Below are 288358 nucleotides of genomic sequence, written 5' to 3'. Positions count from 1 at the left end.
TTTGCAGGCCATGGTAAGTGCTACACTGGACTTTACTCTAAACAAAATGGGGGCCACTCGAAGGTTTGGGGGAGAGGAGTGACACCGTCTGGCTTCAGCTTTGCACAGAACCACACGGAGGAATCAGGAAGACTGATGGGAGCATTCAGTAATAACTTATCTAGATAAAGAGATGATGATGGCTTGGTAGGGGTGGAGGTAGTAAGAAGAGCACCTCAATTTATCCATTTTTTTCAGGGGTTGTGAAGATTAACTAAGATAGCATGGAAAAAGAGCTTAGCATAATGCCTAGCACACAGGAGGCCATCAATAAATGATAGCTGTTGTTACTGTGCTCCTATCTAGTGAAAAAGGCGAATAATTTCAGCACCAAGTGGTAAGTACTATGTTCAGACAAGTGGGATCCTGGAGGAGAGACACTTGAAGCAAGTTGGGGGTGGGAAAGGGCGGGAAGGGTGTTTGAGCAAAAGGGGACTGTGCCAGCAAAGGCGGAATCCCCACGGAATTAGCAGGAATGCAGACTGCATAAACTGCCTACACCTCCTCAATTTGGTGACAAGTAGACCACAGCTTTATCCTTGAGCAAAATAATCAGTGATCTGAAGGAACAGTGAACATTTAATTACTCTGTGTGTTAATTAAATCACCCGGTAGGCTGTGGATCATTATGTTCCAACTCAGATGGAATTCCCTGGAGACTTTGATTCTGATCAACAGTCAGGTACAACAACTGAGACTGGTAAAGTAAGGACCTTAGAACTGGAGATGGAGAAGGGAGTTTTTAACCAGAGACCCAAGTATGGCCTTCAGGAAGTCTGTGAAGATATTTGCAGAATGATGTGTGTGCAGTGAGTTTGGGGAGTAGAAGTGGGACAGAGAGGTTCCATTAGCTTTTTTTTTGTTGTTGTTATCAGATTCTCAAAAGAGGTTTAGGGCCCAAAGAAGATTAAAAACACCGCTACTGAAATTAAAGGGTAAAATCAGACCAGAACAAGTGTGCTTTGTTTGCCATTTCATCTGTCGTTAAAATAGTTGGTAAGTGATATTTTAAATCACATGAAATCACTTAAATTGTTGCATTTAAAAGTGGTTCCTTTATAATAAGGCTTTTGTCATTTTGTTCAAGTATGAACTGTCAATTTGGACCCAGAAAATACTCATTCCAACTGAGAACCCCAGCTGTGCCAAGCTCTGGTGGTAAGTGAGCTACAGCAGAATAAAACATGCCTACAGGTAAAATTTGCCCTATCGGCCACGGCAGGATCACCTGGTACTCTTCCTTTTGAATGTTTTCTGCCTCTGGTTTTTATTGCTGTTGATTATTGATTATTGATTTCCTACATTCTCTTCATGTTAAGCTGCTGAGTTTTCAAAGTAACAACTACACCCTAAGGGCACCCTCAACACCCATGAGGTAGGAATGTCTGCAGAAATTTTACTTTAAAAGGAGGAATGAGAGAAGTGAGTTGCTCTGAGCATCTTCTGCGATCCAGGAACTCACCGTCTAGTCACATGTGGATGGTGATCATTTACCCACCTAATTATTTTTGTCTGGCAACGGGCCAGTATGTGAGTCTGTGTGGGTTGTAATAATCCCCATTTCTCGAGCACAGACTATGGTCCAAACATGTTGCTAAGTATGTTATGTATATTATTCCATTGAATCTTTATAACACCTAATGAGACAGGGTGTGTATCTCCATTTTATAGATTCCAACGCTAGGCTCTGAAATATTAGGTAACTAACTTGTCCAAGATCACACAGCCAATCAACAGTAAAACCAGTCGGTAGAAAATGGAAAATAAGATGTCCTAGGAAGGATGAGTGAGCCACAGAAAGGAAAGCAATCGTTTTCCTTGCGCCGCCATCATTTCATTGCATGGCATTTCCCAGTGTTGCTGTATCGGGCACTGTGTCAGGACAATGGATGAGAAAAGGAGTCTAGGAATCAATGACTACTGAAAACAGTCTCAGGGAAATGAATTAATTCATCTAGTTAATATATCTCAACATATTGTTTAAATAGTGATGGGAAAACAAAGTTAATTTTTATTGCATATTCACCACGAACGAAACAGTGCGAGGTGCTTTACGTATATTATTGCATTGAAGGCTCATTACAGGGCTCCTGAGGGAGGCATTACTGCCCCCATTTCACAGATAAGGAAGCTGAGCCTTGGAGAACTTCCATAAGTTTCCCAAAGTCACATAGATAGTAAGTAAAATGGTATGATATGAATCAAGATCAGTCTCCAAAAGCTCTTTATACTATATCGTACTACAAAATTTACTATAAAGCTATTGACTAGAATTTACACTATTTGGGGCCAGAGATCAGATCATGTCATTAAATTCTGTGTACTCCTCAGGACATTATACAGTACCTTGAACCTAGTATTGTGTTTCCCCCAAAATAAGGCCTACCCCGAAAATAAGCCCCAGTTAAGATCGTCAGCCAGACGGACGCACTTAGTACGTTATGACGATGTTCCAGAAGAAGGTGACATGACTATATTTGAATAAATGTAGATTGTTGTACATGAAAAAATAAGACATCCCCTGAAAAGATGCCCTAATGCGTCTTTTGGAGCAAAAACTAATATAAGACTCGGTGTTATTTTCAGGGAAACATGGTAGGTCCTCAAGAACTATTTGTAGGTTGCTCACCCATCACAGTGGGTTGAAAAATAGAACATCAAAGGCACAATCTTTGAAATAAGATGTATCTTATTTCAAAATATGAAAAAAAGGACCTCCTGTCACAATCCTTACAGGATATACTGCTTCTTGAGAACAAATTATAGAAAATCTTTTTTAATAACCCAAATGTGTGATTCAGAGGTTAAAACCTGTACGTATTATACAAAGCTTCCAAAAATGCACCTTGTGTATTATGACTGCATGATATTGACGTTTTCAAGATGAACAGCCATGACTGGAGCAGTGTTGGCGGGGAGAAAAGCAGACTGGCAGGTTAGCAATACGTGTGATACGATACAACATAGTCAAAAACCCACACGTGGAAGTCATTTTAAGGTATGAAAGGCGTATAGCTCAGGCACATAAGTAAATGCTTAGGCATGTGGCCTGTCTTCATGGTCTGTGTGTGTTTTTGGCTCATGGCTGATACCTCCTTCCTCTGCACACCCAGGCTTCTTCAGGGTGTCGGGAGTCGAGGAGTAGGGCTGCCTGCCAAGGGTTTCCTGATGATGGCATTGCTCTAATATTCCAGCGTCACCGTCTTGGTTTTGAGGTATTCGTTTAGCGCTTCCTCACCTAAGGAAGAGAAAAGCAGAGGATGGACCACGTGAAACTGCAGATTGTGATTCAATGAAGTCCAACCTAAGCCTCATGATTGTGCATCTTGTGTTTACCATGTCTCGATTGCATCCTTTTCACTTGTACTTGATTTAATCTCATACTGTTTCATAAATGCAGTGTAGCCTAAGTGCACAGTGTTTATAAATCTACAGGGTACACTATGTCCTCGCCTTCACACTCACTCACTCACTCACTGACTCACCCAGAGCAACGGCCAGTCCTATAAGCACCATTTATGGTAAGCGCCCTATACAGGGGTACCATTTTTATCTTTTATGCAGTGTTTTTACTGTACCTTTTTATGTTTAGATACACAAATTCTTATCATTGTGATACAATTGCCTACGGTACTCAGTACTAATCATATTTTGAAGATAAGGAAAATGCAGTTCCCTGATTTACATAGTATCTTATAAACACAGAAGGGTGTATCCAGGCAGAACAATAAATAGGTCTGCTTTCTGTTTCTATTTTGAGTTAGTATAATCACTGACTTCCATAGCAGTGAAAGGACATGAATGCCACAGGTGAAGCTAATGAGTAGATGATTCTGGAAGTTGAGCTAAAACAAAGGTTATAACCTTAAAATAGAATCAGTCACTTCGGGGAGCTTTTAAAATTCCTGATCCCAGATCACACCCCAGACCAATTAAATCAGCACCTGTGTATTATATTTTTTTAAAGTTCCCAAGTGATTCTAATCCAGTGTGTATCTTGGAATCACTCAGCTAAGAAGAGTTTAAAATTGGGAGAAGAAGAAACTATTAGGCAAATACTACTGCTTTATAATGAAACAGACACCTGAAGCTAGTCGATTATGCTCAATCAAAAGATGAGTAATTTCCTTAAGAAAATCTCTTCCACTGTATTTTGGATGCAGAGATGAAAGCCAGAATAGAGACATGGGAAAAAAATCACTTTACCTTCAACTCAATGGAATTCCAAAGGAGAGCTACTTTTATTGCTGCAAATATATTGCCAGAAGTCATCAAGAAAGAGAAAATGTAAAAATACCCCAGATTAACCAAACTTATATTAATAGACTATGTCAGTAAATCACAAATATTTCCATTTTTGAAACAACATGCCAGCCTGACTGTGGGGAGTAAGAACACGGGCTCCACAATCAAATTGCCTGGCTTTGAATTTTCTTTGCCAGTGGCTGACTGTGTGACTTTGAAGAAGTTACCCAACCTCTCTGGAACCCTATTTTCTCCATCTATAAAATATGGATAATAAATAGTGCTTCTTTCCCAGGGCTATTGTGAGGATTGCCTGTGCTCATACAGGTAAATTGGTTAGAATAGGGCCTGGTTTAGTGTTCAGAGTAAACTACTACTTGAAATGTGACAGTGTCACTCACTGCTCATGATGAATTACATCTTGGGCTTTCTACAAATTCGAAATCTGGGTTCCCAGATTCCCAGACAATCCTGCCAATTGCAGCGCTGACTTTGGAATATCGCCAAACAGCTCAGAGACAGGATTTATTCTTGGAGTAGCTGGTTATGGCCCTGTACCCATTTTCTTTTCTTGGTTCCATTTAGTCCCATGAATGCTAAACCAAGTTCATGCTGAATGTCATGTAAAAAACCAAACCTCTTTTAGCTAAAAGGTACTGTCTGAGTTTCTTTTTCCTTTTAACATTAATCTTCTTTTAAAAAGAAACCCTTTTCCACACAATTTGTGTATGTTCAAAAAAATGTTTAACATTTAAAAACATTGTATTACCCTTGTAAACCCAGATCCAACTGCCACGTAGGAAATGCCCTTCAGAACAGTACACAAGTGTTGCACGAAACACAGAGCAGACGTTTCTGTGATGCGGCAACAAAGGGAACATGCAGTAGAAAAGTAAAGCATACCTAAATCTTTTCCAAAGCCAGATTGTTTAACTCCGCCAAAAGGGGCTGCCACATCTGTCTTGTTGTATGTGTTAATGAAAACAGTTCCCGCCTCTAGTTTTTCACTCACGTACATCGCCTTATTTATGTCTCTTGTAAAAACCCCTGAGGCCAAACCGTACTCTGTGTTATTGGCTCGCTGCAACACTCCATCGATGTCCCTACAAGATGTTTTTAGGAAGACATAAAACTCTATTAATTGTAAAGCACAACACTCCCATTTTATGTTCTAATATTTTCCCCCTCTGTGTTAGAAACAGGAAAACATTACTGCTGACCTCCTTAAATTTTTATAAATGAAATATAGTCCAGGCTTATACCACAAGAAACTTCCGATGAAATATTACAATTCTACTATTATATTTCTCATATATATCATGCAACACGTTTTAAAATCTGATCTGAAGTCATCTTTTCAAGCTTCTTCATGACTTTCTCATTTCCCCTCCTGTCCCAAGTCCCATTTCTAGATGTATTCTCAGAGCAGCCCCCTACTTCCCTCTGTCTCTTCAGATTTTACACCCACACTTCAAGGCTCTTTTGATGCCTCACTCTGAAGCCTTCCCAGCTCCCACCAGTGCCACAGTTGACGGGGCAAGGGTGGTGACTCAGTGAGAGGGCTCTGCAGCCAGTCTGCCTTGGTGACCTTGGACAAATGACTTCATCTCCCCATGCTTTCATTTAGTCTTGTGAAAATGGAAATAATAATAATAGCACCTGTCTCATTGTTGGCGAGGATTAAATGAGCTAGCAGTGCCTGGAACACAGTAAATACTCGAGAAAAGTCAGCTATCATCAGGAAGCACAAATTCCTCCAACTCAGTGTTTTGGTTTAAATCTTCACGTACTTAGGGTTCACCTTCTAACTAGACCGGAAGCTCCCCGAGGACAGAGATAACAGCTTATTCTTCTTTATAGAGTGGTGTTGCATCAGCAAATGAGAGTGAATTCAATTAACATCCTAATTCAATACAAGGCAAGTAAAATAATCCCCTTAAATGGGTCTGGTGATTTCCCTGCCTTTTGACCCAGTATGTGTACATGGCCAAGTAGGTGGAGACGGGGACCTGCCCATCTCTCAGCTGGGTCCACTTCCGATGAGCTTGTCAGAGAGTGAGTATCTCACCTTTATGAGTGTCATCCTAATGTTTAGAAATGCCCACATTTTGTACAACACGGCCAGTAGGTACAAGTCAAGTATTTCATCGTGTGCTCTGGTAAAGAAACAGCATCTATTCCAAAACTAGAGGGAAAATCGGTTGTACTGAACTTTTTCAGTGACAGCACAAGCTTTTTGTTTGTTTGTTTGTTAGTATTTTTTTAAATTAGTTTCAGGTGTACAAAACAATGTAACAGTTAAACATTTATCATGTGTATCCCTCACACAGTGATAACGCCCCTGCCCCCAGCACACGCTTTAATGTAGAGCCTTCCAGAGGCATTTTCAAAGATAATCTTGACTACGCACAATTTTAAACTCGCATGAGAAACTTGGAACCTAACTTGGAGTGAACTGAGGCTCTGCTAAAACTTGCTCACTTCTTGATGCATTGCATATGGTAGGGACTCAAATATTTATAGACTGGACTAAGGCAGAGACATGGCTTTATGCCACTGCTCGTCAAGGACCACTGAGATGACATAGCTTAGAGTAGGCTTTGACCACTTCTAGGATAACAGCAGACATAGTGATAGGAGCAGCTCCAATAGCAAACACGCTACTTAATCCTGAGAATGACCCAAAAAAGTAGGTACTATTAATAACCCAATTTTACAAATAAACCAAGGCACAGAGTGATTAAGGAACTGGCCCAAGCCCACAGAGGTAGTCAGGTGCGGGGTCAGAGGGCAGATGCTACCCACTGTTCCATCCTGCCTTTGGCCTTCTGTGGTTAATAGCCCACAGAAGGTTATCCATCTCTACCAGTAGATGGGAAGCTCCTTGAGGACAGGAACTGTGACTTATCTAGCTTTATATCCCCCAAGTCTGGCTTCTAATACCTGCATGTTTAACACAAATGCTATCCTATGGGGAAATTTATAGTGAGGAAATGGGGGTAACAGCATTCTTGCTTGAATCAGTGTGTCAAAAGGTTACTCACTACAGGTTATTCCCCCAAAGTCTCCTACAATAGTCTATCAAGGGCCAAGAAGTCCTTCTGAACTCTGTATTCTGGGGGGTTTTTTTGTTTGTTTTTGGGTTTTTCTGCACCTTACTATTGGTTGAAGAAAAACTAAAGCCAGAATTCAGAAGAATTCTCGGTATTATACCATGAGAGTCTATTGTATTAAATATTCTTATATGAGCTCAGTTCCCATATGGCCTTCTTTGATATGCTAAATACTTTGGAAAGTTTCGTGTACTATAGCAAACCAGTATATCATTTACAGTTGATTATATGGTGATTGAAGACATTTCTATAAAAAGTTGAGTAGGCTTTTGAAGGCAGCACCCTTTCTCTGAGAAAATCAGATTTCTAAGATGCTGCCTTCCCTAGGCATGTAAATGTGAAACCTCGTTCTGTCACTCTCATTTATTTACCTTATTCCAGAGACATTTCAAATGTCAACCGTACGAAAAACTAAAATTCAGTCAGCCGAAATCCCATAATGTTAGCCATTAATTTAAGCTAAGAAGCAAAAATATGTTACAATCTACATTGGTTATCACTCTTCTAATTATTTAAGTCAGTTATTCTTATAGTAGAGAATTACATGTTCATTGAGTCTATGCTCTGTATATAGCACAATGTCAGAAGAAAAAAAAAACTGATTAGTCAAAACTTATTAAATTGTGCCTGAAGAACATACCCATTTTGGAATTTAGAAATGACCATAATGGGCCCAAAGGATTCCTCTTTGGCAAGGTACATGTGGTCTTCCACATCTGTGAAGACAGTTGGTTCCATAAAAAAGCCTATTTGAAAAACAGAAGAAAAGACCATCAATTCTAGGGTAATTTTCAATTAACACTTCTCTCATTTAATTACATTATAATTTTTTTCTTCCATCTGGGTTAGTAAAACCAAAAAATCTTTCATTTTCTTATTTGGCATTAGCATTCCTAGGTTCTTATTTTTTTAATGTCTTTATTACAAAAATTTCTAACATACATAAAAGTAGAGAAAATAGTATTATAAATAGTAAAATAAATATTTATTCATATTTTACTATATTCAATTCATTTTTTCCTTGCTGAGATATTTTAAAGAAAATTCCAGAGATTACAACTTTGACCTCCAAGTATTTCAGTACAAATCTGTAAAAAACAAGGACATTTTCTTACATATCACAATACATTATCATACCTAACAAATTTAACGCTAATTCCTTATCCATAATTTGTATTAAATTTCTGATTGTCTAGAAAATGTCTAGATTGTCTAGAAAATATCTACAGTAGATCTGTTTGTCAGGATTCAAGTAAGTTCTACACATTGCATTTAGTTGTCAGATATCTTAAATGTGTTTCTCCCTTATCCCTGCCCCTTATTTTTCATGCCATCGACACATTAAACAGACTGCGTCAGTCATCCTGCAGAATACCTTGCATTTTAGATTTATCATTGCTTTCTTGGGATGATATTTAAATTTATTCTTCTATCCCCTATATTTCTTATTAATGGAAAATTTGACCTAAACAGCATGTTACACATTTTGGGCAAGAATATAGGTGATGCTGTGTTGGTATACATCACATCCCATAGGAGACATATCCTATCCAGTTCTGCTTTCGTTGATGCTAAGATTGACCAGAGGTTCCGAGTAGTAACAATTTGACCTCTCCATTATAAAATTGTGCTTTTTTCCTTATGACTGGCAAGCAATCTTTGGGATGACACTTTGGTATCGTACAAATACTCAGGTTTCCATCAACCTAATAACTTTAACCTCCCTTGATTTATGGATTGAATCAATTATTTCACTGAGTTGGAGAGTGAAAAATGGCAATTTTTCTATTCTGTCATTTTTTCCACATTATTTTGCAGAGATTCTTCCGCAAAAAAATGTCTCCTTTATCAACTACTTAGTTATCCAGAAATTCAATTCACCTAGGAAACACAGGATAAACCTGTGGAATTTTTTCCGTCTAATTACCAATTTTCAGAGTAGGGTGTTGGTGCACAATCTACCTCCAACAGTAACGACAACAAAAAAAGAGTTTTTGCAGTTGTTTGTCTGTTTCTCCTTTTGGTTATCATGAAAGTGAGCCATTCACACATTTCAGTCACAGGTACTTCTTTACTCATATATAAGAGGATTGAATCCCTTCCCCAGATATGCTGGCTAAGATTAAATCTCACAGTACCAGGAATCAAGGTCACCAGTGCTAACACAATTATCTACTACACGTGTTTACTATACAGCTAAGGGCCTGTCATCTTTATTTTGTTATTTGATTTTCACAGCCTGGTAAAGCAGGGTGTGTACATTTCAAACCATTTTACAAAGGAGGTTCAGAAAAACTGTGTTATCCAAGGTGCCACAGCTTGTAAGTGGCCAAGTAGGATCCAGAAATTAATTCTTCTGACTTTTGAAGCAAGCTGGTACTGCCATGAAAACTGTTACCATCCATTCCAACTTAAGAAGCAGGCGCTCCTTATACCTCCTATGAAGCTGACCTTACCTGGCCTTTGGACTTGTCTTCCTCCATACACCAACGTGGCCCCCTCTTTTACTCCAGCTTCACAGTATTGCAGAAGCTTTTCCAGGTGGGCTTTATGATTTTGGGGCCCATGATCAGTAGCTCTGTCAAGTGGATCACCAATTTTCATCTTTTTAATTTCTTCCACCTGTATGTCACCCAGTTCACAAAACATAATTGACTGTTAATAATAATGTACCCATGACTGAGCTTCTACCATGGGGTGGGTGTTGTACTCAGCTGTTAAAAGATGTGTTGTCAGTTAGTCTTCAAAGCAGCACTGGAGGTGGGTATTTATTATTTCCATCTTACAGATGAAGAAACAGGCTTGGAGAGGTTAAGTGACTTGCCCAAGAACACACCGCCACCAAATACTTTAGTTTTCCTGACTTGAAAACCTAAGCTCTTAAACACTGAGTTCTAACAGAACATAAGCTACATACGCTATTTAAAAATTATCCTGAATGTCAATCTATTAAAATAGTAAACCTGATGTTCTGGAATTTTCGGTAATGCAGCATACTTACACTCTTCATGGCAAAAGAACTTCCGAAATGGCCACATTGTTATCTTTTTTTTCTGTCCCCAAACGTGGCAGACTGCTCTTGTGAAATTCTCATGGTATGGCCATGCCAGAAGAATTGCTAAAATGTTCCGATGAAAAATGGTCTTTACTGAACAGTGTTCATCACTGACATGTCTTTCTAATAGCTTTTTATGCACCTCAGTTATCTTAACGTATTTCTGCATTTTCTAATGTTAAGTCCAATTCTAGTAAGGAGAAAGAAGGGGAGTTACCGTGACCCTGCAAACCCATGGATTTTAATTTAGGCAATAAGCCCTCAGTTCAGTGCTCAAGAAAAAGCTGTTGAATGAATGAATGAATGAATGAATGAACATAAATTACATGCGTACAAAATATGTTTGTTGATGGACTGATACAGTAAATCCTTGACATTTCCGGTTTCGGGATTTGAAATTTCAACAAGTTATAGTTGTGAAAACCCATGACATGTCGTAGTAAGGAAGCTGTATTTTACTGATGCAGAAAATTGAATTACAGTGTATTTAGGAGGCAACCACTGCCCACCATTTGCCTCTCCATATGACTTCCTTGTTTTCCACTCTCTTGAAGAAAGAATGTTTGCTTCTTGGGTGTGGGGTGGGGGAATTGGCTCTGAAAAAATAAGCTGGGTGCTGGTTTTTCAAATATAAACAAATTTATGATTACTATTACCATTATAATAATATAATGTAGTATAACTTAGAGTTTATTTTTGTCACAGAGTTCATCTTAATAGTTCTATAAATGATTTTTCATCCAATATTTATAGAATCATGACTAATCTACAGTGGGTGTCTATCTATCTATCTATCTATCTATCTGTCATCTATCTTAAGGAGGAAATGATATGCTGTCCTATTAACTGTGAATTAAGGATTTCTAAGGCTCTAGCAGTGTATCTCTCATAGTCAATTTAGGGGTTTATAAAGACATAAAGTGTCAAAGATCTAATAAATTATAAATGCAGCTCAAGGCATAGGTAACAAAAGCTCTTAAGGTTTTTTTATGTAGACCTATAACTTTTTACTATGAAAAACTATAAACACACATAAAAGTAGACAATATAATAAAACTCTAAGTCCCCATCACCCAACTTCAACAATTACAAACTCAAGGTCAGTTTATTTCACCACTCACTTCCTCCCCTCCTGGGGAGCAAGAGAGAAGCAAAATCTAAACATCATATAATTGAACCTGTAAATATGTCAGAAAGTGGCTCTAAAACAGGGGTGTCAAAACTGCGGCCGTAGGCCAACTGCAGTCCGCAATCCATTGTTAATTGGCCCGCAGCAAATTCCAAAAATATATTTAGTTTACTTAAATAAACCAGGTGAGGCAACACGTACTTCACCTCGAGTGAGTGGCCCGGCTGTTTGTGTGTTTTACCGCACATGGCCCTTGGTGAAAAACGTTGAAAAAAGTTTGGACCCCCCTGCTCTAAAAGATAAGGACTGTGTTGTTTTCTTAAAAAAATGTAACCACAGGAGTATTATCACACTTAAAAATTCATTAAATCTCAGAAGTACTTTTCAAGTAAAAGCAATTTCTCTTCAACTCATGGAGCAAATTTGAAGGTGACTTACCACTCTTGTCACGAATTCATCATGGATGGATTCTTCCACAAACAATCGCCCAGCTGCAATACAGTTTTCTCCTTTGTTGAAAAATACTGCTCCCATGCCCTTCGGCAGCAGAGAAGAAAAGATTGTTAATATTACTTTGGAAGTCAAGATTGCCATAAAATTGTATGAGAATTAGATGTTATTGGAAGACAGCAGATAACACAGAGAGATCATAGAAAAGCACAATTTCTTGGCCTACTTAGTGATGCCTACTTATGATGAGAGCTGCTTGGAAATATTCTCTTTTGATCTAGCATGTTTTTAGGGATTTTGTTTCTTCTTTCCCCCTTTTGATCCATGAGCACTTAAAAAAATGTGTATAATAATAAGGAAATACCACTAAGGCCAAATTTTGTGTTGCAAAAAAAAAAAGTCTAGATTATTTTATACATTTAAATGTAATACTTGTATATCAAATTTTGTTTTTAAGATCTCTACATTAGTTTGTATAAATCATGAATGTTTAGAAAGATTCCCTTGCCCCTCAAGTTTTAAAAACACCTTAATGAGATAAATTATAAAGACATTATTTTAAAAGTGCTCTGAGTATTCTGAAATCTAAACCATAAAAAGGACAGTTTCTATTTATGACTGGACAAAACCAAATCTCACTTTAAGATTTCTGATGAACAAGGAGGTGAAATGTATTTTACAAGTAGGCACCTACTTAGTTAGATTTGACTCACTCTTACCATTCTCACGGCCTTGTCAAGTTCACAGTCATTGAATATTATAAGTGGGGATTTGCCACCAAGTTCAAGGGAAACTTTCTTCAAGTTGCTCACAGCACAGCTAGAGAAAAATAAATGGTAAATGAACATTTAGTTTCTGTTTCTCTGTCTGTCTGTCTCTCTTTTAATCATAAAATTTGACACAGAAAACATAATTGAGCCTCAGAAATATTAAGAAACTTATGCAAAGACAAAACATGAATGGTAGAATGGTGATAATTGTTGAAGCTGGGTGGTGAGTACATGGGAGTTCATTATGCTATTCTGTGTGCTTTGTATATGTTAGAAATTTTCCATAATAAAAAGTTTGGTTTTAAATTCTGTGATAAATGATCAGAGATTCTTATAGGTAAATTCAGATTCTTTAGGAACAAGAATTTTGGTTACATAAAGGAATTCCTTTTGCAAGGAATTTAGCTTCAAACCAGATTACTAGAGCATTGGAAAAAAATATAAAGATTTTTAGAAGTATATCGTTTATTTACCCCTTCTTACAAAAGTATTATTTGAAACATCTTTAAAAAAATTTTTTAAATGCACAAAAAAGAAAAAAAATCACAGTTCCATAGCTCAATGACTATTGTCTTCACCATTTTGGAATGCTTATTTCTGGTCTGGGTCCAACAATAGTCTTTGCCTTATTTAACACAGTTGGGATCACCCAATAGATAAAATTTGATACCTTACTTTTCTTTCCATTTACCATTTAACAACACTTTTCAATGTTATTAAAAATGCTCCATGGACATAACTGCACAGCATTCTATTATGTTGACATACTGTAACCACTGCCTTATTTTGGATAGATTATTTGTAATTAAAAAAACTAACATTACTGCTTTTTAGAAACTCATTTTATTACTAATCCAGATTTGTCATTTTTATGTCTTTTTGGTTTCAGAAACAGCTACAGCTTAAGTGCAGAAAATATTTTGTGCTTGATTATAAAAGCTACCAGTAGGGCATAGCATTTCAACGTGGGTCTATTTTTATTGACTGTGGCTTTCCATGTTGGAAAGCATTTTATGCTGTTCAAATATGTCAATACTCAACAGTGGTAAGTAGATTTCTCTTCTAAATCCCATGTGTTTGTTACTCCCTCCAAAGCACCCTACTTTAAAAAAGCAAAAACAAAACCCAAGACCGGGTTTAACAGGATCAACAGCAAGTCGACATACTAAAACCAATACCTTTTCATGATCTGTTTGCCAATAAGAGTAGAACCAGTGAAACCAAGTTTGCGGATATCAGGATGTTCAGAAAGCCGTTGTCCTGCTACGCCCCCTGTAGCATTGGGGAATCAAACACGAATTACTCAAGTTCTGATGGTCAAGGTGGCTTTGAATTCATGGGGAGATTTCTAAGCTCTTATTTAAATCTCAGTTTTACTTTTTCTGTATTAATTATAAACTGCAAAAATCTAAAGAATGTCCTCCACGCAATTTTCAGCTCCCACCCCACCCCCCAAAAAATGGGTAAGCCTTGGCTTTTGTCTTCCCAAGTAATTTTTAAAAATTGAAATGGACCACCTTAGGGTAGTTTTATAATGTGTACCGCTCCCACCAGACTCACACATTGTTATATTTCCACTTTAAGATTTCAGGGTATATAAATTTTAATTAAAAAGGAAGATTTTAGGGTATGGTGAGTATATTTATCCTCAACTGTTTAGTAAACTGTACTTAGTTTTGATACAGTTATAATTCAGGACAAGACACCAATGGGAAAACAGCCACTCAGCTACCCCTGTACCATACACTAATTATAGCGAAGCGGGTCCTTTGGTGGCTTACCTGAGCCTGGAATAATGTTGATTACCCCCTTTGGAAAGCCTGCTTCAACAGAGAGCTCTGCAAACTTCAAAGCAGTCAAGGGCGTGACCTGAGCAGAAGCAGACAGCAATTATCTCCTTCAGGCTCTTGTCTCATCCTTTAGATCAGTACTCAGCTTTTCCTCTGACATACCCTTTTACCCCTAAATACTTCTGTGTGCATTTCTTAAAAACAAAGGATTCTTTTACATAACCACAGCACAATGATCAAAATCAGGAAATTAACAACCGAGAATTCCTAATTTATACCTTTTATTCAGTTTCACCAGTGGTACCGATAATGTGCTTTATAGAAATAGGAAATCCAAGACCATATATTGTATTTAGTTATCATGTCTGTAGTCTCCTTTACTCTGGAAGTTTCTGAGTTTCCTTTTATATTTCATGACACTGACAAAATGACTGACATCAGTATGGGCCAGTTATTTTGTACAATGTCCTTTTGTCTGGATATGTCTGCTGTTTCCCCATGATTAGAGTCAGATTATGAACTTTTGACAAGAACACCACAGGAGTGATGCTGAGTTATCCTCATGCATCGTATCAGGAGGAATAATAATCCCAATATTAGAAATGTTAATTTTGATCATTTGGTAAAGGTGATCTGCCAGGTTTCATCACTGTAAGTTACTGTTTTACATTTTGTAATTAATAAACATTTTTAGGGAGATATTTTGAGACTATTTAAATATCTAGTTAATCCTTAAACTTCCATCCACTAGTTTTAGTACCCATTGATAAATCCTGCCTGAATCAGTTATTAGTATGGTGGTTGCTAAATGGTGATTTTCTAATTCCATCCTTCCTTCTACATGTATTAGTTGGCTTTCCACTATAAGAGCTTTTCCTTCTCTTTAATTTGCTAATGTCAGTGTGAAGCCATGGAGTCTTACTTTATTTAGCAGGTTATAATCTTGTACCATTGTTATCTCTTTTGTTGTTCAAATTATTCCAGATTTGATGGAATGGGAGCCCCTTTAGTATGGCTCCTGTGTCTTTCTGACATATCGCAATCATTCCTGGAGCATTTCCTTACTTTATGACCCAACGAGATGTTCCAGGCACATCTTGTACTTTCCCTGTTCCAGCCATTTCTTCAAGGAACCTAGGTTTCTTTTAGTAAAGAATGGTATTTAAAAACTATGATATAATGGGAAATATATATTTGGTCTTTCTCTCCAGTTCTTGGAACACAGTTCCTAAAACGCTTGGAATCTCAAGTGAAAACTGTATTTTGTATACGAATGAGATGACTGATGGCTGGGAGCTGGGAGCCCCCATGTAGCTTCAGGCTGGGGTTTGGTCACCAGAAAGATGGAGCCATGATTAAAGGGTTGAAATTTTCAGCCCGACCTGGAGGAGGGAAGAGGGGTTGGCGTTCAATGACCGGTAGACAATGACTTAATCAACCTACATAATGAAATTTCCATGAAACCCCCTACACAGTGGAGTTTGCAGAGCTTCTGGGCAGGCGAATACAGCCACGTGATGGTAAGATGGCTCAGCTGAACTCCATGGGGACAGAAGTTCCTGTGCTCATGATCCTTCCAAACCTGGCCATATGTACCTCTTAAAAACGATTGTTCGTTGGTATCCTTTATAATATCCTTTATAATAAACTGTTCATAGTAAGTAAAGTGATTTCCCGAGTTCGTGAGCCATTCTAGTAAATTATCCCACCTGAGAAGGGGGTCATCGGAACTTCTGATTTATAAATGTTGTTCAGAAGTACCGGCTATCCAGGGTTTGCGGTTGACATCAGAAGTGGGGGCAGTCTTGTGAGACTGAGCCCTTCACCTGGGGTCAGCACTAAAACTCCAGGTAGTTAGCGTCAGAACTGAGTTGAGCAGAAGATATGATACTATATATAGAGAGCCCTAGAGATTCTACCAAAAAAACTATTAGAACTAACAAACAAATTCAGTAAAGTAGTAGGATACAAAATTAATATCCAGAAGTCGATTGCATTTTAATACACCAATAATGAACTAGCAGAAAAAGACATTAAGCAATTGCATCAAAAAGAATACAATACCTCGGAATAAGTTTAACCAAGGAGACATAAGACCTTTACTTAGAAAACAGTAAGGCACTGAAGAATGAAATTGAAGAAGATACAAATAAATGGAAAGCTATACTATGCTCATAAATAGGAAGAATTAGTATCATTAAAATGTCCATACTGCCCAAAGCAATCTACAGATTCAATACAATCTCTATTAAAATACCAAAGCCATTTTTTACAGAACTATAACAAATAATCCTAAGATTTATATAGCACCACTAAAACCCCAAATGGCCAAAGCAATCTTGAGAAAGAAAAACAAAATTGGAGATATCACATTACCTGATATCAAACTATACTACAAGGCTATTGTAATGAAAACAGCATGGTACTGGCATGAAAATGGACACATAGATCAATGTAACAGAATAGAGAGCTCAGAAATAAACCCAGGCCTATATAGTCAATTAATCTATGACAAAGGAAGCAAGAATATACAGTGGGGTAGAGACAGTCTGTTCAATAAATGAGGTTGGGAAAACTGAACAGAAACATGCAAAAAATGCAACTAGACCACTTTCTTGCACCATATACAAGAATAAACTCAAAATGGATTAAAGACTTAAATGGAAGATCTGAAACCATAAAACTCCTAAAAGAAAACATAGCCAGTAAACTCTGTGACATTGCTCTTAATAATGCTTTTTAATATATCTCTTTAGGCAAAGGAAACAAAAGAAAAAAATAAACAAATGAGGCTACATTAAACTAAAAGTTTCTGCACAGCAAAGGAAACAAACCATTAACAAAATGAAAAGATAACCTACTAAATGGAAGAAGATATTCTCCAGTGATATACTGTAGGCAAAATGGTGTAACGCCGATACCTAGAACTTACTAGTATTCATCTTGCATAATTGAAACTTTATGCCTGCTGATCAGCATTTTCTCATTTCCCCTTTTCCCCCTTTGTGTTTTTCAATGGATTAATAGATATATTTTTAAATTATCTATCTATTTAATTAATTAATTAAGTATGCATGTTTGTATATGCAGAGTATCTCTGAAATACCTAAGAAACTAATAAGTAACAATGAATAATATTGGTTGTCTCTGGGGAGGTAAATTGGTTGGCTGGGGGAATGAAGATAGGAGAGAGACTTTTCACTATCTACTTCTTTGTATCTTCTGAATTTTGAAATTTTTGAATGTATACCTACCGTGTTTTCCCTGAAAATAAGACCTAAGCAGAAAACAAGTACTAGCATGATTTTTCAGGAGGACATCACCTGAACATAAGCCCTAGTGCGTCTTTTGGAGCAAAAATTAATGTAAAACCCGGTCTTATTTTCAGGGAAACACGGCATTTTTTTTAATGAAATTGTTTCTAATGAGTAAACCAAGATGTCTGTGGTCACATGACTATATAGGTATGCCAAATGAAATGTATTTTTTTAAGTTCTAAAAGAAGACGTGAAAGGAGAGCTGATAGGGAACAAACTATGAACTCTTCTAGAACAGAGCCTGTGTTTTCTCCATGACCTGTGCACCTCGGAATGTCGACTACTGTGCAGTGTGCATACCAAATGCTCAGCCAGGTGTTACGCTAAGTTGGCTACCAAATTGTTTTTCTTAAAAAGCTGTTATAGGATTAAAAGATATTTTTGAGAACTCTATCATCTGAATTACTATTTTTTATTATTTTCTTGTTATTCACAGGAATATATTTTCACACAGTTGCCACAATTATGTATATTCTTTTACATGCTTTTCCCTTATCTTCCATAGCTTTACAACGTTTTTGATGATTAAAATATGAATGCCTGCATGATACTTTTTCTTTCACTGTCCCTAATTTTCCATGGTTATTGAGCATTTGGTATTTTGCAATTATTGAATTGGTTTGTAGAAATTCAGTGGCTTTCACTGATGGACACTATGCTTGCTTCCATTGTCATGGAAGTTTTAAATTATGGACTCTCCATAGAATACATTGGGAACTATCCAAAAGGAATGTTTACTAATGTGAAATGATGCTCGTGATAGATGAAGCGATGTCATAAAACGCGACCCCATTTTTGTTTAAAGACATAATATCTGTAAATGTATGTCTCTGATTCTAAGTAAATAGGAGAGGAGGAGACATTGCACCTGGCCCCTTCGTATTACCTGGGCTGGCTTCAGCACTAAGGTATTGCCTGCTGCCAAGCAGGCAGCACTCTTCCACGCCAGCATCATAAGTGGGTAGTTCCAGGGGATGATGATGGCACAGACACTGCAGAGGAAGAAAGACGACATCCTCAGTTGTCTCAAACGAACACAAGTCATTCAGGGGCTCTCTCCTTGTCTTACCCAAGTGGCTCCTTCTTGGTGAAGGTCAGATTGCGATTTGGACGGGCCTGGTTGATGGGAATTGTAGAACCCTAAAGCACAAAAAAGGTGATACTTATTTTACTCCAATGAGTAAAATTAATCTCAGTTTCAAAATAGGTTAGAGATTTGGGAGTATTATCGGTAATGTAAAAATTTTTTTTTTTAACTTCAAAGACTTTAATCTCCAGGAATCTATTTTCTGTCTGCCTCTTTTGTTTTTTCTAAGCTGATATGAAAAGGCAATGTTTGATTTTTAAGAAATACAGAGGGTGCCAAAAAAATGTATATACCTTTTAAGAAAGGAAAAAAACTATTAAAATTACGCTGATGGCAACCACTTTGAGCACCTCTTGTAATTGCAGAAGTCAAACGTGACTTGTATTCATCTTTTGTTATTGGTATATATTCAGTAGTAAAATTTTAATATAGTTTTTTCCTTTCTTAAAATGTGTACACATTTTTTTGGCATCCTCTGTGTATCCATACCCAAAAAGGAACTGCTATTTCTTTCTCGAAAGAACCAAGACACAGGAGAAAAAGCATAATTGTCATTTAGTCACCTCCATTCCGATTTCTTGGCATGGCCGAGAATGTTAACTGCCTGCCCAGTAGCCATTCTCCCCTCTGCACTCAGTAACAGAAACCCTATATTAATAATGGGGTGGTAATGTACCCAGACAGGATACTGAGTTTTCCAGTTGCCATAGCGGCTAGGGACGGTCAAGGAAGATGTAAGCACAAGGCATGGCAGGAGAATGCTCTTTAAAGGAGCTGACTCGGCTCAGACAAGTGTTCTTATACCCGTCCCCCGACTCCCATTTCTTCCTGCTTAGAATGTTGATGAAATGGCTGGGACTGCAGAAGTTATCATGAGACCATGAGGCAGCCTGGAGAGTGGAGATGCGTGGCACTAAGGATGGCCTGGTAAAGAGAAGGAACCTTTATCTCACATACTAGACCTGACTGTCGGCCTTTGTACTCCTTGAGCGTGAGAAAAAACAAACTTCCTTACTGGTTTTCTATTACACACAGCCAAACTTAATGCCAACTGCTTCATGATCATAGTCTTTAACTGAAGCTATATATTTGTTTTGCCACATAAAATATTGCTGTTACAAATACAACTAAGTATACAATCCATTACCTGAAATCCTTAGGGCCAAGTGCGCTTGGGATTAGAAAAATAATACAATGCATATACCTTATATTATGTTATGTTGTCTGTAACTTCCAGTATGGTCTGGGGCAGCCTCCCATAATCAAACACATTAATATTTATTCAGTGAAACATATGAATATTCACTCTAAGTGATATAAATAAAGATCACAGACTCATGTTGGTTCAGGTCAGGTTTTGGCACCAAATGAGTTTGAACCAAACAAATCAATTTTCATGTTTCAGAGCAATTTGGATTTCATAATTGTGGGTAAAGAATGAACTTGAACCACCATCACTAAATACTTATATATGTATGACTTTGTGGCTGAACACTAATAAAATCTACTTCTATGTGCAAGACCCACTATGTTACAGACTTCTCTAATTCTATAGTATATCAACACTTATTTCTAATCCTCATTATGTAACTTTTAGCGAGGTATGTATTATCGTGACCATTTTACAGATGAGGAAAGTCAGGATCCGAGAGGCAAAATAACTTTAACAGCATCGGCTGGTAAGTGGTAAAACTGAGACTTAGACCCAAGTCGCTCTGACTCCATGTTACCATGGCTGCTGCAACGTGCCAGATAAAACATTCTGTTTCCCAGTCTCCTTCACAGGCAGAGATGGCCGAGAGCAGACATAAGCACAGGCACGGGGTGGGGGGAAACACCCTTTGTAAAGTCCTTTTACCTTCCCCCTTTCCTCACCTCCTTTTTCTCGATGCTGAGAGCGTGCCTGTGCTGGCCGGTACGTAGTGGTTCTCGTGACTCCACGACTGGCACGCATTCTCTTTGATACGAGCCCTACATCCCCCTTTCGTAGCCCCAATGCCACGGCCAAGTATAGTTGCCTTTGGTTATCATGCAGGTGCTATTTATTTTCTTATAGTAAAAGGAAAATGCAGTATTTATTGTACCCATGTCTTAATTCTTTTTCTTATACCCAGTCTGCGTAGCCCGTCTATCGTAGCTCTCTGGCCCCTGCAGGCATCTGAGTTTGCAATCCTCCCATGATACGAGGCGTCTCCCTAGATGTCCAGAAGATTAGGTGCCCTCAGGAGAAATTATAGTCAAGTACAAAGAACGTCATTAGACGTTAGAAACATCTTGAGTTCAAATCCTAGCTCTATGGGTTTACTTCCTAATTATGTGACGATGGGCAAGTCATCCACATCCTTTCAAGGCTCTGTTTCCGACCCTATAGGAAGGGATAAAAGAGCTACCCACCGACCTCAGATGACTATTATAAGGAGTAGATGAGAAAACGTACATAAGCAGTGACTCTGATACAGTGTCTTTACAAACTAATAAATATTCATCCCTTTCAAACAACATTTGTGCTTACCTGAATTTTGTCACACCAGCCAGCAAAATATCGGAATGTTTGCACAGACATTCCAATGTGAGTCTTCAGAGCCAAAGTGTAGACAGCGCCTGAATCGAGAGCTTCAATGGTTGCCAGCTCTTCTTGGTTCTTTTCCAGTAGGTCTGCAAGTCTGTACAGTCAGTGAAAGAAACCCATGCAACAAATATTGGTTGAGCCCTTATTACCTATAAAGCACCGTCTTAAGGGCTGAGAATTCAGAGGTGAACACAAATGGACCGGGTCTCTGTACTCGTGGAGAATATGGTCCAGTAGGAAAGTCAGACATTAAACAAATAATTTCATAAATAATTTGTTTCAAGAGTTACAAAAGAGAAGCAAAGGGTGTGGAAGCCTATACAGTTTGCCTCATAAATGTACTCGTATAACAAGTAGAACAGTGATGGATCCATGGTAATGTAAGAAAATCAATGATAGACAACAGTGGGCGTGCTGGTTAGTTCATGACTATACAGGGGGATGTTAGAGCGCAACCCACACCCCTGGAGAATCCATGAACACTGAGGACTTCGGGTTGGCACAGAAATAGTTCCGACTCTAACTGAAGAGGACGACATAGGAATACATGGAATGAATTCCAGACACCACAACAGATTTCCTTCCATTTGGCGTCTAGTTTCCATTGGAAAATAAGCCTAGGACTGTCTCATGACTATGAAGTAGTCAAAATTCATCTTTTATGTTCATGTCCACCATTTATTTTCCTTCCTTCCTTTAGTGGTTCTCTGAGATGTTCCCTTTGGATCTTCCTCCCCCTAATGTTTCTTCCAGATCTTGCTCTAAGAGATCTTTTGACCAAGGTCAGTTATTTGGCTTTCAGGAAAGAAAAAACTGGATTTATGATTGAATTGAATTGCTCTTGGCATACTCAGTTATCAACTTACAACACCCTTCCAGCCCGTAGTAGTCTTCCTCCTTGCCCCTATTCCCTACACACCAAGTAGATTTAAAATCTGTCTTTGGAAACAGGGTGCCGGATATTTTACATTTGCTGCTATTATTCATTCTTCTCCCTGCTCTGTGACCTGGGAGGATAACTTTTATAGCTTATACCACTTGGCTTTCTTGCTCTCTCCCTGGGCTCGGCCAACGAAAGTTCAATGGGCAATATTTCTAGAAGACTGGTAACCTGGAGGTAAAAGTCATCGGGGATTCGAATGCCCTGGCTGCCTCAGAGATGGGCTGTGGTTCAGCAGCTGCCGTGTTCCTCTACCCCAAACCACTGTAGTGTGGTCTTCTCCTATAGCTTCAGATCTTGTCAGATTCTAGTCACAGCATCTTCCTCTGTCCCTGCAGACCTTGGAGTGGTGGTAGCTATCCCTTGTCGCCACCCCTGCCTGGGTACTTCATTATCCCTTGACCTTGCCCATGTCACTGTAAATAGTCCTTTATTAAATGTCTTTTCCTGCTGGGACCCTGAATAATAGAAGCAATAGTACAAAAATCAGGAACTCACATATATTAAATTTTATATGATGTAAGTAACAGAATATATATAACAGGTGCATACTAAAATGTTTCAAGAACCATTTTAAATCTCGGCAATGTGAGTCAATATCAACGTTTGCAGACTTTCATTGTTAAAAACCATACCTGTACATCAACCTTCCTCTCTCTCTTGCATTCATTCTTCCCCATTCACCGTTTTCAAAGGCATCTTTCGCTGCTGCTACTGCTTTATCAACATCCACCAAAGAAGCATAGGACACTTTGCATATTGTCTATTTCAAGATGAGTAAAAATAGTTATAGGTTATTAATATAAAGAGGTACATAACTATGCTCCTTGGAATTAATATTGTATTATAAAATCCAGAGAATTTTATGATGGATAACCAATATATCCAATGATATAGTAATGAAAAAGAAACAATTTTAACATGAAAATTGTAAGCCTGAAATGTGGTACATCTCAAGTCACACTACTTTATGGAAAGACACATTTAGAAAAACTATAACTATTTCTTCTAGTGCCTTAGGGAAGCTGAGTTTCCTGCCATGAGTTTGTAAAGTACGAAATTTTTTCCCACATATAGCTTTCTAGAGAGGTGTGCCTCTGATATGTATGTGTATAGCTATCTGTCTAAACTCACCATAAATATTCATTCTATAAAATAGGTTAACAGCAGCCAGTGCCAGAATTGAATAGTTGAAAGAAATGCATGAAGTACATTTATATTAAGTGCTCGGAGGCAGAGCGATAGAATAAAGGTACTTCTCAAGACTGTCTGTTTTACAACTGTGTACTATAAACGAAAACTCCATGACCAATGGTCACTAGGCACACCAACTAATTACTCACAGAGCCGTCTGTTGGGTTGATAGTGTCGTAAGTCTTTCCGTCGTCAGCATCTGTGAACTGTCCATTTATGAAACACTGATATGGCATTTTTACTGTCATTTCATTGACCTCCTTTGAAACCTAAGAGAGAGAATTATATTAATAGATTCAGTGGATTCCTGTGCTTACATATTTGATATCAAATAGCAACAAAGAAACTTACTAATGCTGAGGGAGAAGTTAAGTCAATGGGATTCTAGTTCCTACTGTCCAGAAGAGACAAGCGTATGTAAGATTTGGGACTTTTGATGCTCAGATTAGCCACTCAGGCAGGTGCTTTAGCACCTGCGGTGACCAAAAAGCTCTAGGCTGGGCTTTACGAAGATCTGACTTTCTTCCTTATACAGATCAAAGATTAACTCCAAAGACAGACAGATAATGGAAATACCACCACCTAGTGGCAACATCTGTACAGTGCAGCCATTGCTTTCATTTAAAGTCCGGAAATTGCTTTTGTCAGGTTTCTTTTTACACTGGTGCCATTTTAAGTTTTCTTTCCTTATGTTCCTCCCCATTTTCAAATTCTCTCTCTTACATATGTGTTGCCTAAATTGTACTCTCTACTATCAGCTAGTAAGTGAATTGAGGTTAGTCCATTATTAACTTCCATGAACCTTGTTTTTTTTTAACAATAAAATGGGAAAGTAATACCTGCTTCATACAGCTGTTATGAGGAATAATTGAGATAACACATGTGAAAGAACATTATTGGCATAAATTGCCATATCAATACAAGGTATTTAAAAGGAAATTAATGATTTAAAAAATCATTTCATTTAGAGAAATTTATGATGCTTACAAAGAAACAAAAAATAGCAATAGGGCATCTTGCCCTTTCCAAACCAAGTACTCATATTCCATGAAATATTTCCATGTGTTTATGCAGGATATAATAAAGGAAGCTTCATCTGAATTGATGTGTTCAGTCTCTGTATATAGTCCAGTTTTCTAAACTCATCATCCCTGGAATATGCTAAGTGTCTTACCTATATTATCTAATTTGATAATCTCAACAATCCTATGAGGTGCTAAGGAAGAGAAGCTAAGTAACTTGCCAAATGTCACATAGCTAGTAATCAATGTTACTTAGATTTTAACCTAGATTGGTCTGACTCCAAAATTAACGTTCTTAACCAGATGGCACTAAACTGCTTTCTAAGTTTACTTAACTTATGAAATACAAATGTACGGGAAGCACTTCTGGAATAGTGGATTAAGGACCTCCAAAAATCCACTCCTTCATAAAAGCAATGAGAACGCTAGAAAATACTGTCAAAATCATTTTACTCAGAATTCTAGAATTAAATCAAAGGTATACAAGAATCAATCTATTCAAGAAAAACAGCAGAATCTCTGTAAGAACAGTGAGTTTGTGGCATACTAATTTGCCCTATTCCCATCTCTTTCTTGAAAGCTCTACAGTAACTTGAAAATCAATATCCTTGAAAGTATGGTAGCTGTGAAAACCAGCAGCCTACTAGCCACTGGAGGGGGGAAAATGGGTCTGGAGCTCTCCAAAAGCCTCATCCCTAGAGAGTTATTACTATTTGGCCTGGAAGCTTCCTGAAAAGCTCCAACCTCAGGGCTTGTCTGTATTTAACTCAGAGCTTGCTGTGCACAAACAGCCTTATCCCTGTTTATCCAAAATAGTCAGTGGCAATAGTTTAACGTGGCACCTGCCCAAGGCAGTAATACCGATTGGAGCTAACAAATGTGTGACCAAAAAACTTAAAATAAAAACAGGCATGAGATATCCACAGGAAGCTTCAAGAAGCTCTGAGATATTCCTGGGAACCTAGAAGGGCAACATATGTACAGAGCTTTCCCAGGAAAGACCTGAGAAAGCCCTAATCTCTTACCTCTGGCTGACCTGAAGCTTTGTGCAAGTATGAAGTGTGTGAAGACTAAAGCAGAGTTGCAAACTGCCTGGTGAAGCTTCAAAGGTATACCACAACACACACAGAGCCCCTCTGTAAGGGCTGGGAGACTTATTGGTTCAAATAAATTTAAGGAAATCTATGTCCAATCATTAGCTGACCACAAAGTTAACTGAGGAGAGACTTCAATGGTGGCAAACAACAAAGAATGTAGGCTTTACAGAATTAGTCCAAGAAACTCATTAAATAAGGAAGAAGCAACAATAATCAGCAACCACAACAATCCCTGTGAAGGTGGATAGGGTGTCTGATTTCCAGAGTTGCCACATCTATTATTAAAAATGGTTGGTTTTCAACTAAAGATTATAAGATGTGCAAAGACACAGGAAAGAAATGCTCATACACAGAGGGAATAAAAGCAGTCAATAGAAACCATTCCTGAAGAAGATGAGACATTAAATTTACTAGACAAAGATTTTAAATAAGCTTTTATAAATATGTTCAAAGTACTAAAGGAAACTATGTTTAAAAAAATTAAAAGAAATTAAGAGAACAATGTCTTACCAAATAGAGAATATCAATAAAGAGCTAAGAATTATTTTTTAAAAAGAATCAAATAGAAATTCTGGAGTTGAAAATTGCAGTAACTGAAATTTAAAAATGCACTAGAGGGGCTCAATAGTAGATTCAAGCAGGCAGAGGAAAGAATTAGAAAACTAGACAATTCAACAGAGCTATCCAATCTGAGAAACAGGTAGGAAAAAGAATAAAGAAAAATGAACAGAGCCTCAGAGACCTATGGGAGACCATCAAATATACTGATACATGCATAACGGGAGTCCCAGAAGGAGAGGAGGCAGATGGGAAAGGGGCAAAAAGAATACTTGAAGAAATAATGGCTTACAATGTCCCAAATCTGATGAAAAACATTAATCTGCACATCCAAGAAGCTCAATAAACTCCAAGTAGGATAAACTCAAAAATGTCCATCCCAGATACATCATAATAAAATAGTCAAATTCAAAGACAACGAGGGAATCTTTTTTTTCCAATTAGTTTCAGGTGTACAAAGCATTGTAATAGTTAGACATTTACATCCCTCACAAAGCGATACCGCCCAACCCACTACCCCTCTATCATCTTATATAGCTGTTACTAGACCATTGATTATATTCCCTACACTGTACTCCACACCCCGTGACCACATATACATATGTGTATATAATTATAGTTGACATTCAATATTATTTAACTTCAGCTTCAGGTGTATAGTGCAGTGGTCAGGCATCTACACAGTCCATGAAGTGATCTCCCTGATAAGTCCATCTGGCACCCCACATAATCTTTACAACATTATTGATTATATTCCCCATACTGTGTTTCATAGCCGCATGACTACTAATTTGTACTTTCTAATCCCTTCACCTGCTCCTCCATCACCAACCCCCTTCCCATCTAGCAACTATCAGTTGTTGTTTTTTTCTATATCTCTGAGTCTATTTCTGTTTTGTTTGTTCATTTATTTTGTTCTTTAGATTCCACATATAAGTGAGATCATATCGTATTTGTCTTTCTCACAACAAAGAGGGAATCGTGAAAGCAGCAAAAGAGAAGCAACTCATCATATAAAAGAGATCCTAAATAAAATTAATAAATGACTTAACCTCAGAAACTGTGGAGGTAAAAAAGCAATAGGATGACATATTCAAAATGCTGGAAGAAAAAAAAAAACGACTGTCAATGAAAAATTCCATATACAGCAAAAATATCTTCCAAGAACAAAAGAGAAATTAAGTCATTCCCAAACAAACAAAAACTGAGAGAATGCATTGCTAGCACATTGCTCTTAAAAAGTACTAAACAGTGTCCTGCTGGCTGAAATGTAAGGACACTGGACAGTAACTTAAATCTACAGGAAGAAATAAAAAACACTAACAAAGGTAAATATAAAAGTCAGCATAGATGCATTTTTTGTTTTTAATTCTTTTCTTCTATCTGATTTAAAAGACAATTGCATAAAGCAATAATTATAAAACTATGTTGGTGAGCTTATAATGTATAAAGATGCAACTTGTATGACAATATGACAATATGTATGACAATAGCAGAAATGAGGGGGTAGGGAACAGAGCTATATTGCAGCAAAGTTTTTCTATGCTATTGGTATTAAGTTGGTATTAACTGTACTAGAATATTTTAAGCAAAAATGTCTATTGTAATCCTCAAGCTAACCACTAAGAAAACAACGAAAAATATATAGTACAAGAAACAACAAGGGATTAAACTGGCATAGAAGACAATATCCATTTTATACCAAAGAAAGCAGTAAAGGCAGAACAGAACAGCACAAAAGGTATAAAACAAGACATATAGAAGCACAAGTGGCAAAAGAACAAATAGATACATTAGAGTTACTCAAATTTTAAAACTTGTGTGTGTCACAGGACCCTACAAAAAAGTAAAAAGAAAGACCACAGAATGGAAGAAAATATTTACAAATCATAGATCTGATTAGGGTCTAGTATTCAAGATGTACAAAGGCTCCTTACAACTCAAAAATTAAAAAAATAAACATACTTATTAAAAATGGGCAAAAGACTTGAATAGACATTTCTCCAAAGAAGATACAGAAATGGCCAATAAGCACATGAAAAGATGTTTGTCACTAGTCATCAGGGAAATGTAAATCAAAACCACAATGAAATATCACTTCATACCTGTAAGGACAGCTAAAAGAGAAAAGACAGACAATAGCAAATGTTGGTGAGGACATGGAGAATTGTTAGTGGGATTATTAGTGGAATTGCAAAATGGTGTTACCATTTTGGAAAAGAGTGTGGTAGTTCCTCAAAGTTAAACTCAGAGTTACCATATAACTCCTCAATTCCACTCCTAAATATATAGCCAAGAGAACTGAGAACATACGTTCATACAAAAACATGAATTTTCATAGCAATATTGTTTACAATAGTGAGAAAGTAGAAATAACCCAAATGTACATCATCTGAGGAATGGATAAACAAAATGTGGTGTATCCTCCCAATGAAATATTATTTGGACAGCAAAAGGAACAAGGATGAACCGTGAACACTACATTATGCTAAGTGAAAGAAGCCAGATGCAAAAGGCCATAAATTATATAATTCCATTTATATGAAATGTCCATAATAAGCAAATCCATAGAGACAGAAAGTAAATTAGTGGTTTCTAGGGGCCAGAGGCTGGAGGAGGAGAGCAAAGAATGACTGCCAGTGGATACAGGGTTTCTTTTTGGGGAGATAAAAGTGTTCCGTAATCAAATAGTGGTAATGGTTGCACAACTCTGTGAATATACTAAAAACCACTGAATTCTACATTTTAAAAGGGTAAATTTTATGGTATCTGAATTATATCTCAAAAAATTGTTATTTTTAAGAGGTTATAAATGTAAAAGCAAATAGATAAAAAACAAAGCATTCTTTTATAATCTAAGGATCTTAATGATTTAGATTTTAAACACCATGGAAATACTTACATAATCTACTACTAGTTCCACTTCCTGATCTTCTCCTCTCAGTTTCCTCACGACTTTTTGGATGAAGTCTTCAAACTTGGTGGCCATATAGACATCTTCATTTTGTAACTGAAGCCCTCCACATTTCTGTCTGATCTCTTCAACCAGCCTTAAAGTAAGTCCAGCACATGTTACTTACATGTTTTTAAAGGGTTTAGGGGCACTGTATTATTACATATTTCAAATTGCTTTGAAGTAAGACTTATGAGACCTGACAATTAACTTCACGAACTCATCCTAGAAAAAGTACTACAGACCTTATTGCCGAATATCACTACAATACCTTTGAAGTACTCCTCTTGGGAAGCTATGTACTGATGCCAGTGCCTACTCCACCCTTCAAAGCAATTTTGGAACTCTTTTTCTGGAATGGCCATTAGAGTTGTCATTGTATTACACTTGATGTCCTGAATGTCATCAAAATGTCTTCCTTTCAATATTTCCTTTATCTCTGGGTAAATAAAGAAGTCGTTGGGGGCCAGATCAGGTGAGTAGGGAGGGTGTTCCAATACAGTTCTTTGTTTACTGGCTAAAAACTCCCTCACAGACAGTGCTGTGTGAACTGGTGCATTGTTGTGATGCAAGAGCCATGAATTGTTGGCAAAAAGTTCAAGTTGTTTTCGTCTAACTTTTTCACGAAGCCTTTTCAGCACTTCCAAATAGTAAACTTGGTTAACTGCTTGTCCAGTTGGTACCAATTCATAATGAATAATCCCTCTGATATCAAAAAAGATTAGCAACATTGTTTTGACTCTTGATTTGGACTGACGGAATTTTTTGGTTATGGAGAATTGGCTGACTTCCATTGTGCACTTTGACACTTTGTTTCAGGGTCATACTGGTACACCCATGTTTCACCACCAGTGATAACACTGCACAAAACATTGTCTTGCCTCTCCAAAAGGTCTTGGCAAACTTCGACTCTCCTTTGCTTTTGTTCATCAGTGAGCTCCTTCGGGACCATTTTTGCACACACCTTTCTCATACCAAAATTTTCAGTTAAGAATTTCCTGTTTATTGATGTTTACTTGGTCTGCTATGCTTCTCACAGTTAGCCGATGATTTTGACGCACAATTTGATGAATTTTTGCAATGTTTTCGTCAGTTCTCCTCATTACTGGCCGCCTGACCTCTCTTCACCAGTGATGCATTCTCTCCCTTCAGAAAAACATTTAATCCGTTTGTACACTGCTGTTTTCTTCATGGCATTATCCCCATAAACTTGGACTAACATGTCCCTGATTTCACTTCCACTCTTGCCAAGTTTAACAAGAAATTTAATGCTGTCCAAGCTCAGACATTCTCGTCGGCACACAACAACACATAACAGTAACGAACGCCACTCAGAAAGACACCGCCACATGTTGACACGAGCACAGCTATGAGACACTGATGTACCAAGGTTATAAAACCTTACCAAGTTGCTTGTACAGTGCTGCCAATGTAAGTGCACGGTGGCAAGTTCGTGAACTTAATTGCCAGACCTCGTATGTCATATACTGATTTATATCGTACAAGATCTTCTATGATAATAATCAGAGAAATTTATAAGACTGGGAGGAAAAACTAAAAAGCTGTCTTGAAAGACAGTGGCAATTTTTTTTGTTTTTAACATTATACATGACTAAGAAGAAAAGAAATAAAGGCAAAAATATTTTAATTACTTACAATGCAAGGTAGCTAATAAGGGGCTCATAAAATCAGTTCCTTTCCTTTCAAATGTACTCAAGGAATTAAAAAATAAAGGAAATTTCCTAACTGTAAAGATTATGAGAAACAAGTCATATTATAGAATATTTTCTATAGACTATGCATAAAAATAAAAACAAACATTTATTTTTATTACATGGTTAATATAGGTACTAACTAGAACCATAGGTCATACGATTTTTGAAGTGTTTTCCAATCCTTTGATTTTTCATTGTTAATTTTTCAAATGACAGCTGTTATTTGGCATTTCTTGAATAGAAATGTGTATTAGACGCAGTATAGAAAGCCTGCCACAGTTGTTGTTCAGTCATTTATTCTCTAAAACAGATGAGGCACCTTGCTAGTTCAAAATAATAGTATCAGATGATTACGGTAAGTCAGACACTCAAACAGGAAATGAGTAATTCCTGCAGGAATCTCTTGCTAGCAATAAGAAAAAGTACTAAAAGGACAATTTTGATATCTTTAGTTGAGCAAGTTAGAAGTTTCTGGTAAGTCATGAATCATAGCTGAGAAATCTGTAGTTTGAGGAACCAAAACTCTTAACTTTTAATAATGATATTTGTTCTTGAGATGATTGTTTTTGATCACTAGAATAAAAAAGCTTCATGAATCAGGGGATCTTGTCTTGTTCATGACTGTATACCCAGTGCAAAAAAAATCTGTTCCTGATATGTAGTCAGTGTTCAATAAATTTTATTATATAAATGAGTGAATAAATGAATAAACAGAACATTTATCAAGAATGCTCAGTGTGTCAAAATGATATATTAGGCCAAGAGGAGTAATATTCTTTATCGTGTTTAATTAGTGAGTGGCCATAGTGTAGCCCGCAAAGAAAAAAACACCTCTGCAATACTCTTCATTATTAGGACCCTGGTATACTCTTTGTGCCATAGAGAGGGACTTTTCTGGGACTCAACTCGCTGTAAACCTCTGTGGAGAAATTCTTTTTTTCTTTTCTTTTTCTTTTTCTTTCTTTCTTCCTTCCTTCCTCCCTCCCTCCCTCCCTCCCTCCCTCCCTCCCTCCCTCCCTCCCTCCCTCCCTCCCTCTTTTCCCTTTTCCTTTCTTTCTTTCTTTCTTTCTTTCTTTCTTTCTTTCTTTCTTTCTTTCTTTCTTTCTTTCTTTCTTTTTTTTTTTTAGAAATTCTTTCTATACAGTGATGATCCTTACTCTTGCAAATTGCCTGATAGTCCTCATGCTCGATATATTTTACTGGGTAATTTGGGGGAACAGGAAAAGAAGATTTTGGTGGGAAGTGTAATTAATGTCAGGTATCCTTCTGAATCAGACTATATAGGAAATTCCTGTTTAACGTTCTTACCCAGAACATCCGATTCCAATGTCATATTGGAGGAAAACCAGGTAAGAAATATGAAGAGAAAATTTTAAAAGAAACAAGCAATTAGAAGGGTTGGTTTTCTAGGTATATAGGAAATATGAAAACAAGCCCTGGTTAGCAACAAAGAGAAGGAACAGATATACGTGTCTCTGACCGTGGGAACAAACAAACTAACAAGGATGAAGGAAAGAGAGAGATAGTAGACAGGTAGGATAGAGTAATTATGTACGTCCAGAGCAAAGGATTTAGATTTGATTTTCAAAGTCAAAGTCAGAATCCCTGGTGGAGGGGTGTGAATCAATAAGGTGGTGGTTTTACCTGACAACATCCATTGAGCTTGCTCCAGATTTAAAGAAGTCTGTTGAGTCTTCAATAACAGGGACGTTGCTTAAAATTCCAGCCCAGATGACCTACACAACAAGCATAAGTTTTATGAGGGATGTGCCATGTAGAACACTGGCAGAGACTGGCTAGCTCTTCACCAAACCTATTTCTTCTTCTTGAGTACATGGCTTGACTACATTTCTCAGCGTCTCTTCAAGTTAGATGAGCCATATGACTGACTTCTAGGCAATGAATACGATATGAGTGGAAGTGACTGGCACTCCAAGTGTTGGCCATGAGAAACCTCCCTCACACAATTCTCTATGTGCTCTTTTGCCCTTCTTGGTTGTCTACAATGGAGATGACCCCCAGGGTGACCTTGAAGATAGCAGAGGCTGAGTCCAAGAGTGACTCCACCTCTAATCCTTCTGTTCCAGCTTCACAGCTAATCCCCATGACAACCTAACACTGCTTTGGGTTATTTATGTGAATGAAAAAGAAATTTGCATATAAATTTGGGGGTTGATTTCCTATTGTAGCTAATGCGAAAACGAGGAAATAAAATTCCGTCCCCGCTACTTCGAGGACTCATGCTGCCAGGTACAAAAATGCTTCAGTTTCCCAATGTAAGAGGAATATTGAGGACATGACATGCTCACCTTGATGGTCTCCGCCACCTTCACCTCCTCGGCTGTAAGTTCTAACACTGAGGTCTCGCCCGCTGAAAAGTACTGAGAGGCAGGAATCATTTTTCCATCTTCAAACTGCAGATTTCTCACCATCAGCTACAAAACAGCAACAAAACAAGCAGAAAACTTGAGGATTTGGGCAATTCAAAAGTGAGGTTATTGGGAGAAGAAGTCACCTAGGCTACATGAGTCTAAGGACCAGCTTATTTGGAAAGTACAAAAATATGGATTAAGAGCACTCACCATTAGGTGTAAAAGGACTGAAATGGTATTTTAATAATGGCAGCAGACAGGAGAAAGTTAAGTCTAAAGGGAGATACTCGTACATCTCAAAATGGATAAGCCAGTAAACAATTGACATTTGGATGTAGGTGTTTGCACTACTAAAACCTACTGTAGTTACTATGACTACCACTATTACTGCCATCTGAACACTTATTCTGTAGCATGCACTGTGCTAACTCTATATGTGCAGAAGTATCTTATTTAATCTCATAAATCCTGAGGGAGGCAGGTGCCGTTATTATCCCCATTTTACTGAGGAGGAAACGGAGGCTCAACGAGGTTTTGCCCAACACCACACAGCTGGTAAGTAACAGAGCTGGCATTACAACCCAGAACTAGCTGAATCCTGATGCCTACAATCTTAATAACTGATCTGTTCTACAAACTACTAGAAAGTATCTGAAAGCAGTAAATTCCCTTTTGCTTTATTTTGGGAGAAGCTGCCCAAGCGCCCACTGAGGCCAGAGCCCGCACTCCCAAGCACAGGCAGTGTGGGTGGGCACCTGCCTGCTGAGGCAAAGGCAAGAAACAACTGAAGCGGGCCAGGTCCATCTCATTTGTTCCTCCCAGACTCTGGCAATGGGAAGGCAGACAGATGGGATTATTCTGTTTTTAATGGAGAAACAGACTCAGAGGCGAGACGCGTCCTGCCCAAGACCAGTTAAGTGGCAGAGCAGGGATTCACATCCTGTTTCCCGACTAAATTCCAAGCTCTTTCCAGTGTATCACGAAACAGACTGTGCAGGTTCTTGGGACCCTGGGGAGCCTTGTTCTCATCCAGGCACAAAGAACCAGCTCATCCTCAGGGTGAAATGGGGCGGGTATCTTGAGCTTCCTGCATCCCACCACAAAGCTAGATTACCTTGTGAAAGATATTCCCTTAATAGTTTGGGTTATAGAAGGAAACCCAAAAAATTATTTTATAGGTGACTGGATTGAACACTCACTGCTTTTCCATCGTTACCAAAAAGAACAAGTCCATTTTTGGTAACAAGACCAGGCTTCTTGGCACCTTTAATTTCCAGTGGTTCTCCAGGAGGCACAGAGCTATTCAGTAACGATGAACCATAGAATGTGACCATCTAATAAAGAGATCAAACCCAGATTGTGAAATGAGGAAGTTACACATATGAACAGCGCTGTATGCAAGTAGTACTCACTCCCTGCAAAAAACTGGAATTGTCATTTATGATAAAATGGGGACACTCCAATGTGCGAGACTGTATCAAACATCTGTAGAAATGACACAAAGCAAGAGATAGTCTGTGAATGTATGACTGAAGAGTTTCAAACCTGCCCAACATCCAGACAACATGAGAATACATTTATCATTTGTTCACATTGATACAAAGGAGAAGGAGATAAATAGCTCTCACAGACTTTGCAGCTTGAGGTAGGGTTTTTGAGGGGAGTGGAGGTGCTGGTGGGGGGGGTCAGTGAGGATAGATGCAGACTAAAACCATGCAGTGGGATTATTGATGGGAAATACAGGGTGCTTTGTGGTCAGTTCATGGAAACAGGGCTGGATCTAGACTGTAATCAAGAGAACTTGACACTGATCTATTATAATTCTATGACTATCAGCTATAATTTATTGAGCACTGTAATAGTTGACATTTACTGAATACTTATTTTATGGCAGGGACCAAGTATGTACTTTCACGAATTAACATGTATTTAACTCATTTAATCTTCACAATAACACATAACATAAGGGAAATGCTATTATTAGTCCCATTTTACAATAAGGAAACCAAGGCACCCAATGGGTAAGCTGTCCAAGGTTATACAGCAAATAACGGCAGAGCCAGAATTTTAACTGTAACATTATGGCTTCAGATTCCACACTCTTAACCACTGCACTGAACTTGCTCCCTTGGTCCTTCATTGATCCTGCCTATTTTTATTGGCACCTAATATGCACTAAGAATCTGCTTAAATGTTGAGATTATCAAGACAATAACAGGAAGCCCTTGCTCCCAAGGGGTTCATAGTCTAGTGGGAGAAGAGGGATAGATAAAAAAACACTTACAGTACATACTATGCTATGTCAGAGGGTAGGCAGGGCATTGTTGGAACAGAGGGCAGACACGCAACCCCACCAGGCTGGGCCTGGGAGATTAGGAAACCTCTCAGAAGTGGTGAAACCTGAGAACCTGAGTTGAATTGAGGTTCCCCAGGGATCAGAAAGCTCCTGTCCCTGCTCCCCCACCCCTGCCTCATCTCTCCTGTGACTTCCACACACCTGCTCCCCACACCTGAGGCTCTGGCATCATTGTGAGTATTTGACTGGGTAATACATTTTCTGTCTCTGGGTCTTTACCTCTTTTTCTTCTTCTCCACCTGTTGACCTAAAAGCAGATAGGTCAGCTTTTCTAGGAGGCGGTTCCTAACACACCCAAGTCTGGGCCTCAAGTCTGTGTAGCTGTCTTGCTGCATTCTGAGTGTTTATTCACTTCTCTGCTTTTCCCATAAAACCGCAGGCTCCTGGAGAGCAGAAGCCGTGCCGAGAGCCTGCTTCACACCAAGGGCTCGACACATGCTTAGTAAAGAGGGGTGCTTTCTTTTAGTAGGTCACAAATTCCCAGAATCACAGACCCTCTTCATGACCAAAGGAAGACAGAGAGTCTCCTTTAAGGCACAGAGAGTGCCTAGACTTATGAGTACGTGTAATACCTCTTAAAAGGTAGCATGAGAAAAAACAATTGGTCCCTAGCACATACCTGTCCATTTATCTCTGTCCAAGCTCCAGGGACTTTATCATGACCTCGGACCCAGTTATGTAAAACTTCAGCAGACTGATCCCAAGAAATCTAGGAAAGCACAAAGCACAGGCTGAGGCTCCTAATGTTGACAGTGTCAAAGGTCATAGAGATATTTCTCTCCATCAGTAGCAGAGAGGAGGGGTGGGGCCCGCTGGCCTGGAGATCTACATTTTGGCCAGGAAATGGTACATTAGGAACTACTGAAAGGTAAAGGGCCACTTTGAGATGAGTTATTGACTTGATATAAATACCTTAGCATTTTCCTTTTTCTGGATACCTTCATATGTCGCCCCTTCTTCAGTCTGGGGAATCCGAGGCGCTTTTCCATCAGCTATGAGTTGGACAGCTTCCACCTAAAGACAGAAACATTACCTGTGTTACAGCCCAATGGACAACAATGGCAGGTCTGCTTAACTGATGTTTCTACTTAGAATTACTACATATAAATCTGTCCAGAGAGTCAGACTATGATCATAACCACCATTTCTTCAGATCCATCTATGTGCCAGGCAGTGTGGTAGCTACTTTATGTAAAATAGCCCTTGACGTATCATACCAATTCTGCAAAGTGGATATTATTATTCTTGTCTCACAGAGGAGGAAACTAAGGCTTAGAAAAATTAAACAGCTAGTTCAAGATCACAGAGATAGCTTGTATATATCAGAAGCAAGATCTGCTTCCAAGTCTATCTACTGCCAATATCAAGGCTATACTCTTCAAATGACTCCATTGTTTAAACAAATTTCAACCTCCACTTGGTGATTCAATGAAAAATTCAGGAATATAATTGGAAAATAAATCATGATGGGTTATTTCTGCTCATCACGATGATTCCAGAAAGTGATACATTGTTACATTTAAGTGATTCAACTTGCTTTCTAGCTTAATACTCCTGGAATTTTAAAAAGTTGACATCTACTCATGAGTTTGATTCCCTTTGGGATGCGTCCTGCATTTTCTTCCGTGTCATATTTAAGTTTGCCTTGAGTTCAGAGCCTCTGTCCCTCATTAAGAAGTCTATGTGAGTTCAAGTTCTCAGATTTCTAAATACTCACAGCTGATGACCAGCCTCCCAAGAGCACATGGAGGGAGCCATCTACTAGGAACAAGGCCAAGTTTACAGCTCATTCATTCTTCCCACTTCTAGCTATAATATCATCTGGACTGGGTATAGGATCCAGGTTTGAGCAAATGCCACTGAACACACCTAATACTATTTTGATTATATTTATCATTTTGAGCACCTACTGCACGCCAGATGCCTCACATAAATGCCATTTAATTTTCATAGCAACTCTATAAGTCAGGCAGTATTATCCACATTTTACAGATAAGGAAACCGGGATGGTAAGTGACTTGCCTATTGTCATACAACAAGTAAGTGGTAGAATGGTAACTTTGGTGTCATTAAATTATTAAATGACACAAACAAAGCACCACTCTCCTCCCTCCTAAATCAAAGGCTGCTGCTTTATATCATCTAACTGTGAATCTCTGTGTTGCTACTCCTCATATCAGACTCTGAAAAACATTAAGTAACACTAAAATTATCTTTCAATATTTTTACAGGCTAATATATTTTTACTTTGCGCTGTACCTGCTTTGAGCTTTTTACCCAGATCACATCTGAATAAATAAAGCAATGCCAAATTTCACCCTGTTTACATAGATTGAGTTCAAATACTTTTGGAAGAAGTCCAAATTACACAGCAAAGTTTCTTAAGATTCTGTACACTTCTTTACAATTAGTTATTATAAACAGGGTTGGGGATTCAAGTATTTGGTAAAATAATTGAAGACATTTGATTGCTAGTTCATCCATTTGATCACTGCTCTCAGAAGGTCAAGTGTTTCATAGACTAAGAAATTTTAAAGTTCAGATTTCCACCCTAAATATACCATCCTATTGGTGAACATAAATCTAATTTTGTTTTTCAGATTTATACTTTCAGTAAAAATTCATATGAGCAAAATTTCAACAAAAGAAAAGCAAATTCAAAACTTTAAAGGTTTACTCAATTCTTCTGGATGGCATAAATATACTGACCATGGCCTTGATCCCTTCAGGAAAAAGAAATCGATTATAAAGTGCATCCACTGTATCATTGGGTTCAACATCACATGACTTCTGAAGAAGGATGGGTCCTGTGTCTAAACCATCATCAGCCCAGAATACAGAAAATCCAGCTTTCTTATCTCCCATAATTAGAGTCCTGTGAAAAGAAGAATTTCAACTTAAAATGTCGGTTAACTATATCATAAAGTGATGAATTAGAGATTTTATTGGGGAAGGGGAACAGGACTTTATTGGGGAACAGTATGTACTTCCAGGACTTTTTTCCAAGTCAAGTTGTTGTCCTTTCAGTCTTAGTTGTGGAGGGTACCGCTCAGCTTCAAGTTGTCCTTTCAATCTTAGTTGTGGAGGGCGCAACTCAGCTCCAGATCCAGTTGCCGTTTTCTAGTTGCAGGGGGCGCAGCCCACTATCCCTTGCCTTGCTGGAGTGAAACCGGCAACCTTGTGGTTGAGAGGAAGCGCTCCAACCAACTGAGCCACCCGAGAGGCAGCTCAGCTCAAGGTGCTGTGTTCAATCTTAGTTGCAGGGGGCGCTGCCCACCATCCCTTGCGGGACTCGAGGAATTGAACTGGCAACCTTGTGGTTGAGAGCCCACTGACCCATGTGGGAATCGAACCGGCAGCCTTTGGAGTTAGGAGCATGGAGCTCTAACCGCCTGAGCCACCGGGAAAGCCCTGAATTAGAGATACTGAAGTACAAGGTAGTTACAATGGAAAGTAAATGGTGAATGAAGCTACCGTGAGAAATTAACAGTAGAGCCGGGAGATGTCAGAACTCATAACAAACAGTACTTGATGGTACTGCTATTTTATGCATCCTTATAGCTATAGTCTTGTTAACACATGCTAATGACTTATAGTCTACACAAAAAGGCATTAGAGTCCATCACTACTACCACTCACCGACTCCTTAGTGTCAGCTTTCTACCACAGCATCAAGTAATTTTGCCCACCTGGGTCCAATTCTTACATTATACTTAACCCTGTCTTAGGTAGAATAAGACAATGGAAGATAAAACAGAGGATACTGAGTGCAATGTGAAGAGAACTGATTATTAATTTAAGTTGTGTAATTCAGGAATCAGCATCACTTAGAGTTAGAAGTAGCTCTAGATGGTCTGCATAAATTGTAGTAAAAGATGGTTGAAATTCAACTATTTGTGTTTTGTGCTCTTATAAAGCTTAGCCTAAGAGAAAATGCCAGCCCTACAGGAGTTTATATTACATACAATAAGTGGGATATGTGAACTAATACATATAAAAGCATATCAGAGAGCAGGCTAATACAGACAGGGTATGAAGTACTAGATCAGCCATGTTCATGATCTAAATCATTTTTACTTCTCTGAGCAATTAATCAAGTCATATTAAAATCAATCAATCAACCACTCATTTCAGAAATATTGAGGAATTAATTGGCATTATGCTATCAAGAGCCTTGAAAATATTGATATACTTTGAACCAACGATTTTGCACGTAGAAGCAATGTGAAATGAGAAAAAAATACAAGAACAAAGATATTAACTACAGTACTATTTAAAGAGCAAAAAAAAATCATTTCTATAATCAGACTTTACACTGAAAAGTTTTTCATCACATTTAAACTAAGTGTAGATATTCCACCTCTTCAATAACTTGACACTGAGCGATATCTGGGAGAGGTGCAGGTAAAGGAGAGAAGGTGAAAAAGGCCCACCTCAACCCACAGCATCGTGTGCCTATGGAATTGGGTACCTACAGTGTACCAGGCATTGTTCTGATACTGGGAAATACAGCAAGGCAATTGTTAGATCTTACTCATCTTGTGTTCCCTCAAGAACCTTAAAGTTCAGTGGGGGAAGACAGACAATGAAGAACATAATTTCAGGTAATTCAGCATTTCCTGAAATGTACTTGAGATGTTCTATGCAAAAGAAGTTCTATGTGAAATAGGCTTGGGAACACTGTGTACTCAAACTTTGTCTTGGAGGTTTTGCTCCTCACATTAAAGCACGTATTAAAAGCTCTAAGGGGCAGCCAGATGGCTCAGTTGGTTAGAGCACGGGCTCTGAACAACAGGGTTGCTGGTTCGATTCCCACATGGGTCAGTGAGCTGCGCCCTCCACAACTAGATTGAAAACAACGACTTGGAGCTGAGGGGCCCTAGAAAAACACATGTTCCCCAACATTCCCCAATTAAAAACAAACAAACAAACAAACAAACAAAACTCTAAGAAGTCCTGCGATAAAGAAATCCAGCATAAACCAAGCTTGCCTGACCATAGACCCTTTGTTTGCTCAATACCTAGTTGCAGCCAATAGAGCCAGTACTCCACAGACTATGCTTGGAAAATGCTGCTCTGGCTTATGCAGCATTTCTCGCTCTCAGGGGAGTTTTCGCAATAGTAGCAATCACACAGGACCTCACAATTATTCAAGCATACTTAGTTCCTTGATCACCTAGGTAAAAACAGGAAAGATTACAGGCAATAGAAATAGGCCTATCCTTTCTGTTATTAAAAAAAAAAATCTCACCAGTTGATAGCAGAGGCTCCTCTGTGCCTGGGAAGGATGGATGGGTGATAAATGATGGAACCGTGCTTTGGGCTGTCAATTATATCCATGGGGATGAACTGTGTGCAGAAAGGCAGCACGTTTAGCTCGGCACCCACAGATCTGTAGGCCTCTGCAACCTCCTTTATGGTCTTGCCCTTGACTCTCCATCTAGGGAACTTGAACACAGGGGTCCCATCTTTCTCTGCAGCCAAAGCTGAGCATGAAAGAGAAGATTATTTCCATCAAAAATAATGTAAGCCATAATTTCATATTGCTATGGATTTACACATTGTAATTTTACAGCTTCAAAAAACATTTCCAAATAAAACCTGCTGAAGAACACTTTAGATTCTGACCAGGATTTATTCTGTTACAATTGTACCATAACCCATACATTTTGCTAATGTGATTTTTATCTATGCATATAAGGTGTAATATATTTGAACACAAAAGTCTGTGGCTAGATAACATTTTGAGATTTTAACTGAAGCTTTTTCTTTTATAGATCAAAATTTATACTTTTATTACTGACACAGCCATTTAAAGAACATTTGCTTGTTTGTGTTTTAGATTTGGAGCCAAGTGCCAATACAGCACCACCCAAACCAGACATACTCAGCCTCTAACACAAATGGAAAAACCTCGAGTCCCTTCCCACGCCTGTTTCCTGGCGGGGGATGTCCCTTTTATCACAAGGAAAACCATAAATCAGAACACATTCTCCCCACTAACCAGGCAGATCCCAAAAGATAAAAGGAGAAAATAGTTGATCTGGGCCTGTCCAGTTTCTTCTCCCAAATTCACCAGTCAGATAAGTTCATGGAGGAGAGAGGTCAATGATGGAGAATGTATGCTCCCCACAAGAGTTCTGCCATACTGGAGCAGATCTGAGGCTCTTTGCTGAGGAAACTGTTTTTTCCCAAAGGAATGACTCCATCCTTCTGTGTGAAATGCAATGGCCCTCCAAAGCGCAGATTTTATTTTTTCCATAATAAAGTATCATTTTTCCCATCAATACAAAGTAAGTACATTTTAGGCAACACCCAGAAAAAGCCACCCTAAACCAAGGCTTTTGACCCGCAATGTTTTGTTCTCTTAACCTTTCTCCCCACCTGATCAACATTCATTGATTCCCGATGGGATGATGTCTCTACTGCAAAGCCTAAATTCTGAAGCTTAATGAGTCCCAGGACTCCAGTCATCAAGGTGATAATCACCTTGATAATCCATTTGGAAGAATTTGAGAGACCCGTATGACAATGTTCACAGAATATAAATGTTCATAACACATTCCAAAAACTGTAAACAACTCAAATGTTGGATGATAGGAAAATGGATAATAAATGGTGGTTTAAAAAAAGTGGTGAAAATGGGAGAAAATTGTGAAAGGTTAGACTGGGAAAGAAAAATGGAGTGGAAGAGACCTAGAAGGCTTCATTTTAAAAATCTATTCCACTGAAACAGGCTGTGGGGACAGAGTCCCACAGAGCAGTTTCCAGGCTCTTGGCCTCACATGGAAAGATACTGGCTCCGGTAGTAGATGGCCGTCAGCTGTGGCTAACTGATCATAGCTGTAACCAGTCAGCCAATTAGTTACTGATATAACTGCCGGGGCTGCGACGGTTGGTCGGTTAGTTGGTTGGCAGGCAGAGAAGCAGACGGCAGGTTGCAGGACGTGTGAATCCAGCCTCCAGTGAGACTATAGTGGTATGACTCCCCTACTTATGGCTCCGTGGGTGTTCCTTTTTGGCCTCACCATATCCTGCGTTCTTATGTGGGGAGCGGGACCAGAGACCCGGCAGGTCGCCCCGCATGACAAATGGCACAGCGAGCAGGGTCTCCCGCACAACACAGGCTTAAGGCATCCAAGTGTTGTTCTCCCATATTGATTTTTGGCCACCTTAGGGCTATTTTTGGCTGCTCTAGTTGACTATTCTGACAACAATAGTTAGTTACTGTCATTATTGGTCTTTTTTTTTTTTTTAACGACCAGGCACAGCGCCGAGCACTTAACATACAGTATCTCATTTAATCCATGTGCGATGGGTACCATGGAAGCGTAGTGAATTTAGGTAACTTGCCCAAGGTCATATAGCTAGTGAGCGGCAGTCAGAATTAATTTCATGATTACAGAATATATGCTGTTTACCATACTCTGTCCTACCTCTCAGTTTACATTATAAGTTGATACTTTTTCTTTTCTACATTCTACCTGGAGCCCAAATAGCCATGACCAATGGAAAAGGGGTCCTGACCCTGGGACCAGGGATGAGGGAAAAGTTCATTTCCCAGAACACACTCTGAAAGGAGGTGTAAGAGTCACATGCTTGCAATTCTTCTGAAGTTCATATACATGTTAGAAACTGCTAGTGGTCTGCCTTCATCCTTTATCAGTGGATTCCTCTAATTTAGCTGAATATATAGCCATGCTGAATAAAAATCTATATTTCTCAGACTTTACTACAAATAGATTAGGCCTGTAACTAAATTCTAGCCAGTGCTATACACGTAGCTGTAATATGTGTAATTTCTGGACTACGCCTTTAATGCAAGTCTTGCCCTCTCCTTCTCTTGGTCTTCCTGCTTGTTGCAAACTTTGTAGTTGGGGCTGAAGAAGCTACCTTGGACCACAAGATGGGAGCCCTGTAATAATAATGATAAAACAACAAATAGAAAGAGCCTACACTGTGATAAACATATAACTGCTCTGGTGGCCAACCCAGACTTGAGAAACAGATTTCTATCTTAATTTAAGATAATATTATTTGAAGTCCCCCTGGTTAAACAGCCAATCTGATATTCCAAATATAAGTCTTAAAAAACACCCTTTACATAAAACTGGTAGAAATAGATAATGAGGACACAGGTAGTCCTAGCAACAGAAATCTATTCCCTTCTACTTTTGGAGCCAGGTATAAGAACTCCTGAGGCAGATTCCCTCAGAATTCCCCAGGTTGAGATAACCTTTTCCTGAAACAAAGATAATTTCTAAATCAAGTGATTACATTCACGTGCATATGTGCTCCTGGCCCAACTTTTTTTAAAGCTTGATTCTTGAAAAATAGTAAAACATAATATTTTTTAAAGCATTAGCAAGAATTAGGATAAAGCCCAGAGCTGCTTCTTCCAAGAAAAAAAGTAAAATTTTAGGGTTATTGTTATACTGTTTTCCAACCAATGTGCTTCATCATACCAGTGATTTATAAAGATCCAGGTTATAAGCCAATAGACATCAGTCCTATTCCTGACCTGTACTGTTTCTAACTGTTTCTATCTCTGTGTCATGCACCCTTTCTCGATATAACTGTCGTGTGCAAATCTGAATCACACTGCAGGTTTGCTCAGAGGATGGCTATCTCCTTTACCTGCCTTAATCGCCAAGCAGTCACAGCTATAATTTGTTCTGAGACAATTGTGTTCTTTATGACCCCATATCCATTTCTATTATTGGCTGTGGTCTCCCCTCCAGTCCTATTGGCACCTCTGCATCAAACATTATTCTGGATGTCCCATAGCACCTTTGGAAAGTCAAAAGCGTAATGCAGGAAAAACACATGCCTGGAAATCTCTCTGGTGATTACATGGAAGTAAGTAGAAAAACACTTAAAACAGGGGCCCGCACCTTTGGCTTTGGGGCCCTCATAGAGGAGAGAATTGTTTAGTCTGTCCACCATGGAAATAGACTTGGCCTACGAAGCTTTTTAATAGGTAGAGTGGACATGGCAGATCCCAGAGGGGAGGCATGCAGTCTGGGTCTTCAGGACCTGTGGCAAAGAAGTGGAAGTACAGAAATGCTAATGAAGGATGAGGGTTCTGGCTGGGCATGAGACTGAATAGCTGAAGGTCCAGTGCAGAGTCCTTGAACCAGTCATTCCAAGATACACTCACCCAGTGGGTCAGCTTTTCCATCCTTGTCTGGAACTGTGAACACCCCCACGACTCGATGGCCCTCTTTGCAGAGGTGGCTGTAGACTTCCTGTCCAAAGAGGCTCTGACCAATAAGGGCCAACTTCAGCTTGTTTTTGAAATAAACCTGTGAAACAATTCAATGATGACAGATTTTAGCATAGATAGAAGACATATGGATAATAAACATTCTTGTTTTCAATCATACAAGATGACGGGAGGACTACAAAAGACTCAAAACTAAAATTTTTATTGAGATACATTGAACCCGCACTATATTATATATAGATAGTAGTGAAAAGATTTCACTCCTAAGTATTCCTCCTTTTCCTTTTGCTCTAATTCCCTTGGTTATTCATTATAATCATTGGGATTGCATATATTTTTACAAGCCATTTCAACTCCTTGATGAAATGAGGTCAGATGTTAACAAGTCAATCAGTGCAAGTTTCACAGTTAAAAACAGTTTAACTCTGAGCAAGAGCTACTTTTATATAACAATGCTTTTATGTCCCTGCAATATAGAAATAACTGGACTCATGTCTTACCTCCAAAAGAGGCTAAAAGCTAACATCCAGTATAACATAGGGGTCAAAAGCAGATCCCTAGTTGTGTGGCCTTAAGCAAGTAACTAACTTCTGTTTGTCTTTTTTTCTCATCTGTAAAATGGGTATAATAATGTCACCAAACACACAATTTTGATTGAAGTAGATGAATTAATATACAATAGGCTTAGTGCAGTGTCTGACACCAAGTACAAAACTTTTACTGCTTAAGTAAAAGCTTTAATAATGTTTTAAAGATTTTGCTACATACTCAACACTGTTCTATGTTTTTTCATATAGCTCAAAATTCCAAAATCCTTGGTAAGCAGCCCAAAGTCATTTGGCCTCAAAACCTGGATTGATCTAATGGAATTTTCCTCATAGTCCTTATATGTTTCTTATAAGTTTGCACAAACTCATTTGGCTTTAAATCTGGCCTGAACTGACATAATGCTATTTGTAGTCTTTATACAATATTTATAAAGACTATATGAATGTTCATATGTTTTACTGCTGAAAAATCAATGTGTTTGGTTATAGATACTGTCCCAGACCCTACTGTGAATTGTATGTAATGAACTATCTATGTACCATATTAACTTTATAAATGTGAATAATTCTGAACCCCAAAACACATTTGGTCTCACACATTTCAGATAAGAAATTGAGGCCTGCACATCATTTCACTTAATTTGATCGACACAAATATCCTGTTATTATCCCCCATTTTGCACCATTTTATGAATGAAGAAACCAAGGCTTAGAAATGTCAAGTATATCCCCAAAGTTATACTGGCAGAAAGGGGGAGAATTGAGATTTGAATCCAGGTCTGACTCCAAAGCCCACATATGCACTTAAGAATAAAATAATTAAAATGAGCTACCACCACTCCTCTTTCATTTTCTTTTTACAAGATTAACACTTGTACACAAAAATACAGTGATTATCAAGAAATATAAACACTGTATAGGTAAGAGTGGCACTAAATAGGTTCAAGTTTTTAAGGACTTGTCTTTATGCAATTATGCCTTTTGCAAATTCTCCCCAAATGGAGCCTTTTTACAGAGCTTAAGATAATATGACAGGATGATTGTTAAGGCAGTGATGAAAAGGCATCAGCAGAAGCAGGCTAAAAGCAGGATTGTGGGTGCAGAGACAGTAGTCAGAGAGTCATAACTTCCTAAGCGCTTCCTGTTTTAGCAACAGACCAACCCCACCCAGCTTCCCCAGAACTCTTTCCACCTTTCATTCCTCCATGTTTGAATATGGCTTCACAGGGTTCTGATGTAGAATTTTCCCCCCTCAAACTAAATGGGATTCTAAGCTAGTGAAGCTTCACTATGAAAGTCTGATTATGAAGAAACCTAATTTTCCCTTATCTCCCACTTTATTAAGGACATAGGTGGCATCCCTTTTTAGGCTTGACCTTAAAAACATATGGGTTGACACGTTCCCTCTAATTGAGCTCATAGTTAAATAGTTAAGGTTTATTTTAAAAATCCTTTTCCAGAGCCAGCGGAAGTTTCTATCCCAAAAGGGCCTAGAGCTTCACTGTCTAACAGACACTCACAAGCAAACAAATTAACTGTAACAACAGCACAATTTGCCTGTACAAAACGTATGACTATTTCATTTCCTCTTATCAAAAAATCAAAACAATCTTTAAACAGTCTATCTTCAAATCCTATAATTAATGCTGTGGTTTGAAGTAGAACTGACCGGTTGGCTATCTTACACAATTTGGCTTTACTTCATACCATTACCAATGCCATATATTTTAAGACATCTAAAGTACTACTTTTAAAACACACAAGGGCCAAGAGGCTGAACTGACTCAAATGCAAGGTGCTGCTCAGCTGTCATCTGGTTATTGAGAGTTCAATTCCAGATTCAACAATTCCCAAAGAGCGACAGCATTTAAAGAAACTGTGTCAGTATGTTTGGAAATACTACATTCATTGAAATACTTTCTGAGCTCAGTGCTAAAGCTGAAGCTACAAAGGTGAGTTGCTATCACTGAGAAATTTTTAGATTTTATAATTTTAAGTGTGTTTATAATGGGTTAGCATAATTCCAAAAATCTGGACGTGGATATTTTACATCAGCATTATTTCTCCAAGTATAATCTGAGGACTGACTGCCTGTGTTGGTAGAATCAGTTGTTAAAAATGTGGATTCCTGAGGAAGGTCCAAGATGGTGGAACAGGTAAATGCTATGTCTGCTGCCTCCCAGGATCACATGAAAATTACAACTAAATTACGGAATAGTCAACCTCAAGAATCATCTGAAGACTAGCTGAACAGAAACCCTATAAGAGAGGAGATACGGGGTAGGCCACATTGAGACTGATAGGAAGGGTGGAGATGCAAAACGAGCTGACCTCAAACCCACAGGTAGTTGAGCACCAGGAGGGACACCTTGGTGGTGGAGGGCCCCCCTGAAGAGTGAGGGTTTCAGCCCTATCCGGAGCTTCCCAGCCCAAGCGTCCTGTGCCAGGAAGAGAAGTCCCCATAACATCTGATAGTGAAAATCACTGAGGATTCTTCCAATGAAGCAGAATGTGGCTAGAAACCCAGATGTTCTCTTACAGGGGCTGTGCACAGACCCACTCGCTTGCAAGCACTCACCCTGAGCTGCGGTGGAAGGCCTGCAACTCCAGAGGCTCCAGAGACATAGAGGGAAAGACTAAATTGTGTGACTTCAAGACTAGGGCTAGAGGGACAGGCCCACCATTATCCCTGTGTGGAGCCCACCTCATGTGTAGCCTACAGGAGGGTGCCACCTTTTCTACGTTGAACCCTCCCCCAAAGGGCCAAATTTGAGACCTCAGTTGTCTGGTAAAATACACGCATGCACCACCTTGGTGATGCCCTAGGTCCCCACCCTACCAAGCTACTGTGGCATCACCAGGGGCACTCTCAGCTCCTGGGCAGCCAGCCCTACCCTGCAAGCTGCAGGAGGCCTCTACAGCAGCAATGCTCCGCAATGGCCTGGGAAACTTTTGGTGGGGAGTGGTCAGCCCAGCTCATGTTGTAGCTTTTCTTGGGGACCCTCAGGGATCTGCAGGCCCGAGGCAAGCGGTGGCAGGCCCTGGTGTGCTCAAGGTTTTATAGGGAGTGGTCAGAGGCTCAGCACTGGTGCAAGACCTAAAACTGCATTAACTTTGTGAAAACCACCAGCCACACCCAATGGCTCCCTGGGACCCCTGCCCCACCCAAATGGGGCAGTATCACCGGGGGCACTGTCAAAACTGGGTCAACCAGCCCAGCCCGCACACCTAAGGACATTCTTTTAGTGGCCGAGCCTTATGGGCAGATGGCAGGTTGCAACAGGTCTGGGGGGTCCTGGGTCTTTTGCTAAACTGCCCCAGTCCTGATACTGGCGGCAGCTGGCTTTGATCCACAACAAGGCCACCCCCACCTGCCTCCAGGTCCAACACAGGCAGCAAGCAACTGCATATACCTTTGTAGCTCCAACCAGGTAGCTCCAGGCTGGTCATAGCAAAGCTGAAATTGGCCTGCATGGGAGCCCCTCCCAAGAGGTACGAGAAACTACACTCCCAGAGGCTGGGCTCAGGCCACACCAAAGCACTACTCGATTAGCCCCACAAGTGGCATACCCAAAGGGTGATCTCAACAAGCATAAAACCTGCTGGAACGAATCCTCCTCTGAATGGTCAGCCCCCACATATCAGCTAATAGATTGTGGGCATGGCCAATCCTCACAGCCAGTCAACCTGAGGGTCAATCCTACCCACTGACATGCCAACAGCAATCAAGGCTCAACTACAACAGGAGGGAACACACAACCTAAACAAGGGACATTCTTGGAGCATCCAGATCAGGTGATCAGGGAGACTGTGCCCTACAGGACACCTATTACATAAGGCCACCTTGCCAAGACTGGGAGACGTAGCAGATCTGCTTAATACCTATTAATAAAAACAAACACAGAGAGGTGGCCAAAATGAAGACACAAAGAAATATGCCCCAATTAAAGAACCGGCTAAAACTCCAGAAAAAGAACCAAACAAAATGGAGGCAAGCAATCTACCAGATACAGAATTCACAATACTGGTTATAAGGATGCTCAAGGAACTTAGTGAGAACTTCAACAAAGAGATAGTAAACATAAAAAAAGACATAGAAACCATAAAAAGATCCAGTCGGAAATGAAGACTACAGTAACTGAAATGAAGACTACATTAGAAGGAATCAATAGCAGATTAGATGAACCAGAGTAGCAAAAAACACTTAATTGGAAGGTAAGGTAGCAGAAAACACCTGATTGGAACAGAAAAAATAAAAAATGAGGATAGTTTAAGGGACCTCTGGGACAACATCAAGTGCAAACATTTGAATCATAGGGGTACCCTAAAGAGAAACAAGAGAGCAAGGGGTTGAGAATCTATTTGAAGAAATAATGACTGAAAACTTCCTTAACTTGGCAAAGAAGGCAGACATACAAGTCCACGAAGTTCAGAGTCCCAAAAAAGATGAACTGAAACAGGCCCACACCAAGACACATCATAATTAAAATGCCAAAGGTTAAAGACAAAGGGACAATCTTAAAAGCAGCAAGAGAAGGCAGTTATGCTAGTTACCTACAAGGAAGTTTTCATAAGACTGTCAGCTGATTTTCTCAACAGAAACTTTGCAGGCCAGAAGGGATTGACATGAAATATTCAAAGTGATGAAAAGTTAAGAACCTGCAACCAAGACCACTCTACTCAGCAAGGCTAACATTTAGAACTGAAGGAGATAAAGAGCTTCCCAGGCAAGAAACGCCTAAAGGAGTTCATCACCACCAAACCAGTATTACAAGATATGCTGAAGGGACTTCTTTAAGAAGAAAGGGACAGGGAAAGAACATAAATATGAATAATAAAATGGCAATAACAAAAAAATAAAATGGCAATAACAAAAAAATAAAATGGCAATAACTATGTACCTATCAATGATCACTTTAAATATAAATGGATCAAATGTTCCAATCAAAAGACTTAGTGGATAAGAAAACAAGACCCACACATATGCTGTCTATAAGAGATCCACTTCAGATCTAAAGACACACATGGACTGAAAGTAAAGGGGTGGGAAAAAATTATTTTATTCAAATGGAAACAAAAAGAAAAATTGGGGTAGCATTACTTATATCAGACAAAATAGACTTTAAAAACAAAGGCTATAATAGAGGTAAAGAAGGACATTTCATAATGATAAAGAGATCAATCCAATGAGAGGATATAATCCTTGTAAACATTTATGCACCCACCCATAAGAACACCTAAATATATAAAGCAAATATTGACCAAAATAAAGGGAGAGATTAACAGTAATACAGTTACAGTAGGAGACTTTAACACCTTATTGACATCAGTGGATAGATTTTCCAGACAGAAAATCAACAAGGAAATAATGGCCTTAAATGATACATTAGACTAGATGAATTTAATTGATATTTTAAAAGCATTTCACCCCAAAGCAGCAGCATATACATTCCAAGTGCACATGGAACATTTTCCAAGATAGACCACATGTTAGCTCACAAAACAAGTCTCAACAAATTTAAGATTGAAATCATATCAAGCATCTTCTCTGACCACAGTGCTATGAAACTAGACAAAAAAAAAACACACAAAAAACAAAAAAAAAAACACCTGAAAAAAACCCATGGAGGCTAAATAACATGCTACTAAACAATGGATAGGTTAATAATGAGATCAAGGAAGAAATCAAAGGATACCTTGAGACAACTGGAAATGAAAACACAAAAAACACAATGACGCAAAATCTATGGGACCCAGCGAAAGCAGTCCTAAGAGGGAAACACATAACAATGCAGGCTTACCTCAAGAAACAAGAAAAATCTCTAACAAATAATCTAACTTTATACCTAAGGGAACTGGGGGTAAAAAACAGAAAACAAAGCCCAAAGAAGGAAGGAAATAATAAAGATCAGAGTAGAAATAAACAAAATAGAGACTAAAAAATATGCAAAAGATTAATGAAACCAAGAGCTGGTTCTTTGAAATAATAAACACAATTGATAAACTTTTAACCAGACTCATCGAGAGAGAGGACCCAAATAAATAAAATCAGAAATGAAAGAGAAGTGACAACAGACACCACAGAAATACAAAAAAAAAAAAAATTAAGAAAATACTACATGCAATTATATGCCAACAAATTGGATAACCTGGAAGAAATGAATAAATTCCTAGAAGCATACAATCTTCCAAACCTGAATCAAGAAGAAACAGAAAATCTGAACTGACTGGTTACTATTTACGAAATCAAATCAGTAATCAATAAGCTTCTAACAAACAAAAATCCGGTCCAGATGGCTTTACAGGTGAATTTTACCAAACATTCAGAAAAGAATTAACCCTATTCTTCTCAAACTATTCCAAAAAATTCAAGGGCAAGGGAGGCTCCCAACCTCATTCTATAAGGCCACAATTACCCTAATTCCAAAAACAGACAAAAATATTACAAAAAAAGAAAACTACAGGCCAATATCCCTGACGAACACAGATGCAAAAATCCTCAACAAAATTTTAGCAAACTGAATTCATCAATACATTAAAAAGCTATACCATGAACAAGTGGGATATATTCCTGGTATGCAAGGGTGGTTTAACATCCACAAATCAAATAATGCGATACACCACATAAACAAAATGAAAAAAAAATCATATGATCATATCAATAGATGCAGAAAGAGCGTTTGACAAAATTCAGCATCTATTTATGATAAAAACTCTCAGCAAAGTGGGAATAGAGGTAACATATCTCAACATAATAAAGGCCATATATGACAAACCCACAGCTAATATCATACTCAATGGGGAGAAGGTAAAAGCATTCTCCTTAAGATCAGGAACAAGACAAGGATGCCCGATTTCACCACTTTTATTCAACATAGCACTGGAATCAGACAAGAAAAAGAAATAAAAAGCATCTAAATTGGAAAGGAAGAAGTAAAACTCATTATTTGCAGATGACATGATACCGTATAGAGAGAACCCTGAAGATTTCACCAAAAAATGATTAGAACTGATAAATGAATTTAGTAAAGTAGCAGGCTACAAAATTAATATTCAGAAATTGGTTGTATTTTTATACACCAATAACTAACGATAAGAAAGAGAAATTAAGAAAGCAATCCCATCAACAATTGCATTAAAAAAAATAAAATACCTAGGAATATATTTAACCAAGAAAGTAAGAGACAGGAACTCAGAAAATTACAAGGCATTGAAGAGAGAAATTAAAAAAGATACAAATAAATGAAGGATATACCATGCTCATGGATAGGAAGAACTAATATAGTTAAAATGTCCATACTGCCCAAAGCAATCTATAGATTCAGTGCAATCCTTATCAAAATACCAAAGGCATTTTTCACAGAACTAGACCAAATAATCCTAAAATTTATATGGAACTACAAAAGACCCCAAATAGTCACATCAATCTTGAGAAAGAAGAATAAAGACGGAGATACATCTACCTGATATCAAACAACAGTACAAGGCTATAGTAATCAAAACAGCATGGTATTGGCATAAAAACAGACACACAGATCAATGGAACAGAATAAACAGCCCAGAAATGAGTCCATGCCTATATGGTCATTTAATCTATAACAAAGGAAGTAAGAATATACATTGGGGTAAAGACAGTCTATTCAATAAATGGTGTTGGGAAAACTGAACAGATACATGCAAAAAATGAAACTGGACACCCTTCTTACTCCATATACAAAAATAAACTCAAAATAGATTAAAGACTTAAAAGACTTAAATGTAAGACCTGAAACCATAAAACTCCTAGAAGAAAACACAGGCAGTAAACTCTCAGACACTACTCTTAGTAATATTTTCACTGACATATCTCCTGGGGTAAGGGAAACAAAGGAAAAAAAAAACACACAGAGGGACTATATCAAATTAAAAAGGTTTTACACAGCAAAGGAAACCATTAACAAAACGAAAAGGCATCCTACTGAATGGGAGAAGATATTTGTCAATGATACATCTGATAAGGGGTTAATATCCAAACTTTATTTTTAAAAACGCACACACGTCAACACCAAAAAAAACAAACAACCCAATTAACAGTTGGGCTGAGAACCAGAATAAACATTTCTCCAAAGAGGACATACAGATGGCCAATAGACATATGAAAAGATGCTCAATGTCACTAATCATCAGAGAAATGCAAATAAAAACCACATTGAGATATCACCTCACACCTGTCAGAATGTCCATTATTAATAAATCAATAAACAACAAGTGTTGGCGAGTATGTGGAGAAAAGGAAACTCTTGTGCACTGTTGGTGGGATTGTAAATTGGTGCAGCCACTATGGAAAACAGTACTATGGAGTTTCCTCAAAAAATTAAAAATAGAACTACCTTATGACCCAGCAATTCCACTCTTGGGTATTTATCCAACAAAATCCAAAACACTAATTCGAAAAGAGTTGTGTAGCCGTATGTTCACTACAGTGCTATTTACAATAGCCAAGATATGGAAGCAACCACAGTGCCCATCAATAGATGACTCGATAAAGAAATTGTGCTACATATATACAATGGGATATTAGTCTGCCATAAAATCGAAAGAAATCTTACCATTTGCAACAACATAGATAGACCTACAGGGTATTATGCTAATTGAAATAAGTCAGACTGAGAGAAATGAGACAAATACCATATGATGTCACTTATATGTGGAATCAAAAGAACAAAATGAAGAAACAAAACAGAAACAGACTCATAGATACAGAGAACAAACTGATGGCTAGTATATGGAAGGTGGGTTGAGGAGATGGGTGAGAAAGGTGAAGGGATTAAGAAGTACAAATTGGTAGTTACAAAATAGTCATGGGGGTGTAAAGTACAGTATGTCAATAATATTGTAAAAACTACGTATAGTGTCAGATGGGTAATAGACTTATTGGGGTTATCACTTGGTGAGGTACATAAATGTCCAATCACTATGTTGTTTTGTACACCTGAAACTAATTTTAAAAAAAAGAAAAAAATGTGGATTCCGTATCTACCAGGCCCTGGAAGCTGCATTTTTAAGCACCTCATTGACTCACAGGCACACAAAGTCTGAGAATCTCTGCTGTGTGGAGAGTGTGTGTCCACTGACTGCAAAAAAGATTCTGCCCTGGGGAATATGGATCAGAAAGAGGGGGTAGAAACAACAGCGAACAGTTTACTGAGACCCTAGTATGTGCCAGATATTTCATATATATCACCTGATTTTGATTGCTCCTGTAGACTAGGATTATTAAGCCATTTTACAGAAGAAGAAATTAAAACACAGAGAAGTTAAGATACAGCTCAGAGTTAAATAGCTACTGTATGGCAGCCCTAAGATTCTTATTCTAGTTTACTACCCCAGTGCCTATTGTTTGTCCGTAACAAACCCCAGCTGTCTGATCTTAAGCTGGGCCTCATCAATTAAAATCTGAATAATATTCGTACCTATTTCACAAGGTTGTTAGAAGGATTTAGTGAAATGCGTGTAATGCATTAGTACAATGAGTAGCAATAGTAAATTCTCAGTAAATGTTAACTACTACTATTATTATACCACAGGTAATACTTAGGTAAATAAAAATGATGATAACGGATCTCTCCTACAGGGAATATACCATGAGCCTGGCACTTTCTTGAGCCCTTTTCATTAATTCAAAAAATTGTATCAGAAACTTATCATATGTCTTTACTTTAATCCTCACGGTGACCCATTTTACAAATGAGGAAACATAGTTGCTCAGGGAAGTTAAGTAACCTGCCCAAGGACAGGGCTAATAAGAGGCAGAGGCAGGATGCAAACTCAGACCCATCTCACTTCAGCAGATGTGCTTCTATAGATTTCCTATATTGAAGACTCCTCTCCTTTCATTAAAAAAAGAAAACGGTGGCAACGGTTCTTCAGGTCCATTGTAGGAAGCAGTTCCACCAGATTTTCTAAGGATACCGTGGTGGTCCTGACATGAGCACAACACCATTCTTTAGAGGTTTTCACTATGGGCGCCTATTATACTGGTGAGAGAGAACAGGCGGCATACAACAAGACCCACAGTGTTTCTAAGTCTAGGTGATAAATGCTTGGGGTTTTATCTTGGGGTTTTCTAGCAATAACATTCTGCATTAGAAGAGCCTTTTACAGGGAACAGAGCTTTTGCTTTTAAACTAGCAAATATTGCATTTCCAGGCTATCCACACCTTGGTGGAATTCATCAGGAAACAAGCTAATCATAGACTCCAATTATACTCTAAGGATTAAAAAATAAAACAAAAGACCGCAAAACATCTGTAGAAAATTTAAAGGCATCGTGCTAAGAATCTGCCCTGATCTGAAGCCCTTTTGTGAAGTAGATGCTCCCCTCATAGAACCTGTTGAGCAAGGTGTAAAATAAGGCCACAGGTATCCACATGAGGAAGTGTGAAAGTAAGCAGTTTTACATGAAGGATCTTGCTACAAAAGAATAAAACAAAGTAACTTTTTCTGGGAGAGCAAGCTGCCTAACACTTAATGGAGCATTCAGCACATGGGATCCCAAACCATACCTGACACTGTGCAAGATTTGTTCAACAAGCATGTTTTGCTTATTAGAGTCTGCAAATCAGGCAAGTCCTTTTCTGTTTTGTGTTTGTTTTCGGCCCACAGAACATTTGTAAAATAATTAGGAGGATTCACATTAGCAGGCTGAATTTCTTACTTCTCTTTAAAAATCAGGAGGTTTGTCAAACCTGGTCCACGTTCCCATGTAGCAACAGTCAGCTAGAGCTGAACAGTGGGTGCCCCTTTTACTCTGGACATGGTCTTTCACTCCAAATCCAGCCCAAACCCCCCATTTGTTTTACCTGTTTAGCCTTTTAAAGACATTTTTTAAGGCATTTTTCTTTGGAACCCCTACACTCAGGGTACAAAGAAGACGTGCTCCCTGTCCTCAGTTTACCTGCCTTCTTCCCAGCCACATGTCATTGCTCTTCCACATGCATTCCTAAGTATAGTCAGACTCAGGCCCCTGACCCCTCCCCATGCCTGGAGCCTCCCCACATATGAGTTTTGGTTTATGCCGTTTGCCACCTGGGATGTCCACCTTTTACTATTGAAATCGTATGTAAACCCCACTATTGTAATCTTTTCATTCTTCAAGACTCTTCCTCTGCTCTCCAAAAAAGACAATTCAACAACAGGTGTTGACAGAAGAGGCCAATAAACGAGGATGGCACAGGCCTCTTGCTCTCTATGCCATACAACCCAAATTCCTGTTTGCCACGTGGTGGGAGAAAGCTAAGGCGTAGTCCACTGCACTGCTTAGGAGAGGAAGCAAAAGCTTTTCTAGATCAGGTCTCTTTTTCCTCATTTTTAAAAAGGCGAATAATCTCAAAATAACCAGAACTGACTGCACATAGTAAAGTGGATTCTCATTGTTTGGGGTTGTCTGGGGGGATAAAAGTTTTTCTATTTAGGTTAGTTTGGCCAGTTCTTGGTACTACTCAAGACATCTCCCTGCCTCCAAGTTTTTTACACATGCCTTTATGGCTCTGTCAGAGAAAACGAATCAAAAGCAAATTCTTTTATAACATAGCAAACATGCACTTCCTAGAAAGAAATAATGTACATGGGATGGATTTTTTTTCTTCCCTAAACTGCTTGGAGTCTGCTTAGATACAGGGAAGCATCTCTCCTGAGGCCCCTAAAGTGCTGAAGGCAGCGTCACATGCAACGTGTCCACTCTCGTTCCATTTCTGGACGAGCTGATGCAATTTCAAGGCACAGGGCTGGGCCAAGACTCATTCTTGCCCAACGGTTTCCAAATTCTTCCAATGCTTCTGCAGCGCCTGGTAAATCCTAGAAATCCTGCCGCCTGCGGTTCAGGAATAATGAGTTTGCAGCCACCAGCTCTGAGTGCCACTCTGTGAATGGGCCCTTCATGCCAGTCGGAAGCGCTCACACCTCTCAGGCCACTGAAGGCGACCCGACTGACTTGATACTACTCTCCTCCAGGAGACGGTCTTGGTCCTGTACCTTGGCTCCAGCTGGTACCCAGGGATCTCACGATTGAAACGAAAGAGGAAAGGAAGCCAACTTCTGTGCCCGTTGCCAAGTGACCGTTCCCACCCTGTCAATCCCAGCCAGACCTTGGATGTTCAAAAGCCGCATCCTTGGCCCGTTTCCCCGAAGAAGACAATGGCTCTCTTAACAAGCCCCATCCAGGACCTTCCCCGGACCCTTCTCGGCAGTCTCCCAATTTTTAAAATGTTGTCTTGGCTTTTAGCTATGTAAACATCGCTGCCCATCCCCAGCCCCGCCGCCCTGCCCTCCAGCCCCGGGGTCTGGAAACCAGCCCCGGGGGAGAGCCGGCACGCTGCTGGCCATTGCGGGACTCACCCGGCCGGTGGAGAAGCGCCGGAGCGCCTGGCAGCCTCGCCGCAGCATTGTGGATAGGAGCGCTCGCGCGGGCGGCGCGGTAGCACCGGAGGTAAGCGGGCAGCTCAGCCCGGGCGCGGCCTGCAATCTCGAAGCCCGGGGCGGCCGCGCTCACGGCCGAATGATAAGACAAGACCAGGCCCACTACCTCGTCTGCTCAGCTGGCACGGCGCCGCCCCCTCAAGCAGGCACGGCTCCGCCCCCTCCAGCTGGCAGGGCTCGCGGCCAATCCCGTGCGACTGGGCGGGGCGTGCGCGCGCCGCCGGGAGCCGCGCGCCTCAGACCAGTTGCTGCGCTGATGCCCAGCGGGAAGGATCTCTCCCAGCAGATGTCTGGGTTCCAGTCCTGGTTCAGGTATTTACTGGCTGTGGGACCTTCTATCAGTTACTCAGACTCTGAGGCACTTAATAGTCAATCTGACACTCCAAGTCGTGTCCCTAACACCGTCGTGAGAAGGCAAGTGTGCATCGAGCTACGAAATTTCAGGGGTGGGGGCACCTTGGCTATGCAAGGATCCTGAGACCTATCTCGTAGGCTGATAAGAGGATTTCATGAGAGACTGTGTATAAAGCACTTGGCAAAGGGCCTGGCACAGAGTTGGTCCCCAACAAATGATAGATAGATAGATAATACCTAGATAGATGATAGATAAATTCCTTTTTCTTCACCTCTCTAGAAAAAACGCTCCAGCATGCTTTAGCTGAGCACTTGTCTCAAACAGAACTCCTTAGCCTGGCATTCAAGGCCATCTTCAATTTGGTATTACTCTTATATCTTGCTGCTCTTTTGCACATATAATTCAGCTTAACTGTAGTAATTGCGGATTCTTTCCTAGACAACGCTTCCCTGAAAAGTTTGTCACCTGTCACTTGTCACCATCTCAGCATGACCAAATTTCTTCTCTTCTTTGAGTATGGCTCAAATGATACCTCCTGGAGGCATTTTTCCTGATTCATTCCTCCCTAACCTCCTCATTCCCCCAAAGTAATCTTTTACTTCTCAGAACTGGAAGGATTTTTTTTTTTGTCTATGCATCTCTTATGATGTCTTAATCTGTTACTGGTATTTATGTACCTGTCGTCTTCTCTAATGGGAGCTCTTTGCAGGCTGAGTCTATGTCTGATTTATTAGGATTTACAGTATCAATCACTAAGCAGAGCTTTAAAAAATACATGTTGAAATAGCGAATGAATGAATGTGTTTAAGAAGGTAAGAGGAAGAGAAAAAGAACTATCCTTAAAGCTTGGAGAATTGCAGCAGACATCCAGGGTTTTGCTTTGGGAACTGCCCCCTCGCCAGTTCAACCCATATCCCTGTCTTCATTTTGTGACTTCTTTTAAACTTCCAAATATTGAAATTCATTTTACTTGTTCTCATTTGTATAAACTGAGAGGGGTGGGCAAAGAGTGTGGTTTTCCTTTGTGGGGGTTTCATAATTATATAGTCTAACTCCTAATATTATAAAATGAGTTTACGTTCACCCAAATATAATGAAATATTCACGGTGTCTAAGATTTTCTTCTGTAAGAACCAAAAATGTAGTTCTCTTGATAATTGGATATTAGACCAGATACAATTAGAGACTCAGGCAAAAAAGGTTCTGCCAATCTAGATTTATATACCCAGCAAAAATGGAAATAAAATATAGTTATTTTTAGAAACAAAAACTTGAAGGAATTTGTCATCAGCCGACACACAATAAAGGGAATATTACAGAGCATTTTTCAAGTAGGAGGAAAATTACCCACATGAAAGTCTGGAAATGCAGGAAGGAATGAAGACCAAAAGCAAAGAGGCAAATAGATGAGTGAATGTAAGTGAACATTGGCTGTATGAATTGAAATAATAATAATGTCTTGTGTGTGTGTATATATATATATGTACATATATATATAGGTGGATAGCGATGCATGCACGATATATACATGTATGAAAATATATAAACAACAATAAAAATTGTTGGATATGATTGGAGGGCTTGGAAGAATGGAATGTTCATTAGGCAGAAAGATAATAATCCCAGATGGAAGTTCAGAAATGAAGGAATGAAGAGCAATGGAAAGGATAAATATGAGGGCAAATTTAAGTTAATATTAATTGTCTAAAACAATTCTAGTAATATTTTGTGCAGCTCCTAAATACATATAATTAAAATATATGATGAGAATAGCATATGATTTTTAGGGAGAGAAGGTAGAGTGAAAGTGTTCTAAGGCCACTGCATTGCCTTAGAAATAATAAAAGCACTAATTTATGTTATACTTTAGTAAGCTAAGGATGCCTATTATAATCTAGTATAATCACTAAAAGAATAGTAATACAATGTATAACTACTAAGTTAGTAGAATGTAAAACTATCGGATAATAGAACAATAAAAAAAACCAATTCAAAAGAAGAGAATGAGGAACATGGAATAGGCAGAAAAAAATAGTAGGAAACAAGTAACATGTTAGATTTAAGCTTAAATATACCAGTAATTGCAGTAAATGAAAATGGAAAATGGAAATGAAAAAATACTTTATTTTTTTTAATTCGCATATAAAGTTCTGTACACTCATTCTTAGCCCCTGTCCCACACTCCATGGAGAGTCATATAGGTCATTTATTTAACCTATTCCTGCTGCCAGACATTAGGTTGTTTCTAGTCTCTCTCCTGAGCAACCTTCAGTAAGCGACCAGTCTTCGTCCTCACGAAAGGATCCTGTCAGGTCTTTAGGATGAGATATGGTTTCTGAACCATAGGGAGCAGTTTAAACACTAATGCATATCACCAGATTACACCTAAAAGGTGGGATACAAAAAGTGATCTTTTTCTTAGCAGCTCTGGGGATTATCATCAGCCTTTATAAAATATGTATATTTTAATTTTTTTTATTTAAACTAAACAAGAAAACCCAGTTCAACCATTTCTAACTGCTTTAATTAAAGGGCAAATCTTGTCAGATTGCTTAAAAAAACAAAACTCTTACAAGGGAGACTCATAAAATGTAAAGTTCAGAATGTGATTTTTTTAGAAACCACCCATACACTAACCAAAAGAAAATGTTAATCTGACAGAAAGACATAAAAATTTTAAATTTGTATATGCTTAGTAACATAGTCTCAAATTTTATAAAGCACAAATGATCAGAATTTCAAGGAAAAATAGACAAACCTGCAAGTATACTTGAAGATTTTGACATACTTTACTTAATAACTGATCGAAGCAGACAAAATACTAGCAATGACACAGAACATTTAAATAAGATGATTAATGCACTTGACCTAATTAACAAATACAGAAGCATACAACTACCAAATACACATTCTTTTTAAATGCGTACAAGATATTGTCAAAAATTCACCATATGCTAGCCTCTAAACACTTTAAATCATAGAGTACGGCTCTGGCTACAGTGGAATTAAGCTAGAAATCAACAACAAAAAGATAATTGGTGGCATCACCACTTCTTTGGAAATTATAAAATGCACTTCTAAATAACGATAGGGAAAGTTGCTGGAAGAGATGGTATGTTATTTGCCTTTCCCAGTGTTGGTGTTTGAGGGAGCACCGTGTGTCTATAGACATTCCCAAGACATCTTTGCTGAGACGAAGGAAATGAGAGAAAAGTGCCTAGTCTAGAGAAAGCTGAAGAAGCAAAGTTGAAAGCAAGTTACCCTTATCTAAGATGAAAGTTTGGGGCCTGAAATAAACTTTTTTCAGTTTTTCCTATTTATCTTTCACTTGCCAGCTTTTGGAGCAGGCATTCCTTTTGGATCTTGTTTCCATTAGTATAACTGCTTTCCTGTGACCCAATATTATAGTAGATGACAACCTTGAGAGTATCCACTGACAGATTGTCAACTGCAGGAAGCATGACTGACTGATGGGTTCAGCTGTTGTACTCCAAAATTGATCTCCACATTCACACTGAGTCCATGCCTCCCATGGGTTTCTCCCAGCCAATGACCAAGAGGGCCAGGTATACTAAGGCAGGTCATTCCTGGGAGATGTAGATCACGGTCATGAGGTGACTCTCTATTGGCCTACCAGATTTTCTTTGAATTTCAGAGCATTTTAATACTCTTCCCTAGCCTACTTTTCTTCCTTCTCTCCTTCTCTCCTGAATTGCAGCCTAATGGGTGTCTTAGCCTTCCCTGGCTCCGCTCTCCCTTTCTTCTTACAGCTGTTTCCCCTAATAAATCCCTCCCATGTCTAATCTCATCTTGGCATCTCCTTTGAGGACCAAATACATACAATAAAAAGGATCAACAAAACCAAAAGTTGGTTTTTTGAAAATAAAATGGATAAACTTTTGAGGAGATTGATGAAGAAAAAATAGAGAAAGCAGAAATAACAAATATCAAGAACAGAGAAGTGAACATTAGACCAGATCATACAGACATTAAAAACATAAAATGAGACTTCATTTTAAGTTATAATACTCCTTTTCAGCAGAACAACACTCATCAAGAATAGTTAGTATATTTCGATAAAACAAATTTAGCACATATCTGAAGGCATCAGAAAGCTTATGCAGCAGTCAAGACTTGATGTATCAAGGTCTTGGAAGGAAAAGAAGCTCACTTGAATTGAATCCAACAATTCAAATGTTGAATTGAATCTAACATTTTGCATTTTGCTCTTCAACTTGGCATTTATCAATGCTTGGTTTGGGGAAAGAAGCTGACCAGGTAGCGAATAAATGCCAAAAGGCAAAGAAACCAGCAGTTTTTCAGGCATCTGATGGGGTTAGAAAGAACAACAATTGGAGTTTGAGTGGCCAGGACTTGAGGAGCCAATATTTTAAAGATAAGGGAGATGTACCTATTTCACGACACCTGTTTTCAGTTTGAGTTATTTGCTGATTCTTATGGAATATGGGATTAAGGCTATAAAACTAAGAAGAAAATGCTGAAAAGCAAAGCAGTTTTCAGTATCAAGAAACTGAATAGTATCAAGAAACACCTGCCAAGAAGAAGGGAGTCCAGTGAACAGCTCAGGCTCTCAACTGCTATTCTAAGAAGACATCACCCTAGGAGAGAGTGTGATCTACAGGTAGAGCACTACTGTAAGACCAGCCCACTACTTGGGATAACAGTATCCTGGTTTTCCTCTGAGGATCTGCTTCTCCCCCTCTCTTAGGCCATGTGGTTCCTATGAAGTTACCTCTCCCTCAACCCCTCCCTGCAGGATCCAGTGGTGAAGCACATGACCTAGACTAAGCCAATCCGTACATCCTTCCCATCCCCTGACTTACAATGATTGGTTCAGCAGTATACACAATGTGTTAGTAATGAGGCGAATCAAGGCCAGCCACTTAATTCTGGGACTTCTGTTTGAGCTATCAGTTGCATGTTCCTTTTTTCTCTTTTGCTAGATCTGGTATGGTGATGAGCCTGAAACTGCCAAGGGCTACCACATAGCAAAAGCTGTGAAGAAACAAAAAGAAAAAGTGAAAATCCAAGAGCTGACATCATTTAAATCCTGAAGTCCAATCCTGAAGTCACATGTGAAGGCCAATCCCACAAAGAGATGTATTAAAATTAACATACAGCAAAATGGCCTTTATTTTTGGTATACAGTTCTGAGTTTTAACAAATGTATAGATCTCTGTAAGGAACCAATCAGGATACAGAACAGTTCTACTCCCCATAGCCCCCACCCCCAAATTCCTTGCCCTATCCCTTTGTAGTCATGTCTACGAACCACCCCTTAATCCTGATAACCACTAAAATGTTCTCTACCACTGTAGTTTTATTTCCTCAAGAAAGTCAAATGAATGTAATCACAGACTGTGTAACTTTTTAGACTGATTTTCTTCATTAAACATAATGCACTTGAGATTTGTGCTAATATTTAGGGAATTCCAGGGATTTTGAGATTCTTCTGTTATTGATTTCTAATACAATTCCATTGTGGTCAGAGAATATAACTATAACATTTCAATCCATTTAAATGTAGTGAGACTTGTTTCGTGGCATAGTATATGGCCTGTCTTACTGAATATTTCTTGTATGCTTGAAAGAATGTCTCTTTTACTGTTGTTGGGTAGAATGTCTTATACATATCAATTCGGACAAGTTGGTTGAGATATCATTCAATCCTATATTCTGTCTACTTGTTATATCAAATACCAAGAGAGAAGTGTTAAAATTTTCAACTGTACTTATAATTTTATCTATTTCTTCTTTCTATTCTGTCAGATTTTGGTTAATAAAACTTTATCACTCATTATCAAAAAATGCCAATTCGGTGACTCTCTGTGATATTCTTAAGAAAATTATTGTGGTTTTAATTTAGAAAGAAGTAAGTTTGCTTGGACTCAAACCTTGTAGAGTACAGCAGCTTATTTTTCTGCTTAGTTCTTCATTTAGACAAAGATTTGGCCAGTGTTTTTGCTCAGATTTTGGAGTTCACTCCCTTTGTAGTTCCCTTGATTATCAGTTTTTCCTTCTAAATTTCAAGCTGCTCTGTGAGCCCAACCTCTGTTCTCCGCTATCTTAAACCCACAGGGTGTTAGCTTTTGCTACCTGATGTGCACATCTGTTGGAGAATATGTGCATCAAAGGGCAGCAAACACACCTCTCAACAGTTGTTTTTCAAGGACTCCTGACTGCTATTTCAGCAGACCCTCTTTCATGTAGTTTAGTGGTCAGCCAGGAATCAGGGCAGGGTTTATATTCGGAATTTAGATTTCATCCCTTCTGTGTGTCCCTTGCTTCAGGATTCCCCCCTACCCCCCAAATTTCTGGCATCTCTTCCAACAACCCTGAACTTAATTTTGCTCCACCTCGAGCCAGTAAAACTGCAGTGTTGCAATCCTGTATTTGAAGCGATGAAAGACACTGTCAGGCAAAAAGCCATAAACATAATTATTACCAGTTGCTGAATAAATTTTCCTGTGGTTTCTGCCTGCTTTTATTCTCTTTCAGATCTTTAAAAAGTTATTTTTATCTACTTTATTAACTGCAAACCAGTCTATTTGAGTACTTTAGGTTGCCTCCTTGCCTCCAGGACCTAGAGGTGTCCTGTCAATTACTTTGATGTATTAATTATAAGACTTTTCTAAGATCATTATGCTTTTTAAATTAGGTTATTTCAACCCACTCTGTAGACTACAGCTTATATAGAAAGACTTTTTTTTTTCTTATTTTGCTCTTCTGAAGTTAAAGTAAGGGCTGGCAAACTTTCTCTTAAGGGCCTGATAGTAAATATTTTAGCCTCCTGGGCAATATGGTCACTGTAGGGACTACTCCACTCTGCCATTGTGTTATGAAGCAGCCATAGACAATATGCAAATACATGGGCATGATTGTGTTCCATTAAATCTTTATTTACAAAAGCAGGTGGCAGATCTATCAACTGTACTTTGTTGATCCCTGAGTTAAAATATCTTACTAATTTCCCTTACCAGACAACCGAACTCTTTGAAGGGTTTTAGTCCCTGTGGTAATATTAACCAGAGGAGGTCTTGATTAAATACTGGTTGAAGACATTAACAGTTTTCGCATGCCTCTATAAATCTATTTCATTTCGTTTGACAGATATCTAGTATTTCATAGTGTGGATTATTAAACTTTACGTAATTATTCCCTGTTGATGGACATTTGTATCTTGTCCTATTAGTATCTGTTAAAAACCATGCAGCAATGAACATTAGTGTAAGTAGCGTTACTGGGTAACACAGATTCTTATTTTCGGAAAAGCCAGGTAGCAGGTAGACATTTAAAAACACACTTAGACAGCGCTTTCCCCCTCCCCCCACCTTTGAGAGCAGGGGGAGGAGAGCGTGCAAGTATCACATAAGTAGAGTAGTAAAATTCCTCGCTATGGTTTGTTGTTTGTAAAGTCACTATTCCTCGCAGTTCTTTGTTTTTTTCAAGAACGATCCGCACAAGACGTGCAGGAAGAAAGCAGCTCTCGGATGGTGATGACAGGTAGAGCGTTGAAAATGCTGGCTTCTTGGAAGAATCGCCTGGACAGCGACTTCCTCGAGGATCGGACCACGCCTTCCTGTTAAGCCCCCACCTCATCAATTTTGCCCTTTTTAGGCTCGACTGAGGGAGCAACTCCCAGGTATTAAAAGTAGCTTGGAGACAGCAGGGCGAAATTGAGGGTATAGGTGTGGCATCAGAAGAGAGCAGTGGCGAAGCCCAAGTAGAAACGGGAGGACACCGTGAGGACCGCCGCCTCAACTGCAGCTCCCTTCGGCCACCGGGTAGGACTCGCTTTCCCAGCGGCCCCCGCGCCCCTCGCGCACGGGGGTGGTGCCAGAGCCGGAAATCACGTGTTTTGACAGCCGCTGGGGTGAGGCCGCCGTAGTCCACCAGGCTGGCTGGAGCTGTGACTGAGGGAGGCGTCGTAGTGATGGCGGTGGAGACTCTGTCCCCGGACTGGGAATTCGACCGCGTCGACGACGGCTCACAGAGTAAGGGAGCAGCAGGGATAGGGCTGCGGGTGGGAGCTTCCGCTCCGGCCTCAGCCTTGGCGGCGTTTCTGCGGGAGGGCTTGCGTCGCGGTCGCTGCGCAGCCGTCGGGTTCGGGGCACTTTCTGCCCATTGAGAGGGACGCGTTCTCAAGCGCGTTACTTTTGGGGATAAGGGTCCCAGCAATGGCGGGTCAGGCTGGCGCGATGAGGGCTCGGCATTCGGGGCGGTGACTCTCCAGAGGAGCCCGCGGTGCCCCTGGGGGAGCGGCGTCCACTTTCTGCAGCCGGGGGACGCGGGCGGGGCGTGTCCAGGGAGGCCCAGCAGCCCCGGGAGCGGAGGCTGGTCCTGTCTTTGGACTCTCGGGGCTTTCGCCAGATCATCAGAGCGTTCAGTTCTAGCAGAGGCTGAGGTCCGGGTTCCTGTTTCGGTTTCCTGTTTTTCTTTTTTCCCTCCCCAGTCAACTTTTGGAAGTTTGAGTGGTTTTTCCTTCACATTCTTACAACCGTTGAAGATAGCGAAAAGGAACTCTTCTCATGGTGAAATTAACACGTGATTGCTAATTTATCTCCTTCCATGTCTTTTATTTACGTTAAATGAAAGTGATGTCCTGTACTTTCCATTGTCGCTAGAAAGGTTTCAAAAATTACAGCAAATCTGCCTCACGTTTTGCTTCATAAAATCGAGTTGTCTGACTTTAACTTAGAATCCAGTGACAGGAAACTGACCAATTTAGTTCCACGTAGCAAAATTTAGAGGCCAAACTAATTATTGTAGTGAAACTCTTAAGATTAACACAAGTTGGCAGTCTGTTTTTTTGGTGCTATTAATCTGTTTAAGTGATATTGGAGATACTGGGACATACTGCTTGTGAATTTGTTTTTAATACAAGTTTTCCAAAAGGTGAATGTAATTTTAAAAAATTACCTATGAATTTTGCTTGATTTTATAAAGAAAGAGTGGTGTACAAACTTAGGTGTAATTAGGTTTTAGTCTTTCAAAGAAGCGTGAGTAAATTAAGGGATGGTTTGCAGTTTTTCACTCTATAAGGTATTAGCTCTTTTGCAGCCTTAGAAAACAATCTTGGTGGTGATAACAAAATTCTCTAACTTTTTTTGTGGAGAGGATTCTGTATTTACTGTTACAAAGTGAACTGCACCTTATCATGTATGAAGGTCTATGGACAAAGGTCCCCAACTCTGCCTTTGGAGTAAAGAATGAATTCTTATGTGTAAAATAGAATATTTACTTTCATCTTCAAAAAATTGTGATAAAAACATCTTATTGGGTTTAAAAATGGTTCACCTTAGAGTACAGTGATCTGATTCACTCAGCAGACGTTTTCTGTATACCAGTTGCTATGCTAGGTATTAGGGATACAAAGATAAAACAAAGAATGTAGTCTGTTGGAAGAGATAAGCATGTAAATTGGTTTTTGGAATTTCACTCTTGAATAATCACCACATAGTTTTTTACTTCAAATTTTTTTATTTTAACTTTTACTAATTTTACAACTATTTCTTATCAGCAAGGAACTTGAATGTTATTACAGGTTTTCTGTTGCCTGATACTTTGTGAATTCCCAGACTAAATAAGTAATTTATTGGCATGTTTTTCTAGTATTGTCATTAAGAACTTATTTGTTGAATAAATACAACTAAGGTCATTTTCCATGTAACTGAGAATTAAATGTGTACTTGGGATTTTGAGAATCTTACACGGTTTTTATTTTAAGCTATAGGGAAGAGCTCATCTCATCTCTTCTCTGTGCCTGATTTTCATTAATTTTTGGACTATGAATCATATCTAGACTAATTGTTTTTCAGAATTGCCTAGATTAATGAGAACCTTAATGAACTAAATGGATCCACCTGATTCAAGTGCATTAGTTGCAAAATAAGGGAGAATGGGGAGCTAGATCTTTATTTTATCCTTAACGTATCAGAAGATACTTTATCTTAGAGTTGCTTCTCATTGCTAATTTGAGGAGAGACAATTGTACCTTTTTTAGAAGACAGGGATTGGATAAAGTTAATAAAAGAAACTGAGTCGGAGTTGAATTTGCTGCTTTTGTAATAAATGAATTCTTATGTATGAGGTGGAATACGTATTTACTTTCATTAATATTGACCAATAGGCATAGCTTTATTGTTAAGTTTATTCCAATGCCTCTTTGGAGTCATCTATTAATGTGTAAATTCTGTAAATATCACCACATTATTCTGTACTTAGTGTTCTTTACTGGCTTTTCCAACTCTATTATGATAGTTAAATAATGAAAGCAAATCTTGGTAAATTTGGGGGCATTGCAATAATAATCATTATGATGAAGCAGGTCTAAATGCATTTTAAAAACATTTATATAGGTGTATTTTTAAACAGGTGCATAGAATTAAGAATTATGTTTTTAAATTTTGCTTGTATGACAACACAGATTTTTACACTTAATTCAGGTCATGAATTTATTTTATTTTTTGCAAAAATGTTGTTTAAGCCTAAAACATAAAATTAAGACATTGCATAGTCTAAGGAATTATTCAGATTGTTTAAAAGCCCTGGATTATAGGGTAAATGGTAATGACTTTTTCATACTACTTTAAAATTAGTTTTAAGGTGATATATATCTCTCTGTATATGGCAACATCTGCTTTTAATATTATTTTATCTGGAAAATATTGAAAGCTGAATTACCGTTTAACTTTGAATCTTTATTTTCAAGAAGTCCAGACATTCCAGAGTAATACATTTAGTAATGCTTAGTATCTACTTCGCTGTGACTTTTGAGATTATATAAAGTAAATGTCGTGTCATTTTTGTACTTCTCACATGTTGTTTTAAAATTTAAATTTAGAAATTCATGCTGAAGTTCAACTTAAGAATTATGGGAAATTTCTTGAGGAGTATACATCTCAATTGAGAAGAATTGAGGATGCACTAGATGATTCAATTGGAGATGTTTGGGATTTCAATCTTGATCCCATAGCATTAAAGGTTTGATTTTTTTTTTTTGTATACATTTTCAGGACATATTATATCTTGAAAACATAATTGTTAAAAATGGAGCATATATTATTTGGAATCTAGAAAATAAAAGAAATTTGGAGAAAATTGTTAATTTCCTTTTCTATGCTATGCAGATATTTTTGTATGTTTTTGTTTTTTTTTTAAAGAATGACACACACTCAAAGCCTTTAGTGTCAAGAATGTCACATAGTCCATCCAACTCTTTGAGCTAGCCTTTGTTTTTCATTTTCAAGAAAATGAAGAAGATTGGAATAGAATATTCAGGCTGCATTTGTTTCTTATAGAGGTTATTTTGCATACAATGAAATGCATAAATTGAAAATATAGTGTTCAGTGATTTTGCCAAACACATATACCCATGCAACTCATATCTCAATCAAGATAACAGAATATTTTCATCATTTACCATAAGTTCCTTTATGTTATTTAGGGGATCTTAATGTAGGAATAATTTTGCAATGTATAAAACAGGTTATTCTTGCTTTGTTCCATTTTGAGGTAGTTCTATCTTGTTTTGTCTTTGAAACTATAGCCTGTTACCACTTAAATAATAACATTTATTGAGCATTTATTATGTACTAGTTCTAAATCACATATTGACTTTTTAAATAACAGCTTTCTTGAGATATAATTCACATATCATTCAATTCCTTGCTTTTTAATGTATTCACAGAATTGCGCAACCATCCTTAGAGCCATTTTAGAACATTTTTACCACCCCAAATAGACATCCTGTACCCACTAGTAGTTACTCCCCATCTGGTATGGTGCTAGTATTGAATATAGGGTCTAATACAAGTTAAATAGAATAGAGCTAGTCTCAATTTGTGCATTTAAGATTTCAGTGATTCTTTTCAAATTAAAAAGATGTTCTTTTCCTTGTTTCTATAGCTTTTGCCTTATGAGCAGTCTTCCCTTTTGGAACTCATAAAGACTGAAAATAAGGTACGGATTCCTAAACCTAAAAATCTATGTCTAAAATGCTTTAGTTATCTGCTATAATTTTCTTTTTTATCTTTTTACTCATGAAACTAGGTCTTAAACAAAGTCATCACGGTTTATGCTGCACTTTGTTGTGAAATCAAGAAATTAAAATATGAGGTAATTATTTGTATTCTTAAGATGTTAAAAACATTTAAAAGCAAATATGTGTTTAAATATATACAGTATGCATGAATATTTATTTATTTAAAGAAGTAATAATAATAATAATGACAGAGTACTTACTATGTACCAAGCACCATGCTAACTCTGTTAATACTTACAACAACGCAGGACGGTATGTAAGGAATAGATGGGGAAACTGAGGCTTAAAGAGGGTGTCACTTATCTAACATTTTACTGGTAGTAATTGTTTGCGTTTGGGTCTGCATACTTTCAAAGTCTGTGTTACCTGCCCTATATACTAGTGGCTTTCTGGATGTAACTGATTTTTTTAAGAAAGCTTTGAATTTTTCATATGTTTTGCATTTCCTTGTCCATGAGCAATTAAAACTCTGGGAGAAGTTGGTAAACTTTTTTCTCTGCCTTTTTGATACTATGTGTTTGCTTTCTATCTCCCATGGACAAATGGGAGGACGTGGGACAATTAGAGCGGTCAGATAAGACCAAGTAAAGGCTAAAGAAATCAAGAAATGACTTTGACTGTCTATCAGTAATATTTTTGGTACTCTAAAGATAAATTGAATTTACCTGTATTGTAAGCAGTTTTTGAATTTTAAATGAATTTGTTGTGAATAAGTGATGTAATCCTCTGCTTATTATGAAATATGGATTGCTAAGAGAGCCTTGGAATTTAAAAACAAAATAGCAACTTTTACAATTATTTTAATTTTTTTTTTAAAACAGGCTGAAACTAAATTTTATAATGGTCTCTTGTTTTATGGAGAAGGAGGTGAGTTTTAAAATTTCACATTGTAATGTTGTGATGCCTTTCTTGAGATTCAAATGAGCTTTAAAAAATTAACACAATTCTAGGACTATCGTAATGTAATAGTGTGAGAAAATAAGCATTCAGATTTTTTGTTGGTTTATTTGTTCAGTAAACAGGTAAAAAAACCCGAGTGATGAAGCAGCAGCAGATTCTCTAAAGTCTATTTGTGATATTTTTATTAATTATAAAGCACTGCAGCTAGATGAGAATTTTCCTTGAATTCATTAAATAGTGAAACAGATGGTTACTTTTCAATGTGTGATTAATGATTGTCTTATTTCTCTCTTCAATGTAAAAATTGTTTTCAATGCTGTGCAGATTAGAAGATGTACTAATATATAAAAATCATATTTTATATTTTGGTGTTGATCATGTAAAATAATTGAAATACAATTCTTCATGTTGCCTTTTAAAGCCACAGATTCCAGCATGGTGGAAGGTGATTGCCAAATTCAAATGGGGAGGTTTATTTCGTTCTTACAGGTAACTGATTGTTACTTTTTATTGAGGTGTTGTTTTTTTTTTTTGAAAAGTTTGAGTAAATTACACTTAATTGAAAAAGATTTATGAAACCTTCAAATGCTTAGAATGTGTACTGTAGAGGTAAGACACTTAGTTGTCATCAGATTATAATTGAGATGGTAATTCCTGAGAGATTTTCATAATAATTTTAGGAAAATAAGGATCAAAATAAAGTTTCTTTGTATAATTTCATTTACAGGCAATCTGTTACTGTGCCTTTAAAATAATTTAAACTTTGTATCAGGTAGGAAAAGATAATTTATATCAGGAAAAAGTTGTTAATGGAGATGGTTCAGTTGTTACATGAGCAATAATGAGGTTGTTAAAGGTAACTGCACTTGATGCTTCTAATCAGATGTTTCAATTTAGATTTGCTTTTCATCACTGCAAAGTTTTAGTTATTCTATTTCTTTTGGTTTAATTTTATCAAAAGAATGAAATAACCCCCTCCATTATAAAAGCAATGCTTGTACAATATGACAAAAGCAGAAATTGGAGATAAGGGAAAAATACCCATAATCCCACCTACTTTCTGATTGTTGGATACAAGATTTGATTATTTCATTGAATCAAGCATATTAATATATTGTTCAGATCTTTTATATCTCTACTACTTTTTTGGGTCTGTTTGACTTAACTGAGAGCATTTCGTTGAAATTATCCTCTCTTATGGTATGTGCCAGTCAGTGTCCAGTCCAGAAAACAGTTCACATGAGGTATTTCAAAATAAGAGAGTTGGTTACACAAGAGTTGCAGGACTGAAAGAAAAAGAACAGTGAAGTAATCCAGAGGAAGCAGATACCACCTCTTACATCTAGAGGAAAAATCAGAAAAGATGGGGTTGCCAGAACCTGAGAGCTTGGAGGAGGAGCCCCCTGGAATTAGTACTTGTACTGCTGAGGAAGCAGTGCTGCCTGGCTGCTGCTACCTTTGTGAGGGCAATATGAGGTTGGTTCTGTAGTGGTGGAAGAAGCTGGAGGCTGGAGCAATTGGCCATTGCTGGGGTCAGCCACTCCTGCTTGGATTGTGTTGATAAAAGCAGGAAGAAATAGAAAGATGTCCTTTTCTTGCCTTCTAGTCTCCTTTTAGTGCCACCTGTCGTTAGACCCTGACAGGAATCCTGCTGTGCAGGAGTCTAAGAAATGTGTCAATTTCTTCCCCTAGTTTTATCAAATTTTACATTTCTTACTTTGAGGATATTTGGTGCATACAAGTTTATCACTCCTGATAAATTGAATCTTTTAATGTTATGTGGTGACCCTCTTAAGCTGTGATAATTATGTGGTTAATATATAAATGTATATAGTAATTAGCTATAGTAATGCTAAAAAGTCTATTTTTGTCTTACATTAATGTCACTACCCCAGCTCTGTTTGAGTTAACATTTTCTTGATTTATCTTTCTGCATTCTTTTAAGCTTTTATTCTCATAGTGTTTTAGTTGTGTTTCTTTAAAACTGCATATATCTGGATTTTGATTTTTTTTTGTACAATCTGAAAATATTTGTCTTTTAATTTGTTAATTCTATTTCTAGTTTATATAAATAGTCTGTTATGTATCCGGACTTGTTTCTGCCTTTTTATTTTGTGCTGTTCTGCATTTTCTATTCTTTTCTCTGCTTTTATTAAACTTTTAGAAATTTAATAAGAAATGTAAAGCTAGAGCTGTTTAAATAAAATTGAAATGCCTTGTTTTCATTTTCTTTCTTTTTTTTTGATTAAAGTTTATTGGAGTGACAATTGTTAGTCAAGTTACATAGATTTCAGGTGAACAGTTCTGTATTACATCATCTATAAATCCCATTGTGTGTTCACCACCCAGAGTCAGTTCTCCTTCCATCACCATGTATTTGATCCCCTTTACCCTCATCTACCACCCCTCTTCTCCCTTACCCTCTGGTAACCACTAAACTATTGTCTGTGTCTATTAAGTTTTTGTTTCTCCTTTGATTGTCTTGTTCTTTTGTTTTTGGTTTATACACCACATATCAGTGAAATCACATGGTAGTCTGCTTTTTCTATCTGAGTTACTTCGCTTAGCATTATAATCTCAAGATCCATCCATGTTGTCACAAATGTCCTATATCATCTTTTCTTACCGCCGAATAATATTCCATATACCACAACTTCTTTATCCATTCATCTATCGAAGGACATTTTGGTTGTTTCCATATCTTGGCTCTGTAAATAAAGCTGCAATGAACATTGGAGCACACTTGTCTTTATGGATAAATGTTTTCAGATTTTTTGGGTAGATACCCAAGAGAGGGATTGCTGGGTCATATGGTAATTCTATTCGTAATTTTTTGAGGAACCTGCACACTGCCTTCCATAGTGGCTGCACCAGTCTGCATTCCCACCAACAGTGTATGAGGGTTCCTTTTCCTCCAAAGCCTCTCCAACACTTGTTACTATTTATCTTGTTGATGATAGCCATTCTAACTGGGGTGAGGTGATATCTCATTGTGGTTTTTATTTGCATTTCTCTGATGATTAGTGATGTTGAGCATTTTTTCATATGTCTATTTGCCATTTGTATGTCCCTTGTTTTCATTTGCAAAAACACTATAAATTGTTTTTGTGTCTCACTGACAGCTGCATAAAATTCCATTTTTAAGCCTGGCATATATGTTACAAACCATTCTTAGTGCTGGGGATACAACAGTGTACAAAGCCAATAGAAATTCCTGCCCTCGTAGAGCTTAAAATTTTCAAACAGCCATAAATTTAATCTAGCTTTAAATACTTTGGGATACAAACTATAGGTTTAAAAGTTGTAAGCTTCTGAAAAGAAATTTTGAGGAGGTGTGGGATATGGTCGATGCCAGGTCTTTTAATGATGAACACATATGAAGTTATTTCAGTGATTTCTGGAGACCCCTTTCCATCATTGTCATACTTTCTAAACTGGCAGCTTTTGAGTTTCGTTCATTCAAATTTTCATTCATTTATTCATTTGATAGGACAGAAATTTTTAGTGAGAAGCAGTTGAGGGTTAGTCACTATGCTAGGCAGTGGATATTCAAAAAAGAAATGAGATTGTCCTCTGTCATTTAGGAATTATACGTGTAACTAAAACACAAGTTCAAACAGTAGTATGAATGAAATGCTATGAAGGCAGAGAAATAAAAATGACTTTGGGATGCGGAGGTGAGTTAAGAATTGTTTGCTTGAGGGATGCTTGAAGTTGTCTGGCTGCAGGTTAACTCCAGTTTTTACTGGAAAACTGTTTTGTATTTGTTTAGCGTTTTTACCATAAAATTCAGTCAGAAATGGAGACATTTAAAAAGCAACTTTCTAACATACACCTCACTTGTCATTTCAGGAACTGTCTTGTTTTGTTACCAGGTGCTATGAAGTGGTGATGAATGTAGTCCACCAGTTGGCTGCCCTCTATATCAATAACAAGTAATGGATTTTAGAAATATTTTTGCATTTATAATAGATACGCAGGAAATGTTTTTCTAAAATTAGTTAATTACCTGAAATAGCTTTTTGTTTATTACTTACTCATTCCTTCATTTACTTATTCAGCATTTTTTGAACACTTATGCTCTTTCAAACACTACTTGATGTGTTTAATAAAAAAATGATAGGTTAATAAGACACAGTTTCTGCCATGGTGAATGAACCCAGTATCGGTCTGAATGAGAATGTTGACTGAATAACCTTAAAGAAATTTGATTATATAAAAAAAGGCTAACATACCATGTTCTCTCCTTATTCCTTTCCTCCCTCCTTTACATTGAAGGTTCCCTGACTCAATAGTATCACATGAGACCTTTGTTAAACTTCAGAATCTTCGGGAGTGGGGTTAGGGATCTTGTGTTGAAAAAATTTTATAATTCTAATGATCTAACAAGTTTGGGGACCACTGCCCTAAATCAATAAAAATGATCACATTTTCAGTCTTTACCATTCTTACTACCGCAAAATAATATCTCACATGATTAATAATTTATACTTAAAATTTTCCCCACTTACTACAGTCACATGCCACATAACGATGTTTTGGTCAACAATGCACCACACAGATGACAGTGGTTCCGTAGATTATGGGGCTGAAAAATTCCTGTCACCTAGTGACATAGCAGTCATAGTGGTGCTGTAGCACAACCCATTACACAGATACTTACCATTGAGTTACAGTTGCCTACAGTATTGAGTTCAGTAACATCCTAGCTTTGTAGCCTAGGAGCTTTAGGGGAACAGAATTTGTCACCCCAAAATATGTCCATTTGGCGTAAGATTTATTTTGGGCTGGTTAATTTTGAGAAACAGCAGATATGGAAGAAACTCTGAAAACCAGGTAGAAGTTACTCTGTAAAACACATTTACATTTGTAAGGGAAACCTCCATTTGTAAGGATGTCTCCCTCCGTGTACTAAAATATCTTAGCCAAGAACGGAGAGGGTAGAGGGAAAATTATTTTTCTTCTCCTACAGAGAAATAAGTTATATACCATATAGTCTAGGTGTGCAATAGGCTGTACCACTTTGGTTTGTGTAAGTGCTCTCTGTGATGCTTGCGTAATGACAAAATCACCTAACAACCCATTTATCAGAACATATCCCCGTCGATAAGCGGAACATAACTGTAATTATAACCTTACAATAACTTTGTTTAGATATATTACTAGGGAATTCTCAATTATGAGAAGAGATGACTGAGGCCCTGAGGAATTATTTGCCAAGATTCCATAGCAATTTAGATATTGTTTTGTTCACCAGTCTGTTCATTATTATTCTTACGATGGCATGCTGCATCTTAACTTTTTTATAAACAGAAAGAAAGTGTTAAATGTTTCGCATTCTCGTTTTTTCCCCCCTCAGGTATTTATTTTATGTTCTATCCTTTCACTGAAACTCTCCTCTTGCCCAAAGGGAATGAGAGTATAACCCCCAATCCTTGCAGTACCTAGTGTGTAATTCAAGAGGACTCCCCTGCCCAAGAAAGATAAAATATATTTGAATTTTGTGTTTAATTTTTAAAATATTCTATCTTGTGGAATATATGTGCTTTGATATATAAATGCTATCTTAAATTATTTACTGTTGAATAAATTGCATCTCTAGGAAGTAAAATTGAATTATCCCGGGCCTTTTGACTTTAATATAATCTTAGTTGTATGCGTTGTTTTTCAGTAGGGATGACAACTCAGAAGTAAACCTGACTAAAGAGAGGACTAGTTCCCAAATGCCAGTTTGGGTTGGATAACAAAGATCCTAGTTAGGAATTGGGAAATTCTAATAGTTTAGAAAGAAATGAGTATTAGTTTTGTTATTTCTCTACCTCCCTCCCAAGCTAGATCCCTTAGGTTTAAATGGCTGAGGTTATCCATGGACCATGCATTGTCACATCCCTACCCATTGAGTTGGGCATAGGCAAGGATAGCCCAGACTATGTATGTACAAGTTAGTTCCCTTCTTGGGAAAGTGGGATGTGGTAGTAATTTCATGGATCCCTTAAATTTAGGGGACTAAAGCCTAAATAAAGATAAGTACACATTAAAATCCCAAGAGTTCTTGCTGCTATGTGTTTTCCTTAAAGTAAAGATGAATTGTGACCAAAAAAGGTTTTGTGTTTTTTTTTTTTAACTTGGGTGTTATTTTATTACAGGGTTGCACCCAAAATTATAGAGACAACTGGAGTTCATTTTCAGGTAAAAGTAATTTAACTTGACCTGTAAGATTAATTTTTACTATATTTTATTTCGGAGTTTGTGTAATTGGGGAGTTTATACAATTATAGCAAGATTCTTAAAGAATTTCTTTTTTTTTTCTATTTGTTCTTTTTCGTTTGTGAAGTTGATGGGGCATTACTGACCACTATCAGTGTAACTCTTTGTTTTTCTCAATAGTGGCCGAATGCAGATTCTCCAAGTGGTCTTTTTGGAGAGTGAAACAAATCTGCGCTATCACAATTAGGATGAAATACTGGGCAAAATGTTTCTTAGTTCAAAGCTAATTATTTTATCTGAGGATCAGCAGTTTTATCTAACTGGTTTATTCACTGCTTTAACTAAGTCAGTGATTAGCTCAAATGTGTTTAACTCTAAAAACCGTATAAAGTTTAACTTCTAACTAGTGATTAAATGGTAATCATTAAAGGTTTTTTAACAGACTATGTATGAGCACTTGGGAGAGCTGCTAACAGTTTTGCTTACCCTGGATGAAATTATTGATAATCACATCACGTTAAAAGACCACTGGACTATGTATAAAAGGTGAGCCAATTAAAATATTTAAAATATTATTTGTGTAGTTAATGTTTTAGTAAAAAGCAAAAAAATATAAATAGTGCAGATCCTTTAAAAGACTTGAAGATTTATATTTAGAAGGATCTCATATCAGATGTTTTTATGAAGACACTAACCATTCTTTAATTTTAAATGGGTTTGTTTGAGAGTATGATATAGTTATATAAAGCATCCTAATTCTTGACTGCCTTAGGACTCAGAGTTATTTTTGCCTTGGTTTTTATTCAAGAGACAGTTGTTTTTCTTGAGTTTTTCCCCCCCCATTGTATACTCCAAGGCATTTTATTTTATTCAATCTATAAGTAATAAGTGTCTGGTATCTAGAGAGCACCAGATATCTGAATTTAAGATGATATAAAAAGGCATGATTAGAAAATTAAATATATTAGGATTTTTTTGTTCAAATTTTCAGATATGTAGAACCAAACAAGGAACACAGATACAAGTTTTGATTTCTGGGGAATATTTTAAGTATTAGGCAGATTTATGGTCTTTCTCCTGATCTTCCACAAGGTTACTGAAATCTGTCCATCACAATCCTTCAAAATTTGGAATTCAGGAAGAAAAACTAAAGCCATTTGAAAAGTTCTTGCTGAAGCTAGAAGGGCAGTTACTTGATGGAATGATATTTCAGGTATGAGGGCTGTATCGGGGTATAATAAATGGGCTTATATTAGTTGACTCAACAGCATACTGTTGAATGTGTTTTTCTTTAAAAGTGCTTTGTCTTAAAACATTTTTAGTGTACTAAAATATCATTTCAGTATATACTAGCAAGCAGAATTAATGGTGTACTACTAATAAGGTTGTTTCTTTAATTATGTAAAAGGATAAAGCTACTCAAGGGTTAAGATCTAAGCGGTTATGTTAAGTATTGTGTTGTTAACCTCTAGATTGAGGTTTGTAAGACGACCTTTTAAAAGTGTTTAATTCTTCCCAGTCTCAGAGAATATAATTTGGGTCTGCACAGTCCAGGTGGCGTCTAACCACATGTGATTATTTAAATTTAAATAAATAAATTAAAATAAAAAATTCACTTCCTCCGCCACACTGGCAACATTTCAAGTACTTAATAGCCACATGTAATCTAATCATCACACTGTACACCTTAAACTTACAAATGTTATGTGTCAGTAATATCTCAGTAAAGCTGGGGGCAAAAATAGCCACATGTTTGTGGCCAGCGATCATACCAGACACCAGAGATGTAGAGCATTTCCCTAATCTCTGCAAGTTCTATTGAACAACAGTGCTTTGCGTAGTATTCACCAGAAATTGCATTATATTCCGTGAAAAGTCTGCTTCAAGGTTACCTTTAATTTATATTTTACATGACCACCATTTTAACAGGTTGATTCCAACTCTTTTTTTGTATCAATTTAACTTTTAATCCATTAGATTCAAAGGTAATTTTTTTGGTCATTGATTCTTCTTCCAGGAGACATTTCTACATATACTGTAATAAAGTGCTAGGAAAGTAATTGTAAACAGGAAAAATAAACTCTACTCTTACAAGTGCAAAGTAAAGAATAAAACATGTTTTCCATTGCTTCATCAGATATATCTTCTGTACATCACTGTGTGTCTCTTCATGTTGAGTTAATCGATTTTTGATTCAGTTCTATTACTTTCACATAACTGATACTCAAATATATAAGTACATACAAATTTTCCATTCAGAAGGATTTAGATAATTTGATTAGATAAAGGTGAAAACCTGAACTTCAGTGTTTGTAAAATTGAAATGATGAATGTTGATGTTTATCACACATACTATGTTTAAATCTACTTAATAGCTTATTATTGAGAGTCTAAATTTCTCTTTAAATGTTTCCTCTCTAGGCCTGTATAGAGCAGCAGTTTGATTCTCTCAATGGGGGTGTATCTGTGTCAAAAAATAGCACTTTTGCTGAAGAATTTGCACATAGTATTCGCTCAATTTTTGCAAATGTGGAAGCCAGACTTGGTAATATGAAGTACATTTTTTGGTTTTTGTTTATAAAGTTTGTGTTTCCTTGAAAGCAGAATTTTACATATGTTCTGTTTTTCTCTCTTGTTATCATTGCATAAGGAGAGCCTTCTGAAATTGACCAGAGAGACAAGTATGTTGGAATTTGTGGACTCTTTGTACTGCACTTTCAAATTTTTCGAACTGTTGATAAAAAGTTTTATAAGTCTTTATTGGATATTTGTAAGAAGGTAAGAACTTGGACTTTATTTTTTTAATTTGAGTAGGTGAAAATGGTTTTGAATGAAACTGGATATTTTAAAATGTATTTTATTCCTGTTTACAAAAATACTTTTTGTAATAATAATTACAAAAATGTGATATTCATTAAAAAACCCAAGCATTCCAGAAATAAGTAGCATATTAAATGAAAATACCTTATAATTCAGCGTAATATAAATGCATATAAGTGGTGGTATTTCCAGATTTTTTCCTGTACATTAACTTTCTATTAATTTTTTCTCTTCTTTCTCCTCTTCTTGCCGCTCATTCTCATTATTGAAGTAGAAAAAAATGTTTTAATTTTTTCTGTATCTTTTGCTATATCTTTTTAATTTTTTCTATATCTTTGCTATTTCCCTAATGTGACACCTGATTTCAAAGTTGAAACTTTAGTTTGTGTGAATATTAAGTGATATGTGACCCAGCCATCTTGGTATTTATTTTTTATTTTTTTCTCTAATACAGAGTAAAAGTAAAGGTCATGATGATTTCTATTTGATTTTTTGCATATTTTTTGCATATCTTAAAATCCATGAAAGTGTGTAAGTGTATGTGTGCACATGCGTGTGTGTGTTGTTTAATATTTAGGCAGAATAAAATTACTGTTATGCTCCACACCAGATATAGGAATGCCTTAACTCTGTGCCATAGTAAGACAATTTGTCTCATATTAATGAGTATTTTTTTATGTTTAATTTTTCTTGAAATAAATTGTCTTCCATTGTGTATTGTAGAACTATTAAATAGCTTATTGTTTAGCCTTCATTTAATGATTTGTCCCCCCATACGTTTACTATTTCAGGCACCAGCCATCACTCTAACGGCTAACATTATTTGGTTTCCTGATAATTTTTTGATCCAGAAAATACCAGCAGCTGCTAAACTTCTAGACAGAAAAAGTCTTCAAGCCATTAAAATACACAGAGATACTTTCCTACAGCAGAAAGCTCAGTCACTTACCAAGTAAGTTTTATAAGTACCCATAATAAAAATATTTAGATATTTTATATTTTAAAATCTTACTGATTCTAAATATATGTAAAGCATTTGAGTTACAAAACCAAACATACTCATTACTAAAGAAAAAAAGGTTGGGCAATCTCTAGCAGGTTTATTTTCTAGGAGTTTCTTTTTGTTTTGTTTTAAATATTTTATGCTTAAGAGTACAGCATTGGGAGTGGAGATAGTGGAAATGGGATGGCTTGGTGCGATGTCAGAGAGATAGTGGATGGGGGGAGGGGGGTCCACAGTGTGAGGGATATAAATGATAAACGTCTAAGAAAAAACAAACAAACAAACAAAAAAACTCATAGACACAGACAATAGTTTAGTGGTTACCAGAGGGTAAGGGGGGTGGGGGGTGGGAGATGAGGGTAAGGGGGATCAAATATATGGTGATGGAAGGAGAACTGACTCTGGGTGGTGAACACACAATGTAATTTATAGATGATGTGATACAGAATTGTACACCTGAAATCTATGTAATTTTACTAACAATTGTCACCCCAATAAATTAAAAAAATAAATATTGGAAAAACAAAAAAAGATAAATATTTTATGCTTAAAATTTCAGGTTTAGGCAAGTTATACTTTTTGGCAATATACATGTATGTGTATATGTGTGTATGTGTATATATACACATGTATACACATGTATATACACCTACGTAATATGCACACACATACATATACTTTTTGTCAGATACAGTAAATATTTTTTGAAGTGAAGTCTGTGCAGTAGATGTCATTTGATGACATTGAAAACATTGTATGTCGTGATTCAATGACGATTTTTTGGAGGAGTTGACTTTAATCTGATGCACCCCCTTTATTTTTATTTTTATGAAAGTAACGTATGCACATATTTAAAAAGTCAAAAAGTACTTAAAGTTTAAAGGGGAAAATATTCTCTGTACCTTAGTCTTTCCTAAAAGAATGCCTTTAACTTTTAGGTTCTTCTGATATTTACATCTTACTTTTTTGTTTAACTCTTTATTTTGTAAATTTTCAAATATACGCAAAATAGAAAACATTATAAAGAGCCCCAATGTTCCCATCTGCTAGCATGAACAATTAAATTTACTGCACATTCTTCCTTGAGTATAGTTATAAATCACATGTTGACCTGGATGAAGATTTTAAGTGAAGTGACACAGGACTCTGCCACTGGCCCTGTGCTGGACACAGTTTCTGTCTGTGACATGGTTAAAGGATAATTGGGATACTTACCATCTTTACGCTGATTTTTGTCTATTGAGGGGACATTGGGTCACTGCTACCCAATGGTAGCAGTGGAATACATCGAAGGAGGAATACATTGAGTACAGGAGATTTTCTGTAGAATCTCTCAGTACTCCCGTGTCCTGTGATTAAAGTCAGCAGAAAATGACAACAACTCCTCAAGCAGGACTAACCATGGCAGAGATTTCAAGAGTCTCTAATACATTCTAAAACAGAATTGAGAAGGGATAAAGAGATAAGTTTGGATTTAAATAGATGAATTCAGTAAGATGGAGAGACGGATCAGGTTAGTAGCAGTAATTAAAAAGATACATTTTGGTTATCAGAGGCTTAATATTGTTTAACAGTGTGATGCAGTTGCTAAAAATGCCAATACATACTTAGATTACATTAATAAGTATATGGAAACTGGTAGTTACAATATTTAGACCCTGGGAATTGGTAGTTCCATTGAATTCTTATTGGTCAGATCATGGTTGGTGTTTGGTGGCGCCACATTTTAAGGGGCCACAAGCTGCATCATCACTAGATGAAGCTGAATAGGATGTCAGAAGATCTGAGAACCATTCCGTTTGAAGAGTTATTAAGGAGTCTGCATAGTTTGGCCTTTAAAAGAGAAACCAGAGGATTGATATAGTGGGTTTCTTTAAGTATTTGAGGGGCATTCAGGTTGAAGAGGGAACTGATTTGATCTCTGTGGCTCCAGAAGGTTGAACTAGAGCCAAAAGATGAAAGTGAAAGATAATAATAATTGCTAACATTATCAGGCTCAACTATCTAGCAGGCATTGTGCCAAAGAGTTTAAACACATGGTTGTATATAAACCCTGTTAACAGTCTTTTCACGTGGGAAATAATAAAGGTGATAACTAATATATCCAGTGCTTTCTATAAGCCAACAACTCTTCCAGGAATGTCACATTTTTTAATCTTGAATCATCAGAGATTATATATAACAATCATATACTGTTGTTACTGCCGTTTTATAGGTGAGAAAACTGAAGTACAGAGAGATTAAACTTGCCCAAATTTAAATAGCTGGTAGGTGGCAGAGCTTGGCAGTCCAGTGCTAGAGGACAAACTGTTAGCTACTACTCTAAAGTATTACTTTTATCCCATTTTTAGATAAGGACAATGAGGCTGAGAGAAATGAACTTTGCCAGGTCATACAGCCAAGTCTGTGTCCGGGCATGCAGACCCATGCCAGTCTCCTCTGCAGCCTCTGTGCCAGGTAGCATTGGGTAGGCTGCTCTGAGGTAATGTGTGCTTTCACTAGACCTATGTGGCAGAATATAGATGGTCATCAGTCCAAGGTGTGTGGGAAGGCTTACTAGGTGGAAGGTTGAATATGTTGACTTTCAAATACCCCCACATGTTAAAATTTTGTTTCCAAATTCTTTGATTCCAAAGATACACAGGCACTGTAGAGTTCTGTGGAGCTGAAGAGGGTAATGTCTTTCTCATTCTTGCAGTTCTGCCATAAAAAAAACTAAAATTCACTCCACTAAAACGAAACCCAGGAAAGGGGAAATGGTGTGATCAGCATGAGCTCTAACATTTTAGAAAGAGTTGAAGGGGTGACTGACAGCTGTCCCAGTCAGGCTCCATGAGTTCATTATGTAAGCGAGGAGGAAGCAGTCGGGCACCGTTTCCCTGCCGCACGCTGTACACTGCACCCCAACTGGCCATGTGCCCCAGCCACCTCTTCGACTGGGGTCCAGGGTTTGTAGGTTGCTGCATTTTGTTTTTCATTCACAACCACTTTGACACTGGGATTACTGACTTTAGAGGTTAGGGGTATGAACCTTCATTTCAAACCTCTGGTTGACTTACAGGTGTTGACAATGTTTAGTGCTTTATACTGGGGCAGGAGATTTGGGGTTTTTCCCTTCCCTCCTGTTTGTGCTTTGAAATGAAGCACAAACTATCTTGACGGGATCCTTGGCCGTATTTGGACTCCCTTTGTCAGTTAACTTGCTTTTTAAAACTTAAAGCATTTTCATTTGTATACATTTACAAGAGACAAAGATATGGAGTCTGGAGGTAGGAGTGATGGGCGGAGTGACAGACAAACCTCTGCTTTATCCTGCATACTCTGATCTAAAGCTGAGCCAATGCCCTTGACTGTGTCATAATGTTATTGACATGATTGCTGTCAGAGAGGGCTCCATTGTCTAGGACCCTTCCTTCTGTCCTTGCTCATGACTTTTCTGTCCCGTCTTGTACATTGTATCCCTGCTGAGTCCTGATCATAGCCTCCTCCTCAGCAGAGGACGCATTGCCCAAGGGCCCTGCTTTTTCTCTGTGTTCCAGACTTTTAAATGGAATCATCCACAAGTCAAATAATACGTCTTAGCACCATTCAAGGTGAAGCAAAAAGTACAACTATTGGTGTCCTGTCTAGTTTCCTGGCTCCGCAGGAATCATTTTCCTCAGATTGGATGGTAGGGTTTTACTTCCTTAAAACACATTTATTAAAGACTTTGGCATAATCCCTCCTCAGACTGAGTTCTTGATTGTCAGATTGCTTGGCAGTATGGCTAGCCAACAGCCTCAGTATGGGATTCTAGTCTTAAGTGGTTCTCTAGTCCTTTGCCCTGAAGAGCTATCATTTGGTTGATTCTGACCGGCAAGGATGGGACATTTCTCTACCCTATCTAACTGAAGATGGTTTTTAAAGAGTTGGTAATGTCAGATCTGGCAAAGGGAATTGTCTATTTTTTCCACACTAAGTTTTTAAAATATAGTTTAAACAGCACGAAGGCTAAACGTTCCTGTCTTGAGTGATTTGAGATGCACTTGTAGAGTGATTTAGTGTTACCAGCCTGCATAGTAGAATCATATTACTGATTTAGTCTTTTCAGCATGGGAAAGCTTCCTCGATTTGGGCTTTAATCTTGACTCACGTACTAGTTGTATGATCTTGGGCACATTACTTCTGCGTGTCAGTTTTCTCTACTGTAAAATGGAGATCGAAATGCCTACCTCATAAGGTTAATGTGAGGATTGAATGAGTTAATTTGTGTAAAGTGCTTAGAACAGTGGCTGGCATATAGTAAGCATTCAATAAATACTAGCTTTTATATTCAGATTCTGACCATTTCCTTTCTCCCATTCTTGTTCAAGCTGTCATCCCCTTTTTTTCTGCATTGACAGGATCCTAACTGGTTTTCCTGCTTTTACCTTTGTTCCCTTTATAGTTTACTTTCAGCATACCTGCCAAAGTGATACTGATACTCTTCAAAGTTAGATCAAAGCACTCAGCTCAAATCCTCTAGTGGGTTTCCATTGAAGTCTTTACTGCCTGCAAGGCCTTATGTAAATTCCCTCCACATGCTCCACTTTTCCTACTCCCCAACCCCCCACCCCTGTACCTCTGTGATCTTTTTTCATCCCTGCTCTCTCCAATCATACTGACTTTTTTGTTATTATAATACTTGAACATGCCAGACACACTTCCTGTTTTACAACGTTTTGCATTTGTTATTTATTTTCCTAGAATTTTCTTCTTTTTTATATTTGCATGGATTACTTATTCGTTGTCAAATATTTCTGAGCCTGCTTCGATCACTATTTACAGTTGTACCCATCACCCTAGTCCCTGTCCCTTGTCCCTGCTGCATTTTTTCAGTAGTAAATATCATTTGACATCTTGGAGGTTTTAGTTACTGATTTCTTTAATATACAGCTCACCTTTGTAGAATGTAAGCTTCATGGGGGTAGGGATTTTTGTCTGTTTTCTTTACTGCTGATTTTTGTTTTCAGTACTGAGAAACAGTGCCTGGCATGTATAGTCATTCAGCACTTATTTGTTGAATGAATAAATTACATATGTATATATGGATTTTGAAACCCAAAAAGATGAAATGGCTGCTACAAGGAAATATGTTATCCCAACCAATATGAAGAAATGGAATTAATTTTTCTTTCCTGTGCTGAGTAACCCCAATATTTTCCTTTGTTAGAGATGTACAGTCTTACTACGTCTTTGTGAGCTCATGGATGATGAAAATGGAATCTATTTTATCTAAAGAGCAGAGAATGGATAAATTTGCTGAAGACCTCACCAATAGATGTAATATTTTTATACAGGTAGTTGCATCCTCTTACTTAGACTACTATGGGGGTAATTTCTTTGTTAATTTAATGTGCAAAGGAGGTTACACTTCAAAAAGAACTGGAAAGGATAGGCAATGTTTTTGTTTTTAAAAATTGAAATTGATTAGGTTGTGTTTGGATCTGTGTAACTTATTAATTTAGATTTTGTAATATATGTGTTTAAATCTCTAAATTCTGTTTTAAAGCATGACTTCTTGGCTGTATCTCATGAATTTTGATGGATGTATTTCCATTATCTTTTAGTTCAAAATATTTTAAAATTTTTATTGTGATTTCTTCTTTGATCTGTGGGTTATTTTGAAAGAGATTTCTTAATTTCTAAATATATGAGTATTTCCAAATTATATCTTTTTGTTATTGATTTCTGGCAATACTAAAATAATTTCAATAGTTTGAAATTTGTTGAGAGTTGCATTATGGTCCAGCCTGTGATCAACTTTGGTAAACACTTCATGCACACTTGAAAATAATGTAATTTGTATTGTTGTAGTGTTCTATGTCGATTAGGTCATGCTTGTTAATGATTTTGTCTGCGTATTCTATCAGTTACCGAGAGAATTGGGTTAGAATCTCCCACTGTTATTGTGGATTTGTCTGTCCTTATAGCTCTGTCAGTTTTTGTTCTTCATATTTTGAGACTCAATAAGTACATAATATGTAGCATTGTTTTATCTTTCTGATATATTGAATTACAAAATGTCCCTTTTAATCTCTAGTAGTGCTTTTTGTCATAGGTCTCTTTTGTGTGATAGTAACATAGCTATACCAGTTTTCATTTAGTTAAGGTCAACACAGTATGTCTTTTTTGATCCATTGCTTGCAACCTGTTTGGCTCCTTATGTTTAATGTGCGTTTTCTATAAGCAGCATACATTTTCCCCCAATCTGATAATCTTTGTTTTTTTTCCCATTCAGCTGCTTTTTGTATGTCATTACTGATGTATTTGGATTTAAAACCATCACCTGACCAGTTGCTTTCTATTTGTATCACTTGTTCTAGACCTGTTTTCTTTTTTTGCTGTCTTTTGAATTTACTGGTGTGTTTTTTTGTTTTGTTTTTTTTTAGTGATTAGAGATTTTAAGATGCATGATTTACTCATTCAGCTCCAACATAAATTAGTAGTTTTACCATTTTCCAAACAGTGCAAGGTTCTTAAACCACTTTAATTCTGTTTATCCTCCTCTCACTGCACTGCTGTTGTATATTTTGTTTCTTTATATTTTAAATCTCACTAGGTATTATTGTTGCTACTTTTGTCATTTTTATAGTCAGTGTTCATTTAGATTTACCCACATTTTTACCCATTCTGTTTTGCTTTTCTTCCTGTATCTCTTCATCCTTCTATTTGTGGAACACCTGTTAGTATTTCATGTTGATTCAGTTTTTGTCTGAATATGTCTTCATTTTGGCTTCATTTTTGAAGGTACTCTTGCTACATACAGAATTCTAGGTTGGCAGGATTTCCCCCCTAGCTTTTAAAAATACCATATTATTGTTTTCTGGCTTCCTTTGTTTTTGTTGCAAAGTCAACCATCAGTTTTGTTGCTTTTTCAATATGTGTCTTTCTTTAATTGCTTATAAGATTTACTTTTTGGTTTTTACCAATATTACTTTGATGACCTAGGTGTGGTGTTCTTTGTGCTTGTGCTGTTTAGGATTTGTAGAGCTTCTGGAATTTGTGGAAAATTCTCAGCCATTTACGTCAAGTACTGTTACTGTTCTCTCTCTGTTCTAATTCTTTTTTTCAGCTATGTCTAATTTGCTGTTAAACCCATGTACTGAGTTCTTAATTATTTTACTTTTTAGTTTCTTTTTTATAGTTTCAAGTTCTCTTCTGAAGTAATTTCCTTTTATTTTCTTCAAAATATTCAGTGTAATTATTTTGAAGCCCATGTCTAATTTCATTATCTGGATATTTCTGTTTTCTGTTGTTTCTCTTGTTTTTTGATATGTCATCTCTTTGTATGCCTGGTTATTTTTTATATAGTGCTACATACTATATATGAAAAACTGTAGATGATTTTGGGGATCTGGATATTGTTTTTATTCCTCCCAAGAGACTTTGTCTTTGCTTCTGGTACACATCTAGTCTAGGACAACTAGTAAAACACAGGTATCTCAAACCAGTCATAGATTGAGATGATTTGAAGTGGGACGTATGTCCTGTGACGACTGTTTTTTTCCTTAGTTCATTCCTGCTTTTTAGGGGGTAGTTTTTCAGGATCCCAACCCAGAGCCTAGATGGTTTACCAGGATCCCCTGCCCTCCTTGATGGGCCATGAACTCTGACTTTTATCCTCTTTCCCTTCCCGTGAAATGTTTGAAAGATATGTTTGGCTTTTTATTTTCATTTTTTGGAATGGGCAGATGCTTCTAAGGGAAAGCAGCCTCAAATGCCAGGCTCACTTCTCCCAGTTGCTGCCTGCTCTCAGATCTTGGCCTTATTTTCTTGGCAGCTTTCATGCCTTCCAGGAGATTTAAAAAATGTTTTACCCAGATTGTCTGGTTGTTGCCAAAGGGAAGGTTGGTCCAAATTATTTATTCTGCCATTAACAGAAACAGGCCCCAGGCCGCCCCTCTCCTCATTAAGATTTTTAAAACACTGTGCATCCTTCATGTATATCCTTCACAAATTATTGACCAACAGGGAATTGTGTGGTATCATCCCATGAGTTCTGTATCCCCTCTACCCCCAAAGGAACCCCACCCTTTTCTGCCTGCCTTAGAATTATACTTTCGCTGTTCCTTGTTTCTGCTTTTTGACTTTTCCCAGTGCTGCACTAGGGAAGAATCTGGTGTTATAGACAAGGTAAGAGTGTGGCTCTTCCCTGCCTGTATACCCCAGGCTTTGGCCTTACTGCCACCTTTCTCAGGATGCTACTCTCTCTTTCATTTTTTAATTCTCTTAATTTAGCACATCTCTTCACCATAGAGCTATTATTAGGTCAGACAAATTCCCACCCCATATTGAGTGTCATTCCTTTAGTGAGCCACTGTTACTGAGGGGAGAGTACTGTGTCGTTCACCTGTGGTAGGGCAGGAGACAAAGGTTGAAAATCACTCTCATGAAGCTTCCGCCCCAGCTCCTTGGATATCCACAATAGTATAGTTTAGGCTCATTTCTAAACTGTAAGTGTATCTTTTTTTGGTCCCTTATGAACTCAAAGCATCTCCATCATTTTTGTGTTTCTGTGTCTTTTTTGGGTCTATATGCAAAAATTTTGAGAGGTACTATCCTTTGTCCTGTTTTCTTATTCTATACTGTTTCCATGGGTTTATTAGCACTATTTTTTAACACCTCACAAGTACTGTGTGCTCCCTTCATGAATAGAAGGGCAGGAGAAAATCTGTTCTTACTGGGTTTGAAGGAAAGAAAGTCTGATTAGTACCCACGAAGGCAGGGGTTATGGTGCCAGATGGACAGTGGGGATTGGCTTAGATGAAAAGAAAAAGGGGGATTGGCTTGGATCTGAGAAATACCTTTGTATATATGTATTGGCCAGAGAGCAGCTCTCTTTCTCATTTTTCAATTCCTAGTTTCTTAAGAGTCCTCAGCTCTTGTCTTAAGCTGCAGCAGATAGGAGTCTCTATCTTCTTCCTTGGCAAGTAAAATAAGGATGAGTAGATACCTTTCTGACATCCAAATAATTTCTCTGGAGGTTTTTAATTTTTTTTTATGGACGGATTTTTTAACTGTGATTACACACTAAAATTTCAACAGAACTAAAGTGGTATGTGATAGATTAAATAAACTTTTAAGCGCTGCTTTGAAACTTGACCGCCATATATAATATTGTATGAGGAAGAGTATTTCAAAATCATTAAGACCTGACTTTAAAATGAACTTTGGAAATAGTAGTTATTGGCAAGTTGAGGAATGATTGTTACTACATAGAAATTGAAATCATGAAGAAATGAAATCTTTTCTTGTGATTATAACCAATATTTTATTTTTTATAGGGCTTCTTATATGCATATAGTATTAGTACCATTATTAAAACCACGATGAATCTCTACATGTCCATGCAAAAGCCAATGACCAAAACTTCAGTTAAGGCGTTATGCAGGCTCGTTGAACTTCTCAAGGTAGGTTTTAGATTATTTTACATTGCCATTATAATTTCAATTAGGATGATCTTGTAAGATTTGACTTTCTGATTATATGAGAATAAAAAAATAGGGGGAAGTGTACTTATCTGTCAGTTGGATAAGGGAACTGGCCATTGAAAGAAATTTCTGAGTAATGTTCTATAAATGGCCAATACATTTAAACTATGTTAAAAGTTAACATGTAGTGAGACAGAAAAGAAGGAAAATGAAAAAGTTAGCCCAAATATTAGTAAAGTTTTACTCATGTAAGTTTAAGCATGTTGGATGAGTTAAAAAATAAGACCCGTGACATATTATTCATTATTTTATAGTGTATAATGCGTATGAGGGTAGTCAGTCTGAGGCTATTTATTTTGTAATTTAGAGAAAGTGCTGTAATCTTGTGATTTGAATAGTAGGCTACTTGGTATGAATGGTCAAATTAAGAACCAGAGTATACTTCTGGAAACATGGTAAAATATTTTTTAGCATACTCTATATAAATTAAAAAAAAAAATCCTCAGGCAGGAGAGCCCACGTAACCTTTTTTAAAAACTGAAATTAATATTTGCTAGTAAATTTGTGCTAATAATAGCCATTAGATTTGCTTAGGGGATAGAGATTTTTTTTGTAGATTATATCTTTGGATTTTTAGCCTTTTTCTCTTTTAAGATATGTTATCAGTTACATTTATTTTTTTATGAAATATAAATAAGTGTCTATATGTATCTGCATGTATAGATACATATATAACTAATATAACAGCATAATTAAAAAACAAAAAACACTTAAAAGCCCACCATCTCAATTAAGAGATAGAAAGTTACCTGTATTTTCAGAGCCCCCAGTGTTGTCCCTTCCTGATTGCATCTTATCCTGCCTCCTGAGAGGAAACCATTGTCCTGAATTTTATGCTTATCATTCCTTTTTTTTCTCTTTTACCTCATTAAGATGAATTATAAACCATCCGTTGTTTACTTGTATATGTTTTTGAAGTTTATATTGATGGAGTAGTGCTTCCTGTACTCTTTGACTTGCCTGTTTTTTACTCCAAATTTTGTATTTGAACTTGTCCCTGTTGGGATGAATAGCTGTAGTTTCTTCATTTTCATTGCTGTGTAGCTTTCCTGGGGATGGACATTTGAATTGTTTCCAGTTTTTGCTGTTACAAACAATGTTGCCATTCTTGTATATGTTTCTCGGTGTACTTGTGCGAGAGTTTTTCTAAGGTATTATATACCTACCAATAGATTGCTGTTGTATGTAAGTTCAACTTTTCAAGATGATGCCAAATTGTTTTCCAAATAAATTATATCAGTTCACATACCTCCCATAATATATTAGACTTCCCCTTATTCTTTAACCGGACAACATTGGTATTATCAGACTTTTTTTTTTTTTTCCGAATTAGTCAGTATAAATGGTTTTAATTGATTTTTAATGTTGTTCATTTTCCTGATTGTTAACGATAGTGTATTTCTGCAATTTATTAACTGTGTTTCTTCTTCTGTGAAAAATCTATTCATGTCTTTTGTTCAGTTTTCTATTAGATTATTCGCCTTTTTAAAATAATCTTTCATTCATTTAGGGTCTTTATGTATTCTAAATACTAATTTATTTAGTGGCAGATATTTTCTCATACATTGACTAACCTTTTTTATTTTCTTTATAGTGCCTTTTGATGAACAGAAATGCTTAATTTTATTATAGTTGAATTTACCTTACTACCTTTATGGTAGTGCTTTTTGCATTTCATTTGCAAATTCTTTACCTAGTCCAAGGTCATAAAGATATTCTGTAATTTTACCTAAAAGTTTTGAGTTGATTTTTACAAATTTACTTCGGATTCTTTTTAGGCAATAGAGCATATGTTCTACAGGAGAAGCATGGTTGTGGCTGATTCAGTTTCACATATAACACAGTACCTACAGCATCAAGCTCTTAATTCTATTTCTGTGGCCAAGGTAGGAATGTGATTATGTATTCAGCATAATTTTCTTTGTAGTTTGCTCTTCTGTTGCTTTATATGTGTTTTCTCGTTCCGCCTGTTTACTTCATCCCTTTAAATAATTTTGGTCATTTATCTTCCTGGTATTTTATGATTTTTACTTAGGATAGTTAGGGTTATTTTTCTCTGAACTTGTAGCATGTAATACATTAATATACCTCTATTAAAAATGACATTGTATGCAGTTTTAAAATATGATGCATCTTTTTTCAAGAAATGGTTTCCTTATTAAGTTAACATGGAACTTTTAAAGTATGCTTGATACATTTGCTGTTCCTGAGAGTGCTAAATGGTAGTGATAGTAGGAAAGCATGTAACATCATCAGGGGAAGCCAACAGGGAATGAATTGTCAAAGCTCTTTTAAAGTGATTCATGGAAAAGATTATCGAGAAGGTTTTCTTCTGAGTCTTTTGTTATTGCCTCAGAAATAAAACTAGTATCTCCTGTTTTCTTTTTAAGAAAAGAGTAATTTCTGACAAAAAATATAGCGAACAGCGTCTTGATGTGCTCTCTGCTCTAGTTTTGGCTGAAAACACTCTAAATGGACCAAGCACAAAGCAGCGACGCCTTATTGTTTCTTTGGCACTAAGTGTTGGCACACAGTTGGTAAGCGTATTGCTATTAGTTATGTAATAAAAAGGAGATCTGAGATTTCACAGTTCCCTTCTTAGTGACCCAAGAAACATGTCCTTACTTTGACTGCAACTTCTCTGTCTTTTTTTCCCTTCCCTAATAGAAAACATTTAAAGATGAAGAACTCTTTCCACTTCAAGTAGTCATGAAAAAGCTGGATCTTATCAGTGAACTTAGAGAAAGGTAAGTAGGGATATGTAATGATACTAAAAAGGTAGGGCTAGTAGAAACATCGATTTTCTTTTTAGCACAGCAACACAAGAAATACAATCCAGATAGGCCATTATTAGTTCCTCTCTGTAATTCCTTTAGCATGACCAAAATGAGACTTTGACTAGGGAGCATAGTTCTTTAGCTTTGCTTCTGTAGTAAGGATTTAGCTTTTGGAAGAACTCACATGAGATAACATGATGTAGCCCTTAGAGCATCTGGCAGACCCTGGTCCACACTGCGATTGTTGTGATGGGTGTTTTCAATGGATCTGTAACATGGTTGCTTTTTAATAAGGCTTCATTTGTTTATGAGGTATTTAGAGACCCATGTCAAATAGTCTACGGTAATTTTATTGTGAGATATGAATTTGAATAACAGTATTCACAGCCAGTCACTAAGATGAATCAGTTTTTGGAAGGCTTATTTTGTAGCTCCCTGTGGCTTTATTGGTTTCTTTTAATTTATTTATTTTTATTTTAAAGAGTAAGCAGTACGTTTTTTGATGGGAAAATGGGTCTGCTGAATTTTAATTGCCGTTCAAATTGAGGTTACAGCACAATTTCCACTTAATGCTCATATTTATAACTTAATGTTTTTGTTCTGAGAAGCTGAGATTTTTGTAGTAGTAGTGACATGGAATTAATATACCATGCTTGGAAGAAATACTGAATCATCTTCATTATAAGATATTTAATGATCTTTTTATTGCGCCAAAGGTTTGAAATAGTCATGTGGCTAAATCTTTAGGCAGATTAAGTGTAACTGGGTTGTTTTTTATTTTGGGTTCATAATTTTTTAAAAGGTTTCTGCTTTTCAATTTTGAGAAAGTTAAAATGGTGCAAATAGTGCAAGTATTATTGTAAGTCTGTACATATCAAATGATATTGAAAATAGTTATATTGTTTTTTAAGTATGCTTTAAAACTAACGCATATGTGCAGAATTCTGACAGTGTCAGGTATTAGAGTGTTTTGTTACATTTGTTCAATTTGAAACATTGATTTTGTGGCTTTCTGTACTAATTTTGGTTTAAGTGATGTAGGAAAGGCAAAAATGAGTAAGACATTTTTGGGGGGTACTTCAGTTTTGATACCACTAATTACTACTTTACATTGTAGAATCCAAACACAGTGTGACTGTTGTTTTTTATACTGGCATCGAGCTGTGTTCCCAATTTATTTAGATGACGTATATGAAAATGCGGTTGATGCAGCCAGATTACATGTAAGTAAAGAATAATAGGAAGAATAAACCCATCATTTTTAGTCACTATACAAACCATTCTAATTAGTTTTACAATAATTTGATTTAATAAATTATTTTAAAAAACTGCCAATGCTGTTTTGTACAATGCTATGCATATTTAATAAACATTTATATACAGTCTGTAGTTAAATTTTATATTAATACTAATAAATTAATTTTAATATATTTAACTCTTCCCCGCATAGTCCTAATCAAGCTCATTTCACTTGAGTTTAGTTTATGTCACAGTTGTCTGACATTAATTTGTCAGCAAGGTATATGTTATTCAGATCTTTGTTTCTTTAGAAAATAAGTATTTGAATGCTCAAGATAGGAAAGAATAAGTGTGTGAATTTTTTTGTATATTTAAAGTATATGCTTTAAAGAATAAAATCTGACTTCTTGTATTTACGAAAGTAAGACAGTCGTGTATAAAAACACCAGCCTTCAGATTGAGGTTTTGTGTTTCAAGATAATTAATCTTTTAATATTATTTAGATTAGAGATCTGGTTTTTATAAACTCATGTACATTCTAATTTTCTTCTTAGTACATGTTCAGTGCCTTACGCGACTGTGTACCCGCTATGATGCATGCAAGGCATTTAGAGTCCTATGAAATACTTCTGGATTGCTATGACAAGGAAATTATGGAAATTTTAAATGAGGTAACATCATATTTAAGATTGAAAAGCTTAAAACATGTATTTGGAATGCAGTGTTTGGAAAAAGTTTTTGGATTAAAGCAGGCTTTCACATATTTAAAATTATTAGGTATAAGTCAGTAGAACAGATGAATGATTTTTAGTTACAGTATCACTGTTGTGCTTAAATTGGTCTTTTAATTCCTAATTTTTACATAGAAATCCAGACTGAGAATTGGGAACAATTTTTTTTATTTTAATAAATAGTATATTTGAATTTAAAGTTCTGTTTATTAGAAGAATGCAAATCAAAATTAGTTTGAATATTGAATGCTGATAATGTAATACAGTTAAGGCAACTTAACTATCTATCTACCTCTCTCTCTCTCTCTCTCTCTCTCTCTCTCTCTGTGTGTGTGTGTGTGTGTGTGTGTGTGTGTGTGTGTGTGTGTGTATACATACACATATATATATTTTAATTTTTTATTGGGGAACATCACCTCCAAATCGTTGCATCTCAATCTAGCTGTGGAAGGTGCAGCTCAGCTCCAAGTCCAGTTGCCATTTTCAGTCTTTAGCTGCAGGGGATGCAGCCCACCATCCTGTGCAGGAATTGAACCAGCAACCTTGTTGTTGAGAGCTTGCATTGTAACCAACTGAGCCATCCTGCCGCCCCCAACTATCAATATTTTACTGAATTTTATTTGGAGAGCTACTGACTAAAAGGAGGAGATTATATATTAAAAAATTACTTGTGTAACAGAAATAATGCAAATTCAATATAGTACATCCCTCCCTGTTTTAATGAAGTGTGTATTATAAACACTGATATCTTTAAAATTAAATTTGCGTCTAATGATATTTTTATTTGGAGGGAAGAAGTAAAAATGAGTAAACTTCACAATATAAAACTTATTCATGTATTTCCCTAAAACTTATTAGGGAAATTTTTATACAACTTATTGTACTAAATGTTCTTATTTAGAAAATAAAATACATGTCATGCCAGTATTTAGAACTCCATGGTAGACCAGAAAATGTGATGAATTTCATTACTTTTAGCTCAATGAATTTTGTGATTTTTAATGATTATTACAAAAAAGCTTTTTAAAAATTTCCTCTCTTGCATGTTCTTAGGACCTTTATTCCTTTGTTGATTGTTCCCATAAATTTTGTGCTTTACAGTATATTTTCACATTCCTTGTAATGAAGCCATCAGACATTGGCTTCTGATTTTCTTTCAAGGTGTTAAACTTAAAGGATTAATGTAAATAAAAGTTTAGAGTTTATCTAACTGCTTTCTAGTCAGAAAAATCATTGTTTTAAAATAAAGAGCAAAGTAATTTTCACTTTCCCAATAAAAATGATATTTTACCATAGAATATTTAGACTCTTAAAGCAGTTTGACAAATTTTTCATCACTGCACTGATTATAAAACTAATGGTTAAAGCATAGACACCTAGAGGAACAGTACAATTGGAATATTTTGAAAACTTAAGGTATCAATTCTTTTGTGAGTAGCATTTGCTGGACAAGTTGTGCAAAGAGATTGAGAAGGACCTGCGGCTTTCTGTGCACACTCACTTAAAGCTGGACGATCGGAACCCTTTCAAAGTTGGCATGAAAGACCTGGCCCTGTTTTTCTCTTTGAATCCAATCCGGTTTTTCAATCGTTTCATTGACATTCGAGGTGAGTGTTCTGCTTTCCTTCTTAGAGTCATATTCTATATCTTTTTGACCTAACTATAAAAAAACAAATAACAAAAACAGAACTTTGAGGGTATGTTTTTTGTGTTAGTACATTTATTCTGGAATTCTTGTTTGTTTTCTTCATTTTTATTTTCCTATCAGCTTCTTTTAAAGGAAGAAATTTAGTGTTCAAAGACAAGTTGGTTCCTTTTTAGTTTCATTTCTCTTTTCTACTGTCTGATAAATCAAAAATTTTTTGAATTTTTTTTTTTTTTTTTGGTAGCTTATGTAACTCACTACCTAGACAAGACTTTCTACAATCTAACAACAGTAGCTCTTCACGACTGGGCCACTTATAGTGAAATGAGAAATCTAGCTACTCAGCGTTATGGATTGGTTATGACAGAGGCACATCTTCCTAGTCAGACTTTGGAACAGGTATGGTATAAAATGTTTCTAGCATAGTCTGATTGTAGCATGATAACAGTATTTCTTCAATAAATCTTGTTTTTCTTTTTACATTATTATTACATGTTTATTTTAAAGAAAATATTTGCTATCTAAAACCTCGTACTTGACAAGAATAAAAATTATATAGTGCTAATTTGCTTTATGAAAGAATTTACTGCGGGCTTCCTGTTTATACGTCACCTTTTGTTGAACATTTGAAATACAGGCATACCTCAGAGATATGACAGGTTTGGCTCTAGACTATTGCAATACAGTGAATATCATAATAAAGGAAGTCACACAAAGTTTTTGGTTTCTCAGTGCATATAAAAGTTAGGTGTACACTATATTGTAGTCTATTATCTGTGCAATAGCATTATGCCTAAAAAACCAGTGTGCATACCTTAGTTAAAAAATGCTTGATTGCTAAAAGTGCTAACCATCATCTGAGCCTGTTGGTAAAATGGTGCTGATAGATTTGCTCGACGCAGTTTTGTTACAAACTTTTAATCTGCAAAGTGCAATAAAGCAAAGCACAAAAAAATTAGGCACGTCTGTATACATAGATTTAGATTCAGCTTTTCAGAAACACTGGGATAGTGAGGTGACTTCTGCAGAATTTAAAGTTTAAAGTAAAAAGTTTAATTATAGGTCATACAGTTAAGAATTTTATACCTACATATAATATGTAAACTTTAATATCTTAGGAAAAATGGTTAAATTTATTTGATTATAAATATACTTGTTCGTAAAATGAGGAGTGCAAAGAAGCATTTATTTAGGTTCACTAATTTAATGAGCTAATTACCAATATGGTAGTATCTCATAGTGCAAAAGTTTGTTTTCAGTTAATTTCCATGCAATTCTTTCTAAGATAATCTATATAATATTTACCAGAAAACATTTCTTTAGTTCCAAAATTTGAGGATCATAATTTTTTTCCTTTATTCTACTGCACATAGGGACCATTTCTGGATTAGTATGTACCGTATTTTGCCATGTATAATGTGCACTTTTTTGCCCAAATTTGTGAGGGAAAAATAAGGATGTGCATTATACATGGGTAGTACTAAGTCCGATCTATGTAAATGTTTTTAATTCTTTTATTTAAGCTTGTGATTTAAAAGTGTAACTCTAGAAATCAATAACGAAATCTGGATACAAAATAATACCCTGGAATAAGATAATTGGTTTTGTTGAACTTACTACAAATTTGCAGTGAGGAAGAGTTCTTGGCCTTCTATGATGTGTAAACATTGTAAATTTGTTACCGGTACATGAAATTTCTTATACCTTGTATATGTTCTTATGTTTTGTAATTATTTGCTACATAAAATTTCTTGTACCATAATATGTTAAAAAAATAAATGCTGAAATTCCTTTATAATACAAAAAACAAGTACCTAAATGTAAACATAAAAATTTCAAATAAAAAAATTAAAATGAAAGATGTTTTTCTCTGAAAGTTTGAGCCAAAACCTGGGTGTGCGTTATACATGGGAGTGCATTATACATGACAAAATATGGTATATTCTTTCATTCATTTATACGTTTAATAGTTACTGACAACATAGCTAGGCACTGAATTATGCTTAGGAATACAAAAATAAATAGAAATAGTCTCAGCTCATATACTTACAGCCTAGTGGGAGAAAGAATGAGTAAACAAAATTTCAAATTAAAACATAAGAAAAGCTATAATAAAATGTAATCTAAGGGGTATTTTGCTTTAGAACAATTTATATGTTAACCATTAGGTATTACAGTAATAACTCAAGATTGAAGGATTCTTAATAGGTAATTTGTACATTAAAGGTGGTCTAATGCAATTCAGAGAAGCATAAGGATTTAAAATTAGACTTCCTAAAATCCCTGGATTCTGCTTCTTTCTATGTATTTGACCTTAAATAGCTCCCTTAGCTATTAACTCCCTTAGTTTCATTTTCTTCAGCTGTGGAATTTGGAAGACTACCTCATTTTTTGAGAATTATGTATAAAGAACCTTGCACAGTACCTGAAAAATAGCATGTATTCATAACTATCACCACATATCCTGGCTACCTTTTAGAATCTGGCCATTAGTTTACTTTGTAAAAAATATATAGACGAACAGAAAGACAGACAAAAATATTGTCCAGAATGGTGGGGAAATGATTTTGAGTCATGGATCTTTAAATATTTAAACTTGACTGTTCCGGTCTATTGCAAAAGGATAAGATGTCAAGCAGCCGGCTTTCCCCACGGAGATAGATAGTCCTGATTGAACATGTTTAAAGGCTCTTTTAACCTTTGGTCATACTTTTTGTATAGTTGTTTTTTAAAATAAATAGTATTGGGAAACGTATCGATATAGTGACTTACCGTGTTTCCCCGAAAATAAGACCTAGCCAGACAGTGAGCTCTAATGCATCTTTTGGAGCAAAAATTAATATAAGACCCAATAAAGTAAGATCCGGTATTACATTATATGTTATATTTTATATATATTATGTTATGTTATATTAATTATATTAAAGACCTGGTCTTATAATTTAGTAAAATAAGACCGGGTCTTATATTAATTTTTGCTCCAAAAGACGCATTAGAGCTGATTGTCCGGCTAGGTCTTATTTTCAGGGAAACACGGTACTGTTTATATTACAAGTTTGATTATCTCAGTAATAACTGAGCTTTTGTGTGGACTGTTTTGTAGGGCCTGGATGTTTTGGAAATTATGAGAAACATTCATATATTTGTATCTCGATACCTCTATAATCTCAACAATCAGGTGAGTGGGTTTTAGAACAAAAATTTTTTTGATGTGGTGGATATATAGTAGGAAGGCTGAGGGGCAAAGAATTGATTCTCAATAGTGAAAATTGGTAAAATAAGCAAAGGAAAAAGGAATTGCTCAGAGGTCATCTTGTTTATTCCTTTGCTTTGGTTGTGTTACCTTAAATGATTTTTCAAGTAATTATCTTTAATGAAGTAGATTCTAAAGTTTTATTTGGATAACTGACCAGTTTTGCTATGGATTGTGTTGTTATTTAGCATAAGTTTGTTTCATTGCAGATTTTTATTGAACGGACAAGCAATAACAAACATTTGAACACTATTAATATTCGGCATATTGCTAATTCAATTCGAACACATGGCACAGGAATCATGAATACAACTGTAAGAACTTTTTTTGGGGATTGGATGGGTAATAGAGCCTTGTTTAATTTGGTAGTTTGAAAAATAGTTTTCTGATAGAATATTCTGGTCAACGTACACTACTACCTATTTATATTATACTTGAATTTGCATTTTTCTGATTGGTATAATTAAAATGTCTGGCATTAAAATTGTGTTGGATGCGATGGATGCTCTGTAATACAAAAGGCACTTTAGAATATCTTAACCATCTCAGGGTCATCATTATAAATAGCATTGGAGATTTGAGGACATCAGCAAAAACTGTGTGTGTTTGTATGTGTGTATCTGGTGAATTGTCTGATATTCTCTGACAGTTCCTTTGGAAAGCAAATCACTGATAGCAGTTTACTTAACATCAGTTATGCTTTTTTTGGGGGGGGGTCTTGCTAATGATTTGATAGCCATAAAAATAGCAATTTACTAAAAACATTTTGAATCTTAGAAATTGCCCATCAGTTGCTTGAGGAAATCACTTGAACTTGTATACTATTTTTCCTTCTATAGAGAACGAGAAGTCTTTGAATTTACCTGTTTTTCAGAGCACACTTCTTGAAGGAAAAATGTGAATGCTTAAATAGTAAAATATTATTAAGCATATTTGGGAGTAAGGGAATAGGGAGGGAAGTTATGTAACTGGAATGCAGGGACCTTTTTAGTATACAGTAGAAGAGCCACTCAAGTATTTGAGCTGATCAGTGATGTGATTGGAACTCTACTGCAGTGGTTACCGATACGGAAATGAGACATAGAAAGTCAGTTTCAAATTTAAAATAAGGAATTATCCATATAGAGATTATATCGGAACCTTTAAGGATAAATAAACTTTTACCTTATCTATCAAACATTCATGTAACAAAAAATTACGTAAACATTTTATACGTAAGGCATTGTGCTGGGCATTAGTGTGAGAAAAACAGACATTTCTTGCTTTCACAGGAATTATAGTCTGGCAGGGGATATAGCTGTTAATCAGTTAATCACACTAATGAAAGTAAATTCCTGATGTCTGGTGATGATAGTGAGCACAGAAGAGTAAGATCAGAGGCTGGCAAGTTACCCACTATTAAGAGTGGGAAGGATAAAGAAGAGACTACTTTCAGTAAGCCTACTGCTATCTAAGGTGACCAAGAAAAAGCAATGTTTAAACCACAAGAAAAGTTCTGAGAAAGAACCCATTTCTGTAACTGGCTAAATGAAAACTTAAAAAGGGCATACATAACATTTGTTAATACAATTAGTAGTATTTGAGGGTTTGTGGGTTGGAATTTAGTACAGGGCTTCCATCTGTAGGTCAGAATTAATCTTGTGTCATTTTGACTTAATCACAGCTCAAATCCTGCTTTTTCAGGGTTCTCTGAGTCTAGGTCACTGTTATTCACACTTCTCATTTTAGAAATTATTGCAGTTGAGATTTAATAATTTATTTAACATACACTTGTTTAAAGTGTCTGTCATTCCTGTTGGAATATAAACTTCATGATGACAAAGACCATATCTAGCGTAAGAGCAGGCACACACCGCCTTGCACCTGAGAGGGGCTCAGAGTATTTATGGATTATTGAGTGTTTACTATCATCTTTGGGAAAGCTCAAAGCACGTGTTTCTTACTTTAGTATTATTCTAGACGTGAAGATTAGTAATAAATAATCTTATAGATGGAGGAACATAGAAACTTCTGACTGGTTTATGACTTAAAAAAAACTGTTGAATCTGGTTTTGTGATTCTCACTACAGTTCTTAGTCCCATTATGAGAGTATTTTCCATTTTTTTTCTTTTTTTCCTCTTGTAGTAAAAACATTTAAGGGTAGCTTATAGAAAGTTCTGTAAACTTGGGCATTAAAATACTTCATTTATTTAAATATTTCAGGTCAAAATTAGACTATAAATATTAGATTTTATAAATTCTCATAAATTAGACTTTATAATGTAAATAATTGTTAAGTAACATTGATTTAAAATTTTTGTATTAACTTTTTTGAATTTTTTGAATTTTAATTTTACAGGTTAATTTCACCTACCAGTTTTTGAAAAAGAAGTTTTATATATTTAGCCAGTTTATGTATGATGAACATATCAAATCCAGATTGATTAAAGACATTCGATTTTTCAGGGAAATCAAGGACCAATATGATCATAAGGTATTTTACATAATCTTTTTAAGTTAGTTTGGTATAACTGTTGTGTATATAGCAAATGGTTATGCTAAAATTCATTATAAGGATCTCTATTGGGGTTTTAATTTTCTTTATTTTTCACATAGTATCTCCTAGATTTGACCTCCAAGTTTCCTATATTTTCCCTTATAATTAGTTTCTTACTTTTTGCATTCTCTGTAGGCTAAAGTGTAAGTAAAAATTAAATGATCAATGTAGTCAGGTATTACTTTTCTTAGTTTATTTTACAATAATACAAAAGCAGTACATGCTCATTTTGAAGCATTTGAACAATATTGAGTACCTAAACTGAAGATCCTCTTCTCTTTCCTCCAATTCCATTTTCTGGAGGCATTTGCTGTTAACAATGTGATGTGATGCCTTTCAAGTGTCTGTGAGATAAACACACTCGTATGTACTTGCATATATATATATTACTTTTTTCCTAACAAAAATAGAGTAATATTATATATACTGTTTTGCAGTGTGCTTATCACGTGTCAGTACATGTAAATTTACCTCATTCTTTTTAAGAGTTGATGGTAAAAATGTATACCATAATTTATTTAACTTTCTCCTTTGGATGAATATTTAGGTTTTTCTGATTTTTCAGTATTAAAAACATTGCTACAAGTAACATCCTTACACATTTATCTCTGTATTGGGAAACTATTTCTGAAATATAGATTTCCTAAAGAGAAATTTTTGGGCAAAGAATATGAATATTTGAAATTCTGATACATATTACCGAAGCACTGTTAAAATACTACACCAGTTGACATTTCCACTTACAATTTATAAGAATGCCATTTTCTCTTCACCCTCCAGGTTGAGTTTTCTCATACTGAGATGAAAAATTATAAGTGGTAACAGTACAGAGGCATGTAGCAATTTGGATAGAGAACCAACGGTCTTATTTAGAGGGGTCATATTTTTGATTTGCCACATCCGGAACTATTTTAATTACCCTTCTTAAGCATTAGTTAGTTCCAACCCCCTTGAATACTAGTTGGTAGTTCTCTCCAATGTCAGAACAGAAAAATACTGCTTCCTAGTAAAATAATAAAACTTCAGATGACAGTTATCAGTAGAGAATTTTAGTAATAGCTATCTCATTTTTATTAAACAGAAATTACTAGTATTCAGATAAATAATCATGCTGTCATGTAAGAATTATTTCCATTTGTTATTAGTGTAAAACTAGTACCCTCCTAAATATTTTAATCAGCTAAGAGACTTGAAAAATCATTTCTTATTGATGATTGGCAATTAGACATTTTAGCTTAGCCGATGTGTGTTATTTGGGAAGAAGTGTGTTTACGTAAGTCCCTAATACCTATTCAGTCCGTAGAGATGTGGTCACACATCACTGAACAAGTCTTTCTACAAGGAATTGTTTTCTTCTATCTGATAGAGTAGTTGGGTGTTGGGAGACTAATAATATTTGTGGAAAAATTAAATTTGGTGGCATTAATAATTCCCCTTAGCTAATGTCAAAAAGAAATTTATTTTATATTGACCTTGCACATTGGTAGTTTTTGTGCTATGTTTTTTGTTACTAGACTTGAGTGATTTTTTTTCTTAAGCACAATGAAAATACAAAATGAGAAAAAGGGGTATTGGCATGGTTGATTTGGTAGGCATTTTATGCTTCAGGGGGTCTATAATAAAGGTAGTCTTTAAATTCTCTCTCTAGTATCCTTTTGAAAGAGCAGAAAAATTCAATCGAGGCATCCGAAAACTTGGAATAACCCCAGAAGGACAAAGCTACCTTGATCAGTTCAGGCAGCTCATCAGCCAGATTGGTAAGTTATTATCAAAGTGTTAGGAAATAAAGTACAAATCCCAAGAATCTATCTCATTCATTAAATGCAAATAATTTATGAGTATCTGAGTTAAACTTTATTCCATTAGAGTAACTTCCTTACCAAAAGTTTTTCAAGTATGATTAAACTATTGGTGCGGAAATAATTGATAGAATGTGGACTAATGTAAGTTAAATAAAACCTCTGATTAAATTAAAAATATATTTAATTCATCTCAAAGACCATACTGATAATAATAGTCAACTAGTAACTATTTGTTAGGTACCTACTCTGTTGAAGGCACTGTTTTGGGCTTTAAAAAGAGGTTCCCTCAAGTTACAGCCTAAATGCAAAGGTAAAAAATATTTATGTGAAAAGTTAATAAGTTACATATAGATTTAGTTAAAGATGAAATATTAAATGTTATAATTCTATGCTACACTATTTAATATTTATATATAATTTCTTGAGTTGTCCTGCGTTACAAGTAGAATTTGTTGTCTGAAATGTGTTACATTATATTTAAAATCAAGAACTGCATTTAAAACTAATCACAGATTAATAAAACTTTATATTCACTTGAGTTTTTCATATGTTATGTCTATTAATGTCCTCACAATAACTGTGAGATAGGCATGTAATCACCATTTTAAAGATGTAAAAAGAAAAACTCAGAGGAATAAATAAGTGGTATTGCTGGGACTCAAACCAGGGTTTTTCAGCTCTCAGTCCAAAGGTGTTTTATGTTCTTCACAGTTGTAGGCACCAAGCAGTTATTAAATTCTTAACCACATTTGGTAAAATTATGCCTCCTGAGATTCACTCACTCATTTAGCAAACATTTACTAAGAATTAGTTACACCAAATATTCTTCTAGATGCTGAGGATGCAAATAGCCTGTGTTCTCAAGGGCCTGTAAATTTACTAGTGGGACAGATATTATAAGCTTTTAGTTCTGGAGTCAAGTCACTGAACACTTAACTTTCATAAATTCATTAGTTTAAATATTAGACATTTCAGTTATGAAATAGTACAAGAACTTAAGAGAATTTTATCTTTGTAAATTTATTATTTTAAACAATTTAATAATGAGGTATTGTCAAAGAAGTTCTGTTTGATTTATATGGACTTTTGATATCATATTAGACTGTAAACTTCTCGCACAATAGTTCTTAATTATTTTTTGAGAATCAGATGAAAAGTCTGGGTTGATTCCCGCAGAATTATGCCAATATGCACATACACATTCAGTTTTGCTTGTAATATGTTGCAGTTCAGGTTCTTCTGGTTAGAGTCCATGGGCCTCAGATTAAGAGCTGTTTTTCTAGGTCAGTGTTGCTTAAAACTTCATTTATTCACATACAGTACCAATATGAGAGTCTTTTTTCCCATGTAAATACTGCCTATTTCATATTTTTATATTTTGTAAAAGTATAATTTTTGTCCTATGAAATAATCGTTAAGTCACAAGGTTAATGTGCTAGTCATTTTTTCCACTAACACACATTGAAATACGTATCTTTCCCCTAATACACAAAAAAATTAATAATGTCACCTCATTTGCCACCAGGATGCATTCCATAGTTGGGGAATATTATCCTTTTCACTTTGTTCTAGCATTTTATTCTTTATCCTCTTCTTAGAAAATGTAAATTCTTTAACTCTGCTTATAAAACATTGTAATGTGCTTTTGAGTCTGTTAAATATTGTGAGAAAAGGAGTAAGGAGATCTGAGAGCACGGAGCAATGTGAGAAGTCCCTCTCTGTCTAATCACCTGCCTTAGTAATTAAAAAAAAATTAATGTAGTCAGAATTTAATTAGTTTACCAAATGAGTTACATTTATTTTTTAAAGGTTTAACATAGATGTATGTAAATATACACATTTATGTTTTAAGTGCACAGATATGTAAGTTGTATTTTTATGGAGCAAGGACTGAAGTAGTAAAATACAGCACAATCTTTTGGTACTTAGGATTGGACACCTTGTAATTGATACTGTGTATAACTGTATTCCTGATTATTAGAATTTAGGGTTATTTGTATAAATATCTGACATTTTTGTGTGTGGTTTTTAAGGTAATGCTATGGGCTACATACGAATGATAAGATCTGGTGGCCTTCATTGTAGCAGCAATGCCATTAGGTATGGATGCAAACATCATTTTACCTTGTTTATTCCATTAAAAATTATGTTATTTTAATCTATTCCAAATAGTATTGTAGAGAAGGTTTTTTTTTCTTGTTTATATATTTCGATACAAAATATGGGAGAAAACCATTAATTCTAACTAGTTAAATTTTCTTAACATTTAAGACTACAGCAGGACTTTGAAAATTCTTATATCTCTTCAAGTTAAAGTTAATTTATTTTAATCAGTAGTTTGTGATGGTTCTAATGATTACATGATTTTAAGGATTAAAATTTGATTAATATATAAAATCGGGAACTACAGTGGTGATATTAGTAATAAACACTGAAATGCAAAATTATTTTCAAATACATACTTGAAAAATTTGCAGTCCTTGCAGTACCACTGTCACATCTGTGTCAGTGGTACGTACCCTGTTTCCCCGAAAATAAGACCTAGCTGGACAATCAGCTCTAATGCGTCTTTTGGAGCAAAAATTAATACAAGACCCGGTCTTATTTTACAGTAAAATAAGACTAGGTCTTATCTAATATAATATAATGTAAGACCGGTCTTATATTAATTTTTGCTCCAAAAGACGCATTAGAGCTGATTGTCCAGCTAGGTCTTATTTTCGGGGAAACACGGTACTTATCTTGTCTTAATAAACTTCTTCCCCAATTCTTAATGTAGATTTGTACCGGATCTTGAAGATATTGTAAATTTTGAAGAACTAGTAAAAGAAGAAGGTCTTGCAGAAGAAACATTAAAAGCAGCAAGGTAATCTAATTTTGGAATAACTTAAATTTGGAGATTTTAAAAAAGTATGTGTTTATGTAAAACATTAAATTGGAGGGTAATATATAAACGTATATGTCACTTTTTATTATGCAAGTTATAGTCTCAGTTTATGAAATATAATAGTTTCTCTTTTAAAACTGTATTATTCTGAGATCTTTGCAACTTCACTGAAAAGGGATCTTGTAGCACATGCTGTTAGAATAGCCACTAGCCACCTGTGGCTGTTGAGCATCTGAAATGTGGCCAGTCCAAATTGAAACGTGCTGATGTATACATAGCTAATTTTGAGGATTTAGTATAAAAAACGCCAAATAGCTCATTAATAAAATCCACCTGTTTCTTTTTACTGTTTTTATATTTCCTTGTGCTAACACTGTTTTAGAAGACCAGGCCTTCATTTTATGTGACCTAGAGCAGCAGTGTCCAGTACAGTAACCACTACCATGTGTAGCTGTCAAACACTTGACATAGACCTAGTGGGACTGGAGAACTGAATTTAAAATTTTATTTCATTTAAATTTAAATAGCTAATGGCTGTCTTGTTGGACAGTGCAAGTCTATAGGCTTGAGTCAGTAGTGACTCTGGAACACAGTTTACAACTTGAGAGAAGCATGCAGAATTAAGAAATTCTTTAGAAAAGTTTTATTAATAATTGTAATAGTTTTTTGAGTCATACATAGAGGGGCACCAAAGTGTATCTCCAAAGTGGAGATAACTTCAATATCAAAAAGAATAATGGTAGAAATCAATTATAATACATTGAATAAAAAAAATAAGCCATGGGTCATAGTGGTGATAAGAAAGGTCGGAGGAGCAGAGAGCACATATTTTTACAGAAGAATGCCAGCTAATAAGTATAGAAGGGATGAGAAAATTTAGGACTGAAAAATCACTGTTTTGCAGTTACCACTATAGTACTTGAAATCAGACAAAAATCATCAATGAATTCTAAAATAGTTTTGAAGAGCAGAGTATTTATTCACAAACTGTTTGTTAATCACAAAGGCTAAACCCTCTTTACAATGAAGAGATTGCTATATTCTACCTTAACAAAGTGATCAAACAGCATCACCAGTAACGGGACACACTGCAATTATGTGGCCTCCTGAGTCAGTGGGATAGCAAATACTCATGTTGTGTTCTTGCCAGAAATGTTTGCTCTGAATTTATTATGAGGAAACCATGTGAGTCAGCCAGAATGGGGGCATTCTGCTAAACACCTAGCCTAGACTCTTAAAAAATGTTACGTGTCATGAAAGACAAAAAGATGAGGACACTCTTCTAGAGGAGGAGACTGAAGACCTGACAACCAAATGCAATGGGTGATCCCTAATCATATCATAGAGAAGAAAAATAAATAAAGAAAACTGTGAAGGACATTTGGGCGATAATTGTGGAAACATGAACATGTATTTATTGTATGTTAGATAATACTGTATTTTTGGGTGTAATAATATAGTGTGGCTTTGTAGAAAAATGTCTTGGTTCTTAATAGATTTATACTAAAGTATTTATGGGCTAAGGAACATGAGGCCTGCATCTCGTAAATATATCAGGGAAAAAAATGTAGCAAAATGTTAAATGGTGAATCCAGTTGAAGGATATACAGGTGTTCATTATACTATATTTTAACTTTTGATAGGCTTGAAATTTTTTAAAATAAAAAATGTATTGGAAAATGCATGTGTGCATTTTTATGAAAAGAAGGCCCCAACACAGAATTAATTGCTCTGAAATAAATAGCTTAGTTCTTTGCCAAGTTAAAGAAGCCATGTATAGTTAATAAGCTATTTGAAATCACATGCCCTGAGATGATTAAAAGAGTTTGCGGCTTGTATATCAAAGAAAATTAGACCGTTACCTCTTATTAAATGATTATCATTCATTTCAAAATTGATGACCTTTAAGAAATATTTTGAAGCAGTTCAAAGAGGCCAGAGATACTAGGACATTGTCTTTTAAGATGTCCCGATTTGGAAGCTAAGTTCTTAAAAAAGAGCCAGGTTTCAGTTGAGGTAAGGAGGGGTAGAAGAAGCATTAGTGAAGAGATTTAAGATGAAGAAGAATTTATTTATAATGAAATGGAGTTCTACAGGGCTCCTTGTGGGAAGAAGAAATACAAAACTGTTATTTTAAGTGCCAAGATGCCCTACATACTCTGTTTCAGAGACTTAAGTTAACTGAACAATATTGATCAGCTTCTGTTGCTAACAAAATGAATTTATTCTGAATTGGAAGGAAATTTACTTAGAAATGTCTTATAATTTTCGTACTTATGAGTGTTCTCATCTAAGCTGATAAAAGATGGGTTTAAAAAGTCACATCTTTTGAGAAAGAAGCCAAGTAAATGATTTTTTGCATTTTAGGCACTTGGATTCAGTCCTCAGTGATCACACACGCAATTCTGCCGAAGGCACAGAGTATTTCAAAATGCTTGTAGATGTTTTTGCACCAGAATTTCGAAGGCCAAAGAATATACATCTCCGAAATTTCTATATCATTGTACCTCCTCTGGTGAGTATTTTTAGAATCCAAAATGAATTTTTAAAAAACTGAATACATAGATCCAATTTCTTTGCAGCAGGGAGTGCACACAGACTCTTAATGTCTTTCTGGTTGTAGATAAAACTAAATATGTCAGTAACGTGGCCTAGAATTTTTACTTATTAGCTATGCAGAATGAGACTCAGTTAAGATAGATTCTTATTGGTTAATAACTGCCAGAGAAAACTGGAGTGATTTAAATTACTTGAGTGTACACCATTACATATATATCGTTTTGGGGCTAAATTATACCAGATAATCATTTTAAGCAATTAATGTAGATTAAGTTTAATCACATCATGTTATAGCATGAAGTTATTTCTAAGACATCTCCTAAAAGCAGTGTTAGAGGACCACTCTTCTCTATTCAGTAGTAAATAGTAACATCTAGACTAAATTTTTAGTGCTTCCTTATAGCATATAGTGTTTTATGCTCTTAATTCTGTAGTTTCCATCCAGAATAGCTTAAGTTACCCAAAATTGTATTATAAAAACAATTGTTCCAATGGGGAAAATGGAGTTAAGAGATTAGAGAAGTATATACTAGCAGTAAGTTATTTTTCCCTAAAGGTTTCTTTATAAAGCTAATTTTTAAATGGATAGGTCTAAAATCTAAATATTACTGAGCAGATGTAGCTTTTGATTGCATCTAACTTTAATCAAAAGTAATAACTTTTCATATTGCTGCCTGAATTAACACGTATCTTCTTATGTATTATTATAGCCATTAGTAGCCATTGAAAGGAACTGATGGTCTGTTGACAACTTTTTTCTTTGTGAATTTTCTACTGTTTTTTTTAATGCATTTATTGTTAATGCTCTATCATAATTATGTCTTAATTATGTATGTAGCGAAAATGTCCATATTCATCTGATAAACATTATCTTTCCATCTTAAGTTTGTGTCAAATTGGAGGTGAGTCTTAGTTATACTTCGATAACAGTGAAGTTACCTGAGGATGAATTCTCTCCATATTTCTTTAGTTTGAAGGGCAGTATACTCAAGCCATAGTAAACAGCAGTGGGGAACCATTTGCAAGTTTGGGGAAAAGTGGAGTTTTGCAGGGCAGTTATCAGAATTAGTGATGGAGCAAACAAAGATGGATTAAGAGCACTACAAAGAAGCGTAGAACACTTACTGTGCTTGAGTTTATGACCTAATTCCAAAACAAAGATAAACATAAATGAAATATCTAAAATAACAGTTAATAGGGGCTTTTTACATACACGTGAATAATTGCTAAGTAAGTGTTACAGGCAATAAAAGTGAAACTTGATGTTTTGTTGCCAGTGTAAGCTATTAATAGTACTTATCACACTGCATCATAATTTTCAAAGAGGTCTCTTTATGCCTCTACAGCTGTGCTATCCATATGTAGCCACAAGTGGCTACTTAAATTTAACGAAAATTTTATGAAACAAAAAAAATCTCATTTCTCAGTTTCCCATTTCAAGTGCTCCTTGGCCCTCTGTGGCTGGTGGCTTACTGTACGGACAGTGCCTATACGTGACGTGTCTGTCATCGCTGAGAGTGCTGCTGTGGAGTATGAACTCTGTGACGATACTCAGTTTTTTAAATCATAATTAATATAGTAAGTTTCAATAAATCTTCGTTGAATAAGTATATAATTAGATAAGGTATTTTGGAGGAGCTGAATTTTAGGGAAGCGTTTTTTGGGGTAATTCATTTATCTAAATAACTACTAATCCTTTATGATAAGAATATGATAAGAAATAGTGTTTTAGAATGAATTGGGTGGGCAGAAGTAAGAACTGCCAAGCTTAAGAGCATTATGCTTTGAAGTTAAAGCAGGCTTACTTTTCTGCCTCCAAATTTCAGAGTACAGCTTTGGACAAGTTGCTAAGTCTCTCAAGCCTCAGTGTCCTCTTGTGTAAAGTGTGCATATTTTGTGACTTTATATAAAGACACTGCGCCTGGGCGAAGTAGGGATTGGCGGGAGTACTCATACTTAAAGGACGTGGAAAGAAGCGCCAGCCACTAGGAGAGATACTTGTACAGATTGTGGCCTCACCAAGAGGCTGTGTATGAGGCAAATGTTTCAAGTCACAAGGACTGGAACCTAGAAGAGATCCTACTTATTATTTTTGAAATTTCTGTTTTAAGAACTAAGTTCTCTCAAGTTTTTTAGCACAGTTTCTCTAATATGTTGTTACATCTTTTTAGACCCTCAACTTTGTCGAGCATTCCATTAGTTGCAAGGAGAAATTGAATAAAAAAAATAAAATTGGAGCTGCTTTTACTGATGATGGCTTTGCCATGGGTAAGCTTAATGGAATTGTTTTCCCATTAATTTTATGTTCAACTTCTGATGGATTTTTAGAGAGATTTGCTTGAAAATAGGTCTGTGTGCTCTTTGTAGATTTATTTTTCATGAGTAGTGTTTACTGTTTACTTTTTAGCTAGGTCGTCTGATACTTGTTTTTCATAATTTATAACTATCATTCATGTCCTTGGTATTATTGCTAATCACTGCGTCTAGCTGGACCTAATATTTAGGCTTTGTTTACAGTTTTAGCATCTTGTATTTAGTTTCCCTGTAGCTTCCTTCGTTGCTATCTATTTAGCGGTTGAAGTTTTTCCCCTGCTCTTATGGCCATATGTAAAGTCTAGGTGATTTTCATAGCTGTGTTATTTCTCTTTTTCTTCTTAGTTGACATGTTTTTCATTCTTTATACTTTCACATTTTTTTTTAAAGGAGGAATTAAGCCATGCTGCTAGACTTATTCATTTATGCTGTAAAATGTAATTTAAAAGAGGATTAATTCAAAATGGATAGCTTAATGTTAGGAGTTATTGGTGGAGTAGAACAGAACTTCTATACTCATTATAATTTTGCTTTGGTTTTGCTAATGACTGCAGGTGTGGCTTACATACTAAAGCTTTTAGATCAGTACCAGGAATTTGACTCGCTTCACTGGTTCCAGTCCGTTAGAGAGAAATACTTGAAGGAGATAAGAGCAGTTGCTAAGCAACAGAATGTGCAGTCTACTAATCAAGATGAAAAACTACTACAAACCATGAATCTCACTCAGAAGCGACTGGATGTCTATCTACAGGTTAGAGTAATAGTTAAATATACTTTGACTTTTTGATATCTGAAAAAGCAAATTATACAAAAACCCCAATTTTAACAAGTGAAATGAATAGTAGTAATAAGAATATATTTTAAAATGAATGGTATTTGAAAGCCATTTGACTCAGATCTTAAAAAAATGGATTATTTAGTTCAGTTTCTGTATTTATGATTTCCACTAGAGCTTTTTAGAAATAAAAAGAGACATTAAATATGATTTTGATGTTTTGTTATAATAAGTATTTTCAGCTTTTATTTCAAATTCTTTTTATTTACTTAGGAATTTGAATTGCTCTATTTCTCACTGAGTAGTGCAAGAATTTTCTTCAGAGCTGATAAGACTGCAGCTGAAGAAAACCAAGAAAAGAAGGAGAAGGAAGGTCAGTGAGTGGCTTAAATTTGGAAAGACCGATAAATCTTTAATAGTAGACACTAACCCCCCCATTTTATCTGGTCAGACTTCTAGCCTTTTCTTTTGAAAAATTATATAGATGAGAAATTTCTTTTTAAAAAATAAAGCTTACATGGATCATTTGTGAAACTGGAAAGAAAGGTACATAGATTATGCATTTCATTCTGGGGTAACTCTTTATTCACTTTCATTCATCGTCTCTTAATTTAAATAAAATTAACAAGCTCAGTGTTTTTTCTTTCACTCCTCAACCTATATCAGATAAGAAGGAATAATTTAGAGGAGGAACACTAAATTTTGCTGAAGGCAAAGCTGCTGATGACTAGACATTGACCAAATAGGTGGGACAGGTGATTAAGAAGGTATTAGCTAATAGGAGCTACGTGGTGATAGGAAAAGCCTTCTCTTATCCTCCGTAGCCAGGCCTTGGAATCCGAGTGTAATACAGCCATAATGACCAATAGTCACATCAATGAAACTGAGTCATTAAGGAAAGAATTGTGTCCATTTTACTCTTAATGTTTAAGAACACTGCTCAGTGTTTCATACTTAAGGACTCCCTCCGCTCCCCATGATACATGTCTTTCAGATTCGAAGTTTAGGAACAATTGTCTTCCCCTGAGGAATGGAGGTTTCTTTTTTTCTGTCATGGAAATTAATATAACTTAGGTTTTCCTCTTTGCTTGGAAGCTCAGAACTAGGTGTAGCAACTGAGTTGACAGTTTTCGTGTTTGCTCTTTTTCCTTTTTTCTTGTATTTCATAAATCAAAACATAAAACATTTCATAACACAGATGTTTTTATTAATCTTATTTTGTCAGTTAAATTTTTTTAATTAAATTTATTGGGGTGACAATGGTTAGTAAAATTACATAGGTTTCAAGTGTACCATTCTGTAATACCCTGTTTCCCCAAAAATAAAACCTAGCCGGACAGTCAGCTCTAATGTGTCTTTTGGAGCAAAAATCAATATAAGACCCGGTATTGTATCGTATCGTATCATATCATGTCATATATATCATATCATATCATATATATCATACCCAGTCTTATATTAATTTTTGCTCCAAAGTGCGTGTTAGAGCTGATTGTCCAGCTAGGTCTTATTTTCGGGGAAACACAGTACATCATCTACATATCGCATTGTGTTCTCATCACCCAGTCAGTTCTCCTTCCATCACCATATATTTGACCCCCTTTACCCTCCTCTATCATTGCTCCCTTATCCTCTGTTACCACTAAAACGTTGTCTGTGTCTATGAGGTTTTTTTTATTTGTCTTGTTCCTTTATTGCTTTCAGTTTTATATCTCACATATCAGTGAAGTCATGTGGTTCTCGACTTTTTCTGACTTACTTCGCTTAGCATAATAAAAGATCCATCCATGTTGTCGCAAATGGCACTATTTCATCTTTTTTTATGGCAGAATAGTATTCCATTGTGTATATATATACCACATATTCTTTATCTAGTCATCTATCGAAGGACACATTGGTTGTTTCCATGTCTTGGCCAACATAAATAAAGCTGCATTGAACATTGGAGCACATACATCTTGACGGATAAATGTTTTCAGATATTTTGGGTATGTACCCAGGAGAGGGATTGCTGGGTCATATGGTAATTCTATTTTTAATTTTTTATTTATTTATTTATTTTTAATTGGGGAAGGGGAGCAGGACTTTATTGGGGAACAGTATATACTTCCAGGACTTTTTTTTTTCCCAAGTCAAGTCGTTATCCTTTCAGTCTTAGTTGTGGAGGGTGCCATTCAGCTTCAAGTTGTTGTCCTTTCAGTCTTAGTTGTGGAGGGCGCAGCTCAGCTCCAGGTCCAGTTGTCATCGCTAGTTGCAGGGGGCACAGCCCACCATCCTTTGCAGGAGTTGAAACCGGCAACCTCGTGGTTGAGAGGATGCACTCCAGCCAACTGAGCCATTCGGGAGCTCAGCGGCAGCTCAGCTCAAGGTGCCATGTTCAATTTTAGTTGCAGGGGGTGCTGCCCACCATCCCTTGAGGGACTCGAGGAATTGAACTGGCAACCTTGTGGTTGAGAGCACACTGGCCCATGTGGGAATCGAACCGGCAGCCTTCGGAGTTAGGAGCATGGAGCTCTAACTGCCTGAGCCACCGGGCCGGCCCGGTAATTCTATTTTTGAGGAACCTCTACACACTCTTCCATAGCAGCTGCACCAGTCTACATTCCCACCAACAGTGTATGAGGGTTCCTTTTTATCCACAGCCTCTCCAACACTTGGTATTTGTCTGGTTGATGATAGCCATTCTAACTGGTGTGAGGTGATATGTCATTGTGGTTTTGATTTGCATTTCCCTAATAGCTAGTGAAGTTGAACATTTTTCATATATCTATTGGCCGTTTGTATGTCTTGGGAGAAGTTTCTGTTCATCTCCTCTGCCCATTTTTAAAATTGGATTGTCTTTTTGTTGAGTTGTATGAGTTCCTTATATATTTTGGATATTAGCCCCTTATCGGAGGCATTTGCAAACATCTCCCATTCGGTTGGTTGCCTCTTTGTTTTGTTGTTGGTTTCTTTTGCTGTGCAGAAGCTTTTTAGTTTGATATAGTCCCATTCATTTATTTTAGCTTTTACTTCCCTTGCCTTGGGAGTCAAATTCATAAAATCCTCTTTGAACCCAAGGTCCATAAGTTTAGTACCTATGTTTTCTTTTATGCAGTTTATTGTTTCAGGTCTTATGTTTAGGTCTTTGATCCATTTTAATTTTCGTATATGGTGACAAATAGCAGTCTAGTTTCATTCCTTGGAACGTGCCTTTCCAATGTTCCCAGTACCATTTTAAAATGTGTCTTTTATACTGAATAGAGGTGATTCAATTGGATAGACCACTTATATCAACAACTTTATTCACTGTTGATGTTGTATAAATTAAATCTTGCTTATTAGAAAGTAGCATATGCAGGAATTTTTGGAATCTAGACTGCTTGAAAAATCATTTCAGGCTGTTACCTGGGAGATACTCAATTTATTAAATGAAAATATGTATTATGTTTGGGTTCATTTTGAAGGCTAAGATAATATTTAGCAAATCCATTTGGAAGACTGTGAGTCAGTATAATGTAAATTACGAAGAAACTCAGTTATCGTTTAGGTTCTGCTCAGTCATTTCATGATGCCAGAGCCTTGTCTCCAACCCAGGTGACTGGAATACTGTGCACGTGGATTGGATACTTTAAGGCCTAAAGCATTAACACAAAATAAACCTTTCAGTCTCAGTGGAACACCTTGCTTTGGACTTGTTCTTAAGGAACTCTCTAGGGTTCTGGTTGATGTATATTACCGCATGCCTGGACTGCTCTTCTGTTTTAGGACTCTAGTTAAAGGTTGCTCAGAGATGTGAATTGCTGGATTCATTAGTCAGAGAGCTTTTCTCTGTTAATGAAATATGTGCATGTGACATTTGTACAAAAAGCCAGGAGTTCATTTTATCAGTCATAATAAAAAGCTGCTTTACAAATGGAAAGTTACGCATTATGGACAATTCTGTATGTGAATTTGCAGCCACATTTCTATCAGTAACAGCAAGCACTGTAAAGGTGATTTTTTTTCCCCTGCTGTGGGGGCATGCCTTCAAACATGCATTGTGGAACCCCACCCCCTATGCCATTCTGATGTCTCACAAATCTACACTCCCATTAATAACCAGTCAAAACATTACATTTTCAATAATAACCCTAGATTTTTAATTTTGTTTTATTGTGGAATATTGGGGGACAGTGTGTTTCTCCAGGGCCCATCAGCTTTGTTAGTTGTGGAGGGCGCAGCTCAGCTCCAAGTCCTGTTGCTGTTTTCAATCTTTAGTTGCAGGGGGCGCAGCCCATCATCCCCTGCGGGAATTGAACCGGCAATCTTGTTGAGAGCTCACGCTCCAACCAACAGAGCCATCTGGCCGCCCCTCGATTTTTTTTAAAAAATTAAGGTAAACTAGGTATAATTTGCAATGTTAGAGAAATATTTGGTGGCTGCAACATTTTAATTTGAAATTTAACAATATAGCTCCTCTCAATTTTTATTTACTTCTTAATTCATTTTTTTTAATGAACATAAATATGTCCATTGTTATTTTCACTTATGCTTCCAGAAGAGACTAAAACAAGCAATGGAGACCTGTCTGACAGCACTGTTTCTGCAGATCCTGTTGTCAAATGATATTGATGGTATGTGGTGCCCCTGTGAAATCCTCAGAATTATGTCAATGCTATTGCCGGTGAAATGGATGTTAGTAAGCTAATGATGGGACACATCTCTGGCTGAGTACTGAGATGTTGCAAATCTTTAAGGCAGTGCTCTATAGTTAAGTCCATTCTTCTTCCAAAGGTTCTACTTTTCAAAGGTTGAGAATGAGATTTTAAAGTTGGATGTTTGCCTGGACTTGAGGCTAGAAGATGTGCCTAAGAATAGTTATTTGAAGTGAAGTTATAGAAAGTCCAGTCCAAATTCCTAAACTGCCACCTCAGATTTCTTGTAATCTACATGAATGTTTATAATTTGTATTTGCATAGGTCTTTGATCCATATTTGTCCAGTCATTGGAAATTCAATGCATACACTATGTACAGCCAGTAAATATGTGTTTAAACAAAAGGAATTGAGCCTAAAATTTGTGAAGCATGCATACCAATATTCTTATAAAAGGAATATATGAAGATGGTTTTGATACTAGAGGTGAGGCACAGTGTGTTATGTACCCTTTATATACAATACAAACAGATTCATTGTTAACTTCTTGTGACTCACAAGAGCTGCTGTCCTCGGTGAGACATTTTATAACTAGTTTACATTGCTTTTAGAACACTTAACCTCCAACAACAGCTTTAAATTTAAGATTTACTTAATACGCAAGATGAAAGAAAATTCAGATAAAGCCATAGAGTCTACTTGAAGCTTCACTTTTGGTTGAAGGCACTATGTATGATATCAGAGAAAAACAATGAATTCCTATTTCTACATCCAAACTCAGGTTTCTTCTCCATAGGTTGAATTGAAATCTTGGTGATGGTTTGGGCACTTTTTCTTTAAACCAAGTATAATGTAAGACCTCAGATTAAGCACTGTGCAGGCTTTTAAAAAACTACCACTGTGAGAATAAAGTTCTAATAAATTAACTCATTTACTGCTTTAAAAAATATAGAAAGATTTTTAGTAAATTTAGTTCCCAGCAAGCTACTAGCTTTATTTTTGTAAGGATTATGTCAGATAATAGTTAAATGGTTAATCATGGCCTATAATCTTTTAATACAATACAGTGATACCTTTACAATGAAAACAAGAAAGTTTAAAACTGTACATGTAATGCCAACATCATTTTGGGGAGTACTTAATTTTCCATTGCACTTGCCTATTAAGCATTTCTTTGGGTAAATACTTCGAGTTAATTCTGACATTGTTGTTTGATTTCCAGCTTTTGGAACAGGTGTACAATGCCCTGTATTCATTGGTTATACGGTCAGGGTCATTTTCCCAGCCCAAGATAAACGCTTTCACTGTTAAAAGTCAGAAGAAACAGAATAGGTAGGACATTTTTTTTTTTTTAATGTAAACATGACTTAACTCAATTCTGGACAATGAATGGATTAAAGGCATTTAATATTTGTAATTCATACTAACTGTAGAAATGGCCCTAAAGCATGCTGCATAATTAATTTATATTTTCATTATTGTAAATGTTTATAGTAATGATCTTGCATTGGATTGTATCAAATTTGTCACCATTTCATAGCAACAGTATTGCTTTTCTGTTTGTCTTCTCTAACTTCCCTAAAATCATCTCTTTTAAAAGGAATAGAAATTGTAATTTGAAGAGAATCAGATGTCTTTGTTCATTATCCCCACACGTCATTTATTTTATCAGTACTGTATAGAGTCCTCATGCTGACTGTATGGATACCTACAATCGAGAAGTAACAGATTCTTATTTTGCCTTTAGTTCAAAATAATATCACTGCAGTCTGGATAAAGTATAATAAGTTCACACATTTGAAATAAAATCTCTGAAAGGATTACCCATATTTCAGTGTTACTGAAGTGCAGAGTAACAGGGCTGGAGTGACTCACACCTAAGTTAATACACACATTTGGATGATGGTTTTCCTGGCTAACGTATTGTTAACATTTTCATTTTTTTCCAAACATACTGTAATTTAAAATTAGTATGAGCTTTTGTTGTAAATTCACAGAAAACTTAATGTTCAAATTCTCAGGAATTAAACACTAACCATAACATTGTCAATTCTAATTAAATTTTGTAAGAGATGGCAAGTTTGTTACTTGAGTGGGGCTTCCCCCTTCCTGAATTCTAATAGAATACAATATGTATAACACATCAATAAATATTATTTCAAAAATTTACTTCCCTGGATTTTTATGTTCAGAATTGAGTATCATAAACCAGTAATTAGCGTTTTTGGAGTCCCCTTTAATTTAATGAAATATATGGACTCGATGTTTAAAAAAACCAAAAAACAAACTTGCATGCACATAGGGAAAAACTTTCAAGTATAAAATTGGTATTGGTTCCTCTCCATGTATCCCAAGTGAAGAACTTTTGTTTTCTTTCCTTTGTGCATTCTCAGTCTTTCTATTGCTTGCTATTTTCAAGTAAAAAACCCATGTGAATGTTTAAATCCTAACTTTGGGAAGGGATCATGAGTTTGCAGTATTTAATGTTAGAATAACTGTAGAGCCATTTACAAACATGAGTTGAACTGAAACAATATTACACTTGAGACGAGACACAAGCCTTTTAAATAACTAGAAATGTTTCTTGGTAAAGTCTATGCTGCTCCTTTTCTGAGGTAGTAAATTTTTAAGATTGTGGGAAAGATGATATAATATGATCACATACATCTTCATGTTGCTTTTATGCTGGGTTGGCTAAATGTTAAAAGGTAGGCTTTAACCAATTTTAATAACTTTAGTTCTTTTTCCAGCTAACTTTGCAGAAGTTTCAGACGGACGGTATTCCTCTTAAGGAAGTTTTAATGCTACAATTTTTTTAAAACAAAGGTTTTTAGAAGTTAGGAACAATTTTGACAGGTTGTCAAAGATTTCAGTTAAAAAAATCCAGAAAAAGTGGGAATCTGTAGAGATTAAGTGAAGTCATGGGGTATGCAGTGACCTCAGAGATGGTGGTGGCAGAGTTCAGTTTACACAAAAAGTTCTTACATATACGAGTAGTATATAAAATGTCTAGATGGGCACATTTGTGGATATTTTCTTCTGTTTTAATAGTTTGGCTCTTCTTTACAACCTAGTTTACTTGATAGCTTCAGTTGTTCCCATTAGTGGAGACGTGCTCAGGAAAGGAGATGAAATTTATCTTCTAATCAGTATAGATCGGATGTCATAATTCTGGGATCATCTTTAAGGACTATACATTCTGTAATGTATATAAATCTGTGTGTAGTAAAACATTCTTCAGTAATGCTCTCATGATCATTAAAGCGAGGGGGAAATATTAATACATTTACACCCAGAAGAACCTATCTATATCAAATTTTTAAAAATTCAGTTTAAACTAAAAATAGTTCACTCATTACTCCCACCTTGCACCCCTGGCAACCACCAATCTGTTCTGTGTATCTATGAGCTTCGTTTTTATTTTATTTATTTTTTAGATTCTACATATAAATCACATAGTTTTTGCCTTTTTCACTCATTTCACCTAGCATAATGCCCTCGAGGTCCATCCCTGTTGTTGCAAATGGTAAGATTTCATTGTATTTTATAGCTGAAGAATACTCCTTTATATAGATACACCACAGATTTTTCTACCCATTCATCCGTCAGTGGGCACTTAGGTTGTTTCCACATCTTGGCTATTGTAAACAATGCTGCAGTGAACATGGGGGTGCAGATATCTTTTCAAGTTAGTGTTTTGTTTTCAGGTAAATAACCATGCCCAGAAGTGGGATTGTTGGGTCATAAGGTAATTCTATTTTTCATTTTTTGAGGAGCCTTCATACTGTTTTCCATAGTCGCTGTACCAATTTACACACCAACAGTGCACAGGGTTCCCTTTTCTCCATTCTTGCCAACACTTGCTATTTTTTGTCTTTTTGATGATAATCCTTCCAACAGGTGTGATTTTGATTTGCATTTCCCTGATGATTAATGACATGGAGCATCTTTTCATGTACCTGTTGCCCATTTTTAAATCAGATGTTTTGTTGAGTTATATGAGTTCTTTATATATTTAGGGTATTAGCTCCTTAATCAGATATGATTTGTAAATATTTTCTCCTATTCGGTAGGTTGCCTTTTCATTTTGTTGATGGTTTCCTTTGCTGTGCAGAACCTTTTTAGTTTGCTGTAGTCTTATTTATTAATTTTTACTTTTGCTTTTGGTGTCAGACTTAAAAAAAATCATCATCAAGCTGACGTCAAGGAACTTACAACCTATGTTTTCTTCTAGTTTTATTGTTTGAGGTCTTATGTTCAAGTCTTGAATCCATTTTGAGTTACTTTTGTATATGGTGTAACATAGTGGTCGTTTTCCCGAGACCATTTATTGAAGAGACTGTCCTTTTCCCATTGTATGTTATTGGCTCCTTTGTTGTAAAGGTACCATATATGTGTGAGTTTATCTATTCTGTCCCATTGATCTGTCTGTTTTTATGCCAATAACATACTGTTTTAATGCTATAGCTGTATCATACAGTTTGAAATCAAGGAAGGTGATACCTCCAGCTTTGTTCTTCTTTCTCTATTGCTTTAGCTATTCGGGGTTATTACAGTTCTATACAAGTTTTAGGATTTTGTATTATTTCTGTGAAAAATGCCATTGGAATTGACAGGGATTGCATTGAATATGTATATTGCTTTGGGTAGTATGGACATTTTAACAATGTTAATTCTTCCAATCCATGAGCACGGGCTATCTTTCCATTTATTTGTGTCTTGAATTTCTTTCATTAATTTCTTACAGTTTTCAATATACAGGTCTTTCACATCCTGGGTTAAATTTATTCCTAGGTATTTTATTCTTTTTGATGCTGTTTCTGGTTTTCTCTTTGTGGTGTGTATGTTTATATGTGTGCGTATGAGTATACATGTTGTATATATATCACATAGTGGTCAGAAGCATAGACTCTGGAGCCAGATATTGTTCATGACTTGAGGTTCTTCCCCTTCCACCTTGAGTAGTCTAAAGCAAGAAAAAGGAATTGAGGGAATTATGGCTTTGGTAGCCTGTCAGAGAACTTCCTGATCTAATTATGACATACAGATTTGTAAGGCATTAGTTAACATTTAACTAATAATTTTATGGTGTATAATTTCATATTGGCTTAGACCAGCTCACTATGTCTCTGATGGTGTATACATTCTAGAAGTGGATTCCTCAGATGGGCCCTATATAACATTAACCTAATTTGGATTTGCAAAAGTTTTATTAACCACCATTTTAAAAACTTGTCATTGAAACCACATTATTATTCTCATGCTGAACACAGGTACTTTTTGATAGTCATCCCCTCTGCTGTGATTTCATTATGCCCTCGTTTTTTTGGAAATTAACTGTTGAAGCTACACAACCAATTTTAGTTTTCTTCCGGTGATGTTCTAGAAAATAACCACAAAAAGCAAAAGAAACAGAATGATAGATTTTATTTGCTAGCATTTACTGCTAGGTTAATTCATTACAAAGACTGATATTCTGTTGAACTTGGTTATAATTAAACACACTGTACTCATTCATTATACTTATTTCAGGGGTAGGAAGGGATGGTGGAGTGGCCTGCGATGTCAGGAACTGGATGTGTCAGGGTAGAAATAGGATCTTTATACCAAGCCCCACGACCAGCTGTGCTTCAAGTGACTTTTAAAATTCACTGGTCCCTTCCTTGAGGAGGGTCTGGCTCAGAACAGGACCTGGTAGAGCTGTACCCTGTCCACAATGGTCCTCCACTAAAACAGTATCTAAGTGCTGTAAACTTCTGAATGCTGGTTCATTACACATCTTTTGTGATACTCATCTGCTAGTCTTTATTGCATGTCTGGAACAAGATTTATCAAAACTAGATCTGTATTTCTGCTAGTGCTCGGGCCTCAAAGCAAGGCTTGTCACCTAACTGCACAAATTAATGCTATTAGGTCCAATTATGAGACAAGCTTGATTATAAATACAATTTTCAGAATGACAGGCACTTAAAGCTTATTAAGTAAAATACAAAAATAGATTATATTAATAGGAAATATTTAGTGTTTATCAAATTATAAATCTAGGCTTTTGCCATGTTTAAAAAAGGATACTGGAAACTGAAGAGATGACATTCAAATAAAGTGAACAATGCATTTTCTCAAGACTTTCATTCTGAGCGCTGAACAATAACAATCTAAGAAAAGGACTTACCACAAAGCACCTAAAATAACATTTGTAGATGGGTAGGAATGTTGTTAACCATTCCTGTTTCCCTCCCAAGTCTCAGTACCAAGGCATCGAGAGTGCATTCCACAAGCGACTGTCAGCATTCTGAAACCAGGGCGAGTGCCTGTATGTCAGAGAAGTTGAAAACCCTTAAGGAGGTAGCTTTCCTTCCTGGGTGCTCTTCCCCAAAAGGCGCAAGAGTTATGCTTCAGATTCTGCACCTCTATTTTCACTTGGACTTCCATCATTGTCATCTGGTTGATCGTTTAATAGTACATATTTTCCATCATTGGTTAGTGGTATGGACAGCATTAATTGAGCCAGTGCTTCCGGATCCTGAAGTTAAGGGAGTTTAAGAAGGAGAAAAGAAAACGCTTAAAATGCACTTTAAACTCCTTTGGCTTGGCTTTCATTATGTTCTACAACTTAGTCTCATTACTTGTCACTTGTATATGTGTGCCTTCAGGAGGGTCTCGTTGCTTCTCTGAAAACAACTCGACTGTATTACTCCCAGAATCCAGGCCTAGGTTTTCCTCTCAGCCAAAATATCATTTGCATAGCCAAATCATAATCACTTTCCCAGCAAGAGTCCGTGCAGGAATTTCCTTCACAACACACCTCTGTCTTCTGTGTCTTCGAAGTGCTGTCTTTTCTCTTTTAATCTACACCAAGACTCTGCAAACTATAGCCATTTGGCTCACCACTTGTTTTGGTAAATGTTTCACTGGAACACAGCCTCGCCCATTCATTTACATACTATCTGTGGCTGCTTTTGTGTTACAACAGCAGAGTTGAGTCTTTGAGATAGAGACAGTAAGCCCAAAGGGTTACAAGAGCAGGTCTGCCAGCCCCTGGTCTATACCATAAAATACTAACTTGTAGTGCTTCTCGTTATTTCATGTCAGTCCTTGGTCCTCCTGCCCTCCCCCATAGACCAGGACCGCACTAATGCGGTACCCACTAGCTACATGTTACTATTTAAATAAAATGTAAAAATCCAGGTCCTCAGTCACACTAGCCACTTTCAATCTGCATATTTTCCATTATTGCAGAAAGTTCTACTGGACAGTGCTGAACTCTGTAGAGGCCCCCTGGGGCAGGAACTGTATCTGTCTTGCTCACTGCTCTAATTCCAGGGTTTTTCTTATACACACTTGGCTTTCAGAAACTTGTTGGGTGAATGGAAGAAAGATAGGCATATCTGAGTCTGTTTTCCTAGTAAGTTTCCAGGTGACGCGTGTCAGTGCTGTTGGGCCTGGACCACTCTGAGGAGCAAGGCCTATGAGCACATGGTAGATGCTTAAGTTGGGACCATCTTAATTTGAAAGACAGAAAACTAGCTAACAACAGCAAGCAAAAAAATGATAACGCGAGAGCTATAGCAGCGACATTCATTAAGAACTCCACCTGTGTTACCAGTGACCGTGGAACTAACGAGCTGATCAAAAATGTGGTGGTTAGAACGCTTAAAAGGAAGTCCCAAATTTGGCCACACTGCCTAGTGAGCATTGTTTCTGTTTTGGAGAGAAATCCTAATATGTGCCTAGGTATCTTCTGAATAGTTAAACCAGCACTAAAGTGCACCTTACCTTCTGAACCTCAATGATTTCTTTCCCCAAATTAATAGCATAACATATCTGAAAAGACAAGAAAAGTGGTGTTTGGCAAAGGTAGAAAAGGATAAAAGTATTTTAGAAAAACATGATTATGGAAGTAGAGCTGGGTCACTGTCTGCTCACGTCAACATGGGGACAGAGGGCGTGGCTGGAGCAGACTCCTCACACGGGGTTCTGAACATGAACATCTACCTGTCCTGGTCTCCTCTTGCCAATTTGTGTAGACAAAAAAATACCACAGTTAAGTGAAAACTGAAGCTATTCCAGCATTTAAGATTCTTAACGCAATACCCATTCCCTTTCTCTCTAGACCATGTTTAGCCACTGCATGTCCATACACGCAGTGGCAAACAGATACTTGCTGAAAGAAGGCTTGATTAATTTTGAGTAATTAAATCTAAGTAACAAATGCAGTCACAAAGTTTTTCATACTAAACAACAGTTTAGATGTACTTTCTTGATGTCTGCTTCTTTGGTTCTCTAAGAGTAGACTTTTCTCCATTGTAACTTGAACGTTTTATAAAAAGATTCTCCATTGTAACTTGAACCTTTTATAAAAAGAACAAATTTGAGGGGAACTGCTTTTAACATTTCTTGATGTCTCTACTAAACAATTATATCTCACCATTAAATTTCTCCATTCACTCTATTTTGGTTGATATGTATTTTCCATGGGGAAATTTTACTCCAGTCAGTTTTCTTTCAGTGGGGTCTTTCTAGGAGCTATTATCTAAACACCTCAACGGGGAGTTGCAGAATAGTTAACTAAATATCCAGAGAGGTGGTGTAAAAAAGTCGTTTAAATATCTTTCTTTGAATTGAGACATAGAATCTTAAGTTGAAAAAAATGACAAGACCTTTTCGCCTTCTGAGTTGCTTTCAAAAACATATGTGCTCAGGGACTCCCCGCCTGTGGATTCAGGCATGCGGACCACAAAGCCAACCAGTCTTTTGTTTTCTTGATGAGCAGCAAACTGGGTGACACTGGTAAGTTCAAACTGGAAAAAATGAGAAACAGACTGAATACCACACAACAAACTGGAATTAAAAAAACAGTCATTCTCTACAGAAAAAGTTACCAAAAAAGTACACTATGATAGTCATTTAATTTGGCAAATAAAACTTATAAAACTGCCTACATTGTGTTCAGGGTGGTTACAGAGGTGAATGAAGGAGTTATCACTAAAATTAGCATGCAAGAGGATACTTACATTGGCCCTTGATACTTGAGTCTGAGGATCTATTAACCTGAAATTTTAAGAGATTCATTATCTTACAAATGCTGGATAAACTTGAGTTTGCAGCAGTTTAGAATGAAGCCTCACAAGTACCCTCCCAATATGAAAAAACAAAGCCTGGTGGAGGGCGAGGTGCAGTACTCCCCATGTGACCATCTCAGGGGGCACATGCCATGGTTTCTGCCTTTGCTGAGCCTGGGTAGGTAAAGCTCAGGGTGTCTTTAATGGAAGATTTTAACAAATAGAGAATTTCACAATACTGTGCTTTTCCAAAACAGCAGCGGTGTCATTTTCAGTAGCTCTGCTGTATAATATGGAGGGATCCTACACTGTACAGCTTCCTTCTCAACAAACAGTGACTACTGTCTGTTTCCCTGGAAGTGCTGGGCCAATTGCTTTTTCTAGGTTTAACAACAAAAAAAATGGGATAGAGGTGAGAGAATAGTGAAGAGATTTAAACAAAGCTATGAGTTTGGGTACAGGAGGAGTGATGTTTAAGAAAGTATTCTGGGTATGTTCTTTATCATTTTAGGCAGCATCTACTCAGGTTGATGTATCTGGGAAAATAAACTACCTTATATAAATTTCTATTTTCTAACATGGTTTTATATATTTAATTACTGATTTGCTGTAAGTTTTATAGGTGAAAGCAAAAATTTTATTCTCTTTGTAAAAAAAAAATGGTTACAATTCCATTTCTATGAAATGTCCAGAACAGGGAAATCTACAGAGACAGCAAGATTCGTGGTTAGTGGCTGTGTCGGGCTGGGTGGGTTGCAGGGAAAGGGGAATGGTCGCTGATGGGTATGGGTTTTCTTTGGGAGACGATAAATACGTTCTAAAACTGTGGTGGTGGTTGTACAATGCTGAATATACGAAAAACAGGATTTTAAATGGGGGCGCTGTATGTATGTAAATTATATATCCATAAAGCTGTTTCCTAAAAAATGGTTACAATTTGAAAAACATGCAGTTATACTTATGAAAGCATGGGATTTATAATCAGAGGGCTCAAGACTGAATTCTGTCTTGGTTGTTCACATCATGATCTTACACACGTCACCCTGACTTCTCCCAACTGCTTCGTGTGTAAAATGGGGGTAAGAACCCCTACTCCAAAGAGGTGGTTAACACAAAACAAAATGAGTATGGAATTTTAAGAAAACTACAAAGTTAAATGTTATTTTTATTTATATCCCTATTAATGGGTGTGAATTGAATGATTTTTAAAATATACATTATATGTGTAAACAATTTCCCTCAAGTTGGAACAACTTTCTTAGGTATTTTGTAAAATTTTTTTTTAAATGAAAACTTAAAACATGCACATCATATTTTGTAACTTAAAAGTTTGCTGTCTAAATCAGGTAACGTGGATTTACCTCTTAGCATCTGATTTTCTGTGTGACTTCTAAATAGTCTCAAAACATGAATTTGTCTACAGGGGTATATTATGGTAAAATACACCTAGTATAAAATTTATGACAGTGCATTTACAACGTTGTAACACTGCCACCATCTCGGTTCCAGAACGCCTTCATCGCTTTGGAAGGAAACTCTACCCCTTAAGTAGTCACTACCCCATTCCTCTCAGCTTCTTTGTACAGATTTGCCTATTCTGTATGTTCATATAAATGATCATATAAAATGTGTTTTTTTCTGTCTGGCTTCTTTCACTTAGTGTTTTCAAGGTTTATCCACGTAGCATGTCCCAGTACTTCATTCCTTTCTAAGGCTGAATAACATTCCACTGAACGTATACACCACATTCACTTATCTAGCCATTTGTTGATGGACATGTGGGTTGTTTCCACCTTTTGGCTATGGTGAATACTCTATGAACATTCATGTATAAGTTTTTGTTTCAACACTTGTTTTCAGTTCTTTTGGGTATCCTCCCAGGAGTGGAATTCTGTGTTTGTTTAACTTAGGAACTGCCACACTGTTTCCCATAGTGACTCAACCATTTTATGTTCCCACCAGCAGTGGGTTCCAAGTTTTTCACATCCTTGCTAACATTTATTCATCCTAGTGGTGTGAATGGTGTCCCATTGTGGGTTTGATCTGCATTTCCCTAATGACTAAGGAAGCATCTTTTCATGTGCTTGTCGGTCATTTGTACAATAGTACCTCGGTTTTCGAACGTCTCCATTGATGAACATTTCAGTTTATGAACGCCGTAAATTTTATGGATCTATGGTATCATTAGATAGTAAAATTCATGCTAAATTTGCAGTTTTAGAGGAGGTTTGGAACGGATTAATCCATTTTGCATTACTTTCTATGGAAAGACAGTGCCTCGGTTTTTGAATGTTTCAGAACTCTTAACAGTCTTCTGGAACACATTACGTTAGAAAACTGAGGTACCACTGTACATCTTTGGAGAAATGTCTGCTTAGGTTCTTCTTCCACTTTTTAATTTGCTTTTTTTGTCTTCCTGTTGATTTGTAAGATTTCTTTATATATTCTGGATATTAGACATTTATTAGATAAATGATTTGCAAATATTTATTCCCATCCTGTGGGTTGTTTTTGCACTTATCTTGACAGTGTTCTTTTATGTACTAGTTTTTCACAGTGCACTTTTATATATATTTACTCTGATCTTTTTGGTGGAGATAGTAAGAATGAGCCAATGCCTACAGAAGGTCCAGGACATACTTGAGAAAAACTAAATAAATATAAGGTCTTATTCATAAGAACTTAATTCTTAGTATATGGTTTAGAAGAAACGAAAAGGACTTATTTTAAGGCATGGAAGAAATGATTATCTGATTTTTGCCAAAGTCCTAGTTAACTTTTGAAGCTAACATTTATTGAGTACTTCCTGTGTGCCAGTCACGGTTGTAAATGTTTTACATGTATTAACTCATTCATTATTTATGACAACACTGTGGGGTGTGGAGACAGTTATTTTCATTTTACAGCTAAGAAACCAAGGCACAGAAGTTAAATAACTTGCCCATAGTCATACAACTAATAATTGGCAAAGCCAGGAGTAAACCTAGACAGTCTGGCTCTAATACAAAGCTGCTGTCCCAGAGAAATATAATGTAAGCCTCTTACACAATTTTTCAAGCAGCCACATTAAAAAATGAAACAGGTGAAATTAATGTACTCATTTTAATGTCTAAAATATTACCAGCTAGACATGTTAATATAAAAATTATTGATGAGATATTCTGTATTCTTCATGTGGGGGTAGAATGAGATCTCAGAAATTTAGTATGTATTTTACACCTACTGTATATCTCACTATAGACTAGTTATGTTTCAAGTGCTACTTGTCACTACAGACACCGCAGCTCTTAATAAAACCGATGCTGACCACGGCCTGACGGCTATTTGCCATCATTCATGTACATCTTATTACCTGAACCCTGAAATCATGTAGTCTACATTGCTTGGCTTCTTTACTTTCAGCCCAACAAGTACCACATTTTCCTTATGGTAGTCTAGTTATCTCAGGCAGGTTCATGTCCTGTTTTCACTGTTAATTTTTATAAAAGTACTCTCAGAAATGAAAAACAAAATAAACTTCCATTTTCAAGCTCTGAGACAGAGACAGTAACTCTCGAGTGATGACGACCTTATGAACGGGACTCACCACTGAATTTCTAAAGATATCAGTTCTTGTCTTTAGGGGAGCATATTCATTCCGACACATCTTACAAAATGAAATGTAAAAAGGAACATGGCAGAAACTAAAGTAGCATCTTCACTTAATCCAGTCATGCTAGTATGAACATTCTAGACGCGTAAATGTGCCTTGGAAGGGGATGAGATGAAGCTGTAAGAAAGTCTGAACATGTAACAGTGTACCTCAGAGTTTGACTGGTGACCATCAGATGGGATTCTGTCATACGGAAGATGTTGTGAATAGCCCGGGCTGCCAAAACTTGTCTCATCGCTTCATAAATCACTTCGGTCGTGTTGTCTGTTTTAACTGCCATTGATCCCAAAAACCGAACTATAAACATCTGTTGTAAAAGAGAATCTGCAAGAGAGCATTTTCTGTTCAGGGTCACGTTCACTTCCTGCCTGCTGATCTGCAGCCGTGCTGGTCTGAGAACAGCTGTGAGACCTCAGCGTTGGTGTGCTGTCTGGAGGGTTTTCTACCCAAATTTTCAGTGCTCTGCTTTTACAAACCCTAATTACCAGAGCTCTGAATCACCTATTCATTTTGTCTATTTGGAACACCTTCCTTAGACTTGAAAAGCTCCTCTTTTTTTCATCTCTAAGATGAGGTACCAGGTAAACATCCTCCTAGCTCTGAAACTAGGTGACTGCATGTAGGTGGTCATACATGCATCACACCTTTTCTCTGAAAATAACTTTTTCTACTAGACAACAGAAAATTCATTACGTTGGCCCACTGATTAAGTCTTCTTACAGAAGAAAACTTAGTTGAAGAAAGTAAGACCTGATGTGGGGTCTTATTTATTATTGAAGGGCAGTGCTGATAATCCATAAACTGATGGAGATCTCAAACTAAAATAGTTTGCTTATTTGATTCTTCTAAACTTCCAGTATTGGCTTCTGGATAATGGCACATCACTTGACAAAAATGAGTAATGTCAACCGTAAATAGAAGACCATGAAGGTTTAAAAGGCCTTTGTTTTTCTGGAAGAAAAACTCACTTATCCACATTTTAAACTAAGAAAGGTTTTTGCTCACTTGTTCTCCCTTTAGCATCCTTACCCCTAAAAACAGAGTTAAAAATTAGGAAAATATAATTGATGTGTTATAAATGGCTACTCCCATATGAAGAGTTTTTAAAAGTTTGAAAGTTTTTATATAGACTTAACAAACTGGACTATGTGAAAAGTCAGCTAGAAGCAAGTGGACAGATTTCAGGCAATATATTTTTTTTTCCCCTAAATCTGTAGTGCCAATTCTCAAGTCCTACTTTTAAGTAAGTGGCATTTCATTCTCATGATATTCTCAGGCTCTAGTCATGAAATTATGTTAAAATGAGGTCTTGCTAGCACTCTTAGCTACTAACTTGCCTTGCCTGGGAACTCAAGTTCTGCTGTATGGAGTACTAGGTGATGGTCAGCTCTATTGAGTATGTTCTGACGTACATTATAAGAATGTAAAACAACAAACACGAATTTGAACAAATTAAATACCATTCATGTCATCTTCAAATTCAAGAATGAGTTATTGTGCTTTTGGTTTTCTAAAATGACATAGCACATTTATGACTCACCCAAACTGCATTTTAAGGTGATCATTTTATCCTCTTTGAATTTGTTTTGTAATAATGTGATACCAGATTTAGATTTGGGAGCCTTCTATGCAGGAGCTACAAAAAGGGTATAAATGTGGCTAATGGTGCAATAGTTGTAGAAAATCTGTCAGCTGCCTCGGTTTTTATCCAAGAGCTGTTCTGACTGCACGTCCTAATGAGTTTTCACAGAGAACATGTCTGTGGGTCATAATTTTAATTTATATTTCAAGTCAGCTCTCTAGAACGTGATGTCATGTCTTACTCCAATGGCCCTGGTCATTTTGTGCATGGGAAAGAGGAAGCACACCAAGCTTACCACTTACCTTCTGCTTCTGGAAATGTGTCATCCTCAGTCTCCCCGAAAGGGTTGATACGCCTAGGAAAGTAACCGGTTAATCAGCTAAATAGCAGCTTCAGCTAAAAGGACACTTAACACTTGAACTCTTAAGTCAGAATGGCAACAATCAAAAGTTTATTTCCATTTCTCCCAGAGAGAACCTCCCTTAGCACATACCTGCTCCCTCTGTTCTGATCAAGGAATTCAGTAGCCGGAAGTACAATATCAAATTGAATTGGTGTTCCTGGTGCAATCAGCTCTTCGGCTTCAGGTATACTGACTGTTGCTGTGGGAACAATCTTGTCATTTTCCATCTCTGAATTTTTCAGGCTCTGGCTGGAAAACAGGAGGGAAAAAAGTCAAATCCCTTTTATGCCTTTACAAACCAACGAATACATGCTGAATACTGATGGAGACAGGGAGATTTCCATCCAGCTTTCAACTCTCCAAATAGAACTCCGTAAAACACCATTCGTTCCTTAGTTAAAAGCCCACCACCGACCGCTAGCTCTCCTGCACAGCATTCTGCATGGTTGTACTACCCGTTATGTTAACTGATTTTCTGTTTGTCTTTCTCCCTATGATACAGGTTTTTGAGGGCATGGAGCTGTGTACTACTTGATACACAGTAGGCAGTCAAAAACATTAGCTGGAAGGATAACACATCGTGGCCTAGCATGCAACCACAAGCTGGCTCCCACTTCTCCCGAGAGCCCCTCTTCTTGTGCTCCCCTAATGCACCCCTCACGAGACCTACACCCAACACACACTATACTTTTCTTCCTTTCCATCTCCATCCCAGTTCCGCTGCTTGCCCAACCCCCTCCCATCCTTCAAACACCAGCTCAAATTCGTATGCACCCACTAGACCTTTGGAGCCAGGTTGACTCTCTCCTTCCTCTACACTCAGTAAGTCACAGGGGTCTTGTACCTCCTGAGCTCCGTGGTTCTCAGGGTACCACCCCGTAAAGCCTTCAGCTCTCCTCCACTGCCCATGATGCCTAGGCAGGGCACCTAATTCTGTCACAGTCGAACTCAGACCTGTTTTCTGGCCTCCCTGTGTGAGCACCGGCTGCACACTGCACAGCACTGAGGCCCTGGGGAGTGAGTGACCACTCGGAACTTTCTAACGACTCTTCTGGAGTCATCAGATAGTAGCTGTAAAACACGGAGTGGGGCTCTTTCTGCCAAGCCACTAAAAGATGGGTATCAAATAGAATCATAATTGTAGTTTACCCTTTGATGCCATGCTTTCATTAGCATCGCAAGCAGTACAGCTGTCTTATTTAACCAAATGGAAACTCCCATTAAGACAAAAAGGTGGGATTCCTGGAACAAATTCTAAGGTAATATTCAAAATGAGAGAAAAGCTATATGCATGAAAATGCTCACTATAAATAATAGCAGCAAACAATGGAAGGGGAGACAACCTAAATATTCAAAAGCTAATAATGAATAGCATGGAGTTATTGAAAGGAACAATGAAAATGTAAACATGAAAAATACATATGTGAAAATGCAAAATAAATGCACATGTGAAAATATCAATATATGTGCAGATAAGGCCTGGGTAGTAACATGGGAACATAAAAGACGATTTTTTCTTTAAAAAAAAAAATGTGTGTTTTGGTTCCATAACTTTGTTGATAAACAGAAATATGAGGGGAACTCCTAATAGGCAGGGCGCTCAGTGCCAAGTCCCCAGTGCTGGGGCTGCAGCAGCGTGGCCTGCGGGGAAGTCGAGATCAGAGGTCTGAACCCTGCCCTCGTCCGCGGTGTGAACGTGGGGAATAGTCAACCTCTCTGGGCCAGAGTTACTGCTGTAGAACCACTTGTGTCCAATTCCTGATACATAGTTTGGCTCCACAAAAGCTAGTTTTCCTGTGTCCTTTAGTTACCTGGGGCACGAGCTTTCTTGCTTTTTCCCAAAACTTGTAATGGGAGTCACTGCTTGGAGAGCCGTCTGATTCAGCTTGATGGCGACTGCCTGAAAATCCACAGGAAGACACGCTCAGTCCCAGGGGAGGACGGGAGGACGCTTACCTTTCAGGTGGAGGAAAGGGCAGAGATGCAGGCGGGCGCTGCTCATTACCTCGGGGTTGTCAGTCAGGTAGATCTGCCTGGAGATGTTGTTTATTGCACAGATCCACTGTAGAGGACATTAAAAAAACCCACTGAATCCCAGTCACCCACGGTACGAGGGGGGAAGTGAAACAAACAAAATCTTTACCTCTTCATTCTCCTTTCTGCTTTCTGCCTGGAGGATTATTCCCCTGAAATAAAGTGCATCTAAGTAAGTGCTTCACAGCTCCCTATGTTACATAATGTGAACTCAGCTGGGGTCCTGAAGGGGAAGGGCCAGGAAGGCAGCAGGAAGGGAAGGAAGGAAAACGGGGATCAGGGGTCTGGCTCTGCTGCTCATTCACCGAGATCCAGCACAAACACTTCCTTTCCCTGGGCCTCCGCTTTCTCGTCTATAAAATGAGCAGGGTGCAGTCAGACCTACTGGCCCAAGGCCACGATTCTTCAAGTGCTGACCCTCTTGTTGGCTCCTTAGATGAGTCAGGGCCCAACCAGTGCGCCCAGCCACCTCACTCCTTCCCAAGGACTGAAAAATCTGCATATGGAGGCAGAGAAGACCTACACATAATACTGCCCTGTCTTTGTGAAGGCTTAACTCTAAAGGGACTCCGCATCTGCTAGTTCCTTTATTCCTCATCTCATCTATGGGAGGCGAGGAACATGGATCTTCTCCCTAGTTCACATCTGAGGAGGCTGAGGCTCAGAGGAGTTAAGTGACTTCCTGGGACCGGGACCGGGACCAGGACCAGAATCCAGGATCTCTGTGCCCAGGTCATTTTCCATCACTGAGGGTGGAAGGATGATGTCTAAAACTGCTCTGCCAAGCTGGGCAACACCTCAATGCCACACCAACACCCCCACCTCTTCTGATCATGCTGTCATTCAGATAAGATCTCAGCTGAGAACCCCAGCAGAGAAAGCAAATGCACGGACAACAGCTCTGACTGCAGGGCGGGGCCACCGCTCGCCAGGCATGTGAACCCCAGAGCACCTCATGGGGCCCAGTCTGAAAGCACTATTCTAAGTGACGGGATCCCACTGGACCTACTGCGGGATAGTGAATGACTATAAGGCTGCCCTTTGAAAGCAGGACTTCTGGGCCCATGAGTATGGGGACAGCATGTTCCGGAACGACACTGCTGCAGCTGCATGTGCTGTTCACGTGTCCTGCTTCAGCTAGAAAAACAGGCTCCCCGGCAGGTCTTCCGTCCTGACTCCGCCTCCTCCCTGCCCCACCATGACACACACACAGGCCTGTCTAGGAACAGGCGAGAAGCAGCCACAGGCTTCTCTCAGAATCTGCCGACAGACAGCTAGCTGCCTCTGTCCCTCTTACACACATAGGTCATCTCTGCGCCAGACAAATCCGCACTGGGACTCCATCAGGCTCGCTGGGTGCCGTATGGGTCACGTGTGCCTCCGCCCCAAAGCTCAGCGTTACCCGAATGGGCCGCTCCCACTGAGGGCGGGCTCCCAGGAATGAGCTAGGAGGCCCTTGGCAGGGCTGGCGTCACTACACCTGCTCTCCCATGTAAAACCCACGTGACCTACGATTTTCCCGTGGGAGTGGTGATCTGGAAGCAGTATCGCCGGTCTTCACAGTCCAGCGCCATCACGGAGCAGTTGTCCAGGTCCTGGATCAGACCTCCGGCCACGGCTCCCCGGGGCTGGCACATGAGATTCCCGCCTTGGGTGAAGAAGTAAAGTCTCTCCCAGGTGGTGGAGACCAGCCCTGTTTTACTATAAGAATTGTGTTTTAAAAGCCCATTAGTAGTAGGAAGCACCAGCGGCATCTCCAAGTTCTGCCTCTTCAGGGGTATCGGTGACATTTTAGAGCAGTGTTTCTTTATATTGAAACAAAAGTGCTTTGAAAAGAGTTCAAGAGCAAAGGGGGGCAGAAGGGATACGTTTTAGCTTGAAGTATGTGGGAGATCCTGGCTCAAGCTCACATGGGGGGTGGGGTGCAGTCCCAGGGCCAAGGCCAGGGTGTGCCCAGGTCACGCCTACCTGACTACAGCCAGACTCTAGCTTCTAAACCCCGGAAGTGAAAACAATTAGTCCATCACCTATAGGAACTGAAAGCCTGAAAGATCGTTTCTCTAGGTCATGGAGCTGAATTAGTCAGAGTCACCAGGGTCACTGGCCCACAGCGCACACTTCAGCATCCTGGGAGCTTTTGCCAGATGGGGTTTTGCCCAACTGGATGTTTCTGTTTTGTGGGCTGTTTACAAGAGGACAATCTAGTTCCTGGCAAGTAACACGAGAACCTTGTGGACTTTTCTCCTGTACAGAATTGAAGGAGACAGCTGGCCTGTGATCACCAAGCTTACAGCCCTTTGGGGGCTCTCCCCTGGTCAGGAAACAGCTGCCAGTTCCTCTCCACAGATGCTTCATTTGGGGAATCAGACACGTTGACCTGATTCAGTACTTACTGAATACAGACCATGTGCGAGACACTAGGTTTCCTCTCTCAATAATTACAATTTCCAGAAAGGGTAACAGCTAACATTTGAGTGCTTACTACCTACTAGGAATTACCTCATTCTGTCCTGGTAACAACTTTATAAGTAGGTGCAATTACAGCCCTGTTGTACGGATGAAACGATGGAAGCCCAGCCCAGCCCTGGTGTCTGACTGACACCAACCAGTCAGTCTTCTCACACCTGACAACAGCCTCCCCCTGCTCTCAGACACTATTAAATCTGATCGTCTCTTTCACTCACAACGGACCTTTAAAGACCTGGGTGTTAAACATGGGATTCAGGCTCTCTGAATCTAGATGACTGAGCTTCTTGGTCCTCAGCCCCTGCCTTGGTGGTGGGTCTCAGCTGTCAGGGACCTGGGGGGAGGGCAGGGTGGGATAACAGCTCTCAACAGTCCAGGATGAAGACAGTTAAGAGTAGTCTATCTGCAAATGGCCACAGTGACCGGGGACGGGTGGCCTGTGCTCTTGGAGACCACACACACACACACGGCTCTTCCTCTCGTGCCTCTTCCCAGCCCTTCTCTCAGCGCAGCCTGGGCCCCTGCGGTGGCGGGAGCTCTGCCCAACCTCGGCCACCCCCGCCCTTTAGGGGCACGTAGGAGATGCCCGTTAGCCACTCCCGGGGCAGACAGACTTTAAAACGGGAGGCAGGCAGTGGCATTCTCACTTTCTAAGGTTAAGGTAGCCGGCCTTCTGGATGAGGTTCCTGTTGATTTGTGGTGCGGCCACATCGCAGTCTGGAGTGTAAACAGATTCCTCGGCAGAGAGCAGTTCTTGCTGGGACACCCGCATCTTTTCTGCTTCGCCTTCCAGTTCCACCTGAATGCTTAGGACAGAAGGTGTCAGGTCAGCCACTCATCCCTGGCCAACCCAGCACTGCTGAGCGGCGGTGGCAGAGCTGTCCCCCAGGCAGAGCTTCCTGCCTTAAAAAGGGAGCCTCAGCGCTCCACCCTGTAACCTGGACCCGGACGCTGGAGATCGCAGGAACTCAAGTCTGCATGACTCTAAGTGTATACGCTGCGTGACGGCTGTTTTAGAACTGGCACTGGACAGTGCCTGAACCCAACTGAACAGTTTCTCTGCTGACAAAGTGGTACCCACGCTGCTAACTGCTGATACAAATTTTAGGAAGGAAACAGTCATTCCTGTCCCCCCACCCCCCTTGGTTTGGGCAGGAGCCGGGAGATGGCCACTGGAGATAGAAAAATGACCAGGAAGTGGTACCAAGATGCAACCAACGATGCCAGGGCAATGCTTTTCCTTTGATGACAGCCATACAACTGCCCCACCTTCTGGTGACAGTCGTGGTTATAAAGTCCTGACCACCTGCCAACACGGCCCACCCAACTGAGAAAGCAAACCTTAGAGGCGTTGTTCCACTTCTCAACCGAGTTAAAGGAGATAAGACTGAATTACAAATGTTAAAATCAGACGGGACCTCGAGAGCCAGCTGTTTGGTGGTTACGTAAGTCTGGGCTTGTACAGGCCGTATTCTCCTCTTGGAGATTCAGTGTCCACTGCCTGTATCTTGTTTAATGCAGCTGGGTGCCAGCCGCCAATCTGTTATTTTGGGCTCTTCTGACATTTGAATGGAATGACTGGGGACCCCACCACTGGCGGCCTTAGGACAGGCCAGCTGGAGAACAAAGCCCATTAGCCTAACCTGTTTGTCCCTGCCAAGGCTGAGAGAATGCAGTATGAGAAAACAAGTTAGGCAGTGCAGGAGATGGCAGGAGGGAGCCAAAGGTTTGCAAAACTGCTTACGATCTTAAGCTTCTGTGGGTGAGAAACCTCTTTGAGGGCCGGCCGAAAGGTAAGGATTGTCTCCAACGCCAGAAAAATACTCATGTGCACCAACAAGACATCTGCACACAACTTCAGGGCGTTTTCATTTTCAGTAACTGCCTCTCCCCGACCCCCCACAGACTCGGCTTCCAAACCTCTGAGCTAATCCAAGGCTCCCAGGAACAGGGTAGAAAAGTGACTGCTTTCCACTGGTTCTCTTCAAAGTTTTTAAAAAGCATGTTTCATTTAGTTAAAAAAGAAAAACAAACAAACAAAAAAAACCCTCAACCACATATGAATAGCACAAGGAGCCAAGAAAAAAGGTGGAAATGTATCACTGTGGAGTTGAGGGGAATAAAGCCACTGGCTTTGTGGGGTGGTTCAAAACGCCACCCTGTTTGGGGTTAGGCTGGTTCCGAATCCTCTCACCCTGACACAGCAGAGCCCCTGGGCACCCACCCCCAGGGCAGGGACCCAGAGCTCTGGGGCCTCTGGGAGACATTGTGCCTTGTCCTGTCCGGGCTACAGTCCGCAGCAGCCAGACCACCCACCCCAGCTGGAGAGGGGTGCAGTACGTACCTGGGCACCAATATAAAACTCAAGTGATAGGAAAGTTAGAATTCTTGAGCTGAATGCGTTAGCTGTTTGAACCAACACGTTCAAGTGTTTCCAGGTTCAGTGGCCGCTGGCTGCCTGCTGCCCACTGCCCTTATAATTAGGCCTCGTCAGGCAGCAGAGGGGTGACACAGAACCAGAGACAAGGCTGGGTAGTCAAGGCTTACTGCCCCACGCCTGGAACTGTTGGAGTGGCTGGTGTCGCACTCGGGTTGTCCTGATAATGGCTCACAGAAATGCTGACGAGGGGGAGGACACAGGCTCCAGCACCCGCAGGAAGCATGTACCATGGCATCTCAAATGGGCACCCATGCCCCGCCATCCATTAAAAAAATCTAGTACGTGAAAAAGCCTGAAGCCCAGAGGGGTCTCCCAGAAACACAGGAACCCATGGAATACTGAGTTAAAGTAGTGAGAGTAAGAGAGAGCGGATACTGTTCGTGTGACAATTTAATAGCTTCCCTTCTTTTTACTTTCTCCTAACACATCCCAGGGGCTAACAATCAAATTAAAAGGCAAGAAACTGAATTCAGATTTCACAAATTGCTTTCTAGCATAATTATAAACCTAACGTGCCCCACTCACTGCTGCCAGCAGTCAGGAAACCAGCCAAGCCAGCTCGGGCTCTCAGAAGGAGTGAATGCTTTCATAACCTACAGCTCTCCCCTCGTGTCGGCACGAATGTCAGCGCTGGTTTTTCTCGGGATTCATCGTGTCCACAGCATTTTAGGTAGCCTTCTGCCTAAATCAATTCCACTGCTTGGCCTTCATGAGGTCTTTTGAAATGCCACGTTCTCAAGAAAAGGAGCAACTTTCTCTTCATTTTTCCACACTATAAACTCCTATACTATTTCCATTTTGAATATTCATTTTTCAAACACACAAAGGCAAATTTCTGTACCCCAGAAATCCTGAAAAGTTCTCAAGGAACCATGCCTTATTTCTTAATGAAAAAGCCTGGCGCTGGAGGGCCCGGGAGCTTCCTGGGAGCTCACCGTGGTAGACGCTGGCGATAGGATGTAAAGTGAGTCAGAGCCGCCAGAGCCTCCATCCAGTGTGGGCAGGACAGTCTGAAGAGATGATCTGTTTTTTAAACTAAGCATTTGCAAGGCTGAATTGCAGTGTGTTAATTCAAAAACGGCTTAATGCCTCTTGTATCTATTATAAGTGAATGTGATGACGAGTCGCCTGAAGAGCTGCAGCACTTCTAGCTAATCCCATTAGCTCTCAAAGAAAAAACACCAAAGCGCTCTTCCACAGCAAGTCTAAACCAGACTCATAGGCTTACACCGTGTGAAACCTGAATATTAACAGAAGACAACCCTAAGTACAGGAAGCTGGACTTAATGGGAAAGTACCCTGCGGATATTTTAATCTTTTATGTACGTATAAGTTTTTAATGTAATAGAGACGACTCTGGGCTCCATACAAGCCAGGAATTGCAGAAATCATTGCTTTTTAATCATAACATTCACAAATATCAGTAGCTAAGAAGATGACTCTGTTTCTGAGGGTTCGGGGAGTGGAGACAAGCTCTGCGGGACTCTCTGCAGTCAGAACCCTCCCCGCCCCCCGCCCCAGAGGGGCTGATTCAGCAGGAAAGCAAAAGGCAAGTGAGACCCCAGCTGGAGAGCAGCATTACCTTTGAACCATGTCTGCAACGGAGGATAGAAAGCTGTCCATGCTTTGCGAGAACATCTCGGCTCCCTTCTTAAAAAAGTTAATCTGAAAGATAGAATTAGGATACTGTGAAAATCGTCTAGGAAACGTGACGCAGGAATTCATTCGATGTGAGACTGACGGCATGGGGGTGGGGACACTGCCGCCGGCCCCTCCGCGCGCCCGCAGCCCCCACCCCACCAGCTGGGAGTTGCTCCCAAAGCCCCTGGTGCACTGGTACAAAGGGGACAGTGAAACCTGCTGTCTTGCCGAAACGCTGTCAAGATCGGGAATAATTTAAGCACTTGGTGCATACCAGGTGCGTCAATAATTACTACTGATAATTTTGACATTATCATCAACCTCTTTCCTGTATGAATTCTAGATAGTGGGTTTCTTGAGGGCGAGGACTAGGTCTTATTCACCTTTGCAACTCCAGGGTCTAAACTGGTGTGTGACAAATGACGTATAGCACCAACAAGAAACAAACAAACAGCCTGAGTTCTCAGAGAAGTGAAGGCCACCCGTTCACCGAGCCCCGTGCAGCTCTGAACACGGGCTGGACGACGGTGGCCTGGCTGTGACATTCCAGAGAGAAAATGGGGCTGAAGACCCTTAAAGGCTTTTCCAACCCTGACACCCAGGGGACTGAGAATGTGAAGGACACAGCAGGACCCTGAACGGCACAGGTGCTCAGCACAGGGGAGGTCCCCTCCTGCGACCCAGCTCTGGATGATGGATGCCCTCTCCGACCATGGGAGAGTGGGCCTAAGAGACCTGAGAACTGTACATCATGAAAATGAAACTGCAGTCACTGGCTTTTGGGAACCAGCTGAAGGGACGCCTTACTTTGTGACTCCTGGGTATTCACTTCCCAGCAAAGTGTGGACCCCCTGACAAACCTTGAAGGGCAGAGCTATGGGAAAGAGAGCAGGAAGACCACTGCTGTGCCTTCCTGACATCTGCAATCACCCCGCCCCATACAGCTCAAATTCCCATTTCTTTCTATGGCCAGGGCTTTAAAAAATCTGCATATTGATATGAACTGCTCCACTTTACAGCCTGAGTTTGGAGAGGAAACAGTTACAAGCCTAAGTCATGAGGAAGAAGACCTTCAGCTTGGACCTGGGTATTGTCACACACGTGACCCGGCTTGTCCGTTGGATCTGGAAGCAGCCCTGGCCCTGGGTGGTGGACACAGACCCTGACCTCTCACCTGGAGGCGGCCAGTAGGTGTTACAGCCCTGGTCTGACAGCCTGGGGAAGTACGTACACCCACGTCCTTAGTTTTCACAGTACAAAGACATGATCAGGCTTCTCCTAAGGCACGGGAATTCATACAGGGAGGTATTCCGGCCCCGTCACCTCTGACTCATACAGAGATGAACACTGTAAATGCCACCTTGAATCCTTGAATTATTAAATATCCGAGTCTGTTAAACGAGCATTCTGCATTTCTAAGGGCACAACATCACCGTGGCTTTTCCTCTTTGTCCTCCCGGAACTTCTCTGAATCTGTACACCAAGTCCATGGCTTAGGTCCCCCACTCTCTCTAAGCTCCTAGGCCAGGGCTCACCCAGTCCCTGAACAGCATCGGCTGACTGAATGAATGGAATGAAGCGATACGACACTGGCTTCTACAGCCCCCTCACATACTCCTTACCCTGTCAGTACTCCACGCGAGTTCATCTGTGTGCTCAGAAACCTGTACACAGATTACAAAACCTGTTTGCAGGCATCAGGACTGAACGACGATTTAATTTAATTAAAAACCTGTTTAACAAGGGCCAGGGAAGGCGGAAATGGAGTCAAACAACCTCCAAGGTGGGCTGAGAAGTGAGTTAGTGGAGCGCCGTCCCTGTGTGCCGCCCTCGTGAGCAGGGGCAGTACAGTGGTCACGTGCTCCCCGGCTAACATAGCTGGATGCTCGAGGAACACTGATTTAAAAGGGCTGACGAGGCAGCAGGAGAGCGAATGCTTCGGAACCATCCAAAGGGGCTTCAGGTTTGATTACAACCTAGTCTAAGATAAGAAACTACAGTTTTCATCGGGATTCAACTCTGCAGGGTGAGGAGCTATTTGGTCTTGTGTCTTGAAATCTGGACACCTTCACATGAAAAATGAAACGTGCTGTTTCATTTGAGGACTGAGCAGTCCTCAAAAAATGATGCTGCCACTGCCCAACCACGAATGTGCTCTGTTCTGCTTCCCTACGCCTGGGGCTGCATTTGTGCTACTGCACCTGCAGTCTCGTCTTCCCTGGGGCCGGCAGCACTTGCGTAGCAAGTCCAGGCTGGGGCAAGTGGGGCAGCCCTTGGCCATGAAAAAGAGTGAAACCAGCCTGTATCAAACCCATTCTTTCAGGGGTTTAAAGCCCCTCCTCTAACTAACCAGGCTGTCCAGGCACTGACCCCTCAGGCCTGCAGCCATCCATCTCTCCGAGACTCTAACTTCGGGACCCTCCCTGACTCTGGGCCTCTAATGAGCAGGGATTACTGCTCCAAAGGCAAGGACTGTCAGTCCAGGGAGGACAGATCTACGAGGACGTATCGGAGAAGGGAACACTGGCACTCTCCAGCAAAACCAGGACATCTGCCAGAGCAGACGGAGGACGACGACGACAGAGTGAGCTAGGATACACGCGTGGGCACAAGTGCCCATCGTGACGAAGCTGGCGGGCTCCAAAGGATCTGCTGAGGGCTAGAGCCCACAGCTGGGCAGTGCTAGTTTTTGGCTTAACCCAGCTTTACTCAGATGACACAGAAAGATTATATTGCTCTATTTAGATATTATGGCTCTGAAGCCATCAGCTGACTTGAGGGACCTCACCATTCAACAATGTAACGACAATATTAAGATGACAGACAATTGAGCTTGGAAGTTTAAAGATCCTCTCTTGTTCCTCTTTTCCCGGAATGAAACTGTTGTATTTTTTTTTTTTTGAAATATGTGTATTTTTAAAATGCAGTGGAAAAATAATACGTGCTCACATGTGGGTTTTTTGTTTTGTTTTTTTAAGTCGCTGACTTTTTCTTCTCAACATTTTGCTTCCTCACATCCCTTTCTGTTCCTAGATGGTCAACTGACAGAAGGTTCCAGGGGTGCGTTTGTCACATGCCGGAGTGAGCTTGGAGGCAACATAAGTGGGGCTACAGCAGGGCAGGCATGGAGGGTGCGGGGTGGGGCCACTCGCCTCACACCCACACTCACTCCTGTCCCTGCCAGGCTGGTGCCCCATCCTGAAACTGGAGGCTCCCTGCAGACGACCTTCCATAGACCACTAAATGGGGGCAAGAACTAAATACACACTCTACAGAGACTCATCAAGCACTGGCAACACGTCCGCATGCGCCACGTGCCAAGGTGCCGGCAGCAAGCTCAGCCATGTGTCATCTGAGGACCGCCAGCCGAGGGGGAACTTACCACCAGGGCAGCAACGGAACGTGTGGGGTCCTAGGTTGTAAGCCAGGCTCTACCAACCTGAACAGTCAGCTGCTTCTGAGAAAGTCGGACCAGCCTGGCTGCCCTTTAAATCCCAGACAGAGGGCCATGCCGGCTCCTGCCCACGGGAGGCCTGGGATCAAGGCCATCGTTTCCTGCATGCACAGCCTCCCAAGTCCAGCTACGATGAGTGCTGAACCGCAGCAAGGTTCCAGGGAGGGTGTGCATTTGTGTTTCCGTCTCTGATGATGCCTCCGTTTGTCCTCAGTGCCCCCTCAGCAGAAGGCCACGCTGTCCCCCACAGCTGGCTTAGACCTAGCGCCTTGGGAAGGACCACGCACCTGTCCGTGGGCGAAGCCCATCATGGGCTCCACCATGGCCATGCGCTTGCGGTACTGCAGCGCGTTGAGGGCGCAGTAGTACTGGAGGGATGAAAGGTGCTGTTTCCGTCGGGCAGCCGCCACCTCTTTTACAACTTCAGTCTTCACCTGATTAAGGGGTGAAAGGAAAACTTCAGGCTGTCTAATGGATGTGGCAATTCTGTAGGGGCATGTGACTTCTAAACACGTTCGTTTACCTATCAGAAGCATTTCCGTGACAAGTAGAATAAGACACACATAAGGTTGCACCTCATGTTTTAAAGAATCCAAATTAAAATCACCAAATGGCATCTCGGTGTCTGTGAGGCTGCACTGGGATGAAGCCAACCCCTTGTGCTGGTAGCACAACGAAGCGCTAAGCGCACTGAAAGCCACGGACACTGTGGGTCACGCGTGAGAGTGTATGCTAAGGAAATCATGGAACAGAAATAAAAATTATATTCCTGAAAACATTCAATATTATGTATCGTAGCAAAAAAAAAAAAAAAAAGCTGGAAAGCATGGGTTAAAGAGTCAGAGTGAACACGCAGATGAAGGAGTTCGGGGCCTGAGTGTGTATCAGTCAGACAGTCACACGAGGTACCAAGCTTAAGTTCAAATCACTGCGTGATTGTAATTTTACAATTTTACAATGGTTCCAAGTTGGTGTTTGAAAACCAGTTTGAAAAGCTAGCATTGGGAAGTGGAAACTTACCTATGAGATTCACAATAAGTGATTTAAAAATCCATGTATAAGAAAAAAGAGAAGATATTCATCAGAACATCCTCAAGGCCACAAATTCACAATGGAAAGGCACAAAAGGAGCTTAAATAAATGAGGTGAAAAAACCATGTAAGGCAGGTATTCTTACCTTTTCATTCTCCTTTTTTTTAGGAAGCCTGCTATATTTTGCCATCGAGAGGTCATGCTCTAAAAGTGAAGAGACATTTTAACACCCAAATGGGTTTAAATGCAAGAATATTCATTCGGTGTCTCTGCCCACAGACACACTAAACCCCCAGACACACTAAACCCCCAGACACACTAAACTCCCAGACACACTAAACCCACAGACATCACTAACTACACACACAAAGAACGAAGACAATGCCTACCATTGCTGGCGAGTCCAAAAAGATCCTTTAAAGTGCTTACTTCTGAACAAGAGAAAAGGAACAACTTAGAGCAAAGAAAAACAAAACTAGCCAACCCGGAGCTCTCTGCTTCCCCAGGAAGATAAAGGTGTACACATGGCAGGGGATGGCCCTGCCAGCACCCACTCAGGTCCGCTGTCCTCACGGGGCCCGGACATCGTGCCTGGGAATCCTGGGCTCACTGGAGCTTGTGGCCTCAGCGGCACCCACACTAAGTGACCGTGACTGACGATGAAGCCTGTCCTCTCCTGACAGCCTCTCAGATCTGTGAGAGGGGACTCGGGGATGCGGGCTGGAGTGCGTGTGGTCAGGTACGATTCATGGGGACCTGGAGTATAAAGGTAGGCTCTGATTCTTCAGCCCCCAAAAAACTGTTTGAGTACATCTTTCCTCAGACTGTCCTGACTATACCCCAAACCTAAAAATTTCCTGTTGTTGCTATTTTAACATCCGACAAAGGAATACGGGGTGCTTGTTTTAACAAAATGAAGCAATCTAGTACTTGCAACAAGCCAACACCAATAACTACTCCCCGTGTGGGCGCAACACCTATCACACACAAAGATGGTTGAACCAAGTCCAAGACCAAAGAGCCAAAAAGGTCAATGAGAGCAGTGAGTGTCCAAGGTTAAAAACTTAAAAATACAGAGAAACTTGAAAGAAAGTGATACTTTCTACAATTCTAAAGCAATCCATTTTTCCTTTTTCAAACAAAGCAAAGCATTTTCACATCCTCTATGTTGTTTTCCAGTTTGCCTCAAAACTACCTCCAGCTTTAATACTTCTCATTATTCTTTCTCTTCCTGGTATCAGGCTGCTTTCTGCCTTTCTCTTCTTCCATTTTTCTTTCTTTCTCCCTCACCTTTTATTTCCTATTAGAGCAGAGCTGTGGTGTTCTTGCCTTATCAATTTTAAGTAACCTCCTTAATATTTTTTGTTCGGTCTTCATTCAGATTACATACTTGTATTGGTACATAAATGAAAAAGGCAGCAAAATGAAGCACCACCGTCAAAGAAGGGGATACAGATTCTAAATTGGTTCAGATGTAGACTCATGCACGATCGGCACAAACACTTTAAATGCACGTCTTGGCGTCATCAGAAAAGGACTCTGATGACCGTTTTTCACTGATACTAGGAAGCTTCTTGTTTTCACTATATTACTCTACATTCCAAAGTAGTCATGGCTCCCTGAGAACAGCGTGCCTTCACAAATGCTCTTAGTCAGCAATATAAGCCTTGCCATCTCCGTCTACTTGGTAAACACTAATTCATCTCTTAAAACCCAGCTCAGAGACCACTTCTCCAGGAAGCCTTCCCTGGCACCCTACCCATGCCTTTCCGTGTTCTCTTTCTTTTCCTTATACAGCTCTGTCCTGCTGCCCTCACAACCTATTACAATTGTGTTTCCAAGTCTGTTTTATGAGCCTGTGGCCTCCTTTAGGTGAGCCAAGAACACAGTGGGGATTCAATAAAGTTAGCTAAATTGAACTGCTCAAAAAGAAAAGGCATTTGTCAATGACCCACACATTTAAAGAAAGTAATGCAGTGAGAATGGTTATTAAATGAATCATGTTTTGAAGGTAACTTGGCACTGAACTCAGTTACTTTACCTGTGAGGTCCTTTTCTCGAAATTGTATAATAGGTAGAACCATTGTGTCTGCCAACTGTTTAGCCAGCTCTGTATGGAGAACATTAAGCTGAAAGAAAGAGAAAGCTGTTGAAAAAAATTTATATCCACCGTTACTGACACTGTCTTATTTCACCAAGGAGTCAATCACACTGACAACTTCCTTGTGGTTAAAGAGCTCAGTTCTACTTCCTTAGCAAATAAATGCCCTTGCTAAAGCAATAAATGACAAAGGCCTACAGGTACTAAAAGGTTCTGACTGACCAGTTAAGTTTGCTAAAGGAGCCCACATATCGTCTGTTTACTGTGCAAACTCTGGTCCTGTGGTCTCAGGCTAAGCCACGCCCACCAGGGAATGAGAATGCTTTGATGAGCTTGCAGGGAACACAGCTTATCACAGGTCACCACGTCCCCAGGCCACTCTCAGAGCCAGCTGAAGTCACACTTGAAAGACAGGCCTGCTGGGATCCTAACTCTACAACCACACCCAGCTGTGGGCCTGAGAATTACTCTGGAGGAAGAACGTTCCCACTGAAACAACTCAGCCAGATTTCAGGCCTCTGCTCTTTAGAAAAGGACCTTTCTAAGAACAACAGGACGACTGTATTCAAATGTGATCCTCCCCACCAGATAACTTTAACAGCCCTTGATTCTTTCTCGCCCTCTACCTCAAGGCCTTACTAAATTCTGTCATTGTCACTGGTCTAGGAAAAATAAAATTATCCACCTCAGCACTACCATTTTGGAGTACTCCTGTATGCCTTATGCCAGCTTTGTGTGCTTTATTTATACCACTTAGTTCTCACCCACTCTGTGAGGTAGGTGTTATTACCCCATTTTATTGACAGGCAAGTAAGTCTCCACATCCAGAGAGCAAATAAGCAGCATGGCTGGGATTTTAATCTCGGGCTACTGGGGTCTAAAAGCCATGCTCTTCCCACTACACTATCTGGGATGTAGTTTGTCTTTCATGCTCACAAAGCTGCCCAAACTTCCAAAGTGTGGCAGTGAACACGCAGTGGAAGGAATTCTTACTCTGGGCCCCAGACTTCCAGAGACTTTTGAGGGTGCTCCGGGATTCCTGCTGGGTGAATAAGGGGAAATCACCCAGTGATCATTTTGTGGAGTAAACATTTGGCAAAGGTTCCCTCAGCAGTGACAGAGTTCACACAGATCTCCCCCAATAGCCCTGCTCTTTCTGGGTTGTGTATGAAACCCTCCGCATTTGGGTAGAAATATCCACCCAGAACATATGAATATTTGAGGAAAAGGTCTTTGCAGATGTAATGAAGGATCTTGGAATGACATCTTCCTGGGTTATCCAGGTGGGCTGTAAATCCAATGACAAGTGTCCTTATAAGTAGGTAAGACACAGGCAGAAAAGAAAACGTACAGAGGTGGAGTGGGGGGAGAAGGCCTGTGAAGTTAGAGGCAGAGATTGACGGGATGCAGCCACAAGCCAAGGAACACTTGGAGCCCCCAGAGGCTGGAAGAGACAGGGAGGATTCTCCCCAAGGGCCATGGAAGGGGCGGGGCCCTGCCAACAACGGGACTTCACACTCTGGCTTCCAGGACTGGGAGAGAATAAACTGCTACTGTTTTAGGCCACCTACTTGTCATTTATTACAGCAGCCCTGAGAGATTCATACATCTTTCTTAGGAAACTGAGTTCTTAGAAATCTTTCTTTTGGTCTCTTGTTCATGTATTATCAAAGTCTTTCCCCTCAAACAAGGAACAAATATGATATTATACCACCTCTCTTACGAAACAGACCTTGGAAGATCAACAAGTTGAGATACCATCTCAGATATTAGAATAGATCTCTAGAAATGGAAAGTTGGCCAAAATGAAAGATAAAAGAAAGTTTTAAAAAAGAATCGAATAACACTTGCCATGTTGCTGTCTTACCTCATCCACTACTTTGGAAAAATAGTGGAGTGTAGAAATTACTTCTTCATCGCCTTTGCCAAGAGCAAAATTCTAAGAATAAGAAGCAGGTGTTAACTGAGTGCCAGGGAGTTCAGAGCCACGGCAGCCCCTCCCCCCAAAACACCCCCCCCACCACGTTGGCTTCCTTCCTTCTCCCAAGACACATAATGTCAGAGTGTCTAACGGCAGACAACTGGAGCTCTCCCCTGGTCCTGCCCCAGCGATGCACTCAGCCGCCCCCGCCACACGATTCCTTCGTTGCTCATCACCCTTCTGTTCAGACAAAATGGTATCTCTGAGTTTATTTCCTGGAATGGTTAGTGTCGATTTACATGTAGTTCCTCAGAGACTATAAACTCTCCCTCAAGGGCAGCTGATTACTTCTGGAGGCTAATGAGACTATATCACATGGACTTTGAGATAATCACCACTTAGAACTGATCAGAGGAAAGGAAAGGGCCAGAAAACAAGAAAAAAGGGAAATGGACGATGGAAAAAAAGAGAGGAAGGAAGGAAGTGAGGAAGGAAGGAAGGAAGGAAGGAAGGAAGGAAGGAAGGAAGGAAAGAAGGAAGGAAGGAAGGAAGGAAGGAAGGAAGGAAGGAAGGAAGGAAGGCCAGTCTCTAAAGGATGCCTTTGGAGAATTTCTTTTAGAAGAACTCCACTTAAGAGAGACCTGAGCACAGCACCATACGCCACATAAATATCAAGTTACCTGTTTCTCATATGCCAGCAGCTGCTTAGAAAGCTGTTGAGTGGCCAGGCACATTTCATTCTGCAGGGAGAAGAGAGAAGCAAGTGAGATTTGTCCAGTGCATACATAGTCACTGAAAAATGGTACCTCAGAGGATCCCTTAAAAATACTACGTGGCTGTAAAATAATACTTTGTTCAGAAATGATGTGGCTAACAAGACCAAAACAGTCAAAGGTTGCAGCTTGCTCCCCCATGCCTCCCACCCCTCCCCCACACACCATTCACAAATTACGGCTCCTTCCAGACATTCAGTCAGTGAACAAATGTGGTGAGCAATTATAATGCGGTGAACAGACATGGTCCCTGTCCTCCGGGGCTTCCCGGGAAGCAGACATCAAAGAACAGTTACAAGCATCATGAGAACTGCAAAGGAAATAGTGGGTGCTTGGACGGGAAGACTCAGAGGGTCTCTAAGGAAGAGATGTGTTAAGCAGACCCCTCAAGAAGACTAGGAGTGAGCCATGGGGACAGCTTGCCAGAAGTAGGGACTAACAAGTGGAAAAAGCACACAGCCTGTCTGTAGACCTCTAAAGCGGAGCTGGAGCGAGGGGTGCAGGGTGTGGGTGTTCGGGCAGCGCGAGGGCACGGAGGACTCAGTGGCCCACATTTACACTATTCTAAGTGCAATGGGAACCTCAGCAGCACCACGGCACGATCAGATTCTACCCGCCTTAGAAGACTAGCTCTGTAATGATGGATGGCAACACAGAAGCATGGCTGCAATGCCCGGGAGGCCCTCTCTGTGCTGCTTCTCACTGGCCAATACTGTCCATTTTCCTCTTCTCTTATTTATTCCTCCAATCTCTGGCTACACAGCAGTTTCCTACCACTATCTCCCACCATCTATGCACCCAGCCTAGAAAATGTGTCTTGCATTTCCAAAGCTCAGTTAAAGCTTCTCTTCAGATTCAGGGCTATTCCTAAGAGAAGGGCGGAGCCACCAGCTCTGACCTGAAGCCAGGAGGGGAGGGCACTGGCTTCCCTTGGCCTCAGCCTCCACTTACTTTCTAATTCTCCTGGGTTTGCTGCTGCTTTAGAAGAAGGGCCCGAGCTCTGCAGGAGCTTGTTTTATTTTTCATGGTCCTCCTTTGCAAGACCCAGCAGAGCCTAATCCTACTTTTCTGGGCCTTCTTTGCAGACAACTGGCCAATCTGTTCCCTGATTTCCCTCATCTGCCCCAAGGAACAGGCATTAACAGACCCTGAAACATGGCTCTCTCCCTTTTTCCCCAGAATAAAGTCAGGCAAAGTTGCTGGCTTTGGCATCCCACGTGGACACCACTCTTTTCAAAACGAACAAGAGCTGGCAGCCACACAGCCAAGAGGAAGGCAAGTGAACAGATCCATAAGCACTGTCAGGCAGCTAGACAGGAACAGGCAACAGTTCCCAGCACACAGCAGGCACCTGACAAATGTTTGATGAATGAATGAATGAACAAGGTCAGAAGATTCATCTAAATTCTAAGTTTAAAACAATACCTGGAATCATGGTCTGAGGGGAAAAAACACTTCCTAGTCCTACAAGGAAACATCTCAAATGGGCAATAAAATACACAGACTGGACAGGGATGAAGCACTCGGCCAGGAAGCAGCCTGCTGACCCTCTTTGGCAGAGTTGTTTTAAAGATCAGAGTTCATGGAAACAAGGATCGGGGCCCACTCCCTGGGCTCATTCGCGGCTCTATCGGAAAATTCCTTACTCCTCTTCTCGGAGTTAGCAGCAATGGGTTTAGGATGGATTTGTTCAAGCTACCTCGGCCTCCGCCTGGGGGCAGCTCCCTGCAAATTATGTATGATCTGTAGACCCACAGAATCATCCTAACCATAGCAGCTAACATTTACAGAGCACTTAATTCACGCCAGACGCCACCCTAAGTACATTCTGGGCATTACCTCATTTAATTCTGACAACCGTGTAAGACAGGTTCCAATGATTAAACTCAGTTTTACAGATGAAGAAGAGAGAGAGGTTAAGTCACTCGCCCAAGGTCACACAGCTAGTTAGCAGCAACGCTGGGATGTGAATCCAAGTCTGTCTGATTTTAAAATCTACAATCTTAAATACTACTCTTTAAGGTTCCAAGTCCTGCTAAGAGATAAGACTAGAGTTGACAAACTTTTCCTGTAAAGGGACAGATAGTAATTATTTTTGGCTTTTGAGATATAGGGTCTCTGTCACAACTACTCAACCTCTGCTCTGTAGCATGAAAGCAGCCATAAACATTACATAAACGAATGACTATGACTTCGTACCAATGAAATTTTGTTTACAAAAATAAGAGGCCAGCCAAGGGCAGTAAATTGCTGATCCTGCTTTAGACAGTCAATGTTTCAGAAGACCCACTCCTCCGCCACACCTCCCTCAGGAGGCTCTCCTTTAAGCTACGATGTGTCAGATTCAAGGAACATTTTCTACTCTTCTAAGTGATTCTTTTCTTTATTTTAGCTGAGTCTAAAACATGACTCCCCTATACTTGTATCCTTTAGAGACCAGTCAGATTGATAACTCTCCCTGCCTTCAAAACAAGCAAGGGTCACAGGCTACTTGAATTCTTCTCTTCTTTAGAGCTTACTGGCAAGTGCTCCAAATGTAATGGAAAAACCGGCCAGGGAGCTGCCAGTATCACACTGCACCCAGACTGAAGGAGAGAGCCACGTATGTGCCACTCACACACCTGCACCGTCACTGAGGGAGGAAGGAATCATGAAGCACAACCTAACAGCTGCTTTCAAAACTACGGTGTATAATTGGACTCTGTTGGGTCACTCCTAGAAATACCTTATGAAAATGCTATGTATTTTCATATATGTGTGATTTCAGCCTGCAAGATTCTGTTCTATCAGGTATGATTTCACTGGGAACAAACCATAGGTACAACACAGCCTGTCACCTGCCCAGAAGAAATGAACCTTTGCTGTACAGAGCACATTACAGGAAAAGTCTTTGAACTAGACCAGTCTGACTCAATCTCCTGTACACAAAGGTTCTATGGCAAGCTTTACCAACAACAGCTAATTAATCCACACCCTGTCAGGTAAGCCCACAAATTATCTCTGCAACAAGACTTGCGGAACTGGAGCCTGGATGGAGTAAATATCAGTAATAACAATAATAAAGATACCTGCTAATATTTACTGAGTCCTTTCTAGGTACCTGACATGGCTGTTAAGTGTTCTTCCTATATTATCACATTGAATCCTTATAATGCACCTATGAGGTAGAGACTAGAAGAAAGGATAGTAACTTTCTAAAATCACATTAGTAACTGGCAAGGGAAAGACTCGATTCAGATCTAGCAGACTCCAAATCTAAAGCCCAAGTCTGAATGCTGTGCTATTCCGATCCGAAGTCTAAACTGTGATCCAGTTAGTCCTCAGTGAGCAGGCCCCATAAGGCACACGAAAGGAACACAAATCCCATGCTGTTCTAGCTGCAGTCCAGCAAAAGAGGTGGCCCACAATTTGGACTCTTAATGGAATGCTGAAAGATTCCTTCAACATTCCGGAACAGTTCTCTGGTTACCATCTAGGCTATTTGATGCCTCCCAAGATTCCTTTAAAAGATGACCTGACCAAGGGTTTATCGACAGGATCTCCACTGTTAAAGGACCTCCCAAGGCTGTCGCCAAGGCAGAAAGACCAGTGGGTAGCAAACCCGGAAGGAACACTGAGCTCTTGGCAAAGGAATGTTTATCTTCCAGTGGCTCAGAGTGCTTACTAACTGCAAATGTCCCCTGAAACGCCCCCAAAGGCCTCTGAGGGCGGCACCACCCATGGTGAGTGTGAATGGAGGGCTGGGAGCAGGGGCAGAGGAAATCCACTGAGTCAAAGGCACGTGGAGGCATGCTTTGATCTACACCAAGTATTTAGCCAAAGGTTGTCTAAAGCCAAGTGCTGAACGTCCCATTCGCTCGCAACAACACTGGGGCCATGGGTCCCACTAGTTCAGGAGCCCCCGAGGCGGAGGCACGTAGGGAGTAGCAAGGAACACACTGGAAACGAGGAAGCCCTGAGGGACTTGGGCAAGAGAATGACAAGATCGGACGTGAGCAGAAGAAAAATGAGTGGCTGTGGTGGAAAGGAATCACCGAAGGCAGAGAATGGGTGAGGGTCAGGAGACCACCTGAAGAAGTCGAGTGAGAGACAGAAATGGGTCTGAGCCTGAACCAGAAAGTGGAGAAGGTGGCACAGATAGATCTGCGGGGTATTCCTGACGCAAAAGGCAATGGCATGTGGTGAGGAAGGAGGAGGGGTCAAAGAAAACTGGGCTCTAGTCTGGATGCCTGACGGATGTCAGCTGACTAAGGACCTGAGGAGGGGATGTATTAGGAGTGACAATGAAGTGTACAGTTGGCACGTGCTGACGTTTAGGTGACGTCCTGAATTCAATCCTTCTTTAACACATACGCATATGTATCAAACAAACATTCACTGGGACCAGGCGGGGTGCTGGCCATTGGAGACAAAGAGAATGTGCTCTGTGGGAGCTCACAGTCCATAGGGGGACCTGAAGTGCTCTGACCAACAAGGACACAAGGCATCTCGGCACACAGGTACGCTCTGGCCAGGGACAGAAGGAAGAAAGGAAAGGTGTCTGAGATACCTCGGTCTTGAGGCCAGTCTTAAAAGCCAGCAAGGCCATTTGCCAGGGCAAGGGGTTGATGGGATTTTTGTCAGCAGGAATGGCATAGCAAAGTCTTGGCACGTTCTGGAACAACCAAAGGCGAGGCTAGAGGAGTAGGCCGATACTCAGTTCATGGAGAGCTTTGCGTGCCATGTTGGGAGTTTAACCTCTGCCTTGTGGTTCCAGAAGCGTCTGGAGACAGGGAGGGGCGGGAGGTTTGGGTGTGGTTAGCTGTAGGGGACTGAAGGGGGAAGACAGGAAGACTGGGTGAGCCTGCAACATCTCAGGTAAGAATATGTATACATATGCATCTATTCAGACACTATGGAGGTTTTTAACCTCTTTAGCCAATAGTTTGAAAGACAGCAAATCTCTCTAAGAAGATCTCTGCTTTGTTAGTGCGTGAGAAATGTGTGCAGCTGCCTTCATTGAAATGCCCTATACTGTGTTCCTACTGCAAAGGCACATCCGACAGCGCAAAGACCCGATGGGACTGGAGGGGCTGCTGTCAAGTGCTGACGGCAGCTTACAGACTGTAGTTTCATTCTAGCACTTACGCCAAATAAAATTTAAATTTCCCCCAAACCAGCCACAATCAGCAAAACTGCTCACAGAACTTTCCTCTAGTGTTTCTTGCTCTTCCTCTTTCTAAAATGAAGGGACGAAGGGCATTCGCTATATCAAGAACACAGAAGTTTAGCATGCAGTCTGATTTAAAATATCTTTTATGAACATTTATCAATTATCAGCAGCATAAATCTGGTTTTTAAAATTTAATAATGAAATACTACATCTTGTTAAGTGCCTCTGTTTTTAAAAATAAAATTATAAAACTACATTAATCTGATTCAATAGACCTAGGTATAAAATATGTTAAAGCAAGAAAATATAACTTAAGGAAAAAGTTGAATGAAAACACTGAGAAGAATTACTATCTGCTATGCATATATAAACTAACCCATCAAAGGGGAGTCAGAAAAGTTGTCTTTTTTAAATGAAAAACAAAACAAAATACCTAAGTCTCCAAATAAACCTGCAAAACCAGCTGACCCTGACCCAGAATGATCTGAATGACCAGTACTTGAAGCTGTCGCTGATCTTGGCAGCACTAAGCAGCCGTCCCCGCCAGCCTCTGCTGCAGGAAATGCCGCAGCAGGAGGGAGGTTTCTGGCCAGCAGAACCCATGTGATGATCATGTGGTGTGAATTAAAAGCCTCTTGGACTGCAAGACCCACTTAATTTTGGCAAAACGTAGTTTTCTGGCTCAAAAGACCAAACGCGTAAGAGAGTGTTTGGACATCTCCAAGTAAATGATTCTGACAGACATGGAGAGGCATGGAAAGAACAGTGACTACTGGGAGTAGCGGAGACACAGTCCCTTAAGTACTCTTATACCTTAAATAGAAAACAAATCGTTTAATGACAATATTCAAATGGCTGAATAACAAGCAAGTTCAGGTATAAGCCCAGTGAAAATTCTTCTATTTCCTTAAATTTTGAATAGGGAAAAATACAAATAAATAGGGCTTAAAAAATCGACAAAATATGTCCCCAGTTTCTGAATGTCTTATCCAACAAACAAACACAATTACAAATGAGCACAATCAATTTGGCCATTAAAATTAGTTCTAATTAATAAGTTACACTTGTATAATACAGTATAGTTTCCAATTCCATCTCTCCAGCCTGACCTCTGGGTCTGAACTTTTAACAAAATCTCTTTCTCCACTTTGATGTCCCATGGACCCTCAAAATCGGCCTTTCAAGAGAATTATGATTGACATCCTCCCTCTCTCTCTCTCTCTCTCTCTCTCTCTCTCTCTCTCACACACACACACACACACACACACACACACACACACACACACACACACACGAGGCTCCCTGTGTTCTCCCAGACTATCCATGCTGATGTTCAAGTCAAAGACCTGAGCATAGATCTGGATGCATCCTTTACCGACCTGACCCCTTCACATCCAATCAAGTACTGATCAGCTCCTAACTGCCCTCTGAAATTCATCCACTTCTCTCCATTTCTCCTGCCACTTCTCTAGTTCAGGCTACTATCCCCATGCTTAGTGGTTAAGAGTTTAGGCTTTGCCTTCAGGCTGACTTGCTCTGCCACGTATTAAGGGGTGCACTAAAACAACTTACTCATCCTCTGAACCCTTACCTATTTAAAACGAGGATAAGATGTAAAATAAGAATAATAACAATAGTAACCTCACAGAGTTGTTGGGGAATTTAAATGAAATGATCCATGGAAAAGGCCCTGAAACCAGGCCTGGAAACTATTAAGTACTCAATACACCTCAACTATCAGTCGTTCTCCCTTTTCGGTGCCCAGCACAATTCCTCTGGTTTAGCTGATGTTCTCTCTTAGCGCTGCTAACAAACACTCTTAGGTAGTTGTTTGTCTGACTCCCTACCCAACTATAAGCTCCCTAATGGCGAGGACTGAGGCTTCCTCCCGTGTATGAAATGAATAAATGACTAATAAAACAATGACAAGAAATGATTATATATAGATATTAAGAGCTACATAATAAATGACTAGATATCAGTATTAATATATATTATTATATACTGACTGTGGTATTTCTTTAGAGATCATCAATGAGAAAAAGAGACATTAACACGTAGACTTAAGTCAGCAAAAAAATTCATAATCCAAAGCATCAATGGCCATGATATTTTGATATGTAACATAATGAATTTTATTTTTAAGTAAATCGCAAGTCTTCTCTTAGAAAGTAACATACACAGGCACTTTTTGATCTTAAAAAGATTCACTTTTGCTACTTGGCAATTTATTCTCCCTCGTTTTGCAAGCCAGAGATACTTGTTCCTCAAAACAAAGAAGCCACCCAACAGTTTCAGAACTGTGACTCAAGTCTTTTCAGAGGAAGCATTTGAACAAATATCTCTACCCTCCCGCACTGACATCTAAGACTGCCCAATTATGAGAAAGACAAAGAGCATGTTTCAGAATACTGAACCCACTCATTCACAAGTAGGAAGAGGAGACTCAAATGTTTCCCTTTGGGGTTGAATTTAAAACAAAAATGAAAAGCAGTGATGTGGTCCCTCTCTACTGGTTCTACTAGTTATCGGAAAATTACCCTCTTTCTTCAGCAATGAAAACAGACTGTCCGCAGTTTTTGAAAATAAGCAGAAGAGAAAACAATTCTGCAAAATTTTAAGTGGTGGTGTTCTGACTCAAATTTCCAGGTGAGGGCAGAGGGTCCCTACTCTGCTCCTCTCCGGGTGAGGGGGCAGCAGGCTACCTGGGCTCCGTAGACGCGCTGCATGGCCTGGAGCAGCTGGTTGGTGTAATCCGTGAGGGTGCCAGCATCTTCTTCAAACACGCTCAGTAAAGAGCGAGTCTGCAAGGAAAGAAGAAGTCAATTTTATTTCTAAGTGGAAAAGTTACAAAGGAGGTAGAACCCCCCACCCCGCCCCCCAACACACACACAGAAATGGGGGGAAGGTGCCTGTTCTATGGCTTTATTCTTTTATTGGTAATACCAGTACGAGTTGATTCCTGCAGCTTGAATTAAGAGCTACTTTTCTAATCCTTTAGACTACAGAAGGAAGCAAACAATACAACAGAGTACCGGGGCCAGAAAAGGAAAGCCAATTTTTAAAAGATTAAGACTCAAAGGCTATTTATCTGTCTTGCTGTCAGCCCCTACCAAGCACCAGGGGCTTTTAAAAAAAACACCCAAAAACAACAAGTGTTACAGGGGCAGCCTTTCCCTTCAAGCCCATAAACTGACACGACGCCAGGCCTGTGTGAGTAGTAGGGCGTGGACACTCAGCACCGTGTCATCCCAGCAGCTAACCATCTGACTGGCTTTCTGCCATCCTGGACATGTTGCAAGAGTGTGTCATTCTTTCCTCTTATAGTGGAAAGTGACTACGTACAGTCAATTTTCATGTCTTTCGTCGTATTTCATTCAACCAATATCAAACTCATGGCCAGGAAATTTCGTGTATCCTGGGCCCACTAGCGGTATATCTGGGCACAAAGCTCAAAGAGCAACTTAACAAGAACACTAGCTCAGTTTCTTCAGGAAGACTAACCACCCAGTGCTCCGAGAACAGTGGAGCAATGTCATTAGATGAAAGGTTTCTCCTATCTGACACACGCTGAGCACTAACGAAATATTTATTTAATGGATGGTGTCGGAAGGATCAAGGTGTCACGTAAGAGGCCACATCTACTCAAGGTACTTTTGTTAATGTGTTCAGCACGGTGAGAATTTTAAATACAACGTTAGTGATAATGGGATCTCCATTTCAGAAAATAGCCCATCATGTCTAGAATGCAAAGTTACAGAAATGCCTTTAATGAGGTGATATCAAAATCCTTCACAACGAACAATCCATTAGGGCTCATTATTTCCCTGCAAATGAATTCCACATCCCTCTTTCTTTTTCTAGCCTATCTCAGGTAAGAGAGCAGTTATTGACCTCAAAGTACCCCCAATAAACTAGGACGGGAATGTAGGCATTTGGATCGTTTGTTCCACCCTTGATTTTGTTCCACAAACTTGGTGCACTTCACAGCAGTACACGCTTATCCTGGCTTTGCCCCAGGTGATCTATAAGGCTAAAAATACCTGTTCTGAAACCAATGTACTCTCTTCAGTACCAGTTCTTATCCAGAGAAGGACCAGAACACACAGAATAATGAAAATGTAAGAAAGGTTTTTTAAAAGCTCTCCATGAGAGGAAAACACTAGAGTGCATATGTGTACAATTCGTGTGTTAGAACAGAGTTCTTCAAACTTTTAAAAATTAAAATCCACACCACAAAACACATTTTACCAAATAGTATCACTAGTATGCGTACATACTCTGATTTTTTCCTATTCCATTCTTTTCTGTTCTAGTCCATTTTAAACAAAAATCACGGTTGTGACCCACTGGATCTCATAATCAATGAATGGATATCAACCAGTGGGTGAAAAACAATGGTTTTGAATTCTTCATTCCATCTCTTAAAAATACTTTTTTTTAATTTTTTTGGGGGAAAAAAAAGGTTGTTAAAAGACATTCTCAGAGCCTACAGTGGGTGGTCTACCACTCTATATTCATTCATTCATGCACACATCTCTGCCTTCATCCAATATCTGATGACACATTGTGCTGGGAACTGATAGGAACTGACCCTATGTTCTCCAGGAGCTTATAGCCTGCTGGCGCCTCTCAAAGGATCTGGGATCACCTTGGGACTGTGTCATCAGTCCTGGATCCAAACTGGCAGAGTTAATGAGATAATGAATGTACATAAACTGTCTATAGAGCCTGAAATAGACTGATCGCAAACGATATTATGAAGAAGATAATGAACTTTCATTGCTTTTTGTATTCTGGACACTAAGAGCTTTACACATGATTTTAACACTTCAGCAACACTTATCTACACAGTTATCCATAAATGCCATCTCATCGTAGAGGACCTTTTTGTACTTGTGGTGCCAAGGCTGGGATCCCTCCAAAGTTTATGATTCTGATACCTTTCTTTGCTCTAACTAATATATCTAGGAGAATGGGAAGAAAGTGATATAACTGGATTACTACTGCTAATACTCATTTATTCAAGTCCTATTTATCATTTTTAATACTCTTAGGAATAAAATAGAATGGAAAATGAGAGGTAAGACGAAAAGAGAGGACTTGTGTTAATGTCCTCCACAAAAGGAACGGAAAGAAAATGAAAACTACCCATTTACTCTGTACCTATGTGTCAGACACTGCTGAGCACTAAATATTTGTTACTTCATTTAATCCAACAGCTTTGAGGTAGATACCATGGTTACATTAACCCGATTTTACAGATGATGAAACTGAAGTTCATCAAGGTTAGGATACTTGCTCCAACGCCCACAGCTGGGAAGCCGCAGGGCTGGGATGTACACCCAGGCCTGGCTGGTACCAACTGGCCATGCTTCTTCTGCTGCAGGAGGCGGCATCTGCACCCAGCAGGGTGAGTGTGATCAGTGGTCTGCAGCCCGCGATCCTGCCTGGAGCTGGCTTCTCTGTGGTCATCTTACTGCCATGCTCTCTCACCTGTGATAACTGCCAAAGGACTACATCACAAGTGTTGTCTTTTTTCTTTCTTTGTAGTTCGGACACCCATCAGGACTGACAGAAAAACTCCAGTCTTCTGTTTCTAATTCAACTAGGCCCTGGTCCCACCTGGAAAAAAATACCCCCAGCTATTTCAGACACTGTTTTGATATCCACATTTATCAGCTCCACATCTGCTTCAACTTATATTTGTAACAAGAATGGTCTGAAACAAAAAGAAGGAATGAGACCAAGGAACAGGCAAAGATACACCAGTTGCTCAAAAATGCTACAAAAAAGTCAGAAAGACGTTGGTGCCTATCACTTATAAAGACAATAACGGCAATCATTTACAGAGTTGCTGTGACATGCAGGCGTGAAGACCCTTTACATACGGTATTTATTCTTCATAAGCATTCCATTCAGTAACTCTTTTTATTCTAATTTTACAGATGTGGAAACACAAGCTCAGAGAGGTTGAGTAACTTGCCTAAGGTAGCAGCGGTAGAATCAGGATTTAAACTTCATCCTTTTCCAACTACCCTTCACTCGCAAGAGTATGCCTGGCCAGGGAAGCAAACCCAAACTCCCTGTGGGTACAGCCTCAACGCCACATCACCCCTCTATCTCAAAGAAACTGGGTGTCACCTAATAAAACAGTCCTAGACATTTTTTACTCAAGAATAGCATCTAATTGTATAATGGCACAATTTTAATAGCCTGATTATAAAATATATACATATATAAATTATAGGTACGTATATACATATATGTCATTATACATATATATACATATATATATTTATATATATATTTTGAAGTAAAAATACAGTTCTTATACTCATAGTTTGGCAGAGGGAGGGAAATGTCTCAGTATAACCAAGTCTACTGCAGGAAAAATGTATTATAAATAGAGAACAGCAGGGCAACCCCTCCACAATGAAGACATAACCACCAGGTTATGTTTGAGGCCCTTCCTTGAGTAAAGAAAGGCCTGGTTTGGTCAGAGAGGGCTGTTCCCAGCTGACCCACTCACTGCATCATCTCAGAACTAAGTCTTTATTTAATCTCTCTGTGCTTCAGTTATGCCAAGTGCAAAGGAAACAAAGAAACAAATCAAAACAGCAAGCAATAGTGCTTTTGTTTTCACCTTGCCTCAAAAGCAGACTCCTTACACAAAAGAGAATAAGCCCCTGAAGAAGTGTGAGCTGCAGCAGCTCAAAGCTGCACTTGTGTTCCTATCACAGCAGTATTCACACTGTACTGGGACTGCTGCTTTCCTTATCTGTCTCCCGGAACAGACTGTGAACCAGTGGAGGGCAGGCACCCTTAGCTCACCTGTCGCTACTTCCCAGCATCTAACAGGCCTGGTGAGGAGCAGAGGCTCCCAGACAGCAATGGGGATAGGCATCGTAATTCCTAAAACATTCTGCCTTTCATGTATCAGAGGTAACCAGAGATAACGTGTGGAGGCACATAGACAAGTCGTATAACAAAACATCATGCAGTAATGAAAAGGAGAAAATGAACAGATGTGTCCAAGGTCAAGAAACTGCTCTTCAGCTCTTCCTGGGTCACTGAGTTCAAATACAAAAGCTTTGTGTTCATTTAATGAATCTTGTGCAACCAGGTTACCAGAGCAACCCTCATAAATACTTAGCATAAAACTAGAGGAAACAAACAATATGTAGTTTCTTAGGATCTTTTCCCTTTTAGTGAAACAACATTTTAGGTCACCGATGACAATAAAGCCAGGTGTTAGGTGGCTGAGTTACCTTTAACAATACAGACGGTCTGGGTTCCAATCCTGACTCTGCCCCTTTGTAGTGGATAACCCTGGGCAAGTTGTAACCCTGGCAAGTTATTTAACCTCTGTGCTCCTTGGTAATTTTAACAGAGCACCTACTTCAAAAGATTGTTGGGGGCATTAAGTGAATTAATAATTTAGGTAAAGCATTTAGAACAGTGCCTGGCACATAACATGCATGTATGATATAGGTGTTTGCTATTCTTCTTATTCTTTATACACAAAATGAAGGCGTTGGATTAGGTTCCTTCCAGTTCCAAGTCCATGAGTCTCCTTGGGAGTAAAGCTGCATTAGGCGCATGCCCCATACAAGAGTGTTAAATAAATATGCTCTAATAATTATCAAAGACCTTCTTGAAAGTTAGCTGCCATCCAACAACCTCACCAAGAACCCTAGTAGGGTGACATCCGAGTCTCAAAAGCAATCACAAATTCCCCACCTTAGGAGGAACATTAAAGAGGAATGACAACGCCTCTGCACCTCCTCTTCCACATACAAGCTCAGAGTAACAAACTATGCAGACATGATAAAAATGTAAGCTTCTAAAGCCCCTTGAAGATCATCTGCTCCATGTTCCTCTCCTGCAGATGAGAAAACTGAGCCAGTCATAGGATGGGGATAAGTGACCTGACCAAATGATAAGTCAGTGTTAGAGCTAGAATTAGGACCCAGGTCCCCTGACTTGTTTGCCAGGCCTCTTTCTACTTCCTCACAGCTGAGCAAATCCTGTAAACCACTCTGAAATAATGCATATTGACTTATGTCAGAGTCCAAAATTCAGGTGACTTACGGGTTAGTGTAACCTCTCTAACCTGGTTCAGCCATCGCCACGTTCAGTTAGGAAAGCAATACATCTTTGTACCTCAGTTTCTCCAACTAAAAGCAAATGGAAATCCTCATTCAAAATCGTGTCGTAAGAAATTCTGTATTATCTTCGATCCTAAATAGTATGAGTGAGGATGGACGGAATGACTTCTAGTAAGGGTCCCATTTGGGATCCATTAAAATGCCAGAAGTCTAGAGACTTCAAAGAGGCCTTTGAAAAGTCAATTAGACCAGCAGATGCTAATTAAAAAAAAAAAAAATCACAGCTTGCCTATAGTTTCTTACAAAGAAATGAGTACAAGACAACGAAGCACACAGCTCTTTGACTAGTTATTCTGAACTGGAGAGAGGCAGAGTGGGCTGTAGGTAAGCCCATCAAAGGACCATCCCAGGACCACAATTCACTGCGAAGAAAAAGGAAAGGAACCAAAAAGAGAAGGGAAACTGTGAAAGGAAAACAGGTCAACCCTATTCTAATTTTTCACGAGTTGAGACACTAGGGAATAAAGAGACTTATTTAAATAACCCAGGCGTACAGAACCAGGAGAGTAGATATGAAGCTGGGGAAATGTTAATGGAAGAGAACAAACGTTCCCTGGGGAAAAGGTGCTCTGAATTATGAACCAATGTCATTCTGCACTTATTTGCTATCTTTACATACAAACTTCCACCTGCAGAGCTCAAAGAACTTGACTCTCATCTCACGTGCGCTAATGGGAGTTCTTCTGTGCCAAAAATGGAGCTGGTATTGTTAACTTTGTCTTCACAAATGGGAAAACGGTGCCACAGGGAGGCCTGGTACCGCTGGGAAAGAGATCCAGGCTCTGCCTCCCACAGTGGCCCGAAATCCACCAGTTCCCTCACCTCAGTAATAGCAGTAGTAATAATACCGGTAACTCCTTACTCTGTATCATTGTCAGCTAGCAAATTTACAGGCATTTCCTTATTTAATTCTAACAACTCCAGGAGGCTGGCACAACTATTATCCCTATTTTATAGATGACAAAAAGGTTCTTTGCCCAGGGCACTCGGCTAGTAAGTGGAGGAGCCGAAGTTCAGGCCGGCAGCCTCAGTTTCAGTTGAGTTTGGAAAGAGGTCATGACACAAAAGGCTCCGTAGGGGACTCCCGCGGGGTCTCCAGCTTTGCCAGAGGGATGCCCACTCCCGGATCATCCCGGGCTGAGGACGCAGGGCCGGGCCCGCCCCCTCCCCGCCTCCACCCAGGGGTTGGAGGGGCTCCCTCGGCCTCAGCTCTCCGGCGAGGGGTACTGGAGCGGCGGGAGGTACCTGGGGGCTGTCCTGCAACGCCTCCTCCAGCAGCAGCTTGTCTACGGCGGGCATGATGCCGCGCGGCAGGGCCGAGGGCTGGATGGAAGGGCCGAGGGCAGGAGGCGCGGCCGCCGAGGCTGCTCCGGGCTCAGGCGACCAGCAGACGCTCAGTGCCCGCGCGCGCCCACGCCCAGCCAGTGGCCGCCGCCGCCGCCGCCCGCCGGCCCTCCTCCCAGCCCTGCCCTCCGCGGAGCAGGATCAACAGGAAGTGTGGCCAGCGCCCGGCATGGCCGCCGGAAGTGTGGCGACCCGCTTCCGCCGCGCCCGCAGCTCGGGGGGAACCGCAGACCCTCCCGGCCGCCGAGCAGCTCTTTGAACGCCTGGGGTGTCAACATCCGCGGTTAAGGGGCCCCGGTCCTTATGCCAGTCAGTGCATAGAAAGCCCGAGAAGGGGAACTTGAGGGCGGAAAGATAAGATTTTAATCTCTGTGAGTACCCAGAAAACTTTTGAATCGAAGGAGACAGGTGCGAACAGATTTTGCTGCTGTGACTCGCCACTTTTTTAACGGAAGGAAAACCCTCATACTTCCTCACCACTTTTTCTAGATAAATCTCAGTATCCCCGAAACAGCCGTGAGAACAGAGAGGTTACCTAATTCTAGGAAAAACTGGATAACTGAATCATTTGTGATATTCAGACGTAACCATTTTTAAAACCATAGCACTTTGATGTGAGCAATATAACTTAGGTTTCATCCTCATGGTTTGCTATGTTTTGTCATTTTTGGAAAATTTCATAATCAAGTTTTTAGAATTGGAAAGTTTAGATGTCTAGTTCAGTGTTGTCACTTAGAAATGTAAAAAGAGGACCTGGAGAGTGAAGTGATTTGGTCAGGGTCAAACAGTTAATGAAAACTAGAGGAAGAAGGAGGACAGGAAGTAATAGGGGAAGATTGGCAAGTGTAATTTGGTGTTTTTTTGTTTTGTTTTTCTTTTTGTTTTTTTAATATCAAAGGCAGGGGTTTCAGAAGTTTCTTCTTTAGGAATCAGAATTTGTCTAATAGGACACTGTGGGGACGGAGTCCCAGAGAGCAGTTTCCAGGCTCTCGGCCTCACGTGGAAGGGTGCTGGCTCGGGTAGTAGATGGCTGTCAGCTGTGGCTAGTTGACCATCAGCTGTAACCAGTTGGCCAATTGGCCACTGATATGACTGCCACGGCTGCGTTGGTTGGTCGGTCAGTTGGTTGGCAGGCAGAGAAGTGAACAGCAATTTGCAGGTCGTGTGGATCCAGCCTCCAGTGAGACTATAGTGGTATGGCTCCACTATCTATGGCTCTGTGGGTGTTCCTTTTTGGCCTAGCCATATCCTGCATTCTTATGTGGGGAGCGGGACCAGAGACCCCACCTGACACTCTGCATGCCACCCTGCATAACACATGGCGCAGCGAGCAGGGTCCCCTGCACGACAAATAGCGCAGCAAGCAGGGTACGGTACCGGCCAAAGCTCTCAGAAGGGCGCTGGAGCAGTTTGTGCGTATGAACACTCAGTCGCAGGTAGATAAGGAGGAGCAGCTGCCGGAGAGCTGGACCCCGTGGAGGGGTGGAAAGACGTGGATGGTTCCCCAACCAGCACAGGCTGGAGAAAGCGAAGGTCATTGTGGACGCTTGCTGAGTCCTCCTTGGGAGATAAGGGTGAGTTCAAGGTCGTCCCTCACCCCAGGACAGCCCTGGCGAATGACTATGGACTGTGGGGAATTGCCTTCCATTCCTAATTTAATGGACCGCTTGACTGCTTGGGAACATACCACCATGTAGTAGAACTGGCGGATGTTTGTTTTTGTGTCTCGACCGGCCGCCATGAGAATATGTAAGCACCTTGACTGTGAGTCGCTGTTGTTCCAGCACAGTACCCTGAGAGGCCCAGAGAGAGTGGCAGTGCCCTGAGAGCCCTGGCTGAGTCCCAGAAGTCTGGCTGTGCCCAGAGAGTGGCAGTGCCCTGAGAGGCTCTGGCTATGCCCAGGGAGACTGGTGGTACCCTAAGAAGCCCAGGAAGTCTGGCTGTGCCCAGAAGTACTGGTGGTGCCCTGAGAAACCCTGGCTGTGTCCAGAGAGCCTGGCCGTGTCCAGGATATTGCATTCACCCTGCAGGCCGCCTCGCACAACAAATGGAACAGCAAGCAGGGACTCCCGCACAACAACAACCCAGCCGCCAGTGAGACTATAGTGGTATGACTCCGCTATCTATGGCTCCATTGGTGTTCCTTTTTGGCCTCACCATATCATGCATTCTTGTGTGGGGAGCGGGACCAGAGACCCTGCATGACAAGGACACATGTCACTAAAATCAACAGGCAAGATATGAAAAATTATATAAATTCTGTATTCTACAAAACACCGAGGTATATTAAGTCACAATCTGATTTGCAGACATCTCTGAAAGTCTGGTCACATCCTCTCTGATCACTTGAAAACTCCAAGGCCATTTTCTCCAGTGGGCTCTAACCAGCACAATCTTTGCTGAGCCACTGTGTGGCCTCTATGGGGAATCATCCAGCATCGTTTTCCCCATTATATTCTTTCTTCTTCTTGGGTAGAATAATGTTCATACCATGTATTTTCTTTTTCCTGTATTTTCTGTCAAGTACTATCCAGTTTACTCTCACCTCATACACTCTTCCAACTCTCTCCTCTCTGAAATCCTCTTCCACAAGATCATACTCAAACTTTTCCTTTCCCCTTGCTGGCCCCAAAGATCACTCCCTCCTCTGAACAGCCAGCACCTTGATTGTCTTTTAGCATATCTTACGCTGTAGCACTTTTTCTTTCTATGTGTAGGTCTTACTCCCTCTTTAATAACTCTCTCAAGAGCATAACATGTCATCTTCCTTTCATTCTGAATACTGAGACACATTATAACAAATAGATGTTTGCTGTTCATGACATGCTCAGTCAACTCTTTCCCAATTAAGAGAACATTTTCCCAACCTTCTATCTTGCTTTGTTCGTATCCTTCCATCCAACTGGAAAACACAACAGTTATTAGTTGCCTACTAGGAAAACAATCATGATCCTGCTGATGATAAGAATAGTATAAGATTGTACCAAGGGAAAGAAACACATTTTAGTTTGAAAATAGATTTTAAAAGGAGACTATGCCCTCCAGATACCTGGGAAGGTCTCACAAGTCCCTTTGGGAATCACCACATTTTTCATGTGTCACCTCATCTAATTAAAGTTATTTTTCCTCAAACACCAGCATTCAAAATTGTTTAAACTATGTTTTTACACAATGCCATTACTTTTTCACATTTTATTGCTACATTGTAAGCTAAACAGCCTTAGTGGGATTACTTGGCACTTAAGTATCATTTATAACATTGTTTCTGTGGGGGAAATGCATCCTAAATTCAAAACAAGTAAGTTACAAAAACAACTCTGGGACTACAACACATTTGCAAATTGTTCATGTAATTCATTTCTTTTATTTGTTTACCCAATCATCCATTCATTTAATAAATATAAATTGCTTAATGTTAAGCATTGTGTCTCCTACTTATTTTACTGTCCTTATTATGACTCATTTAAATTCTGAAGCCAAATATCCTCCCTTCAACAGATAATCTGCAAAAAATCATATAAGAGGAACTTTTATATAAGCAGGCACAAATTTTTAAGTTTCACTAAAAAGTATCTGTTCCTATTAAACTATTGTGAGGGTGGAATTCAAACATCCACCCAACTGTACCTGAAATCCCTGGACAGCTGGGAGGTTGGTAACAGGAAACACAAAGATGGACCATTTAGAGTTACCATGTCCTTTGGGGAGAGAAAGGAAGAACTCTATGGAGCTGTAACCTTTTACCCGGTGAAGGCCAACTGGGAAAAGGGCAGGAGCTATTTCCATAGGCACCTATCTGTGCGTCCCGTATTAACCTGGAGTTTTCAGAGTTTTTCAGTTTCAAATGAAAGAAACCTGACTTCAGTTAATTTAAAGAAAACATAAACACTCTGCAGTCTCTGGGAGAAACTGAGGGGTGAGGAGACTATATTTCTTAGATTATTTGTATTCTGATGACAATGATCCAGTGGGTGGGTGGGGGGGAATGCAGATACAGGAGAGTGAAGTGACAATTGCAGAAGCACAGTCCATGAGCAAACTAAAAGGAGTGGGTTCCAAATCACACATGAAGGGGATAGAAGCAGGGACAATGCATTCAGATTGATGCACATCACAGTAGATTGGTAAATTAACTGGAGGAGGATGAAGGAGTTCTTGTTGCTTTTATTTTCTCAGGAAAATAGGAAGCAAGGCCATTGGCTCAAAGCAATGATGAGAGGGTGTTGGAAGTTTGAGGATAAAGGAAAGAGTATGATAAAGTCATCTTTGGGCATGGGAAGATGAGGCATAAGTATTAATATTCCTATTTTACAGATGCTGCAACTGAGGCTCAAACAAATGACAGAGCCAAAGTTCCAAAGGCCAGGACTGTGCCTACTACACTCCAGGATATCTACCAATCCCTTCTGCATGCAAAGTCTCTGTTGAGAAATCAGCTGATGGGCTTATGGGTAGGTAACCCTTGTAGGTAACTAACTGCTTTTCTCTTGTTGTTTTTAAGATTCTTTTTGTGTTTAACCTTTGGCATTTTAATTATAATGTGTCATGGTGTGGGCCTGTTTGGGTTCATCTTGTTTGGGACTCTGCATTTCCTGGGCTTGCATTTCCTTTGCCAGGTTAGGGAAGTTTTCAGTCATTATTTCTTCAAACAAGTTTTCAATTCCTTGCTCTCTCTCTTCTCCTTCTGGTACCCCTGTGATGCAAGTATCAGTACACTTGATGTCCCAGAGGCCCTTTAAACTGTCCTCATTTTTTTGGATTCTTTTTTCTTTTTGCTGTTCTGACTGGGTATTTTCTGCTACCTTATCTTCTAAATCACAGATTTGATCCTCTGCTTCATCTAATCTATTGTTGATTCCCTGTAATGTAGTCTTCATTTCTGTTATTCTACTCTTTATTTCTGATGTGTTCTTTTTTATGTTTTCTAGCTCCATTTTTATGTTTCCTATCTCTTTGTTGAAGTTCTCCCAGAGATCATTGAGCATCCTTATAACCAGTGTTTGGAACTCTGTGTCTGGTAGATTGCTTGTCTCCATTTTTAAAAAAAATTTAGTTATTTTTTAAGTGTGTTTTTCCATCATCCATCAGCTCCAATTCAAGTAGTTGTTTCAATCTAGTTTTGGAGGGTGCAGCTCACACTGGCCCATGTGGGGATTGAACTGGCAGCCCCAGTATTACGAGCATCATACTGTAACCTACTGAGCCAACCAGCCATCCCTGCTTGTCTCCATTTTGTTTAGTTCTATTTCTGGAGCTTTGTTCTATTCTTTTATTTGGGACATGCTTCTTTGTCTCCCCATTTTGGCTGCCTCCCTGTGTTTGTTTCTATGTACCAGGTAGGGCTGCTATGTCTGCTGGTCTTAGAGTGGCCTTATGTAGTAGGTGTGCTGTGGGGTTTAGTGGTGTAGTCTTCCTGATCACCTGAGCCACACAGTCCAGTTGTGTCCCTTATGTGGGTTGTGTGTGCCCTCCTCTTATAATTGAGCCTTGGGTCAATGGGAGGGATTGACCCTCAAGCTCATTGGTTGTGAGGACTCGCCATGACTACAGTGGAGGAGTTGTGGTGCAGGGGCTGAACCTGCCTCTATATAGAGCAGGACCTGCCTCAGCAGGGCTCTGGTACCTGCCCAATCCATCTCTAAGGGTGTGTCATCATTAGAGGTGGCTGAGTGATGCTCCAGCTTGTTTCAAAGCTGGCCACTATGTGTGCCAGACCCAGGCCCACCTCCAAGGGGACCCGCTGCAGGCCAAGTTCAGCTGCAGCCCATGCCTTACCCAGAGCCACCTGTGGCAGGAGCCACACAGCAATCCATAGATGGCCATCACCTATGCTGTGCTTGGAATGCCTTGAGAGGCCAAGCTATGAACCAAGGCCAGCTGCCTCTAATGCCAGGCTTAGGGCTCAGCCAGAGGTACGGGACATGTTGAGGCCAGATGCTGCTTGTCTGGGTTCTGAGAACCTTTGAGAGACCCTAGGAAAGCAGCAGCATGAGCCAAGGCAGGCAGTTTGTATGAAAAAAACACTGGAAGTAGCTTGGGTGTGCCTGAAAGTTGGGTGGGGCAGGATCTCAGAATCACCAGACTGTGATGAATGAATGGTGTCAGCCAGCTTGGTGGAGACTCAGATATGGCAGCCACCTGTGTCTCCATGCCAGGAAGGGGGAGGGCTCAACAAAGAAACTATGACTTCTGCCAGCTCCACCATTTGGAAAAAAGCTGCCCCTGCAGCCCTCGCTTTGAAGCCAGACAACTCATTTCCCCTCTTTATGTCCCTGTCGCCTCTCCCTGTTGCTCCAACACTGGAGCTCAGAGCCAGTGATTCTGTCAGTGAGTAAACCCATGTGTGGTCCCTTTAAGAGGAGCTCCTGAGACTCCAGCCACCCTCTGTCTCACTCAGCCACAATGTCTGCTGGTTTTCACAACTGGAAATTATGGGGACTTCTCTCGCTGGCACTGGAACCCTGGGCTGGGGAGCCTGGTGTCGCACTAGGACCCCTTGCTCTTTTGGGGGAAGGGGGCACCTGGAGCATAGATACTCCTCCCGATTTTTAATGGTCACATGGGAGTGTGGGACCAGCCTGTTCCACGTCTCTGCCCCTCCTACCAGTCTTAAGTTGGCTTCTTCTGTATGGCCTTAGCTGTAGGGTTTTGATTCAGCAAGATTTCAGGCAATTATCAATGATGGTCGTTTTGTAGTTTAGTTGTAATTTTGACATGGTTGTGAGAGAAGATAAGCGCAGCATTTACCTACTTTGCCATCTTGACCAAACTCCCATTGTCTTAATTATCTACATGCCTGTTTCTCTTGACTCAGCTGTGAGTCCCTAAATTACAAGGTCCTTATTTCATGCATCTTTATTTCTTTACACCAAGACCAAGATGGCTTTTAATTGGCTTTCAGAGAAAATTTGCCCATTGAGTGGAGGAATTCAGTAATGTTATCACGGTTAAATTTGGCTTTAATTACTAAGAAAAGAATAATGGTGTCTGAAACACAATAGAAATTTATTTCTTTTTCATATTTAAGAAGTCCAAACATGGTCAGTCCAAGGTGAGCGTGGGCCCCCACAGTGTCCTCACAGATTCCTTCTATCCTGTCCTCTGGCTTCCTTCCCAAAGTCACTCCATAGCCAACGATAGCTGCTGACCCTCCAGTCAGTAAGTTGACCTTCCAACCAGCAGGTTGGAGAAAGCAATAAAGGTCATGTTTCCCAGAAATTGCACATACCACTTCTGCTTATGTCCCATCCCATAAGCCAGAACTTAGTCATATGGCCACACACAGCTATGGGGAAGCTGGATAGTTGACCTTTTGCCATGCTTAGTATACTGTGCTTAAAAACAAGGGTTCCCCTCATGTAGTGCTGATGGGAATGTAAAATGGCACAGCCACTGTGGAAAAGAGTTTGGTAGCTCCTCAAGATGTTAAACATAAAGTAATCATACAACCTAGGGAGTCCCTCCTAGTGTGTACCCAAGAGAACTGAAAACATCTGTCCACACAAAAACGTGAACATTCATAGTAGCATTATTCATAATAGCCAAAAAGTGGGAGATAACCCAAATGTCCATCAACTATAGAAGGATCAACATTGTGGTATCCCCATACAATGGAATATTATTACTGTTATCACCATCATCATCCTCCTGCTCATCATCATTATTTGGCCATTAAAAGGAATGAAGTACTTATACATACCACAATGTGCATGAACATTGAAAACAATATGCTAAATAAAAGAAGCCAGACACAAAGGCCATATATTATATGGCTCGAACTATTAGAAATGTCCAGAATAGGAAAATGCATAGAGATAGAAAGATTCATGGTTGCCAGACAGGCTGGAGGGAGGAGAGAATGGGGAACAACTGCTAATGGGTGTAGGGTTTATCATGGGGGTGATGAAATGATCTGCAATTAGATAGTCATGATGGTTGCACAACCTTGTGAATCTCCTAAAAAAATATTGAACTGTACACTTTAAAACAGTAAATTTTATGATATGTGAATTCTATCTCAATTAAAAATAAATAATGTTTTAAATGTGGGGTTCTGTTACTGAGAGAAAAGAGGAGTAAATAACAATTTGGGGACAATGGTCTCTGCCACAATTCCCTAAAATGAATTAAAAAAGATTCTCTTTAGACTTCATTTGGATTAATGGAATAGAAGGAAAAGAAGGTTCTACAAAGGAGGGGACATGACTGTAAACAGAGTCAGGCTTGAGAAAAAAGTCATAGAGAGCTGTTCGCAAGTTCTGAAGCCTTGGGCTCAGTTTGTTATCATGTCCTTCTAACTCTGTTGGGAATTAAGACTTGACTTTCCATTTGAACTCATAAAACACAATAAAGTTTAAGAAACTGATTTCAGTGAGAAGGTCACTGACTTTAAATTTCTGCAAAATTAGCAACTCGGCCCTCTGCTACCAGTGACTTTTAAAATGGTAATAGAGCCTGGGAAACACTCCAGAGAACTCATTGTCTGGCCATCATTGCTTTGCATCATTAAGCAAGAAACTCGGAAGTTCAGTAGTATGAATATTTCTAAAATTGAAGCCCCAAGTTTAGAGAAAGAGATGCTAAGAATAATGAACAGATTAGAGAAAATGTGGCATCATACGAAAATCACTAACTTCGGAGTTAAACCTGCATTTAAGTCTTGGCGTTGTGGTTTGGTTTTGCTAACCATGAGACTTTGGGCAAGTTCTCTCACCTTCCTGAGCCTCAGTTCACTTCTCCATGATATGGGAATAATTTCTATCACAAGCTGTTTCCATGGGCACCTAGCCATATGTCCTGTATTAATCAGTGGCAAGTGACAGAGGCCTAACTCCAATTAGCTTAAGGAGAACATAAAAGGCTGGGAGAGCATGGAGGGGAGTGAGGGAAGGCTGGATTTCTTAGACTGTGTTACCAGGAAGGGCAGAGTGAAGCTGGGAACTGCCAGATCTAGAGACTCAAAGCCCTGGGCAGGCTCTCACGGACTCATGCTCTCTGTGTTGGCTTAACTCTCAGACCTGAGTCTCAGCGTCACTAGGACCAGGTCTCCTGGCAGTTGCAGACTCACTTCTGGTGCTAGAGAGGAAAGGAGATGACTCCAGATTTAGTATGAAAAAATCCTAGGGAAAGATTCTAATTACTCTGGCTTAGGACACCGACCTGCCCACTCCTTGGACCACTAGGTGTGGCTGTGTACCAGGTACCAGGATGGGCCCCAGCCTAGGTCACAGCAATACCCCTGAGGCCAGAAGAGTGGGATCTGTTATCAGAAGAAGGTAGAGAGAGAAGCACCGCACATATCCAGGCATGAGAAATCTATCCCAAGTCCCAGACCAACCTTGACCTTCAACCCATCCTTTCTCCCTCACATGTCCCAGACTCCCTCTTCCTCCTCCTCCACATCTCACTGGATGGCATCAGCCTGTGGCTGAAGCCAGAAACGTGGGAGTCAAGCTGTATTCCTCCCTCTTGCTTACCTCCCCTATGGATTGGATCACCAGCCCTAGTACTCTGCCCACCAACTCCTCACACCTCTGTTCCTTTCTCTCCATCTCCCTGCCCCTGTTTTCATGTAGACCTCATCAACCTTTCTCCTCGTTCTACCTCCTTCTCTTCTAACTTCCACATTCTGGTGAGAATTGTTTTTCCAAAATAATAGTCTTGTGTCTTTTCCCTGCTCAAAAAATTTTTTTTAATGGCTCCCCATCAAAGTCAGCTACATAATTTTTGGGGCCTGGTACAAAGTGTTTAGAAAGTAACAGAAAAGTGCCATTAAATGTACTAAAATATGAAGCTTTTTCCTTCCCTTTTTTTGGTAGTGTCTCTCTCTCAACTTGTCATGGTGTTTTTGTCATTTAATGTTCTAAGTAAAGAAAAATTCAGATTATAAATTATTAGCATGAACTTTACTGCTCATCCTTATTTTGGGCAATGCCAGTTTTAAATGCAAACATAGGGTTTTTGACTCATGCGGAATCACTGAAATTATACAATTTGTATTTTGTAGCCCATTGCACAAAACTAACCCAACTGTTTTATTTCACTTCTTAGTATGCACACATTTTTCAACATTCATTGGGAGCTGGTGGCTTCCATAATGTGCTTACCTTGTACTTGCTTTGAGTTGCTAAGCTCCCACGCAGGGTAGGGGCACTGGAATTCTGCTCCCACGGGGCTTCGTGAACACTACAGGCGAATGAAGCAGCAAGATAACACAGACATGCATAATGTATGTATCTTCTCTGCTCATGTGCCTGCTCCATGGTCCCACTGGACTTCACTTACAAAACACAAGTTCAAAGACAAAGTTATGAATTTCAAGGCAGCTAACAGCAGAGCAGTAAAGCAAGCATGGGGCCCACCTGAGCGTGGAGTCCTGTGGTCCACCTTCAGGTCACCTGCCCCTGAAGCCAGTCCTGCTTCCTGTTTTCTACAGGGTGAGATTAAACTCCTTCAAACAAAATACCAGACCCCTTATGATTAGGCCTATGCCTCATCTCTTTCTCCGTTCACCCTCCTACTTTCTTTGCCCCACCGAATTCTTTCTCCTATAAGGATGAACTTCTTGTCATCTTCTCTCTTTGTCTGAAACGTCTGAGATCCTCTGCTCATCAGTTCAAAGGCTGTCTACTCTGTAAAGACGGCCTCGACTCTCCCAGGAAACTGAAATCCCCTTCTCCTCTGTTTCCCTGCATTCGGGTACAGCCTGTGGTCATTGTAAATTGCATCGCCACTGCTCGTGCATCTCTCTCCCCAAGACTGTAAGCTCTTCGAGGGGGAGGGACTATTTCTTTACTGGTTTGAGTTCTTAGTGTCCAGCAGAGTGATTGGCAAATGATAGGACCTCGCTCAATATAATACTTGTAAATTGAATGAAGGAATGAAACAATGCCTGGCATATAGTAGGGTTCGTTAGTTAATTGATTCTTTCAAAAATGTCTAGGAGTGCCCGCTGTATAATGGGTTCTGTGCCACGTCTGTCCTTCCTGCAACAGGTATGCAGTGAGTGTATCCTGCCTGTCAGGGCTTATGTCAGAAGCTCGGAAAACACTGGGAACCAGACAGGCAGGCCCTTCCTTCTAAACCTTACCCTCTAGTTGGCTCTCAGTAAATGTCATTTCACTTCCTCCTCCTTTCCCTGCACGTCCCAAGAGGTAATCGAATCAGTCATACATATTTTAAGACTTTCTCTGCTTCCACCTTCTACTCAGGATTCTCTTTCTCCACTCCATTCTCAGGTACCAAGAAATGGATGTTTGATCTTGCCAGAGTTGTTTCATTTTGTTTCATTTTTTTTTTCCCAACCACTGCAGAAGTCAACCTAGAATGAACATGAAAACAGCCGTTTAGCCCCTGCACCAGCTGGGACTTTCTCACGAAATTCTTTCAGAGAAGAGTCCCCTTAGGCTCAAGAAAGTCACTAAATGCTGTGATAAAAGTGAACTGGCATCTTAAGATAATTAACCATAGAGCAGGGAAGACTATGGGTGGAACTGGACCCCTTGTTAACTCTCTAGTCCTGCCTTCCTAATAAACTTTGTGGTAACTTCCGGGGGAGGGATGCGAATAAACAGAATAGCCATTTTGGAATTGGGGCTTTATATACACGTGGGCAGCCGGTTGGAGCACTGGTGGAAAGTACGCTTTCACACACTACTGGGGTGATCTCGTTTCTTTTTCTTTTCCCGAATAAACCGCTCTTTTGGTGGATTTTCTTTTGGAGTTATTTTTTGGCCAGTCGACAGCTGACTACTGTTTTCAATCTCTTCCCCTCAGCTAATTGTCTGTCTCACAAATTTGAGGTTTATGGTATGTGTATACCATATTTGGTCATCAAAACTGCATGTGTCTCAGTTGGAGCACCGTTGGCTCCAGAGCTCAACTCTGGCTAATCAGAGAGAGAACAGAACTGTTGTTTGGATGCTTGAGTTCTCGCTGACACAGGCCTGTTTTCCATCCTCCTTTCTCTTCTCCCTGACCCTCCCTTGACCTCATGTAATTTCTAAATGTTCTGCAGTGGAGAAGAATGGCATGAAGTCTTCCTTTATAAAAGTACCCTACTCATACAGAGCTTATTTTCGCCAATGTTCTCCCAGCTGAGATGAAATTCTTCATGCTTAATCATGGCTAAAATAAGAAATAGTTTGGAAAGTCTGACCAAACTCACTTCAGAAACTATTTATGACTTTGAGAATTGAATTATAGGAATGTTTTAGGTGAAGAAGCTGCAGCAGGATCACACAATGAACTGAACTGTGTCCCCACCCCTACCTCCTGCCGCTAATATCATATGTTGAAACCCTAACCGCCAATGTGCTGATATTTGAAGGTGGGGCCATTAGGAGGTAGTCAGGATTTGATGAGTTCTTGAGGGTGGGGCCCTCATGATGGAATTAGTGGCTTTATCAGAAGAGGAAGAGAGAGAGCTCACTTCCTCTCCCATGTGAGGGTACAGTGGAAAGGTGGCTGTCTGCGGGTCTGGACGAGGGCTGAATCAGCTAGCACTTTGATCTTGGACTTCCTAGCCTCCAGAGGTCACAGTTAATTTCTGCGTGTCTCTGTTAATTGCTGGTTACTGTTGAATAGTTTGGGCCGTCCAGAGCATGTTAGAGGCCATATTGACTCCATCACCTGCCTCAGCCACTTGCTGTATTTTGTTTATTTAAATGATCACCCCAGCTCTGGCATATTGGGAGTGGCAGTGGGTTTCTGGATCCAGTGGCCACTTGAAATCATTCTGAATCCATGAATAGGTTTTCATGGAATTCTTGTTCCTGAATAAAGTAGTTTCGTTCTTGTTACGGAGGACTTGGCTCTTGGTCATAGCACTTTGGCTCACTCTGCTTCTCCTGGAAGGTGTTAGAGGAGAGGTCTTCAAGAGGATGTGACCACTGGTTGACCCAGGAGCTGGACCCAGGCAATCAGAGGCTCCTCGCACCTTCCCCTGTCCTTGGAATCTATACGCTCTGTCCACTGTTCCCTCAATGGGAACTGTTCTAAGGACACGGTCCTGAGAGAGCAAGGTGTTGTTGAGACCATCTAGATGGTATACCTGACTGCACACTATTTAGGCTCCTATATAAATATTAAGATTCTGGCAGGCGAGTGTGGAGATCTAGTTGTCTTGCTGCCGCCAAAGGCCAGCCTTGTAAGTAAGTTCCTTCACTTATTATACATGCCACCTGCCAATCTGGAGTGGTCTGCCTCTTTCTTTGGGCTCTCCTTGCCCTCTGTGTGTGAGGGCCAGTTTATGAACCAATAGAAGGTCACTTAAGATTCAAACAAGGCAGATGAGGTTGTCCATCTGTAGCTTGAAATTGTCCTATAGCAACTTTGCCTCTTAAATGCAAAGTTTTGGAATTCTTGGGGTAGAATGACAATAAAAACAGCAATAACAATAATAGGCAGTGATAGTTTCCATAAATGGAAGCCGAATAGATGTCAGATGTTGTGCTAGATGCTTTACGTATGTTATCTGTATATAACTGAGGTCTTACAACAATCATGCAGCTAAATGTCATTATTCCTGTCTGATGTGTTAGGAAACAGAGGCCCACATAGCTAGTTTGGAATTGGAATGGAGTTTTGGGTTCAGATCTACTTGCCTCCAGTGCATGTGCTTTGTTCAATGTACTGGCATCTACACCAAAAATGTGATTCCGTGCCTAGATCCTGCTTTCTGGGATACTGTCTAACTGAGCCCATGTTTAATGTGAGAAAAGTACAGGCCTGCAGTCCCAGGAACAATGAAAATGTGTCTTGAAGTAGGACTCCTCCTGCAAAGATTCCTTTCATCTAGCATTTTAGAAACAGGGTGTGTGTCCCGTATCATTGAATTGTCACTTTGTTTTTAAGAGAAAACTTTTGTGAGGAGAGTCAGAAGATCTGGGGGAAAAAAAGAGCCTTTGTTCTTCTTTAAACAGAGTAGACTGGACATAACTAATTCTATTCTTGGTGTATCAGGGCCACTTTTTATAAGCATGGATTGTGACTGTCTAACATAAATAGTGTCACTCTTGGGGATATTGCAGGCTACTTGTAATTATATTAATTGGCATGAGCTACGTTTTTTGTTTTATTTCTGGTTAAGCTGTCTTTCTCCTTCCTCTTAGGTGTCAGCTGTTACTTTTCCTGTTGTCAAAGGGACTCCTTCAGGTAGAACTTCCCCACTCCCCCAATTTCCAATTTACTGCCTCAAATCTGCTGTTCTTTGAAAACCATCGTGAATTTATTGAATTAAAAACTTTATTTTTCAAAAAATTTCAGTCAACTGTGGGTAACAGGGTGTGGCTGCCTCGAGATACTCCCTGCAGGCAGTGTGTGGGGGTTTGTTATGGTGCTTATTCTTATCATTCTCTCCTTTCTTTTACTCTGGGTCTGTGACTGTGCTTTAGATTCTTAGCCTGCTGTGAACCTGGACTTTGAACAAGATGGCATTCCTTACACAGCAGTGATGGATGCTTCTACTTCCAAGTAACAGACAGCTCTACTCAAACTGACTTAAGCATTAAGGAAATGGATTGTGTCACGTGCCACTAAATCCAGAGCTAAGGCAGGCTTCCACATTGCTTGATTTAACGGTATTATCAGGGACCAAAATCTTTCCATCTCTTGGTTCTGCCATCTCTAGAACACCTCATGATTTTAAGATGGCTGTTAGCAGCAGTGGGGTCATCATGTGATGGAAATGAGAGAATCCTTGCTCCAAGCATAAAACGTAAGTTCTTCCCTTTAATCTGACTGGCAATAAGCCCACCACTGGACCAATAACATTTGCCAGGGGAATTCAGTGCTCTGATTGGTCTAGACTAGGGGTCAAGAAACTTTTTCTGAGAAGGACTGGGTACTAAATATTTTAGGTGTTGTGAGCCATACAGTCTCTGTTACTCAACTCTGCTGTTGTACCACAAAAGCAGTCACAGGAAATAATGGGTGTGGTTGTTTTTAAATAAAAATTATTTATTAAAAAACAGGTAGTGAGTCCATGGGCAGACCTCTGGCTCAGACTAACAAGCATCCACCCCTTAACTTGGAGATGAACCAACACCTCCAGAGTCATGTGGAGTAGGCCTGGATGTGTGTGAAGAACTGGGAAATGTGCTCTGTTACAGAGGAAGGAGGATGACACTCGTAGCAGACAATGGTTCACCGCATTGTTTTTCGGAGGAGTGGAGTTTTAAACCACTGTCTTTTCAACTACCGTGAACAACAAAGAAAAGGACTATGAATGCTGGTGGGCTATATAAATATAAATTTGATATACCCTGTTTCCCCAAAAATAAGACTTAGCCAGACAATGAACTCTAATGTGTTTTTTGGAGCAAAAATTAATATAAGACCTGTTATTATATTATATTATGTTGTGTTATGTTATATTATATTATATTATGTTATATTATAAAGACTGGGTCTTATGGTAAAATAAGACCGGGTCTTATATTAATTTTTGCTCCAAAAGATTCATTAGAGCTGATGGTCCGGCTAGGTCTTATTTTTGGGGAAACACGGTAGATATCATTAAACTGATCACTTTAAGAACAACTCTCTTCTTTGCCTCTTCTTTCCTTCTGCCTTGGCTCTAGCTTTACAAAGGAAGCACATTTCCTGGAAGGTGACAGGCTCTCTTGAGCCTTGTACTTGCTCCTCCCTTTGTTAGGATCATGTTTTCTCCTCTTTGTCACCCCTTCTCTTGGTTAAGTCCTAGTCATCCCTCAAAACTCTCCTCTGTCGTCTCGGAGACCTTCCCTAAGGTAGGATGCTTCTCACTTAGGGTCCACTTAGCCCTGTACATACCTCCGTCAGGGCACGTGGCACTGTAAAGATGTGTTTACAGGGGGGTCTCCCCTACCTGACTGTGCCATCCTGGAAGCCCTCATTCCCCTGTGTGTCCCAATCCCTGCTTAGCACAGCCTGTGCACATAGCAGTCCCTCAATACATATTTCACGAATGAATGAGTGTTTATGCCTTGGCTAATGAAAGGGAATTAATTACTCATTCAGGATGTTTGGAATGTTATCATTGAGGTCAGAGTAGCAAAGTTTATAAATCATTTTTTTCCAAATGCGTTTCTTGTTAAATACGAATTTTAGGTCTTTGATCCTCTAGTCTTTAAATATCAATCTGATTTGATTGATGGTTTCCATGTTCCTGTGTCATTATGTCTGACTTTAGACTTCAGTTCCACTGCGCCTGTGCAGTGACACCCCTCTCACTCCCATGTTTATACCCCAACTTACCCATGAAGAGGTGAATTCCTCTGGCCTCTTGCTCTTTATCAAGAGCTCAGCAGAGGAGTTCCTTATTCTTCAGTTTTCTCTCGTTCTCTCCCTGGGGTGTACCCTTGCTGATAGCAGAATTCCATCCTGGATAACTTGGCATTTGCAGCATGATGCTCAATAGATTTGCAAGTAAGGTGGTGTGGTGACCTGGGAAAGGTCTCTCCTCGTCTCTTCCTGAAACAGCTGAAACCACTCTACCCAGGAGTGGTTAACTCAGAGGCTTAAAGGGAAGACTCCCCTGCCTTGGCTACTGGCTAGGTATTTATTTAGCTTCTCTAATCTACAGCTACCTCACTGAGAAGGTGGAGATAATAATAATTCCTACATCATAAGCTTTTAAAAAGAGGATTAAATAAAAAATGCATATAAAGTATAGCATACTATCTGGTATACAGTAAGCACTCAATAGCCAAAACTACTAATTGATGCCCAAAATGTGTGTGTTTGTGAGTGTGCATAATTCACAATATTAATACATTTAATTTTCCAGTCTAGAGATTCCAGATATGACTCATCTAAACCTCTGGGGGAAGGTTTTCTTTTTCATATGAGAACTTACAAAAATACACCAACCAGGAAGCAGCAAAATGCAATACAGTATCAGGAGTAGGCTCAGCTGTGAGTAACAGTGACTTCAAATAACCAAGGCTTAAACAACATAGAGGTTTCTCTTTCACGCAGAAGTCCAGAAGTGACAGTCTAGGGCTGGTATGGGGGCTTCACTCTAGGAGGGCTTCAGGGGTCTAGATTCTCTCTCTCCCCCCCAAACTTTATTGAGGTATAATCAACAAATACAATTTTATATATTTAAAGTGTATAACTTAATGATTTGATATATGTATACACTGTGAAATGATTACCACAATCAAGTTAACACATTCCTCATTTGCATAGTTATCTTTTTCTGTGTGAGCACTTGAGATCTACCGTCTTAGCAAATTTCAATTATACAATACGGTATTATTCACTTACCAGGCTGTACATTAGATCCTCTGAGCTTATTCATTTTGTAACTGAAAGGCTGTACCTTTGATTGACACCTCCCCATTTCCCCCACGCCCAGTCCCTGGCAACCACTATTCTATTCTCTGTTTCTATGAGTGACTTTGTTTTTTAAGAGTCCACATGTAAGGGATAACATGCAATATTTGTCTTTCTCTGTCTGGCTTATTTCGTTTAGCCATTCATAGCCTTCCTCGGTCACTTCATGGCCCAAGAGGGCTGCTTAGCTCCAGCCATCAAATCTACATTCCAGGCAGTAGGAAATAGAAAGTGGCAAAGAAAAAAGAGTAAATGGTACATGCCAGCTCTCTATTAAGGAGGATTCCTGGAAGCTGTCACATGACACTTTCACTTCCATCCCATTGGCTAAAACTGAGTCACATGGCCTTACCTAGCTTCAGAGGATGCTGAGAAATCCTATCTGTATTCTGTATTGCCATGTCCCCAGCCAAAAACCAGGGGTTCTATTACAATGGAGAAAAGGGGAAATGAATAGTGAAAACAGTCTCTGCCACAACTAACCATCCATTTCTCCTCATGATATTCATTATACTCAAGGACCTTAAGTAAAGTCCCTAAACGTTCACTGTATTCTTTTTAATAAATTCAATAAACAGGGCTCAGCATTATGCTTGGCATTGATACACATGCCATAAATCTAGGTACTGGGGATACAAAGATAAATAAGAAAGAGTTCCTTTCCAAATAAAAATAGTACAGTGTTTTATGTGCTGTACGAGTGGTGGTTACAAAGTGTTATTAGACATGAAGGAAGGAATGATTAAACCTTCTGGAGGAGAGGGTCAGAAGGGGTGGTCTGAGGAGTCCTCACAGAGAACAACTTTCGTTTGGGACCTTGGCAGATAAAGAGAATCTTCTCCGAAATGAGCAGATACAAGCCAAAGACAACTGCTGGGAGCATTCTCAGCTGTAGGCAAGAGATTCTTGGCTCAAATAAGTGGATTCAAGCAAAGAATTAGAGAGAAATCCCTTCCCTTTCTGTGTACCCTGAGGAACCATAAGGAAAGAGTGGAATATAAGGATTATTCCTTACTTGCAATGATGCAACTTGGCTAGACTACTTATTGTCTTAGTCTAGTTATTTACCCCTGAAATACTAGATATTTTTCATGCTGAAGAACAAATCTAGCATAATGTGAATGGGGCAGGGAGCCCCTTTTTGGGGACCGATTGGAAATATTGTACTGCACAAATTAGCTGATATGTGCATGATATGAAATTTCTGCTAAAATAATAGAAAATAATCTCACTGAGAGTAATCAGAGCTCTGGGGAAAAGCTTTAATAATGGAAATAAAAGCAATCTTACCTAGTTTATTATTACAAATGAGGAAATGAAATGATAATGTTAAACAGCTTTCCCAAAACATGGGCCATTACTGTGAAAGGAACTCTTATTTTCTCATTCTTGGCAATGTTTGGTTCTCTCATTTACTCACTCTGTTTTGAATGTGGACACAGTTATTTTCTATACAGTATACATGTAACATTTCAAATTATAGTTTGTTTTCTGTTGTGCTCCACCATGCATATATTCTAATATAAGCTCACATATACAGCTTGAAAAAACATGATGAACTGTGAAAAATGTTCTGATGAGGCTTTCATCATGCATCTAGATAATAATGTAAACAGCCTAGATAGTGATGCTACATGTAGAAGCCATCACATGGCAAAACTGGATCCAAAATAATTTGAAGACGCGTCTTTCTAAAAGAATAGAGACTAACTCCAGTTCATCAGCATCTAGAGCAGTGCTGAGTGTGACATAAACCTTCCTGGGGTTTTGTTGGGAGACTTTGAAAAACCCAGGAGCACATCCAAGGAAAGATACAAGATCCATGTGCAAAATATACTTCTCTCAGTAGGAAGAAAAAGGGCAAAATGAAATAAAAGCAGTTGATTTAAGCTGTTTTGTCCCTGGTAGTGACGGTCGTTTTGTGTTGGTTTTTTGTTTCAATGCTGGTAAACTGGAATGGCTCATTTTGAAATAATTTCACCATGTAATTGTCAAGAAAATGCAATACAAGTTTCCCAGACAATAAATACCATCTTTACCTTGTAAAACTTCTTGTTGCCCAGTGGTTTTGTATTCTAGATTATTTAATTCTTTTTCTCTATTTTTAATCTTTTCCTTTTAATTCTCCTCTGCGTTTGTATTTTTTGAGAAGTTGTCGTCTCATAGGTCAGATACAGTGTTGCGTTCACTTGTTTTGGACTTGCTTGTCCTGGGAATTTTTGTGTTTGAGTCCTAAGAACCCATCAACCTGCTGATCAGGGTCTTCTCCTTTCTGAGACACGCCTAAGTTTCCAGCATAAGATGTGAAGTGGCAAACAGCCCGAGGGGCGGTGTGGTATTAAGCATGCAGATCCTGGCTTGGACGCTGCCACTGCCACTTTCCAGCTCTGTGACTTTGGACAGGTTACTACTTAACCTCTCTGTGTCTCAGTTGCTTCACGGTAAAATGGGAGTAATGAGAGTACCCACTTCATAAGGTGGCTGAGAGGATTAGATGAGTACCTAGTATTAAACAATTCAACCAAGTACGTTTTAAAGGACTTATTGATTGTTTTCAAAGAGCTATACAAGGCAAGAGATTGTAGAGGCAGAAAGGAGCAGGAATAAGGACGTCGTGCTGGGCAAAAAAGTGGGTCAGTTATTTCAAGATTACTTTCCTTGCTTATAGGGGATGACAAGGGCTTATCAAGCAGATGACCCAACTAATGCTGATCAGGAAATTTCTGATTGACTGGCTTACGGTTTCATTTCTGGAAGAACTCAACCGTAATTAAGTCTTGCTTTGGTGATGTGGGACTTAGCATAAGTGACGCCATTTTGGGCCTTCTATCTTGTTTTTAACATTAACGCATAGCCAGTCCTCAAAGAAATGTTAGCTATTATCACTATTAAGTTCTAACGTCCCCACAAGATACTGTTTGTTGAAAATGCTTCTTTAACATGTTCTTTAATATAATGTGTACAGAAGTGGAAAATCCATCTGTTGAAGTGAAAAGATCTTGGTTTGAAGTTCAGCATTGCCACATGCTAAATGCGTAACCTTGGGCAAAACGTATAACCCTCCTGCACCTCAGTTTTCTCAACCATAAAATGTGTGAGGTACCTTCCCAATGGGGAACTGGCTAATTTTTCATTCATTCATTTAACAAAGATTTGTTGAGCACTTAATATTCATCTCCAAAATCTATGCGATTGCTTTAAACCTTCTATATGTGCCTAATGTTATCCCAGGTATTACTTTTTCAAGTGGAGTTGTTTGTCAGGGGTTCTCCCCCATCACGTTTTTCTCATGCAGAGCAGCAGTGAATTTAATATTCCCACGGGTTAGGGATCTCTTTGGGAACCTGATGGATACTGAAATGTCTCTCCACACACTGATGCACACACAGGCCAGACAGAGTTTGGGCACAAACTTAGGGGCTGGCTGTCAATTTTATAGCCCATTCATAGGCTCTTTGGAGCTTTAAGAGCAAATCACAGATTGGGGAATCGTACCACTAATGTTCCCTCCTAATGGAATTCCAGGAACCAGTGGGGAAAGGAGCATAATGGCAGCTACCTGTTGATTATCAACTGGAGAAAACAACAACCCTGGCAGAAAGACCTCCAGCAACCATTTGGGGATTCCTGCTACAAGTGGTGAAATTAGGGAATGAAAGCTTTTAAATTTATTAAATAGATCATCTTACTTTCCTGTTCAAACTCTCCAATGCTTCCCCATCACACTTGCTGTAAAATTCGAAATCTTTTCCATGGTCTGTAAGGTTCTTTCTACCTTGCCTGGCCCCTGCCTACCTATCTCCCTGCCCCCCACTCACTTCACTTCAAGAGTGCCACCTTTTGTCTGTTTTCAAACACACCAGGCTGGTTCCTTTACCGTCTGCTTGGGAAGGTACCTCTTTACCCCAGAGTCTCTCATGGAGGCTCTTATCACTCAGGTCTCAGCCCAGATGTCACTGCCCACTGAATCTAAAGTAGCTCCCCAGACACTCTATTGTTTATGTTTAGGTATTCCTGGCATCTATCACTGTCCTGATTTTCTTATTATGTTTATTGTCGATTTTTAACCCCCCCCAAAATGTTATTCCCACAAGAGTGGGAGGGACCTTGTCTGTCTTGCTCTCTGCTTGTATTCTCAAGTTTGAGCAGAGTACAGCACTTAGCACATAGTTGGTGCTCAGTAGTAAGCTGTCAATTAAGTGAGTGAATCACTAAAGGAATGAGTGAGGACAGTAGAGGAGAAACCTGCCCTTCTCTTCATTCTAATTTCATGCTCTTTACAAAACAGGTGGTTTTAGGAATGAGGGAATTACACTGAGATTAGTCTCAGAGTGATGTATATAGTGGAGGGAGAATGACAGAATCTGGAGTCAGATTGCCAAGTTCAATTCCCAGCTCTGCTGCTGTGTGATCTCCAGTAAATTCTTTAAACTCTGCAAAATGGGTGTGTTAGTAAAAGTACCTGTTGCTGTTTTGAGTATTTAAAGAGATAACACACACAAAGCTCTTAGAGAAGTAACTGGCGGCTGTTAAAGAAGTAACTGACCAATGATGGAGGAGATCATCGAGAAGACATGCTCGCCAGTTGTAGCCTGGAGCTGGACCTCAGAAAGTGGAGCCTCTCACCTCCTCCCCTGCCCTTGAAATATATGCTCTGCCCACCATTCCCGTAGCCAGAGTCATTTCCAAGGATGTAGATTTGACAGAGTAAGGTGTTGCTGAAACCATCTGGATGGTATACATGACTGAACCCGGTTAAGGCCTTTGTATAAAGATTCTGGAGGGTACGTGCAGAGATCTCGTGACCACCCAAGACAAGCCTCGTATGTCAGTTCCCTTGCTCATTAAACCTGCCATCTGCCAATCTGGAGAAGTCAGCCTCCTTATTTGGTCTCTCCTTGCCCTCTGTGTATGGGGGCCAGTTTGCGAACCAACAGCTTATAATAAATTATTATTACCGAGCAGATGTTTGATAAGTCTTCAACCCTCTGCTTCCGTACCCAGTTCTGCCCCCGTCTCCTGGGCCACTTTCCCAAATGCCAAGCATTGCCTAGTGAGACTGGAGCCGGCCCCAGAAGTTCTCCAACTTTTCCCATGACACTCCCACGTGCTAAGGAAATTTCTAGGTCCCTCGGGTTTAGCTTTAACTCCATTCCATTCTCTCTTACTAAAGAAAGCATTCTAGAAAACAAGCGAAAGTGTAATTTTAGAGAATAGCCTTGAATCTTTTCAAACTTAAAAACAAAAGTGTAAATCATTAGAACACTTGGTCATCAAATGAGATTGAAAACTGTTGGCATTCTTGGCAGACTGAGCAAAGAAGGGATTTTAAATATAACGGAGAAGAAAGCCCTGAGCTCCAGGCTGTAGTTGATATTACCCGAAAGTGTCATGGAACCACGTCCCAGGGAGGGATCTTTTCTGAATCCCAACAGGAAGTTACACTGGCCACAAAAAATAATGGAATTTGATCCCTTCCCCTACACAGGGGAAGTGTCAGAGCTGTGTCCTCAAGCAGACAGAAGAAGCCATTTTCTTAGTAATAAATAATAAATGGTTGATACATTGTAGAGCCTTCCTCAGCAATATAATTAATTAAAAAACATACCTAAGTCAAAGCTTTAAAAGGCTATTAGGACGGCTATTATTAAAAACAAACCCCAAAAAATGAAAACAAAAACCCCCAAACCCAGAAAATAACAAGGGTTGGCGAGAATGAGAAGAAATGGAATCCCTGTGCATTGAGGGTGGGAATATAAAATGGTGCAGCTGCTGAGAGAAATAGTATGGCAGTTCCTAGAAGAAAATTAAACATAGAATTTCCATATGATTCAGCAATTCCACTTCTGGGTATATAGTAAAAAGAATTGAAAGAAGAACTCAAATAGGTACTTGTACATTCGTGTTCATTGCAGCATTCTTCACAATAGCCAAAAGTTGGAAGCAACCCAAATGTGCATTGACGAAAGAACCAATAAAATGTGGTATATGTGTTCAGTGGAATATTATTCAGCCTTAAAAAAAAAGTAAAAATCTTTTTTCTTATCTTTAAATTTTTTTTTATCATTTGCTTATTTTTAATTTTTATTTATTTATTTATTTATTTAATTTATTGGGTTGACATCGGTTAGTAAAATTATATAGGTTTCAAGTGTACATTTTCATAATACATCATCTATATATTGCATTGTGTGTTCAGCACCCAGAATCAGTTCTCTTTCTGTCACCATATATTTGACCCCCTTTTTCCTTTTCTACCACCCACCATTACCCTCCAGTAACCATTACACTGTTGTCTGTGTCTATGAGTTTTTGTTTCTTTGTGTGTTTGTCTTGTTCCTTTGTTGATTTTAGTTTTATATCCCACATATGAGCGAAGTCATGTGGTTCTTGACTTTTTCTGTCTGATGTGTTTCACTTAGCATGATAATTTCAAGATCCATCCATGTTGTCGCAAATAGCAGTATTTCGCCTTTTCTGTGGCAGAAAAATTTTACATTGTGTATATGTTCCGCATCTTCTTTATCCAATCATCTACTGAAGGACACTTTAGTTGTTTCTATAACTTGGCCACTGTGAATAATGCTGCAGTAAACATTGGAGCACATATATCTTTACGGATAAATGTTTTTAGAATTTTTGTGTAGATACCCAGAAGAGGGATTGCTGGGTTATATGGTAATTGTATTTTTAACTTTTTGAGGAACGTTCTTACTGTTTTCCATAGTGGTTGTACCAATTTACATTCCCACCAACAGTGTATAAGGGTTTCTTTTTTTCCACAGCCTCTCCAACACTTGTTATTATTTGTCTTGTTGATAATAGCCATTCTAACTGGTGTGAGGTGATATCTCATTGTGGTTTTGATTTGCATTTTCCTAATAGCTAGTAGAGTTGAGCATTTTTTCGTATATCTCTTGGCCATTTGTATATCTTCTTGGCAAAAATGTCTGTTCAGGTCCTCTGCCATTTTTTAATTAGATTGTTTGTTTTTTGTTGTTGAGTTGTACAAATTCTTTATATATTTTGGATATTAGCCCAGGAGGCATTGTTTGCAAATATCTTCTTCCATTTGATTGGTTGCTTCTTTGTTTTGTTGATGGTTTCTTTTGCTGTGCAGAAGCTTTTTAGTTTGATATAGTCCCATTTATTTATTTTTGTTTTTACTTCCCTCGCCTTTGAGGTCAAATTCATAAAATCTTCTCTGAACTCAAGACTCATAATTTTAGTATCTATGCATTCTTCTATGCAATTTATTGTTTCAGGTATTATGTTTAGGTCTTTGATCCATTTTGAGTTAATTTTGGCATATGGTGACAGATAGCAGTCTAGTTTCATTCTTTTGCATGTGGCTTTCCAATTTTCCCAGCACCATTTACTGAGGAGGCTTTTTTTCTCCTTTGTATGTTTTTGGCTCCTTTGTGGAAAATTATCTGCCCTTATATATGTGGGTTTATTTCTGGGTTTTCAATTCTATTCATTGGTCTGTGTGTCTGTTTTTGTGCCAATACCATGTTGTTAAAAAGGAAGTAAATTCTGACACATACTACAACATAGATGAACCTTGAAGATATTATGCTAAGTCAAATTAGCTAGTCACAAAATGTCAAATACTGTATGATTCCACTTATATGAGGTACCTGGAGTAGTAAAATTCATAGGAACAGCAAGTAGAATGTTAGTTGCCAGAGACTGGGAGAGGGGAGAATGGGGAGCTAGTGTTTAATGGGTATAAAGCTTCAGTTTTGCAGGATGAAAAGAGGTCTTGGGTGGATGGTGGTGAGTGTAGCCCAATAATGAGAATATACTTAATATAGCTGAACTGTACACTTAAAAATGGTTAAGATAGTATTTTTTTGTTATGTGTATTTTTTAAAGGTCTTTTTTTTTTTAATTGGGGAATATTGGGGGACAGTGTGTTTCTCCATGGCCCATCGGCTCCAAGTCGTTGTCCTTCAATCTAGTTGTGGAGGGCGCAGCTCAGCTCCAAGTCCAGTTGCTGTTTTCAATCTTAGTTGCAGGGGCGCAGCTCTCCATCCCACGCGGGAAGTGAACAGGCAGCCTTGATGTTGAGAGCTCGTGCTCTAACCAACTGAGCCATCAGCCGCCCTGTTATGTGTATTTTATCGCAGTTAAAAAAAATAAGTAGTCCAATGCAAGAGGTCCACTCCCCGCGTGCCAGAATGAGGAACATAGAATATCCGCAGAATGAATGATTTCAGGCTAAAGACCAGAAGAAAGAATCATCTTGGCCATTCTTGTTTCGGGTTCTTTTCTTCAGGTTGCACTTCCTCTTTGAGGAGGGAGGGAATAGGAAAATGATAATCCAAATCCACCATGCTAGTTTGTGAGATCATATTTAACTGAAAAATAAAATGTGTATAGTTCTCCTTCTGTATTGTGTTGCATCACACTCTGCATTTTGTGGTCTTTGCAAAAATCTCAAAAAGAAGTACTCCTAAAGACAAGTTATGGATCTGAAGACTAGTTATATATCTGAATTGGGTTACATGACTGGTTGTCTCCAAAGGAGACCCAGACAAAGGTTTGAATGTAAGTTATACATTTGGCAAATGCAGAGCATGGGGAAGTGGGCGAGTACTACAGAGAAGGGAAGGAAGCTAGTAAAGAGTGAGTTATTAAACCAACGATCTCTGTGGGTACTGAAATTGAATCCCACAGGGAAATTCTAGGAAATGGTATAAAACACACATCTCAGAAGAATCTTACCTGAGGGACAATTGGACTTGTGGTAGAAAGAACTAGAAGGCTACTGGAGTAGGGAGAGGCTGCAGTAATTTCCTGTGCTTGTGGCCTGCTGTGAGCAAGTGCCTTACTTGGTTCCAAAAAGAGCCTCCAGGTGCCAAGATGCCCATGCTGGGCGCTCCAGCCTCTGGATCACGCTGAGTTCGTGTGGGCTGTAAGTGGGACAAGGTAGCAGCTGCTACATTAACCATGGCAATCAATGCAGTCGATGCAGGCTAAGCTGGTTCACATCTCAGTCCTACCTCCGCTACGTGTAAGAGCCAGGGCCAACTTGTAACCTTTCTAAAACCCCAGTATTTAAGCCTAAGCATTGATACCAGCCTTCGGAGGTTGCTGAGAGCATTAATTAAGAAAATGCATGTCAAGAAAACCCTCGCACAGAATAAGTCCTCAATGCATATGTAATACATAATATTATGATATATAATAATATATAATATGTAAATGTTTCTTGGGGTATTGAGACCAGGCAAACTGCCTTCCTACTGAATGCAGCTTTAATAAGGCTCAGTTTGATCTGCGAGTGCTACATATTACCAAACACAGTGGGAGAGAAAAGCCCATTTGTATATCAGATCGTCATCCCATTACAAGTATACAACACAAACAGGATCTAAATTGTTTTTCCCAGAGCTTTCAGTGACTTTCGAAAAAGTAACACGAGAGAACTTTCTGTGGCCTGGCAGGTGACCTCTTAGCTCTCTCTGCTCTCAGTCTGTGGTCTAGTCCCACATGCAAACCCCAATTCAAGGCTTTAGACTCCTGGTGTGCGATCGTCCTCCCAGTGGCGGTAGGCTTGAGGAAACAGTGGGTGTTGCAGGTTTCCAAGGTAACCGTTTTTCTCAAGATACCTGAAAGACCTCCACGTTCTCTTCTCAGTTTGTGGCCCTGTGTCACTCCATTCCTAAATAATAAAGTCTGCCCCTGGATAACAGTTGTTTTATGGAAAGAAGAGTGCTGTCAAAAGAGAAAATTATCATTGTTTTGCAAAACCTCTAAAAGGAACCAGATATAAACTGTTGATTTACCTGTGTGCTTATTTTTCAAATAGAAAAAAAATATCTTTTAAAAAATTACCCTCCATACAAAAGACACTGATGTTTTACAGGTTTTTCTTTCTTTATTTATTTTTTACATTAAGATATTACTGATATGCTAAGAAAAGTCCTGTTGCAATTTAAAATTCTTTTGTATAAAAAGGGGACTGTAAACATCTGCATTTGGATATTCTTGCTTGAATATCAAGGTAGGAATATGATTTGGATTTTAAAGCCAATCAGTCCTCCAACCGACATGATTGAAGACCCACTTTGCAAGAGTAGAAACTAAAAGAAGGCAAAACAGTCAATAAAAATCAGTGATTATTGAGTTTTCAGAAGAATGTTACTTTCTGGCAATTGTTCCTGAGGAAGGATTTGCAGTATTGTCTGAGTATTTTAAAGCAGTGGGCCAAGATTTGCTTTCTGGTATAAGAGCAGTTTGAGTCAGAATCAGAAAATATAACTGGTTTACTTTTGGAGTCTCTTCTTATCCTGTGCTTGTGTGGCGTGATGGCAGCAAAGAACACCTTGGAAAGTTCCCAGTTCAGTGGCTCGCCTTTCAGCATTCATTAATGTTATCATTTTGTCCATAGATGGATTTCTTTCAAGCCTCTTGCCAGAGTTGATTTTTTTTTTACATAGTAATTTCTCCTAACTTAGATTTCATGTTGTGTTTCTCATGATAAATTTTAACTTTTTAAAACTTCAGCCTTCCTACTTAGTTGCCCAGTTTACTTAAGGGATCTATGACATATGATAGTCAAGGTCTCACATCCTATTCTGTTTAGAGAAATGACCAGAAAATCCAAAATTTAATGCTTTCCACTTACAAACTCACCGAAGCCCTGCTAAAGTGGGACCAAAATTTCTTAATTGCTTCTCTGTTTGGCAGAACTTTGATTTTTAATTCTTGTCTGTTTGTCTCCAAAGTTCATGCATTTTCTTTTATATTATGCACCCCTCTAGTTGGGTGTAACACTAAAACAATAAACAAAACAAACCTTTATTATTATTACTATTATAATTTTATTATTATTTTTTGAAGAGCATGATTAGTGCCTCTGATGTATGAGGACCAAGGAATAGGAAATTTGTAACAAATGGCCAGCAGTAATCACCTCTAAGGTGCTTGAAATTGGTTGGCAGGAATTTTTGTCATCTTAACAAAAAATTTCATTTACCTCCTTTGCCTTTTCTAGTCATTTTGGAGTTCCCCAACAAAGATATTTAAGATTTGAAAAAACATTCCTTGTGCTTTTGTGTTTATTTTCATTACCATCATGGAAACATCTTGTTCTTACAGGTAGAATTTGAACAAGAACAATGCATAAACAAGCCTCTGGGGGTTGATCTGGGAGATCTACCCATTAGACATTGTTTTTCTGAGAAAACATGTTCCAATTTTAAATAAACAAACAGAACACAATCCTTTTGCACATTGGACATGGCTGATTTGTACCGGGTGAAGAGCGTGAATTGGAAGTGGATGGAACTGAAATCCTGGCTCTGCTTCCAAGTAGCTGTGTCATTTCGAGCAACTTTCTTAAGCACTCTGACCCTCTATTTCCTCTTTTGTAACATGGGGAAATGAGTACCTACTGCAGATGGTTGCTGTGAGGTGTGAGTAGTGTAATGTCTGTAAAGCACATACTAAATGCTCAACAAACATTAGCTATTATGATCATGTTCTCAAAGTCCCCTTTAGACCCTGGACTATATAAGTCGGAACTAGAAAGATCAGGGCTCAGGCCAAAAGTTCTTTCTAGCATGAAACCCAGTGGCTTATTGCAGAGAGATTTGCATGAGTAGGAATTCCTTGTATGACCTTGGAAAGTTTCACAATCTTCTGTGTCTCTGTTTTTTCTTCTTTAGGATATGTGTAAGTAGTAATAAAACCTGCCTCTCTTTTTTTCCTCCAGGGCTATTGACCTGTAATTGACAAATAATGTGTAAATTTAAGGCGTACAACGTGATGATTTTAGACACGTATAGCTTGCGAGATCCTTAACACAATGTTAGTTAACCCATCCATCACATAATTATCACTCTTTTGTGGTGAGAACATTTAAGACCTACTCTCCTAGTAACTTTCAAGTATGTGATACAGTATTGTTAACTATACTCACCATGCTGCATGTTAGATCCCCAAAACTTATCCATAATATAACTGGAAGTCTGTATCCTTATACCACCGTCTCTCTAATTCTCCCACCCCCAGCCCCTGACAACCGCCATACTACTCTGTTTCTATGAGATCAAAAACTTGCCTCTCCTTAACTCATAGAATTACTGAGAAAATGAAAGAGAGAACCTTTGCTCAAGGTATTTGAACTAAGCAATGCCACACATAAGGTGTCATGAATCTCAGACTTGTGCAAGGTCACACATACAGCCATTCTCCTTTGGTGAGTAAGAGAGCGAGAGACCAAACCACTTGTAGGCTGTGAATCTGCGTTGGCCGGTGGACCTGTGCGGGGATATCTGAGTTCCTCACATTCCAGTGTTTACCCGCAGCCTCAGCTGCATTGACGAACTTTGGAGACAGATTGACTTGAGGTCTGGTCTTAGTTCTTCCACTTACCAGCTATGCGACTTAGAGCAAGTCACTTGACCTTTCAAGGATAATATCTGTATTTCCCTCCGAGGGCCGTGGTGAGGGTGAAATGAGATGTTGTACACAATACACTTAGCACAGGGTCCTCAGCCTCAGTGCTCAAAGCATTGAGATGATGATGGTGGTAGTCATGGTGATGATGGAGTTAAGCGTGGTAACGAGTTCGTTAATGTACGACTTCAAATTGTCCTAAAACATCACAGCTGTTCCTTTTTCTTTTGAGTTGCTGCTGCTGCTGCAGCAGCCACAGGGGCTTAAAGTACAGGCCTGAGCTCTCCAAAGATATTTCCTTCTCTGTGTTCTAATACAGCCTTTTTGAAACCGTTGCCCTAGTTAAATTACAGCATTGGTTCCATATCTACCTTCTGGTGTATAAGCCACATAATTGTTAAAACAGAGAGAAAGAGAGAGATGATGTTAGACATGTCTTTCTACATTTTCTTTTCACACTTAATGTAATGAATTTTCGACGTGTTTTAAAGAAATAATGATGCAGGCAGAGTATGCAGATGGTCATTTTGATGGATCCTCATAGCATAGGACAAGATTTGACAAAGAGTGTTCAAAAATTGTTAGGTTTGTCAAAATTATATGCTGTACTTTGTCAGGACCTACCACCATATACTACAAATCCTAGGACTTGTCAGGTAAAAGTGTTGTCATAGCAAAGGTTGTCAGTCTGTGCTCCTCAGGCCCCCATACCTCCTTCAACCTGAAGAGCTTACCTGTAAGAGCTTCCCAGGTAAGATTTCACTTGAAAAGTTTCCTCAGCTAAAATGTTTGTACTATTGTACATGTATGTTTTCATGGAGGCTTAGATAAGAAATATATTTCCCGACAAGAGAAAGTCTTAATTAGCTATTTGTAGTGAGTCAAAAATGTAATGGAGAAATGATGAGATGTATAAGGAAACTAGGGAGGTAAATAAAGACAGATAGACAAGGCATAGTTGGGCAATGAAGTAAAATTTAAACATTTTTTGTTTGATATAAGTTTAACTTATTTATGAGATCTGAGTTCAACCACCAGCTCCTTGAGGATAGGAACTGGGGTTTGAACATCGTTAGGAATTGGTCTGGCAGAATTCAGGTGTGGCTGGATCCAGAAGCTCAAACACTGATTAGTTATTGGTCTATTTCTGTCTCTAGGCTTTGCTTTCCTCTGTTAACTTCATGTTCAGACAGACTTTTTCCAACAGCAGTGATGCCTGCTGCTTCCATGGTCCTTAGCTAGTGAACCTGGGGATAGAGGAGTACAGGGTGGAAAAGTGCACTTCTTTTACCGTATTGCTAGGAGCAGTCCTAGGCTCTACTCTCACGAGACTGTTGAGTCATGTGCCCATCTCTCAGCCAATCATTGTGGTTAGGGGATTGAAGTACCCTCATTGGACATTTCTGCGTCACATATTCACTCTTATAGCCAAGGTGAAAAGGAGGTAAATCCTATTTGATGTATATAGACCTGAGAGCAAAGAAGAGGTGTCATCCCAAAGGAAAATCAGGGTGTTATTCTCAAGAGGCAAAGCAATTGTTATATATTACACCCCTGAGACCATCTGTCGTCTCTGGTTTACTCCCAGAATTTTCAAAAGGGCGTACTGTAAAGAAGCAGTCAAACACCAGTTTTGGAATAAGACGTTCTGTATTTAACTTTTGGTACTGTTGCTTACTATCTTGGTGTGTCCACGGACAAATGACTTAATCTTTTTGAGCTTCAATTTTTCTCATTTCTAAAATGATGATAATACTAGCATCCTCTTCATTGGTTGCTGAGAAGATTAAATAGGATAAGGCTAAAGTAACCCTTGGATGCTTAGACCTAGTAAGAATACAGTTAATGTTACATTTCATAGAAGCTCTTGTTAACTACCATCTATTTAACCATCCATCGACTTCAACTCTACTCTCCATTACTTCTTAAAACACACAGCTAGACACCCATGACAAGCCTATGGCATGCTGAATATCTGGACACTTCTGTTCTCACCCTTTGAGTTGCAATTGGTCCCAGACTTATTTATGTGCTTGTTATTATAATTACATAGTTGTGCTTGTTATTATAATAATTACATAATTACATAGTACTAAACCAATATCATATAAGTGCCACAAGAAAATTATTTCTCCAAACCTCTTTTGAATGCTTTGTGAATGATTTGGAAAGACTTGATAAAAGTAAATTGCTAACAAGAAGTGCTACAAAATTAGATATGTGCAAAACTAGTGTAAAAGACTGGGGAAAACGGTAAAGCTTTACAAGGATTCTGCCCACAAAATGGCTTATGCGTTTGGTTTATTCTGGAAATATGATACATAACTCTAATCGCAGACCCATACTCAAATAAAAGGCTTTGGCTGTAGTGTGTCAATTGACTGGTGACTATACATACAAACATGTGTTTTAAATTCAAGTAATGCTTAAGGTATTTATGATTTTTTTTATGATCCCAATCTAGCTAATTTTTTCAATGAACTAAATAATAGCCAATATCCATTATTTAAATAGAAAATGGTATCTGATGTATTATTATTATTATTATTATAGTTACTATCTTCATTCATTGCCATCACTTTTCGACCTCCCATTCACTCCTCGGCCATTTACAATCTGCTGTCTATAACCATCACTCGCTTGAAACTTGTGTCAAAGAAATTGCCAACTTCAGTTCTCTTCTTGCTCTTTAAACACTGAGGTTTACCTCCTGAGAATTTTGCCTCCTCTGAAATGTTCAGACTCCAAATGCCTCATGAAGCTGAAGAACTAGAAGATCTAATCAGCTTATTAGGGGTCCAGTTTTCAGTACTGCTGGTACCACCACTGACGACCCACCTGGTATAGTCCTTGGGTCCTTGACCTCAACTGTAGGACGCCCATGTGGGCCAAAGTACCTGCACAGGCCTCTTATGTGGCCTCCACCTCTCCAAGTCCTGGACTTAACACTCACATGCTCTGTCACAGTTCCTGCAGCATGTCCACCACGCCATCGCCTCTGAAGCAGAGGGACTGCTTCAGCCACATGCTGGGACCAGCCTCCCAGACCCTGGTGTTGAGTCTGTGTCCCCCCTTCCCTCTGGAGAATTCCTCCCTGCCCCCTTGCTGCCTTTCTCTCTCAGTTGGATTCAATTAGGACGATCTTAGTGTCCCAGAGAGGTTTGTAGGAAATATCGCCCAAGACTTTTAAAGGAAGCAAAAGATTACTGGGTATCTTCAATGAAAAACAAGGTGTTATCTGGAGTATCTTTCTGGATTTTCTGGTTCTACAGGGGGCTCTGTGCCCTTCTTTTTCTCTGAAGGATTTTATAACTCTAATTTTTAAACAACTGTTGGTAGTGAAAACTATACTTTTCCATAGATGTGTAAATTCTGTCTGCTGTAAGGACAATTGATTCTCTCCTCCTCAAAAAAGAAGCCAGTTTTGCATCTATTTGTAAATTTATTTTAGCATTCATGGTTGACCTATGTGAGCAAGGTACTTTGAATTCCCGTTTGAACTGACTGCAATGACTTATGGCTCCCTCATGAATTAATGAGTTAAAGAAAATCTTTTGACAAATGTTCATTATACATTTGTATTAGAGTCATGATGATACACCCTTTAAAAAATTCTTCTTTAACGAATTTTAATACTTTTTATCCTCCAATGGATATCCTGTGTCAGACCTGAGTCCTGTCACATCTTCTCTCAGGAAAAAAGTACCAATTTCACTTCTGTTTACACCACCAAGAGAAGCCACCTGCACAATTCTTCCCAGGAAGGAGAACTCTGCACCAAGATGGTTTGCTCTTTCCATGTAGAGAAGCAGTTGGCAACTCTTAAATGGCCGCTTCTCTCCCTCAGGTTCCCTCGAACCGGGCAGAAGTTCACAAAAGCGTGTTTCACAGTGTGATGAACCTGTTCTTTTGTATCCTCATGCCCGTCTCCCCCATGCACCCACTCCCTAGCTCTTTTAGAGTGAGGACATGTCTTCATCATCTTTGTAATCTCCACAGTGCCGAAAACTGGGCCTTGCACATAGTAGGTGTCCAGAAAACGTTTGCTGAATTTATTTCACATTGTAGGGTGAAGAAAAACCTGAACGGTAAACAGAGTGACGGTATATCATATACAATATAATATCAGGTTGCTGGAATTTTAGAATAAAAAGGAACTTTAACCATCTTCTAGTGGAGATGATGAGAGGAAAAATAAAGTAGGAGTGGTAGCAACCTATCAACAGTTGCTTCAGGTATTCCTTCATACTGCCAAGGTCCCTGGCTCCCTCCCGGCTCCAAGGGACAAACACGTCCATATCGCCCTGGGGGGCTTTCACTGTAGATGGATCGAGAATGGGCCTTTACACAAACAAGACTAAAACTTTGTATCATGTCAAATCTGGGACATACTGAACTAACAAAGGCTGAGTAATTATAAGCCAAATAATAACCTAGCACTTGCTGTGCAGGGAATTTTAGATACAAAGAAGAGTATTCTGTAATATCTTGAGTTTTTTTTTTTCAAGCCAGCACACAGTGATCCCACAGGAGAATAAAAATACCACCAAGACTTCGTTTTTTGTGGAACTAACCCACAATGTCATCAGTTTAATGTAGAACACATGGCTTTGACCATCCTTCTGGAATTTATTTTTACCACCGTAAAATCTAAGAACAGTGGCTGTCCGTGGGCATATCAGTGAGATATTTGTTCGTTATATATTTGTCAGTGAAATAATATGGAATACACTAATGAGTTCAGTTCATCTTTGGGAGTGTCAAATTTAGAATCACAGACTTTCAACCATAGAGCTAGGATTATCTTGGATTTTCCAGTTTAACACCAACAAGAAAAAAATGTTTACATTTTGTGAACAGGTTCCCACATCAGAAGAGGAAGAAAAACCAACTCTCCACATAATAACTATCATTAATCGAGCACTGTCAATGTCCTTCATCTAAAGTAGCTTGTTCAGACCACTAGGAACACACCCGTGAGTGAACAAGCTGGGTTTATTGCTCAGTGAAGCTGGGGAGAACACACCCATGAGGAACCGTGGAGCACGGCAGGAAGAGGGTGTTAGAAAAAACCTGGTATCAGATTTGGGCACGGGTTGGGTTATCTTGGGGAGGGTCTCATGAAGCAAGGGCGCATTCTAGACAGCGTATTGTCAGAAAGCAGGGGCCATCCTCCAACTGGGCATCTCAATAAATCTTAGCACCAGCGAAGGCAGATAGAGTGGGGGATAAAACTTTCATTGGTAAAGAAGTAGCAGTCACTCATTGTAGCAGAGAGGGGGAAGCTTGCTATTTTGTGGGCTGTACAGTAAGTGACCTTGTTCTGTTTCACTTCATCGTGGTCTCAGTGTAGCCTTGTCTGGTGTCAACGTCCCGTGAGATTATTTATGTACAATATGAGAACAGCTTGACCTGGCTTTGAGCATCACTGCTTTCTCAGCACTAAATGCTTTGCACACATTGTTTATTTAATCCCTACACTTTTATTAGGCAGATATTATGAGTCCCATTTTACAAGTGAGAAAATAGAGACAAGAAGAAATTAATGTTAGTTGTGAGCAGATGGCAGCTAGAGTCAGGACTGACGTGAGTGACTCTAAAGCTCACACACCATTAACATGTCACGTGATCCTCGGGTGCCTTAGAAATGGGGGAGGGACAGAGGACACGTGTGTGGGAAACGCAAGGTGGACTGCAGAGTCTTGGCATTTGGCTTTTTGTTTTCCTGCTTTTACTATCTCGGAGACCTTCGACATCCCTTAAATCAACCACCTACCATGCCTGTCCTCAGATTCCCGACCCTCCAGCTCTCCTGCTCCAGACACATTTGTCTCCCACCCATTTGGCCACCTCTCCTTATCTGACCACATCTCCAAATGGGTCGTCTCTAGAAATTAAAATTCAGAAATTCCCACATCATATTGGTTTACCTCTTACGTTATCTTATGTTCATCAAACTCATTCTTTTCCTTTTGCCTCCTTTTTATCCTCCAAACCTTATCTCCTCATCCTGGCTTCATTTTCTTTCCTTCCCTTTCTACCTTGGGCCAGATAGCCCATCAATTAATTCACGAGATCCTGAAATAACTCTCACTTCCTTGACCTTGTAGTGACTCTCACCCCTGACTTACGATGATTTTGAAATTTTCCTGCATGTCAGACACTGTTCTCAGCTTTTTAAAAAATTTCACCCATTTAAACATCACAACAATGCTATGAGCTAATACCATGATTTCCTCATTTTGCAAATAAGAAAACTGTGGCACAGAATAGTTAAATAACTCGCCTAAGGTCAAACAGCCAGTAAGGGGCAGAGCTAGGATTTGAACCTAGGCAGTCTTGCTCCAGAGTCCATGCTGGTAATTATTATACTATAGATACCTTAACTATTGTGCTCTACTGACAGCCGTCTCTTCTTCACTGATGTCTATGGTTATTGAATAATTTTATAAGTCTGTGTGGTTCAGTGCCTGCAAGGAGTCTTCACTCCCACAGCTAAGTTCCTCAGCTCCCATCCCGTCTACCCCCAATTTCTCTGTGTGATTACCTGGTCTTTACCCTTCTCTTGTCAGGAAGATATAGTTTTGTTATTTGTATTGAGTAATTTGATTTTCTGTGCATCTCCCCACACTACAAGCTAACCACCGCTAAAAATCCATGAACGTCCTGTCCTCAATGCTTCAGTGTTAGGGACAGATTTTTCCACTAACCAGGACAATCAGTTTGGGTTCCATGACAGTGGCATGGGGTGGGGGTACTGAAAGGAGGGGTAGGGCGGGGGAAGATGGGTACATGATTCTAGGAAATTTCTGATGCTAAGAACAGATTCTCATTGAAGAAGAAGGTTGTCTTCTAACCTAGTTCAGGATGGAAAAATCAGCAATTATAATCGTTGAAGGTTAGTTCAGAGGTGCCTAATTTTCTAAAAAAATTATTCCAAAATGATTTGTGCTCTTTGTTTAGATATAGCAATTATTACACTTTGATTTTGAAAGACTTCTTTCTATTTCTGTAGGGAAAACATTATTAAATGAAACTATAATCTAAGTCTATAAAAAAAGATCCATGAATGCCAAGAGTACACCTTACCTAAGATTTCCAACCCATAGGCTCAGCTCCGAAGTCAATGCTCATCAAGCCTGATAGCCCGTAAAATGCCCCATTTGCAAAGTGAGTAGTAACTGGAATTTCTGCCGCTCCCCAATAGAAGTATTTATTGAACCTGGAGCCACCAACTCTAGCCTTCCTCTTTCACCCACACTGTGTGCCTGGTCTGACTGGCACAGCTAAATCATGACTTGTATAGCTAGAACTCTTGCCAGCCTTCTCTCTCTGTTCACTGGCTGGAATTTTCCTCCATCCCTGGTGAAGTTCCTCCTGGAAACAAATAATGCCACTGACCTTGAGATGCATCTTATTGCTATCTAAGGACCACTGTGGCCATACATCACCTATGGGCACGGGCCACTCTGATCAGTGAGTCAACTTTTGTATGTCATTGACACACTTTGACACAATTGAGAATCTGATGGACGTTAAAAAGACCTCTTAATACATCAATCAAGATATGAAAGCAACCTAAGTGTCCATTGATAGGTGAATGGATAAAGAAGAGGTGATACATATATACAATGGAATATTACTCAGCAATAAAAAAAATGAAATCTTGCATTTGTGACAATAAGGATGGACCTAGAGGGTATCATACTAAGTGAAATAAGTCAGACAGAGAAAGACAAATGTTGTATGATTTCATTTATATATGGAATCCATAAAGACAAAACAAGCAAAACAAAATAAAACAGAAATAGGTTCATAGATATCAAGAACAAACTCATGGTTGCCAGAGGAAAGAAGGGTGGGGAGATGGGTGAAAAAAAGTGAAGAGGAATAAAAGGTACAAACTTCCAGTTATGAAAGAAGTCATAGTGATGTAATGTACAGCACAGGGAATATAGTCAATAATATTCTAATAAATTTATGTGATGACAGATGGTTACTAGATTTATTGTGGTGATCACATCATAAAGTATTATGTTGTACACCTGAAACAAATAAATAATATTTTGTATCAACTATATTTTAATTTAAAAAGCACTTTATAAATATATGTGCTATTTAAGTAAATATCCTGAAATTTTGCAAGAAATTATAGGAGTTTATAGATTTCCCTGAAGCTTTTTTTTTTAATGGAACTATTCATTTTTTTACCTAGTATAGTGGGTCATAGAGTAAGTGGCATTTAGTAAATATTTGTTAAATTGAATTACATGGACTAAGTCTCAATTTAGCAATCTTAAATGCAGGAACAGTTAGATTGATATATTTTTTAATTCTTTACCTTGTTCCACAAAAAGGACTTAAAATGGTTAATGTTCAGATATTTGCTTCTTTATTTTCCCCAGTACCTTTGCCTCAGTAGAGACAAATGTCTTTCTCATTTAATTCAACAAGGATTCAGAATTTTAAGAAAGAAATAGTGTAACACCATGTGAAAAAACAAAAGCAAGTCCCTCAAAATCAACTAAGAAGCATAAACCCAATAGTTTGCCTATTCCTTATCACGGTGGTTCTGACCTTTCCCCTAATTCAATGAAGTCATTGGTAGTAGTGGCTCAGACACACTGATTCCAGTGGGGTTGGCCACGGGTGATGTGTACTTAGCGGTCACAGCATTATGTCTGGGGAAAGCTATCATTCAGAAAAAGCCCTTCAGAGGAGGCTGATATCTCTGCTTCTCTCTGTATTTCCATTTGTGCCTAAGATAACAAGGCCTACTCAATCATTAACTCAGTTTGGCTTATTAGGCACCAGACCTTCTGTTCTTCTGTTTATTTGGTTAGGAGAGCAGGCTTCAGAATTAGACTGCCTGGATTAGAATCTTGGCTCAGCCACTTTAACCTCTTTATGCCTCAGTTTCACTGATACCACCGGCTGCCAAGAGCCATCTTTTCCTTCCTGTCTGCTAACAGAACATGATCTGTTCAGATATTGGCAAGATATCCCTGCCCTCAGGTGGCCCGTATCCCAGCCTCAGGGTAGGAATCATGATGGGCCAAAAACAGCCACAGAAATCTCCCCCCTTTTGGCCAGGGATTCATCTAACGGTGGGCTGTGCCCAGTTGTGGCTGGAGGGATGGAAGAGCAAATTAGCTGATGGGTGAGATGGGTGCAGAATCCATCCCAAATATAAGACAGATCCTCGAGAGGAAAATGCTCTTCTCCATTCTTCCTGCCCGGTTGCTTCAATGATGCTAGAGGTGCATCAACTCTCCTGGGGCTTGGAAAGAACAGTCAACGTGCTAAGAAGGGAGGAGTGAAAACAGAAAGAGCCTGGTAGTTTAATTGTGTTATAGAGCCTCTGCACCAGCTCTGGGCTTTGGACTTCTAGTTCAGTGAGAAAAATAAACAATTCTTTTGTCAAGCCTCAGTCAATTTTGTTACTTTCAGAATACATTCTTATCTGATATACTCAGTTTCTAACTTATAAGGATAAAATAGTACCAACTGAAAAGTAAGAAGTAAAATGATCTCTATTTGCTGTTAACAGGGTCTTATGTGTAGAAAACCCTAAAAATTCCATGGAAAACCTGTTAAAACTAATAAACAAATTCAGCAAAGTTGCAGGATACCAAGTCAATGGACAAAAATTCGTTGTGTTTCTTTACCCTAACAATGAACAACCTTAAGAAAACAATTTTATTTACAATGGCATCAAAAAGGATAAAATACTTAAGAGTAAATTTAACCAAGAAGGTGAAATATTTGTACACTGATAACAACAAAACATTGCTGAAATAACTTAAAGAACGCCTAAATACATGGAAAGACATCATGTGTTTAAAGATTGGAAGACTTAATATTGTTAAAATGTTAATACTACCCAAAATAATCTACAGATTCAATGCACTCCCTACCAAAATCCCAATGACCTTTCCCCCCCCCACAAATAGAAAATTCTATCTTAAAATGTACGTGGAATCTCAAGGGACCCTAAACAGCCAAAACAATCTTGAAAAAGAAGAACAAAGTTGAAGGTCTGACACTTCCTAATTTCAAAACTTACTATTAGGTTGGTGCAAAAGTAATTGCAGTTTAAAAGGTTAAAAATAATTGCAAAAACCGCAATTACTTTTGCGCCAACCTAATACAAAGCTACAGGAATCAAAACAGTATAGTACTCACATAAAGATAAACATATAGATGGACCCGTGGAATAGAATAGAGAGCCCAGAAGTAAACTCTTACACACGTGGTCAAATGATTTTTAACAAGAATGCCAAGACCATTCAGTAGAGAAAGGACAGACTTTTCAACAAATGGTGCTGGGAAAACTGGAGAGTCAAATGCAAAAGAATGAAGGTTGACCTTTGCCTTACACCATATGAAAAAATAACTCAAAATAGATCAAAGACCTAAATTTAAGAGTTAAAACAAAGAAACTCTTAGAAGAAAATGTAGGGGGAAAGCTTCATGACGTTGGATTTGTCATTAATTTCTTAGGTATGACACCAAAATCACAGGCAACAAAAGAAGAAATAGATAAAATGTTCATCAAAAAAAGACTTTATCAAAATTAAAAACTTTTGTGCCTTAAAGGACATTATCACCGGAGTGAAAAGACAAACTTTGAAGAGGGAGGAAATGTTTGCAAATCCTGCATGTGATAAGGGATTAATATCCAGAATATATGAAGAACTGCTACAATTCAACAACAAGAAACAACCCAATTAAATGAATTTAGGGCTTGAATAAACATTTCTCCAAAGAAATTGTATAGGTGGCCAATAAGCACATGAAAAGATGCTCAATATCACTAATCATTAGGGAAATGCAAATCGAACCCACAGTGAGATACTGCTTCACACCCTTTAGTCTAGCTACGATTAAAAAAAATAGTAACAGGTGTTGGCTTCGATGTAGAGAAAGTTCACCCTCTATACAATGTTGGTGGGAATGTAAAATTTTGCAGTCCCTATGGAAATCAATATGGTGGTTCCTCAAAAAATTAAACAGAATTACCATATGAGCCAGCAATTCTACTTCTGGATATATATCCAAAGGAATTGAAAGCAGGAACTCAAAAAGATATTTGTACACCTATGTTCATAGCAGTATTATTCACAATACTCAAAAAGTGGAAATAACCCAAGTGTCCTTTGACAGATAAATGGGTAAATGAAATGTATTATATACGTACAGTGGAATATTACTTATCCTTTAAAAACAGGAAATTCTGATATATGCTCCAACATGGATGAGCCTTAAAAACATGCTAAGTGAAATAAGCCAGACCCATTATGACAAATATTATATGATTCTATTTGTATCGGCTACCTAAAATAGTGAAATTTATAGAGACAGAAAGTAGAATAGTAGTTACCAGGGCCTGGGGGGAGGGGAGAAGTGGGAATTCTTGTTTAATGGGGACAGAGTTACAGTTTGGGAAGAAGTTCTGGAGAAGGATAGCGGTGATGGTGGCACAATAATGTAATCTACTTAATGCCATTAACCTGTACACTTAAAAATGATTAAAATGGTAGATTTTATTTTATGTATATTTTACCACAATTAAAAAAAAAAAATAGTAGCGACCCGTTAGGGAAGAGCACTAAATGAGGTGACTTCTATAAAGTGTGAGGCATAGTGCTTAACACACAGATCGCATGTTAACACACAGATCAACCCATGTCGTCGTTGTTGTTAATATTCTCCTTACAGCCCTTGTAACTTGTCCCTAAATGTCCTGCCCTCCTGCAACCTGCCCTTTGCAGCTTTAAACACTGAAGTCCTGGCATTCCGAGGCTAAGCCCCTTCTTGTCCCTGAAACAATGGTGACAAGCTTGCCTGGAAGGACTCCCCGTTCCCAGAGGAGTTATCCTCCCAGGCACCATGGGAGCCCCAGACCAAAGCAGCCTGTGGTCCAGGGACCTGGTTCCAGATTCCAGTCCATGACCTGAGGATGATTGATTGTGACCTTGAGTCAGTCAGGTGGCACATTTTCTTTGATCACAGCACAAAGTGAGACAGACTCTCTGCCCTCCAAGAATTCAGTTTCTAGTGGAGAAAGACAGGCAATAATCATGTGACTAAACAATGAGATGATTTCAGGTAATGAAAACAAAAGAGCGCGGTATGATAGAGAGTGAGTGGGAAGTTGTTTTTAAGTGGAGTGGACCGGGAAGATCTTTCTAAGGGAGTGACATCCAGGTTAAGATTTGAGTGATGAGAAAGAGCCATGTACAGACCAGCGGAATGACTGTTCCAGGCAGAGGGAACAGCAAGCACGAAGTCCGAAGGAGAAAAAGAGCTTGGAGTGTTTGAGGGATGAGGGACAGCAGGAAGGAGGACGCAAGGAGTGAGGGCAGAAGTGGTCAGAGGTGAGGTTGGAGATCTTGGAGAGCCCTGTTGCACTTGGTTAGGATTTTGGTTTTTGATCAAAGGGCAGTGTGAAACCATTGGCATTTTCCAGGAAGAGGAATTAGGAGTCTGATCTTTGCTTTGACTGCCACGTGTGGGACGGACTGTGTAAGGGTAAGAGTGGAGGCAGGGGAACCAGTCGGGAGGCTTCTGCAAAAGTCAGGCCAGACATCGTGGCTTCAACTTGGGTGGTACAAATGGAGGTGGGAGGACACAGGGTGTGGTTATATTTTGGAGGTAGAATCGACAACATCCGCTGCAGGCCGGGATGCAAGATAGGGAGAGGAAAAAAGCAGAATAACCAACTCTTAGGTTTTTGGTTTGAGCAAGTGAGAGTGTGATGGTGCAATTTACTGAAAGGGGGAGGTTTCCTGAGGAAGCAGGTGGTGGGCTGCTGGGGGACAGCGAGTGGCAGAAAGGGGACTCGCTTTGTTTTGGCTCTGTAAAATTTGGGATGCCTATTGCACTTCCAAGTTGATATCTGATTCTGGGGTTTTGAGGGTAGGGTGGGAATTGAGAACCATAAACAAACAGATGATATTTGAAGTCAAGTGATTAGAGAGAAAGTAGGGAAGAGAGAGGACCAAGGACAGAGCCTTGGGCCACCTAAATATAGAGGACTTGTTGGGGGGAGAAGCAAAATAAAGAGACTGAGAAAGAGTGGGCCTTGAGTGGCTCTCGTCTTACAAGGAGCTCAGAGAAGACTGTGGAGAACGAGGCAGTGTCACCTGTTGTACATGCTGCTGGGAGGATGAGTAAGAGGAAAATGGAAAGAGACCACTGGTTTTGGCTGGATGTAGAGAAATGGAGACCTTGATAATACAGGCGTGGTACACATGAGAGCCCAACTGGACTGAATTGAATAAAGAAGGAGAGGTGGGCACGTGAGGCCAGCTCTGTGTAGGAACTTGATGGAGAAGGGCTTTGTGGTTGATTGACTGGAGGAGGAAGAGAAGAGAGATCCCAAAAGGATTCTTATGTTTATGACATGTGTGGGTGGAAGTGCAGTACAGAAGCTGGGTTGTTGCTTCACAATGTTGGAGTCGGAAGGGACGGGTGCTGTTCTTCAGCTCCACATCTGCCCAGGGCTTTTTGGAATGTATATAAACTAAAGAACCCCTTCCTTTCGGGTGGGCTAAGGTACCTGGTCATTAATTAACAAAGATGAAGTGCCCAATAATTTACACACAGATTCTAAATTGGTTGTGTGTCTTTAAAATCTTAAACAAACAAACAAACAAACATTAACGCTCAGATCTGCTGTTTTGTACCAATTTTGGCTTCTTGAAAAGCCATTTCTTACTTATTAAGGAATACTCTCTGCTGCCAGCAGCTTTCTTTTAATTTTCTTTTATCGCTTCTCGGCCTTTTGGCTAAGATCAAGTGTAATTTTCTTTAGAAAATGGCAATTAGCATTTGCTGCTTTGAATTGTTCAAATGAATGAGCCTTGATTTATATATTCAGTTGTGGGAATTACTCCAGGATTACTAAATAAGTTATTAAAGATAGTGAAGACATGAAATAAAAGTTGGTTTTAAAAATTCAGCCAGAAAAAGGAAAAATTAGCTTCTATGATAGTTTTTAATTTGAAAAATACTTACATATGAAGAACAGCCTTTCCCCAATTTCTGAGATCGCTGTGCTAATTTCAAGTGTCTCCTACTTTTAAATACTACAGATTTTTTGCTTTTGAAACACATTAGTCTATATAATAAAGAAAAGGAGATAACTATGAATTTACTTTGTTTAAAAAAATCTAGAAAATAATTTCAAAATAATCATCAATGCTTTCCCTGCAATAATGTTATAAAATCTGAAGGCTTAAAAAATTATCAGTATCCCAGGACAGGAGCAAAAATTGTTTAGACCTTGCTGATGATTGACTGCAAATTTCTGTAACCTTTGTTCTGGTTCTAGGTACTCCCTTTCACTAAGTTGTGACAAAAATGCTCATTTCAGCAAATCAATTTTAAAGAGCAAAGCAAACACAAGAGAAGGTAGGTGTTTCTTTTCTGAAGTTACAGGGAACACTCTTCTTATGGCTTTTGATCACCTTCTGGGAAACCCAGGGTTGTAACCCAATGTTCACTTGTGTGATTTCTCATGTGATTTCTGTTTCTCTTCCTTCATTTTCATCATGTACTTTCCCTGCTCAAAACCTTGTTTGAAAAGTTGCAATTGTTTAAACAAGATTTTAAATTCATAAAGAGCAGAAAGATATACTACAGAGAAATAGCCTCCCCTCGTTCCACAGCCACTTAATTCCCCATCTCAGAGTCAATCTATGTTTTCAGTTGGTTGTGTATCTGTCCCTTCAGATATTTTATACATTCACTCGCAAGTATATATACACATGTGTACATATATCAATTCCTTCCAAAATAACTTTATATTTGAACTAAGTTTATGAGTCACAAGAAGTGACAAAAACAGTACAGAGAGTTCCTGTGTACACTTTAAAAGCTTTCCCCAAAGATAACATCTTGCATAAGCACAGCACGTACTCTTAAGCAAGGAAAATGGCACGGGTAGCATTAGGATACTGCCTTCTCCAATACGGACCTTATTACATCCATTCATGTTGTATCCATCCTATTTGCATATCATGCATATTATGATAACACATATAATAATATAGCATATTAACATAATAGCATATTATACTTCTGTTCAGATTCTTGTTATTTTACATTTAACAATATAACTTGGAAATTGTCTCATATCAATACACAAAGCTCTTCTTCATTTTTAAAAACAAGTCTGTAAGGTACTACTGCATGGAAAATCAATTTAACCGGATTTTTATTGTTAGGCTTTCAGGCTGTTCTCAGTCTTTTGCAATTACCAACAATTCTATAATGAATAATTGTCTACATAAGTTATTCTGCACATGTATGAATATATCTGTAGGAGGAATCTTTAGAAGATGGCTGGATCAGAGGCTATGTAAATTTGTTATTTGGCATCACCAGATTAACCTCCAGAAGATTTATCAATGCACATCCTCCCCAGTGTTGCGTGAGAAAATTCCTATTTCCTCAAACCCTTACAAACATGGTTTACTACTTTGTTAGAGAGAAAACTATATATTAGCGCAGATGTCATTTTACATTTTTTCTTGTTACAAATAATATTGAGCATATTTTCACATGTTTAAGCACTATTTGCATTGTCTCTTTTGGCAATGTCTTGTGTGTTCTATTGACTCATGAGATTGTTCTTACCGATTTTAGGAAATTGTATATTTGGGGAAACTAGCTTTCACTCGAGAGTTTCAAAGATTTCCCACTAACTTGCTGCTTGTCTTTTAAAAAAGATGAAATTTATTCATCTTTTTTGGACTTCTGGAGATTATTTCATACCTAGCAGATATCATTAATCAGTACCAAACCAAATGTTCAAAGAGTTTAGAGTTGGCATCTCTGAGAACCAGAAAAGAAAGGTCATCTATCCAGGTGGATTGGTTAGGCCATGACACCAACCAGCAGAGCACGTGGCCCTGCACCAGACACTGTGCTAGAGGTGAAGTAGCTGCCTCTGGTATGTTGCAGATCCCTAGTTACATGGGCTCAAGCTTCATCGAGATGATTTGCAGTAACCAATAGACATTCCGAGACACACACACACAGAGGCAAGAGAGTTAAATGTATGCAAGAAGGGGGATTATAATAGTGGGATTTGGTATCCAATCCAACCCTTTTCACTTGGTTATCCAATTGAAAAGTTAAGGGAGGACATGGGAGTTGGGACAAGAGATGGTGGGGTCAGTGGATCAGAGGTGCTGGGGGAGACAAAGCATTGCCGTACTTGGGGACTTGCGGAAATGAACTGGGACCATAGGAAGCTGCCATGGGGAGAGGGTGTAGCGCTTCAAACTGAGAAGATGGACGTTGTGGCAGAGACTGCTCTGTTTCCACACAACCCATTTCCTTTGCCTCCTGGGGACACAGCTCTACTAAATTTGCCACCCTCCCTTTCAGGTGGTTCAGGCCTTGTGACTGAGTTCTGGCTAGTGGAATGTGGGCAGCACAGAACCGTGACATTTAGAGGCCGGGCAGTCAGGTGATCCTTCAGAAGGGGGTGTGATTCAACTCTCCTCCCCCATTCCTTCCTAGGTAGGTGCATAGAAAAAAAGGACAGCTTCTACGCAGAACAGTTGATAGTTGTTATCTCTGGGTTATGGGATTGGGAATGGAAATAATTTAATTTTCTACTTTGGTACATTTCCAAATTGTCTACTTTTTTTTTTTTTTCAGAAAAATACTTTGATATTGATGAGGTAAAAATGCAGTTTAAAAAGTAAAGGGAAGGTACTTTTATAGTCAGAAAGTAGAATTTTTCTTGCCAGGGCCTAAGATGGGGAAAGAGGGAGTTCTTTAAAGGATATAGAGTTTTACAAGATGAAAAGGGTTTGGAGCTTTGTTGGATCACAGTGTAAATATACTTCACATGACGGAACTGCACCGTTAAAAGGGTTAAGACGGTAAATTTTATGTTATGTATATTTTATCACAATTACAAAACGATACTGTAAAAGGATTTTTTTTTTGACATTTCAAGAGCAGAATTTAATTCACCCTTGGAATGAAGCCAAGAGCCCAATAAGAAGCCTTCCAAATATTTAATGACCATGTATGGTAAGGCCCTGCGAAATCATGATAATCTGACAAGTTTAAACCTTTTGCTTCTCAGTGAAGGAAAATGAGAGCCAGTGAAAATATCCATGGTTATTTTTCACGAAAATGCCTGTTGATATTGACCACAGTTTTAGGATATAGAAGGAAAAAATCTAGAATTTTTTCCTTAACACTATTCTTCATCAAACTCCTGAAATAATTAAGCCAGATAAGCTCTGATGTGCAAAACTTCATATGTTTATTGCTATGGCTACCTTACCAAGTAGATTTCTGATCAAAGTTTATTTTACCAGGGATAAAGAAGGCTAACGGTCATTTCATGATAATAGAGAAGTCAATTAATCAAGAAGGCATAATAATCTTAGATGTTTTTAAGGGTCATGTGCCTATCTCTGATATTCTAATTGGGAGCCACTAACAAAGCCACCTGGTAGGAGTAGGGGTGCAAGCAGTTCTTGCAAAGCATGAGACCTAAGTAGAAACAACAGTAGAAGCCCATTACAAAGATGCTTGGTTTGATGAGGATGTGAACCTCATGGTACAGAATATTGAATATTAGGATGTTTTGGAAAGTCCAAGGGATTCCTTAGGCAAATCTATACAACATCCTTTCTTTTCTGCTCTCAAGGGTGTTTATTATTGGCATTTGTGGAAGAAATTTGTGAAGCTGATAATTTCAACTTTGAAATTGACTTTATTTATTTATTTATGGACAAGCCAAATTATTTTATGCTAGAATTATGGCTGCTAAATGATGCAGTACATTTGGTAAAGCTAACATATATCCAAAAAATGTATACATGTTTTAAGAAAGGAAAACTGTATTAAAATTGTAATACTCAATATATACCAATAACTAAAGATGAATACAAGTCATGTTTGACTTCTGCAATTACAAGAGGTGCTCAAAGTGGTTACCATCAGCGTCCAAACTCTTCTGATTACAGCGAACTACGGCTTGAGCAACGTTGACCAAAGTGTCCACTTGTCTACATTTTTTTGGCACCTCCGTTGTGTGTGTGTGTGTGTGTGTGCAAAATTAGTTTCACAAAAAATAATACGCTTTCTACTACTCAAGGAAAGTGACCATTTGCAAAGTGAAGTTCTTTGATTCTTGGATTGTTTCACATTTCCATCACTCTACACATATAGCTTCTCCGTTTGGTTTGCATGACACATCGAAGGAAATACATGAGCGTATAGTGAAACAAAAAGTGTGAAAGTGTTTTATTGGGTTTCACTTCCATATTTATCTGACAGGTCGCACAGTTTTATTTCTGTATTAATTTCTGTGCCTTTAACATGGTTCCACATACATGATCTCTTGGTAATTTAATTCAAAAGGTTTTCTCCTGCTCCAGATTTGAGGAGGCAAATACAGTATTTACACTGTAGGGACTTGACAGGGGAAGCACCAGTCTGCATCAATGTGACCACAGTGTCACTGGCAAGGGTACACTGTACATACACCAAGAGGTTATGATAAGGAATCTGCGCGGCCATTTTGGAATTCTAGTTTGCAGGCATGATTTGAAATCCAGGTTCATATTTACTTGAAGGCTTAATGGGTCCCTTGGGGAAAATAATGAGACATTTGGAACTGAGGGATGGACATGGAAACATTTGCTTTCTTCTACAAATACTTTCTTTTTCTTTTTTTTTTCTTATAAATAACACTCCTTCTTCAAAAATAAATGTACTGTTTTGCCCTTGAAAAAATTTTGTCTGAAAAACTTGATTTGCTGAAGCAAACACTTTCTTTAGAAAAAAAGATTGTCTAGAAAATTGTTCCAGCCCGTGTAATTTCCATCCTCTCTAAATGATAATAATTTTTCAGCAAAACCTCTTTTTTACCACTTGATCACCTGCTGTCTTTGCATTATTACATAACTACTTCAGGCTTGTATGTATTGTATCCCCTAACTCCAGGAAAGAAAGCAGATTTTATTCTTTTTACATATCCTTAAGGGCTCAGCACATCCCTCTGCGGATAATATGTATGCAACAAGCATTTGCTAAATGAATGAATAAATTGATGAATTAATGACTGCTAAAAGCCTAACAATTTTGAGGCTGTCTGTAAACATTCTTTTCAATTTACTGTGAACTATATTATAATTTGTTTTATAATAAAGCAATCTATGGGTAGGCATATCCCATTTAAGCATATTTATATTTTGAAAATATTAATGACAAGAAAAGGCAGGACACACTTTTTAGACCAGGGAGAGATGTTCCTCAAAGTTAAAATTGTGAAAATATGAAGAGTCTTTGGGAGCAGAGTGGCAAGAAAGAAAAGAAAGCTTTTTAGAGGACCTGGTGATCATCAGATATGACCATTAAGTGAGGGTAAAGGAGTAAATTGGGTTCTGAGACTCAATTTTCAGTGTGTGGATGGGGGCGGTTTCCTACATAGCACCAAGTGATTCTCCAGATACCAGCTGGGTGCCCTGCAATTCAGCTCAATTCTGACACTATCTACCTGGAGACAGCATCATATCCCACAGGTTAAGCATTCAGTCCTGCAAGACTGCCCCTCCCCTTCAGATGCCAGTCTTGTCACCTGTACGTCTGACTGACCAGCTATAGATTGGAGGTTCCAATGACCCTTCCTTGGAATTTAGAAGCTAGTCACAAGTCCAGGTTGTTACCTATACTTTCGGCTGATTGGCTATAAATCAGAGGTTCCCATAATTCCCTCCTTGGGTTTGATTAATTTGCTAGAGTGGCTCACAGAACTCAGGGAAACATGTTACTTACCAGATCACCGGTTTATTGTAAAAGAAACAGCCAGATGAAAGAGATGCATAGCGCAATGTCCAGTAGCCTGCCCTTATCCAGGGGGAATATGTTCCAAGACACTCAGTGCTGCTTGAAACCTCAGGTAGTATCGAACCATATATATATATATATAACAAGTATATTGTTATAATTGTTCTATGTTATTGTTAGCTATATACATATCAATATACTGATATATATGTATATAGTTAACAATAACATAGAACAATTATAACAATATACTGCAATAAAAGTTCTGTGAATATGGTCTTTCTCTCTCAGAATATCTTACTGTACTGTCCTTACCCTTTTCCTCTGATGTTGACATGAAATGATAAAATGCCTATCCTTCTGATGATACCTGATAAACACTTTTAGGCTTCTCTTTGGCATATCTGAATTGCCAGCTTCAATACTCACACTTTGGGGCCATCATGAAGTAAAATAAGGGTTAATTGAACCCAAGCACTGTGATACTGACAATTGGTCTGATAACCAAGGCAGCTATTAAGTGACTAATGGTGACTGTATACACCCATTAGTGTGAATATGCTGGATTCACATCCAGTGTGGGACGGAGTAGAACATCCCGAAATTTCATCACGCTGCTCAGAAAGAGTGCGTGATTGAAAAGTTTTGAGTTGTTTATTTCTGGAATTTTCCATTTAATATTTTTGACCATGGGTAACTGAAAGTGCAGAAGGTGGAACCACAGAGAAGGGGTGTCAACTGTAACTGGGAAGGGACACAGCCCTTGCATGCCCTCTCCCAGCACCTTCACGTCATCACCCGTGTGGGAGCTCTCTGACTCCATGGTTTTGGGTTTTGTGGAGGCCTTATTATATAGGCATGATTGATTAAATCATCGTCAATTTGTGATGGATTTGACGGTGGTGGTGGTGGTGGTGGTGGTGGTGGTGGTGACGGTGGCGGCGGTGGTGGTGGACTGAAAGTTCCAACCCTCTAATCACGTGGTTGATTCCACTGGCAACCAGCCCCAACCTGTAAGGTTCTTTCTCGAAGTCACATCGTCAATAGGACAAAAAACACCTTTATCACTCTCAACACTTAGGAAATTCGAGGGTTTGGGGAGCTGTGGGCCAGGAAACAAGAATGAAGACTAAATATGTATTTCTTCTTATAATCATTATCTCACAGGGGGTCACACTGAGATATGCCTACTAAGATATGCATTTTATTGGATTCTACCAATAACAACAACAACAAAAACCATTTGGTAACTCAAACACAGAAGTTTACTTACTGAATTCAGATTTCTAGGAATGACCTCAGGGAATCTGAATGTTGGATTGAGACTGCATGTTGTTCGGATGGAGGGCCTGAGTTGAGAATCATTTGTATCTTTCTAAATTCCAAGCTGTAGGAATTTCTGGCCTGAGATTTCTTCTACCTGCTTATCCAGTCGCTTTGATGTCTGAATGGCTAATGACAGACTGTTGGGGCGGGAGTCCAGCACAGAGGAGGATGAAGGAAAGCAAACAAGTTTTATGTATTTTGTATCTCACAAGAGTAGAAGATTCTTGTTCTTTGGTTAATTTTGCCATTGAGGAATACTGAAGAGTATTCTGTTTGGGGTTAACTCAGCCTATTTCAGTAACACCTAAGTCAAAATGATATAATTAGTTTTTCATAATAATACTCAATTTTGGCTACTGACAATCCAGCTTTTCAGGAGGGAACTAAAGCAGTAAAAATTCTAGCTTCAGTTATGGATTTTTTTCATTAAAGGAAGTGAGACCAAGCAGTTATAAGATGGTAGATAGGAACTTAGTTTCCCAGTTTCCATCCTGTGAAGGTAGTTTACAGGCTTTTATCTCCTTGGACAATGATGTTTCTACCTCCAAATTTCAATATAAGTTGTTTGGTTGTTCCACCGTCCTTTATTCTCCTTTATTACTTTCTGTGTAAATGAATGCTAGCAGATGTCAACGTTGCTTTGAGGCCTGGTACTTGTAGGATAATTAGAAGAATTTGCTTCTTGAGAGAAAGTGCAATTCCTTTAACTGAGAAATTAAACTAATGGGCTTTTACCTCATTTGCCTGGTGCGGTGGTCCCTGAAACTGGCTGATGAGCAGAATGCCCTGGGAAGATTTTCATGTATTTTTCACTGTTGATTAATTAACTCAGTGACAAAAAACCGTATGTGTTTTTGGTTAAAACAATTCAAAAAGTGCAAAAGGATAAAAAGTGGAAAGTTAATCCCTTCTCCTCTATTTTGCACTTCCTAAAGTAACCCCTTGTCTTACCTTGCAAAAACTTCTGTGCATAATACAATCATATGCTTATTTACATCTTTTTTTCCACAAATGTGATTATTCTGTAATATATCTACTGTCCTGTAACTTGCTTTTCCAGGCCACTGTCTGCTGAACACCTTTTTATGGAGCATATGTAGCTCCACTTCAGTCTTTCAAATGAATATGTTTTCCAATAAAATGATTCTGATGCATTGGATAGGTGAGGCCCAGGAATTTATGCTTTGAGGCCTGGTTCTTAGAGGATAATTAGAAGAGCTTGCTTCCTGAGAGAAAGTGCAGTCCCTTTAAATGAGAAATCAAAGAAGCTCCTCAATTATTTCTGATGTAAGCTAATCCAGGAACTAACATTTAGAAACCACTGTCTTAGCTCATGTGGCAAAACATGTTTTAAGGTATATCATTTCCATGTTTGGCTGAAACTTTTCCTCGTTACGATTAGAAACCATTTTCATTCCCATTGCTTGATAAGAACAAGAAATGCCATATACAACTGCCCAAAAAGATATTTTTTTAAATAACAATAAAATTCTCCTATCCACACAAGGAAGAAAAGTTTCCTTGGCAACTGGTAGCAAGTATGAAAGATAATAGGTGGAATTTATCATAAGAATAAAACAGCGTTTCTACTGAGAGAGTGTCAGAGTGAAACAATCTATACATGGTATTTACTTATAGGTCTGCATATAGAGCCCCGAATAAACACCTGATGTTCATAGATAAATAGATGATAATGGCAAAGTAGTTAAAATTGAATATGCCTCTCTCCTCTTAAAGCTAAAAGCAGTTCTCTTCTATCAAATCATCTTTACCTTAAAATTGGGTCCTATTTTTTTCCTGTCAAGAGATAAAGACTTCATTTTTGAAAAATGCTATCCAAAGCCATGGTGGAGGTTTAGAATAGTCTCCAAGAAACAATTAAAACTCAGTAAGCCTTCCGAGGAGCTTCTCTGGGGCTCCCCTGTATGATCAGCTTGTCATCTACCAGCAATGAAATGTATTTTTCTGCAGCGTGAATCATGGCTGGTCAAATTAAGATTTGCCAAGAACACTAATTAAAGTAATATAAGTTAGAGTCCATTTTCTCCCTTAGGAAATATTATAAATAGCATGTGGGAGGGGACTTGAGAATATTGGGTCCATTCAATTCCTTAACTTGCCCCTCCAACCTGAACATCTCCCCAGCTTGTGACAAGTAGCAAAAATGATGGGCTCCCAAGGCATGAAGATCAAGCTTTATTTGAACTATATTATATTTTCCAAAATTAAAAGACATCAAACAAAACTCAAAAGATCTGTTAAGTATAATTTTTTTTTTTTTTGCCATATATATTCAAGAACAACTGGAATAGAAGCTGAGCACTTTCAAAGAACATTCTCAAAGATTCCATTTTGGATTTTATCAGTTGTGGGACTATCTCATTTTGGAAATTACCCCTTTAAGAAGAGAAACAGAATGAGAATAACTATGATAATTATGGAAGGACTGCATATTTTAGTTTGTACTTCTAGGATGGCTTGTGAAAATGCATTCATTAATTAATATATTTATTAATCACTCTATCAGTTACATTCCTTTGGGTTACAGTTAGAAACAAAGTCAAGTTAACTTAAGAAAAAAATGTGATATATTGAAAGGAAATCAAATAGCTTTACAGAATCAAAGGAAAAATTTGTCACAGATAAATAGACAAATAATGGCAAAGTAGTTAAAATTAAATAGACTTTTTTTTTAAGTTAAAAGTATTCCCTTCTATGAGAATCATGTTTCCATTGAACTTGGGTCCTAGTGAATTGCCTCAACTATTTTAGTTAACAGCAGACCTCAGGAAAAAAGTAACCAGAAAAGCTGGGGAGTTTCCATGAACAGGCATTTCGGGGCACTGCCATCAGGACTCAGCTCCCGCTGCCTTCTCCCCTGTGTCAAGATTCAGGTTCCTACTGTAGGAGGGAGTTGGAAGGACTCAGCTTGGCCCACGGCTCCGTCCTCAACCAGTTCTTCTCCTTGGTGAGCTGTCGTGGCTTACAGTGCCATTAGGACCACATTGTATGGGAGATGGAGAGTTACCCAAATGGAAGTCAGGTTCTTGGCATGAGAAGAAGGGGAAGGAAATGCTGGGCAGGCCAAACGCGGAGCAGTCCACTGCCATCACCTAGTATATCAATGCAGATGACTTCCGTGGCGAGTAGCCACGCCTAACGAGATTGTGAACAGTAGAAATTTTCCTTGTCTCCCCACCTTACAAGAAGTTCTGAGGTTGGTGGTCCCAGAAGCTACTCAACAAATACTCACAATGAGTAGACGGAGAGATCGTGGAAAGACAGACAGAACGTGGGCCATAAAGAGAGAACAGCTAGAAAGAACAGTGGGGATCGACTTAAACAGCAGAACATATTTCTACATCTGGGGAAGATATTCATACTCTTAATGCCAGAGAAGAGGTAAAAAGTGATACTCCCTGCGGAAGAGAGGAAAGTAGTAAAAGTGAGATGTCTTTTTTTGGTAGCATGGGGTGAAGTCTAAGGCACAGTTGGAAGATGACTGATTGGCAGAAAAATTCCATATGGGCGCTTTCACGTGTGGTATGAGGTTGATAATGCCCATCTCAATTTTTGATGAGCATGACCACGTTATGTGACTACCCAGCAGCCCAACTCTGGTGACATGGCAAATGAGAGAGAAAAAAGGTTGTTGATTTTAAATGCCCTTATTCTACGTTTGCTGCCATAGGCCTTTTCCCGGTAGGTGTGGGTCATTCCCAGTGATGTTGGTGAGTCACTTCTCAGCACCATTCAGTGTGGGCGTCTGAGAGCCAAGTCCCCATTTCTAATTGCAGAGCCTGAATTGGTCTCATGTATGCCCCTGGCAAGCTATGGAGGCAAAGAATTTCATTCTGTGCCGATACCGTGTTTCCCTGAAAATAAAACCTAGCCGGACAATCAACTCTAATGAATCTTTTGGAGCAAAAATTAATGTAAGATCCACTCTTATTTTACTATAATATATGACCAGGTATAATATAATATAGTTATATATAATATAAAAATATATAATTATAATTATATTATATACCAGGGTATATAATACCCTGTATAATATAATATAATATAATACCGGGTCTTATATTAATTTTTGCTCCAAATGACACATTAAGAGCTGATTTTCCGGCCGGGTCTTATTTTTGGGGAAACACGGTAGGTGGGAATTACTTCCAATTTATTGTGCAAGGAAATCCAGGTCATGGTCTCTCACGGCTGATGAGCGCTCACTGGATGGCAAGAGAAGCTCAAACCCCAGGATCGTGCGCTTCACGGGGACGTGGGACTCCAAAGCTGCAATTTCTTCCAGTTACTTTTTTTCTTGTTGGCTGTACATTTCAAAAACAAGTGCTTGGGAGACCACGAGTTGAAAGTCAGGAAATGCTCCTTGATTTTCCCTGTACAAAATTGCTGGGAACACTCTCTGATCTGGTTGGTTGACTCCTTCGAGTTCTCCTGCCACTGGTGTCATGACTCAGTGGACATTTGCTCAGCCTCCCTCAGAGAAAGAATAGCTCAAGTTTATTGAGAGCCTACCAGGTGTTTGGCTAAGCTCTGGGGATGCAAAGTCACGTAAAACGTTGATCTTGTGGAATTTGTATTTTAGTGGTGGTGCAGGGGTGGCGGTTAGGGGGATAAAGATGACATAGTGATACACTGTGGTAAGGAATGTGCCTAAAGGATTCTGAGAGGAGGAATTATCTCTTCCCGGGAAGATAGGCGAAGACTTGCCAAGGAGGGGATCGGGTTCAGAAGACCTCTCCCCAGAATGTGTCACTTTGGCATGTAGGCTATTCTGAGCGAAAGACAAGTCCCAGAAAGACTCAGGAAGAGCTTATTCCCCTTTAACTGCCTAAAAGAATTTCGATAGAAAAAAGAAAAGTGTCACCAGAGATAACTACCAAGAGTATGGGCGAGAGCTCGGCAGGGCCTGGAGCTCAGTCTTCTCAGTGTCCCACGATCTCTGAAGTGATTTACATACATTAACTCATTCCATTCTCATGGCAACCTTCTGATGTAGGTACTATTATGTCCCCTTTTCTACAAATAAGGAAACTGAGAAAGAGTGCATGACTAAGTAACTTGGTAGTAAGTGGTGAATTCGGATTTTCACCCAGGCAGTCTGGCTCTAGGATCTGTGCTGTTCGTTGTTTAGGTTATGTCCATACCGTAGGTTTAAAGAGGCCGGGGCCAGGGGGTAGGGGGGGCTTTAGATTATTCAGCTATAAATGTCAGGAGTTGACACCATATCTGTCTAGCTCCAAAGTCCTGTGTCTTCCATTTCCTGCCGTGTTCCATCTTAAACATAGAGTGTTCACCAGGCTCATCACGGAGACACTCAGAAAATGGAATTTCTGTGGAATTAAACAAAGCCTAGTAGAGAGACGTCTGATTTCTGGCAGGGTTAGAAGCAGTTAGTTGTGGGGGAGGCTGGAGGAAGTCAAGGTGAGTGGATTGAGTGTCTAAGAAATTGGGATTCAGAATGAAGCTTCAATCTGTGAAGCTTCCAGCCTGAGACACTGTACCTGAAATCACATTTTAAGATCTTCAAGCTAGGAACTTCAAAGGTAGTCATTTAATACATTGTTTTTGGAGGGGGGGTCATCTGTTGAAGCATTTCAAATCAGAGAGTAATGTTCCTTATGATCTGTCTGAATCCTGGCAGATTTTATCACCTAACAGGGCCTGAATTTGGAAATCACTATCTTCAGAACTCCCTTTGAGTTCAGATACAGGAGTCCACACTCCATGTACTTTAGCTAGTGATTGAATGTCTCCTTTCCACCTTCCAGTTCCCTCCTTCTTTACCAAGTGATTTAATTTTAACCATTTATGTATGTTGTTTAGTTAGTCATGGCAACGGAACCATGGGACAGGCCAACTGGCAACAAAATTTAGACACAGTACGGACAGTCCGGCTGTGTTAGCCAAATTTTTGAGGTTCTAGCATAAAGGTTTGATTGACCTCCATGAATTGCCAGTACACTTGGAAGTGGTGGGGCTGTAACTGAAGAAAAGGTTTCCTTAGCGTGTGAGATTCTATATTGTTTCAGCTTTCAAATATATCTGTAAAGCAATCACAAGGCGTGAGAATGCAGCTCATTTGGTTTCATTTAAAGCAGTCTATGAAAACAATAATTCAGAGGGGAGAGGAATTCCTTTGGAAAAAAAGGACTTTTTTTAGGAGAAACGTAGATTTCAAGCTTCCTTTTCCTGCTTAGAGAAACAAGTATGTAATTGTTAAAAATCCCATCTTTAAAGATTGAACTTATGAAATAATGAAAACTTCATATACATGCATCTGAACAGTCACTCCCAGTTTCCCCTAAGGTTTGGTGGTGTTTTATAATTTAAAATATGTGATCTTAAATGTGAGTCACGTGAAAGAGCATTTAGAAGTTTAACGTTAAATTTGTAAATGAATATATTAATATAGCATTGAGAGGGTTTTCCTGCATGTTTTTTTGAAGCCATCAAAGAGTGTTCAACTACATTTCAAACCTTTAAAAATAATATGTAAACTAACCCACATAAACAAAGCAAAAAAAAAAAAAAAACCCAAAAAACATTCAGGCAAATTACTTCCTGCTTATGGTTTGAATTCTAGCTTGGTCTCTCTTCATTTCATCAGGGCCAGCTCGTCCATTCTGCACAGGGTAATAGATGTTTTTCAGATCCTGAATGTTGAGATAGCCAAGGAAAATGCTCACAGTTCCCTGAAGGAAATGAGGATATTTACTTAGTAGTTTGCTTCAGAAGAAAAGGACATGACATTATTTATTTTACTTATGCATTAAACGTTCATTGTGGTGCTCACTGGGCACCAAGCAACAGGTTTGTCACCTGCCTGCTGGAGATCTTTTCCTAGTTTCTCCTCGTTAGTGCAGATAACCACTGACTCTGAGCAAAATCTTTTACTCTAGCTCTCAGTTGGCCCTATTCAGTCTATAGGTTCACGAGAGCACAAGACAATGTAGGAGCTTTGATAATGTTAAGATACTATGGAATAACCTCACATGTAGAATGCAGTAACACCTCCATTTATATGAACTATCCAGAATAAGCAAATCCATAGAGACGGAAAGCAGATGACTGGTTGCTAGGGACTGAGAATGAGGGTGGGGAATGGGGAGGGACTGCTTGATGGCTGCAAGGTTTCTTTTTGAAAATGGTTTGGAAGCGGATAGTGGAGATGCGTGTACAACATTGTGAATACCAAATGCAACTGTCTAAAATGGTATATTGATGTTATGTGAATTTTATGTCGTTAGAAAAATGTAGTCACATCAAATCGTGAGTGTTTGGTGAGAGAAAAGGATGCTTTAGCAGGAGACTGAAGTCACATGTCTATTTTGGGCCTCAGCCCAACCCCCTCCCTTTAAAAATGGCAAACTAGTTAGATGTCAGCCTAGAGGAAAGGAAGTAGATACATTGTGTGAGCTCCAAAATGGGGTTCCACCTGATGCTTGATGACAGGGCACGGGATCCCATTTCCTGGGACCCCTTCTTGCTCTGAAATCCGAGGAAGTTTGCTCAGCACATTTTTCTCTCTCTCGGGCCTCCGCCTGTTTCTTGGTTCCAAGCCTGGAGTCTTGTTGCCCTGAGGTGACCATATCTGATTAAATCACAAGGCCAAGAAGCTTTAAGAGCCTAGCATGGGACACCTTAATGTCACCATCCCCATCGTCAGGTATCACCTAAATGTCACCATCACCATCTAAATAGCTTCTCTCAGTAGTTTTAAATCTCAGCCTCTTCTCTGAGTAGTTTTTAATCTCAGCCTGTTATGTGGCTGAATATCTATCTTCATTGCACTTACCTTAACTGGTGATTTTGGGGCCTCCTTTCTGTTTTTTTGTTTTGGTCTGTCCCCTCTAGCAGCTCAGCTCCATGGCAGCCTGGATGGACGCTCACGTATATATGCGTTCATGGGCCCTTGCTTTGGTCCAAACACCAAGTGAGATGCTGCAAAAACAACGGTGAAGTCACACGAGTCTTGATCTCTGTGCAGATAAGTGGATGGTCTAGGGGGAGAGACAGGGAGTCACTTAGGAACCTAGAACTGCAACCGTGACAATTGCTTTGAGGACCCAGAATCTCTGTAATAACGAAGTTGAGTCTTGACAGAGAGGTGAGACAAGGCTTCTCTGAAGAAGTAACACTTGAGTAAAGTTTGAAGGCCAAGCAGGAAGTAATTAGGCAAAGGGGAGAGAAAAGAGCATTCCAGATGGAGGGAGCAGCTGGTACAAAGGTGTAGCAGTGGGAGGGACACCATGAGAACAAGAAAGGAAAGAAGGCATTGAGAGGAGTGCAGAAGGCGGGTGTGGGGTGGAGGTCAGACCAAGCAGGCCACGGTTAGGCCTTTTATCTCATGAGAGTAATGGGAAGCTATGGAAGAGTCTCAGGAAGATGGGAGGGAGGGATTCAAACGATTTACATTCCGAAAAGGCACTCTTCAGCGCAGGGAACGGAAAGGGAAGGGGAGCCTGCCTTGATGGCCGGCAGACTCTGCTCTTTCCCTTCCTCTCTCTGAGTCTCTGCTGTCTGGAAGGAGCGATAGTGGTGGAGCAAACTGGGCCAATCTAATTGCCACACCCTCTCGTCCTCAATGACTGGTTCCTGGATGAGCATGTGATGGAACGCTGGCTCCATCAGAGTGAATATTGGGAATTTAGCAAGAATGACCAGAAAAGATGCATGGGCTTTCTCTTTGGCTTTGAACTTAAGCACACACGAGGAGCTGCTGTAGCTCCTGTCTTGCCACGGTGAAGTGAAGAGTCTGATGCTGCCAGCAGTCGCCCAGTGGGACCCGAGAATGGGCCTGAGAGATGGTGTGATGCTGAGTCCTGATGACTTGCAGTATCTTGTTGAAGCACAGCTAAAGTTGTCCTTGCTTAGGTACGTTTCAGTTCCACGAGCCAATGCTTTCTTGTTTCGCCTTTGCCAAATCTCACCCAAAGGGTGAGAGGGTTGAGGACCACAGGGGAACCTGGAAGCAGTCCCCATCTGTTCTATTAGGACTGTGGAAGACAGGAGTTCCTGTTTCTACTACTCCTGCCAAGCAGAGGGCAACCTGAGGGGGAGCAGGCGGGAAACGGCCACCGGCCTGGGAAGCTGTGTTTTTGGGTGCCTGGTAATCCAATCTAGTTAGTGTAGATTGTGACAAGTTATCCTTCTCTGCACTGAAAAATTACTGTGTGGGCACTGTTGTCTCTTGGTTTCCTAGTAAAGTTCCTCTTGGAAGCTCAGGTCTGTTCGTGTTTGATCTGAATGGGAAAGGGAGGGAACCAGAGAATTCAGAATGCTCTGGAAGCTGCAGGGTGGAGAAGCGGATGGCATGGCAGCCGCTGAGGCCAAGCTTCAACTCCAGGGAGTGAGCCTGTAGCCAGGGACCAGGAAAAGACATGACTATTCTCCCCAACCCACGAAGAGGGCTCCCTGCTAAGTACCTTCCAACTCAACCTCCATAGCCAGCAACTCTGGGCGTCTCAGCAAACTCTCTAGGTTTTCAGAGCGAAAGCTGCCTCCCAAATCTGATGGTTATTTGAGGCTCAAAAGTTGGCACCCTTCAATCTCTCATTCTCTCCAAGGAGGAATAATAACTGCAAGGGAGGAGGATAAGTCAGAGAGACGACATTGCTCCAGTCTGTCTTTCAGGATAAAAGAGGCAGAACAGTATCATCAAGAGAGCTGCACAGGAAATCAGAAGTCGTGGGTTCAAGTTTTTCCTCTGCTAGCTAATAAAGCAACAGTGAGCTACACCTCTTTGCTCTGTTTCCTTGTTCTCAAATGAGAGCCTTGGATTCAATGTTCTTCAATCAAACACTTTACATGTTATAGTGGATAATTGCCTCTTTAAACCACTCAGGAAGTGAACTATCTCTCACGTTTTGGGGGAAATCACCTGCTATTTAAATCATGATGGAGGCAGAGCTCCCTGACTCCTCTCCAACTGAAGGGAGGACAGCTTCTCTCTCTCTCTGACCCTACATAGCATTTGACCTTGGATCTTCCCTCCCAGCACTTTGAATCTTGATAGAGTGTTTGTAGGTACGTAAGGGTGCACTTGTGCCTGTGACAGCAGCAGTGGTGGGTAGAGGCAGGGCAGGCACAGTGCCCTATGGCTGTGTTGTCCCCATTGCCCAGTCCCCTTGCTTCCTGATTGTTTTCCAGGTCTGCCTCCCAGCATCTCCAGTGAATCACCTGACAGAACCTACTCCGTAGGGTTTTCATGAGGATTAAATGAGAGAATGTAAGAGCTCAAAAATTTATTATTATTGTTTTCAGGAAGATGATGTAAATTGTTTTAAAAAATGAGTCCTAGGATTAATAATGTCAGTTGGGCTAAAAATATAATGTTTTTACATTGATTCTTTTTCTCTCCCCCCCACTCCCTTCATTTATACTCACACAAAGAATTTTACCTGCTCTCATAATTCAGTAAGGAAATAAAACCTATAGGACACTATATCTGTCCTCAAGGAGTTAAGTTGAATCAGAGAAATACTATATATATATATATATATATATACACACACAATGTTGTCTGCTAAATGTCATTTACAGGCTGAAAAAGTAGCACATGCCATAAGAAAATGTTTGAAACATGTTCAAATATTAAACATGGAGAATGACAAGGGAAGTCCCAATATATTTCAAATCCCACTTTGTAGTGATAACTTTTGAAGACAAATTAAAAGCAATAGTAAAAATGTTAATACATTTTTAAAAGAAATTCACTTAGAAATAAAGTTCTCAGTGATTCCTGGATTAGTAGGTAATGGAAGTTACAAAATATGTACAACTAAACCGCATTGAAAATACAAAATATCAAAACTTTTGGGATGCAGCACAAACAATATTTAGAGAAAAGAAAGCTAGGAAGGAAGGAAAGAAAGAAAAGTAAGTTTGGTGATTAACTCAAGAAGTTATAAAAGTAACAAAGTAAAAACAAATTAGAAAGAAGAAAAGAATAAAGATGGCTGGAAATAAATGGACTGAAGACAAAACAGAAAGCGACAGTAAAAAAACAAATTAAAAGTGGACTCTGAAAACTCCAATAAAATGGACAAGCCTATTAGCAAGACTAATCAAGAAAGAAAGAAAAAATGCAAATAAATACTCTGGGGAGGTAAAAGGGAGCAGTCACAGATATAAAAGGTCACGATCACCACAAGAAAATACAGTGATCAATACTGTAGCAGACACAGGTGGTTGCTGTATCTGTGTCATGATACATTATGAAATGCTATGCTCTGATTTGACATGATGTGGTACCATGTTTCCCTGAAAATAAGACCTAACTGGAAAATAAGCCCTAGCCTGATTTTTCAGGATGACATCCCCTGAACATAAGCCCTAATGCGTCTTTTGGAGCAAAAATTAATATAAGACCTGGTCTTATTTTCGGGGAAACACGTTATGTTATGATAGCACAACCCTAATGTTCAGTGGCTTAAGCACAATAAAAGTTTCTTACTGCAGGACCAGTGTGGGTGGGGACCTGCCTGATGTAGTGCCTTAGGAATCCAGCCTGATGGAGGATGCAACTCCTCAACATGTGCTTCCACAGGCCTCACAGCTGGAGAATCTTGTCCTTTCCATCAAGAGTGCCTTCTTCTTGTGCAGCAGGCTTGGAGACCTGCCATTCAGATCTGTCTTCAAGAGAGAACCTGCTGTGAGCAGTGAAGTTGGCTGACAGCCCCCAGCTGTTGGTACCTTTAGGATCTGCTGCTGTATTCAAGGTCCAGATCTCCTTGGGCGGCTCGCAGCCTGACACGGTTCCTAGGGCCTGTCTATCTCTGTCCAATCTGGGATTACCCTACTGCATTTAAATCTACATTTGCAGTTCCTGTTGGCTTTGGCCAAGACTTTCTCAGAGCTGCACCACAGTCAGAGCTTCTTCCTCCCCAGTTCTCCTTACTTATCTCTCTTCTTATTTCCCCCATGGGTGTCAGACCTGCAATGCAGCCTGAAGGCTTTCCCTGCCTACTTCTGATCCCTTTTCCCTGTATCTTTCAAGCATTACCCATAATAATCGCTCGCATTCCTAACTCCTGACTCCCAGCAGGCCAAAATTGATAGAGCCGGTAAGTCATATTTCACTTTTACTCACATTTCATTGGCCAAAGCTAGTCATTACGTCCACCCCCATCTTCACGGGAGTAGGAAGCCAATTCCAGAACACAACTAGATCACCTGTATAATATCTACCACGATTACTGATTAAATAGCTATTCATTATTTCCTCTTCCTTTTTTTTTTTTTTTTTTTTTGGCAGCAAACCCCCGTTTTGTTCAGGTGTCTATCCCATATTCCTTGTCATGACTCAGGGGTAAACTGTAACTTACCAGAGGCAATTACAATCACCATATTTACCTCCCCAGTGGTTGGGTCAGGAAACGGTATATGACCCAATTCTGGCCAATGAGATGGGAGAGGAAGTGTCCTGCCTTTAAAAAGGGACAGGAAAGCGGTGTGTGTGTGGGGGGGCTTTTTATTGCTGAGATCGTTGTATGTGGGTGTGCCACTCAGAGCTGAGACACCCATCTTGTAGCAGTTCAACAAGGGAAAAAGAGAAAAACAAAAATAAAACTCAGGCTGGCTAACTTTTGTGGGGAGACTTTTAGGGGAAGAAAAAGCATGAAAACTGAGTCTTATTTACTCCAAGTTCTCCTGCCTCATGCTTTCTTTTTCTTATCAGATCAATTTCAGTCACACACCTCTTCTCTCTCTTTCACACCACATCAGTTCTTGTTTGAAGAATGAAAACAACCGCTAATCGATGTGATTTAACTGGCACAGAGAAAGAACCTGCAATTGACCAGTCAGGAAATGAAGCATGCAATAATAATTTTCTTTTGACTCATTGTTTTTGAAAACATCCAAATGCAATGAACTGTTGTCTACAAAATAAAATAAAGTCCTAAAAAGGAAAAAAGGAAGCACTAGGCTACTCTGTTACTCCACATCAGGGAGATGACTGACATTTATAGGGCACTTGTTATATGCCTGACACTTTATTAAGGACTTATCATATATTGTCTCATTAAATGACTTTGCATTGCCCTTTGAATAAAATTTTAACTCCTTCCCAAGCCCATCAGACCCAGTGTGATCTGGCCTACCTCTCCAACTCCCCGCCTCCGTCTCTGCCTTAGTCTAGCCATCCTGGCCTTTTCTCTGTTTATGAAACATGCACAGCATGTTCCTGCCTCAGGGCTCTTGCACTTGCCATTACTTCTGTCTACAATGTGCTTTCCTTGGTTTTACATGTCCGATTTCTTCTCATCAATCAGGCTCAGGTAAAATACCCCTTTCTCAAAGCGCCCTTCCTTGACCATGCTGCCTAAAATAGCCTCTCTCCTTGTACCCCTACTCACCTATTCCAGTGCCCGGCCTTATTTTTTTTTTCCCGTCGCACTTATAGTATCTGAAATTATCTTTTATTTGATTTTGATCTGTCGCCTCTGACTAGGTTTTTGCTCTGGGCCCTGTCCTCTGCTATATCCCAAGCATTTAGAAAAGTGGGTGGCACGAAGGAGATGCTCGATAGTGTATGCATTATTTATAAGGGTCAACATCCTCTAGTCAAAGACCACCAAGAACAGGTCGTTGAACAAGTTTGGTTTATTCCTCATTGCAATGAAAGAGAATGCACACCACAGGGAACCATGAGGCATCTCAGTAACAGGCTCTGATGGGATAGTCTTAAAAAAAATCTGATCGATAAGGCAGGAAGACTGGAATGGGGGTAAAACTGTAACTGGTAAGAAAGTAGTAGGTCACTCATACTAGCCAAGATTGGGTGATGGTTGGTGTTTTCATGGTTTGCTGGTGACCTTGTTTTTGTCATACGTAGACAAGACTACTCAGTGGTTTTATTTTTGGTCTCACTTTTGCACAGTTCGAGTGGCCTCGCCGGATACTGGTGTTCTGTGCAACTGTGTTGAGTGGGAGACCACAAAGGCCTCACTGCGAGTGTCAGGCCACTGTCTGCATGTCAGGGCCCGTTTCCCTCTTTCTTATAAGTGTCCAAGGGCTGCTGTCGAGTGTCAGACAGTCCAGAAATAAGCAAGAGCATTTCTCTTGGCTGTTGGAAAGTCCACTCTTCCTCCCCACTGGTTCTGGATCTGTGTGGGGATAGCCACTGAACCAAATAGTGGAGGCCAAGGTAGAGAAATGATGCTTCTAGAAGTCAGATAGCTCAGAAACATCCTCATTTACCCAAGAATTAATTACCATCTCAGCACATGCCCAGACATATCTATTTCAAGTGGTGATGGTGTATCTTTTGTCTCCTGTATGATAGGCTCATCCCGTCCTCGCCATTGCCCAGGTCTGTTGAACAGTCCACCAGGGCAATGGTTCTGTTTCAAGGTTTTTCTCTAAACACAACTGCATGGTTTTAGGAAAGTCTTTTAACCAGATCCCAGCATCCTCTGGGCTGGAATACAGCACCCTGTATTCTGTTAACATCCCAGCTATATTGTAATGAATTTGTTTATCATCAGTCTGCCTGGTTAGACTGGCTCCTGCATGTTTGTATCCCTGGAACTTAATTTTAACAAAGGACTTGGCGCAGACTAGGCTCTCTATAAATATTAGATGGATTTAAAATGGAGATTTAATTCCTGGCTTGAATTCATCTCACAAAACATTTATTGAGTCTGTACTATGAGCCAGGAGGACATTATGATAAATTCGTTAGTCCTTACCTTCCGGGAATTAGTATGAAGTTCTGATAGATTTAAGGAAAAGAAGAATAGCTGGCCATTTATCTAGAATCAAGAACTGAATTGGGTGCTTTACATGTGTATGTGTGTGGGGACAGAATTCCAGAGAGCAGTTTCCAGGCTCTCAACCTCATGTGGACAGGTGCTGGCTCGGTTATCAGCTGTAATCAGATAGCCATCCGCTATGGCAGAGAAGTGGACTGAGGATTGCGGCTAGCAAGTGCAGTTAGCAAGCAGATTGTGGATTGCGGATCGTGTGTTGATCCTACTTCCTGTGTCTTGCCCAGCTACCAGTGAGACTGGGGTGCAGGAAGACCCCTTGTTGGGGTACTGGTGGATGTTTGCTTTTGTGTCTCCATCAGCCGCCAGCGAGAATATAGTGGTATGACTCCCCTATCTATGGCTCCATTGTTGTTCCTTTTTGGCCTCACCCTTTCCTGCATTCTTGTGTGGGGAGCAGGACCGGAGATACTGCATTACAATCTGAATTGTTACGGACATTTTACAGGTACAACTGATACCCTAATGGGTTAAGTAACTTTGCTGAAGTCAGGGGGCAGAGCAGAGATTGTAGCTTGAACAGTCTGACTCCAGTAACACTTGCCTAACTATTAGGTTGAAAGGTGCAATGTAAATTCACAGTTCTGTCCTTAACTCAAGGTGGAAGTTCTGGATCCAGGTTATCAAAATTGTGGCCCTCATTTTAAAGTGGAGTAGGTTAACGTGCCTAATGTGGGGGAAATTTATGTTCTTTATCAGGCAGTGTGGATTGGGGAACAGAGGTGCATTAGTTTTCTGTTAAAGCAGAAATGAATTTCGGTTTGACTCCAGACCTGCATGAACTTCATTCTGTCAATATCATTTATTGGGCGTCCACGGTGCCCAAAACAGGTGTGGCCTGCCACTTCCTCTGTTCCTCACATCCTGGAGGAGGGAGGGGACGAGGGGAAAGAAAAAAGAAGACAAAGCGGACGCGGAGAGTGGGCAGGTGTGTATCCCCAGCTCCTCCTCCGCACCCTCGTGGGCGCGCCGGCCACGCCCCTCAACCTCGCCCTTGCCCTCAAACCCACTTTAAACTCCCGCCCCCTCTTAACGACGACCAATGCTGGGCCGGGGAGCCCACAGGAGGCTGCGGATTGGCCGGAGCCGCGGTTGCCGAGGTGACGGGTGGGCCCCGCGGGGTCCAGGAGCTGGGTGGGGGCTAGAGGTGCCCGGCGGTTTCCGCCCTGGCCCGCCTCGGCCCGCGGCGCCCTGGCCCGCGCCCGTCAGCGGCGGGAGGGGGCGGCTCCCGCGTGTCCTCTGGCCCCGCGTGCCCTCCGCGGGCCTCCTGCGCTGGGCGCACCGCCCTCCGCCTCCGTCACCGCCCCCAGGACGTGCGGCCGCCAGCTTGCAGCGCCTCTTCCCCGGCTAGCGGCGCGATGGGCTGCGGGAACTCCACCGCCACCAGCGCGGGCGCGGGCCGAGGTGAGAGCGACGGGCGGCCGGGGAACGGGGACGCCGACGCGGGGAGAGTGGGGAGGTCTGCAGGGCGGGCCGTCTCAGCGAGAGAGGCGGAGGGAGAGGCGGAGGGAAGGAAGGCTGTAGGGTCCCGGGGAGGGAGGGCGTGCAGCCGCCTCTCCTTGTCCGCATTTTCCGGACTGGAGCAGTTCGCCCGCTTTGCAAAACGACCGAAAGCAGGGCATTTCCCCCGAGCGGAGGCGGTCACGCCTGGACCAGGAGAGCCTGCAGGGCGATCCAGCGGAGGGAGCGCGGGAGGACTGGCGGCGTGTCTCCCCTGGCTGGGCATCCTCCTGGGGAAGAGTTGTCCCCAGTTGTGGCCCCCGTCTGTGCCCCCGGCTCCCACACTAGGTCCCCCAGGCCTCGTTCCAGGTCCTCGGAACCCAGACGCTGCCCCTGGAAAGTGCCGCACAACAATTCAGGAGTTTTTTGGTGGTGGTGCTGGGGGGATGCGAGTGGAATTGAGAACTGCAAACAGGGCTCTAAAAATTCACCTGAGTCGGTCTTGATGCTTAAGACCTGCTGGGCTGTTTTTAGGATTTCTTTGAGAGGCTGCAGTATATAGGAAGCTTTAAATATGTGTGACAGAGTTTTAATACTAGCAGTGATCTCTTCCTATATTTTTCATTAAGAAATAAAAGCATATTGAAACTTTTTTTTACACCACTTCATTTTGTTGATTGGCTGGTGAGGTCTTCTAGATTCCCCCAGTCAGTCAGGCTTTGTATCAAGTGGCTTGTTCCAAAATACAACCCTTTTCTTTAACCAACCTAGTGCCTCCCAATTTAAGAGTCTGGATCTGTTTTGAATATCTGTTGACCTAATTTGGTGTCCATGAGGATAAAGAACTTGCATCTCCTCCAACTGAGATCAATCAGATGCTACATCCTATCCCAACCAGCAAATGTAAAGTCGTCTGATGCTGCAGTATTTCCTAGGCCAGCGAGATGCCCTGTCAATGACTTTGTGACCTTGGGTGTGTCACTTCCCTTAACCCAGACCTTGGTGGAAGATGCAGATTAAAATTCAAGCCTTATTTGTTTATTTAAAGTTTATTTTGATGTTCACATAATGGGATCAGATATGGAAATCTGCTCAGTTAATTGGCCAAGAATGACTCTCTGTCTCCCTTGTCTCATCCCAGGCAGGAGAGTTTTTCCTCTTTGGCTCTCCATGATCACACATGGAGTATTTTAAGAGAAGGCTCTAAAATACTTGGGATTCTAGTCCTAGAGCTGCGACTGAACCCAGGCAATGATTCATTGAAAACTTTATCCCTTACAGATAATCTTCATCATCTTGAATTAAATTCCCATCCTTATGACATGCAGAGAGCCACCGGGGAACAAATCTTTTCTGTTCATGTAACAGTGACAAGGTTAGTTAGCACCTTCTGCTAAAGAGGGCAAGAACAGTATTCTCACCTGAGAGTGGCCAGAGAGCTCTGTGTGGAAACCTGAAACAATGTCAAGGCCACATCCTACACCAGGAATTACGTCTTTCAATCTAATATGCCCCGGGACCCTGTGCCATCCACTGCGTGTACACCCTGCTTTAAAAAAGGTTAAGGACAATTATCCATAGTAAAAAAAAAAAAAGTCATAGGAAGGATTTATAACAGATTTCCTTTAAAGTGGAGCTAGTTTAGTTCGTTTACATTTTTATTTATTAATGAACTGCTTGTCAGGTTTGAAGATAGAGGGAGGAGTCCCATTTTACTACAATCAGAATGATGATAAGGTAGCTCTGAGATGGTAATGTAAGAAAAGGGGAAAATGTGATTCTCCTTACAAATATTTGGTTGATCTTTTTCCCCCTAGGAGCACATCTCTTATTACATCAAGGGAGGTATCGTTATATTGAAAAAACCACTCGTGTCTTTTTGATGAGTAGCCTCACTTTTGTTTATGAAGGACAGCTCATGCAAGAGCATGTTGTTCTCTCCTCTAGCTTGCTCTTTGCTAAAAATTACTCTGTTCAGAGAAGAGCAAGATAGTGAGTGCAGACTGTAAAACATTAGGAAAAGAAAACATCATGAACAGGGAGTTGCTGCATCCCCTCTTTGAGGGATCTGCCCTTGGCTTTGAGAAGTCATTCCCCAAACATTTTCTTGCTGGTGAATCCAATTGGCTAGCTCTGGGATTTGGTCATTGTTATTTTGACATTTTCTGTGAGCTGGTGGTGGGACGTCAGTTTCAGCAAGGGAATGCATCAGGATGAGAGATGTAAGGTTAAGGAAAATAAATTAGAGGGCAGAGGTACTTAAATTTCTTTCAATTGTGAACTTTGATATCAGCATCAAATACGCTCTTGACCAAGCTTTGAACCTAAGCACAAGGAAATGCATTGGGCACATGTTCCCGTGGTCCAGGCACGTACAATGCGCAACTTCTGACATGTCCCAGGAGTCACACAATTTAATAGCCATGTTTAAGCTTTTCAGAAAAAAAGAAAAGATATGGTGGGAAAGATGCTGAACTTGAGCCTGGAGAGAGAGAGAGGCTGAAGCTTGACTTCAGCACTGTGCTGATTGTGTTACTATGGGCATTTCATTTCACTGTTTTCCATTGCAGCGTGAACGCAAAATTACAGTAATTTTTATATAATATAATAGTACTGTAATTATTATACAGTAGTGACCATCCTCGCTCGGGGGAATATTACCCTGTTGAAATTGAAATGTTTTTCCCTGAGTATTTTTCTATAAGAACATGGCAAATCCACTTTTAAAGGATGCATTAGCACTTTATAATAATGCCTCCGAACCTGAAATCTCCATTATAAGCCCTGTTTTACTCTCTAAGTAATTTGGGTAAAACCAGATGATTGTTTCTTCTTTCCCTGAACTATCTGGACAACTGCCTTTCTTGGCTTTTGTCTGTTGGAACTGGTTAATATGACACATTGGTATTTAGTAATGTACTTGAGTACATTTGATTCTGTATGTCAACATGTTGAAAAACTGATATGCAGTAAAAGGGTCAAATAGCCAGAAGAAATCAGCCTCTAGATCACTCAGGTTAAATTTCCTTTACAGAAGATTTCTAGCCATAAACTTAAACACCCCCACCCCATGTGCAGAGCACTGTACTCCACGAAGAATTGAGGGCAAGGGTCAGGGCAGCCAGCAATGGATGGTTGTAGAGTGAAACTTTCTTGCCCTTGAGAAATTGATAGTCTAGAGAGGAAGATTAACTATTTGAGAACGATTGCAAAGCACAGGATAATAGAATACATATGAACAGCCACATACCCAGGAGATGTTAAAAAACATAGTTTAATCAGAGACAGCTTCAGGGAGGAGTTGAACCATCAGTTTAAATGGGATCATGAGAACCACTTCGATTATACAAGAGCTCTCTCCATTTTAATGTTGTACTAATATCCCTCTCCATGTAGGAATTTGATTTTTCCCGACTGAGAACTATCGTAGGAGGAATTCTTGTATTTTCCATTCAGTGAAGATTCAGTACATTTTTCCTGTGTAGTCTAGAGTCTAGTCCCTAAACTATAAAGAAACATCTGGATTAAATAGTACATTTTTTTAAAGAGTTAGATTTAACTCTAAGGCAGGTAGCTTTTGTTCTCTCTGTCTCACCCTCACCTCTCTGTCTCAGCAATCGGATTCTCTAGCCCTTTGTTTTCCTTTGGACATATTCTCTGACTAGGCAGAGAAATGAGCAAGCCTGCGTTTCAGCTAATGATCTACAACAGATCAGTCATTCCCTCTATTCAGTCATACGTATAGATTGTTAAGTGAGTCTGTAATGTAAATTGTTAAGTGAGTCTTAAAAGTTTGAATGGTTCCGTTATATCTTCAGTAGCCTATTTCATTTCAGGCTAAGGCTGTAGCAGTTGTTTACAGCAGCAAAGTTATTTCAGAAGTATTCTGTTCATGACAGGTGAATTGGTTAGTTGTAGTTGTTCTACCAGAGGTATGTCACTGGCAACTATCTGACCATGACTTTGTGGGCAGTTTATTATGAGAATGCTTCTACCATAGTTCTTCTGCTGTTTATATAACAGTAGTCTCGGGGGGAGGGGTTTAATAATTATCCTATGTTATCAGTGTACCCAGGGAGTTCATATAATTGTTTTGGGTCTAAGTATTTAGATTAGTTATCTCCTCATCTTCAGTTAGATAATTATCATTCTCTTCTTTTGATGTAGCTCTATGGCTCCGCCTTAATACATCTATAAATACTTTGGTAGTATAGAAATGCTGCCACTGTGGTTAGCCTTAGTCCAGGCCTAATGGGGGCGGAAATGCTATAAAATTTTGTTGATACCATCAAGAAGTGATTTGTGATTTCCAGTCAAGATAGTGGAGTAAATGCTGTGATTGCCTCCTCTCACGACCACATCGTAATTACAACTAAACTATAGAACAACCATCATTGAGAATCGCCTGAAGTCTAGCTGAACTGATGTCCTATAACTAAGGACATACAGAAGAAGCCATGTGGGGACTGGTAGGAGGGGCAGAGATGGGGAAGGGCTAGTCCCATACCTGTGTCTGGCAGTTAAAAACCAGGAAGGATATCTTGGCTGGGGAGTTTCTGCCTTAGGAGCGAGGGATCCCAGCTCCACACCAGCCTCCCCAGCCCAGGTTTCCAATGCCTGGAAGAGAAGTGCCTATGACTTTTGGCTGTGAAAACCAGTGGAGATTGTGGCTGAGTGAGATGGAGGTTGGCTGCAGTCCCAGGTGATACTCTTAAAGGGCCCCCACACGGACTTCCTTACTGACTCGCTCTGAGCTCCACTTCTGGGGCAGCAGTTTGAAAGGTGCCAGGGACATAGGGGGAGGAACTGAATTGTCTGGTTTCATGGCAAGGACTGGAGGGGCAGCTTTCTCCCGTCAGGGGACACACGTACAACACCTGGCTCAGGTAACCAGGGAGACTGCACCACTGAGTTCCAAAGGATACCTACTATATAAGGCCACTCTACTAAGACTGGGAGACACAGCAGCTCTACTTAATACATAAAAACAAACACAGGGAGGCAGCCAAAATAGGGAGACAAAGAAACATGTCCCAAGTGAAAGAACAAGAAAAAACTCTGGAAAAAGAACTAAACAAAATGGAGATAAGCAATCTACCAGATGCAGAGTTCCAAACACTGGTTGTGAGGATACTCAGTGATCTCAGGGAGAACTTCAACAATGAGATAGGAAACATAATAATGGAGATAGAAAACGTAAAAAAGAACAAGTCCGAGATGAAAAATATAATAACTGAAATAAAGAATACATTAGAGGGAATCAACAGTAGATTAGATGAAGCAGAGGATCGAGTCAGCGATTTAGAAGATAAGGTAGCAGAAAACACCCAGTCAGAACAGCAAAAAGAAAAAAGAATAAACAAATGAGGAGAGTTCAGGGGGTTCTGGGACATCAGGCATACCAACATTCACAGGTACCAGAAGAAGAGAGAAAGCAAGGAATTGAAAACCTATTTGAAGAAATAATGATGGAAAACTTTCCTAACCTGCCAAAGGAAAGAGATATACAAGCCCAGGAAGTGCAGAGAATTCCTAAACAAGATGAATCCAAAGAGACCCACACCAAGTCCCATCATAACTATAATACTAAAGGTTAAAGACAAAGAATCTTAAAAGAGATCTTATAAGTGAACAACAGATCTTAAAAGAATCTTAAAAGGAAGAGAAAAATAGTTACCTACAAGGGAGTTCCCATAAGACTGTCAGCTGATTTCTTAACAGAAGCATTACAGGCCAGAAGAGATTGGCAGGAAACATTCAAAGTGATAAAAAGCAAGGACCTACAACCAAGGTTACCCAGCAAAGCTATCATTTGGAATCATAGGACAGATAAAGAGCTTCTCCGACAAGAAAAAGCTAATGGAGTTTATCACCACCAATCCAGTATTACAAGAAATGTTAAAGGGACTTCCCTAAGAAGACAATGAAAAAAAATAAAGATAAAAAATATGAGTAATAAAGTGGCAATAGCCATACATCTATCAGCATTTACTTTCAATGTAAGTGGATTAAATGTTCCAATCAAAAGACATAGGGTGGCTGAATGGATAAAAAAACAAGACCCTTACACAAGAGTCCTACAAGAGACTCACTTCAGATTGAAAGACACGTAGACTGAAAGTAAAGGGATAGAAAAAGATATTTCGTGAAAATGGGAACAAACAAAAATCTGGGATATCAATACTTGTCTCAGACAAAATAGACTTTAAAACAAAGGCTATAACAAGAGACAAGGACCCCCTTCTGGGTATTTATCTGAAGAAACTCAAAATAGTATTTCGAAGGGACATGTACATCCATGTGTTCATTACAGCATTATTTACAACAGCCAAGATATGGAGGTAACCTGGGTTTCCATCAGTGCATAAATGGATAAAGAAGAGATGGCACACATACTGTATTGCCATGTATAATGTGCACTTTCCTGCCCAAATTTGTGAGGGAAAAAGAAGGATGTGCATTATATACAAGTAGGACTATGTACTGCCATATCTATATAAATGTTTTTAATTCTTTTATTTATGCTTATGAGTTAAAAGTGTAACTGTAGAAATCAATAACGAAATCCATATGCAAAATAATACCCTGGAATACGATAATCAGTTTTATTGAACTTAAGATGAACTCGAAACGATGAAGAGTTCTTGACCTTCTGTGATGCGTAAGTATCGTAACTTTGTTACTGGTACATGAAATTTCTTGTACCTTGTATCTGTTCTTGTGTTTTGTAATTATTTGTTACATAAAATTTCTTATACCATAACATGTTAAAAAATAAAGACTAAAATCCCTTTATAATACAAAAAACGAGTACCTTAATGTAAACAAATAAAAATTTGAATTAAAAAATTAAAATAAAAGATATTTTCCCCTGAAAGTTTGGGCCAAAAACATGGGTGCACATTATACATGGCAAAATACAGTATACAATGGAATGTTTCGCAGCCATAAAAAGGAATGAAATCCTGCCATCTGCAGTAACATGGATGGACCTAGAGGGTAGCTGAGTACAGTAAGTCATACAGAGAAAGACAAATGTCATATGATTTCACTTATATACGCAATCTGAAGAACAAAATAAATGAACAAACAAAGCAGACATAAACTCATAGATACAGAGAACATTTTGAGGGTTGCCAGATGGGAGGAGAAATGGGAGGATGGGTGAAAAAGGGGAAGGGATTAAGAAGTACAAATTGGTAGTTACAAAATAGTCCCGGAGAAGTAAAGTATAGCATAGGGAATATAGTCAATAATACTGTAATAATTATGTATGGTGTCAGATGTGTACTTGACTTACCAGGGTGATCACCTCTTAAGTTATATAAATGTCTAATCAGTATGTTGTACACCAGAAACTAATATAATGTATGTCAACTGTAATTGAAAGTTTAAAAAAATTATTTAAAAAAAAGAAGTCATTTGTGTCTTGTGCTACCGTGTTGCCCCAAAAATAAGACCTAGCCATACAATCAGCTCTAATGCGTCTTTTGGAGCAAAAATTAATATAAGACCTGGTGTTATGTTATTATATTATATTAACCTGGCCTTAAAGTAAAATAAGACCAGGTATAATATAATATAACATAATATAATATAATATAATACAACACAACACAACACAACAATACGACACAACAATACGATACAACAATACAACACAACACAACACAACACAATACCCGTTCTTATATTATGGTGAAATAAGACTGGGTCTTATATTAATTTTTTTCTCCAAAACATGCATTAGAGCTGATTGTCCAGCTAGGTCTTATTTTCGGGGAAACATGGTCCTTAGCTCACTTGGCCCCAGCCTCACCATCCTTCTTTCTGTTCTGTAAACATGCTGACCTCACTTTTGTATTCTCTCTATTTGAAACACTCTCTGCTGGAGAGGTGATATTTTGTTTATTTATTTATTGTCTGTTTTGTTCTCCTTCCCCAAAGGTAGGTCTTGTAAGAGACTCATGCATCTCGTTTATAACTGTCCCCTCAGTCTCTAGACCAATATCCAAACTTCCAGTGGGATTTTTTGGTCCTCAAGTTTTTTTCTTTTGTTGTTGTTGTTGTTGAATGAATGAGGATATTTGGGAAACAAAGATGATACCAAATTAAGTCGTAAATTGTGAGGTCACACTGTAACTGATCTAGCAATTGACAGTAGGAAACAAAGCCACAAGCAGCCAGGAAAGCCTGCTTGGAAAAAGTGAGATTTAATTTAACTTTGAAAAATAGCTAAGATTTGAATAAGCAGGAAATGGAAGGAGGGCATTTTTAGTGCTGTATGAAATTATAACGGGCAGATATGGGCGTGGTGCATTTCAGAGCAGTGAGAATGGCCTGACTGACTTTAGGGGTTCATTTTGGTGACAGGATGTTGGGAAGGAGGTAAGAATGGTTACGTGGAGGAGCGAGGAGGACGGAGAGGCAGGAAAGCCTCAGAGTTGAGCGTGGGCTCTGGAGCCCAAAGGCCCCAGTTCAAATCCCACTTTTGTCATTTGTTAGCTGCATGACCTCAGGCAACTTGCTTAAACAGTCTATACCTTAGTTCTCTGTAAAATGGGAAAGAGTAACTGAGTTAATGTACGCAAAGTGCTTAGAGCAGTGCCTCGTACATGGTAAGAACTCAATATACTACTTATTATTAATATGGGGAAAGACATTCACTAACTGGTGTAGAAGGAAAGAGGGAGCATATAGGGTGACATAAAGTTAGAGCTGCTGTCCGGAACCAGCGACGTGACGAGTGCCTGGAGTGGTGGAGGCAGAGTGTGGATGGCAGAGACCCCTGGGAGACGTGCAGGCTGAGGGTGGGCTGTGTGTCAGGAGGACGGAGGAGGGGCACGTGAAAACAAACTGTGAAAGCCTGGATAACTGGAAGGAGATGCTGCTACCTCTGAAGCGAAGGTAGGAAGATGCAGGTGAACGGGGTGTTCCGTGTTGGTCAGGCATCACCCCAGGGGTGACAGAAGCAGGTCATGCACCTTACCCAACTCGCCAGAATTGACCTTGCAACCACGTGAACGGTTCCTAAAGGTGACCTAAGTTAATCATTCAGTTCTGCCACAAACTGCATATGGCTCAGTATAGACATGCCTTAGATTATAGCAGATAAATGGCAGTGCGTTACTTTCGGTCTGTACTTATGTGGCTGCCTTTATTTTAATTTGTACCTACCTAAGGTGTAGCTATTCAACGAGGAACACCTGTAAGTGAAGAGATTTTCTGTAAGAGCTTCCACGTTCATTCACGTAATTTTATACTTCTAAGACATATTGACCTGAATTTTTTTCTCCTTTATGGAAGAAATGAATGTGTCTTTATTGACTTCTTGAAAAATAAAAATTGCTTTGGGTGAACTGAAGAGCTGTTCTGCTTCTTTGGGCCAAAGTGAGACTGTGACATAGTTTTAGAATTCTTGTGGGTCAGAGGAGACACAGCAAGCTGTCAAAATCAAAGAGAATTTTGTTTATTTTTCTGTAGTTTTGCTTACACAGTTCTCAGAGGGGCTTTTTAATAAAGCAAATAAAGAGTAAAACATTCCTGCATGTTTTTATTATTTCCCATAAGAGCCATAATCAGTTACTTTTCTGATTAGTATGCTGAGAGAGGAGTGATTTGTAAATGTTTAGTACTTTCCAGAAACTCTTTATATATATAATTGTATTTTTTGATGTGTGTGTTTTTAAATTTGTTTAAATTATCACCACTCAGTATGAAGAAAGAAATTCAATTTAATATGTACTTTAGCAATTCATTTACTTGTGTGAATATTTCCAGTATATTATATAAACCTCTATAAGTTGCCATAGAATAGTGATGAACAAGGCATTAATAGACTATTTTTTTAGTCTATTAAATGTAAAAATGTATGTTATCTTTCTTTAAAATGGTGGATTTTTTTTATATTAGAATTTGGTATTTGTGAGGAACTCATAACAATAAACATATGAATCTGAAAAATATAAAAACATCCTGGGAAGTATGACTCACTCTTCTGAACTTATAAGACTGGTTAGAGTGCAAAGGAACATCTGTCTATAGGAACCCAGATGTTATATATATCTACTTAAAATTATTCACCTGATGTAGTACCTTGCAGCTTTATCATTCATTAGGAATAAAATTTTGTCTGTTTTTGTGGAATGTATGATACGTTATATAAAATTTAAATTCCCCCCAAGTATTAAGTTTGCTCTATATTTGTTTTCAAAAGAGAATTCCTATTTTGTAGAGGTGGGGTGGACAGGGATAAGAGGATGGTGAATGGTGACCTCCAAAAAGTTATGTCCATGTCCTAACCCCTGGGATGTGTGAATGTTATTTTATTTGGGAAAAGGGCCTTTGCAGATGTAATTAAGGTAAGAATTTGCAAATGAGATCATCTTCGATTATCTACCCTAAATCCCTAAATCCAATGATACACGTTTTTATAAGAAACAGAAGAGAAGGCAGAGATACAGAGAGGAGAAGGTGTGGACGGTATGGAGAATGCATTGGTACTCGCCAAAGAAAGCCAAGGAATGCTGACTGCCACCAGATGCTACGACAGGCATGGATGGGTTCTCTCCTAGGACCTGTGGAGGGAGTGTGCCCCAGCTGGCACCTTAATGTGGACTTCTGGCCTCCAGAACTCTGAGGACACGTATATCTGTTGTTTTAAGCCACCTCGTTTGTGATCATTTGTTACAGCAGCCATAGGAAACTAATGCAGAAGGTTTCTCTGCAGTTGTTCGGGAATGGGGCCAAATTAGTAAATAAGAAAATATAGTTGAACAACTCTATACCTGGAGTGTAAATAATTATTTTAGACTAAATACGGCACAGTTCAATTTTGGTTTGATTCATTGAGCACTTCAAGGCTGTTCATAGGATACCACATTTTTATAACACATGTTGTAAAACATGAAGAATACCTGAGTTGTTTATTTCCTCCTGATACCATCCAGTTCTCCAATTCCGTGACATCAAATGGGCCTCCTGCAGTTAAGGTGAGTTCTGATACTCACTACCCGGAGTTAGTGTCAGTCGCTACTGGTTTAGGGGTTCAGGTCTCCCAAGGTGCCCCACTTCAGACACCAGTTGCAAGCATTGGGTCCCCAGGTTCTTTGCATTTCTATCCTTCTTGGCTACAAATTTGGCGGTTCCCACAGCCGCCTTCCTCAGACTTGATCATTTTCTGTGGCTCACAGAACTCAGGAAGGTACTTTATTTGTTTAAATGTACCGTTTATTAAAAAGGACACGAACAGCCAGCTAGAGAGATGCATAGTGACATGTCTGGAAGGGTCCTGAGTGCAGGAGTCTCTGTTTCCATGGAATTGGGGGTGCGCCACCCTCCTGGCACATAGATGTGTCTCCCAACTCGGAAGCTCTTTGAACCCCGTCATTTTAAGGGTTTTATGGAGTTTCATTAGGCAGGTGTGGTTGATGAAATCGTTAGCCATTGGCGATTAACTCAGTCTCCAGCCCCACTCTCTCCCCTGAAAGTTGGGGAGTGGGGCTGAAAGTTCCAAGCTTCCAATCAAGGATTGGCTTTTCTGGTGACAGACCCCCATCCGAAAGCTATCTAGGGTCCGCCAAGAGTCAGCTCCTTAGGAGGAAAAAGGCTTCTATCACGGGTATCATTTAGGAAATTCCAAGAGTTTTAGAAGATCTGTTCCAGGACTGTGGGGCAAAGCCCAACTGTCTTTGCATGATTCCAGTCCGCCTGAGTGTTTGGAACGCTCGAATACATTGGCTTTGCATGTATTTTTATGTAACTGAGGCTTTCGGACTCATGAATAAAATATTAAAATCTTTTGAAATGTGTCAAGTAAAAGGTGTACACAATCACTGTGAAATGAAGTGATCCGGTGAACAACCAACAATGTTTCAGTATTAAAGAAACAGTTGCTTTCACAAGGAAATGTTCTTCCTTTCATATCCTAACCACTTAACAGTTACTTTTTGGTGATGGAACGGGCAGATGATACTTTTCTGAAAGCATACCTCCCCCCCCACATCCCGCACCTAATTTTTAGGAAGGTGTATAAAATTGTAATAATCATTTGCACAGTTGGAAAATCGTCATTAAATCTTTCCACCCACAAAAATTCTAACAGTCTGTATATTTTCTGGTGCTTTATTCCATAAGAAACATCGTTTCCTTCCCTCGTCTCTATTTCTCCTAAGGCCATTAGATTAATGCACCAAGTCTTAAACAGGATAGAGTTGTTCTGGCAAGAAATGAAGTGTTGCTAACCCCAGGCCTGGAAAGAAGTAGACACACCACTATAAATATTTGTTTAATAAATGACAAATCACATGAACCACAAACACAATTTAATACAAATAGGATTTTGGCACTATCTGAATAGTTCTAGTCAAAGTATTTTTTGCATAAATTAGAGTAGAGATCTCCATCTGGTTAATTATAATTAGTATGTAGGTGAAGTGTGATTAAATTGTTGCAGTGAAGGTAATGATAATTTTTCTTCTATTTCTAACTTTATGATTTTATACTTTTGCAGAAAATTGAGCTATTTCACATTTTATATACCTAGATATTTTGATGGTTTTGCAGAGAGTTTCCAACCATTACATTTTTTTTCTTTTTATTCTGAGAATTTGTGTGTTGGGGAGACATGTTCTACCTGCCCTGGTGATAAACTCGTTATTAATACTGTATTACCTTGCTTTGAAGATGCATATTTTCTTCTCTTTTAAAAAAATGGTGCCAAGTGAAATAAGTCAGGCAGAGAAAGACAAATAGCATAGAAAGACAAATATCGTATGGTTTCAATTATATGTGGAATCTAAAAACAAAACAAAACAGACTCATAGAAACAGAGACCAAAGGGATGGTTACAGAATGGAGGGGGTGGAGGGATGGGTGCAAAGGGGAAGGGGAATATAGTCCATAATATTGTGATGAGTTTGCACGGTGACAGATGAATCCTAGAATTAGTGCGGTGATCACATTGTAAGGTATAAAAATGTCGACTATTGTGCACCTGAAAGTAATATAACCAATATGAGATTGTATACCAACTATACTTACATACTTAAAAAAAAAGAAATTTAAAAAATGTTTTAAAAAAAGAAAAATAGATAGACAAAACGGAGCTCATACTATAATCAAGTATATACTCGTATACTGATGTAGGGTTTCTGACTTCTTTGCCCTCCCCTTTGCTATTATTAAATAGATGGTGCTCTTTAAACGAGGGACATTTGAGAACAAAGACATTATCTCTTGACTGCGTTTCAGAAGGTAACACCAGGCATCTGCCCTGGGCCTGCTGGGATGTTAGATGGTGAACCCAACTGGGAAGACACCCTGTGGGTACCGGGAGCTGGTGCAATCAAGGTGAAGTGGATGGAGGGCTCCTAATGACTGATTAAAATTAGGTAGTGCTTAGACAACATGGTGCTGTTTCCAAACTAATTTCACACACATTAGTGTGCTTTGTCTTCTCAGCTGCCTTTATCGGCCCAGTACTAGAAATGGAAGCAAAGTGATTTCTTGACTGTTAGACAAATATCGGAACAAGGACTTTCCTCGGTTCTTCTGCCTTCCAGTTTCATGGTGTTCTCTCCCTTCCACCCTGCTGATCATCCCCGAGACAGAGTGGGATGGCTTCTGTCTGCTCTGCTTTCCCTGCGGACTGGACTAGATGGCCCTCCACCTCTAATGGGCTCAAGGACCACATTATAAGGTCCTCTTTCTTCGTAAGATTTCACAGAATCAAAGTTTCTGACACGTCTGCTTCTCCCCTCTACTGACCACAAGAAAACACTCAAACATTCCCTATCCTTTTCCATGAAAATAAAAATGAGAGAATGAGGGCATTATTTTCACTCTAGAGTTCCTTCCAGATTCTCACGCTTGTTTTGATTCTGAAATAAAACGTTCATTTTCATGGCACCAGTCCTTTGTTTATTTTTTTTCCTATCAGAATACTCCATGGTTGGCAGTGTTGCTCATGTTAAAACTCTTTTTTTTGTTTTAATTTTAGGGATTTTTTTTTTTTTTTGGTTTTATGATCCCAGATTCCAAAGCAGTTTTATTTATATAATTTAAATGGTGGCTGTGGCACAGCAATATTACTCTTCTCTGAAGAAAGGAGCTACGTTTGTTACAAAATTCAGGCTTGGTCAAAGCCTTGAAAGTATTTGTTTGGGACAGAGGAGTATAATCTTGATTATCTTTATGCTCTGCTTTGAATTTGCAGTCATTCAGATCCTCAATTTATGTCACTGGGGCATAGTTCTTACAGTTTTGACAATAACTTTTTCTTACTTGCCTACTTTGTAGCACATCTTCCTGTATTTTCACAGCTCTGTGACTTGTGCAGAAGTGATTTTAATTTCCGTTTCATAGATACGGAAATTGAGATATTAAGTTAAATGTGACTGTTAATAATAACAACTTAGCTGTTTTTATGTGCCAGGCTTTGTGTTGTGTTTACACATTATTTGTTTTATTGTTATTTATTTTTTATCTTCACAGGAACCTTTGAGAAAGGGACTCTTAGTACCCTCATTTGACACACGAGGAAAGTGAGGTTTTAAGAGGTTAAAGGACATTGAATGTCATGTAGATAGTAAAGTTGGAAACAAGTTGTATGACGCTAGATAAGGATATTGGGGGAGGAAGTGTGGAGGTGCGACCTTGTGTGGGCAGAGAACCTGCAATCGGGGATGGGAATGGGGTCCAAAAGAGCGGGGTTGTTTCTGGCATGTGAGTGGGGAGCAGAAATGAGAGGGTTCAGTAACAAATACAGGCAGATTTTTAATGTATGTAACTCCTTTTGGAGCTGGGCTGGTGTCCTGGACACTTCCCTAATTCATTTAGGATATCCCTTCCATTTTGTTTTATGACTTTGCTTTTCCTTGTGACTAGTGCAGAGTGTGACGTAACAATGCCACCGGCTTAGAAGGGGTGCGGCTTAGAAAAGATTTTTCATCCGCCAGTTTCTTTATGTGTAAAAGGAGGAGATTGGATTAGGTGATCTGTGAAATCCCTTTCAGAACCAACACTCGGTAATTTATAGGAATTGTTAAAAGTGGGCAGAATAAATTCTAAATTTAAGATTTGAATTTTATGATTGTCTTGCCCTCCTTTTCTTTTTTTGAAATAGTCATTTAAAAAACCATATTCTCAACTTGTCTCTTCTGGAATATTATTTTAGCTGGGTATTGAATTAAAATTTCTGTTATCAGTGCTATCACTAATGCAAACCTCTCTTTCTCTCTTTTTTTAGGACCTGCAGGAGCAGCTAAAGATGCGTAAGTCATTAATGTTATGATTTTAAACTCTTTCTGAGGAAGACACTGTTTTTCATGATTATGACCTTTAGCTACATGTATGTATTGCTGAAAAGACATGGAAATACTTTCTGTACTATGCACGAATCAAGATCATCATTTGGTTTATGACTGAAGTGCTCTTTGAAGAATGGTATTATTTGTCACTTTTCATTTTAGCCATTCAGTTGCCCTAGCCCTTTAACTCAGAACTTGAAGAAAGGGAAATGTTCGTGTTTCCAACTTCTACAGAGATTTCTTCTAGTTAAAAGCAAGTGCCTACGGGAGAATGAAGCTCTCATCTCCTGTGACTATGCAGTGCCTTGCAATTAGCCTGTGGGGAAAGGCTGGAGCTAAGAATTTACCAAATGCACAGTCAGTCATTTTAAAGTTGATACTTAGATATTTGAATGAATGTATATATGACCAGATACTTGAATGAATGTATATATGACCATGCAGTGTAGCCAGTCAATATTGAGTTGATCTTTAGACCATAGGACATTTAAGACAGGGGCCTCTCTCTGTGAAAGCTTTCTGGAGCTCAGGAACTCAGGCTCCACGTGTCCCTTCTCTGCATCCTCCTACCTCTAATCTGGGTACAGTGAGGACTTTGCAGTAGTTGACTATTTAAGAGTGTTTGTGGTTACTCCATGGAGGGTGGGATCAACTCCTGCCCCACTCTTATCCCAAACTGGTTTGGTGTCAAGATAGATGGTGCCACACACACCCCAAGAGAGTATGAAGATATTTATTACTCACGTAGTGACGCTTTTGGGAATGAGTAGAGATGGCACCCGAACCGGTCCATCATCTTAAGTGAAGGAAGGGGTGAGTGACTGTGGTTTTTATTGGGGTTGGGGAGTGGGACTTGTATGAGGGCTCTTGCGTCAGAGGTTGCATGGTTTGATCTTCCCCACCGTCATAAAGAAGGGGTTCCCCAGCTTTCTTATCAGCTTGCACAGATGTGGGCAAAAGGAGAGCGGTGAGACTTGAAAGCTGTCAGTGGTTACGAATCAAAAATGGAGTCACACTTTTTTTTTTTTTTTTTTTCCACAAAGGAACTCAGAAGATTTCGATGGGGTTGTAAAGCCTTTGGGGAATTAAATGTACCTTTTAGATGGGACTTTCGGTACAAAAGAAGCAGTGTAGATTGCTTCAAACTCCTGGTTGCGGCGTTTCAGTTTATTACAAAAACACTTAGCCATGATGAGTTCAGCATCCTTACCTTGTTCCTAGTACTGCAGTGTCTTGGTCCCTCTGTTAGCCTCTCCTTTGTTGGCAGATTAGTTTCCGCAAGCATTCTCCTGCTCTTTTAGGACCTTTGCTCAAAAACTTTCAATTAGAGCGTCTGGAGGGCTCAGTTGGTTAGAGTGCGAGCTATGAACAACAGGGTTGCTGGATCGATTCCCACAAGGGCCAGTGAGCTCCACCCTCCACAACTAGATTGAAGGACAATGACTTGGAGCTGATGGGTCCTGGAGAAACACACTGTTCCCCAATATTCCCCGATAAAAAAAATTTAAAAAAACAAAACGAAACTTTCAATTAGTCTCCATTGTCCACTGGACTGAGTCCAGAATCCTTTGGGAATAGGAAGACCATTTATGTTTTAGCCTTTAGCTGACCAACTCCACATGACGTGGAAGGAAACACTGCACCAGGGAGGGAGCAAGGTCAGGGACTGAGAGGTGAGCCGACGTCCTGCTCAGAGGGATAACTCTCAGGCGCCCGGACTGACTCCTGCTTCCTGTCTTGGTTCCTTGTTTTGTGCCATTCCCTCTGCCATGATTGTCCTTTTCCCCAATTCTGTTCGTAAAAATTTTATCTATTTCTGGGCTTACGAGTCTTATTCTTTGGGAGAAGAATTTCCTGGATCTCTCAACTGGATATAGTGTCTTTCTCTTCTGAACCTTGTACAGCAGTTTGGACCATCTTATGATGCATCACATTGGGCTTACATTGTAGTCATTTATCTTCTTGTCTTGTGCCCCTTGGAAATGGAGGGAAGTGAAATGTCTTCCCTATTTCAGTGTTCCCTATAATTATTAGTAGTAACATGCTGTGAACATGGTATTTAATGAATCGGTGTTGAATGCATTCCATCATTTCTCTTCAAGGAGAAGGAAAGGAAAGGAAAATCTGAGGATAATGCTGCAGTTTCAAACTTGAGCCAAGGGAAGGGATGGCTGATAATCTAGAGAGGTCAAAAGGGCTAAAGGGAGAAGAGAAGCCATTGGATGGGCTGTGATGGCCACTGGTCACCTGGAGGGACTGTAGTTTCAGTTGATTATTGTAAGTAATACCTGAGTCAGAGTGGAAATGAGCGAGGCGCGAGGAAGTGTGCTTGGTCTTTCATGTAATGTCTGGCAGAAAAGGATGGAAAGATGTTGGTAGCTGGAAGAAGCAGCAAATATTTAAAATATACTGGGGGTGCCAAAAAGTGTATACACGTGACTTGTTTTCATCTTTTGTTATTAGTATGTATTGAGTACTGAAATTTTAATCCAGTTTTTTTCCTTTCTTAAAATGTGTATACATTTTTTTTTTGCACCTTCTATGTATTTCTGTTGTAAAAAGAATGCCAAGAAAATTTGGAAAGTACAGAAAAGTGTTGTTTTTCAAAGAAGAATCAGCTATTACCCTACCACCAGACACAACCATCAATATTTTACACCATTTTCTTCCATTTCTTTCTGATTACTTCTGCCTGATTGTATGTATGATTTTGCATATTGAAGTCTGTTTCTCTTTTTATTTAATTTTGTGAAGGAGATAGAGGTGTGTTTATAGGCTAACGGGTAGGAACCAGTAGAGTAAGAAAAGCTGAGGGTGGTTTGGGGAAGGGGTTATCTGTGGTGAGGGAAAAAATAATTGATGGAGATAGATCCTAGAACAAGCGACAAGAATGAAAGACTTAGAAGGTTAACCTTAGAACCTTGAGCTAAGGGGGAAGGCATGGGTGGAGAGCTGTAGAAATTTAATTACCTTGAAGCAGACTCACATGCAGGGAGTGAGCCTGTGTTTCTCTCTCTCCCTCTGTCTCTTTGCAGTTAAACCACAGTGCAGTAACATGCAGAGCAAAATAGAAGGGAATTCAACGTGATGGCATTTGGCTGCTTTCACAAACCTGTAAAAATCAGCCATGCCTTTTTTTTTTTTCTCCCAAATTTCAGCAAATGATTGTAGCTATTTGGCACCCATAGGTTGTGTTGGGATATTTTTGGTTGGAAATGGCAGAGGCCCAGCGTGAACTGGCCTAAACAAACAAACAAAAAGGAATTTATTGGCATGTGTCAGGAAAAAGCTCCAGGGTTGGCCTTAGTCACAGCTGGATCCAGGTGATCCAGGGACAGGCAGAAACTCATTTCTACCTTCCTGTTTTTGGCTCCATTCTTAGGCAGCTTTCCCCCAGTGGTGATAAAAATGGTCAGTTTATATCTTATCAGCATAATATTTCCTGTGGAAAAACAGGCTTCTCTTTGCCTGTGGTTTGATTAAAAGTCCTAGGGCTGAGCTCTCCCTGGCCAGGACATGGGGTCATGTGCTTCTCTCTGAATTAGTCCTTCGACTGGACCAGGGGAACATGAGCTTCTCATTGGCCAGGCCTAGGTCATGTGTTCACTGCTGGAGCCAATCAGTGCCATTATCTCCACCTGATCATATGGCCAAAAAGTGGGAGAATGGTAGTTCCCACACCAAAAAAAAATCGGGATACTGTTACCAGAATGGGGGACAATGATACCTGGGCAGGCAGAAACAAAGCATGTTCTCCATGTAGGTCAATTTTCATGTTATTTCAAAAAAAATTTCTTTTCGTTTAACATTTTAAGCAATATTTGTAAGAACATTTTAAGTGTGTTTCAAATAAGGAACAGTATTAAACAGGTTGACTCAAATTTAATAGATCCTAGCCACTCAATTTAAGCTAGATAATTCAAATATTTGTTTCACTTAAAACTTGTAAAGTGACATTTCATTAAGCCCCCTTTCTTGACAAAGCAGTTTTATTGTTGCAGAAGGTGGCAACTCTAGAGAAAAAAAAATATCTTGGAATGAGATAATATAAAACATGCTGAAGCTCTGTCTTTTTTGTAAAAAAATGAAGTTATGGATTTCTAATCTTGAGTTTTCTTGGAATCCTTTATTAATTTCCTGTGTCTAAAGCACCTGTATCAGCTGAGCCCTTTCTGTTCCTTGCTACAAACCTGAGGGTGTCTGATAGACTCATACGTGCTCTGTAAAGGTAGCAGACAGGGTGAGCGGGGTGAGGCAGAAGTAGCATTGTAAAAGCAAGCATTTTGGAAGCAGAGAGACCTGCATTTAAACTTCCTGCTCTCATTTACTAGCAGTGTGATATTGTGTCCTTAGTGTTCTTATCTGTAAAATTGGGATAATAGTAACTGTGCAGGGCAACCATCTTCATCATTATCATCGTCATTCTCAGTTAGTAGTTCCTCTTGATTGCGGACTGTATGCCATATAGAGATCTCTAGCCCTTGAAGTTCAAGTACGCGACCTCATTCCGTACCTCGGACAGTATGCTGGAGACAGTGATGCTGTTTCATCCTACAAGGGAGGCGATGAGGCATTGAGCAGTAGAGTAACTGCTCCAGGGCTTTGATGCTCATGGGTACTGTAGATTCAGCATCCTACGATAACGACCAGCCCTATGCTTTGCTGCCCCTTGGTGAATGGTATAGAATTATTCGGTGGTTTAAGCGTTGTTGAAAAGCTTTGGCAGAGCCTCTGTCAGTGGCAGAATACCCAGTGCATTGGAGGTCTTGCTCTGGTTAGAAATCACACAGCCCTGTTGGTTGCCCATCAATATATGGTTCGATTCTCCGCGTAGGATCCCAGGGGAATAGGAGCAGGAAGACAGAGCACATGGGTGGGTTCATCCTGGGATAGAGACGGAGAGGGGGTGACCAGCTAGTGTTGCTAAAATGCTGGACTGCAAGGCACGTAGGTGTTAGAGGGAGGAGGAACACTGGTGGGGGCTGGTGAACGGGGAGACCGGGAGGGTGGATGGTGCAGCCGCAAAGCAGCCTTCTTGGCAGTGGGAACTTCGGAAGGAAGAAGAGTTTTTTTTCCTCTCTAGGGAGTGGGATTTTCTACTTTAAAATGTCAGACGTGAAGTAGTTCCAGGAATTAAGCTCCACTGCGCAGCCATGGGAGTACGTTATTAGAGCAGCAATACACGTTGGGATAGAGGAAGTCAGCGAAATGTAAAATAAGAGGCAGACCGGGTGATTTTCATGGATTTTAAAATTGTTGAAGATGATGATGGTTAAGAAGAAAGCCAAAATTTTTAGTGCAGTCGGGGCTGTCATAGCAAGGTTCCAGCGCCAAAGGGGAGAGTTTCTGAGTGCAAGTGTTATTGGCTCTGTCTCAAAGAGCTCTGTGGGGACGTTGTGTGAGCACGCTGACTCCTTCTTCTGTGGGAGGCACTGAGATGTGGGAAAACAAGCTGCGTATGCCCCAGGTTTTGAGAAAAGTGATACCATCGGGGAAAAGCAAGTTTTCTTTAGGGAAGGAGGTGGAGAGAATTCATGACTTCCTGATAGCAACCAATACTTTACAGCCAATGACAAAATAATCCCTAACACCGTGTGCTTCTTAGAAGGAGAGCAGTAGTGGGGTAGGGAAATTGCAACTTACCCACATAGAAAGAGTAAATTTTCCTCATGTTCTTCAGTAATACATCCTGGAAGAAAGAAAGGGACCAATATTAGCCAATAGGCTCATCCAAGGAGAGAGATGTAAAGATAGCTGTCCCAAGAAGTTTTGAAATTGTGAAGAAATAAATGAGATTACTCATAGGCCCAAATAGTCTATGATAAAACATCAGTTTTGTCCAAAATCAGATGCATTATATTTAGGTGTTTGATAGAATCGATCAGAACCACACTAAAAAGCTATCATAAAAACATATTATAAAGAAAATTAAATAAGTACTCTTTATCTGGAGAACTGTGGTGTACATGAAAGTAAACAGTAAATTAATAAACCTATTTGAAAAGATTATCATGAATGGTAACTGAAAGTTACCATTAGAGCTACATGTAAGATCTCCAGAGGTTTCCCTATTAAATTTGTGTCATTTAAAAGTCAAAATAAGTTTGGCTTCTTTAGTGGCACTGCAAACATGGAAAAAGAAAAGACTGCAGGCTGTTTTTCTGCTTCTTAGGTCACTGCTAGTAAGAATAGCTCTATATTTAGAAAATTTTTCTTGGTGAAGAAGTAAAAAACAAATCTTTCTTTTTGCCTCATAACTGTGTCTGTTCTGGAAGGTTAGGAAAGTGAGAACTTTGTGAACTTTATGGCAGGCTGTAGCCAGGATGACCTAGGAGAGGCTGATTGGAGTGGCTGGCTGCTGTCTAGGTCTTATCGTCTGTATTTGTTCTTGAGAGTACACGTCATGTATCCATGCCTGGGTTCCACTGTGTTAGCTTTGAAACCTTTTTTTAGGTCACTTTGGATAGTTATTTTGTGTAACCCCGAAACAAAACAAATGCAGTGATGAAAATATTTTGACTACCATGTATTACTGAGGAAGACAAAAGTAGTGGTTTATACTCGTATTTGATACAGTAACTCTGGATAAGGTTTCTCTTAACCTAAGTGATAGTTTGAAAGAGGATAGTATTGATAAGAGGAAATCATAGTTGTATAAACTGATTGAAAGGTTTAGGTGTTCTAGCTGGATATTTGGTTTGAAATAGGCACGGACAAAATACAATGAAAAATAGGACAGGAAAAGGAAAGCTATCCTGCCCCAAAGAGCCACCAGAGACATGTGGCTCGTTTTGAGACAGCCCACGTTCCAGAACCTCGACTTAAGAAGTCAAGCTTTTTTATGGTTAGAGAGAAGTTCGGTGCCTTCGGTTCATTTAGGAAAGGTCTACAAAGCTCATAAGAAGCAGACAGGTGTGATTACCTGGAGAATCTGGATCAGTGTAGCTGTTCAATCTGGAAAGGGTAAGAGTCCCATGCTTGACACTAGCAAGTTCACAGGAAGTAAGCTGGAGGTGTTTGCTGGGCACTCTGAGATAGAAGAAAGCAGTTTTGAAACCTGAAGTTATCTAACTAAGCTTAGTTGTGGTTGCCCATGGTTGTTTTTTTTTTGTTTACTTATTTGCTTTCTTTTTCTGACCTGTCTGTGGGTGGGCCACGTGTTGGGCCAACTTTGGTAAGATAGGTATCACTCAGCGTATGCTGCTCTGCAAGGGTGTGTCGTTTTAGAACTGTCAACCAACCGAGGGTGTATCTTTTTCACAATCCCCAAAGTAGGGGAAATAGGAGTGCCTGGTGGTCTACCCTCAGTAACACCTGTCTGTGCAAACATTCTGACCGATGCGGTGACCAAGACTTTGAGTCAGAGCCTGGGCGTGTGATCTCCCTGGAGGAGAGGACGATGCTACCCAGGGGGTGGCTTTGGACTCGACACATGCTTTCTCCTTGAACACTTGGAGTTTTCGATAAAACAAGCTAAATCTTTGCTACCAAAATGAGACCCAATTTTACTTAAATGTCCAGTGTATTTTTTAAACCTGGTCCATACTTGTTAACACCCGTTCCACAATTCTTAGCAAATGTTCTGATTTAAAAGGTTTTCTGCAAAAGATTGGATGTGAGCTTGTGATTAAAATGTCACTGCACTATTCCATTATTTTTCAAATATCACATCACTTTCCACAACGTTTCAGATGATATATATGGTCAGAAATAAAACACCATCTTGATATCAGAGAAAGCAGTTTACCACTAGGCTTTCAGGCAAGCTCCCGCTGGAAAAAACCAGTTTATCATACAAGCTTACTCTGTTGAGTCGTGGCTCACACATAACTAGAAAATGGAACAACTACTTGTTAAAATTAATGTAAATCCTTTAGTACTACTTTGCTCCTTTGCTCTCTGGACTACAGATGTGTCTTCCTTCTACAGTTGCTCCTGGGCACAATTGTGAAATGGATGACCCTGACACCCGAATCCTAGCCTTTGTTCTAGCCCCTCCCCTGGGTGCTTCCCCTTTTCTCTCTCATGTGCTTCTCCCTTCATTGTACATGTACCTGATAATAGAGAACTTGAATTTGTAACTTTAGCCAATAGGCACAATTAAACTATATTTAAATCTTGGCCTTCCCAGATCCTTAAAATGTGTCAACTAGGTAGTTGCTTACACCAGTGAATTTGAAAAAGCCGGCCTGCCTGTCTCTTTCCACCTCTCCTTACCCTCTAATCTTTACTTAGTTGGTAGGTCAGAAGTCGTGGTGCGCCATGACTTTCTTGTCTTGTTGCCTTTGGTGGTCTTATGAGGGCATTAGAACTGCGTTGTAATAAATGGAGGAACTTCCTCTGTTCGCTCTTTTGGATTCAGTTCCATACTGCAGGGACAATTTTGTGGCTGTTTAGTCCCTGGTTAGATAAGAGACAGCTGTTGTAGCCCCTTCTGTCTCCCATTACCCCTCTCAAGAGCACGAGAGTGGCCTAACGTAGAACTGAAGTGAAGCGAATGATGACGAGCTGACTTTCTTTTCTCGTCTTTGCCAGCCAGAAACTTTCTGTTTTCCTGGCAGTGCCTGTGGGAAAAGGGTGGGCCAGTTGGGTGGGAGGCATGGAATTGGGTCCCCTCACCGGGAGTAGTTGCCTTCTTAGGGGTTGCTTGTCCTCCTTAAGACTGACTCCAGTCACCCTTGATTGCTGGTAGACCCACAAATAGAGTCAGATCTCAGTGTGCCCCAAAGGGACAGGCGCACCGCCTGACCTGGGAGAAAAAGCTTAAACTGCAAAATAATTGCAGGATTTTGTAGTTGATATTATCAGAAGCCTAGGGAATGTGTGCGGGAATGGATTCTAAGGATGTGAGAGATACCAAAGAGGAAGGACTGTATACTGAATCAGACTGAATTTATTGTTATATTTAACAGAGGTTCTAAATTTCATAATTTAGGTGCACGGCTGGGACTCCAACAGTTTAGGTTAAAGTTGGTTGATGAAACAAAATGAGCTTACGCTCTTAATGAGAGGAGGAATATGCCAGAACTTCCCAGGTATAATGCAGAAGAAGGACCCCAAAGGCTTAAGGAGAAAGGGATGTCGGTATGAATTTCTCATGTGTGACCTACTCCTCATCACAGAGGGTCCCCCTTCATTAAGGCATTAAGAAAAAAGTGAGAAACACAGAGTGAAGGAAGTATCCCCAGAAGTCTAAGGTAGCTGTCCTCTGTGAGATGGCTGTGACAGGAGAAGCTGTCCCTGTGATGGGCTCTTATTTCTTTGGGCATGATAGAGGCTAGAGGAGCAGAGGCCAAGTAGTGGTGGAACTTGACCACCTGAGACAAGGTGGGCGCATTTCCCATAATGGACAGTAGAGATGAAGAGGCAATTAAAATATGTTGTCCTGAAAGGATCTTTGATGATAGTTAGTTGACCATAAATTAGAAGGACGGCCTTCTACAGGTTAATTTTCTCCCTCCGTGTATTTCTATAAGAGGAAGACTCCTGGTCTGTGAGATAGGAACCTGATTTGAGATACCACAATGGAAAGGCACAGCCTCTTAACTCAGTTTCCAGACTCAATTCAGTCTCAGAGCCCCTCGAGTGAAGAGGAGGCCGTGTTCCCTAAGGGAACATTCATTACTGCCACATGCGGGTACTATGGACATTCCTCCATGTCGTCCCCAAAGGGACTTGTATCTGTTTACTAGAGCAGCTGTGTCCTGAGCAAAAGGAAGCACCAAGCCCTTTGAGATTTCTAGACACTGGCTCTGAGTTGATGTTAATACCTGAGGACCCAAAATGCCACTGTGGTCCACCAGTCCATGAGTCGGTTTATGGTAGTTAGGTAAAAAATGGAATTTTGGCTAATTTTCAAATTCTAGTGGGTCCAGTGGTCTGTAGACCCCCGTTCTTGTGATTTCCTTAGTTCTTGAATTCATAATTGGAATAGACATATTTAGCAACTGGCAGAATCTTCTCGTTAGCCCTCTGACCTAGGGCTATCATGGTAGAAAGGCCAAGTGGAAGCCCATGGAGTTTCCCTTCCTACCAGAATAATAAACAAAAAGGAATACTGCATCTCTGGGGGAGTTGTATTGATTAGTGTCCCCACAAAAGACTTAAAAATTAAGGCATGGAGATACCTCTCATGTTCTCATTTAATTTGCTTGTTTGGCCTGTGCAGAAGGCCGATTTATTTTAGTGAGTAACTTTGGATTATTTTACACCTCATGAAGAGGTGATGCCAATGTCAGCTACTCTTCAAGATGTGGTATCTTTACGGAAAATAATGAACAGAGCTCCTAGCTCCTGGTGGGCAACCTTCGGTCTGGCAAATACTTTGTCCTTGTGCCGTTTTGCAAGGATTACCAGAAGCAGTTTGCTATACCTGGCATGGCCAACAGATCCCATCCCATCACGGCCTTGCGTCTGTGTTACACAGTTCCTCTGCTTTCTCGCATCTTCTGTTCTGCAGTATCTGGACCTTATTGACAGCCCCTGACACATCACACTGGTCCAGTGTATTGATGACATTGTAGTCATTGGACCTGATGATCGTAACAAGTACTTCAGATGCTTCAGTAAGACATGTTCAGTGGATGAGATAAACCCCGTTCTTGCTACCAAGTAATGTATCTGTTAGTGTCCAGTCAGGGTAAGGAAACCACATTACCTATTTTAGCAGAGAATTCACTGTTAGGAATTGGTTAGGCGGGTCTTGGAAGATTGAGTATGTAAGAAAGGAAACTGAGATGGACAGAAATAGGAATAGCAGGAAGTGGCCACCACTCCTGGGGATGGAATGACAGAGGAAAGAGGGTAGGGCTATCAAAATCTAGGAGCTGGAGGAGGAGGGATTCTACGGGGCCGGGACCCAGCTTCTGAGGAAAAAGTGTTGCCTGGCAGCTGCTGGTATCTCAAGGTCTTAGAGGAGAGGGCACTGTCAGGCTGGAGCTGTCACATCTGACTTTTGTAATGCATCCGTGATCACAGCTGCAGGCCACACAATAGCCACTGCCCCCCACCCCTTAATCTGTAGTGACCAGAAAAGGGGAGTAATGGGACCTGTTCTGGACACTGGAACAAGCCGCTGGGGGTGATCCTGACAGGAGCAGCACCCTAAGCTGGAAGGAGTACCCCTTTTTCCTCTTTTTGCATTTTCTTTCTCTCTAGCATCCCCTTGGTAAAACCAACAGGAAGCCAGGTGGCAAAGGAGAGGTGGTTTTCAGAGTCCTGCCCCCAACCTCACAGATATGGGGGTGAAGGGGTTGGTGGGGAGACAGTGGCTTGAAGTCCGGCAAAGGTCCTGTAGCAAGAGTGGATTGGTCTTGATGTGCCACATAGTGGTTTCCAGATCACTTTTGACCCCTTGATCCCTCATTGACCCCAGCCTCCGGCTCCATGGGGGTGACACTGGGCAGGGCAGGCAAGCGGGGAGGGAAACTGGAAAAGTTACCTTTCACTTTTTGTTTTTAGGTGGTTTGGTTTATGGGACCCCATCCCTTACCTCATAACTTTGCATTTTCAGTTCTCTTGGTAGAAGCCTTAATCTCAAGGTGTCATCCCCCTTTATGGTAGATTATGGGGTGCTCTTTTTGTCCCCGAATCTCTTCTCTCACATTTCCCATTTTTCAGAGGCTCTGCTTGCTGGTGTCAGGGCCTTGACTCCTGAGCTCTGTTTGAGAGCTCTTACTTGGAAGTGCGTTACTTCTGGGAGATTCATCCTGGCTGATGGATGTCCACTGCTCCTTTTCTGAGGGAGCAAGATTATGGGCAGGCTGAGTCTGTAGAGATTCTTGGGCCAGTGAACCCCTGGGGCAGGTTATCAAGTGCAGCAGAGCAGTTCGGCCTCTTTTCCAATTCATCTCCTGTGAGTTGGCCTCGTTTCCATGTTATCTTTTCCAGCATGGACTAATTCAATCATCAAGCTCTCCTCTCTAAGGAAAGTTCAAGGATGAAGTCACCGCATTCTTTGTCCTAACTGATCTGCTTCAGCACGGGCAGAAAGTAGGGCAATGAAGCCTATTTCTGAGGACCTTCTAAACTCTGTTCCTGACTACTGTTCTCAGAAAGCTGGGGGGAGGTGTGGCTTTGTGTTCTGCGCTCCTTCCTCGTTTCCTTTACTGGTTTTTACCCATTTTGTAATCCATCAGCCATCACAGCTGCAGGCCACATGTTGGCCACTGTTCTCCCACTTAAGCTGTAATGACCAGAAAAGAAAAAGAATCAAGTCCTCGGTGAAACACAGAGTGGTTCATCCAAGAGCTCCATCGGGGAGGGGGTGGGGGGACTCTGGCCTGAGCGCGCATCTCAGTTTGAAGTTTGGATCTGAGAGATTGAAGGAGGACCACAGACCATTTCCCTGACTTCAGAAGCTGAACGGACACCTGCAAGTGCCTACAATGAGACTACACAGGCTTACCAAAACGTGAAACTTATTTGCCTCTGATTCAAATGACCTAAGCTCCCCATGGGAATCTTGGTTATCCCATGTACATCCGGAACTCCCTTTGGCACTTGTCTGTCTAAGAGAATATCAGCAAATGAATTACTAAGGCAGGTTGATGACAAAAATCTTTCAAACTATGTTCTGTGAGGGCAAACAAAGCGCAATGATTCCTGAAAATGGTGTTCCGATGGAGCAGCCCCCGTGTTCAGACACCCAGGGCATTCATTATTCAACACTTGAGACTCGCCCCAAGGATTAGACTCCCCAAAACTTAAGCTTCTTGCTAAATTGCTCAGTGGTATGATAAATTGAACATCCCAGTTTTGAACTGCCCCAATATAATGCCCACTTCTCTTAGTATCAACACGAAATGACCTTTCAGGGAGGTTAGTCTCCCACAGCAGAAGATGGATTTTTTACATTCTCATCTGGAGCAAGTAGTAACCATGAGGAAGTTCCACCAGCATTTCAGGGCATTGACTTACCATCTCCAGCCTTCCTTTTCCCGGGAAGCTACGTTGCTGCTTGATGAATCATTTCTTCTTCTTATTCTACAGCCTGTGTAGTTGGGACAGGACCGTGTCACCCGGCTGCTAGGATGCTGTCCTCTTGGACACGGGAGGGCAGCATTTAGTCCTCAGGCAGCTAAACACAATGGCTCGGACCTATCTGTCCACAAGGAGAGACCAACTACCATCTTCTGACTTAATCTCAGTCTGGACCTGGGTTTCCAGATGAATAGATTCTAATAGGACTTCTGATTAGGACCACTTTGGTACTTGGATAAAGATGAGTTATGTAGCAATTCCACAAGTTCTACAAAGATTGATTATAGCTGGCAGCTATTAGAGGTTTCTTTTAATGCTAATGAAACATTGACTAGCACTCTTCTACCATCTTGGTTTCCTCTTTCCTTAAGTGGAATGATATAAATTAGAGAGGTCCAGCATGGGAGATGGGGGTGCTTTTCTCATTCAAATGAGCATGGGCTCCCGATTTATGAAGCAGGAGGCGGAATCACACAAACTTAGATTTGAGTTCTGGCTCTGTTACCTGGCTGTGCTACCTTGGTCATGCTACTCAACCGTTAACAGCCTCAGTTTTGCATGTTTAAAATGTGGCAAATACCTGTCTTGCAAGACTATGATGAGGAAATAATGTAAGAGCACCAGCAAAGTACCAGGTGTGGTCACACAAATGGGTTGTGAGCCAGGGGTGATGCTCAAAGGTGTTGAGTGATGTGCAGGCAGCTCCCACTTTAGGGAAAGCTGTCATGTTGGTTTGTCACTGGCAATGATTTTGACTTTTCCATCTTCCTGTTTGAGTGGCGGAGTGGTGAATTAGAATATGGAGCATGGCTTTGGTGGCAGATGGGGTTTAAATGTTGGTCTTGCATCTTTATTAATTACATGGTTCTCTGAACCTATTTCCTCAGGTCTAAACTCTCAGAGCTGTAGTGAGGAATAGCAGTGATGCATGTGAAGTACCCTGTCCTTATCTGACACACAGGAGGGACTCACTGATGATGCCATTTTTATCCATGTGGTCTTTGTTCTCCAATCTTCATATTGTAGAATAATTGTTCGTGGAAGGAATGGATGAAGCAGCAATCTCAGACATGGAGCATAGATTCAAAGGCAGGCATTATACATTATTTGAAGGTTTGAGAGAATAGACATAAATTTTAATAAATGGTATTTTTAAAAAACATTTTGTATTATATCTGAAGCTTAATTTATTATCCAATAAATATGGCAGTTACATTGTCATTTCCTGCCAGTTCGATGTGTTGATTAATTTTGTAATGGAGAACACAGACCAGGTTTAAGAATATTGAATAATTTATAAGAGATAATAGATTAAAAATCATTTACTACTTTCTTATATTTGGGGAAATGAAATGTATTTTAAAACCTTGACTATATCCTTAAGCAAAATTAGACAAAAGGGGAAAAATTAAAATAAACAGATATGTAATTGGCTATGAAAAGAGTAAGCATGGCAGAAAACATGAGACAACGTATATGTCTAAATCGACCAGTTATATATAGCTTCAGAAACAATTTCATGGTAACATTAGTCACTCAGGACCAAAATAGACCAGTTCTAATAATCTTGAAAGAGTTTGTCACCATCATTTTCCTATTAGCTATACTAACAGGTTATAAATCCATTTTAATTACAAGTAGTGAACAACACTTTGTTATATCACTTCAATAAGCATAGCACCATTTCTAATACAGTATGACTTTGACACCTTTGAATTGAAAAATGATCCAACTTTAGCAAGGGAGAAGTGAAGTTGATAATTACCTGGTGAGTTTAGGTTATGTGCTCAGCTTGAATCAATGAGACATCAAGGTGGACTTTGGACTCTGTTGGAGCGTTAGCTGTGGGCCTGGCCAGTGTTCAAAGGATAAATTGTCACTTGTATACTCCCCTCCTTTATAGACTTGGTACTTAGTGGCTGCTGCAATGAAGCAAAATCTCCCGTACATATACATTTGAAATATTTACAACTTTTAAATGGGTGAAACCACAATTATTCCCTAAAATTAGAAAGTTCGGTGAAGTTGTTTGGATGTTTTCAGTTTGCTTTCTTCTTAACTGAAGCCCCTTAGAATTACATGTTGAGTTCAGCCAGGTACATTTGGATCTTGTTCAGATGCAAATTTCTTTATTTTCTTTCAGAAAAGTAACTTACATATGTATCCTAGCTAGTGCTTCAAGGAAAACTTCCTGATCCTCTCAGAAATGTGCCAAGGAATTCTAGGAGGATATAGATTCCTTTTACGCAAGGAAAGAGGCCATGCATTTTATAGTAGTGATTCCCTCTGCAAACTTCCCTTTAAACATTTCCTCCTTCTCTTTGCAGTGGATCATGTATAAAATGGCTGCAGTTTTTTTAAATTAAAAAAACAATCTAATTGACATGAACCTGAAATTGTGCCACTGAACTGGCATGCGGAATACAAAATCATAGTGCGTCAGTACTGGAAGGGCCCTTTGGAGTCATCTGATCGACCCCCTTTTTCTACAGATGAGATACAGGCAGGCAACTTGCCCACAGCCCATCTGTCACATAGGGAGTGGGTGGCACAGCCAAAACAAGAACCCAGTCTTCCTGGGGCCTCATTTATGGGCTCTTTCCAATTTCGGCCGCCTCAGTTTTTCATTTTGTTTGGCATTTGGGCTTTTTGGCATTTGCTGGGTCTGCACATTTTGGTACGTAGAAAATTAACAATTTTTTAGTGTGTGAATGATTGAGGTGGAGACAGAATACTGTGTTACAGAAATACTAGATGGAAGAACTTGAAATAAATAGACTTTAACTCAGAGTCCCTTTTCTCATAACAAAACATGAAGTCTCTGACTGCATAACCAAATGGCTAATAGCAAATGTTTTTGACTTTTTTAGAACAGAAGAATCGATAATAGAAGATGACAAGAGGAGGTACGTTTGGTATTAAAGCTGGCTTTAATTTGGATAATTTTGGCCACACCTCATAGATTTAATTTAACATGTATTAATTTAACTCGCAAATTTAATTGAACACTGTAGCACACTACTAATAATATGGAGTCCGTCAGAAAAACATTTGGCATGGCCTATGTGATCTGTAAAAGAACTTGCCCAGGATTTATTATCTTTTCTTCTTTCAGGCAAGTTTGGTTTTTTTCCTGTGCATGTGGCCTGTAGTAGTTTCTATCCTGTGGCCTTTCGATGTGCTGTTCTCCCTAACTGGATGACTTCCCTTCATTCTCTCAGCCTTCTCCGTCCTCCCACTCCTCCTCCTCTGGTTAACTGCAGAGTACTCTCATCATGCCTTAGCGCACGCGTGCGCGCGCTCTCTGTCTCTCTGTCTGTCTGTCTGTCTGTCTCTCTCCTTCTCCTTCTCTCTCCTTCTCTCTCCCTCTCTCCCTCCCTCCCTCTCCCTCTCTCTCTCTCTCTCTCTCTCCCCCCTTCCCTCCTTCTCTCCCTCCCTCCTAATTTTATGTTTATATCTACTTACAGATAAAATGTTTTTGTGTGTCCATAGCATTGAATACCACTTTGGTCACTCTGAATGCTTAATAAATGTTCCTTGTCACTCCACTGATATTTATCACTATACTAAATTACAACATCCCAACTGCTTTTCTTTCTCATTATAAGTAAAATATCTAAAAATTCTACTAGCTCAATACAGCTTTCTTTTTTTATATGTAGCTTCTTTTTAACAGAAAAAAAAAAAACAATTATATTTCCAAGAGTGATACTATTCTGAATTCTACTTTGGAAAATTCATGAGTTATGTTAATAATTCTATAAGTGTTTGAAGTAGTCCACGCTATCACTTTCTGCAAATAATAGTACCATTTAAATTGGTCTGATTTTCCTAGTATATCTCCTTCTTTTCATTAAGAAACTACGGAGGAGTGTATGTTGGTCTCCCATCTGAAGCTGCCAATATGGTATCCAGTCAGACAAAGACTGTTCGAAAAAGTAAGTAAAGTCATGTGATATTTATTTTCTCTAAGTATTTATTTTATATTTTGTGGAAAAACATAGTTTATATTTCAGCTGGCTTGACTCAACCTATATATTACTGAATGGCAGTGAACCACATATATAAGAACCACATATCTCTTCATTATAATCATTTATTGAAATTGCCAACCATATGATAAAAGTCATTCCAGAGCAAACGTTAGCTTCCCTTCGTGGTGATGCTCCGTGGGTATTTTTAATTTCTTGTTAATTTCAGTGGTGATCAGTGTGAAAATGAAAGCGAATGTTCTAGTTAGTTTACGGAGTTTTTGCAGAACATAAAGGTAAATTCTTGTAGTACATTATAAAAATGACTAACTGATAATCACTGGTGATTAGAGGAAAAAGTAACTGTCTTTTGTATAATTAAATGAAGCGAGGCTCCTTTTTCTGAATTTTAATAGTAATTGTGGGGTGAATGAAGTCCTTTCGATTATAGGCATGACTGCAGCCTTGTAGTAGCTTCTTGCTTAAATAAAGTTTTAAGTGAGTGTGATAAAGAATGCTGGTTTACTAAGTGCTGTACACGTGTCTCATGTATAGTTTTAAAGGACTATTAATATGTTTCATTTGCACACAAGGCTGTATATTACATTAACATATCTTAGTTATTTATTCCTCATTGCTATTTCTCTACTTTATGATTTAGACGAGCAAATACATATATGTAACCACTATTTGTAGTTTTATAGGAAACTAGAATATGTTCTTTATAATCTGAACATTTTTAAAAATTAACTTTTCTTAATTTTCTCTTTAAGATTAGAAGAAAATATGACAGTAATCAAGAGGTACTGTATATTTTCCTAAATAATTGTATATATTTAGCCTTGATGATGAATGAACTGTAGATATTATTGCTATGTATTTGTAAGAAATCTTGGCCTTCAAGATTAGGAAGTGGTCTCAGCTTGTGGTTAAATCAATGGAACCAAACATTTTTTCTTGTAAAGAGGTCTTTAACGATTAGAGCAATTTTCTTTGTATTTTTTAAAAAAATTTGTTTTCTTTCAAATGAAGCCTAATTCATTTAATAAGAACAAGTCAAATTTTTACCAGAAACACTGAGGTTTTACTCTTTATTGACAAAAACTTGGAAGGGCGAGAACCTTGGAAATGAGAGGGAGAGACTAGAAGAGGCTGAGGCTGGGAATTAGATTAGGATCAACATGAAGTGTGTGACAATAGACAGAGATCGGTTAGTATACAGAGAAGCGGTGTATTAGTACCCAAACTCCAATAGACATGGGCAGTCATCAGCGTGCAGAGATGCAGTTATGCAGGAAGGAATAGTAAAGTCATAGGCCAAGTTGACTGGTTGGATATCGTAAAACATGTTCAATATGGACGGGAAGAAACTTGTCTAAAAGATGAAGCACTGTGCACCTGGGATCCTGCTGAAGAGCCGGAGTTAGAATTATAATAAGATGAACAAGAACAAGGACAGGAGAAAATAGCTTTCATTTATTAACTGCCTTCTGTGGACCAGTCTCTAAAAGACACCCAAGCAGCCTTTCCATAGTGGCAGAGTCTCGGTTCACCTGGTCCAACAACGCATTGGATGATTGGCTCCCCACTGTCTTTCAGTCTTGCTGAATGACTCCCGGTCTCCTTTGAACCTTCAGTGATCAGGAATGCTCTGTCTCCTGAGATTCCTGAGATAGCCCATTCTTTTTTGGCATCCCAACAGCCTTTGATTTGAATTCAGTCTCTTTCACTTACTAGCTGGGCAAGTTACTTCCCCTTTGTAGCCTCCATTTTGTAATCTGTAAAATGGAACTAAGGCTTAGCTTGAAGGGTTGTTGTTAGGATCAGATATGAAATGCACGGTAGCTTCTGCGATCATCGTTGTCATCATCACCATCATCACTGATGATGCTAATGCATCATCATTATATTATTCTTTTTTGTAACCACCATCCAGCCATTGGCAGATGCAGAGCAAGACCGAGTTGATATTGAACCAACTTCTTGCTGAGGGACAGTACTCGAGTTGGTGTTTGGGAGGGGAGAGCTCACAGAACAAGCTCACAGGCGGAGACACATCAGCTTTCCCACTGGGGGTGGGGACACAGAAGCTGTAACCAGTTTCTTCCTGACAAGAACGATCACAATCTTGGGTGGCTACTTCTGTGAAGACTTTCTCATCAAGGCAACGGCATCATGGGACTTTAGTCACTTGTGCCTGTGAATACATCAGAGTTTTGAGTTTCTCTTTAGGAATTTGCTTGAGATTTTCTATTTCCAATATTTTTAATGGAGTTGTAACACTCCATGTAGATTTCTAAGTTCCCTGCCAGTTTTGCCCTATGCAGTAGTACTTCTATTATTTTCATCAAATGGAAGAGGTAATGTAGTTGAAGGAAAGCTTACGTTACTGTTCACCCTTCTGAAAACAGGGTGCATTTCAAAAACCATGGGAATAGAGTGGGAAAAGGTACCATGTGGGTAAGGATCAGGGGACTCAGTAGCTCAGTTAACACAGGACCTTAGTTGAATCCCATACCCTCTCCAAGCTTCTCTCAGTTTTAGTTTTTTCATGGGAGACAAGATGATTGCTAAACTTCGTGTGTGAATCGAACGCTCTCTGATACCAGTTTGGCATTATTGCTGCTCAGCCCATAGAACTTTTTACTGGTCATGGCCGTGAATATATGTTATTTTATTGCCATCCTTCCCTCCTCAGTTTTCCCTATTTCTACACCATCAATATGATCCTGATTTTTCTTTTGCCTCCTTTGAATCACCTGAAAAGTTTTCTAAGTTGAAACGCTGTCCATTTTTCGTAGTTGCTAAACATCCACTTACCTGTAATATATCTGAACTCATGGCTTTCGGGGCTTCATTTTTGGGGCAGGAACCCCGATAAGACTATCCTTTGGAGAGGAGGACATTTTATGGAAAGGATTGGAGACATTTTTTTGGACCTAACATGGAAAACCTCTTTTGAAATAAAACCACTGAACTCACTCAATAACCAAAGTCCAAAGTTGATTTGGTTACTTTTTGAAATAATTTTAGGAATTATTTCAGAATCTTCTGAAATTACTTATATCATGATACAAATGGATAGTTTCTGCTACGGATGATTCGCAGGTGAAAGTTACGCCCATTTAGATGTGTGCAATGCTGCCAGCCCAGAGGAGCTTAAATGATGCGTCTCGGATACCAGTGGATGGACTAGCTACGTCAGAACCTCCCCGCTCCTGGGGCAGCTTCACGTAATGTGGATGACTAGGCCCCTCTCAGGAGGGTCTGCCCAAATAGGGAAGTTATGGAATCCTGGCCGAGCTGTCTGCACCTTTAATCTAGGTGACATTGGCATGCAGCGAGGTTTGGGCTTTATCGTGTTGTATTTTCATTGTAAGTTTATAAGTCTCTTTCTCCACTCGACTTTATCCCTCTGTATAAGTATCATCAGTGGTTAGTGCTGTGCTGACCACATATTAAGTCTCAAATAAATATTAAGAGAATGTTGAATGTGTGTTTTAAAAAAAGAAATCAAATAATTGATAGGCTTAAAGCTGATATATATTTTTTGAAGTTGTACCTTTTCAAACTTGCTGACTCTTTTCCCTTTTTCTGTTTGTTGTCTTCATAGCTTGCTCATCAAGATTTAGAAGGAAATTCGCCCCATGGGACGTTGTAAAGTGCACAGACATTTCCAAGGGAATTCTAAACAGTTACCTACCGTCCTACCCCAAATTCTTAAGTCTACAGTTAAAACAATGGGTGCACGTTGATGGTGTGGTCCCAGGAAGGAATTGGTTACCCAGTACACTCGTGTATGGAACTGGCTGTGGTCCACCTGTGAGAGACACGCTAACAAACCGTTGTTGCCCTTCCCGCCTGTCCTCCTCCAGCACCATTTTCACCCTGGCCGTTCAACACAGTTCAAGAAGATCATGTCTTTTCACTGATACTTTTTTGATAGTTTTTATATAACAAAATCCTTCTTCTATTTATAACTTAAGATGATAAGGCACTATAAATGATTTACCTAAAGTAATATATTTGTGTTATCTTTCACTATTTCTACTTCAGTTTAATTTTTACCTGTAAAGTTGTTAAATTGACTCTTACTGTTCTCTCTTTTGCTTTTTTACGATATGGGTTTCAGCTTTATTTAAATGTCAGAGAATTTCCTTTATTAGGAACAATGTATTACATTGCAATATTTGAAAATAATTCACTGAAATTTGCATGCCGTCTATACATTTTGATTAACTTCCCATTTTCTTTAGTCAAAGGCTATGTAACTACAAATACGTCATAGCCGTTGAGTTTCCCATTCTGCCTTTGAGCGATCACAGCATCTCATCATGTTAATTCCATACTGTTTTTAAGGATTTGTGACTGATGGTTAGTGGGATATTTGGAAAGTTCTTACTTTGATAGTGATCACCTACGTGTATCTACTTAGTATTGCAATGTAAATTATTCAGGTTACCAGTGTATTTCAACAATTAAACTATTTTTATCCCTCTTTATCTGGATTTCTTAATAATTTTTCAAAAGAACACTTTGAAGGAAGTCACACATGGCATAGTGATGTATAGATACAATATATCAGTATGTAACGATCATAACGTATAAATAGATTACCATGAAAAACCAAAGTTTTTCATAAGAAAAGCATCATCTTACATATTTAGTCCATATGACAACCGTAGGGACATCACATTGATAAAGAAAAAAAAAGTATCGATGGTAAGAATCACTAAGAAATGATCTCGATACACGTATTCCTGTCCCATTTCCATAATGGTATTTAGATGGGCTATTAGCAGTTTATCACAGAAGGGATAACACAGAAGAGTCACCTTCTGAAAACTTTAAATTTTGCAGTAATTTTAAATTTACGGACATGTGTAAAAGTAGTATAGAAAGTTCCTGTATGCCCTTCCCCCAGCGTCCCCTGATGTTAACATATTACACATAGTACATTTGTCAAAATTAAGAAATTGAACATTAATATAATGCTATAAACTAAACTACAGCCTTTAATTACATTCTATTAGTTTTTCCATTAAAATGTCCTTTTTTTCTGGTCCAGGATACAATCCGAGATTCCATTGCATTCCTTTGCATTTGGTCATCCTGTCTCCTTAGTCTCCTCTTCCTGGCATTTTCTCAGGCTTTCCTTGTTTTTCATGACCTCGACACTTTCGAAACAAACTGCTTGATATTTTGTAGTATTTCCCTCAATTTGAATTTGTCTGATGTTTTCTCAAGGTTAGACTGGGAAGAATGCCATAGAGGTGATGTGGCCCCTGTCATCACATCATATAATACCTCATGATCTCAACCTGACTTTTACTGGTGATATTAATTGGGATCGCTGGCTGGAGGATGTCTGTCAGGTTTCTCCCCTGTGAGGTTTCTAGTTTTTCTTTTTCTCCACTGTGAGGTTTCTAGTTTTTCTTTTCCATCTTCTGCTCCTTGTAAGTGGGTCAGTAAGTTTAGACCACACCCAAAGGAGAGGAGAATTAAGGTCCACCTCCTGGAGAAAAGAGTATCAAAGAATTTCTGGATATTTGTTCAAAGCCCCAGTAACTAATAAGTATTTGGGGGGAGATACTTTGAGAGTCTGCAAACATCCTTATTCTTGTTAAAGATTTGCCCACTAATTTTAGCATTCATCCTCCGATGTTGCCTCCAGCAGTTATTACTGAGATGTTCCAAAGGTGGTTTTCTACTTCCCTCGTCCCTTCCAACGTATTGCTTAGAATTTCCCTTAAGGCATATTTGTCCCTTTCCCCCATTTGCTTATTTATTCAATCATTTATTTATGTCTGAATAGATATTCACTTTGTTCTTTACATTATAATCCAATACTATCAGTATTTTATTGCTCACATTGTTCAAGCTCTGACCATTGGCAATTTTTTCTGTTTGGTTCTTGAAAAACCCCATGAGGGTTTTATCCCCGTTAGGTTGACTTTTAATAGCAAACAGGCCTATAAAGTAAAAACCCAATTCAAAAGTAAGTTGAAACACATTCCTAAAAAGTCATCAAATTTCCTTATAAATGAGTAGTGTTTTCCATATTATGACAAGTCTTAACATTTTCCTTCAACTAGACATCATTTAAATTTACAACCCAGTGATTCTTACATGTTAATGATACTTGCCACCCACTTACCTATGTTTTCAGGCTAATGATTATAATCTTTATTAAGTACTGCAAGAATCTTGAGTGACAGACTTAGAGAAGAATAACTGTTAACATGAAGACCTTTCAAAAGAAAAGTGAGAGATTGGTGAAGCCTTAAAAAAAATGCCTGAAATTTAAGAGATTTTTTTCCCCCCAAACTATATATATTGTTTTCTTTTAAAAATTATCAGAAATATATAGTGGAGAGATGAATTTCAGAGACTTTCTGATGAATACAGTTGTCGTATTAGAAAAGGTTTTCTTAAGAAACCTATGTTAGGAGACATTTATTCTTAGACTTAGTTAAAGAAGACTGCTAGAGTTTAGTTTTTGGAAGAACTGTTTGACTATCTAGAATGTAGAAATCTGGTTTTGGCAAATATGTACAGCCAACTTCTGGGGTTTCAAAATTGACGACTGGCGGGCCCAATGAACTGAGTTTTTTCAAATGTGATCTGAAGTAGGTTCTGGGGAGAGAAGTGGGATGATAGAAGGTGCTAAGTTAGTACAATGGGGAGGGTGTCTGGGTTTTTGAGTTGGTAAGAGCTTGAGGAGGAAGTGAAAACAGGTTTATTTTGGGAAATGGGAACTTTATGTGGTTGTATTCTATTCATGCCCAAGGTTGTAAAGAATTTCAGGAATGAAAAAGGTATGTAAGGAACTCATTCCCAGGAAAAGAGTTTATATTTTATTTGCTTATTTTTATTTCATGTACATGATAAATCCAGGTAGTGCAGAATGATGTGCTTTTCTATAGATTAAATAGTTCTTTTAGTGCTTTTCTGTAGATCGGGTGTCCAAACTTTTTTCAACGTTTTTCACCACGGGCCATATGCAGTAAAATACACAAACAGCCGGGCCACTCACTCGAGGTGAAGGACGTATTGCCTCACTTGGTTTATTTAAGTAAACTAAATATATATTTGAAATTTGCTGCAGGCCAATTAACAATGGATTGCGGACTGCAGTTGGCCCGCGGGCCCCAGTTTGGAGACCCTGCTATAGATTGTATAGAACTAATATCCAGTTCTGATTTTCAATTGTTTAGCAACCGTGACCAGTTGAGTTCCTGCTGTGCTCCAGATAGGCTCTCATTACTAACAGGATGGCTGAAAGACCCAATCCCTGCATTTGAGGGCCTTGTAGAATAGTGGGAATACACTGGGTAGCCTGTAATGAACACACAGAGCAGTGCCCAAGGTTGGCATGGATTATGTTGGGAGCACAGAACAGGGGCACTTAGGTCATACTGGTGGGTTAGGAAAGATCTCGCCCCCCTCCCCGAGAACAGTTGTCTGCAGAATCATAAGGGAGAATGCAAGTTAGCCATCTATATAGGTAGGAGAAGAAAAAGACTTTGAGCAGAGAACCGTAGATGCAAAGGCACAGAGCCCGAAGGACCTTGGCATATCCTGGGAACTGCTACTTCATTCTGGCTGGGTGGGAGGTGATGGGAGTGTGTTGGCAGAGGTGGGCAGGGTGAGCCTGTGAGGAGCTTCAGGGGCCCTGTCGGAACTTCTCCAGAAGCAGTCATGGAGCTTGCATGCTGGGTCCCTCCTTTTACCCGTCATCGGGGGCCTGTCAGAAGGTAAGGTTTGCTCTTACTGTTTCTTCCAACTCTTGGTTTGCGCGTCTCGCTCTGAAGGAGGCATGAGTAATACTTGGAATTCTATTTTGTGAAGGTGGGGCTTTCCTATTTAGTCTAGGGTACAAATATTTGGAGTTTTTAGACACAGTGCAATTTGTCAAAAGATTTGAGTGACAACCAAGAACTAAGGCAGAGTTGAATGATAAGGTTCGTCACCGACGTGAGACCACACCTTCAAGACTGGGAGAGGTGGGTGTTTCATCTAATGCCTAGAAACCAACACAGGGAGTCAAGGAAAATGAAGAAACAGAGGAATATATTCCTTTAGGAATAACAGAAACATTCCGTTAGGGTAGGACCATGCCTCTCCCAGTAGCAGGTATAACCAGATGCTTAGTAATTAGGCTTCTGATCCTATTGAGGCCATCCTAGGGCTTCACATATTTCTCCCATTTCTTTCTCCACAAAACCAGTCCATTACATGAAGACACACTTCTTTCTCCAGTGGAGTCTCTAACACTTACATAATTTAGCACTCAAGTACATATTTTGCTTATTCTCCAAATATTTAATATTAAAGTACTGCGGACTCCTTAGAAGGCAGGTGCCTTGCACTGGTACATTCTTTTCCATTCTTAGAATTGGGTCCCAGAGACCCACAATGAAGAAACAGCCTTAGGTTGGTGGGAAAGCAGAATAATTTGTGACTCTCTCCCAGACTGGGATACACTTCTGGGACAACTGTGGTGTCTTCTCTAGAACGGGTATCTTTGGGACAATTTTTATGGCCTTCGGCAAGTCATTTGGCTTTTCTGCACCTTGGAAATTTTCAATGAGTGAGACAAAATCCAATTCTCTTCTAAGGTTGTTAGCAGAACTCATTCATTCATGGATTCATTCATCCAACAATTATTTCCTGAGCATCTACTGATTGTTTTAGGCATTGGAGGTGCAGCAGTGAACAAATTAGAAAGGAGTCCTTGACTTCATGGAACTTATGTTTTATAGAGGGGAGACACACTAACAAATATATATGTAGTTGTCCGAGTGATAAGTTCTCTGGGGAAAACTAAGCCTTAGAAGAAGGGAAAGAGAGCTAGTAGTTAGGAAGGTAGGTACTGCAATTTTAATCCTAAACAGGATGATCAAGGAATTACACTGGAAAGAGGACATTTGAAGGAAAAGACCTGAAAGAGAAGTAGCTACCCAGATGGGTATCCAGTGGAAAAACATTTTAAGGAGAAGGGACAAGTTAAAATTTCTCATGCAGGAGTGTGTATGGCCTATTTGAAGACGGACAAAGAATTTAGTGTGGCTGGGCCAAGATTACAATGGGAGAGTCATTGGAGAGGCCAGAGGGCTACAGGAGGGAGGGTATTTTGGAGGAAGAGTAGGTCTATTGTTGACTGTTGGCTTTTTAATTATTTTAATATAATTTATATATTTTAAACGTATCTATTTAAGGTATATAACATGATGATTTGATCAACTTATACGCGATGAAAGGAACACTACAGTCAAGCTACTAGCACATTTTCTCATTTAGTTACTTTTTGTGTGTGATTAGATCACTTGAAATCTGTCTTTGCGATTTCCAGGATTCAGTACAGTATTATTAACTGTACTCATCATGCTGTACAGTAGATCTCCGGACTTACTCAGCCTACATAACTGCAACTTTGTATCTTTTGACCAACGTCTCCCCATTTCCCCTTTTTCCCCAGTCCCTGTCAACCACCGTTCTACTCTCTGCTTCTGTGAGTTTGACTTTTTTATTTAAGATTCGACACAGAAGTGATACTATGCAGTATTTTTCTTTCTCTGGCTCATTTTACTTCGCAAAATGTCTTCTCGTTTCATTCATGTTGTCATAAATGGCAGGATGTCCTTTTTCATAATAATTATATATATATACTAAATATATACATATGTATATAGTATAACTATATTGTATACAGTGTATTATTATATATCTTTTTCTTTATGTATTCATCCATTGATGGATACTTGGATTGTTTTCCTATCTTGGCTACTGTGAATAACGCTGCAAGGAACATAGGAGTGCAGACACTGCAGATATCTTTTTGAGATACTGATTTCATTTCCTGCAGACATACCTAGAAGTGGGATTGCAGGATCATATGGCGCTTCTATTTTTAACTTTCCAAGGGCTCTCCATCCTGTAACCCATAATGGCTATACCAATTTACACGCCCATCAACAGTGTACAAGGGTTCCCTTTTCTCTACATGCTCTCCAACACTTACTTTTTGATCACAGACATTTTAAAAGGTATGAGGTGATCTCTCATAGTGGTTTCGATTTATATTTCCTTGGTGATATTGAGTATCTTTTCATATATCTATTGGCCACTTATATGTCGTCTTTTGAGAAATATCTATTCAGTTTCTTTGCCCATTTCTAAATTGAGTTATTTTCTTGCTATTGAATTGTTTGAGTTCCTTATATATTTTGGATACTAACCCCTTGTCAGATGTATGGTCTGCAAATATTTTTTCCCATTCTGTGGGTTCTCTCTTCACTCTGATGATTGTTTCCTTTGCTGTGCAGAAGCTCTGTGCAGAAGTTTGATGCAGTTCCACTCATCTGTTTTTGCGTTTGTGGCCTGTACATAAACTGTTGGCTCTCATTCTGTGTGCTATGAAGCCCTTGGATGGTTTGAAGCAGAGGAGTCATGTGGTCTAACTTTAAACTGGCTGCTGTATTGTATGTGGTGAGGATGAAAGCAGGGACAGCATCTGGGAGGTGGTTAGAATAATCTAGGAGAGAGATGATAGTTTGGAACAGGGTGAAAGCATTGGAAGTAGATTCTGGATATAATTTGAAGACAGTGTGAATAGAATTTGCTGATGCATCAGATATGGGATACAAGACTAAAAGGAGAACTAAGGAGTACTCCAAGGATGTTGGCTGAGCAGCTGGGAGAATGGAGTTGCCATTTGCTGAGAAGGAAAAGACTGAGAGGAGCAGGTTTGAGGGGGGTAATCAGGTGATTAGACACATTAACTTGGAGATGCCTCTTCAACTTCAAAGTGGCGACATAGAATAAACAAGCAGGTGTGCTGTCAGGAGGGAGGTCAGAGATGAAGATATAAATTTGGAAAATATAAAGTTAAATATACAGATGGTATTTATAGACACAGGGTGATGGGATCACCAGCAGAGTGGGTAGCTGGAGAAGAAATTGAGTATTTGGAGTCCAAAAGATGAGGGAGGACCAGTAAAGGAGAATGAAAAGGAATAGCCAGAGAGAAAGAGGAAGAGAGAGGAAGGAAAACTAGGAATGTTTGATATCCTGGAAACCACACGAAGGGAGCTCTGGATGAGATACTGTCTTAGAAGTGCCATACAGTAGGAAATGGTTAGGATAACTGATCCCCATAGAAACAAAGCCAGTAGGGACAGAAAAGAGAGTCTGGAGATACTGATTTTGTTTTAGGCAGATTGTCTATTAAAACCACAGCTGTATTCAGGTCTATTGTAATTTTTGCCTTAGGTATATTTTCAATTGATGTAGTTTCTGTTTGGAGCTAGAGAATGGATTCCCTAACTTGAGATTTCCTACTTCTCTACACAAGGATGGTGTATCGAGAGGGAGTGATCGAAGGGCGTTGTGTGCTTTAGGACCAGATTATTCTCTCACCTATCTTGAGTGTTTTAATATTCTTACTTGGGGGTGGGGTGGGTGGCTATTGCTCCTGCTCCCCCTCCAGCTCACTGCATAGGCCTTTCTGGGTATCCTGTTATCATTTTCCAAAGGCACAAGGATTTTCCATGCTCTGGAACCTTTGGCCAAAGTATTTCTTCTTGGACTATTTCCCCATTTTTCTCCTCTCCAGCACTCCTACCCCGCTTGGCGTATCGGCTCTAATACAGCACTTCTTACACTGTTTTCCAAATTTAGTTTCATTCCCTTGCTCCAAATATGCACTGAATCTATTTTTCCCAGCTACCACCACCATCCTGTGCCTGGACCATCGCTATGATATATTGACACAGAATAAGGGTGAGCGGAGAGCAGAGTGTATGTTGGGTCCTTGTCTATCATCGTCCAGTGGATATCGTGCCTGGTACGTCCTGACTCCCAGCAATAGCGCAGTGTCAGGCGCAGAGGAGGAAATAACAACGGTTTTATTGACTGTTGATGGAATGAAGTCCTTTCATTTGCATGACAGTTTATCAGGCACTTTTACATATATTTAATCCTCACAGCAATCGTCTATATTTTAATAGGAAAACAGAAAAGTAGTTTGGATTAATTTCTTCCTTAACAATCGGCATAAAACGTGCAATAAAACTTTCAGTGTTTAACATCTTTAAAAAATAATTCCATGGACTAGCGTCATGTCTGTGTAATGCGTACGTCTACTGCTCTCTAGTGGAATTAGCTTCTAATAGTAGTTTTGCTTTTTTCTTCTTTACCGCTAGTGGGCGTAGTCCCTAGTTTACTTTCTTTAATATATTCATGGATTCCAGGATTCTTCAGCGGTTTCTTCACAAGAGCAGGGAGTTTATATTCTGGATGATTACATCAGAATTATTATTATACACACTTCTTACCTGTGTGTCTTGAGCAATTTACTTCTCTGTGTCACCAAGTTTCCTAATTTATAAAGTGGAGACAGTAACGGTAGGGTCTTTGCAGATGTAATTAATTCAGATGAGGTCATACAGGTTTAAGTGAGCCCAAATTCAATATGCCTAGTGTCCTTAGAAGAGAAAACAGCGACACAGCGACACATGGGGAGAAGCCCATGTGAAGACAGAGGCAGAAATTGGGGTGACGCAATTGTAAGCCAAGGGGTGTCAGGACTGCTGGGAGGCACCAGGAGCTACAAGAGGCAAGGAAGGGTTTTCCCCTAAAATTTTCAGAAGAAGTAAGCCACCCATGTTGTGGTACTTTGTTACAGCAGCCACAGAAAACTAATACACCAAGAAAGCAGTTTGGAGAACATGGCTTTCTGTTTGCAAGGAAGTAGGATTGTAAGTGCCTCATTTCTGAACAGATGCACTTTCTCACCTAGCCTATGAAGTGCTTTTCATGGGCTGGCTCCAGAGCAGGGAGGCGATTAGCCCAGTTCCTTCTCCAAACTCACCAATCAGAGGAGAAAGATGAGAGGTTACAGACAGTCGAGCTTAAGTCCCTCCCACACGAGACATGAGGAGTAGGGAGCGTGAGTTTCTTCTGCCTAACAGTGGACTACAGATGCCAATTATTTTGCTGGCACAAAATCTTTCTAAAAATATTTGAATTCGTTCTCAACACTTTATTTTTTTTTAAGATTGTTATTAAAAATATAGCTAACATACAATATTACATTAGTTTCAGGGGTACACCATAGTTATTCAACATTTCTATACTCAAGAAGTGATCACAATCAGTCCCACAACCACCTGACACCTTATCATGCTATCCCAATGTTATGGACTATATTCCCTATGCTGCACATTACATCTCCAGGACTTGTTTTATATGTAGAAATTTGGACCTATTATTTCCCTTCACCTTCCCCCCCCCTTTAAAATTTTTCAATTACAGTTGACTTTCAATATTATTTTATATTAATTTTAGGTGTACAGCATAGTGGTTAGACATTTATATAATTTAAGAAGTGATCCCCTGACTAGCCTAGTACTTACTCACTGGGCACTTTACATAGTTACTACCATATTATTGACTATATTCCCTATGCTTTGCTTTACATCCCAATGACTATTTTGTAACTACCAGTTTGTACTTGTTAATCTCTTCACCTTTTTCAACTCTGTGCCCATCTGACCCCATACATAGCTATTACAATATTATTGACTATATTCCTTATGCTACACCCCACATCCCCATGGTTACTGTGTAACAACCAATTTGTACTTCTTAATCCCTTCCCCTTTTTCACTCACCCCCAAATCCCATCCCATCTGGCAACCATCCATATATTCTCTGTATCTATGAGTTTGTTTCTGTTTTGTTTGTTTATTTTGTTCTTTAGAGTCCACATATAAATGAAATCACATTGCATCTTTCTTTCTCTGTCTGACATACTCCACTCAGCACAATACCCTCCAGGTCCATCCATGCTGCCACAGATGGCAAGAACCCACTCCATTCCCTGGCCAGGCAATATTCCACTGTGTACATTTACCACCTCCTCTTTGTGCATTCTTCCATCAATAGACACCCAGGCTGCCTCCACATCTTGGCCATTGTAGACAATGCTGCAGTGAACATGTGGATGCACATGTCCCCTCGAAGTAGCATTTTGGGCTTCTTCAGATAAACATCCTGAAGTGGGATTCCTAGGAACTTCTTTGTCTCTTGTTATAGCCTTTTAAGTTTATTTTGCCTGGTATAAGTATTGCTACCCCAGTTTTTGTTTGTTTGTTTGTTTCCATTTTCATGAAATATCTTTTTCCATCCCTTTACTTTCCATTTATGTGTGTCTTTCACTCTGAAGTGATTCTCTTGTAGGCAGCATACTCGTATGGAAGGGTTTTGTTTACTTATCCATTCAGCCCTCTGTCTTCTGAGTGGAGCATTTAGTTCATTTACATTGAAAGTAATTGTTGATAGATATGTAGCTATTGCCATTTTATTATTTCATAATTTATTTCATAATTTCTCTCTCTCTCTCTTCTTCTTCTTCTTCTTTTTTTTTTCCATTTTAAAGAAGTCCCTCTAAGATTCCTTGTAATACTGGTTTGGTGGTGAAGAACTCCGTTAGCTTTTTCTTGTCTGGAAAGCTTTTTATCTGTCCTTCGATTTTAAATGATAGCATTGCTGGGTAGAGTAATCTTGGTGTAGGTTCTTGCTTTTCATCATGTTGAATATTTCCTGCCAATTCCTTCTGGCCTGCAAAGTTTCTGTTGAGAAATCATCTGACAATCTAATGGGAGTGCCCTTATAAGTTACTAGCTGCCTTTATCTTGCTGCTTTTAGGATTCTCTCTTTGTCTTTAACCTTTGCCATTCTAATTATAATGTGTCTTGGTATGGACCTGTTTGGGTTCATCTTATTTGGGACTCTCTGCACTCCCTGGACTTCTATTTCTATTTCCTTCACCAGGTTAGGAAAATTTTCAGTCATTATTTCTTCAAATTCTCAATCTCTCTTCTCCTTCTGGTATCCCTATGATGTGAATATTGTTACACTTGATGTTGTCCCAGAGGTCTCTTAAACTATTCTCATTTTTTTCGGATTCTGTTTTCTTTTTGCTGTTCCAATTGGGTGTTGTCTGCTACCTTCTGTTCCAAATTGCTGATTTGATCCTTTGCTTCATCTAGTCTGCTGGTGATTCCTTCTAGTGTGTTCTTCATTTCAGTTACTGTATTCTTCACTTCTGACTGGTTCTTTTTTATGGTTTTTATGCCCTTTTTTATGCTTGCTATCTTTGTTGAAGTTCTTACCAAATTCTTTGAGTATCCTTATAAACATTTTGAACTCTGTATCTGGTAGATTGTTTGCCTGCATTTCATTTAGTTATTTTTCTGGAGTTTTCTCCTGTTCTTTCATTTGGGACATAATTCTTTGTTTCCTTAATTTGGGTGCCTCTCTGTGTTTGTTTCTATGTAATAGGTAGATCTGCTATGTCTCCCAGTCTTGGCTTGGTCGCCTTATGTAGTAGGTGCCCTGTGGGGCCTTGTCACCTGCTTCAGGTGCTTTAGGAGTGTCCCTATGTGGGTTATGTGTGCCCTCCTATTATAGTTGAGCCTTGATTTCTGTTGGCACATCAGTGGATGGGATTGCCCCCAGGCTGATTGGCTGTGGGGTTTGGCCATGTCCACAGTTCACAGGTTGCTGTACAGGGGCGCTTACCCCACTGAGTGAGATTCACACCCCAGTGGGCTCTGGTGCTTGTTGAGACTGCCTTTTGGGTGTGCCACTTATGGGTCTAATTGGGCAGTTCTCTGCTGTGGTCTGAAGTCAACCTCAAAGTATGTTGGTTCTGGGGCCTCTTGGGAGGGGCTCCAGAGCAGGCTCAGGTCACCCCAGCCTGTGACTGGCTGGGGACTACCTGGTAGGAGCTACAAAGTGATCTGCAGTTGTTCGCTGCCTGTGCTAAACCTGGAGGAAGGTGGAGAGGCCACATTGTGAACCAAAGACATCTACCACCAGTACTGGGCCTACGGTAGCTTTGCAAAAAGCCAGGACACCTGGAGGCCTGCTGCCACCTGCTGGCTTCCTTAACTTTCAGCCCCTGATTAAAGCCTCATGTGGTACAGGAGTTGAGTGAGGCAGGATCTCAGGGAGTTACCAGAGTGGGAAGAGTTGTGGTTAACAGGTTAATGTAGACTGTGGTTTGGTGTTAGTGCTGAGCCTGGAGCTACTCAGCAAAAGCCTCAGAGCACACTGAGGCCAACTGCCACCCGTGTTGATCCTGTGGACTCTGATAGTTTTTCACGAAAGAGTGCAAGGTGGGCGGGGCTAACTGCTCACAGAAAAACTGCTTCCGGCATTGGGGGAGTTGGGTGAGGCAGGGTCCTAGTGAGTCAGCAGGGCGGAGCCCTGGAGCCCACCAGACCAATCAGATTCAGATTTGGCTTGTGGGGGAGGGTTCAACACAGGAAAGATGGCACCCACCTGCTGGCTGCATGGAAGGAGGATTCCTCACAGGGAAGATGACGACCGTTCTCCAGTCCTCATCCAGAAGCCACACACCTCAGTCTGCACCCCTATATGCCTCTGAAGTCCCCCAAGTTCCTGTCCTGCTGGAGCCCAAGGTGAGTGCCTGGGAGTGAGAGAGTCTGTGCACGGGCCATTTAGAGGACGTCTGGGTTTCCCACAGCCTTCTGTCCCACCTGGATGGTTGGAACCCCCAGTTTTTCACAGCCAGATGTTGTGGGGGCTCCTCTTTCTGGCACCCGTACTCTGGGCTGGGGAGGCTGGTGTGGGGCTAGGTTTTCTCCCTCTGCAGCTGAGATATCCCTCCCCGTTCTCAACCGCCACACGGAGGTTTGGGGATAGCCTGTTTTGTGTCTCCACCCATCCTACCAGTCTCGACGTGGCTTTTTTATATCCTTAGTTATAAAACTTCTGTTCAGCCAGGCTTCAGATGGTTCTCCAGGTTGATTGTTGTATAATTTAGTTGTAATTTTAATGTGTTCATGGAAGGAAGCACGCACAATGTTTATCTACTCCACCATCTTGGATCATTTAAAAGTTGGGAGATTTCCTATAAAATCCAGATTTCAAGCTTTTCTTTGAAAATGGAAAATCTGGCCACACTGGGCCACATTTCCACAGAGCTATGACTCGCTGTTGCTGCAAAGTGGGTGCAGCAACACCCACAAATGTTCTACAAATGTAATGCAAGCTCTCTAGCTTGCCATTCTGTCTACCATGCCCCATGTCTTACCCCTGATCTGTGCCATTCATTTCTGTTCTCACCCATTGACTTTAGATGTTTTGGTTTAGGATTCAGAGAGTAATGGTTAAGAGCACAGACTCTGGAGTCAGATTTGAGCGGGGTGCAAATTTGAGCTCAGTCATTCCTGAAATGTGTGTTCTTGGGCTGTTTACTAAACTTCCCTGATCCTCAGTTACCTCATTTGTGAAAAGGGGAATAATAATATAACTTATAGGGATGTGGTGAGAATTCAGTAATGTAATGATGTGAGTCTTTTTGTACACATGCAAGGCACACAATAAGTTCCCAGTAGATGGGAGCTATTGTTACCATTTGAAAAGCAAAACCAGGAAATGTAAGAGGAAACCTGAAAGAGAGTGAGCCGCTGGCTTCAAGTATGCTTTGTCTGGTTTTAGCACTGCCCTCCAGTTCACCAATATTCAGAAAAATATTTTAATAAGCTGGTTTCCAAGGAGCCGCCTTTTCTGGAACAAGGAGTCCAATAGCAGTTTTGGGAATTGGAGGTCCAATTAAGGTGGTTTTCCCTCCTGCCCACAATTTGATTCTTTTCTGGAAAGAGGTCTCAGGGAGGCAGGAAACTCTGGACCCCATCCAAGTACTTTGATGTCTGGGTTTTAAAATAGCTGCGATCTTAGCTGGCTTTGCAGACTTTCTAGTGGCCCTCCAAGGACAACTGCTGCTCTGACTGATGACTTCTGGGCGGCCCAAAATGATGGACGATACAGAAGGAACCAAATGACTTCAAATAGCCTACTTCCAGGTAGAGGCAAGAAACCAGATGTAATTGGGAAGGAGGCAGGGTGACAGAGGTTTCTTTCTTTCTTTCTTCTTTCTCCTTTCTTCGTGCGGGCGGGAGTTCGGGAGGGAGGAGGGCGTGAGGGAGGGAGGGAGGATGGGGGAGGATTTCGGGGGGCTGGAAGGAATGATGTCGGCCGTACAGTACGGACGGAATCCTTCCGGGCCCTTCATTACCGGACATGCTAGCTCTCTACTCTATCTATCTTTCTAAGATCTTTCTCTCGTCTCCTCTATCTCTCTCTTTCTCTCTCAAGACGATCCACCCTCCCTCCTCCCTCTCTCCCTCCCTCCCCCCTCCCTCCCTTTCCTCCCTCCTTCCTTCCTTCTCTCTTTCTTTCTGTAGAACATATAAACTTCTCACTGTGAAAAGGAACATCCAATTAGGAGGCCATCAGCCTCTGAAATGATTGTAAGGTACAGAAACCAACTCAAGCCACCCCTTGTTAAAAATAGTGAATTTTTTGAAAGGATACTGTAGTATTTTATAGGACCCCAGGACAGCGAGGCCTCCCAGGGACTAGAACCAGGAAGTGGAAAGTGATTAGGTCTGAGCTGTGAAGGTTGGATACAACTTAGTTATTGAGACAACAGATGGCTACTGGCTGTTCAAACATCATGTATTGACTAATGCATCTTCTCTCAACTTGTTTGAAATGCCACATTTATCATATTTTAATTTTGTGTGTGTGTGTTTGGGTTGATTTCTGATAAAATTCTACACCATCTGTTATTCATGCTTGTTATGGATTGAATTATGCTCCACAAAAGAGATAATGTTAAAATCCTAACCCCCGGTCCCTCAGAATGTGACCTTATTTATTAGAAATAGGGTTTGACGGAGGTAATCAAGTTACCATGAGATTATTAAGGTGGGTCTTAATCTAACATAACTGGTGTCCTTATAAAAAGGAAATTTGGACACAGAGACAGGCAAACACAGAGGGAAGACAGCCATACAAAAAAAGTAGAATTGGATGCATCTATAAGCCAAGGAATGCCAAAGATTGGCTGCAAATCACCAGAAGCCAGGAAAAGGCAAGGAAGGATCCTTTCCCAACAAGCTTCAGAGGGAGCCTGGCCCTCCCAACCCCTTGATTTCAGACTTGTAGCCCTCAGGACTGTGAGACAACACATTTTCCCCAGGTTGTGGTACTGTGTTAAGGCAGTCCTAGCAAACTAATATGATGCTCCAGTAGCAAACAGTTTTAATTATTATAGCTGTATAATATTTAAAAATACCTGGTCATGGTAACCCCAGGGAGAATATATTTTAAGTGGGGAAGATTAGATCCAATGTAAATGCTGAAGATTATAATCTAGAAGATCATTTTAAAAATTAATTTTTATTCTTTAGAAAACTCATTGAAGTATACTCTTGAAAAGGGTACATTTCACAGCATGTTAATTATACGTCAAAAACTGATTGAAAAGAACTACAGAATCAACAGATGTATCGTAAACCACAATGGAGCAAATGGGGAACACCACCATTTTCCTTTTTAATGTATGTTGTGCATCATTTATGCAAACTTTGGACCAGAGCTCTGCATATGCTTAAAATTCTTGTGGAAGTCTTGCTGACTTATGGGGCTTAGGGTGTTACACTAATATTTAGAAACCATTTAGGCCGGCAGTCATCTACTTGCCTGAAATTGTGCACATGTATAAATACTTATATGTACAGGCCATTCTCAAATACAGACTGGGTGAGGCTCTGTCATAACTTAATAGATCAGCTGGGTAGTAACAACAGAACATAAAACATGCTGAATTGTCACAACATAATGTCATGGATCATTTCTGTATTTAAGTTTTTATTACAGTTCTGACTTTAGTCAGCAGAATGGTTTCAGTGTAGTAATGAAAGGGGCTCACAGCCTTGCCATGCCTACAGGAACAGCTAAATCTTCCTTAAAGTAATCAAAAGATTCCACTTTGGACTCAACACTCAAAACAAAACAAATTAGGTAGTTTTGACGTATTTTGTGAATATCTGACAGAACAGGAATTGAGATGTCTAATAATTACAAATGTCGTTGTTGACAGTTTCAAGATATATTTGAAAAGTATTCTGATTTTTCAAAAGAAGGAAAATGTAAATTGGATGAAGACCTTGTTCATCAAATCCCTCCTGAGGCAATGCTTAATAAATTAAGAAATGTGAATAATTGTTAGTATTAGTTATTCATCATTAGACCAAAAATTCCTGCTGTCTCTCAAGCTCTAGATTTGTTCCATTATACTGAGATTGGAAAGTGAGCTATTAAAACTGTTAAGTGTGCACCTACTAATGTAAGTTCAGTGAGCTGTAGTAGTTATGGGTTCTGTCTGCAGAGCACACTTTCTTTTTCCCCCTTATTCCCCTAACGTTAGCTCCCTTCCCTGTAGGACACTCATTCCTCATGGATGGGAGGGGCTGGTGCCATATGCTTCCTCACCACCCAGATGGCAACGTGACCCTAACCTGGCCAATAGGAGTTCCCCATTTTCTTTACCTGTAGCCATCCCTTCGGAGAAGGTCATGTGTCCCAGGCCTGCTTGATCAGCATCTGCCCTGGAATTTTCTCCTGACTTTAGGGAGATTAAAGAGCATTCTCATTTCCTCCAGGACCATGAGCTTTAACTGTAATGCAGGCCCAGAGCTGCTGGGCCATCCTTCTCTCCAGTCCAGGGAGGCTCTATGAGATGAAAACCAATTTAGGGAGAGCAGGGCTGAGACGTGGAGAGAGGGGAGATGGAGAGATTGCCACGGCTGAATCTCTTCATGCACTTGACTTTTCCTTGTGAATGCTCCCCTCTAGACCCCTTCTGAATCTAAGTTGAATTGAGTTTCTCTCATTTGCAACATAAAAGGTTACAGGAAATTTGTAATTGTAATTACTGGCAAAAGGCCTAATTGTGAAAATCAGGATTTTCTTGCAACTGTGCGCAGCAGCAGCAGCAGCAGCAGCAGCAGCAACAATTAGAGGCTGAAGGAAATATAGGAACGAACCATCCTGTATTGTGCAGAATTCCACAGTGTAATTTGTTGGCTTCCTCAAAGGATCCTCAGTCAAACTCAGTGCCAGACAACTTGAAACTAAAATGATACATTTATGTGAAAAATATTACTTTATCTCCCCATGTTCTGCCTCAGGGTTTGGATAAAATTTCATTTGACAAAAGTGTCCTCTTACGAAAAATGATTTGAAAATGGCTGTATTGCATGATCTCTCAGAGCTCTTCTAGCCTAGAAATTTTGAGATTCAAATATCCTTCTCTAGACTGAATGGAAAAAAGAGAAAGAAGAAAAATATCCTGGAGAAGGGAATGTTGCTAGTCCAGGGAAGAGGTCCCCTTCAGGAGAATAAATACATCGACTCATTGGAGCCTGAGGCAGGGATGAAATGACCAGAATAACTTTTGAAAGCCTGTAAATGGAAATTGAGATTCTCCCATTTATATTATTTCTTACTAAAGTTGCTCAAAGAGTTCTTCTCACCAAGAGTTCTTTGGTTAAAGACATGCATGCTCGTTTGTTCAGTACTATTTTTCTTTCCTTTCATTTTCCTTCCTTCCTTCCTTCCTTCCTTCCTTCCTTCCTTCCTTCCTTCCTTCCTTCCTTCCTTCCTTTCTCTCCTTCTTCCTCCCTCCCTTCCTCCCCTCCCTTCCTCCCTCTTCCCTTCCTTCCTTCCTTCCTTCATTCCTTCCGTTCCTTCCTTCCCTTCCTTCCTCCTCTCTTAGATTATCCGTTCCCTCCCTCCCCTCCCTCCCTCTTTCCATTCCTTCCTTCCTTCCTATCCTTCCTTCCTTCCTTCCTCCTCCTTCCTTCCTTTCTCTCCTTCTTCCTCCATCACTTCCTCCCTCCCTCTTTCACTTCCTTCCTTCCTTCCTTCCTTCCCTTCCTTCCTCCTTCCTCCTTTCTCTCTTCTCCTCCCTCCCTCCTCCCTCCCTCTTTTCCCTCCTTCCCTCCTTCTTCCTTCCTCCTTCCTTCCTTCCTTCCTTCCTTCCTCTCTTCTTCCTCCCTCCCTTCCTCCCTCCCTCTTTCCCTTCCTTCCTTCCTTCCTTCCTTCCTTCCTTCCTTCCTTCCTTCCTTCCTTTCTCTCTTCTTCCTCCCTCCCTTCCTCCCTCCCTCTTTCCCTTCCTTCCTTCCTTCCTTCCTTCCTTCCTTCCTTCCTTCCTTCCTTCCTTCCTTCCTTCCTCTCCCCGCTCCCTCTCTCCTCCCTTCTTCTTCTTTCTTTCCTTTTCTTTTTTTAATGATAAAGAAGAAAATGAACTAGTGTCCTCTCATTAGTATTAGCAGGACTTTTCTGAAACCTTCCTTGGCTCCGTTGAAGCCCCCGGAGGCCTTACAACTGTACAGCTGTCCTCTCCATTTGCTTTCTGAGAGGAGTTGGTTTCCTACCCCGTTAGCTCTGTGATAGAACGAGCCACAGAAACACAGGGCAGGAATGGCATGTTGAACAGGAAACATGGCATGTGTACACTTGTCAATCCCCCAAGGCTGACATCTTACTGGTCGGAAGAACAGAAGTAGTGACCATTTATAGAACTCTGGGCACATGCCAGACATTAGGCAGGCTCTCAATCTCATTTAAGCCTCACAAGACTCTCTGAGGTAAATGCAACTATTATCTATGGCATCTCCAGGCTAAATTAGTCTCTGCCATCCTCTCATATAATACTCTGTAACTTTTCCTCAGAGCACGTGCCTCAGTTCGGAATTATATATGTCTCCCCCATGGGAACGTAAACTTAACAATGACAGGAACTATGTCTATTTAATATAGATGCCCAGACCTAACACAGTGCCTGACATATAGCAGGCACTTACTTTACATTTGTTGAATAAATAAATTGTCATTTAATATGGAGAAATTAAAGCTCACAGAGGCCGTGTACGTTGCTCTAGGTCACGTATCTAGTAAGCGTGCAGCCAGCACTGGAAACCATGTTCTTATCGCTGTCTCTCAGAAGGGAGGCCTGCTTTCTAGGCTGCCTCTGTTGACGCTTCTGGGCATTGCAGTGGTTGAGTCCAGGGTAGTTTAGCAGCAACATTATGTTATTTGAATAACCAGGGTGAGAATCCTGTGCCAATCGATGGACATCTGTAAGGGCAGAGTGGAAAGAGTAGACTCAGTATCATCGTGAAGAAGATGAAGTTGGCTTTTGGTGCTCACTCAGGGACAGCCCCTGATGTTTGACTTAAGTTGTTTCTGGAAGATAGTCAACTAATATATCGTTTTCTGCCCAGAAGTACTTGAATTATAGTAGGGGTCAGTAGTTAAATCACAGGAATGGCTGTCTTGAATTGAGATCTCTAACATGTTAGCTAATTACCAAAACATACCTTCGTGGAGGTGATATAGACGCTCTCCTAACTGATGTCCATGGAATGGTCTCACTGGAGGGCTGGAGGATGTGAGTACATCTACACTTTCCTTTCTCTCTCTAAAACTTGCTGACGGATGCCCAACGTGCGGTAAATTGTCACAACTATTGGGCTGTTCTACAGAACGCCATGCTTTTACTCCCAAGTCATGTGTTCTTAGCAAGAGGGAATTCTGTTAGTTTCCAAACCTATTCAGCTAATTATACTTAATACAATTAAATTACCAATAAAATACATTTTAAAATGTCAAAAATTGATGAAGCATGAGTGTGGCAAAAAGGTTGTTTTTATAAAATTAGACTGAATGCTTCAAAAAATAAAATGAGATGCTTAAAACTAGTGCAGTCACCATAGTTGTGGGATTGAAAAATGCATCAAAAATTTAAAATTATTCTGCAATTGAAGTTATTTACAAGTATCTTTAAGTTCTTGTTCAACTTTAAA

At 39.6% G+C, this 288358-nt stretch overlaps 3 protein-coding genes and 1 long non-coding RNA gene across 9 annotated transcripts; 2 read left to right on the top strand and 2 right to left on the bottom strand.

Annotated features, from left to right (window-relative positions):
* Positions 1-2526: 2526 nt before the first annotated feature.
* Positions 2527-58089, bottom strand: ALDH1L2 (aldehyde dehydrogenase 1 family member L2). Its single transcript, XM_033117453.1, has 23 exons — positions 57921-58089; positions 44932-45076; positions 41023-41257; positions 38481-38646; positions 36684-36785; positions 36391-36480; positions 34615-34749; positions 33353-33478; positions 32688-32779; positions 29278-29425; positions 23848-23967; positions 23140-23267; positions 21508-21658; positions 18978-19048; positions 18795-18900; positions 14583-14670; positions 13980-14073; positions 12751-12850; positions 12020-12118; positions 9854-10019; positions 8038-8143; positions 5188-5387; positions 2527-3277 (listed from the first exon to the last, which is right to left on the bottom strand). The coding sequence occupies exons 1-23, from the start codon at positions 57966-57968 to the stop codon at positions 3222-3224; spliced, it is 2772 nt and encodes a 923-aa protein (XP_032973344.1). The 5' UTR covers positions 57969-58089; the 3' UTR covers positions 2527-3221.
* Positions 58090-66242: 8153 nt separating this feature from the next.
* WASHC4 (WASH complex subunit 4) lies at positions 66243-144980 on the top strand. 5 transcript variants are annotated; one of them, XR_004424174.1, is made up of 34 exons: positions 66243-66371; positions 69221-69360; positions 70285-70338; positions 70429-70494; positions 71242-71287; positions 71742-71809; positions 75173-75255; positions 77467-77509; positions 77970-78073; positions 78620-78740; positions 79949-80072; positions 80178-80305; positions 81139-81299; positions 86542-86668; positions 90656-90781; positions 92641-92748; positions 93253-93399; positions 93530-93609; positions 94757-94862; positions 95433-95549; positions 97048-97216; positions 97499-97653; positions 100358-100432; positions 100717-100821; positions 102847-102981; positions 104693-104801; positions 106880-106946; positions 107626-107712; positions 110101-110248; positions 112464-112560; positions 113160-113356; positions 113654-113753; positions 117900-118482; positions 119219-120165. XR_004424174.1 is itself a non-coding variant. In XM_033118014.1 (34 exons), exons 1-33 carry the CDS (start codon positions 66311-66313, stop codon positions 117965-117967), a joined length of 3522 nt encoding a protein of 1173 aa, XP_032973905.1. In that variant the 5' UTR covers positions 66243-66310; the 3' UTR covers positions 117968-117975; positions 144310-144980. The 5 variants fall into 5 exon arrangements, 4 of the variants coding, with proteins under 4 accessions (XP_032973905.1, XP_032973904.1, XP_032973903.1 ...); XM_033118014.1 differs by lacking the exon at positions 119219-120165 and adding an exon at positions 144310-144980 and having other exon boundaries at positions 117900-117975; XM_033118013.1 differs by having other exon boundaries at positions 117900-117975.
* Positions 123402-165387, bottom strand: APPL2 (adaptor protein, phosphotyrosine interacting with PH domain and leucine zipper 2). Its single transcript, XM_033118015.1, has 21 exons — positions 165126-165387; positions 158415-158513; positions 150465-150524; positions 149731-149802; positions 147804-147891; positions 146152-146193; positions 145908-145966; positions 145018-145164; positions 141218-141300; positions 137843-138001; positions 136242-136430; positions 134839-134881; positions 134701-134757; positions 134507-134595; positions 132786-132944; positions 132595-132647; positions 130860-131034; positions 127011-127047; positions 126657-126797; positions 125773-125820; positions 123402-124519 (listed from the first exon to the last, which is right to left on the bottom strand). The coding sequence occupies exons 1-21, from the start codon at positions 165177-165179 to the stop codon at positions 124385-124387; spliced, it is 1989 nt and encodes a 662-aa protein (XP_032973906.1). The 5' UTR covers positions 165180-165387; the 3' UTR covers positions 123402-124384.
* A 72-nt stretch (positions 165388-165459) lies between these two features.
* On the top strand, positions 165460-264506 carry LOC117029038 (uncharacterized). Of its 2 annotated transcripts, none has more exons than XR_004424175.1 (5): positions 165460-165595; positions 169539-169675; positions 247593-247617; positions 263505-263540; positions 264493-264506. It is a non-coding gene; the product is annotated as an uncharacterized LOC117029038 (long non-coding RNA). The 2 variants fall into 2 exon arrangements; XR_004424176.1 differs by lacking the exon at positions 165460-165595 and adding an exon at positions 166749-166798.
* The last annotated feature ends 23852 nt before the right edge of the window (positions 264507-288358 follow it).

Source organism: Rhinolophus ferrumequinum, chromosome 10 (genome assembly GCF_004115265.2).
Source record: "Rhinolophus ferrumequinum isolate MPI-CBG mRhiFer1 chromosome 10, mRhiFer1_v1.p, whole genome shotgun sequence".
In the NCBI taxonomy this organism is placed as follows: domain Eukaryota; kingdom Metazoa; phylum Chordata; class Mammalia; order Chiroptera; family Rhinolophidae; genus Rhinolophus; species Rhinolophus ferrumequinum.
This window is presented reverse-complemented; position numbering and strand designations above follow the sequence as displayed.

Bases quoted from the DNA above. Each gene is read 5' to 3' on its own strand.
- ALDH1L2 (XM_033117453.1), bottom strand. From the start codon at position 57,968: ATGCTGCGGCGAGGCTGCCAGGCGCTCCGGCGCTTCTCCACCGGCCGG. The intron at 23,268-23,847 runs GTGAGTAATTAG...ATCTTGAAATAG, and splicing joins TCAACCCAACAGACGGCTCT to ACAATATGCAAAGTGTCCTA. The intron at 10,020-12,019 runs GTAAGTCACCTT...GGTGACATACAG, and splicing joins ATGAATTCGTGACAAGAGTG to GTGGAAGAAATTAAAAAGAT.
- WASHC4 (XM_033118014.1), top strand. From the start codon at position 66,311: ATGGCGGTGGAGACTCTGTCCCCGGACTGGGAATTCGACCGCGTCGAC. The intron at 77,510-77,969 runs GTAAAAGTAATT...GTTTTTTAACAG, and splicing joins CAACTGGAGTTCATTTTCAG to ACTATGTATGAGCACTTGGG. The intron at 94,863-95,432 runs GTAAGTAAAGAA...TTTTCTTCTTAG, and splicing joins TTGATGCAGCCAGATTACAT to TACATGTTCAGTGCCTTACG.
- APPL2 (XM_033118015.1), bottom strand. From the start codon at position 165,179: ATGCCCGCCGTAGACAAGCTGCTGCTGGAGGAGGCGTTGCAGGACAGC. The intron at 147,892-149,730 runs GTAAGACAGCAA...TCTTTCTTTCAG, and splicing joins TTTCCAAAGTAGTGGATGAG to CTTAATGTTCTCCATACAGA. The intron at 134,758-134,838 runs GTAAAGATTTTG...TGTCCTCTACAG, and splicing joins GCAGAAAGGAGAATGAAGAG to TGGATCTGTGCAATAAACAA.